Source organism: Pithys albifrons, chromosome 3, assembly GCF_047495875.1.
Source record: "Pithys albifrons albifrons isolate INPA30051 chromosome 3, PitAlb_v1, whole genome shotgun sequence".
Classification (NCBI taxonomy): Eukaryota; Metazoa; Chordata; class Aves; order Passeriformes; family Thamnophilidae; genus Pithys; species Pithys albifrons.
In genome coordinates this window covers 17,136,197-17,368,265 of record NC_092460.1, presented here as the reverse complement: position 1 = coordinate 17,368,265, position 232,069 = coordinate 17,136,197, and the positions used below count along the sequence as shown (strand labels likewise).

The window sequence follows — 232,069 nt, the reverse complement described above, 5'->3', positions numbered from 1 at the left end:
TGTTACAGGACAAGTTCTGGATAACCAGAGTCGGGCTCCTTGGAGTTTGTCATCTATAACAGATTTCTTCTGGTCGATAGCAGATTTTGTGGTTCTGTTGTAAGTAGAAGTTAATTCTTTTGCTGAGTTTTGTTTTAAATTTGTCATAGGTAGAAGCTACTCAGTGCTATCAGTAAGACAATAATAAAAATGTTGTGTTTACTCTTCAGCATTCCATATCTGTAAATGTTTTACTATGACTACGTGGCTTTGTTTATAAAGTGCTACAGTATTCTTAATAAAAGGTGTATGAAAAGTGATACCAACTTCTTGGCAGTTCAAATGAGTTTTCTTATATTTCATCTATTTTGATACTGCAGAAAAGAAAAAGCTTGCACTTTTGTTAAACAGTGTCTAATAGCTGATCAAATAATTAAGCTATTATTTGAAGAATTTCTAGTGGTGACAATAGATCATGGCTATGTAAAAGTAATCACACAGCAGTAATAACAAATTTATGGCCCCAGATGAAAGCCAGTTCAGAAACACAAAGTTCTTGTGGTGTATTCAACACTTCTTGATTATTTCAGCTACAGGTTTATAATTTATGCATTTCTTGCATTTTTACCCAAAACCTAGATTTTATAGTTTGAGCCTCACTGTAATTTGGAATTATTTCTTGTTTTACTTTGATGTGTAAAAGAATTGCCAAAATTTAAACATGATCTTGGCAAGATACATTGTTCATGCCTGAACACAACTTACCATTTTTCAGGCCATTTCTTACCTTACAATCCAAAGAACTGATTAACTATATCTAGCAACCAATTCGTCTAACTCTTGGTTTATCTTTCAGTTTCCAGAGCATTATTCAACCAGATTTGAGAAGAAGAGGCTACACATCCTCCTATTCAGGATACAATGACGGAAGAGGGTATTTTTTTTCATATTCATACCAGTTCTGATTTTTTTTCCTATTTTATGCATCTGTGTAGATTAACTGGGTTGTGTAGGAAGACTAAAATATTCATCTGCAGTATTGTTGATAACAATACACAGCTTTGGACAACTGCAAAAAACATTATATCCTAATGCTCTCTGAAACTATTTTTCAAGCCTGACTTATTAGAAAAGATGCATCTTTTTGAAATTCATCTTTTTTTAGACTTGCTTAAACTCAGCACTTGATTTACGTTACCTCAGTCATTTCATGTGTTATATTACCTAAACATAAAGCAAAACCCTTCTTTGTAGGGGTCTGTGTAAAAGCATCAGTAAGCTGTAGCCTTCTGTGAGACAGGAGCAATGAAAACAGTGCATAAAAGAATTTTTGTGAAAGTGGAGTTGGGGTTTTTTTACAGCTTTTAACATGAAACTCAGCTTTTTCAGACTTTCTAACTTTGTAGTTACTGTCATTTAGAGACCGTGTTATAATTTAGAAGTTTAATGATAGAATTCCTTTTCAGGCCCCCAGCACATCCTCGCCGTAGGATAGGTCGAATAAATCACTGGGGTGGAGGCCCCAGTCCACCCCCAATGGCTGGAGGTGGATGAGGAAGGTAATTCCAAATCTGCTGAATCCTGCTTTGAACACTGAGGGGGGTGGGTGCAGTTAATAATCCAAGGTTAAGGTAGAATGTTCTCCTTTTGCAAAAGTTACCAAAACAGGCAGATAATCAAAATGGTTAGATACTTACAGTAAAGTGGAGGAGAAGAGGGAGGGGATGGTAAAAGACTTTGGCTCAGAATTGATGGCTTTCAATTGCACAGAAGTGGATATACAAAGTGTTAGCAAAGATTTTTGAACACAGATGATAAAAAAAACTAGTTACATCTTTTCATGTTCTTTGGCTGTGTATTTAGTATTCAGATCAGAAGCAACTGAAACTTTGTTTACATTTCTAATAGCAAAAACATGCAAGGGGTTTTTTATTTTAAATAGATACTTAGAAAAGAAGGAAAATAATAAAGTTGTTAAAAAGACTTAGTAAAAATCTTTTTTTTTCCTATTGCAATTATACAGCCATGTAAATCTTGAATTCCAGTGAAGTATCAAAATCAAAACTGCTTAGAAATAAAGGCAAAAGCCCACAGCTTCAAGTTTAATTCTGTTTTATTAGTTATTTTGGCTGGTGGGAGTTACATTTATACACAGTATAAAGTATAAACTTTATAAAGTATATACTTTAAGACCTAAGTAAACAATCCTTCTTTGTCTTTAGTCACTCCCTGTTGTAACCATAACAAAAATTACAAGGAAATAAACCACAGGCAGGTGGTTAATACCTGTAAGTCTAATAGAGAAAAGTTCATAATCCAAACCACACATACACCAGCATTTCAGTTCCTTAGGAAAAGCATAAGCTTCTTCCAGAAGGGATGTTGTAGGTTTTGTTTTCTTTTTGACTAGACATGAGGCCAGCAAAGACTCTGGGGATGTTTTTTGGCTAATCACAGCAATGTGTAACCTGCTCAGGAATAAAGTTTGAAAGTGCTTAGCATGTCTCATCTAACTAAATTTAAAACAACTTTATTTTAAAATTATTACCTACTTAATTTTATCTCACAAAGAAAGGCCTTGTTGTCTTTAAATGTACTGTAATTGCTTTATCTTCTAGATAAATGCCTGCTGAGGAGGCAGGCACAAGTGTACACATTTACAAGATGTAAGAAGAAGAGTTTAGTGGTGGACCAAATGAGTTTGAACATTGTGAATGTGTACATCTGACCGGAAACTGTTCTGTGATATAAGCAGATTAATGAAGTTGTACTGGGAACTCCTTCTTCAAGGATCCGGTGTAACTGAACCACAGTTTTATTAAATACATGTTTACTGTCTAAAGTCTTTGTATAGTTTCTGAATATTTTACTGTAGCTGCAAAGTAATAAGTAAATTATATTTGGCTTGTCACAAGGCTCACTTTCTCATCATTTTTAGAAACTGAAAAAATCTGAAGCACAGTAAGTCCCTTTGCTATTCAAATGAGGAGTAATACATATTTATAGTTGATACAGCTGGTCCCTCAAGAGCAGTGATTTCTAAGGTTTTGTATTTACTGTTTTTGTCAGGACAAACATTCTGTACTTTGCTGTATTTTTAATGATACTCTAAAAGCACTTTAAAAATGCAATTTACAAATTACTTTGTTTTGCAATCCTTGCCTTTTACAAACTTGCTTCCTTAAGACCCATAATGAGTTTTATACCATAAACACCTCTTGAAACGGACTTATAACTCCATTATAAACTTACAAAAATGTATAAGCTTATTTACTTTACAAATTTCGATAAAACTTTGAGGGTTTTTTCAATAAAATTACATCTTGTTTTTAGTACATGAAGAAAAAGGTAGTGAACTGAAATACTGAGCGCTAATGCAGAAGAGTTATTTTCTTTCAAACAGTAACTACCTTTTATCTACTCTACCCCATTTCAGGATGATAGTTTCTAATTGTTCTTGGGGTTCATTTGGGATTTGGTTTGTTGGGGTGTTTTTCTGTTGGTTGGTTTTTGGCTTTTTTGTTTGTTTGTTTGTTTAGAGAGGACTGCATCTATTTGAGAAAACATTACCTTACAAGAATTCAGATTAAATTATTTTCTACAAGATGCCACTGCAAAAAAATTTACTTAAGCCTCCCTAATATTCTCTTGTTAAAGGAAACTTTCCTGTCCAGCTATCCAGGAACCCCTGTAGCGGTTACACCCGCACCACCTGGGCTGGGACTGAGGCCCCTCCAGTGAGCCCACGGGGCCCTGCTTGACTCCCCACACCCCCCACTCAACACACAGTCACACCAGGTTTCCTTACGAGCTCAACCCCAGCTTTCCCATAGCAGTCTCAGAGGTCTGCATCCTTAAAATAATATTGGTGTAATAAATGAGTAACAACAGCTCGAGTTGGTCTCTCCGAGGAGGAAGCCCGAACAAAGGAACCCCTGGGCTTTTATCCCTTCACAATCCAAGCATTGGAAAATCTGGAGGTCGCGTGTCTCGGTGTCCTGTCACTGGCCGGGCTAGAGGTCCCTGTGCCCTTTGGTGTGCAGTTCACGGTTTCTCGGCTCGGGCTCTGGCCCCAAAGCGCTCACCCAGCAGCTCGCACTGCACCTGCGTTGAATGTATTCCAGTCCATCTCTTCAGCAGGAAATTAACGCATCCAACAATGCCTCTCGATTAGCGAGCCCCTTCAGCGGCTCCCACGCCTTCTACACATACCCAGGGAAAGGTTACCACCTTCAGACGTACTGTGTAACAGCAATATTCAGCCTTAGAAACCAGACCTCCCTCAGCTGCACTCACACGTCCCACCTGCACAGCGCATGGAGGAACTTGCTGCCGACACCAGGTGTGTCCAGGCAGACTGGCTATCGCTGGCTCTTCACGGCTGCACCACGTACCTCAGCCGTTCGGGGTATTTGAAGCTGCTGAGGGGCTGCACTACCCCTCCTGCAACCCCACCAGCAGTAACAGCCCAGCTCAGCACTTGGCTGCTGCTCCACCGGGGCCGCCCCCCAGGCTCGGTCATTCCGCTGCTCGGCCCCGCACGGCGCCAGGGCCGGGACAGGCTCTGTCCCCCGGGCCCCGCTCCGAGCTGAGCCGGCCCGCGGCAGGCCGAGGGGCCGCCGAGCCCTCCCAAGCCGAGCCCCCGCGGTACCTGCTCGAGGGACCGCACAGCCCCCTCCGTGGCTGCCCGGGGGCCGCACAGCCCCCTCAGGCCAAGCCCCCCCCCGTGCCCGCCCGGGGCGCTGCCGCGCTCATTCCTGCCCCGCCCCCGCCCCCGCCCCGCCCCGGACCCGGCAGACGCGGCTTCCGCGCGGCCGGAGCATGACCCAGGCGGAGAAGGGTGAGGCGGAGAACGGAAAGGACAAGGAGCGAGACCGGGAGCGGGAGCGAGAGCAGCGCGGCGTCAAGCGGCCCATCGTCCCCGCCGCCGTGCCCGAGTCCCTGCAGGAGGTGAGGCCCGGCCGCTCGGGCCGGCGCTCCCTCCCCTTCTCGCCGGGGCGGGCCCGGCCCAGGCTCGGCCTTTTAAAGGCCTGGGGAGGGGTGTGGAAGCGCCGCGCGTCTCCAGGTGGGCATGGGAGGGCTCCAGGTGGGCGTGGGGCGTCCTGTCTCACGCCATGCGCTCTGTGCCGCTTTCAGCAAATACAGAGCAACTTCATCGTGGTGATCCACCCCGGCTCGACCACCTTGCGGCTCGGGAGGGCCACGGACACGCTGCCCGCGGGCATCCCGCACGTCATCGCCCGGCGGCACAAGCAGCAGGGACAGGCGGCCTACAGGGACAGCTGGCTCCTCAGGGACGGCCTCAATGTAAGTCGCGAACACCGCGCGGCCTCCCGGCTCGCTGACTCCCTGTGCTCATTGCCCATGACTTTTGCATCTTGGTCTGTTGTACAGTGCATATCTGCCCCTCACACTTCATGTTTTTGCAGAGGACAGTACATCTCAAGTCAAACTTTCTGTCACACTTAATGCACTGTAGTTGCCATGTAAAGTCAGTTGGCACCACTCTATGTTCGGGTTTTATTTGATAGATTGAGGGTTTACATATTTCCCTGTGCTGTGGTCTGGTACCATACTTGGTATTTCTCTTGATAAAATGCCGTCTGCAGGATTAGAATTGGACTTCTCCATTTGTAAATGCATTGGTTGCAAGCTGTTTTGTGACTTTGATAACAAAGCAAGTAATTTTAGCCCAGCCTGCTCAAAAATATGCATAGTGGTCTTATTCATTATCTGAATCTATAAAAAAAATAAATTAATGTCTCTAATATTAAACCTCATGTTTAAATAACTGAGATCTATTTAAGCCTTTTTGGTCATACTTAATATTTCTGTAGTTAAGTAATGGCCTGTGTGCATGACTCTGAAGTCCAGCAGCCACTCCAGTCAGTTAAAAGATTCAAGTTGACTTCAATAAATAGGTGTTGGGAACTCTAATACAGAAAATAATTTCTTTAAAAATAAGCATAAGTTTATCTTGCATTGTACAACTTCTGTCCTTTCCACAGTCCATCAGCCACAGTAATGATTTCATTGTGTAGCGGTGGCTTCAGTATTATGAGTATACAGACATGACATTGGAAAGCAACTATTTACACTGTATATTTGGGGTTTTCCTTAGAAACCTGAAAGCACTGAGCAGAGACAAAATGGCCTTAAAATGGTGGACCAAGCAATATGGTCCAAAAAGATGTCGAATGGAGCGAGGCGTATACCAGTGTCACCTGATCAGGTAAATAATTCTCAAGATTTTATTAAATTCTTCATTCACACAGGCCTTTGGTGCATTGCTGCATTTTAGTGAAGTATAGATATCCTTTATACGTGAAATGTAGATATCCTTTGTACATGGGTAGTGCTATTGTGTGGCCTATCTCTGAAGATCTAAGAAAACTGAGATGTAAATGTTTCCTCAGAGGGTGGTGTCAAAGCAGTGTTTAGTTTTATTTCCATGCACAAAAAGGGACTGGGGAAATATTTATCAACAGGATTTGTTTTGATTACATTTCAGGCCAGGTCATACAACAGACAGATGCGACCAGCTATTTTGGACCACAGCTCTGGGGCCAAGTGGACAAACACATCAAATCATCCTGAGTTTTTGGTAGGAGAAGAGGTAAGATTCCATATGAATGAGGCTTCATATGTTTTAATGTAACCACATCCTCAGTAGCAGTCTGCTATAAGGTAGTATTTACTGCAAGAGATGTAAAGTTAGCCAAGCGATACCTGAGAAACTTTACTATGGAGTAATTCAGTATTTATTGTCATTCAGCAAGACCAGAGGGTTTCCCCCACTTGCCTAGCAAGTGTCTTGGATCCTTTGCAGCTATCAGTCATTGTTTCTGCAGGGACTAGGCTAGATCTTTGTCCATATGGCATAAATCAGAGAAAAGGCAAGAAACAGATAAAAAGATTGGTACATGGAATTGCTGCTGAGTAACTAGATATTCATGAGCTTCAAAGAGTTTAAATTATTTTAGTTTCTCATTTGAGATAGTGGAAAATACCATTTCATTCAGTAGATGTCTGTGGGTAAGAGCTCTGAATCAATTTAAACAATGTATTTGCTGTCTTTATTTTAATGGTTTACAGTCAAGCCCTGTTAGAAAGAAACCCACTGTATTGGTGCCACATTGGTCTGAGTGCTGCTGTGTGTCATTATATCTGCCTCTGAAATATTTTTCTTTCTATTATTTGTTACTAATTTTTGGGGGAAAAGCGACACATAGAACATCATGTCTTACTTTCAGGCACTGTATGTTAATCCATTGGATTCTTATAATATACATTGGCCTATCAGAAGAGGGCAGTTGAATCTCCATGCAGGACCTGGTGGCTCCCTCACTGCTGTGTTAGCAGACCTTGAAGTTATATGGTCACATGCAATACAAAAATATCTGGAAATACCACTGAAAGACCTAAAGGTGAGCTGTGAACAACACATTTATATGGGCTGTATGCACTTCTATAAGTGTTACTGTAAAAGAGAAGGCACTTGCTGTTACTGGGAGCCTCTTATTTGTGCTTTTCTTAACAAATACATTCTGTGAGTATGGTTTCTAAGACTTCATTTGGAATTTTGTTTTTGTCTTTAAGACAAAAATTGTTGGTAGAACTTCTAATGAGGAGGTATAGAAATCCCATTACAGACATTTCACAGTCTTAGTCTTTGTTTGGGGTTTTTTGTTGGGCTGTTTTGTAAAGGAGGCACCTGAGGAAGAGTGGCCTAACACATACAATTCCTTGTCCTTGCCAAGGAGGTGTTTTCTCATATTTGATGTACTTTTAAACATTTTAGTGACCTACAAACTCTTAACTTGGCATGCACTTTGAACTCATTTTTTTCAAGTATTAAAAGCCTTCCTCTTTTCTATAATTTTACTTTTTTTTAATAACTTGTATGTCATGCTTTCTTCCTCAGCATCAGGTGTTCAACAATGTAAAGAGAAACTTATTTTGAGAGCTGGCTTTAATTTACTGTTCTTGTCTTCAGTACTACAGATGCATTTTACTAATTCCAGACATTTATAATAAACAACATGTGAAAGAACTGGTAAATATGATCCTAATGAAGATGGGCTTCTCAGGTAAAACCATACTCAAGCAAGTACTTAATGAATAATTGCATAAATAGGGTTTTTTCTTTTGAGGCACAGTTTTGCACATCAATTCCACTTTGGCTGGGACTAGCACTTCCATCTTTTGCTGTTCACATAACCGTTGTCTCTTTTAAAGGGGCTGAATGGTTGGCTGGTATTGAAAGAAGTTTTTTGGTTTGCTATTACAAATTCCAGCTGTGGGTTTCTCATTCAGCTGAGGCAAAAGTAGCAACAGTGATTTCTCAAGTACTTCTAAAATGCACAGTGTTAACTCTACAGAGTATTAAGATTCTTAGACTTCAGAACAAAAGTGTATGATGGAAGATGCTGCTACTGTCCACTCTATGGGATGATGTAATAGGAAGTTTGAGTTGGTTTAACTGTGTATGGTAAATACAGCAGAACAATAAAATTAAAAAATAAAAGCAAAGCCAATCTGCAAAGGCATTTATTTTTATTAGATAGATATGCAAGGAATGAACAGGAAAAAGGATTAAAAAGTGGACAAGAATAATAAGTTAACTCACTGTTTGCCTAGTCTCTATCTTAATTGTAAGGTGTTGGAGATTAAAATTGCTGTTGTTTAATAATTGATCAGTACAAAGTACAAGCAGTTTTCAAATATTACTCTCAGCAGAATATATACTTAGATATTGTTGCTTAAACAGTGAAGCCATTTAGCCTCTTCCACATCTAATCAAAGGCATTCAGTTTACAAAAGTAGACTTTCCATCTGAAGGAATGAAGTAGGTGGTAAATAAACACTGCATAAAGAAAGAATGATCTCATGAGATCTAAATTTTGTTCCCATGTATCTATTGGCTTGATTTGTTTCATCATGTTAAAATGAACAAGCCATATTGGCTATTTTAGTTTTTGAGAGAAGGGTTCTAGAAGATGCTTTGTTTGAATCCTCCTGAGTTTCTGAATAGCAGTAATGTGAACACTGCTAGCTAATAGTACTCTGTCAAAATGTGCTGGCACTGGGATAGTCCTTTAAATGTCAAAACATGACTCTGGAGTTTGGCATGAATTTAATATAATTTTCTCTCCTATTGCTAGGAATTATTGTACACCAGGAGTCTGTCTGTGCTACCTTTGGAAGTGGTTTAAGCAGTGCATGTATTGTAGATGTGGGTGATCAGAAGACAAGTGTCTGCTGTGTAGAAGACGGTGTTTCCCATCGCAACACCAGGTATCTTCCAATATGCAGGGTTATTACAAGCATTTTCTTAGTTGCTCACCAGAGACCTGACTTTGAAAAGGAAACATTTTCTATAAATACCATTTTGTTTTCTCCTGTGAGCCATGTAACAGTGTCAACTGTTAAAATATGAACTTTAGAGAATTCTGATGTCTTTAAAAGAAGAAAACAGGCAAAACTGATCAGAACTCATACTGTGCTCTGCAAATGATGTGAAGGTCATGATCCCAGCATGTCTAAAGTCTTCCAAGTATTCCTATGCTTGCTGCTGCAGGCAGCCAGTATTTCAGCAAATAAATAGAAATATCTTCTCTGTGCTTTAGGCTGTGCCTTGCATATGGAGGATCTGATGTGTCAAGGTGCTTTTACTGGCTTATGCAACGAGCAGGATTCCCATATAGAGACTGTCAGTTAACTAATAAGTTGGATTGCCTGCTGCTGCAGCACCTAAAGGAGACATTTTGTCATCTAGACCAGGTGAGAGGGAGAAAATACTGTGTTCTCCAAGTAATATTTAAAGAATTCAAGAGAAGGTAAATGAAATCCATAGTTTGAAGAGTTTTATTACTTCTTGTTATTTCCTAGAGTTTAAATAGATTTTGTCACTTGATAAATATAAAATATACAAGGTTTTGTTTACATTGTTTTTGACCTTAGGATATTTCTGGATTGCAAGATCATGAGTTCCAAATTCGGCATCCAGATTCTCCAGCTTTGTTGTACCAGTTCCGATTAGGGGATGAAAAATTACAGGTGATTTTTTTAAATTAAATTACAAGAATTATATTAAGCATTAAGACTCAGAGCCTCACTTCACATCAGCCCAGTGCTACTATACCCATGTCATTTATGGATTGTTCTTAAACTATTCTTGTTGATAGTTCTAAAGTGAATTACTAAAGGTATGAATGGGCCTAATGCAGCACTAGAGGATGCACAAGACTTCCTAACCAGCTTTAGTCAGAATGGTTGTAGCTTCAACTATATATGAAAGTTATCATTCAAGTGCAAGGAATGAATACTAATTTTGCAAGTTTTTCAGGTCACCGTTGGATTTTATAACAGATTTTGAGTACTTATTTATCATACAATGCCAGAATCTGTAAAGAAACTTGTATACATGTACAAGTGTATTTGTTCAGGTGTTTTCAAAATTCTACAAAGCAGGAAACACTTCAGTCTTACACAACTACTTGGGAAAAAACCTATTTAATTTTGAATTGGGAGAAAAGTAGAACAAGGCTTTTGTTTTTATACAGTAAATGCCACAAAAAAGAAAAACTATACAGTAAACTCATGCCAAATCTCTCATTCTTCAGGCTCCAATGGCCCTGTTTTATCCGGCAACTTTTGGAATTGTTGGGCAAAAAATGACAACTTTGCAACACAGGTCCCAGGGTGACCCTGAGGATCCACATGATGAACATTACCTGCTAGCCACACAAAGTAAGCAGGAACAGGTGTGTAAATGCTGGCTTTCTTTTTCATTAAGTATCATTTAACTGGGAAAGAAAATGAGGACTTGTTAGCTTATCTCAGAAACAAAACTTTGTTACCTTTGTTACAAAACTTTGTTTGGGTCAGAAGCATTAAAGAATAAATTTAGATTAAGGAATTATGGATGTCTAGACAAGTCTGTAGTTAGCACTGTGTATTTCCAGAGTCTAAGAAGGCTTAATATAGGACTGATCAATCTGATGGAGTTCAAAATAAAACTCTTACTTTGAATGTGGGGATTAAAATGAAAATTAGATGAGGTAATAATGCAGTGTTTAACCTGGCTGTGCAAAAAGGTGAAGGAAAGTGCAATGGTGTTTAGTTAAGTCTTTGTACTGTTGTGTAACCTGCTGAAGATATTTTTGCATTCCTCATATTTAATGTTTTCTCATTTTTAAGTCTTCAAAAGCTACAGCTGATAGAAAATCTATGTCGAAGCCTGGTGCATTTGAGGGAGAGTTGAGAGGCCAAGCCTCAGACATTTCAGAGAGGATCTACCCACAAGAAGTGGAACTGGGATCTTCCCAGAGTGATTGTATGATACCTGGCAATGATTCAGAGGAACCTTTAACTGCACACATGTCCAGGAAAACTGCTATTTCTCAGTTTGAAGGCAAAGCCTTGGGCCTTGACAAGGCCATCCTTCACAGTATCGACTGCTGTGGTAAGAATTACATTTGTACAAGTCTGTAAAATATGCATGTCATTGTGGATTTATGTAACCCCTATATTTTACCAAATATAAAGATTTATGTCCTTAAGTTTTATCATCTTGAGAGTAGCTACACTCTTTCTTTACTTGCATATTTGTTAAGGTTTCTTGGGCTACATGTTTTGAACCCCCAAGGAATAGAAAAAGAATTTTAAAATAAAACATCAGTTTCTATTTGGTTTGACTTGCACAAAATTAGCTGTCATACAAATACAGGCCATATTAACTTTAAAAAACAGATATATATTTCTATATATCCTTTCATTCCAGCATCTGATGATACAAAAAAGAAGATGTACAGCTCCATCTTAGTAGTGGGAGGAGGCCTCATGTTTCATAAAGCTCAAGAGTTTCTTCAACATCGAATCCTCAACAAAATGCCACCTTCTTTCAGAAGAGTTGTTGAAAATGTTGAAGTCATCACAAGACCTAAGGTAACTATTAACTGAGAGCTAAGTGGTCAGTAAGGTATGATTGGCTGAAATCTTTGAAAGATTAAAATTAAAAAATGCCATCAAAACCAGAGTAGTTAATATCTGAGATTTAGGAGAGCTTTCATCTTATAACATGGCACTGGCCAGTTCAGTTTTGGGCAGGAAGTGAGAGGCAGAGCAAGGGTGTTACTGGTGTGGATTACTGAAGTGTTTATTAGCTAAAGGCCCTGTTCTTAAAGAAGGAGTTAGTACTGGCCTGTGAAATGAACCTGTCTCCTCAGTAAGAAATTGTGATTTTTTTTAACTTATATTAAGTTTAAGAAAATGTGGCATTAAGAGCAATGTTCATTTGGCATTAATCAGACAAAACTTTTAAGTTTAAAACTTGAGTATATTTTCAGAGCCTCTATTGCTGAAGGCAGGATTTTCATGACATGCCTAAAAGGCATCTTAAAAAAACAAAAGGGTGACTTCTCAGAACATCTTAAATATTCTTTAAATATTTTAGCTGTTTTTTCCTGGGTAATATTGAAAAACCTTTCTTCTCCCCTATCCCCCAGGATTCTAAGTGGTGAATACTGTTAGAAAAAGTAGGATACAACTTTGTATGTAAAATTAGACCAGTGATTGTGTGCCATCCGTGTTTTGAATTTAGGACATGGATCCACGCTTAATTGCCTGGAAAGGAGGGGCAGTTTTAGCCTGTCTTGACACCACTCAGGAGCTCTGGATTTATCAGCGAGAGTGGCAGCGCTTTGGGGTCCGAATGTTACGAGAGCGAGCTGCGTTTGTGTGGTAGTGGGTGTGGTTACAGGGGAACCTGCTGAACTCCAGATTCCTTTCCCCACATTCCCTTTTTGTCCCAATGCAGATGTATTGTTCTTCTCCTGATACATATTTTTGTATTTTACTAATATTAACTTCAACTGAGATTTTTTTCAAGAAGTGTCGCAAAAAAAGTCTTACTGAATGCACATGACTTCAGCATTGCTACACTCCATCTTTGGATTGTATGCATTGAATTCAGTGTACAGAGTACCACAGTCATCTCCAAATTAACTCTATCTGTATTTTACAGGTTAGATATATTAAAATTGCACAATGTTGGAACTTAAGGTATAAAATACTGATGTGACAGATGTTAGACTGAGATTCATTCCAGGTACATGTACACAGTAGCAACAGCTGAAGAGTGCGGCTGTGGTTTAATGTATTATTCTTATTCCTACTCTAATATTACCAGGAGATGTAAGTGATCACTATGAAAAAAGTGAAATGAAGAATTAAAACTACAGTTCCTGTTGGTATTTTACTTGTGTAATAAATTATATTATTCAGTGGAAAGACAAGAATCTGGAAGTGGAGTATCTTTTCTTGCCTGTTTTTATCATGAAAATGTCTTGTTACCTTTTCATTACCAATGGTAAAGTCCATTTTTTCTCCTATGTTACAAAAATCAATATTATACACCAAAAAAAATCAATATTATACACCAAAAAAAAACTAGCTGCAATTTTATACAGCCAGTACCAACCTCAATTCTGTGGTACAGGTACATGGGCTTTTTCTCCCAATAAATGATCCTTTGTTACAGAAGTGCTATTTGTTGTAAGAGATTCAATATTTACTCTCCATTTAGGAAGAAAGCAACTGAAGGGAAAAGGCTGTACTTTCATTAGCAGGGAATGTGGGAGAACAGCAGAGATTGACAGCAAATATTTGCGACCAGGGAACAGATTTCTGCACTAAGTATTTCAAGGCAGTTCCTGCAGCCCAGCCCTGGTCCAGTCCCATGGCCTGCATGGCAATTAGCAGTTGGACAATGTCACATTCATTAGAGCACATCTTCCAGTTTGGTTTCGTGTGAAGGCAGTGAGACTGCACTGCTCACTCACCCTGCAAACTGAGGGGGCAGCTCCCTTCAAAAGCACACAAAACCACAACTGAAACTGATGTAGCCACAGCTGGAGCTTCCTAAACAACCTTGAGACAGTTTCCATTACAATGATACCTAAGAGATGGTCTCTTTCATATGATCTTACCTAAAGGAATGCTCATAGCAAAACTCAAACATCAGGAATTACAGAATACTAAAGCTTGATAAGTAAGAACTCTGACCTCAGCCTGTGATGACACGAGCTACTGCAGCAACAGTAGATACAGTCACAAGTAGAGCAACAAGGAGAAAACACAGAAATCCTCCAGCAAAATTGATTATGAGGAGCTCTGAAAGAGAAAGAAACACTTTGAAACCAGTCTGTAAAGTTTCTTCAATTATCGTAATAATACTTATCGATATATGGTATGTATGGATTCATTTATGCATATTTGAATAGACTTTGCAGAAAACACACACAGAATTACTGAAATGAGCATTTCCAATGTCCATACATAGAAGAGAAATTGTGCTAAAAGGCAATGCAAAATCATTACTGAAAATAAATTTTAAAAATGTTGCTTACCTCTACAAAAATATGAATACTTTCATCACCCCCTGGTATCTTTACAGAAATTCTGGTGTCATTTATCTAACAGTGAAATGAAATGCTGAAGTAGAGTATGAAGAGGAGGAAAAAAGTCAGAAACACTTAAATGTAATTTATCTTAGTAATGACTCTTCATGTGATTAAGTGCACTTCAAATTGCACTTGCTGAGCTTTAAAACTTTTATATATTCATAACAACAGAATTATAGGTCGTGCATATACACTTTAAATCTACTAGTCAAATATAACAAAACTGGGTGAGTGTCTTAGAAATTACAAGCAAGGTTTGTTGCATGTTAGTGAAGCCTAATTAACTAATTTCTATGTGTTGTCTTATGTTTTCATGTTCATTGATTAATCTCATTCTGAATAAAATAAAGCTTTTTTAAACCATTCTTAAGAACCATTCCGAGAGCAACGGCAGCTCTTTTAAAGCCTATCCAGGTGTTCACTGACCAGCCCCGGTGACTGCACTTTGGAGGAAGCAAAAGCCTCCTGCTGCGCTACTACAGAAGGAGAACTTAGAAAACTCTGTCTTCAATTTACTGTAACATAACAGAAAATTCCCTTTGCCTCTCTGTCTGTTTCAATAAGTACTTCATATCTTCAACGCTCACAAAGCAATATTAAATGCTCAAGTCTGACTGCTTGTTGTAAAACTCCCTTCTAATTCTTTCCGTATTTTTACAACCCCTGAGGTTTGAAAAGATTTCGGTTTAAGGTTGTTAATAACTATGTAAGTGATGAAATGGGTTTCTGCTAGAGCTGTGCTTGTGGCAGGCACCATATACCCTGCAGGTGGCACCTTGTGACCTTACAGAGTGATTGTGCTTTTGAAGGGGCAAGTCAGAAAGTCAGAAGTGGATTCCCTGCAGCTGTTTGAATTCAGTCACTGCTGCTTGAAATTGTATGTGGTAAAAATATCTTTCCCATTAAACCTCCAACTGATTTAGAAGCATAGTATTTATTATTAGTTACACATCTGCGTGCTCAAATCTGCAAGGAATTTGTTTAGTCTGCTAAAGGTAGTCATGGCATAGAGTACCAACCAGTAACCAGACTAAATCCATTATCTCATGTAAACTAAGAAAATTTCTCAATCTCATATCCATGGATTAAAATATAGCTTTACTAAATTCACCTGTAGAGAATTCTCAAAATTTCCTTTTCAAGGGCATGAATATGATGGAGGGAAAGGTTCAGGAGTAGGTCTTAGATCCTATTCAATATTCAGGCAAAGATGATATTGTAAAACACTTCTGGGGTCATCTTTCCCTCTTCTATGTATGTGTATGGCACTTAACCATTTCAGTACAACTTCGCTGTATTTCATTATCTTTTAAATTGGTATTTAAAATTTTAGTGAACACATGATCTGTGTGCATTTTTGTTAAAGTCTATTAAAACATCTAGAAATGTTCTACCATTTATTAATAACTATTATGATAAGCAATAAATTGCAAAATCAAGAGATAAATGTAAAACAAGTTGGAGGTATTTGTTACATTGCTTAAAATTCAGTGAAGCTAACTTTAATTATTAAATTAGAGTGGTTTGAATCTGTGATGTTCACAAAAATAACTCCATTCCATGGACTACAAAGACACATTACTTGACTTTTGAAGAAGTGTCTCTTATCTGCAGATGAATCTCAGCTCAGCTCTGCTGGCTGAACAACTGGAAAGCTGCTGCATGATTGCAGGACATTTGGCCTGAGAATCTGCGCTGACAAATTCCTGAAAGATGAAACCCTTGAAGACTGAAACCTTGCTCAGCTGTCAGTTGCTATTCTGTGGCTTTCAGGGACCAGAAGAATGAGCCTGGGATGATCTTTGTTAGGTTTTCAAGGACTTCCTTGCTGACTTGTGCAGACATGAAAAACTTGCAAAAGAATTCCTCAGTCTGACTGTGTATTCAAATTAAAATGAAAGAATTTTTGCTGTGAGCAAAATGATGTGCAAATAAAACATCAAATCCTTTCTAAATCTCAGGGAACTTCTATAAATCCACAGAGGAGCCTTTCTGCAGTGAGACTGCTTGATATTACTACACGTTAAAAATGTCTGTTGAAGGAGACTTGGGAAGGACAATGGTGAGATCTTTTCCTTGAAGTCATTAAAACCCCTTAGAGATTTTTCTTTTCCTGTGCATATTTTTGCTAGATTAACAAGTCTAAACTCTTCCTCCTATCCTCAATGAATTCCTTAGTGAACTAGGAACTTGGAAGAATTGAGGGATAGAAAATGAGCAACCTTACCAAAGGGAGCTTGCTCAAGATTATAGAGCTCAAATGTATGTAGAAAAAAACCCAAAAGCTCAAGTTTTCCCCTATAATCTTCTTGTGCCTTTGAGTAGTAGGATCCCAAAAAATGCCCAGTAATATACAGGTCTAGAGTATGTGATCAGTTTGCAAGTGACAAGATTCAAATAACCAGGCACAGAAGCTTAAATTTTGTGTGTTTAGGTCAACAACACATCATCTACAAACAGGCTTTTCATGTACACACATACATTTGATATTTATTTGTAGCCTACAGCATTATACTTACTCCACTCATGAAAGGGCTGTTTTCCAGCATATCTCATGGAAATTTCTTACAGAATGCTGTATAAAACACAGATACGATTTTCTCTTTGTTGACATGGTTGAGAAGAGATGGGTGCCTTGTTGCATTGACTCAAGAGTATGGAAGCTAGTTTACAAGATCTAAATAGGGCAGTTCTAGACAATGAAAACTGAAAGGAATAGAGAGACTGTTTAGAAAAAAAACTAATAAAAGGCAGTATGCAGCAGGGGAACACATGACAGGAAATGGGGAACACACTGCAGAAAAGCAACAGAAGATAACTAAAGGATTCAGTTGATAATGATGGGATAAAGTGATAGAAAAGGTCAGATGTTAGTTCCATGAACCAAAGGCAGAACGGGTGATTCTCTCTCTGAGGAGCCAAGAATGAGGTAGCATCACCAAGTTCTGGTCAGCAAACCCATGAAATATCAGACACCTGAAAAAAACCTTGCAATCTGGTGGGAAACTCCTCCATATTTTCATGTTCAAAACAGTGAACACAATCAGAATTTTGTGCTATGGATCTAACCCTGCTTAACTGCTGAAATTACTCTGTTGCTTCATGAAACTTCCATACTCTTACATACATTTAATGCAAATTTTCTATAGACTTTTTATTTGCTTACTAAATAAAGGCATTGAAAGTGTATGAAATTACTCAAGCACTGCAAACACACATCTTGTTACCAGCATACTTAAGCACTACAAAGATCAAAGACCAATAATAGCAACTACACATTTACTTATGGCTCCACAGGGAACCACTACTCTTTTCCATTAATGAATAGTTATTCAGAAGTTCAGAGTTTGGTGCCTGAGTATGTATAACCAACCACTCAGAGCTTGATATCTTCTTATCTGACCGAGAATGAAAATGTTAACAAGTAATTAAGGTAGAAAATTATTAATATTCAATACACTCTGAGAAAAGCAATATGGAAGGACTTGAGAAATAATCAGCATGTACAAGGAATATTGAATACATTGAAGCAGAGACCATTGTCCTTAGATGATGTCTGGGAAAACTACAAGTTCTCACAATTATCTTAGTTTATCCTCATTATATGATCTTTTTTCTACCACAAACATTCTGAAAGACTTCATCCTCCAGGAGTGGCCCTGACTCTTCACACAATACCGATCCTTGGCCATTTCCCAAGGAATTTTATGCAATCCTCTCCCCACCATCACATTCTAATGCAGTTTAGTTTGCAATGAACATACACTACAGTAGCATATACTGAAGATACTTGGAGGACAAAGCCAATAGAACAGTAAGTTATATGACCTGTACTAATAATTCCACAGGGCCTTTGTAAGTTCGGCTCTCCAGTGGGATATCCCGAGGGTTCTCATGGAACGCACGCTTATCAGTGATGAGCACTAAACCCTGCAGTGACTGCTGAGGTAACGACTCAGTCAACACAGACAGGCACGGTGGGACTACTCGTCTGCTGCTCTCTCACTTCCAAACCAAGGTGTTCTGAAAACATGCATTGCACGGGCAAGGATCGCAAATAAAGCCTTGAACTGCAAGGTTCAGCTCATCTTTCACAGGCTGCCCTCGAGCACTCTGCCTACAGCTCACACACAGACAGCCCCTATCAGGGCTGGGGGGAGAGGCGGGGCCGGGACCGGGGCACGGCGGGCAGAGCAGGGGCTGCTCGCCCCATCGCTACCTGGAGCTTCCCCTTCTCCTCGAGCAGCGTTGCAGCTCCCAACGCTCCTGTGGGAAAGTGGGTTCCTAGCCGAGGTAACAATGCTGTCGAAGATGTTTGCTTTAAAAAGCAAAACCACGTATTGATTTAAGGGGAAAAAACCCAAACCAACAACACAAACCCAAAACAAAAAGGCTTTTTGTCCACCCCACTAGGGGTGGGGTGAAAAAGCTGGAGCGCTCCCAGGAAAGGAGTCCCAGGGAGGAGTCCCGCGAGCGAAGCTGTCCCGGCCTTGTCCCGTGGAGATCCGGCCCGGGCACTACAGTGGGATGGGCGAGGCCCCGGACTTCGGCCCGCTCCGGCCGCTTAGGAGGCGGCACGAAGCCGCTCTGACACATCCTCTGCAGCGGCCAAAGGGTGCGTTCCGGAGGGAAGTCCCCTCTGCCGTCCTGCCCTGCCTCCCCGCAGACCTCTCCGCTGCCGCAGCCCGTCCCTGCTCCGCGCCCCCCCAGCGGCGGCCCCAGCTCTCGCAGGGACAACCCCTCCGTGCCCCGCCCGAGGGTCGGCGGCGCGGCCCCGCTGCTCCACGGCCGCAGGCAGACCCACACACGAGTGGCCTCCGCGACAGGGAGGGACTAAACCGTGTCCTGTGGGCGCCCTATCCTGCGGGACAGACGCGCGGACTCCCTCCTCTTCGGGCGGCCCCGGCCCCAGCGGTGCAGGAGCGCCCAGAGAGGGGTCCCGGCAGCCGCAGACCCGGCGGAGCTCGCAGCGGCCGAACACGCTTGTTCTGGGGAGGAAGAGGTGAGGTAAGTGGGCTTGCACGGCTCCAACCGTGGAATGGAAGCTTACCACAAAGTTTTGGTAAGTGAATGAACTTTGTATCTAGCAGGAAATTTAGTCCAAAACATTCCCACAGCAGATCAATTTAAGCGGTGTTAGATAGCCTTCTACAGGGAAAAACAAGCAAACAAAGCGCAAGAGCTGCTTTTACCAGAGGAGCTGTTCCTCCTGTGCCTTCCACAATCTGGCCTGACAGGATTTGCCGGTGCCATGAGGGGTAAATACCCTGACAAGGTCCCATTGTTCTGCTACATCGAGTGTTGTCCATGCTGTGAACATCTCTGACAGAGGGTCATATTCTACATCTGCCAGAGAGAATATTTGTGTTTTGGCTCTGTCAAAATAGGACAGGGAGTAAAGTTTCAGACACAGTGACCCTCTTTGTTTCAGGATCGGTTTAGAAGAACTGGGGTAGGACAGTGCTTATGCAGAGGGACCACATGTAGAGAGTGGATGTGGAATTGTGCACTGAAACTAGTGTTTCAATCCATTCAATCCACATATGTATGCTGGAATTGTGCATTGAAACTAGTGTTTTAATCCATTCAATCCACATATGTATTGCTGGATTTATACTAAAGCGGAATTGCTTGCTTTTTGACCCCTGCACTTCAGAAGTTAAAAGAACAGAAGTTTGTGAATCATCTACACACTGACTCTCAAAGTCACTTGAATGTTATGGCCAGGACAGTGCTGACTGAGTTCACTCCCAACTCACCCTTTGCAAGATAAAAGTGCTCTTAAATGTTATTCTGTCAGTTTTGTTCCATTAGATGTAAAACAAAACAAATAAACTAAACCATCAAAACTCCACAATACCCAAGCAACCAAAAATAAACAAAAAAAAAAAAAGAGAGAGAAGGAAAAAGTGAACACACTGTTTACGTTTTACAGCATCATTGTTCCTTAGAGAAATCTGTAGAGTATCAACAGTATGTATCCATGAAGTCATGGAGTACATCAGCCTGATACTGTATTCAGAAATGTGTTACAATGATGCAAGGAGACAAAAGCTCCATTGTCTGTTTCTAGCTAACCAGTGCCAGATTAAGTACATTATTAAATTGTAGCAAGAAAGTTTTCCTGCCGAGATGCTTCTACTCTCTTCAGTCTTGTAAGACCACCATCTATAGGCACTACTTAATAGCAACACCTGTAAACAAAAACTTTTTTTAAATGAACTCCAAATTTTGAAACTCTTCTGCAATACAGGGAATGTATTTTATGTTGCTGCCCTATGGATTACAACAAGTCTGTTCACTGATTCCTGAGGAACATCTTACCAGATGTTCATAAAGAGGTCCTGATATGGGGGAATGCAGATAAAGATATGCAGTGATACTCAGTAAGGCCCAAAAGACAACTTTTTGTTGTTAGTAAGTATCAACACTTCAGTGCAAAGGAAAAGAGAAAACCAAACCAAAACCAAAATCCAAAGCCAGATAAAACTAAAGGAAAATTGAGTGCAAAGGTGCTCAGCCTCAAAATATTACTTGGTTACTTTTTCACCGATGTTCTTTTGTTCTGCCAGATTCCACAAGACTCTCTTCTACAGAAGAACTTGAACTGTGATTAACCCACGCATTCTCATAGTACTTCATACATTATTTCAGAGAGAAATATCATTATGTTCCAATTTCAGGACTTGATTATCTCAGTCCTTGATACCAACCTCTTCAATAAAATGTTGAATTGTTTTGAGTTTCAAAGCCTATATTTGTGAGAGGCTCTTAAGCAAAAAAGCTTTTAAAAGGGTCTAGACTTCAGTGTTACGGTTCTGGCATGAGGCAAGACACAAACATTTAGTCCTGTCACATCACTGCTGTTGCTGGAGTGTCACTTCAGAGAGCATTTTTGGGAGCTCAGTAGCCACTGCTGATGCTGTAGCAAACTGTGAAACTGCAGCCTCCAGCACTGCCAGAGTAGGTCAGTCCCTGACTGAACATGATTTCAGGGATTTTGGAGAATCTACCCTTAGCCCAGGACTGGGTAGGTTGCAGGATTAACAACCAGCATTGTGTTTTGGAAGCATGGTAATATTTGATGGCTTTAGAGATGCCAAAATAGCCAGCCAGCAGTTGCTGCAGAGTCTGTGAGCCCTACTTGTCTAAATAATAAGGGTTAATCTTCTGTAGGACCAAAACCTGAGTGTTTACTTCCACCAGAAAAACAGAAATAACTCACATTATAGGGATAGAGTATCTTTCTCAGATTGCCCAGGCCCATATTCTACCAACCCCATCATCAACCTGCTGTTCCTGAATCAATAAAGTCCTGTGACACATCAGTTTTACATATTGAACATCAGTACTTCAAAACTCTTCATGAGAAACAAACCAAGGAAAAACCTCTCTACCTTTGTATCCTCCTCTGCTGCATCACAGGACAAAGCTTCTTCAAGATACAGTCCTTTAATGGTCTCCACCTGCCAAAAAAATTACACACCCCCACCTTCAGCTGGGCTCAATTTTGCATTAGCCATGTGAGAATCCCCTGTGTGAACTTTAGGCTCAGACATATCCCCAGCATCATTTTTTTTCTTTACAGAGCAAACTGCTCTCCATGGTTGGCTGTTAATTTTCTAGATGTTTGAGGGTTTGTGCAGCCTATTACAAGTTTTCCTAAGAGTCAGGTGTATGCCTCTCCCCATCTGTTCCCCAAGAGTTAAAGAAACATACTTTAGCATATGAGATTGTACATAAAATTGTGTATAATCGATCATGGAAAACTTCTAACATTTATCAGCAAACTTACATCTCATTTTGCTACAGAGTTGGGCCTTAAGAGCTTATGTATGCTCTCAAAAACTTTACACTCTGGAGTTTCAGCCAAGAAAAGAAGTATGGGCTGCTCTCTTCCACCTTTTAGTAAGAAAAAAGCAATTATTTCAATGATTAATTAAGGTGTGTTTTCCTTTAGTGAAAAACCCCCAAGCATTTAAAAAGAAAAAAGTTTTTATACTACAAAATATTGGATAACTGTGAAAGTCGAATGTGTGAAAATCAACATTAACAACATAACTAATTTCTGAAAAATGTTATTTCACAAACATAATACAGTATTCAATGTATTTCAGGAAAAGGTTTGCTTATATCTTTCAGCTGGGCAGTGCATTACAGTGGAATAGCCTCTGGATAAGCTGCTATGTCCAGAATTCCCAGCAATAGCTTAGACAGAAGTCATGGGCCAGGGAGAAATACTGTTTACAACATAAAGTTATCCCTTTTCACTGTTTATACCAAAAGGAATGGTTTCCAGGGGAGAGAGCAAGGGAAACCTTTTTGACTGGCCAGCACATCAGCCTCTGTGACACACAAGCTGTGAAAATCTTGTGTTGAGTCCCTCTGCCTGAACCAGTGCAGCACAGAGCTAAACCTGTGTTGCTTGCAAGGCTCATGGGCTTCTCTGAAGGTAAAAAGCTTGCCATTCCTACTCAGCCTGAGGATCTGGTGGTGCTGGATTGTAGCTGTACTTGGAGAATTCCTGAAGAATCTGGGTTTAGTAGTAAGGTAGAAAGCCAGAGATGTACAGATTGTGCCTTTGCCTGTGTTGAGACATGTCTCCAAATCCAGCAGGTTTTCACCTTAGGAATAGCTGGAAATGAGTTTCACTGTCATCCATTTGTTTTGTAGAGACATTGTACTAGATGAGTCTGGCAGAACGTGCAATGAAAATACTCATCATTTCCATTGTAAATTGGCTCTTGAGATACCACTGTCTGTCAAAAACTTAGAGAGAAGATTGTGAAATTGTTGTTTTTCCTATAATCTTTCCTATTAGAGGTGGGTGGAGAGAGACTGCAAGGTAAGCAAAGGTTTCTACACTTTATGGATTTGGAAAATACTTGAAAATGTCCATCATATATCTATCTCAGGAACCAGGAGCAAATTAAAACCAGACTGCATATATAATACACAATAGTACACCATTTGACTGATGCATAGACTGCATTAAAAGGATAGTAAGACAGCAAATTTCAGAGTAAATGCTTATTCATTTCTTCACATTGTTGTTAACTTTTTGAATAATGAGAATGTGTAAAGTGTTGCCTGAAAATGATTGACATTTTAGAGGTAGTAATACTTACATCTTAATTAGTGTTTTTGTTTGTTTTTCCAAGGTGAAACTGGATTTTTATTAGAAATTCTGCAAAACTGATACTAACAGTAGAAATGTCATACTTAATGAAAGGAGCTAAATGGTGCAGTCCTGTAAGTCAGATGTTCAAGGTAACGGGAAACCTGTTTAAAGCACACACATCAAAGAGCATATTGGGCATCACCGAACAACAACTCAAAATTTCACGTGCATCTTCTCAACTTAGTTCCAAAAAGGCAAACTCTTATAACTATGTCATTGTTGGAGCTGGATCAGCAGGGTGTGTATTAGCCAACAGACTGACAGAAGACCCTCTCAGTACAGTGCTACTTTTGGAAGCAGGCCCTAAAGACACCTTTCTAGGCAGTAAAAGACTGATGTGGAAGATTCACATGCCTGCTGCATTAACATACAACCTCTGTGATGAGAAATATAACTGGTATTACCACACAACACCACAAAAGCACGTGGACAATCGGGTCATGTACTGGCCCAGAGGAAGAGTGTGGGGTGGCTCCTCTTCCCTCAATGCCATGGTTTACATCCGTGGGCATGCAGAAGATTATAACAGATGGAGCAGGGAAGGGGCTACAGGATGGGACTATGAACACTGCTTGCCATATTTTAAGAAGGCACAGACACATGAATTGGGGCCAGACCGGTACAGAGGTGGAAATGGACCCCTTCATGTGTCAAGAGGGAAAACAAACCATCCTCTTCATCAAGCATTCCTGGAAGCAACACAACAAGCTGGGTATCCCTTCACAGATGACATGAATGGCTATCAGCAAGAAGGATTTGGCTGGATGGACATGACTATACACCAAGGTAAATCATAATGGGGTCCATAAGTGACTTCTGTTTCTGAGCCATCAGTGGTACTTGTGAAATAATTTTGGAATATGGACATATAAGCTACACTGAATGCCAATGGTGTGTTTAGATTACAGTGTTTACAGCCTGTTCATGTCACACCAGCTCACTATCAGTCTAGTGTCCATTTCATGGAACATTGCAATGGCAGGCAAGTCTTGATTCACAGTTAAACCATGTAACTGTGAGATTTGTTATGTTAAAATAAAATCCTTAGTTATTATTTCAAATCATATTTGCCTTGAATTGATAATGCCTGTGAGGGCTTGCCCTCTGTAAACAACCTGGTGGTAATTGGCGAAAATCTGGTGAATACTGAGCATGATTATTTTGATGTTTAATGCAAATATACATTGTAGGTCAAAGATGGAGCACAGCTAGTGCTTATCTTCGCCCAGCCATATCACGCCCCAATTTGTCAGTTGCAGAGAAGACACTTGTAACAAAAATCTTGTTTCAAGGAACAAAATGCATTGGTGTTGAGTATATGAAAAATGGGCAAAGGAAAAAGGTAAGAGATTTTTATTTTCCAGTTTGAAAGGTATGAGTCCAAGCAAAATTAATTTTGTTTAAAACAAACTTTTATTAAAAGTGGCACCAGTATATGACTCCTTGTCAGTGTTTTGCAGTAGGTGATATTTCAGTTGTATTGATTTAGAGATTAAATTCTCCATCATATTTCCATCTCTCAGTACTAAGGAGACTAGTCATAACTTGATGTTACACAAGAGTGTTGTGTAAGATGTCTGACTGGAACCTATGGTGCAATCATGCACTGTCTCAGCATATTGACCAGTGTGCTGCAATGCTGATATTTCTGAAAAATAATTCTGAAAATGATGTTCTGCCATTGGAAAATGTAAAATTCAGACACGAAAATCTGAATGGCTAAAGGGTTAAATAAGGAGTCAATCATTTCTACTTTACCATTATGTATTGAGATAATAAAGAGATGAAACATGAGATAATAATGATGAAACTTAATGATGAAACTTGCCTTATGGTTGGAAATGTGTGTTTTTCAGTCTTAGTCCAACTTCCACTGAACATGTAATTGTGTGGGAGGAAGCTGGAATTGCCATTGCAACTTAACTCTGTGGAGAATCAGTTCATTTTATGCCACTTTCAATCCATTGACTTCTGTAAGATCTAAAACATCCTTACTTTTCTGAACAGCTGGTTATGGAGTGTGTAACTAGGATATTGCCTAAAAGGGTGTTGTATGCTAATAACCTAAGATATTTAGTCATAAACAATTATAAAACAATTAAAAAGTGTAATAATAATATCCTAGAGAGAGTAGAGTATAAATTTTAATGGTTTGAGTTCAGTAAGTCCTATAAAACTCAGCAGACAATTGTTCTGTGACTGAACACCTGCTAAAAGTTAAAATGCAGTAATAAACTATCTATTCTTTCATTTTCTAATGCACAGAACAAATCTGTTGTTGTGCAAGTGGATTGGTAATGATAATAGCTTTAACAATGTAAAACAAAAGTTGCAGAACATTTAATTGATTTCATGAGCCGTCAAATGTATGTGCAGTTTCTCTAATTGCTGTTCCTGTGCCATTATTAACTTTGCTAAAGAAAGTCTTGGAAACTTAATTACATATGATCAAAGACTTTTTGAATAATGGACCATTTAATTGCAAAATTTCTTAATTCTTTAATTGCTATGAATGTTCATACATATTAATATGTGTATGAATTATACATAGTGAATTATATATATTTAGCATCGATTATACAAAGTACACCTTCAAAGTCATTCTTTTCCTTTCTTTTCCCCCCACAGTATCACAACTGCAGGATTTGTCTCTTACCTTCTGTAAAATTTTATACCTGTCAGGATAGAAAAGCTAGTAGTTTTATTACATTACAAACATCAAGATGAAACACCTGATTACATTAAAGCGTTTCTGGTTTTACAGTCCATTTTAGATGGGATCTCTTTTATGTCAGTCATCAGCAAAGTCAAAAGATCACCAAAACCTGCCTCAAGCATGATTCAAAACCTGTTCACAGGCCAGTGACTTGTTATTTCACTAGAGGCTGGGGTCCTAGAGAACTCCCAGGATTCCAGAAAGCCCTCTGAGAAAAGCAGGAAGGTAGATTTCCTGGAGTTTCTCAGTTCAGAATCTAGCAGAAAATAATATATTAAAGGATTAAAATGTGTCATAGACTAAATAACCCCCCAAAAATTTATCAAAGTCAGTTTTTCCTCTTAGCATCGTAACTTCAATCACCATGAAAGACTGTGTGGGCTACCAATAACTGCAGTGCTGACTTTGCAGTGACTTTAGACTGAACAAACATCATTTGAATGGCACTTGGAACAAACTGGTAGCAGTTTTGCGTGTTCCATAGAATATGTAAATAATTTATATTTGTATAACATGCAAAATACAGATCTAAGTATTGATTTAGCAGACATATACATGCTCTGTATTAGTCTTACTATACTGATGATTGCCCTGAGCAAAACAATAACAAACAAAAAATAGCAGCACTGGCCATCCATTGGCAATATCAGATAAAGAGTGCAAAATAATTTATTAAACTCTTTCTTCTTACTACATTTTGATCTTACTCCAGCAACAATCTTACCATTATTCTGTATAGCTGAGGTGTCATTCAAAAAGGATAGAATTTCTTCAAGTTAATATGCCTTCCATGCTAATTGTAACATTGCATACTACAGGGAAAACAGCACTTTTTAATGTCGCCTTAGAAGTTAAATGTCTTACCTAAAATAAAACCAGGCAGCTACTTATAAGAGCACCTTCCATTTATGAAGGTGGAAAATTCAGATGAGCAATACCACATAGAATTAAAGTTGGAAAAGACCTCCAAGATCAAGTCCAACCTTCAGCTGAGTACCCCTTGCCCACTAAACCATATCACAAAGTGCCATGTGTCCTCATTTTTTGATCACTTCCTGGGATGATGACTCCACCACTTCCCTGGGAAGCCTGTATGTTTCCTTGACCTCTCATGGGATTTGCTTGGTAATGAGAAGAAGCTCAGGGGTATAATTGTGTGTGTCACCTACTCTGTCCTCACTGTGGCCACAGTGATATATTAGAATTCATGGGTAAATGTTGTGGTATTACTTTTGCAAACATGTATTGCTTTAACACATTGGGCTAGCTTAGGTAGCATTAGAATTTTCTTTAAATATAAATAGTTGCATGTTTTTTGTTTCTTCTGTGGTGTAGTTCTTCTTTCTTAAGGACAGGGAAAAGTGCCAATATTTTCTTACTCCACACAAGTTTTAACAGGGTAAAGTACTGAGAGGGCTCGTTCTGAGCCTGTATTTAAGACATGTGGCAACAATAAAGAGGTAGACTCCAGATAAAAAAGACACAGACAAGGATTTTATTATTGATAAATGAGGCAGAATCCTTGGAAAGATGATGTGCCAAAATACTTGCAGAGAATGTTTTAGGTAAAGACCTGTACAGCACAGAAAATGCAGCCCAAGCCAGAGGAATAGTTTAGCAGCCTATGTCATGACCAGCTCAGGGATCAGACCAAACTGTTTGATGAAAAGTGTGTCAGCAAAATAGAATTAGACACATTTCTGCAGACAGTATTCTCTACAGCACTTCAGTGATTGAGGAGCTTCTGAGGACTACAACGAGCTAGGAAACCAAACATTAGTCTTGGTTGAATTAAGAGAATAAGCTCTTGAGAATTTTTGAGCTAGCATGTCTCTAAATTCAAGATCTTCCTAAGGAGTTTCAGTTTTAATTTACAAGTGGTTATTGGAAATGGAAGAGAAGCTTAACTGACTGATCTGAGTGTCACAGGTACTTTTTTCCTGGCAAGTAGGACAGGAGTTTATTTGCAGCCATGGTACTGGCTAAGCTCAATGTTTATGTGCCATCCAGTTTGAAAGGATTGCAAAGATGGGAATAAATGCAGAAATGATCAAAGCGAACGCTTGGTTATTTCTCTCTGCAGCAACTTCTTGCAAGATAGGAATACATTTAGGATGAGGAAAATGAGAGGGAAGTGTGTCTAATCTGGATCAGAACAGCATATCCAAACAGAAGCTCTTGACGTTGCTTTCAGTCAGCTCAGGCTTAATAATCTTAGGGCCTTTGTGCTTATTTCCTTTTAGGTTTTTGCCAATAAGGAAGTTATTTTAAGTGGAGGTGCCATAAATTCTCCACAGCTGCTTATGTTGTCTGGAATTGGAAATGCAGATGATCTAAAAAAACTTGGGATCCCTGTTGTTTGTCATCTTCCTGGTAATTTTTTTCATTTCTTTTAAGCTTTCATCTTCCTATGGATACAATTCAATGATCATTAAATAAAATGAATCATGAAATTCAGTTTTCTTTATGTCAGGTTGTGTGGACTGAAATGTGTTTGTTACAAATCTGTGGAAAAATGCATTGATTTTAAACAAATCACTGGAAACATGCATTGATTTTAGAACTGAGCAACAAACTCCTACACTTTCTTCACTACTTTTGGTAGTGAAAAATGCCTTTCTGAAGGCATATTTTTGCATTAAGCAGCATACTTATAACTAAGAATTTTGAATGAGTTTTGATCCAAAACAGATTGTATAAACTCCCACTGCCTTAAATATTCCAATATAGAGGGAATAAGATGAACTTTTCCTTAAAACTAAGGAAGTTAATACTGTATTTAAAAATAATTTCAGGCAATTTTAGAACAAGTAATGTATCTGCCATTTAACTTTCTATTTTCATTCTAGTTATGCTATGCTTATGTAAAACCTTATTCTGACATGAGCAAAAGGCTGATATGACTCATGGTCTTGGTCTTAGTCACCACTGCCCTTGTAAGAGGTTAGTTTAGTTCCCATTTATGCTGCTTTTTGGTTGCAAACATGATGTGTAATTGTTATATGTGAAATAACTCCCCCTCACACTTTTCTTCTCCCCCCTCCCTCTTTTTTCTCCCACCAGGAGTGGGCCAGAACCTTCAAGATCATTTAGAAGTGTATGTCCAGCATAAGTGCACCAAGCCTATCACTCTGTACAGTGCACAAAAGCCACTTAACATGCTGAGGATTGGTCTAGAATGGCTTTGGAAATTTACAGGTATGAAAACAAAGTATGCAATCATTCTACCATTTAGAATTATTGCAGCACTTCATCCATGAATTTCATAGTTTGGGAGCCTTGATATATAATTGTTTTCATGCTCTGGGAAGTAAGGGGAATGCACAAATGGACTTGAACTATTTCTTTTTTTTTTTTTAAATCAGAATATTTTAAAGTTATATCTTAGGTATTGAGGGAGGTTATTATACACAATTTTTAATATTTCTATGTCTCATCCAAAGAAAAAGTCTACATTTAGAAAATCAGTGCTTATGAGAAGAGCTATTCTAAAAAAATGAAGAAAATTTTTCATTTGAAATCAATGTAACATCAATAAAACATATTGTTGAACTGAATTAAGCTTCCTGTATAATTGTCCCAAAGGGATTTGTTTGTTGTTCTGATCAGAATCCTTTAGGCCTGCAAGTAAATCTAAACTGATTTTCATTAAAATGACACTCAGCTGGAAGCTGTACCTTAAAAAGAATCTGTAAACACAGTCCTTGATATCAATAAAACAGGTTGGCCAAAGTCAAGGTCTTTCTTCATCACTTGCTGAATCATTATGTTAGTATTTGACAACTGACACTGAGTATATGTGGCTTTTTACCATGCAAGTAAATATTAAAGGCTAACCTATGGTTATACACAGATTAGGAAATCACATAATATGAGATACATTGCAGGCTGTTCATCTTTCCCTTCAGGGCAAGCACTGTGGTTGGCTCTGCCTGTTACGTGTGACTGATGGGATAACTGTACTGCACATCCTGGAGCATCCAGAGCAGGAATATCAGGATGCTGCAGGCAGCTCGCTCCACACCTGTGGACCCTGAGACCAAATCTGCTACTGGAGTTAGCAGAGCCTGCCAGTTAGTGAGATAACTGCAACATCCTGCTCTCAAATAAGCAGGATTCCAAAGTTATGCATGTTTACAGTTATCTAGTGATTAAAAAGCAGATGAAAGTGATGGACATTGCTTAAATTACAAGCTACTCATAATGGCTTTGCGTGCCTTGTAATTGATACTGTATCTATAAATTATTCACAGTAGCGGAACTCAGGATTAAAAAGAAGTCAATTTTTTGTTCTTCTGAGATCTTTTAATGATATCTTCTCACTCATTTACACTCTCTAGGTCAGGGAGCCACTGCCCATTTAGAATCTGGTGGTTTCATCCGAAGCGAGCCAGGGGTTCCTCACCCTGATATTCAGTTCCACTTCCTTCCTTCTCAGGTGATTGATCATGGTCGAGTTGCTTCCACAATGGAAGCTTACCAGGTGAGTTGAAGAACATGCTCCAGTAATGTCTTGTAGCCATTAGCAGGGAGGCCTACATTCCGTTGTAAGTACTGATAATTTGGCTACATATTGAAAAATGCTGTGTTCAGTATAATCCAAAGGGTTGGCTTAACCTCCTACACTGGGGAAAACCCACAAGATTGTTATTTGATACTGCTACCAAAATTATGTTACTTTTTATCTCTGGGAAAATAGACAAGTATTGAATTGCTGTTTAAGTATTTGCACTACTAAAGTGCCATAGTGCTGTTGATTAGAATAACACTGTGCTAGGTGCTGTTCAAAACCAAAATAAGGTGTTCCCTGTTGCACTGCAGTTTAGACAAAGGTTTAAATGAAACTGTATTAACTGTCATCAAACAAAGCCCCATTTTAGGCTATGATCTTGAATCAAAAGTCTGTGCTAATTCTGGGAAACTGTCACTGATTGTACATGTTTCTTCTTGCCAATCTCTTTTCTTCAGGGGTGATAGTAATTTGGTCCAGCTGCTGATTGTATTAGACTGCTTTGCTACTACTAAGTTGGAATGATTGTATTTTAAATTAAAAGAACAGCTGTGAGTTGATATTTTCTTCCCCTTTTAGAATACATTTACTATATATATATAATGGAAAAATGTTCAGTGGTATTTTCCATTATCTGTGTTTAACATTTACATTTGCATAATTTGTAAAGTCTGTCTAAATTACAAAAAAAAAATCAGACTGAACTTGGAACCATGACTGGTGGGACTGTGTCATGAGAATAGCATGGATGTTGCAGGTCCACGTGGGGCCCATGAGGAGCACAAGTGTGGGCTGGCTGAAGCTGAAGAGCACAAACCCAAATGACCACCCTATCATTGAGCCCAACTACCTGTCAACAGGTAAATGCAGCCCTCTCCATGCTCTGATGTCAACTTATTTTCTACCTGTTTCAGTGGTAGATTTTTGTATCCACTAAGTACCCTTTCAGAAGTGTTGGTTGGTACTTACTTCTCACTCACAAAAGTTAACTAGTATCAAAAGAGGTGATTCCCAAAGTACTGTATTAACTAGAAAGAATTCCCTGGTGGGGATGCAGACAGAATTCCCAGTATTTGCTGTGTCATGCTGTTCGTTTCCTCCCTCCTCTGCTTGGGAGGGAATGCATCTGGTTTGCTTCTTTGTGCTGAGAATAAGGGCCTTGGCTGCACAGTGGGTGCAGAGCAATAAAGAGCAGTTCCTCATAGCTCACCTATTCCCTTTGGGGCTTGTGCAATATAAGTGACAGTTTTGTTCACAGTGAATGTGAATATCTGAGACTGAAAAAAATTCTGCTTCATTAAGGCAATAAGTGTAAGATCTTCCCTCCAGCCTTTTATCTTCTATGCTGGTTTATTTCTCTTATGCATTCTGTATGTATTGCTAAATTAAAGCTGTGCTTAAAATGTTCTTATTTTCTCTCTGTACAGAGAGAGATATTTGGGAATTTCGCCAGTGCATCAAGTTGACCAGAGAGATCTTCGCTCAGAAAGCCTTGGAAAAATTTTGTGGGCCTGAAATTCAACCTGGAAGCCACGTTCAGTCTGACAAAGAAATAGATGCTTTTATAAGGCAGAAGGCTGATAGTGCTTATCATCCTTCTTGCACCTGCAAAATGGGTCAGCCTTCAGACAGCACTGCTGTAGTTGATCCCCAAACAAAAGTCATTGGTGTTGAGAACCTGAGAGTAGTAGATGCTTCAATAATGCCCAGTGTTGTCAGTGGAAATTTGAATGCCCCAACTATCATGATAGCAGAGAAGGCTGCAGATATAATTAAGGGCCTTCCATCACTTGAAGAGAAGAGTGTTCCTGTATATAAACCCAAGACCTTAGAAACACAGAGATAAATATTTTCATCCTTTCATATCTTTTGCTACTTAGGCTTGATGAGCATGTGGGTATGTCATACTGAACATGCCAACATGGCAAATATCACACAAAATTATATATCCTATTAGACTACCTACCTTTTTTTTTCTTTTTCTTTTTCTTTTTTTTTTTTTTAATCAGCTGCCCTAAATTGCTTACCTTAGAATAGAATCATAGAATCTGCTGAGGTGGAAGGGACCCACCAAGTTCATCAAGACCAACACCTGACCCTGTGCAGGACACTCCAATAATCATGAGCTTAGTTAAATATGACCTTTTGTGGTAAATTCAAACTTATTGTTGAAGAGAAACTGTTTCTAAATGACAATTGTGCACATAAGCCAGAAATACTGTGCAATTGCATGAGGAATGGAAGAGACTAACATGTGGTATCTTGAAAATCATTATGGCATGCTTTGTTATTTAAAGGAAGGATTTTAACTGCTGTGAGAATGTTACTCAGGAGAACAGTACATCAGTTATTCCCACATCCTGTGAAGAATGGTTAAGTAAATTTATGCAATTTCATATTCACAATCCAAAGTAGTTTGTATCAGACTTCGTAGGAAAATGGAAACCTGCATATCCTTAGAGTTGGTTAAACATTGTTTTTATGAGAGGAATACTACGGATTAGAAATCCTCACTGTAAGTTGGATTTCATTATACTGAGCCATCTTAACTGTACAGTATTTGGGAAGAATACATACATTGTATATATCAGAAACTTATTTTTCTAAAAAATGCAGCGCTGGAGCTAATATTTATAAAAATCTAACAAAAACCTGGAATTTTTTCTACAATGAGCTCAGCAGAATTCTGTTCAAAATTTAAGCTGATTTAGTAGTACCATTTTATCATGTCAAATTATAAAGTAAAAGTTTCTGTAGCCTAAGTTTGGTGGGAAACAGAATAAACTTTTTTTCAGAAAAAAATGGAGTTTGACACCATTTGAATAGATTGTAAAAATCCTTGCTGACTCAGCTGTTGGCTGGAGTGACAACTGCAGATGTATGAGGCAGATACTGCACCTGGTGCTCCTCACTGTAAGGCAGTAATTGAAAGCCCTGCTGTTACCTGAGGGAAAGGACTTGATTCACAGAATGTCTGCACAAAGACAAACAAAAACACTGAAGATGGAAGATGACAAGAGGGAACTCTGCTCCAAAAGGAGACAGGTAAACCCTTTTGATGCATTCTTCAGAAATGAGAGGACGAACAGATATATTTCAAATCATAGGTGATTGATTAGCTGAGTTAGAGTGAGTTCATCTGATGCAACTGTGTGTTTAAGGAAAGCATGGACTGCATTTTCTGTGCCTCTTAATGAAAATATTTTTTATTCAGTACCTGTGCTTTTAAGACTTGCCTTTATTCTGTAACTGTCTTAGTGTGGTTTGGCATACAATTAGGATACTCAGAGTAATATGTACAGGAGACTTACCACAGTCCAGTGCAGTTGAGAGGGGACGGAATTTGCCACGATGGAAAACTGAAGTTCCTGCATTTGCAGATTTACAACATGGGTTTCCACTCTAGGCATGCAAGATGGGAATTGTTATTATGTAAGTGCTAAGGATAACTAGCCCCTGGCTTACATAACTTATCCCTGAACACACACAGAGCTGTCCTCTGCCATTATGTCAGCTCTAAAAAGATGAGTAAATAGCAAGGTATCCACGCCAAACTACGTCTTAGTTCAGGTACACATTGCTGCACTGAATAATCAGATAATCAGGCATTTCTCCTGAACATCATCATCTTTTCTTGCATCCATAGAGACCTTGTAGATTCCTTCCCTTCTAAACACCTAAATATTTTCATTGCTGTGAACTGCAGTTGCTTTACTAATTCCAGCCTCACTGCTGTAGAATGTTGAGGTTCCTTCATGACATTCCTTTGATGCAGTGCTGTAGAAACACTTAAAGTTTTGTTCCCCTGAGGAAACCTTAGGCAGCACCAATTTACCATTAGTTTCTCCTGCTGATATCTGGCTGCTGATATTGAATTTCTGTTAAAATTGTTCTGACTTTTAGCAAAGTCTGCTAAGGGATACTTAGAACATGTCCAAGATCCTCTAACGTCCTGTGGAGAACTGGCAGCCTGCTACCTAAAATTAACCACCTCTTACATCTCACTGGATTGCAGAACACAGGCTGATAATTCCAGAGTTTCACTTATTTAACAAAATAATAGTGTGTGATTATTCCCATTTCTACCCAGACATATTTTTTCTATAACAAAGCAGAAGACATTATGTCATGTATTCAAAAGCAGTTAACTGCAAAAGCTGTTTGATGTAAGAATTTGGAAGTTACTAGACCTGCCAGTATAGCTTGAACCAGCAACAGTTCTGCAAGTGAGAGCACCAGCATTTCCATGGGAATATCTTGCTGCAGATGCTTCACACAGTTGGAGGTCTCTGGCTGGGGACAAGGAGATTAAGAAAGAAAAGTGACCAAAAACATATATTTGCATACACATTTCAGTTTAAGTTGCCTTAATATGAGAAGTGCTTTTAAAAGCAGCAGAAAATAGTGGTATTTTTCAAAGTGCATTTTATTTAATTTATGTAAGGGTTTTGTACACCAGAACTTCTAATGCTTTGGCAACTTAAAATCCTTTCAAAGTGTCGGATTTCAATTAATCTGTAACCAAATAGGGCAGCTATATAAATACTGAAAAACTGTAAAGTGGGCTTGGAACATGCATTTTCTACAAAATAAACATAGAAATTTTGAGGAATAATAAAGTAATCTTTACCTTTTATATTATAGTTTAAATGAAGAGTCACTGTAGAGGGAAGACAAGATATCTTAGTACTGTACCTTTAGTCTCAATTCTTCTGTCATCCAAGCTCCAAAAGTACCCTAGTGTTCAAATGAATAAATTTTGTGGATTCACTTTTTTCAGTGAATTTACTTCACTGTAAAATACTTAACAATGTTTAATTCTTTACTAATTTTTTAATCATTACTTACATATATATAAACAAATTTGGAGACTCATAAAATACACTTTAATTGTTGGAAGAACTTCTACTTTTTCTCTATTGATTATTTAATATGATTGGCAGTATTTTAAGAATGCTAATTACCATGTAATTGTGCATATATTAATTTTTTCCATAGACTTATTAGTAAAATTGAACTCGTATTCCGTATATTCATATATTCTCCCTTAAACCATTAACTACGTAGAACATGGTTTGAAACTAAATTTCCCTCATTGTTTACTTTTGCAAACAGTTTTCTAATAAAATAGCTTATCTGCCATAAAGAGTCTCTCATGAACACATTAAAGGCTAAGGACTAACAGCAAGAGAATATAGTGAGGTCAGCATACTGTTTTCTATTTCCTTGGACAAATCATTAAATAAAACCCCATATTTTTTATCTCATTCTGCCAAATCTGATGTGCTGTCGAAGGTCTATGCTCGACAAAATATGAGTCTGGGAATTTTTTTTTTCAAGTTTAACTTCTGTTGCCACAGTAGGTGGAACATTGTAAGCTACTCATTATTTCACAAGATACCAAAGCCAGAAAGCTCCATTTTGGGCTCCCAGAGTGTTTTCCTGTAAACTATGACAGTGTTACAAAGTGACTATTGCTGGTAACCTACTCAAGTGTTTCCAGCAGGCATGAAAACTTTATTGATGTTTTAGGGGACTACGGTCAAATTTTCCTAATTATTTCCATAGATCTGTATCTAGGAAAGTACCAATCTCCTTTTTCATATGACTACTCTGAATTCTTTATTACTTTTTCTGGTTAACAGCAACCATTCATAAGACTTGCATGCTCTGGTACTGTAGACTGGGAGGGGATGTTTGAAGTATGGCATCGTTCTTCAAACAATGCAAACAGAATTTCACCTTTGGAGCTTCTTTGTGAAAAAATATTAGTAAAAGGACACCCAAGTATAATAAAATTATTACACAGTTTTATTTTGAAGAACATTTTGCATTTGTTTTAATACAAAATGATGTAGGTCAAGAAATAATTTACAAACCTTTAAGTTCTTATCCTGGCATTTGAAATAAGAATGATTTCAGAGGAAGTCTGTAAGCTATCCATAGGAAACTGTCATTATATACAAAATGTTTATTGACATGTTTTAAACATCACATTTGTAAAAATGTGAACTGGATTGCTATCTAGCATATGAAATACAGGTAAAACCTGATAAGATAACTTGTTAGAACAAGTCATTGTTATCCAGTGCTAACAAAATAGACAGTAGCTTTCAGTGTGTTTTAATCATCCTCCAAGGACATTTCAGCCTCAAAGTCATTTCAGGGTTTTACTGCATTGTGAACAATATCGAAGCCCTCTCTTGATTGCATAAAAATAAATCTTTGAAATATTACACATAGAACAACAGAAAGGTAGAGGCAATAAAATAGGATACTTTTTATATCAAGGTTTTTGGTTCTGTGTAGATTCAGTTTATTGTCTTTCTTTTCTTTCCAAGCAGAGAAAGTAGTACTGAAGTAAAGCACTTTCATTTACCTCTGAAGCATTTTCTGGCCAAGATGCTTCTTGTGTCAAATTAGGGTATGCAGGAATTACACTTTGTCAAAACTAATTGTCTCATCACCAGTAATAGCCTGGCATGAACTTGCCAAGTTGTTAATTTGTTGGTTTTTTTTTTTTTTTGGGGGGGGGGGTGGGATTAATACAAAAATAAAATTAGAGGTTATTTTTCAGTCAAAAAAGTTGAAATAGCTTTAAATATTTTACCTTTCCAAGTATTCGACTGTAAGTAGTCAACGGTGCATCCCTTATGCAGAGAGATTTTTTGACTCAATTATTAAAAAAAAATCTGTTTTGTTGCCAAGTTCAAACTTGACACTTTATCCCAAAAAGAGATTTACACTGAGAGGTGGCTCTATTTAAATATTTATGCTATAGATCTATATATTCCAAGTAAAAATACTTCTATCTAGAATTCTGTGGAGAGTTACAATAATCAGGGTCCATAAATATTGCTGCAGTTCAATTACGGTACAATAATTACAAAATATAGAACATCTCTTTACAAATACAAATCATTTTATATTACAATTAATTTACAATATTTTCTACTATATAATTTTTAGCAAACTATCTTATCTAATTCTACTATAACCTGGTTGCAAGTGCATTAGTAAGAATGCAATTATTCCAGTATATTTTGCCCTTAACGTGATAGTCATAAAACAGACTATCTGAATGATATTTTCCTATGTAAACTGATGTTACATATGACAGATTATTCTTTATATAACTTCTTTTTCTCACAATCTCTAACAGGTAGAGCATGACAAACTGTATCTTAGAAGAGCATTAAGAAATGAAATCAGGAGGCAAGTTTGAGAACAATGTTAGAATGGATATGCAATGGGAAGCTGATATGCTATTGAGCACTGAGGTAATGACATTATTGGTTGTCATCACTCATCTCATGTTGCTGTTTCCCACACTGTTCTGAGCCAGACCTATACAGACATTTTCACTGACAAAATCCCGCTCTACTATGAAGGACAGCAGCACAAGGTTGAAAGACAGGCAAGATATTACACCTCAGAATCCTGCTCTAGCCCTCAAAAAACTGATTGTCACAATCTGCTTGGTTTCAAAATAACCTTATTCCTACAGAGGAAGTGAAGATTCTGCAGGAGGAGACTTGACATACTGCAGCTCTGATCACATTTCGGCAACCTGGAGATAATAAATTTATTAGTTATGGCTTCCTCATACAAAACTTATTCACTCCAGCTAGTGCCTAGCATCTTGGAACTATGAGGCACTTTTTCTGTTATTTTCTGTTATTTCTGTCATTATCCTTGCTAAATACTATAAACTTGTAATACATATCATTTCATCAGCTAAGTCTTCTTCATATCGTCCCGTTTCTGGTTCTTCATCACTGTAGCCAGGACCAAAATCTTGAAGTTCATAATCCTGTCTGCTTAAAATTGGAAACATATCCCCATTGGTCCCATTGCTAATATTTCCATTGAGAAGATTACTTGCTGCACTTTCCATCTCATCAATAGTCATGTCACACGCATCAGCAATCTCATGTTTTGTAGCAGAAACAAACTTAGGGTCCTTTGCATACCTTCCTAGGCCTTCGGATATAAGTACCTGGCAAATGAAGGAGACAGAGTGAGACACGCACAATGGAATTACAGAAGAACAGACTGATCATAACAAAGTTTCTCATTTCTGGAAAACACTAGAAAGCCCATGCTGAATCATTACAACCAAAAGTGTCCAAAGCACACTATGTCAGGTATCTGATAATGTAACTGATTTTGCAGTACATCTGACACTTCCCTAGAAATTTAGCAATAGTCATTGATAAACATGAATCATCAGGCTGATATGGTTAATACATCTCAGATGGTGCAACTAGAACAATTGCCTGAAATACAGAATTTTCTATGTTCTCAGTAGGATAGAGTACGTGGAAAAGAGATGTTTCATTCCCATGTGCTAAAACTTGTAACAAAATGTATTGTTTAGCTCACAGCAATGGAAAGGAAGGGATGGATGGAAGCAAGAACAATAATGATGATTCAGAAGTGCTCTTTATCTTCAAATCTTTTTTAATATAAAGGAATTCTTAACATTCTTTAGCACACCTACAAATCAATCCTTGTAGTTATTATTCACATCTCTGCATTTAGTACCCTGATTTATAGAGTTTTTGATTTTTCTACTCAGATTATTGCAAAAATAGAAACAATGAAGAGAACAAATTTATACATCATCTCTTCCTTATTGCCATTGTGGAAGGAGACTACACAACTGATCCTCACCTAGAAAACTTACGTTTCAAAATTCTGAAATATCTTCAGTTCTCTGATTAATCTCTCACTAATGTTAAGATTTGGATTCAGCAGAAATCCTTCACTACATGAAAACACTGAGAAAGTTCCCCCTCTCTACCTAAAAAAACATTTTGGGGCTAGAAAACTGAAACCACCAAGTTTTCAGAGAGCTACTATGAACTGAATTATGTGCTTTTCAAAGTTAACACAAAAACCAAGCAGACAGACACTCCTGGCCACTTCAGAGGTTCCTGCAATACTCACCGCTTCTACCAGGCTGTCTGCACTCCTCTGCTTGTCGCTGTGTTTATGCCTAAAGTCATTGGGTACAGTCAAATTGGCTGGTGTAAATGTTCGGTAGGAAATGTCAGGGTCATCTGTGTACCAGGAGCTCCTGTGCAGGGAAGGGAGGCTGCCGTTCATGTGCTCTGTGGAGTCAGCCCTGTCCACCTGGATCAGAGGGGTGTAGTACGGGGTACGGTCCCTGTTGGGAGGGGTCGCAGGTGGGGTGGCCCAGGAACGCGTCGAGCGACTTGGTGAATGTTTATGAGCTTTGCTGGAATCCAGACCTGCCACAGCCATGACCTGGTAAGGGGAAGAATTTCAGAAGTTGGTGATTTCAAATGCTTGGTCACACTCATTCCTCATTTCAGCAGTTAGTTCAGTTTTTCAAGCAGCAGCTCTGGAAAGTTAACGTTTTCTGATGTGTAGTAGCCATGTAAAGCAGGAACAGGACTGAATTGGTAAATTGACGGGATAAAAGAGTATTTTTCCCATTTTATTCATATCACAAAATCTTTTTGCTTATTCAATATATTCAAGAAAGCAAGGCATAGAAACATTCCTCCTGCCCTGCCAGGACAGGATAGGAAGCTGTCAGCATTTGCCAGCCGGGTACTGAGCCCCAGAAGATGTGTATGAGGTATTTGCAAATTCTCACAGAGTTGAGTAACCACACAGGCAAAGATTAATAGGCAGCTGCTGTATTATGCAGTCCTGGTCAAAATTCCTTAGGGCATCCCAACCCTTTGTGGACACTAAAAGAGTCAAAGGGGAAGGCTGCTCCTTTTCAGGGTTTTGCACAGGTCAGTGTTTGAGAAGCCTTGTGTCCAGCAACTGAAAGTCTACACGTGGCCTAGGAGGCACTCACAGCAAACAGCATAATACACTAAGATTGTTTCAAATAATGAAAGTCAGAAGTACAATACAGAAGCTGGAAAGATCTGATTTATTATTAGTTAAGTAAGAGTTTGCATTTACCTGTTGTTGCATTAGATGAAGTGGTAGAGCAGTGCGATGGTGAAAATTAGGAGAAAGTGGTATCTCATCTTGGCTACTTTGCCGGCGGAGGCATTCAAAGTTAAAGGAAGATCGTCTGTGTGCTACAGGGAAACCATAATTCATTAAGAAAACAAAACATTTTTCCTCAAAGTTTATTATTTCCAGAATTCCAGTGTGAGCCAACTATGACACAAAAACCAGATCCTCCAGTAAGAAACAAGTTGTGTTACATACTGATATTCATGCGAATGCTAGAGAAGAAAAAGTAGAAATCTGAATTAAATTAAGATGTTTGGTTGATGTGGAAATGTTTCAGCTGGGCTTGGTGAAATCCTGCAGAACACTGTGAAGCAAGCATGGATGCTGAACTGCAGCTGGAATCCAGATACATCGTCACAGCTGTAAGCGTCATAGTGGAAAACTGGAAAGAACCTGACTGTTCCAAGAAATGGTACAAAATTTTACTCACTATTCTTGGCATCTTTTTTCCAACATCAAGAATTTTGTGAAGGGTAGAGTTAAGTGCCATAGACACTTAATACTGGATACTAATGACCAAGGATCTTTAAAGAGCCATTGGACTAAAACAGGCATCTGCAGAAGGTAATTCAATCCACTGAAAGCAAACTTAGTCTCTCTTTCCATTATCTGTATGGTAAATTCAAATACAGGAAATGCAAGTCTTCGTTACTGATCCAAACATGCTAAATGTCCCCATACCAAAATAAATAAAAAGCATCCAAAAAACTCCCCTCCTCCAAAAGAAGACACTTATTTGCACATGCCTCTCTGCAGAAATAAGTCTAGAAGAACATCTTAATAGTTTCTCAGTACACTTGCGGAAACTACTCAAATACTTGGGTGATGAGTTTGGTACAAAAACATCTAGAAAGCTTGACATGGAGCTCAATTCACTAACTGCAGTTCTCAGTCAAGGCACTGCATGTTACATTAACATGGATTGAATACAGATGTCAGCAGAACCTGTTTAGTGGGTGCTGCAGGGCCCTTTATTTTTTCTCTTTTTCTTTCTTTCTTTATATGAGGACATCAAGGCTTCTTCCCCAGGTCAAACACTAGTTATACAAATAATAGATTTGAGCTTCTTTTAAATTTGCTTGGATACCAAGCCTCTAAGATTTCTCAACTGTGTTCCTGAATATTAAACAAAGGGTTTATGACAGGAGGCCTGATCATTATCTTGTGACATTATACTGGTGAAAGTCAAAGGACTTCCTATATTGCCCTTATGCCACTTAGATCAGAATCAGGTCCTCCTATCCCAGGATATCAAATACTCTCTTATCTAGTTCATTTATCTAATCTTCAGTAGGAGAAATAAAAAGTGTAACTTCCTCTAAAGAAATGTCTGCCAAACTCCATCATTAAAACTTTATCAGGACGCCAAAGACTGCAGTTAGAGGAAGCCTTTAACCCTCCCCTCCCAACATTTTCAAGGGCAGACCTGAGAGGAATTTTTCAAGAATGTTGTTCTCCTGGAATGTATGGAATGGATATACAAGGTCTCTCGTCTTTTTCTTTGGCTTAAAACTCCTCTGCTAATAGAAGACCCTGTAGAAAGATCTCATTTTTAAATCTATGCCTGCATTTTCTTTAGTCTCTGAAATAGGAGAGGACTGAACCCATTTTCCCACTCGTGGGGTCCTTGCAGTTATCCTTCCACAGAAAAAGAGATTGTGGCTCCAGCTCCTACCATCATCAGAATGGAAGACAATTGCCCACCTTAGAGCAGATAAAATGTGGTCCTGTGTTGCCTGGCCTGGATGGCACTGATGAGATGCACCATCCAAGACATGTGACAGACGTGGCTGTGCAGACCACACCACGTAGAAGTGTCCGTAGGGACACCACGAGCTGCACAGAGCTGGCTGTTGTTTCTTTTGCACCAACCAAAAACAGCCTTAAAAAGAAGTTTCTTTTGCACTTCAAGAGACACTCCAAGTACTTTCTCTCTACAAAGTGTCAGAGGTCAGAGACCAAAGTCCAAGAGTCTTAAGTCTGTGCCTGGTTTCAGCAGAGGATCAGCACTGCTGATCTCTGCAGTATGGTCTGGAACATACAAAGATGGAACTACAAGATAGGAAGCTTGAGAGCTTGTAGAAATGCAGATAAAGGAATATTGTTCTTGAGATTAGGAGAAACCAAGGGAAAGATCTAAGAAGAAGAATAAATGAAAATTAAAGAAACATGTAAAAAAATTTCTGTTCATAATACTAAATCAATCTTTAAATGGAAACATTTTCCCCTCAGAAGAAACAGAATATTAAGCAGTGTTCCTGAGATGGCAGAATAAAATACCAATGTGAATCTGAAATAAGACGCTTAGCTAAGGACACTTTTATTTTTCACAGCAACTTGTGAAGCATGTTAAAAAGCTAAAGGCATTTCAAGACTAAGGAAAGAAAAAGCCAAAGCAAAGTACCATTATTTCTCACTCTTGGTTCTCTTTTCCCTTGAAATTATCCTAGAGTCACTAGGGAGACAATGGCACTGATCCACAGCAACACTGCATATTTGTAGGTGTGAATAAAGGGCACGTGGATTGAAACCCTCTGCTCAAAGTTTCACAGCAAACTGCTGCATTCTGGCTTGCTCTTTGTTCATTTATCAAACCAAGTCAAAACCCATAATTAAATTGGTTATATTGTTTATAATGATGATTGAGGCAGGAAATACTAGAAAGACTGATGAAAGTTACAATCCATAGATTGTCTGACCAGTCCCTCAAGACAGACAAGCATTTCTGCTCTACACAATAATCCACTGGAAGAAGTAATCAAGAAATGTCATGTTTGAAATCCAAGTTAAAAACAAACCTTTTTAAACTGGATCATGTCTGAATGTATTTCAATAATTCTAGATTTGCAAACAAATTTTTCTTCATGTACTTACGTGGTGGTGTTGGAGGTAGCAGCCGTCTCCTAGGAGATCTTTTTGTATCATAACAGAGCTGTGAATCATCTTCCTCCAAAAACCCATGTGGGTGATGGTAACCTTTTGGTCTCTCAAAATCAGAGTCATGGCAGTGATATCTACAGTGGTAATCATATATATGCCTGCATTTAAAATACAATAAGAAAATGTTATTTCAGTAAGTTTCTGTAAATTGATCTATTAGTTTTCTTCTAGAAGATTTTCAAGTCTCCCCTTTCTCCAGCAAGATAATTATGCACTACATTATATATTTGCACAACTCAATTTTAAAATTCAGTTTCTGTATGATTTTCAGATATTGGGCATACTCCTTTGTACTAGTGAAGTTACATAGTCAATTCTCAGGTGAAATTTTTATCAAATTCTGTTTTCAATGAATTTATTCTTACCAGTACAGACTGAAATGTAAGACCTCAGTTGCACACTGCTTAAAAAAATAAATAAATACTCTGTTCTACTGCTGCCATCCTCTCTTGTGAAACCTGGGTAATGTGTGGGCGCACAGAAATTCAGAGAATGGATTTAAACCTTTTTCATTCTGGATACTACTCATTTAAAATCACATCTTGGAAGGATGTTATTTGACTCTAATTATCATATAAAATAAATAGTGACCTGAGAATTCTGTAAAATTTAGCTTTCATGCAAATCCTAGCTTTTATGCAAACCCCCAAGACAGAGATTAGGATGCCAATCTTGCCAAAATTCAGATGGTGAACACAGTCAGTATTTGAGAAGCATAAGTGCATATGCACTTATGGATCTAAGATAAAATGGCAATAAATTCCTCTAGTTCTAGGCTGGACTTCAAAATAAAAAAAATACTGACAGAAATAGACGTTATTTTTGTCATTGAATTTATCCAGCAGAAGTCCCTCTAGCTGAACTTGATCCATTTTCCATTATACATGAAATTTTATTTATAAATGAAACAATTCTTTGGTTATGCACTACCAGACTGATAACCAGTTCAAAGGAACTTTGTGCTTCCTTTGAATTTGGTACAGAAGTTTTGCTGGAGTCAGGATATGATGCCAAACAAAAGATTTTTGGTACACTCTCTATTCCTACTCATCATTTCACTTAACCTGCAACTATGGAGTATTAACTTCATGAGAGAGTTTTCAGTGTAAGTGTGTTTAGTGAAGCCTCTACAGTATCTGTTATTGAAATATTTTTCCTAGTTAAAAAAAAAAACCTCACCTGTTTCCTGACAACATACTGTCATCTTCATAATATTCTTCTCCACTAAAATATTCCTGTTCTCCCAAATAATGATCATCATTGCAATAGTCTTGGACTTCATGTTCTTCACGGCAAATAGTAGGTCGGCGCCCATCACCAGTGTCAGACCTGCAAGTAGCAAGCAAATACTTTTTTTTTCTATTTATATCAATTGTATATTGTTTATTTTATACACAGTTCTTTTAATGTGCTTCCAAAGGGAACCCCCTGCCTACAAAAAAACCCCAAAAAATCTAACTAAAATCTCAGTAGTTCAAACTGTGGTGTTCCAGTAGTGCACAGCAGTGCAGTTTGGAACATGACTGATACATGACCTCCCTTTATTTCCTTATGGTGCAAACAGGGAACTAAATAGTAAGGGAACGCTCAGTGAAGTCAAATACATTTAAGATATTTTTACAAAATACGCATTCAGTCACTTGAAGAAACACAGCCTCTCTTGAATGTCTGAAGTTTGTGAAATGGCTCAAATATTAATGAGTTCTCAGTAAGGTATTCCAAGAAAAATCTGAAAAGGATATGCAGACCTAAACATTAACATCAGCACTGGATGTCCACTTAGCAATACACCTCAACTAAAACTATAAGATCCTATTTTTAACAGTTGCCTTGGAAAATATTCAGACATAAGACCAGGAAATATTTTGGGTCCCCTGTAAAGGGAAATGTGCACATTAACATTTATCAAAGCAAACTCCAGTGGTTTTTCCAGTCTTTGTAAATCAATTTTTAACAAAGGCCATCATCAGGTGTGATCTTTAGCCTGTTGAAAACCGCAGAACCCTGCCTGGACTTTTAAAAGGACCTGAACAATTTTGAACTTCAGCAAAAGTTTATCCTTGACAAAGCAGTGGAAAATTTTACTTAGAAATTGTCACTTAATTTATGAAGCATATGCATTGACATAGAGTTAATTAGAAAAAGAAAAAGGAAAGAACATCTACTTTGCCTTCTTCAATTATGTCAGAACAATAACAACTCACCTAATATACGTTTCATAGTAGCGTGTTCTATCCAGGTGAGCCATGAAAATGAGAAAGATATTTTAAAAACAAGTCAGAGAAATTCTTTGGTGATTATAATGTCTGTGCTGTAACCTACAATTTCAGTTTAAGGAAAACTGCTACTTTCAAACTTTATTAAAGATGTATGTATTTAGATTTTAAATACATCTCATACATCATTAGGAAACAGAAATGAAGTTTCAAATTAATTTCATCTAGCATAAGTTTCTTATGGTGTATTTATAAATTTATTTAAAAGCAGATACATATTTTTGAGTTTACCTCCTGCTGCTTGGCCGTCTGCGCTTCTCATGGTCAGTTCTGGAGTGTGACCGGTAACTGTTTTCAGATCTATGCTCACGATTTCCAAAACTTGGGTGTTTTCCATGATGTTTGGACACGTTGGCATTATTGAGATTGGCATTTGTTGAGTTTGGAACGTGCTTTCCTACTGAGTTGTGGTGATGATGATGATTGTGGTATACAGAGTTTCCTGCCTGATGATACATGTTTTTCTCAGTATCACTTGCAGATGGAAATGAAGGCCGCTGGACGTGTAAGGGGCGGTGTGTGGTGTTGATCTGTTGAAAAGAGTCTCGTCTGTCACTGCTAATATGGTTTATGTGGTTGCCAAAGAGGGCACCATTCCGCTGTTTCAGGAGAACAGAAAGAAAAAATTATATCAGATACCTTAACAGAACATATTTTTGACAGTGACAACTTACTTTTCTCTCCTACATGCATAGAAAAGTAGCAATTCAAATAATCTGTGGGTTTTCTTGCTAGTTTTATGATGCTTCAGATGGGATCTTCTGAGGTGACACAGGTGTGATTGTGATAATGACAATATTGTATTTCAAAGTCAAATCAGTAATATGCTGTGATCATTATTCTTTTCCATCCAACTAAATGTGACATATCCAGCTTTCTCCACATATTACACAGGAGAAACCTAGATTCCCATACATGAACATGCACCAGCTTCCTCAGAAAGGGACGTGTCTGCCTTAATTTTTGAGGACTCTTTGGTGGAATTGTCTCCTGTTCTCCCAGAGCACCGGTTTGCGACAGGCGTCACTCAGACAGGATGGAGTGCCATGCAACAGCTTGCAAGCATAACTGAGGTAGGTAACATTCAGCTTCAGTGCTTCCATTCTTTCTTCTTGCAGAGGTACAAGAAAGAGTAGTTACTCTTTACCAGCCCTGAGAGTGTAATGGATGGTGAGAGAGAATGCAGTGCTAAGGTATGGCTATGACATGCAGCTCTCTTTTACACCTGACCCAGATAATGTAGCCTCCCTGTCTAGCCAGGTGTGGGTCTTGGATGACAGCAGTCTGTCTTGAAGCTCAATCTAGAGAAGACAGGAGGTAATGATGGTTGGCAGAGAAATGCATCTACTGATGGTAGCTGAGGCACTGTCAACAGTGCCACATCTGCCTTTTTTGCAAAGGACAGTAGCAAGCTATGGGCCTTCTGATCTGACTCCTGCAGAAGCATGTTTTACATCTGCTTCTTCTGAAATGCTTGGGAAAAATTACGTTTTCTTGCTGGCTGACAAGAGGTTTGCAGATTGCTTCTGATTATAACACCAATTTTATGTGTGTTCACCTTAGGACTAAATAAAGGAAAACTAATATTTTTCTCTAGTTTATTCTTACTGATATCCCTCACAAGAAATTGCAAATGGCATTTTTATTTAGTAGCCCTCTATGTAATTACAGCATTCATTTTAAAAGACACTTCTCTGTGTCTGTTTGGTCGCATGGAATTTCATTCTCTTCTTCCTATCTACCATTGCAGAAGTTAAGACAATCCCAGTTTACACCATGCCACTATCAAAATTTGAGATGGCAAGGTTCACATACTTAGGATTTGCCTAGGGAAAAATAAGAATTTATGAGTCCCTGCAGGAACTGCTTCCTAAATCTATGATGAAATGTAAGTGTGCTGGTAATACCATTTTTATAGATTTATACATAAAATACACTTATTTATAAAATATTTATATTTTGCTGAATTGAGGGGTTGCTTTCAGTATTATTATATTAATCCATATTCAAGAATAAATTCATTCTTTAATCTCATTATATGATAAAACAGTTCACATGGTTGTGTTCTGACATTACTTTATAAACATCTTCCTCCTCCTCTGGATTGTTTTCCTCTGGTTCATCATCTTGCAAGTCACAGGATATAGCTCGGCGTATTTCAGGGCCAATATCATGAAGTGTCCTTAGTCCTGCCTAAATCAATGACAATATCATAATACATTAGGAATGCAAACTCTTTTTCACTCTTTAATTACAGGTGTGTAAATTTATTTTAAAGGACAGTTAACAAGCTCTTGTATCCTGGCATCCATACAGGATGCATCCTGCCTTAAGTTTCTTTACTGTTCTTAATAAAAGGCTTATATAATCCAGTACAACCCTGCTGAGGGGATTATGTCTTTATTATCACAGTGTAGACCCTGACTAAAAGACAATTGATGTTTATGGACCCTTATAGAAATAGGATTAATCTTATAATAAGATATAAGTAATCAGCAAGAACTATAATAAAATGCATTTCAATGAGATGTATATTCAATGTTACAAACATGTTTGCAGCCTGTGTCCACAAAGGAAACACAAGGAGATCTTTGCTATAGCAACAGCAATTTTAGCGGAGCTCAGATGGAAGAGAAAGCAGTGAAATAATTCCAGCTCATCTACACTGCACTGTGATACACAGATATTTGATTTAAAGTTTTAGTTTAGGACAGAAACTCCTTTAGCTACAGCAGCATGGACCTCAGTGCACATCCGTTCCTATTGCTCTCAGGTCTCCTACCACAAGCACCTCTAGGAAATGGATAAATAATGCTGAGACTGTCATGGACAGGCCTGCACATCGGAGAGCAAACAGACATCATACCCACACTAAGAATTCAGTACTTTTGTACAGGCCTGCCTTGCTTCAAAAAGAAGATATTTTTCCTGGTTTAACTGTGCTGTTATGGTCCAAAGCAAGAAACACAATCTTGTTCTTCACAACTCCATTTATTATCCCCTCAGGTTCAGAACAAATCAAAGATGTGCTTGTTTAACTCTTTGCTACCACTACACTTATACTACTAAAGATCATGCACAGTACTTGGCTCAATTTTCTATTATGATTTAAAAACCTGATTTACTATTTTTTTGCATTTTTAAGTGTATGAGGGCTGTCCAGCCCACGAGAGCTGTACTTCTATGGCACAACACTGCCATTGCATGTTCCTTGCCCCAAGGTGGCATGAGGATATGTAGAGAAGTTGGTGTGTCCAGAGCTGCAGGTGGAGCTGAAGGACCTTGGAGGCCCCCAAATATGGCTTGGTCCCATGCCTGCTGTTCTCACACACATTCCTGGGAACATACCACTGCATCACAGTTGGATTTCCACTCAAAACAGAAGCAGCTGGTTTGCTGAGGAGTAAAATGGCATTTATGCAGTGTGGGCAACCAGATTGACAGAGTAGATTTACCACAGGCTCCTGTGCAGGTTTCACTCATCCCAATATTTCACTTCCTGAAAAAGACACCTGACTGGTCATATTAGCTATATGTATTTAGCAATTAAATTTTCTTCCTCAGGGATGAACTTTGAGACTTATGTTATAATTGAACAAGGCTCTAAAAATCATTTACTAATGAGTTAATATACAACACACTTTTCATGAATACATTGTGCTTTCTCCCACTTCTGACGCTCATTGCACACTCAAAACCTTAGCAAGGTGGCTAATTGTCAATTTGTAAGGTGCTAAATTAATACTTTAAAGTACAGATTTTCACGTAGAAGACCAAAGGCTTCTATTTATCTAGCAGAGGCAAAGGCAGTATTTATTTCCCAGAGGATTATTATTTTTGATCATTAGCAAGAACAGTCACTTGCATTTCACAATCTCTATCTGCTTACTTTATAGCAAAGAGGACTAGAAAGAACAAAACCCCTCAAAGCTACGCTGACACTAACAAAAATTAAATGTGGTTCTTGTGAACAGAATACAATGCAAGAACTACCAAAACAAGGAAACAAAAATGCACAAAAATAGCTGTATGGACCTACACTACAGCAGTGAACACAAGAGCCACAGTAGTCAAGTCTATTCCCCAGACTCGTTCCTCCTCACAGAGCCACCTCCCAGCACTGACACTGAGTGTGCCGCTCTACAACCACACAAAAGCTCTGCTTTCAGCCCAACCCAGACTGCCTTCAAGCTAAGCCCTCCTGTGAACACAACACTCTCAGACAGCTGTATTGTAAATTTTAACCATGACAAAAACCACCAGCTCCTATTCCTGTCTGCCAAATCATGACTAAGTCCTAGAAGCCAAGAAAAGCCACACGTTTGACAGTAACATATTGAATAATAATTTAATTTTGATGACATTTCTAACTGCCTTCTGGTTTACTTCTTGGTGAATTATGCCTCCTTTACTCAAGACAAAGCAGGCAGCCTCTATCATCTCATCTCTCTCCATGTAACAGACCTCTTGCAATGACACAGTCAACAGTGGAAAACAAAACTCTGCATGACTATATGTAAAAGTCTGTGTTAGTTACACTAAGGCCAGCAGCTTTTTCACTCACAGGCAATACTGAAGCCAAAGGCTCTACAAGCAACATCTGTCTGCAGAATTAAAATATTCCTCCACTTATTTGCTCTAACAGAACTATCTGTCATGATTTCATGAATTCTACCATTAAAATGACCACTACCATGTATGGTCTGATTTTACCTGGTGCAACTGAACAGTGTTCTGAGTAATCTAAGAAAAACTTCTATGACAGGAGCACCACACTGTGAGAAATTCTCTCCCAGAGCTCTTACATAAGACAAGCTTTCATTAGATCAGCCAGCTACCACTGAAGTGGGGCTGATGTCAAAATGCTAATCAGTAGGAAAGTTCCTTCCCTGGACCACATTTAATGTCTTCTATGAAGACTGGAGAGGCAACATGGACTGATCAGACATTTGACTTTAACTTCAAGCACTTCAGGACCATGTCAGAGATTTCTTGAATGAAAGAGTGCACAAAAATCAAACCAACCTTCCCCCCATTTCTTCATTAGTTTACAGGGAAGAAGGATCCTTCAGATACATATTTCCCTATGTAATACTGCACATTTTTAGTCTACCCAGAAAGAATCCTACAGACATTATAATGCACATGAGTACAATAGGAGCATACCCCATCCTCAACTTATGAGGTTCTAAAAACTAATACATTTAATTCACAGATTATTTCTTCTCTTAAAAACTGAGCAGATGGGACTTTTCAAAAAAGACAGCCTGAATGGTGATTTGCCTCTCCATGCCAGAGATGTGATTATTTCTTTTTCTCTATGACTGCTTAAGTTCTACCCTAAGTATAACTCTATAAGACTTTTTTTTTCTTGCATGCAGTGATTCAAGACTTAACACATTCCTGAAGCATCGCACTATAATGATTAAAAAAAAAAAAAAGCTAGCAAAAAGTCAAATTTGAGTGTTATACAGAAATTACTCCTTCCCAGTCTTGGAGCATGGCTAATCAGAGCTGCAAAAGAAAGGCAATCACACCCAAATCCTCTTTCCCCAAATGAGTAGACATTAAAGATTTTCCTAACATTTCCTTTGGTTGGTAAATATTACTGGGAGGGTTACAGTCTCTTATCGCCCTTACATCCTTAATTTTTTATTGCTAATTCTTAATTCCTGAAGATTCTCTCACGTCCAGAGAATTCTTGCTTTTCCTTAATGGAAGCTCCAAGATTATTTCATGCCATTTCAGCAGTAAAAACCACCTTTAAAATTTTCCCTAAACAAATGGAAATGTGACTAATAAATATTGATTTTTTTTCCTATTTTTTGAGGACCAAAATACAATTCCCATCATTTCAAGAAGCAAGGGGCCAGTCCTGCCGTCATATAATCTATTGTCCATCTCAGCTCACCAGACTGAAAACCTGCCTCATTCACGATGCTGTTACATCTGTCAGGTGGGTCAAATTTCTTACACAATGTGTTTAATAATACCACTCTATTGCAGAATACAGAATTGTTCAGTTCTGTTCATCTCTAGCTATCCAACACAGAGTATTATTATTTGTTAAACACAAATGTCTTTGCCTAATGTAACTGGAAGAATACTTTTTTTTCTAATATGGGTGTTATTGTTCATGAGCATTTACCCTATACCTTTTAGCAAATTGTGTTTTCATCACAGACATTGGAAGATGAAAGGGTTTATAATGGAACAGATAAAACATGGAAGAAACATGTTTAGGCACCAGTTCTATAGGGATAATATTGATCAAAACTGCATGACTGAAGTATCCATGCTGTTCTGACAGAGGACATCTGCACTCTCTACTCCGGTTTTTCTATTTTGGTGTTTCTTTGAAGTAAAGGAAGAAAACAGATTAATGCTACTCTCTTTGATTGGCTCTAATTCTATTCTAGAGATTTCACTAAAAGTTTGCAAAAGAAGTTAATGCTTGTTCAGACACATTCTCTCTCAACAATTCAATTTTAATGCCTTTCTTCCTTCATTTTCTCCTTGTAGCATGAGAAAGATAAGATGTACCAGTCCAATGGTTATTTAGCAAAGCAGTGACACACAGAGGGCTGAACAACACAATTACATGAGAAACCATGTCTTTAATTAAGCTTTCCCATAAATGCACAGGGTGACTCCCAATGAACATGGTAATTCTGTGCAGCTGTGCTTCAGGAGGCACAACAGCACCTGCAAGGTTGTCAAGATGGCACAAGATACACCAGTGCTGGGTCCTAAACAGCATTTCAAGAGACAATGAATGATACCTCTGTCTCTGACACACCATTGAGACAACATGTATGTGCTTTCAAAAGCTGGAATAACAGAACTGTAAGAGTCCCTCAGTGACAAGCTGTACCCCTGTATTGGCTATCTAGAGAGAGAAATGCTCTAAGAGGCTTGAAAAGCACCTCACATCCAAACATCAAAATATTTAAAAGTCAAACATCTGAACACTTTGAAAAGACTGTTTTTAAAAAATGCCAAATAGTTTTAAAATCAATTTTGCCATGTCTATAGTATGCATAAAACAGTAACACCATTTTAGAAATATTTCTTCTTTTAAGAAATCTGTGTGTAATGCAAGACTCCAGAGTCATGACTTCTAGAAAAAAAAATATTTAAAGGCTTATAAATACCGGAACCACAAAAAGATTATTTTTCCTGCACCAAAACTCAATCTACAACCATTGTGAGGCAGAGTCCAACCTATGCATACACACAGTTCAAGTTTAGTTTAAGAAATGCAGGCACAATACCCTTATTTAAATAGTAAGAATCGTTATTATCTAAACCATTTCCAGCCAGATAAAATATACAATGGTGGCTCTGTTGAGGCATCTTAGAATGATCACAGGAAATGGAAAACACTGGTAAGCTTTGCTTCACAGCCTTTAGAATAATGATGTGGAGTTATGTATATTGCTACATAAACTCACTAGATCTGGAATAAGCATAAACTTTAATTCTAAATACTTATGTCTTTTGAGCTTCAGAATCCTGAAAACCTGACTCTAAAAATGTCCATATAAACCATTACATTTGCAGATAATGAACATGTTCTTACTATCTGATTATTTTCCAGCAAAAAAACCTAAAAAAATAACCACAAAACCTCAAAATGACACTGACAATTAAGATAAAAATAAACTGAGGTTAGTACAAAGAGAATAGGATGCAAGAACTACTGAAATAAGAAAATAAGCATGCAGAAAAAGAGCTGGATAGACCTACACTATAGCAGTGGACATAAGAGATATAGTAGTCGAGCCGTGATCCCCCAGATCTGTCCATGCTCCCAGCGCCAAGCGTGCGGCTCTGCAGCCACACCAAAGCTCTGATGTCAGTGCAGCCCCGACTGCCTTCGGGCTCAGCCCTGCTGTGAGCACCACACCACCCTGGGAGCACAATTCAATTGAACTCAAGTAACTATTAACCCCCTCAGCCAGAGGGTTGGGTTTTTTTCCTCTTTCTATTAATGTTTTCTGCAGGGTTAATACTAGTTATAACATTAGCAGGGAGAAAAAAAATCATAGTTATTCTAATCTGAAATATGTTTCCAAAATGAAGTTCAGCTCAATAAACCAGTGCTTTTGTGTAGGATGGAAAGGGAAATAACCTTTAACTTTTGATGGAAAGGGAAATACCTTTAACTTTTATTTGTGCATATTAACAAAAAGAGTTACATGTAAATAAATGTGAAATATAGCTGCAAATGTTACATAGTTTATAGTAAGTATTTTCCCTAGGAAAACACTGTAGAATTAATTAATTCCCCCTAAGTACTAGATGAAAGTAATTAAAATTGTTCATGCTTCACTTAACATTTATTTTACTAGCAATGTGACTACTGTTTGGCTCAATATAAATTTCCATCATTACACAAAGACATCTCCTTTCTGACCCAGAAAAGATATTTGTCCTCACTGCACAAGTATTAATCAACAGCATAAGAAAGGCACCTTTTCTCTCCTGATGTAGAAGCACGTGTAACACCACAAAAACTGCAGCAGATATCTAACAGGAACTGGTCGTCTGTCATTGCAGAGCCACTTGTTCACTTACCTGCCTTCAGAAGGGGTGAAAACCCCTTCTGTCTGCAGAAGACAGACTGGGGAGTTCCCAGGAATACTGTTAACACCGTTCTGAACATGATCTTGGTGACAATATCCAAGTTTAGAGCAACTTCTGTTGGTTATTATTTGAAGTGTCCTTTTCTGAGCAAGGAGGAACTTGAAACTTCACAGCAAAAAGAATTTCTTGACTTAATAGCCTGAGCAGATAATGATTCCCCTAAGACCCACTTCACTTTTTAGGCTGCTTCCTTCTCTCTGACACGTACCCAAACAGCAGCTGTGTTAGGCTAACAGCAAATGCTACATCCTCAAGGAAAACCTGACCTCTACAGAATAAAAATCACTCCAAATGAAGTTACTGTGGAGTCAGAAGGGGAATTCCTGCATGTTCTGGCATTCACAAAGCAAATGTAGTTTTGCATGGAGGTCTGTTCTGATTTTCTGACTAAACCCAAACTTCTACTGTTTCTTCTACCTCACCAAAAAATTTGTCAAATCTGCTATTAAAAGCAGCTGTTTCTTTATTCCAGTTGGGCCAAGTTCTGCCCCCACACCATGAGGGAGCTGCCAGTGACAGTCTTATGAGACAGTTCACAAGTTTTGGCCTCGTAAAACCAGACAAAGGATGCAAGTTTCAGTTTCATGTGTAAAAATGCCAAACTCTTAATGACAAAACCCCTATTCTCTGTTCATTCTGTGTTCATTCAGAAGCTGCTGATTTTACCACTTTTACACTGTGCTCTGAGAGGCAGCCACAGCTGCCCCTCACACCACAGTGCCTGCAAGAGCCTCATCAAATGCCAGTCGTGGGTGAATAAAATATCTGGGAGAAGGGTAAAATTAAGGTGCCACTGATTTTAGTTATTTCGCCTATAGCTAGACCTTCTTCATCTAATCAATAAAAGTGTCTCTCTTTACTTAACCTTGAAATTAAATCCTTCATGTGTCTCTCTGAAGATGACATGTATTTTTACACATACTCCTTGGTCAGTCTATCTTTCTGGATCAGAGATTGAATCTTGAGTTAAATAATGTGGCTTCCAAGGGAAGATTTATTTCCATACTTGATGAAACAGAACTTATTAACACCACTAATGTAGGTCACCAGAAAAGCTCACTGGACTTTCCTGAGCTTAAAAAATTTTACCCTGAGTTATGCAATTCTCTTCAACTAAGACAGTGTAGATGGCTCCCTATCTTTTATACTACACTTTTTTTCTGGAAGTGCTTTTTCTGCTGAAAAGACTACTTTTTATGACAACATTCTAGTTGTAATATTGCGGAGACTTTGCTTTGCAGTTCTAAAACATTTTATCTTGCTTGCCAAGGTTCTTGAATGATTCTGTATAATTTTTCTGCCTATGTTAATACAAGTCATTCTACCAGAAACAGCAGCATGAGAAGTACATCTTTGAACAGTGTCAGCAAAAAGCAAGACATTCAAATCCACTGTCCTAGATTATAACTAAAGGACTAGTAAAAAACAAACAAAACCCCACCAAAATGAGTAAGTGTAACTCTCTTGAACGAACAGTGTCTTAGGCCACTTGACAGCTACAGGACTTCCTTTCAGTATCTTCAAAAGTACAAAATGAAACTATTGTGAAACACCAACCTCCAAACCTCCAACAAAATACCACTGAGAGCATGAGGAATAAAAGAAGGCAAAGAAATTATCTGCATTAAAAAAATTCTGTTGGATTCTCATACAACAGGGAAAATGGCAACATCCATTAATTCCTTAACTAACAATTGTCCTGAGAACTGAAACACAAGGGATTTGTCACAAGGAGCACGTGCCTTCTCTCACAGGGGTTGTTTACTTTCTGAAGACAGGAAAAGCATAGCATGGTCAACTGTAAGAATCAGCAGGGTTATAAAACTGTGACTCATCTCTTGCTTCATTCAATGGTTAGGAAGGGATTGTAAAACTTGATAGCAGGTTGTTTTCTTCTTCTTGGAGGTGAAAGCAGATAAGGAAAGCCAGGCTAGATAATGTAGGAAGTGCAGGGATTGTTAAGTCCTTAGGAAGCATGTTCTTCATTAAGTAACTAGTTCAGCTACCCCAAGAGAAAGTCACAGGTATCAGCAAAAGTACAAAAGCATTTACCACGCATATGGCTTTAGACATAGACTGGAATAGGTGACATTGCCCTTTATCTGCTCATTTGCTTAAAGATTTTGCAGCCTGACAACTGCAATAGGATTAAGATGTAAACAAGAGTATGAAAATACAGTTGGTCTTGTTTTTAACAAATAGAAGAATTGGATGGCTGGAAAGGCTTTTCTTATTAGCCTGATAAAAGTACTTTCCTTGGTTTATTCAAAGCTTTAAGGAAACAATTCCTAGTACAGAAAGGTTCTGAAGGACAGAGCTCAAAAAAATCACAGACACAGCTCAGTTTTTGCTGCTCTCATCTCTCCAGCAGTCCAGGAAGCAGAGGCTGTTTGCAGTGGTATTATCATGACTACCAAATACTGTGGAATCTTAACTAGTTTAGAGAACCAAAATAACAACTGCTGCTGAAGTAACATGGCAGCCCTGACTACAGGAAGTTTCTAATATCAAAAAGGAAGTTCTCAAAACAACAACAAAAAAGTAAACGTAGCCAAAAATGTCTATAGTAGGGAAGTAAGTTGGATGGTATACTCAAACTATGCTGCCAAAAAGTGGTTTTTGTCACCACAGGTTTTTGAAAACATTCTTAAGCATTTGAGCTTTGGACAAAGCAAGTCTGGAACAATGAGGCTGAAAACAGAGACACACCCCATTTTTATACATTGTACACAAGGATCCTCTGTGATGATTTATACTAACCTCCCTATCCCACAGGGCTGTTCTCAGGGGCTTTGGTCAGAAAAAAAAATCAATTCTTTGTTGAACTAGAACATCTCTTTTAGAAAGATTTCCAAGTCTGTTTCAAAGCCTCTTATAAATAATTATTCCAACACATGTGACAATTTGACTTTGATTTTGACTTGCTGTAGCCTCCAGTACTGAATCATATTATTCCTTTATATCCTGCACTGAAAACCTGTAAGACTGGGCTATTTCCCAACCACAGGGTCCAGCTTTCTATGAAATGGCATTTCTGTTTTTATTAGGTAAATTTGAGTTACTACTGATTTGTTATAAAGACAAAAGTAGAAGAGAGGAAAAATGGGGAAAAGAAAGAAACAACCCTCCCATCTACCAGCCTGGCTTATTTTATTACCACAGGAGCATTATTTTAATCAGAAAAAAACTAATGCCATGCCTGAAATCCCATAAACCTTTGTATATTTCTAGCAGAGATTCATGGTAATTTTTTTAGCTGTTCTGAATTGAAAAATGCTTGTCTAAAGGCCAAGGAAAAACCAATTCTTTCCAGTTCCATCTTGCCCTCTGTCAATGAGTAGGAAGCATGATCTGATACTAAACAACAGAGCACACTGGCATTTGAAAACTCAGTATATGTTTCTACATTTTGATGTGTGAAACTTCAAAAATACATGTGGAAACCTGTAATACTGTGGCTTGAAACTAACTCTGAGCTCCTTATGTTCCCATGCTTCTGCAGTAAGGAAGTCTGCAAGAGCCTTCCTGAAAATCCAATGTCTTCAATTACTTCTCAACTGCTTCCAATCTTTTTATCACTTCCATTTCCCATAATTTTCTCTTCTTTTATGCTACGCAAATATAGTTCATACAGTGCTGGCAAGTCATTTGTTCACAAATCAATAGCAAGAATTGTGATGAACTTTTCCCTGCTTGCTGTATCTCTTATGTTTATGCTGACCTGGGACACAACGTGTGTCAGAGCTGCCCGCAGAGACGTTCTTAGCACAAAGGAATGAAACAAATTACTCATTTAACACAGCAAAGATCATTCTGCTAAACTGAAGTACAAACCAACAAGATTTTTAACAAAGCAAACACTATCTAAATCAGGTTAACACATTTCCCCTCTTTTAGAGAGGGATTTTCATAACATATTCCTAAATTTGGTATCAGAATACAAAATTATCAGAAACATTAAATGTATTTAGAGGTTGTAGTAAACCACTCAGCATTATCTAAAATTCACAAAGTTCCAATCCAATAAAAAAGGTGCAGTGTATGATGACTGGAATTATTTGAGAACAGCCTTCCATTGGCCTGTTTCAAAGTTCATAACAGAAAGGGTACCACTGGAGAGGAGCTTTCAGAATATGCTCTTTAGATCATGTGTACTCTACGGACTGCTTGCTGCAGGCCTGTTGAGAGACAGATCTATTGTCCTGGTTTCCATGTGATAGCTTGTTTTAAGAGACAGACAGAATTGTGTGACATTAATGCACTATGCTAATATTACTTACTATCGAAGAAATTAATGAATGTGGAATTCAGAATTTGCAAATAAAAAATAGGAAGACTTTTCACCAGTAGTCATAAGTGAAAAAGAGAAAGAACAACAAGAATTAAGAGAAATGATACTGTATAAAAACCTCTTTACTATGTTGTCATGCATATTAGGAAGTTCCCTGAAAACTGGCTCATAACATTGTAGGAACACAAAAAATTAAACAGTTAAAGCAAAATTAACATAAATGATAGCTCAGAATTTTATTTATCCAAATATGTATCAGCAACTTTGGACAGCAATGTAACAACCAGACTTGCTAAGAAATTTTAGAATCATTCCTACTGTTGGAGTAATCCATAGAGAATAACATTTTGCACTTACCTTGTTGTAACAGAATAGCAGGATTACGTTTTACTTTTCTGATGAATAAAGGCCAAAAGTGTCCCAGCTAAATAAAATCCTGGCAGCATTGCACAATCATCAATATTCATCTACCTGCTATTTCAAGCAAGGTCACAAAATGGTTAGTTAAAAATGTAAAAACAGAATCACCTGCAGAGCAATCGTGGTATTCTTCGCAGGATATTTCCCCACCAGTCCTTGTTCTTTGCGTTTCTTGAATTTCCTAAAGTAGTCCTGTATCAGGAAGGTGGCATAGAACTTCCCCACGGTTACCTCATCATCTAAATGAACAGACCAGACAGATCTCTCCCAAGTCAGCACATTTATCAATAGCCTGAACACTCATACCTGATTGGGGGGGGAAATGTGATAGGTGCAATAGGCACTACACTTTCAGCTCACAACAGTGGAACCTGGAACTAGCTTAAAAGCAATGTTTTAGCAAGCAGTTTTGGTTCAGTCAGTTAAGTGAACTCATCCTTCATAAAGAAGAAAATACAATACTTTACCAAGTCTCATGGACTTCTAATTAAGTTTCTAACAAAATGATAAACATGTTTGTATATGCACTGAAGCTGAAGTACTGGCTTTAGTTACTTGGAATAACTAGATTAAGTAAAAGCTACTATGACATACATACACTGATATTCATAAGAGTGACTGTAAAAAAAAGTTCTGCCTACATCTCTTTTTGTCATGGCTGAACAGAATTCCCTTAGTCCGTGTATTCATGTAGCACTGCTCGATTGCTCAAGACAGATTCTACACTCTGAGGAGAAGCCACAGAAGTTACAATTTCACATATTTTCTCTATGTTTAAGATGTGGTCCTTAATCTCCTACATAGATGATGTTGGTAACAGTGAATACAAAACAACATGGCTCTTTCACATATTATGTATTGTGCCAGCTCTGCAGTGCTGATAGGAATGAAAGTAACTTCCATCAGCTAATTCAGTACAACTCGAACAATAGGCAAACAGCAAGGGCAGCAAAACCCAGCACCTTTACAGAGTCACTGTTGTGAACAAAATCCAAAGCTCAAAGGCAGGTGCCCTGTGAGGACACCACAGTCACCTGTTCACAGCGTATCAAGGATTCATGTGCCTGTTTTATGAGTCCAGCGAATCACTCAGCGGGGCAGGTTTGATCTCTCAGTAAGTAATGCTTGCCAGAAAACCAAGAATAGTTTTCCAATCAAAAACATTGCTTTTGTAGCCACACACTTTTTTCCCCCTCTAGAGTTATCTGATATGAAGTTAGTGATCTCCCCTCCTGCTGTGCTGTCCAGGCTCCTGAAGGTTTTCAGTATCCTGAAATAGCCACTTGCAATAGGGTTTCTAGCTGGTTACTGCCATGTGTAAAGGAGGGCTGGTGTGGTTTAGGCATCCAGGTTCCCTCTGCTGTCAGGGATCATCCTGATGGGCAGTGATTTCTGTTCATTCCAGCTGCCCTTGCTGGGACAGGCAGGTGCTTATCACATCACAGGCTTGGGGTTACTCTGTACAGTCCTGACCTGACTGAATTAAAATCTAACATGTTCAGACACATTTTAACACACTCTGTTACAAAGTATGGATTCTGTTTTAGTTTTATGTTAATTGTTTTCTCCATATTTTAACTCTCTAATGGAGTTTTTGAATAGACCTGAGATAGGGTTTTTTGTTTTGTTTTGTGGGGTTTTACACATATGAACACATTCTGTTAAACAAGCTTTTCCTCCTGCTGACTGTCAAGCAAATTCTCTGATCAAATGTCACATATTAATATTGATAAAAATAGAGTGCTCTTGTATATTGTTTTATCAACAATATGTGCCAATGTATCTCACTAACTTTAGTATTTCTAATACCCTTTTTACCTGTAATGAATATTTTGTCTAATTTAAATTTAATTTGCTTCCTTTTTTAGTGACTTGCTTTCACTTTAAAAAAAGGATGGGGAATCCAATCCAATTCAAGTTTAAACTCATTTTTACTTCTGTGATAAAATTTATCTCAAAATGAAGTCGCTCCCATTCAAAACCAGAGCCTTTCATTATAAGGTCTGAAATGGGCTGTTTGCATGTGAGAAAGTATGACAGGATTTAACTTCGGTGAAAATGCATCTGAAATGTCTTCTCCCAGCAGTTTGTCCTAAGGTATCAAAGCAAAAACAATTAGAATAATCGCTTCAAAAGATATTGATTGGGAGACCAGTCTGTTGCAGAAAATATCTTTGCACATTAAAGAGCCAGCTCTGCCAAACAGACAACTCCTCAAAGGTCTGAGTCCCCCCAGTTCCTGCCAGGAAAGGGGGCGCTAGCCAGAAATAGCAGGAACTCCACAGCTCAGGAGAAAACCTCACCAGTCTACAGAAGTCTCAGCAGCAAAAAGCTTTTTAATTGACTCCACAAATCTAATTTCTAAACTTTTTGTGAACATTTCCTTTGATCTGTAATCTCCCTTTGTAGGTCTTCAGGAGACTAATGGGGTTTTGTATTAGGATGAGATCTCTGGCACAGCCACTGACCTGCAACATAGCCTTGGTCAAACCCTCAGATAAGCTTTATCCCCATCCTTTATACTACTTTATTTCAAGTATGTGAACAGAACCGTTAAGGAAGTGAGTTAGCAAATGGCTCCTAGAACAAACAAGCACACAAGTGACAGACTTGACAACATACTATGAGTTGCGCTTAGAGCACGTCTCAAGTCAGGCTCTGACACTGCACAGCTACTGACTGTACCTGAGATGACAATACCTGCGAAATATCACTCTGCAGAAGTGCAGGGCCCTTGCTGATCACTCTGGACACGCACCAACTTTTTATATACATATCAGGTGAATGCCCCAGCACTCTGCTGAATTGGACATGCCAAGGTCTGCATGTATGAACACGGTGCACAAGTGTTTCCCAGGCACAGTCAGCCATGTTGCAGACACAGCACACAGAGACTGACGCCTGGCCAAGGGGAGCCAGCCTGGACTGTGGGTTTGGAGTAACACACATATAGCCAAATATAGACAGCTATAGGGAGGCAGCTAAGCATAACTGACCACGGAATAGACACATGGCTAATTACAACTAGTGACAGCAAAATGAATTATTTCAGTAGGAAGCTTTTGGAAGAGGGCAAAAAGTACTAATGGGCTTGGAGGTGGAGACTGGGGAGTTTAGAGAATACAGGTGAATCTTTAGTGAGTTGTATTTCTCTTACTCTGTAGTCTCATTCATCATACAGTAGACATTTGACTGACATTCTATGTTTTTGAAAAGCAGTTTCACTTTTCTGTACTGAAAATCTGTTGCTCACTATTAACAGTCTAATTAAGTTATAGTAATATTATTTAATCAGTACCAAGAATTAACTGTCTATTTCTAGTGCGTCTATCTATAATTCAAGGGAAAAAAATCTGATACTGATTGTTTTCCTTCTGTTCTGGAAAGAAGCATTATAGAGGTGTAGTCATGGGCACACAAAGGACCTACCATCCAGTACCACCAGCAAAAGCAGTACTGGAGAAAAATATTATAAACTAGACCTCTCAATACCTTTAAGTTCAAGTGATTTTAACATGTTGATTTATACTTAAGAGACTTTTGTGTCTTTTAGTAGATCATTATTATCAGATGCCACTAATGTTAATTCATACACAATTTTCCACTGAATATTAAACATCACAACTCATTTCTACTGTACACTAAGCTATTTTACACTCATATGGCATATGAACATAAAATAGCTGTATTCCTCTTTTTTTTCTAGGTGGTTTCAAATATTTTCAGTTTTCAGGTAAATCATAAAAGGTCTGCAGAGGAACAAACCAAACTGAAATAAAAAAATTCATAAATCTGCAGGACTTCCCAACATGTTCTTATTTATAGTGGGTTGCAGAAGCCCCACTGTTTCCTATCAATTGAGCAGATCCAGGTTTTCAGCCTTCTAGCTATGCTGAAGAGCTACATTTGCAGAATAAATATTAGCAATGAATTTTAGTATAGCTGAAAATAAATATACAGCTTATATTCAGCAATGAAATGAAGCTGAAGTTAAAAGTGAATTACTAAGTAAGATTAGTTCTAGGAATGTAATCTGTACAGGTTCTTTGTCAGATTGATATAGGCAGGCAGAGCTTGCTATTCTGAAGCATGCATCTTTATTTCAATTAAAAAATGTAGGGGAATAAAGTTGGCAAGAGGCAACACTAATTCCATGCCACCACCCTAAAACAGAATTGCTTCAGAATATTCGGAAAGACTCATAGTTGAAAGGAACAGAGGCTGCAGAAAAAGCTCAAGCACAAAGTTACAACAATAACAAAGCGATTCATCTATGCCATGCAAGCACTTAGGTGTAAGGCTAAAAACAACAGAGTAGAACACAAAAGTTGTTTTAAATGTGCAGTATCAGTTCTCCTTTGGAGAGTCAAATTGGCCCAGTTTTTGCCTTCATCCCCACTGTTATCCAGCAGCCACCACATTGAGAGCAAGTGGCTCCCACAGTCACAGAGCTGCTGCTGCTCCCTGGGTCACTCTAGAGAGAAGTGGGGCAGTGCTCCTCCTGCCTGGGCTGAGCATCACCCTCCAGGCTCAGCCTCAACACCACCGTCCCCAGGCTCCTGAGACTGAGCAGCGTGGAAAGCTACTGAAACGCTGGGAAGGGTGCAACGAACTACAAGAAACACCAGGTGATGACAGTGATCTGAGTACTGGGGGGCCAGGGAAATACAGCCTGAGAGTGGCTGACAGTGCAACAGATCCTGCACCTTTAAAACTTGAAAAAGCAAGTAAAGAACAGTCACCTAAACCTACACTAAAGCATATGAATAAAAATGTATATATTGAAAATAGCTAAATATATATATCAGGATATATATATTTACAAAGAGAGATTTAATGCATATTTGACATGTTATTTTACAGCACATAGGAACATCAATAAATGTGCCTTGTAGTTCTGTAGACACAAATGTCTGGTGTCATTAGAACTGAGATATCTCTTTACACAGGCCATATTCATATCTAAGTCATACTGGAGTAAATCTGAACCATTTCCATCATCTGCTGACTATGGAATGGCTCTGGTTTAAACTAGAGAAACTGAGATGATTTGGCCTCTTGCTTTATTAATTTAGCAAAAGAAAATTTTAAGCTGGCAATCATTTTTGTTGTTGTTGTTTTCTCCCAGAAGTATTCAACATATACAAGCAAAGAAGCTATAATGTAGCATAATACAAAACATGTTGTTTTAATCCGTGTATTGAATTCAAACTAGTTTATTTGCTGAATGACCTGAAATCGAGACTAGATTTAAGTCTAATAAGGTATTTGTCCCAAGCAAAAAAATAAGATATTTTCCTTTCTCTCTTTTTGATCTAAGAAAGTTTCACTCATCAGTCCTATCTGTATTATCTTGTGTAATAGGATGTATTTTTTCAGTATTTATTATTGTTTGTTGTCCTTTAATCATATAATTGCAAAATTTAGTAATTTCATTTCTTTGTTTCCTCTCAGTCTAGAAAGACCAACAGGCACAGAGAACAGCACAGTGCAAAGTTTATCAGACTGACCGCCAGCTGGAGGGACAACTTGGTCAAGTAATTTCATGCTTGTTTTCTTCCATATTTTCTTTATAACTGCTCTAAGTTCTTCATTTGCTTGCTCTAGGTTACCTGTGGCAATGAAAGAGAAAAAGAGAGGATGGTAATTATGTTTCAACCAGCTACAATGAATGAGCTTTTGGATATTCATTACCTGTATACAATTAAAGACTGACAGGGATCCTTTGTGGCAAGCCTAAGGTCTGTGATGTAGCAAACAACAATACTACAACTAAAGAGAAGAAAGAGCATAAGACAGTGAGTTCCTGGGGCTTTCAAATCAGTCACTGAAGCACTGCAGAGGTCAACTGTGATTTACAGACCTTGGTCTCCCTCGGTCACTTCTTCCACTTAAACTTTCTGGAAAGTGACAACTTGCTCTTTACAAGCCACTTCTTTCTTGATCCAAAGCTGAGCCTTTATTTGTTTAACCACAGTAATTACTCAGTTGTACAGGTTAGAAAGTTCAGGCAACTGAGTATTGAGCAGTTTTTCATCTCTTGCAGTGCTCACCTAAACCACAGTGATCCCTAAGGGTGCTTAATCTAAGTTTGTTACTGTCAATGGAATTCAAATTCTGCTGAAAAGGGCAGAAGCCAGAAAGGAGTAAAAGATGGGGAAAAAAAGTTTAAAAAAAGAGGCATGAAAATAGAAAGAAGATTCTTGAAACATACCACTATTTTTAAAACCTTTTCCCTCTGATGCAAATTACAGAAATCCATTCAGCCCAGCCAGAACTGGCCTCAACCAGATCGGGAATGTTGTTTTTAAGTGTGCAAAAGTTGCAGTGTGGGATCCAAGGCACCAAGCTAAAAGGCAGTGAGAGAAAGGAGCACCTTGGCTGGGCAGGAAGGGGAACTCATTCGTTCTTGCAGTAGAACTCTGTTATGCCTCTTGCACGTTTTTATCTGATGAGATGACAGCACAGAATCTCTGAGGTATGTCAAGCTCTGGCCTCACTATCCCTTTCCTGTTGTTTTCTACCAAATGATTCCCAGCAACAGTGAATAAAACCCATGATCCAAAAGCAAACCAGATCCAGTGACACCAAGGCAGCCTAACTCACATCCAACAAAATGAATAAATTGCAAGTTTTCATTATTGTAGCTCTGACAGGTGCAGAAAGGCTTTATAGTGAAGATCCTTACCTTCTGTTTTTATCTTTAGAGCAGTCCTAACCAGAGCAAACAAAGTAGCATTGAACATGACGGTTCCATCACTATTTAGGGGCATATTCATGGCTACTAACCTCTGAAAATGAGAAAACAAAAACAAATTTTGATGCGGCTTTGTTTGAAAAAAACCCTCCTGCAATGTTCATTTTTGAAAAGCTCATATATTTGAAGAATAATATTATCAAGAGGCATAAAAATAAGATAAATTCTTCAAAGTTGAGTTTTTCATCCTAGCCTGAAATAAAACCAAGGAAAACTTAAGAGTGAATGTAACCTTGTGAAAAGACAGGATTACTGTGCACACACGACAAAAGATAGGCAGAACTGCATGAATGGATGATCTGCAAGAGAGACCAAGACAGAAAATCAGGTGACACTGACCTTGCAGGCCACTCGGTGAGGGCACAACTTGCCAAAGCCAAGTGGTGGCTGGATGCGCCTCAGCAACGTAACCACATCCAGGTGCTTTATCCTTCCCCTGGAACCAACACACACCAGTTACCAAACAGCCACTGCCCAAAAATATACGATGCTCTGCTTTTGCTGGTTTTACCAAACAAATTATATCAGAGAAATGATCGGACTTACTTTGCTTCAGGGTCATATTCTGACCATATCCTTTTGAATTCATCCAAATGATGAGGACCCAGAATAGACCAGTCACGTGTCAAATAATCAAAATTATCCATAATGACAGCCACAAATAAGTTTATAATCTAAAAAAATAAGTAATTAAGAACAATTTGCCTTCATTATTTTGAATTGATTTTTTTTAAAATTCATTATGTAGAAGGTTAAGAATTTAAACAAATAAATTGATGATTTTTGGCAAATATCATCAAATATCACAAAATATAATTGCATTTAACTACCTGGAACTCTATCAAGTAATGACATAACAAGAACATGATTCTATGATAGAGTACTCGGTTTTTGACACAGGCTGAAAAATGGTTTTCTCTTCCTTGATTTGCCAGATCCCACTACATTACATTGAAGAATAGGTAGATCTCAGGAAATACTTTCTGTAAAATATGATTCAATTTCATGCCAATAAGACTTCTGAATACATTTTGTTAGCACAGAAGGTGATACAGAGCAGCAGAATGTGTATGTTCACATTAGTTCTCAGAATTTTGCTGGACCAATCTCCTTTTGCAAGATCAGTACCACAACTAGAACAAATCAACAAGCTTAGACCAGACACCTGCAATGAGCAAAAACATATTTCAATGATTATTTTAGAGCAAATAATTCATTATGTAATGGATTTGGGTGAAAGGTTATTGCTCACATCTCATGTGCCACAAGCTGAGCACTCTTGTAGAGACACAAATTCAAATTCTGCTAAGTTTAAATAATACTAATAGCATTTACTACTAAGTCAAAAGAATTGCAGCTTTATTACTACTGAATACTTCATTATATCATTGAGAAATGCATTCAATAATAGCTATTAAAGGACTGTTAACTTAAGCTTTCAGAAGTGCAGGCAACCATCCTATACCCATGCAGTCACAAGAAAATCTTGTACATGGGAATTTAGAATCACAGAATAGTTTGGGTTGGAAAGGACCTTTAAAGGTCATCTAGTCCACCCTCCCTACAATGAGCAGGGACATTTCCAACCAGATCAGGATGCTCAGAGCTCCATCCAACCTAACTGAATGTTTCCAGGGATGGGGGGCATTGGTCACCTCTCTGGGCAATCTGTCCCAGTGTTTCACCACCCTCACTGTAAAAATTGGTATAAGACACAGGATTTAAGATTCTGTATGGAAAAATATAACCTTGACAAAATATTCTGCATATGGGACTTTTAATCCTGCTCTCAACTCACTGCTCTTAATTCAGAAGAAAGTCAAAATGAAAATGCTCATTGCTGTTAATAAACACAAGCTAAACTCACCAAAAATGCACAAAGCATGTAAAAACTGATAAAATAAATGATGGCAAAATTGCTTCCACATGTGTATTCCTCCCCTGGATTATAGTCGGATTCCGGGTCACAGCGTTTTCCAGGCAAACATGCCAACATGATCTCCTGCCAGGCTTCTCCAGTTGCACACCTTTTTAAGGTCACAAAGATAAATTAAGCATTATTTGATCAAAATGGATTAAAGACATTAATTTTTTGAGTTCTGACAAAATGCTGGGAGCCGTACAAGTGCAAATGTGAAGACAGGAGAACATTTCAGAGCAGGAACTAATTAAAAAAAAAAAGAGCAAGTTTTAGAATTGACAAGTATAGATCTGTCTTTGCAGATACATTTTACAAGGTAAATTAATGCACCATAAGGATGGCATGTAAAACACTGAAGCCCAAACTGTGATTTACAAGTAAAATACTTACTGCAGTGAAGCTGCTGTGTGCAAAAGCAGTGTTGTCTATGAAAATCTGTCATAAAAGCTGAAATTATCTATTTTTAAAGGATTAACTGCTCTTTCTTCAGTGTGGTTGAAGAAATTCTTGCCTCTAATTTCTGTTATTGTATTTCTTGCATAGTTGTGTCAAGACTGTGTACAGGCCCATGATTTCAAATTTTTAAAAGACAACCACACATTTATGACATTTTTGGTTGCATTCATGATCTCGTTTCAAAGGCTGAAGTTTTTACACTCATAAAGTGACTTAGATCTCAGTGGGTGATGCCCTTGGTCTCAGAGGAGCAGTGACCAGCTGGTTTTGCCAACCAGGAGAGTAACAATGCACAGGAGCCAAGTGGAGGTACAGAATCTCAGATCAGGTTGTTACTTTTAGAGGCATCCCTGTCCCATGCCATTCTCTCTCCTTGCTCCAGGAATCACTCCTGGCAAACATTTATATTCTTCTTAAGCTCTCCAGTGATGGGCATCCTGTATTTTCATCCCCCATCAGGATTTAGCTACATTTGCAATCATAAAGTTTTCCTACTGCTCACCTGATATTACCCTTCTGCAAGTTATGCCCTCTACCTTTTGTCAACTCTTCAGTAAATGTAAAGAACAGTTTATTTCTTTATGTTGGAAACAACTTTTCATTTCTTCCAACTGTCACACTGGTTGTACTGGTAAAGATTTCAGGAAGGGCACATCTTTTCCACCTTCCCCAATAAGCCCATCATGATATCAGGGCTGACTCTGTTTGGGCTCTACCTGAAGACAATAACTGCCCAAACGAAGTGTTTCACAACAGCTGTAATGAGCTGAAGTCTGTGTCACCTTGTTAAAACCCTGCTGTGCCAATGGACAGTTAGCATAGACACAGGGAGTGTGTGCTTGTTAAGCTGAGTTGATTTTGAACATTTTGAACATTTTTCATAGATCTACGAAATGAGATCATTAAGTAAGAGTTAAGGTTTACTCACCTGAAGAGAAGAAGCACAGCTTGGGGGAAAGTCTGAAAATTGTTGTTTCTATTTATTTGATTGTTGTCCCTCATGGCCACTTTTCCAAATACCTACAATAAACCAGGATTTTGACTTTCATCCCAACAGCACGTTGTTTTCATTTTATGTTACCAAAATCCTTCCTATGCTTGTAAATCTTGTACATATATCCTACTCTTGATTAACCACAGACTCAGCTACGCCTAAATCTTTAGCTAGATTACTTTCCTAATGTTATTCTTTTCATGTGGAAAAGACTTTTTTTAAAAGAAAAAAAAAAAAGTAGGAGTTTTGATGTCTGTCTCCCAAGTCTGTAGCCAAAAAAAAAGCTATGCAATCCATCATATATCCATGCATAGGAATAAACTTCACAGTACATCGAGAAAGAGTTGCTCCTTTCAGCAAACCAAGATATTGTAAGCTCACAGCATGTTCTCCTCCTGCATATTTTTGAATTTTCTGACCACTAAATTCATACCCAAGAAAGGATTTTTGCATTACTCTGAAAGCACAGCCTTGTGTGTAGCACCAAGGGCACGTTTCAACAGGCACCTCAGGAACCAGGTCTCAGCCCAGCCTGTGCTGCTGTTCAACGCTCCAGGTGTGTCATTACCTGCATCCCAATGACAGCATAGATGAAGAACAGCATGGCAATCAGGAGGGCAACATAAGGCAGAGCCTACAAACAGGACAGATGCATTGTCTTTTAATAATTTCACCACAGAATTTCTGCTTCCATTTACAAAAACAATTTCTCTGTACAACACAGACTTTTCCAAGTTTTTCTTCCTCTGCAAGTGCTTAAATAGTATTACCTGTCACTCTGAAAATTCTGCTGCATACAATGTACCCGAACTTCATTGTATTTTAAATTATTTCTGTCAGCAATACAGAGGGAGGAATCATCTTCAGCATTTTTAATTTTATTTTCAATACTGGTTCTGACAACACAAAAGATACTTCATCCTATACACTTACAGAGTTTTATTAACTTCACCTTCATAAGTTCTCAGGAGCAATGAATCAAGTAGCTGTTACAAATGAAAGGTTTTTTATATAAAAATGTGCTACATTCTTCTTTTCTAGCCATCTAACAAAATGTATGGAATATGAGATCTATGTATGTCAAATTTATTCTATTCCTTTTCAATACACCAAATATTTTTTAGGAAGAACCACAGAATTCTCATAGTAACGGCTAATATTAAATGACAAGGAATGACCCTTGGACTCACTGCAGTAACTGGTGAAGTTTATTTTGGCATTACTATGCAAATATATTCAAATATGCCATTATTGACTACATTAATTTTAGGAGGGTTTTTTTTTTTCATTCTACAGGGTATTGCCTCATAAAATCTGGTGTATAAATGGTTGGAATTATAAAGTAAATTTAAATAAATTTTACTAACCTGGAATGACTTGATAAATGTCCATAGTAAAGTTCTGATTCCTTCTCCTCTGCTAAGCAGCTTCACCAGCCTCATCACGCGGAAGAGACGGAAAAAAGTGATGGAGATCCTAGCGCTGTCCTCAGAGTTCTGAAGAGCATCATGGAGAAGTCAAGCCAAATACAAACTCAAACATGCAACACTTCCAGAAAAAAACAACATAAAATACAAAGGTGGAAAAGGTAAGATTTGAAAATGTATCTTGAGGGCCTGTTCACCTTGGTAACCATGATATGAAAGGAAAAATTACATGCTGAAAACACAGGACCTGTAGAAATGCTTCACACATCACATGCATTTCCAAGTTTTCTGGTTTGTTAATAGGATCATATTGGGTTTGTAGTAGACTTCAATAGAACATTGACAATGAATGCAAACCACTGCATAACACCTTTGCAGTAAGACAGTTATGAAAAATACAGAAAAAATTGGTGGAAAAAAGACATGGTAAAAAGAATAAACTCAAGTAGAGGTAAAACCACTGGGGTCAGTTTACTGATCTTACCCCAGACTCATCAGTTGTGACTGTTTCAGTTGGCTTTGGCTTTAAGAAATTAAGAACATTAAATATTAAAATCAAAGATCAAAAATCAGATTAACCATAAATAAAATGAAGAACATTTTTCATTTCCAAATTTACATGAACACCTTTCAACTCAGTTTACATCCTGAACAAAACATTAATACCCTTATTAAAACCATCCTCTTAGCATTTCATGTTGGCTGACTCATACTAAACCATGGCTGGCTGACTCATACCAATATCTGCTTGTATAAAACATGATTAAAAGACTTCAAGGAGAGTAAATATGAAATAAAATAGCCGCTCCTATGTAAGCCAAAAAAAATTAGCCATCAATTTCCACAGGTTGTATGAAATTCTAGCAGTAAGCCCAATTAAAACTCCAGAATAAAGCTTCGGGGTCAGGCTAGCCTTTTGAGGTCCCTTTTCTGCTGTGCTCTGTTTTAGGATTAATTTCCCCATCACCGGAATCTAACCTGAATTGTGTTTTATATCCCTTAAAGCAAAGTTAATTCACTTGAGATTACTCAGTTTTACTCAGTGCCATGAAGGTTAACACTTCCCCAGCAGTGCAAATGCAAAAGCAATCCTTGAACTCTCCACCACCTGCAAAGTTCTCATACACCTGAGCGGGTGTCACAGGATCAGGTAGGGAGAAAAGGCTTCAGCACTGACTGACCCTTCTGGAGCAGGTCTGTGCAACCCTCAGGAGCTCCAGGGAGGAGGGAGGCACAAGCCAGACTCTGTGTCCCATAAAGAACAATCTCACTTTTTTTAATCTCTCTGTCTGACTTGGCAGAAACTGTCCCAAAATCTGGTCTGACACTGCGCAGCAGCTGGCACAGATGAAAGGACCAACATCCTCTGCTTGCCTGTGCACTGAGATTTGCAGTAGCTTCTTCCAAAGCTGAATAGAAACACTCATAGCACTAGAACAAATGGGATTCTGGATGTTAGATTCAAGTGATGGGTCTTACCCTCTTGCCTAAAATACCCTTCTTTTAAAACCTTTCAACAATTCCTGTCACACAGAGTGGCAATGAACGTGATCCCCCTCAGGGCTGCTTCCAACACACAGTGGATGCCTCTGTCACACTCAGTGCCACACTGCTCCCACTAAAATCTAGTGCTGCTGTTACACAAGATAAAACTTGAGGAGAAGAAAGGGAAAAGAGAGGAGTTGATTCTGCTGAAAATGTATTATACAAACATACTATGATCAAAAACAATGATAAGAGGTAGTACTTTTTTAAAATCAGATCATTATTAAATTACTAATTGTTTTCTCTATTACCTTTTTCCAAAACATATACAATATAATATAAAGATAACACAAGGGTAAAATGCAGTAAAAATAATTGTTTGCTTAAGTACGTGCAATCTACATATAGATACATTACTGCCCTGCCAGGGTATCACTAGATTCTGAAACAGAGAGTCTTCAAACTGTTTAAGAAATTACTGCTAAATTCATGCATAAATTAGCCAAAACCCAGCTATTCTTGTTAAACTTCAGTATTTGTAAAATCAGCTGGAACACCTAAACTATCCAAGCACTTATATAAAATACACAGAAAATATGCTGTCAATGAAAGACAACTGGTTTATTAGAAATTCCCTGCATATTTAAACAATTAGAAATAAACCCATGAAACTATAATTAAGAAGAAAATCAGTATCACAAGCATCATGTTAAAATATCAGAAAACATGCAAACAATCTTGCAAAGCTGTCTACCCACATCCATCCCAAACCTGCACTAATGCACAGAGCCCCACACTGCTACTGCCATTTTAGCAGAGAAAAAAACCCTTTTAATCTGAAACTTTAAAAGAACAGGATTTCATTAATAGCTTCTGCTGATGAAGCCTGAAATGTCGTATTAATGTCTGGTGATTGACTCATGTTGAGCTTTATACTGTCTTAAATAGTGAGCAAATCACTTAAATAACATTCAATATTTTGCGTCATCAAAGAACAAAGAATTTGACAGCTACAGACCAGATTTAATTCCAATATCATCCCAAATTTAAACTTAAAAATAAAGTAAAATGCTGGGTTTGGCATTTGGAAGTTTTTCCTGCCAGCTTTTATAAGAGCAGGATTGGATACCAAATAAGCCGGGAACAGTATTGGGATAGTGACATGTAATGAGAGAGAAAAAGGATACTTTGGTCCTACATATCATATTTTTTAATGACTTCTCCAAAATAAAAAAAAATGACTTTGCACTATGACTTAGTTACGAATAAAGCCATCACAAAAGGAAAAGTTAATTAAAAAAAAAAGCTTTTCTATACATATCTTAATAATTATTTAATTCTCACTTTAGAAAATGCTGGGACCAGATTACCCCAACCATGTGAACAGGCCTACTGCAGGTGCTCAGGGATGATGAAACCTCACGTCCTTTTTGGCTGAAGGTCACTGAATGCATTTGTGTGTGCACAGTGGTGCATGCCCAGGACTGAATGAGGCACACTCCTCTCACAAATCCCTCTCTCTCAGCTTCTTGGAACTAAGCAGCCCTAATTGTGTTTCTGATGGCTGATCTGATGCTGCTGGGAAGTGTTAGGATGTCATATCCAAGAGATTACAAATTACAGACACTGGAAAGTGCAGGCCAGTAATGAAACACACTCTGTTCACAGAAAGCAAATTGTGCAATAATACCAGGGTGGAGATAGATACTAGAAACAAACTATGAACCTGAAGTCCTCATACCAGAGAAGTTTTTTCTACTGGAGCCGAAAATATTCACCTTCTGCCCAGCAATGGCCAAGTGTTTTTGCTTTGATTTTTCAAAGTGAGTGTATCTAATTTTTTATCCTCTTTAGCATTTCTCTCTGATAATAGAGCAGCTTGGTTTATGTTACTAACTATAATGAAGCTAATATAGTGATATACCTCAAAGAAAACATTATTCATACTTCTTTACAAAGGAAATGCTCATTTAGGAGACAAAACCAGTTCATGGTTATGTGTGTCCATCCTGCATGAAGCAATACTCGGATCTAGGAAACTCAGGTAAAGATAACACAATCTTCAGCACTAATAGCAAACAGATTGACAAACCCAGAATGTCTGCTTCCTGTAGAGACAGAAAAAACATACACTACCCCAAGACAATCTTGTGTGCAGTGGGAGGGTATTATGTGCCTGTGCACATGTAAGGAGTGGCACATTCTGTAAATGCAGGGAAAGTGTTAAAATAGACCTGAGACAAAGCAGGGGGTGGGCTGAGCAGAGACTGCCTCTGTGGGTGATGTCTGCTGATAAGAACGCAAATAAAAACATGTTCTGTGGTCAGACAATCTTCCTCCAGCCTCCTCTTCCCCTCACCTTCCATCCATCATTCCAATGCTACTCAATCCCAAATGCTTTAGGACTGGCTGGTCATTATTAAGATTTTTTTTGCCCTCCATGGGACTGTGTGATTCCTAAGATGACAGCTGTGATTGGATGTCAAAACTGTGAACAGTGTGAAACAGATTGCATCATGCATTGAAAGCAAACTGTAGGTCTGTGCTTAAGAAAAAAACCAAACATGGTGAAAAACAGTGGATATTAGTATATGGTGGTGGTCAAATGCTTCTTTTTAACATTGTGCTGAAGGGTCCAAGAGTTTGCCAGAACAAATAATGACAATGTTATCATCACTGCAAATACAGAAGGTGGCATCTGAATGACAAACACATATGATGACAAGAGCACACAGGGAAACATTCAGGTTGCCAAAATATCTCCAGAAATGTGTACTGTACATGTGTCACATACACATACAATATGTTCAGAGAATAATTACTGGAATTCAGATGTGTGAGCAAGCAATTTTCTCCACAGTCTTATCAGTGCTTCCCATTCAATGTGAACCAAATGCTCAGAAACAGAATTCAATAAAAATTTTGAGTCAATGTGAACAACCACATAACTAACATGTTGATGACACTGGGTATTATATGATAAGTAATAAATATTCAACTGTGAAAAAATAAATAAATTATTAATGTTAACACCTTCATGAAAGCAGAGCAGAACTTTATTTCTGTCTCCAAATTAAATATTGCAACACAATAGAGATTTCATATTCCAGTAAGACTTCATAAGAGAAAGCAAAGCCATACGAGAAAGTGGTTTTCCAAGTATCCTTAAGTCTAAAGAGATAGATTTGCAGAGGTCTACAAGATATATTGACAGAATCCAAAAACATCAACTAGCACCAAAATCTAAGTTCTAACAAATAAAGTAGCATTCAAACTGAAGTGGGCTGCTCTTCCTCAAAGGTGGAACCCAGAGTCTCTTACAGGATGTAGAGACAAGGGTTTTACTTCCCTCCTCCACACAGCCAAGGTCAGCTGTCCCACCAGTTACTGGGTGAGTGAGCAACTGTATCCAAATAAGCACCAGCCCTCCCAGTACACACTCCAGCAGCAGCCCAGCAAACCAGCAGAGCATCCCACTGCTCAGAGCAATAATGGTGCTCCTTTTTGCCAAATGGCAGAACATTCAATTGTGGTTTAGCCAGAGGCTTCTGAAGGATGTCACTGCTCCCAGCCACTCTCAGCTGCTCCAGCAGTGTAAGCACTGATTGACCCTCAACGTGTTCACAGTGGTGGTTCAAGACAAATAGGTTTTCCTGAGGGGCTCAGGAGGAACATATAAATGCTGTTCTTTAACCCCTATTTCAGCAAAGAACCTGAATTTTATTTAACTTCAAGTACAAATTAGTCCTATGGGGTGGCCTTAAACATTTGCACAAAAGAAGAGGAAAGTGAACTGTCCATTATTTTCTCGACATTTTGGCAGCACATGAATGGTGAAAGAAACTGAAATAAAAAACGTGAATTAAATCCAGTAACCAGTACTGGAACAATGTCATCATGCTTCTAAGTCATTCAGTGTTGGTCATCCAAATGGTTTCTGAGCTGACAAATAAGATCATTTCTATACAGTCAGACTGTAACAGTCAAACTGAAACTCGTCTGGTATTTCCTTGTAACATCATTTATTCAGATTTTATTTCCAATTTATCTCATTGTCATAAGTTATATATGTCCCTCCTCAAGGATGGGTTGACCATACTTTGTATCTCACAATGATTACTCTGCTTTTTTTTTTTATTCAAAAGGAACCATTTCTATGACCACTCAATATCTTACATGTTATGTGAAACTTTTTGAAAACAAAAGGCTACAGAGCCCAAAAGTAATATATAGGTTTTAGTAGTGATTTTAATTTTTTTTGTTGCTATACCATATATATATTTACTTATACATACTTGCCTCTAATAATTTCTAAAAATAAAATGAACATGAAAACCAATTAGGTTCATAAAAGAAGGTTGAAGGAAGGGATATTAAATGAAAGAGTAAATTAAAAAAAGCAATGATAGAAAATTTTTTACTGCCAAAATATATGTTGCTCTGAGGTGGTTCATTTATGGAGCTGACCACTGATCCAGTCCTTGAGGATGTTGAGCAATCCTCTAAGATGCTTAATACATTAAACACAACTTCTACAGCCGCTAAAAATGTTCAAACCACAGTAGTTTCCTGGATTATGTGCAAATGAATGGCAGGTTACTGGATCAGAAGAATCAGCCTCAGGGCAGCATATACATTAGAAAATGCTAAAGAAAGAAAATGAACAAAAGAGATGATATATTTCCAGAACTGAATACTGAAATCAAGGTGATATTTAAATGTACAATCCAAGCCATTCTCTTGAAAAAAATGAGTCAGACACAATTTCATTGTATACCAGAAGGACTTGCTGGCCTTTGCAATGGATCTAAGTACACACAGCCAGGTCATGGGAATGATGCTGAGCTATTTGCACAGGATGAGGCAATTCTACATGTAACCCTAAAAGAATACTTGGTTCATATTGAGTGCATTAAGTATTCACATTCTTTCAAGTCTTCTTTTACACTGACCAATTCAGATGGTTGTGCTTGTGCAATTAGAACTGCAACAAGATCTGAGTTGATGCCAGTGCTGTCACTGACCAGCCCCCAAACAAGGCTGAGCTTCCTCAGTTTAAGAAGTTTTTATCTTGGGAATTTTCACTGGTGCTATTTCAACCATGCTTGAAACCCCACTGAAAACAAAGTCTTGTCAGCATCTTAGCAGAGCTGTAGATTTCCCAGGACCACTGTCAGTGTCAGATAACAAATACAGGTGGAATGGCACAATTCAGAATGCCAAAAAACACTAAGGAAAAGATTCTAAAATATCGAATTTGAACTACAGAAATTTACACAGAACTAACCGAGCAAGAATAATTCAGTAGAATCAATACAATAAAATAAACAAATATCTAAGAAATTTCCCTGGATACTCAGCAGCATTAACTCTTTCATGTTGAAAATGGGAAATCAAGCCCAAAAACACACTGAAAATGTAATACATTACTGACTTGAACAAAGAAAGCACAGAAAAGTGGAAAGACCAGACACAGACAATACTTAGTACACAAACAATCTGCTGTGCAAAACTAGAGAAATCAAAGATCAGCCCTTTTCCTCCAGTGAGTATTGCATGAAAACTGAGAAATGACAGTGCTAGTTGTTGGCTGTGTGTGTACTTATCCTGAAGATCACTACTTGATCTCTGGAATATTTTCAAGACAACTGTGAGGATTACTAAAGTGGCAGTGTTCTTCCCAGCTTGAAGTTCAGCAGTGATCAGTTACAAGTAATGCTGTCAAATTAACACTGTCCACACAGTGATAAATGCAGGGACATCTGCCTTGCTCATGGGAGTACATTTGAGTTCTCTTTCAATCTCTTCATGACCAAATATATCTTGCAGTTATTAGGAAAAGGTATTGTAAATGACTGAACTTTCTACTCTCCTCAAATACTATGCTAATCTACACTACTGTGAAAGGAAATAGTGGGTAAATTGTAAACATTTGAGCTGAAAGTCTAAGTCTAAACTTTTCAGAGGGAAAATAAACCCTAAACAAACCCAAAGGGAAAAACAGAAATAAAAATTAATTAAAGGCAACCTGAAAAATAATCTATTCAAGGAAGAGTAATTATACTTTAAAAAATGTCGCAATGACACTTCAGTTCTGTGCTGACTGACCCTCCCTGTCAGCTCAAGTTCCTTCAGTTCACAAAGAGATCCACCATCTCCTGAGAACTGAGCAAAATCAGTCTGAAATCTAAAGGTCAGGCTTAGGTTCTCCTACTCCCATGGTATCTCATCACTCCTCTGTTTTCTTTCCAGTAATGCCATCAGTCATGAGATTCTCACACTTTAACACAAGATCAGGAAACCATTTTCAGGTGAATCTGTTGTCCAAACACCTGTATGTGTAACGGCCATCAGTCAAAATTTAGCTGAAAGAAAGAGTTTTTCTAGTAGTTTAAGGATAATTCAAACTTCAAAACACTTACTGCAGAATTGGAAAAGCAAAAGGAATAGGAAAAAAAATAAACAGTCTGTTTTCCACAGCATGGAAAGCCTTACTTTGTAATGTGCCCTTCTTCTGCTACCTCATGACACTCAAATGTTAACACCACTCTAGAAACCAAACCTCCCACAGGAAAAGAAATCATTTGTTAAACTGAAGCACTGAAACAACTTACAGAATCTTGAATTATCTTAGTCAAGTCACATACAAAAACCACTGGGCTTCAAGTAAAATATTAACAGAAGCTTAACTTCTACTTAGTACATAAATTTTAAAAATATTTTCTGTACATATGTAGAAAAACATAATTCTTATTGTGTCACTATGCTGTGTACATGTGCAACTACACAGGTATATAAATAAATAAATAAATAATAACAGCTTGTACAAACATCTATATCAATGTTTTGTCTTTGATTCCAGGATTAGACATACTTTTCTAAAAAAGGAATTTGGGGGCAGTTAAGTTTACATTTTTGTATTTCTTGATGACAGCAATTACTTTTTAGTGCATGAACAGTTGCTACTTACATTAACTTCTGTTATAGCAATATCAACGACGCTACCAACAACAATTAAGGCATCAAAAGTGTTCCATGCATCAGTGAAATAGTGCTGTTAGGACAAGCATTCAGCAGAAAGAGAGCAAGAGAAAAACACAAACAGAAAAAGAGAAGAAAAGGACAGTGTTATAACACAGAAACACTCTAAGCTTCTCTGACGTACCACTATACAATCTAATCTTTCCCTTTCATAGCTCAAAAAAATTGGTAGAAAAAAAAGACTATTTATTTCCCATATCAACATAATTGACCTATGACTGGTCTGCACTCAAACTTTAGAAACATCAGATCAAAATCTGTGACTTGTCCAGATGATGGAAATAGTGGGGAGACAGAGAAAGAGAAGTAGGGACTGGGGAAAGTAAGCTGGGATATACTCACATCAGCTTCACTGAGAACGACGTCTACTATGCTGCCAATAACGATGAGGGAGTCAAACGTATTCCAGGCATCACTAAAATAGCCCTGAACAGAGCAGGCAGGGTGCAAACGTTTGTGATTACACATGAAATGTCAAATATTTGCATACTTCTGTTTAGTTTTGCATAAACAGAAATTAGTTAAACAAAACCTGTGGTCTAATGAGAAAACAAAACAAAAACAAAACAATATTGCCTACTGAAGGAAAAGCAACATATATGTGCATGTGTGTGTATATATATACTTTATATATATACATGTACAGACACACAGACACACACACACTACACATGCAGAATACACCACTGGAGAAGCACAATGTTGGCAAGCAAGCCATCAACCAAAACTGGTTTTGGGCTTCCAAGGCTGAAAAATTCTAACCTACATACCCTAGTGAGCACGACAAGATCCCTTTTGTAATACTTCTGCAAGACCAAGTCAACTGAAGCCTCCTGAACATTAAGGATTTTGTGATAGTCCTATCTAAGTGACTGGTAAAAATATTCCAAAGGTCAAAGCTCATCACTGGATAAACATGCACAATTATTAGTGCAAAACTGTGCATAAATATTAGAGAACTGACAATCTTCTATTTATAAACTAGGTTTAATATAGGAACTCATACTACGTTTGCAGTCAGAGCCCGATTCTATATCCAGTGAAGGATCCAGGAACCACAGCAACCTGAACATTTTCTTAATGCTTATGATGCAGCCAGTCCAAGTCTGAAATTCATTTCAATAAATTGCTTAATCAACCTTCTGACATTTTATATTTTAAAACGTATATTCCCTACGTGTACATTACTGGGACATTGCTGCAAAGCGTTATACAAAGTGCTAACATATAATTAGCTGACTACTGGCACCAAAACTGCATTTTTGAGCAAAAAGGTACTTCAGAAGAAACCTTGAGGTAATTCCAGGGTCAGTCTGCCAATGGGAACTAATCAAGGTGTATTATGCTCTTGAAGACAACTCTATGGAGACATGAGATGTAGGTTTTCTGCAATGTGTGGATTTTCCAGAATTGCAAAACTTTCTGACCTTGCCCTTTACCACACTCAGATACATTAAGTTATCAGCCAACCACGACTAAGGAACGTGCATATGTGACCAAAGAAGAAATGTACATTTTGTATATGTACATTCTGCTTTCTTGGTAATTAATTTTAAAATATTAACTTGTCAGCCACTACTAAAGATCTAAAATAATAAATTTAGCAAAAAGCTTAAAATTACAAATGTGCTATTCACACTTATTATTGCACTTTACTATAAGTCAATGTTTTAGCTGAGTAGTTTGTGTAATTACATGTGTTGTTGGCACAGAAAAGCAAAATATGTTCAAAAATATTTCAGAATTGGACGATACTTTTCTCAAGATTTTAAACTTTAAGAATCCTAGTAACTTTCCAGTTTAAACTATAAAAAAATCTCATTTTGTGTGGAAATTTGCTTTTGGAGCCTGTGAGAGAGCTGCTTCAGCAGACAACAGCTCTCCAGTCTATTCTAGGAGAGAAAGCAGAGAGCAGAGTCAGGACAGGCTCATCATGTTTCTAATGCCACTCTCTTCTAGCCCTTTAAAACACAAATTGCCATAAACATTCCTTTATTTAAGGAAGGGGCTGTAAGAGGAAATAGATGAGAGTACAATTATCTCTCCAGCCCTTGGCATCACGTGCTCTGGTTCTTTGGGACTAACCAGCAATTCCACTCTTGGGGCAAAAGCAAGTGTTCATGGATTTGGCCTCCTGAAAAACTCCTCCTCTTCTGAGAGCTCCTGCTCAAGTCCCTGTCTCCCCTCCCTCACTCATCCTGCTTTAGGAGAACAAGCCATTCCCAAAGTTTTGTTGAACATCCTGCTGAACCACCTCAACAGTAAGGAAATTTATAATCCTATAACATTAGCAGCTGCCAACTAAAGAAAGGGAGCTACTCTCATGATATCCTTCCTGATCATTCACAGTCCTTGTTTCTTTCTTGATTCTAAAATAGCAATATTTATAAATATACACACAAAATAAGAGTATTGGCAAACAGCAAACACATAATCAGCACAATCCTGAGGTGTGCTATCCATCTTCCTCTAAAATGGGAACCAAAAAAGGTCCTCCAAATAAAGGTGAATTTCAGCTATTGAAAAAGTGACTTCACTAGACATGCTACAATATAAAGCACTGAAAAAAAATCACATTTTAATTCAATACAGCTAAAACACTTTACAGCTAATGTACTCTATACATTTATTTATTTAATGAAACCTTTTCCATCAGTATAGACAAATATTGTTCAAAATAATAAGTAAAGCAAAAGCATACAAATAAACAAAAAACTAAGAGAAAATAAAGATGGTTTTGGAAAAGGGAGGAATGGACAAGTCACAGCAAATAAACATCATGCAAATAAGTTGTTTTCACCACTGCAATGACCCAAGATCAATTCACTTACTAGCCATCTTTCCTTTTTTCTTACAAAAATCTGATGTAAAACAACATGGAAAATCATTACAAGTTTAAGCAACAGCTGGCTATCATGAAGCTGTACAGACAGTATGTGCTGATGTATTATTTTAGATTCCATTGCTGTATTTTGGTTTGTACTGCACTGAACCAACCTAAGTACAGATTTTATCAAATGTGAAGAACAACATGAAGAAAAAGGCCTGCTCTTTTAATTTATATTATGAAAAGTTTGTTCATTGAGAAATACTGAAGGACAAAAATCACAGATCCTGGGGAATATAGAGGTACAGAGAATTAACACCAAAATATGTTTCTATACATCTAGCACATAAATATTTTAGTCTTTTTAGTACTCTGTTAAAAAGTTTAGGGCCTCATTCTGTAAAGTACTGTGTGATCCAATCTCCCAGTCCAGTGTGCCAGACACTCAGCATCACCTTTAACATCTGGCACTATTCAAGTTTTCCGTATTTCAGAGTTGAAAGGCAGCCTGAAGTGCCTTGGTTTTAAACAACAAAATGTCATAGGAGTATCAATAATTTATAGTAGCCTGAATTTTACATGATCAGTGAAACTTAAAGATCTTACTTTACACAGGATTTTTGTCAACATATTTAAGGGGACACTGTCAAGCAGATGAGATGAAAACAGGTTTATATCTATTCTTATTTCTACAGAGTAAGTAATGGAGTTTTTATTTGATGACTTGAGCATCTCGGAAATAATTTTTTAAATGACCATAATTAATAGATAAAACTGTTCATTCTGTCATATTAGTCTAAGAGACCCACCAGTGCCACAGACATAGAAGAAATTAATCTTCCCTCACAGACCCTAAAGCAAAACCTTATGTTGGATTTCAGATTGTTCCCACTATTATCAAATCTTAATATTAGTTAAAGCAATTAACTGCTCTTTTAAGCATGTACCTAGTTTAAAATTTAGGTTAAAGACATTCATATTCTGCTTCAGACTGCTAGCTGACCTGTGATTGTTAAGGAACTATGTTACATATGTTACCAAGACTTGCTTTGTTTAAGGGTATCAGGTAATTTAAAAGGTTTCAATCCCCAAAGAATAACAGGAAAACCTTAAAAGTATTTAACTCCCTTCCCTTCCTGCTAATTAGTCTCTTTCAAATTCTGATTATTGCCACGGTCTTTTAACCTTGTCCCGCTAATTAACAAATTTAAAGTGTTCTGCAGCTATGGGAGAACAAAACTGAGGAAATGGGGACCTTCCACTGGCGGTGTCTGCCCTTCAGATTCTCAGGGTTCAGGCCCAGGGATCTCTCACAGTAAAAGCACCCAATCAGAAAGCATGGTGCAACAATTAAACTCAAATTGTACAAAGTCTCTGAGACCAGTATTAAGACATTGCATTTGGTAACGAGGAGGAAGCCCACAGTACAAATGGAGCACTGTGATTTATACACTCATGGTCAGACCACTGTGTTTGGCATTAGCTGCTGTTCTGACTACAGTCACAAGTGCATGGAGAACCATACAAGGATTCACAATCTTCTTTCAAAGAGCAGATGAGAAAATGCAGCAAAGTCTTCTGTGCAAAACAAGGATATAGAACAGGAGATACAGATCAGGAAACACAACCAGCAAGTCATGACACTGTGGTCCACAAATCCAAGCTATCTCCTCTGAGGCCTCGTATTGTGCTGTTTTTAAGGTGAAACCCTTAGTATTTAAATAAGATAGCTGACACAAAAATACAAATAAATTCATTAGAAATGTACAGTGGACTGGACAGAGCAGAGCAAGACTACAAGAGAGTGGGTCAGCATTCACCCACCTCCCCACAGTTCACATCTCAACACCAGATCTCAAGTGATGGATCATTTGTTTACTTCTGCAGGCAAACATGAGCTTGCTTTAAATCAAGTCACTCAGGCTCCACAGCTGAGCTCAATACTTAATTCAAGGTGAATAAATAGTTCTGAAAGGCTGAAAAGAAGTTACACCCCTACTCCACACTGAGCTCTGGGCAGCCATGCTAGAAGAGCATCAGAGCTGGCTGGGTTAAAGCAAGAACTGGGCTGCCCACAGAGCCCCCAGGGCACACTGCACACCAGGAAAGGGCACAGCATCACCAGCTCCAGATGCAGATATCTGCTCACTTTAAAGGAAGGGCAATGGAAAAGTACCAGCCTTAGATGCTGGGATCAGTAAACTTCAAATGGCACTTCTGGGGTTTTTCAAATTCCATGTGTAGCAAGTGAACACACTTGACTTATTTACATAGATATAAGTCCAAAATAAACAGTGATTTCTTTGTACTGAAAAAAATTTAGTTTAGTTTTTCATCACTAACTTCTGCACTTCATAAAAGCAGTATGAGAACTGAACAAAAAGACTGCATTAGTTGCCACAGGATAATTTATCTTTTTTTTTTTCTATTAGCAATTACAGTTATCACTTTCTCTGGAAAATCTACTTTTGAAAATGTGTCTGCATCATTCATATTGACAGTGTCCCTTTAAGGCAAGGAATCAACTACTCAGTGTGGGCCTTCTACCAATCATCGTGCTGAAAATACAACTGAAAACATAAAAATCAAAAAAAAGCTATTGAATATGCAAATTTTTTATGTGTATGTTTGTAATACTTAGTTACATTTTATAAAGTAAAGAAATAATTTTGCATTTTAGAATAAGAAATATAATATACAGGTCTTTACTGGAGATTAAATTAGTGCAAAGTAATGAATGTAGAACCCAGAACAAGAGATATAATGCTTGTAATAGGAAATGATTGATCTGATTTAGAAAGGGACATTTTCATTACCTCAGAATATTCCAGATCTCATCAACCACTTTGTAAGATTATTTTCTGACATCTGCATTTCATTTCTTGGAGTTACATTTCTATTATGATTTCACAGACAGATCAATATAGGAAATGTTGGTTCTTTCTGTTCTTTGAACAATTCACAGCTAGTGTGAAACTCATTATACTTAATTCCTGTGGTGATGACCTAATTAAAGCATATCTTAAACTTACCTTGGGTTTGAATGCAATCAGTTTCAAAACCATTTCAACAGTGAACACTCCTGTGAAAACCATGTTCATAATGTCCATTGCATCATTAAAGAGCTTAGACTGTCCATAGTGCTGTGAATGAAAAACAAAATGCTTACAAAAGGAAAGGCTTGAAAATATTAAGTGAAAGAAAGGCAGCCTAAGACAAAATTGGCAAAAATGCTGCACAGGGAAACATTTTCTAGTAAAATTTAGGAAGCACATGCATAAACATGCAACATTAACTGAATATCTCTAGTCAAGTATGGAATTGTTCCAATCTATTCTGTTTCAGCACTGGACGGGACAAAACTGTCATTCCTCCACATCTTAAGGGAATCTCCAGAGAGATGGCTTTGAGAGGAAAACTGTTCCTTAAACAAGGATTATTACACTCTTTTCTAATTTTCACAAGTTTCATGTGCAAGATTTTAAAATAACACCTTATGTCACACTTGCTGAGCAAGCCTGAAGTAATGTTAGTCACCACCATACAAGTGTAAGCAAGTTCACTGAAAAAAGCAGAATGATTTTGTAAACCGAATGGCAACCATTCTTTTTTCTTATCAAAATCTGAAACACTAAGGAAAGAGACAACTAGAACATGTCACAGAAAAGCATTATGATAAAAAGTAGGTTTTTTAAAGTTTCACTTCATAAAAAAATACAAATTGCCATAAATTAAAGCCATTACACCACCGATATCCTTCCCTGCTATTTATGCCAACTGCTTCAAGAGAGTTTGTGGTTCTCCTACCTGCATAGCCAAGCAAAGGGTGTTCAGCATGATGAGGACAAACATGATGTATTCAAATCCAGTAGAATTCACCACATACCAGAACTTGTACTGGTAAGGATTTTTTGGAATATATCTGCGGAGAGGACGTGCCTTCAAGGCGTACTCTACACACTGACGCTGTAAAGCAAATACACCAAAAAGTGTCAGACTTTGCCTAACATGTAATCAACTGGTAGTACAATTATTAAGTACAAATGATTAAATGAAACTCTCAAAAACAGACAGTCTATCCACTTGATGTAGGGGTTGTTATTATTAAGTGTTAATACAGCAATCAAGTACCAATCCTCACCTGGTGTTTCCAACTGTATCTCACCACATACACTACTCAGCCACATGCAAAGAATCAAACAATGACCATGGAAATTCCCAAGTGTAGCATAGGATGTAGTTGCACACAGCAATACACTATCACCTAGCAGTATGTACATGTGTAATACAAAGCATGACTATTAATAACTCAACTATTAATCAACTATAATCCATGTTTTGCCTTTTTTCCATTTCCAACCACTAGTGTGACTGCACAGCATAAAACCTTAGAGTCAGCAAAATAAGTACTGAGGAAATGTTATTCCCAATAGTTCAATTAAATTGCCCAGCAACATTATGTAACATATTCAGGAACATCATGGATTCATCTCATAATTAGCGCCAGAGATCTCCATGTAGGCTGGGCCTTCCTCTTGTGTCTCAAGGATTGCTGACAGCACCTGACTGACAGGCAGGAGAAATCCTGGCCACAGCCTCATGCCTGGCTCTGTTTAAATGAAGAGTGTTACAGTCAGCCGAGAATACCTGACAAATTGTGACTATGACTGATAATGATTAAACAATTAAAGGGGGCAGATTTTTCTAATTTTTATCTGAATATTCCCTGTAAATTTCTAAACAAATGGGGGCAGGGAGTAGAACATTTTGAACACTTCAAACACTTTCACACTACTCTGAACATAAAATCTGTTTTCTGGTTCTTATTGTAAAACCTACCTATGCCTATGGATAACCTGCCAAGTGTTGTATTCTTCTTAATGTGGCACCAAAAAGGAAAACATTAAGAAGACAACAAGCTTAATGGAGCATCTCTCACAACAAAAAGACTGATAGGTTGAGCTTACAGAAAGAGGAACATATAATAACTTCCATACCCAGTTGCTAGTGAAGAAATTGAATTAATAAATACTAAGATTGGTGTTTGGTGCCCTCTTCTGACACAAAGCAGAAGGAAAGCTCTTCATACATATATAAAAAAGGATACTTTCAAAAGTTAAGAGTTCATTATTTATTTTAACCTGATTTTTGTCCAGCTCACAGTTCTTGTACTCTTGTTCTCCCTGTTCTTGGAATGTAACAATCACAAAACCAACAAATATGTTCATCATAAAGAAAGCAATGATGATGATATAGATGATGAAAAAAATTGAGATCTCCACTCTGTAGTTGTAGACAGGTCCTACATTCTCGCCATTTGAATCAATGGCTTTGTATAGCAGCCTGAAAAACAAACAGAATTTTGTCTTTATTATTGAAATGAGAAAACAGCAAAATATGCAGACTCAGAGGACAGGTTTCAGAAATGGTCTGTTTTTTCTGCATACTGACAGAGCTTGCAATAGTACTGAAACCAGAAGAATCACAGCACACAATGTTATACTCTTTTCTTTCCTGAAAGAATCAAGGCAATGACCACATGGTGGTAGTGTTCATTTCTTTATTTCCCCACATACAGCTGTTGTCTGAGACTCTTCTTGCTCAGGGAAAGAGTGAGTGGCAGTTTGTTCTTCCTGCCTGATTTTTTAGTAAAAGTTTTACTTAAAGGCCTTAAATTTTCAAAGTATTATTATTATTTAAAGGGCATCAAAGGATAAACTTCTTAAAGTATTACTGTCATTAAAGCTGAGGGGTAGCTCATTATAGCAAAAATAGCTGGAAGACTGAGAATCAATATCAAAAAAAGTGCACCTTTTCTTACTTTTCCTAAAATACAGGAAAAGGTCACAGATTCAGGATAGTAGGTTTTTCACTTCCTCCCTTAATAACTTTTTATATCATCACTTAAAACTGCTTTTTTTGCCAAAACATGGCTGGCAAATGATACCAAACTGTTCTGGAAAATACAACCATCTAACAATGCTGTGAAAACACAGAGAACCCACTCACGCTGGCCAGCCTTCGAAGGTGGATACTGTGAAAAGGGCCATCATAGCAGACAGCACATTATCAAAGTTGAAATCACTGTTTTGCCAGACCCTCTCTTTGACCATTGGACTGTCGACATCTCCATCTTTATAAACAATGTATATCCCTCTGTGGGAAAGAAACTGACATTAGTGAAATAAATTAAGCTCAGAGTTACTCAATATACTACTCAAAACTGTTTCTTTTATTCCCTCCTTACGCTGGTTTTATTTCCTTGCTAACCTGTTTTCTGGTGGGTTTAAGATGACAATTCCAATATACACAAACCTACATGGCCTGACACATGCCTGCCCATACACAGTTTAAGTAACTCAGAATACAAAGTGCCACATTCTTAAAGCAAAGGTCTTCTCACCGGCATTCCTCGGGATTCTGTTTTGCCTCATCAGTGCACTTGTAGAATTTTCCCTACATGCAAAAACAAAAAGCAATGACAAAATACAGAATATGCAAAATACACATATTATACTGTGATTAGTTCAGAATGGGACCAACCCAGTTCCTGTAGCAAGTAACCAAGAATTCAACTCAGCTTTGCTTTTCTTGACGCAGTGTAAACTGTGTCCACTCACCTTGAACAGCTGCACCCCAATACAAGCAAACATGAACTGCAGCAGAGTTGTAACTATCATGATATTACCAATTGTTCTAATAGCCACAAAGACACATTGAACAACATGCTGGAAAGAAAGAAAGAAAAAAATTAGTACAATTTGTCACAGAATACAAATCATGAAAGTGTGGGTTTGTATTAATTTTAAAAATTACTATTTTTATGTTGTCAGTATTATATGTAACACTGTAATTAGACTTGCTTTCTAGATTGGTTTGTAAGTTTATTGACATAGACACATCAACTGACTAAAAATTACATAAAGACTACGGATAAACAATTAAAATATTGCACTTGCATCTTGGTTCATTACAGTCAAAATCTGCTCTCAGTGGTAGTTCCTCCACATACAAGCTCCTGTAACTGTGGGCAGGCCCTGGGCTGTCTAAGAGCAGATTTGTATAAGAATCAGGAACTGATTTATGTTCTTGCTCTCTGAACTCCAGTACACAAATTTTCTTGCACAAGAATTTTTAACCTGAGGCAGAACTAGAGAATGAGACCCAGAAATATAACTTAAAAAAATAAACACCTTAAGTCCTTTGGCTCTGTTTATTGCCCTTAGAGGCCTCAATACTCTTAAAACTCTGAGGATCTTCACAACTGAGATAGCACTTGACCTAGGGGGGGCAGAAAAAGAATTATTCTGTTACTTTTAAGGTAACTGTTTGTATTACCAAGAATAACAATATTCTTGCAACTTCCTTAAACATAATACTTCAAAAAAATTCTCCATATATATAAAAGACTTTTTATTCTTTATTGATCCTTTATCTAAACACTAGAAAATAGCATCAATCTCATAAATAAGAACTACTTTAATTTCTGAAGCAGCTTTGGAATTAACAGCTCAGAAGCTTGTCTGACCCTACAACAGAGCAAAATAGTCCCCAAAGTATTTTTCAGTGTTGACAAGCTCTTTTGAAGACACCTTATAAATCCTGTAAATCATGTTATTATTACAGGAATGCCTTAGTTTCGAAGTAGCTGGACATCAAAAGATCTCAAATCATTTACATTCTCTTTAAAAGGCTAGGACAGCATTTTGAGGCAATAATAGTGGACAGCCTTTGAAAGAACATACTGTGAAACCAAAAGCTTGTCCAACAAGAGTTCTACTACCAACAGAGTTCAAAGGGGGGAGCAACTGCCTGACACCCGCCTTTGCCCTTTTCCAAGTCACTAAGGGTTTCACTGATGATTTTTAATGAGGAACAACAGCTCAGCAAATCACTAAGCGCCTTTACACTCTCTTATTATGTTTAGTCTGACCCAAACAAAGCAAACAAATCCCTTCACTACCATTTACAGTCCTGGTTAAGGTGCAGCTTCTCCCCACTTCAAATACTGTCTAGTTAAATGTCCCTGTAGGTCAATACCAGAAGACCAAGTCCATAAAACCAGACTGCAGATGTGGCAACAGCACAAGAGAAGGTCCATAAACCTCCTGAAGCCCCAGGTAATACTTGCTGTACAATACACTGCCATGGTGCTCTTCCTCGGTCTCTTGTTAATAGTGGGAAGTAGTAATTTGTTTCCAACCCATATTAGTGGTGAATTACAACACTCTCCATATAAAGCCCTCCCCCTTGCCAGTCCCAGCCCTGAATTCTAACACTGCACACCCACACAGTGGGGGAACAAAAGGGGCTGAAACATCAACTCCTGTATAAAACCCCAAAGCAAAAATAAACCATTCACATTATAAGCATAGTACTTACTGAATACCAAATGATACCAGAGAAACACCCACAACCAGCAAATCCAGCAAATTAAAGTAATTCCTGCAGAAGGACCCTTTATGAAGGAATGCTCCAAAGGCTGTCATCTAAAAATAGAATTGTTACATGCTTAGTCTATATTTCAACTTATTCAAATTCACATTTAGGCTGTTTACAAGACACTTGCCAAGAGTGTGAATGCATACAATGCTACCTCACTTTCTAAAAGCAACTGAGATACAAAACAATCCTATGTACATTAAATCTTTAATTTAAATCACAAAACTTCTGTTCAAGCAACACCAACAAATATGTTAATTCTTTCTGATGTAAACAAATGTTTTATTTTGTATGAGAACTGATAAGGCTGAGGTGATTACACTGAATTGATTTGGCCTTTGTTAGAAAAATTGCTACCAAAAAAACCCATAAAATTTCCATGCTTACTAAACTGGAGGGATCAGATTCTGACTCCTAATCATTTGTACTACCTTGAGAACTGAAGGACCTGAAAATGGACAGCCTATAGGGCTTGTGGGGCTTATGGGTCCAGCAAACACTGAGAGTCAAATCTGACACAGAGCCAGCACAAGGCACTCCTAAGGCAGCACTACACAGCTGTTCACCTTTGGCTCAAGGGAGACCCATTGGGATAGTGAGTGCGTATCTTGGAATAACCTGGAACAACGCCCAGATCATTTTGTGTTACGTGTGAACAACAGTCTCCAAATTTTGCTGTTTCTTGGGGAATATCAAATGTTGTTCTCCCTGCTGAACTTTCTCTTATTTTTTGTTTTCTGTCCATAGATTAAGATGAAAGAAGCACACAAAGTGCATCCTTTGCAGGTTTCATTAGGAGCCAATGATAGAGGCCCTACTAATTATGGCTGCAGAGCATCTGGGCAGATGTTCTCAGGTACCTCAAAGCTGAATTTAGTTCCTAATCTATGGATTAGACCCTTACCATAATTGCAAGTAAGTGCCAGATAAAAAATGCACAGAGGAATCCAGTTAAGCCACTAGAAGCACAGAATCACCAGCTGAATAGAATATTTCATAGCTCTTTCCATAGTTATGGATTAAGACTAAAACATTGAAACTAAAACCTTGTAACAAAAACAAGGATACCTCTAAAAAATACCTAGAAGTCAGCTCAGACACATGGACTGAATTTTTATCACTCTTAAAAAGAGAGCTGAATACTTAACTACTCATTGGTTTCCATAGGTAAGAAAGCTCACTGCCTGCTAGAGAATATCCAATATTGATTGCAATTTTAAACCTTTAATTTTCTATTCTGTTCTGTTCCTCAAGGGGAGGAACAGTAAAAAGATTTTATTTCATTTCCCCTCACACCAGATTACTGCAGGTTTCAAGACTGTTCCACAATACATAACAGAGCTACAGGCAATGGGCACCTGAGTCAACTGTGTCACTCTTTGGTGTGCAGAAATTTGCAGGCCTTGTAGGTGACAAACCATCCCTGTCAGTAAAACATGTACCTCCATAAAGAGGCATTTTTTTTCAAGTCTTTCTCTCCTTATTCTCATGTTAAACCTTCTTTTATCATAATAAAAATAATAATATTCCTCCAAGCTAAAACAGTAAAAATGCTAAAGCCCTAATCTATGCCTTGGCATGAGAGATATAACACAGTTATATTATAAAATTTCCAGCTCTTGCACTTGCACCTGTACAGGGCATGGCTATACTTCTTTAAATCAGTGGCAGTTTAACACTAATAAAACCCCTGAATATCAAATTTACATCTATCTACAACTACTTATTTACATCATAGTACATTATCAGTTAGCAGCACACAAAGTATTATGTAGACTCCCATAAAAATAAAGTCGGTTGTTGACCTAAAAGTACAGGTGAAGTATACATCTCCCCATCTTCATATGGAGACTCCTACTTGGATCACCACCAAACCCAGTGGCAGCATTTGACTGGAACTATCCACAGCTAGTTTAAATGGGGCAGGATTAACACAGCAGGGCAAGGTTAAAAGCATAAGGCCCTAACCTGACCTTTGCTCTGATGTTTTCACCTTTCCCAAGCACTCCAAAGAGGATTGTAAACTGGATTTCACTGTAATAAGAGGATTCTTAAATGCTTTTAAACTGGTGTTGCAGCTCCTCTGTTATTCATATCCTCAACACCATGTAAGGTGGAAACCCCCATGTCTGCAGAGCAGTAAGACAGAGCACAGGGAGACTCCCCACATGCTCAGACTTATTCTATTTTAATGCTGGGGTTTGGACATTTACAAGTTTCTCCACTGCAGCTGGTAGTATTGCCTCTGGTTTCCTTAATTTCAGTTTCATACACTTTTTCCCTGGAAATGAAGGAATACTGTTGTTACTGCAGACCTGCTCTTGAATCTTCTCTTGCAGAACCCACACGGCTTCTGTACAGCTCAGATCCTGTGGGAAGCACAGCACAAAACCCAGCCCAGGGGACATGGGGGACTCCAGCCACAAGCAAGCAAAGCCAGTGTCTGAGACACGTTAGTAAAGCAAGCCCTGTGTACCTACATGTGCCATGTTCTGGCTGTCCATTCCATTTTTATGACACAGTTTATTTTCCTTTACATAAGACTGCACAGCAGGGCAGAGCTTCCTGGAGAATGCAGAGACAGAAGCAGCAACATGTTTGGTTCTGCTGTGACTTCTTGTTTCCTTGAATTGTTTTACAGTGCCAGATTTCAGCAGCCCAGGCTCTAGAGCTTCCTGCTTCCCTTGCATATCTCTTAAGTTGCTCAGTGCTAAAATCTTTTGCACTTAGCAGGAATGTTGTTTTTCTTGACACATTCAGTTATGCCTCTTCATGCCATGCTTAGTAATTCTTCTAGAAAAACACAGGAACTAGAGAACTTGCTGCTCAGAGCATGTGCAAGTTTACCAACTCTCTTCAGCCACAGAAATAGTGGTAATGAATTTCTTATGGCTTCTCAAATTCAGAACTGGCAACTAATCTGTTCTAATGCTACAGCTCTTTTCAGTGCTTTGCTCTCTCCTTTCGTTTGGCCCTTCTCTAGCACCAAAACAATTGGGTATTTATTTTAGCATGTTACAAAATTTATAAGAATAATCAATTCTATAGCAAGCTCCTCACTGCTGACAATGAGAAATAAAGGGATAAACACAAATCTGGGAGAAAATTCAGAAGCATAAAAATAGCCTATTACTTACAGTACAGCTTATCTTGTAAACAGCCCAAATATTGCATCAATTAGTATTAATCAAATTGCATTGTGAAGAGTATGCACAGCAACATGAGCAAAAGCTGGGAGAAGAGATTTTGTTAAGCTTAATCCTCAACTGGAAATGCAAAGTTTATGTACAGATTCTTAATGTGCCAACAATTTTCAAGTGTATGAATCAGGGTTACTCAAACAAAGCCTCACAGTGAACAAGCACAGCATGAAATGTTTACAAATTGTGTACATGTCTGAAAGAATATTTTGCCAATTTCCAACAAAAAAATTTATTTCCTTGTTCAGCATTTTGTTATATGTGAACACAATTCTCAGTTAAATGGCTTCTTTGCCAGAGTAAGTCTCATATATTGAGAAACTGAGTAACCCCAATGGACATTCTTAATAATCAGTACACAAACTATGCATTAAAATGCCAATTTTTGGCTCATGCATGGGTAATACATTTAAGCAAGCATATTTATGCCTGTCTGTGTGTTTAAATGTATGCCCAAGATAAATGCAAAGTATCTCTTAGTGTATAGATAGATAAATGCAAGATATCTTGCAAGTCCTATTGCAAGAAAATAGTTATCTACTATTTTAGCTCTGTGGATATAGTTTAGCAAAAGAAATGAGAAATTACATGCTCCCTCCTTATAAGACTGATTATCTCTTTCGGAAATGCCAGAGCAAGGAGAAGGAAAAGCTCATGCGCAGTGAATTATTTTTCCCTTTTCTGACAACTGTAGGTTTTAAAAGGGTAAAAAATGAATTATTAAACCGATGTAATGATAAAAAATCAGCTTCTTCATGCACTCAATGGTAAAAAAATAACCAATCAAAACTATGAGGAACTGTCAAATAAAAAAATCCTCTAGTTTCAAAAAGGTTTAGCTTTGATCGCTTAGAGAAAAGGCGAAGAACATTTCAAGTGCCTTTTCTTGGCAGGTGACACACAAGGAAAATCCTTTTAAACAAGCTTCCTTTAAAAACCTGTTACCTTCAAAATGATCTCAAATGTAAACATACTAGTGAAGACATAATCTGCATACCCTAGGATCTGGAAGGTAAACAAAAAGTTACAAACATTATTGCTAAAGCTGTTTTTGAGCTAACAAGGATCAATTAACAATGCATTACCTTTAACAGGATTTCAACAGTAAAGATGGCTGTGAAAGCATAGTCAAAGTAACCAAGTATCTGCAAGGTATAACACGTGCCACAGTAAGAAATCCATCTATTAATAAATTTTTACAATTTAGACCACATGCACAACAACACCTGAATTAATATAAGTGGACAGATGGAGAATTTAGACTAATGAAAATTCCAGATATTGTGCAATCATTTTTATTTGCTTAAAATTTGACAAATGTCACTGTCCCTAACTATTAGATTTCACCCCTAACAAATTGACAGGACCCAACAAGCAACATTTTCTTTCAATTCAGACTTCCCTCCATCAGCTTACACAGATACTTTCTTCAGCTTTTATTAGAGACATAGAATCTTAAACAAAGAATAAATACTATTAATAATGTCTGTTTTTTTATCAAAGTGCCGCATCACAAAATAAAACTTCAGTGGATACTTCTAGACTGTATATCATTCCACATTCTGCTACATTATGTTGTTCCTATACAGGCTTGGCTGGAATGTCTCAAAGCAAATTTACAAATAACTAAATGACTTAAATCAGTACTACAACCTTTTTTCCTTGAACTTGGAAGATACAGTAGGGAATTTACTGTAGGAAATTTAAAAGAACCCTCAACAGTTGCACAGTGATATGCAAACTTCTAAGAGGATTGTGGATGTGGGATTGGCCTCCCTGCTGTCGACAGGTGCATGGACAAGTATTTCGGAGCATTTCAAAGTGGCCAAATCACCAACACCAAATTTAAGGATCAACAGGAGCTGCTGCAGGGGAAGAGTTTCGCTGCAAGGATGCAGCAATCCAACTGGCAAACAGCTGGATACAGAAACATGTTGCCCGTGGTTGAACAGATAACAGAATGGGAAGCAGAAATAAAATAAAGAGACAACACACACACACAAAAAAGAATTAATGTTAGATCAAATAAACGGAAGCAATTTTCCCCCATATTCCACTGAAGATCACATCCTTCTGCAGCTTGCTGTGGCTGAAAAAGTAGGCAAATATTAAAACAATTCAACAGAGATTAATCAGTAAACAATTCATTACAGAGTTAATATGAAATATTTAAAGGCATTCCAGTTTGTAAACTTTCATTCCATTGCTGAGTTGGCTGCTGGAAGGAACATGAACACTCAAGGCAGCAAAACAGAAAAATATGCACATCTGGGTCTTGTGAGAACACTTACAACAAGAGGGCAATGCCTTCCTGAAATCCCTCACACATTTTGTCTGTGTACCAAACAGGAATAATCCTTTTAGTTACCACCACCCTCCACTTACATTTTCCTAGTGCTCCTTTACTTACAAAAGTAATTATCAGCCCTTAAGGCCATTTCTATAACAGCGATTTCAGTATTCCCCACCAGCTCCCTTTTTTTACCCATTACTGTGATTTATTCCTACAGTTACACTGGCCCAGCTCTATAGACATGGGAATCACACAGCTCTGCTGAATAGTGCCTGAAGAGTGTCTTTGTGTTCTGGCCTCTTTTTATCTATGAAGAAAGTTTTAGCTTTTTGTTTTTTACTAAAGTTACTGAAAAAGTGTTCGGAGAATGCCAAAAAGAGGACTTTTCAGAGGCTGCAACTACACTAGCAAGAACCAGAGAGACACAACCTCTACACCTTTCCTGTAAGGGGTGGCAGAGTTCCTCTAACTCCATAGCAACCTCTGGAAGTGAATTTGTACCTAAGATCAGAGAGGCCTGGAAGTTCTGCCAGGGTAACCCCAGAGTCCCCACAGACTATTGCCAAGTGCATCTTCTCAGCTATTTCCTACCTAACCTAAACAAACACAACTCACAGGAACGTGACAGGTTTGCTTCACTGCTACAAGGGCAGCAAAGTCTTGTGGTCATGAGAGAGGATTTATTTTGCCTTCTCTGTCTAATAATTGTGCTTTTGAGTAACAAACAAGTCTTCCAGCAGATTAAGAAATTCAAGTGGAGGATTCAGGAATTTGTTTTGTGAGGACTCACTAGTTTACTCACCACATAAACTACAATTTTACTGAGTAATGGAGACATTTCTGGAATTAGTGTTTTTACAAATATTTTGCTTCCACATGTATATCTAAAAAAAGGACACAAATACTTCCAAATTTACAGGTGAGTGTATAGGCTGAAGTGACATTTGTCTCTGAAGCAAAGCAAGAGACCTGGACATGCTGATTCAAAACATAAGTTTTGAAAAAAGTATGACTTGTTTAGTTTCTGATATGGCCAGTCAGGAACCCAAGGACCTCTGAGTCCAGCGTGGGGGTGCTCAAACCCCTTAGTGTGGCCACATCAGCTTCTTTGAAAAAAGAGGCAATATTGTTAAAAATTCAGGCACTCACTGCTCCAAGTGCCCCAAGACCATATAATAGAGTCGGTGAAGAAGAGAGGACAGGTCAGAGTGTATTCCCAATATGTGATAAACAGTGATAAATTTAACTGGCATTTTTAAATCAGTGTCACAGAGGCACTAACAGTGATTCAGGAAATGCACGTCAAGTACTCCAGCTGCAAAGCATGAAAATTATGAAAATTATAGATATTACACTCATCTTGAACATATTTTATCCTGGTAAATGATAGCCAAAGGAAATACATTATGTAAATAATAAACACTTCTAATACTGATGATGTTTCATCAGTGAAGTTAATTGACTTTACAGATTTATGCTTTTTAAAGAAAAAAGAATACAAATGTATGGCTTGGAAAAGGAATGTTTTTAAACATGAAAATTAAAAACTGGGCACTAGTCCCAAAGGATTATTATTTTGTGGGGGTATTTTTATCTTCAGACATAAAAAGGAAGAACTTACATTATTTCGAAAAGAGTGGCTGCGAATTGGATCTTCTGCTGCCAGGGAAACACTGCTAAGCATGATGAAGACAAGGATGAGATTGGTAAAGATGTGGTGATTGATAAGTCTATGGCATCCCACTCGAATTCTGAAGAAAAGATAAAATATATCATGTGTGTGCATGTAGAATTCAGCAGGTGTTTAATATACAACACGCTTTCTGTTGCTCTGCCAACAGTGACAGAACAGAGCAACAGTCAGCAGCTAAAACCAGTGAAAATGTTCAAGGTATGGGCTGGATTTCTAAGAAAGTAAATAAATCCAAAAATCAATTCACCTGTAGTGAAGATGCACCTGCCAAAGGAATCTGAGAGGGGTTGGTTTTCAATGGGTTAGGAATGTTCCTACAAGTTCCAGTGTTTGTACCACTGCACACCCTACAGAGGCCAATGTCAAAAAGACCAGCACTAGATGAGAGGTCATTCCAGATGCCCTGTTGGATTTGATTCCTACCAAAGCCGTCAAAAATATTCATCTTTTGAGATGCAGCTTACGCTGCTGATCTCACTGTGCTGCTTGAAGACAGCTCAAACCAGAATCCCAGTGAAGGTTTACTCACAGAGTTACAGGACAAGTGGGAGTTGAAGACTCCTGAGCTGGGAGGTTTCAGCCACATGACATGGCTGCTCATATGCTTAGAGTCACTGAGCCCAGGGTTATCACAAAGACTGTTGAGAACCTGGGATTAAACTGTCAAAAAGGCAGTATTGGGTTCATAACTGACTAGCATTGAAGTTCTGCTGAAGGATCAGAAGGTTCTCAGGGAAAATTTGTTCTCCTGCTATTAAGTAGCTGATTGGAGTATAATGTATCTTAATTTGGCCATTTTGGCCTGAGAACATGTAATGTTGAAGCTGATAGCAATTTGACATGTTCAACAAATGTAGTATTTTTGCATTCAGCATGTGTTCTTAAAATTACTAGTTTAAACAGCTCTCTTTCCAGTTGTTTGCAAATTCTGAAAAGCTTTAGACAACACATGCAATGGATACAAACCCAGAACATTCTATCTTGACCATCACACGATCTTCTAAACTTCTGATAATCTCTGCCACTGAAGAGACAGGCCAAGTAACTCAAACTCATTGCTAAGATTGCTCATAAAATTGCCACCAGTAAATGTCCCACCTATCTTCAGTCTGTAGGAACTGAATTTAGTTCCCTTGTTCATTTCCATGTAACAGTCAATAATGACTTTTACTGACTCCAGCAGTGTAGAATCTCAAACGCTCTGGAGCCAGACTGATAGGTGAAAGACTCCAATTCCCCCCAAAATGCAACTATTATTGTTCTTGATTTTTGAAATAATTTGTTTTTATCTTTGGTATTTGTTTGAATCTGGGAAATGCTGTTACCTTAAGAGAATATATAGAGCCTTTCTCCTTATTTTCCCTTTTCCTATTTTCCCCTCTTCTTCCCTATACTGCTACAAAGGTTATGAGAGTTACTAGAAATTCTATTTCATGCAGAAGGTGCTCAGATCTTATATCATAGCTTTTATATCCAGTCACTAGCAGAGTAAATAGATATTATACCTTAAAGGGTACTTTCCAGACATGTGCAGACTTCAGATTATATGTACAAAAAGCTATTAGATTCAACAGTGGAAGAAAATTAATGTGTTTCTCAAATTGTTTTCATTTATGAAGTAATTCCAAAAATTTTAGGAGAGAAGCCAACCTCTCTTCTGCTGCAGATAGTAGATTTCTATCCCTAACCTCCCTGGAAGGAGGCCTGTTGCTAACCTTGATGGACTAAATCAGTATTTGTGAAAATCATATTTACGGATTGGTGCTGCTGAAAATGAAGAAGGCACTCCCTTCAGGGATCGGTGTGATCTTCTCTTTCATGTTCAGTTCTGATATCCTACGGGGACGTGGGCCTGCTGGGACCTCTGGTTCATCCTCCTCATCTTCTTCATCTTCACCTACTTTAAAGTAAATACTTCTTTTATATTAAACTGAAAAACATTGAGGTTTCATTCATAGCAATACAAAAGCATAGCTTACATTAAAATATACACGACTATAGAATATATATATATTCATAGCATGGCTACAAAAATCCATGAATCAGAAGATGAACACCCATAGAGTTGTCACGAACTTATATCCATGTTGTGGTGCATCCCTGGAGGTGTGCACACGTGCCCTGAGGACACTGACAGGCTTTGGTGGCCCTCAACCCCTCCTCAGGGGGCTCCACACACTCCCTGCATTTGGCTCTGGAGCCCCAGTTCAGCCCAGCCCCTGAATGCCAGTCCATGCCTGAGCTGTGTCAGAGCTGAGCTGAGCTCTGGGCACTGTGCGCTCCAAATTCAGGGCAGATTTCTGTATCAGGCATCCAGACCATCAGGCAGAGCTGATTTTTAGATAAGTATGTTCACTGGCCTGGAAGAAAATTGACCAAATGTCAGGAGCCCTCGAATGTTCTTTTTTGCCAAATGTTTTTGAGAAGTTTAGAATTTGCTCTCACATCCAGACAGTGTTACCACAACAGTCCTGGGGCTCACAGTACTAACTCTCATATGCTGTTGGAACTGTGGAGGAAGCTGCAGGAAAAGATAATACTTAGCAGCTCACAGGCCCATTTATCCACTGATAACAGAGCGCAGCTTCAGCAACTTCAAAGGATTGATTCGATGCTCAGCAAGACCAAATTTAGGATATTTTAGCAAATAAACTGAAATGTGTTTGTCTTTTAGCTGGTACTCACATACCTGGTACATCACAGGGTGGATAGGGATCTTTATCTTCCTCCTCTCCCTCTCCATATTCAGCAATTGTCACCTACAGCAATAAAAAGGATACACAGGAAGAAATTATATTTGAATATAGCTTGGAGCATAAAGTTCAATAGAAAGCCTCTGAAGTGATCCCTATATTGAGTCTGAGTTTTCTGAAACAGGGTAACCCTGAGAACAGAAGACAGCTGACAGTTTATTACATATTTTTCAAAGACTATTCTTTCTATAGCATCCACATTTTTCTGGCTGTGTAGAGGATACAACCGACAGACTTTGATAAAAGTTACTGAAAATGTTTGAACATTCTTCTAAGAGTTTATCATTCACTAATCTCATTGGATTTATCAAGCAAAATACCAACAAGAAGCCTAAAATGACATCATGTTCTTCTAACTAACTATTTTGTTCTATAAGAGCTTGCCTTCTCAGAATAAAGTGAAATCAAGATGATTTTTTGGATTGTGAGGATGCAAAGCATCGGAACTAAGGTTCTTTTGCCTGGAAAAAATATAGGGATTATGAAATGCACAGTAGTCTTGAAAAGTATCCCCTAACAAAATTAATAAAACTGCTTCTGAGAAAAGACACAATTTTTAAAATAAACACCTTACTATCCTTGGCCTTCTTTTGGTCAGCTTCTGACTTCTCACTTTTTTTATTTTCCAGACTCTCTTTTCTACAAAACAATACAATAACAGTTACAAAGCATGCCATGGAAAGACTGACAATTTTAATTGAACTATACCAATTCTATGAAAACTTAATTAAAAACTGAAACTAAAATATTTAAAATACTTTGCACAGCTTCGAGTGTCAGAGCAATAATTTGGATGAACCATTTAAAAGATTACAATCTTGAAAATAATTCCAAAAGTTAATCCCTAAAAAATTCAATACATGATCATTACTCCTTTCTGGAGGGATAAACTGTGCCCTTGGACTCATACAAACAACTTTCATTGACTTCAACAGGCTTGCACTGGTTTCAGAGAAAGGTTTTCTTCTTGTCTATATAAGGCTTAGAGAACTGATTCCACAGGGAGTTGTGCACTGGCAACAACAGATATGTTCTTGTGCTAATTGCACAATAAATTCTACTGTTGCAATTTTAACTATCAGCTGGCTTATCATTTTGTCCTTAATTCATGCCAACTACTGCCTAAATTTTATCTTAAATCCCAGTATTTGGGTATTACTTCAGTGTCTAGACAAACTCATTTTTTTCCTGAGTCAAATAAATTTTAAAGATGGTAAAGACATTTATACAAAGAAAATTCTTATGGAAGGATTCAGTTCCATCCTCCTTCCCTCTCCTGCTTGTTCAACATGCCCATGACATTTTACCTTGCATTCTTTTTCCTTTCCTTTTCTTCAGCTTCTTCTTTCTGAGCTGTATTTAGACTTTCAGCATCTGCCAAGTTATCCACAGCAATGGCCAAGAAGACATTTAGCAAGATATCTATTTCAAATCATTTTAAGGACACTATGCCTTACTATACTTGTTTGGTTTATTATCAGCATAAACACTGACAATGTGAGAGATATAAAACACATGTTCCCAACCCACAGCGTGGAGCTTTGTGATGCTGGAGTGTAGTGCAAATAACACTCATTTAATGGAGTACATAATACTGGCTGTAAAGTGAGCAGAGATCTGTTTGGGTCACAGATTATGAAATAGCAGAATACTTGACATATTTTTTAAAATAAATGAAATTCAACTTGGTGCTAGCCTGAGCAAGTATCAAATCTGAAATTGTCTCTTCTAAGTGAAGATTGTTCAGGCATTTTGAACTATTCATTTTTATAATGCAGTCTTCCATGTCTACAAAAATCTGTATCAAATTCTGTACTTCAGTCCACATCAGTTAAGTACAAATGCTGATACAAATACCACACAGTACACAAAATAGAATGGTTTTGCCATTTTATCACCTCCTGACCTTTTAAGAACATCTGTTTGTTTCTACATGGGGCCAAGGAAGTATTTCCAGCACACTGAAGGCAGGGAAGGAGGGTGTTTCAGCAGACTTAATCCCTCCACTTTGTCCCAGCCCAGATTTCTCCCCTCTTATCCCTGCACTATCCAGGCACCACTGGCTCCCTTGTCACTGTGTGTCACAACAAACAGGGCTCTATCAGGTGCCAGAGGATGGATGGGGCATTACTGCCCCGGAGCCCACACCACTTCTGTGCATTTTCAGAGGGAGAGATGTCAAAGAACAGGCAGAATAAAGTTGTGTTCCCACTGAAGGAAGAAAGAAAATCTTCTCTGCTTTCTGTCATTGTGGTGGCTGGAGATGGCCTGGACACCCCTGACTTTCCTCATTTAAGAATGGGCACGTAGAGAAAAGTCTTTTTAAAGGACTCAGCACATCCAGAAGGTGCCTGTGTGCCCATGGCCATTTCCTCCCTCCTAGAGATATCCTGCACATCTCCCTGGCACATCCCCCTTTGGACATGTCTCGGTGAGTGTAAAGGATACAGTTACCACAGATGAAGAGGATAATGAAGTATATACAGACTATCATGCCCGAGGAGGAAGGACCACCATATGCCATTATGCCATCGTACATAACAGCATTCCAGTCTTCACCTGTCAGGATCTGAGGAGCGGATATTAGTAGACTATTAGTAACTCAACATCAAAAAATGCAATAAACACATTTCCCCTGACCACAACACGGCAAACCTTCTGTATGCATAAAGCAATACTATAGTCTGTTTTAAAATTCTGATTTAAATAAACATCTCCAGAAAGCTTGGGTTTAACTCTAGTAGCTTTTATTCTATGCTATGCCTTGGTATCACTAAACTTCAAAGGCAAAAATAATAAAAATTAAATTTTATTGAAACTTCACTCATTTTGGTGCATGAAAGTAAGAGTCCTGGTTTTCAGTAATGCCACATATGCAGCAATGGCAGCAAAAGTTCATCACTTAAGAAACAAGCTGGATATGTTTTAAGATGTTAAAAAAAAAAAGTGGCCACAAATCTATACTACAACAAAAATTCTGAGTATTGCAATGCAGGCTACAGGGGCACTTTATACGTTTCTAAGTAAGTTCTTAAAAATTATCAGTTTCATCCTGAGAAAATATGTAATACTGACCCTCCTTCCAAGCAATTAAATGGTTAAGAAAACTAAATGCATGCCAATTTCTGAAATTCATTTTTGGAGAGCTAAACTTATCCAGCTGATTTTCATGGTTGTTGAACACCCAAAGGCTGGTCGCTCCTGAGTGTGTTCTGAAGCTTAAGGAAACATCATTCCCTGGAAAACGAGGCAGCCTAAAATCTGAGTTAAATCTAGCTCTGGTGAGGTGGGAAGTAGAGTCTTAACTTTTTATAGGGGTAATGTCAGGTCAAATGTGGACACTTTTCCCCTTAAGGAAATTTCTCATTAATATTTCCTTTTGTTAAAATTAAATGGAAAGATTTTTTTTGCTTGCTCTGGGGAACCACCAGATGCAACTTCTACTAAAGAGAGAGGAAGTTGCCAAAAAGGTGAATCTTGCAGGGTCAGCTTTTAACTTTCACCTACAACGTCTGGAATCAAATACTGTGGTAAAGTGCAGAGCTGAGTGTGAAAATGGCTAGAAAAATGAAACCAATTAGCCTAATTCCAGTATCCAAATTGGGGAAAAATAATTTTAAAAGCATGACAAGTTAGTGAAAAGCACACTGAGTATGGCCTGCCTTTTCATAAGTAACAGACAAGTTGCCCTAAAATTTTAATAAAATCTGACAGTGTCTCTAAAGAAATTTAATGCTTATTTTTATATTATAATACATGATATGACTTATATGTAAAAAGGCACTCTTACAAGGTTTATTATTTTTTCCTGCTTGGGAATAGCTGAACTTTTATATAGCCGATGAAGTTAAAGAAAAGAATTTGATCAAAATAAAAATAACATTCCAGCTCTTTTTCTAGTCATGTATTTGATGGACAAAGGAGATCTAATTTTGTGAAGTAACATGGCAGGTATGTTGCATAGATAGATCAAATAAGACATGAAACAAATGGTACAAATGGTGCAGAGTTACCAGAGTACTGAATTTCATGAGCAGAATGCTACTTAAAGTAAACTGAATAAATAGTATTCATGATTTTACTTTCAGGCAACATGATCACTTAAACAGTTTTGTTGATCAAAGGTAAAATGTTTCCTACAGGATGAAAGAAAGTTACCTGGAATACAGTTAAAAGAGCTTGTGGAAAATTATCGAAGGTGCTCCGTTTTGTTTGAGTTTCATCAAAATTAAATTTGCCTCCAAACAGCTGCATTCCAAGCAACGAGAAGATTATGATGAAGAGGAAAAGCAGAAGCAACAGTGAAGCAATGGACTTCATTGAGTTTAACAAGGATGCTACCAAGTTGCTCAGGGATGCCCAGTGCCTATAAATTAAAATGCGTGTGTTAACACACACCAAAAAATCTCCAACAAAACAGTAAAAGAGCAGTGCATGATGAAGTATTACAAAATAATTGCTGATCACTCTTCAGCTATCCTTAGAATTAGCAGTATTAGATAATCTTACCTTGTTACTTTAAAAATACGCAGGAGACGAACACAGCGAAACACTGAAATTCCAAGGGGTGACATGATTTCCAACTCCACCAAAATGGTTTCAACAATGCCACCACAAACAACGAAGCAATCAAAGCGGTTAAAGAGAGAAACAAAATAAGCCTGTAGGCCCAAGCTGTACATCTTTACTAACATTTCACAGGTGAATAAAGCCAGAAGAACTTTATTTGCGATATCTGGAACAAAATATTAAGAAAAAAGAGATTCTGAATTGCCTCATAGATTCCATTTGTATGTAACAAATTACAATTATGCTTTCTACACTAGTTTGCAGCTTTTTGCTTAAAAAGGAAGTAGTGTTTTTTCATGTTGGACTGTAATTGATGTCTAAGTGGCAAAAGTTGCACAAGGATGTAAAGTTTCCTGCCACCTATAAACTATTCATCTTTCCAATCTGTTGTGCAGTTCACAGCTCCTCAGGTCAGAGCTTCAGTCCACACTGGAACTGAAAGCCAGCCCGCAGCATGTGCTGCTGTGCCAGGTACCATTTCCTTCCCCATCTTTCAGGCATGGTTTCAGGATAAAAGCACAGGTATTTACAATGTAGGACTGTCAGGTCTGTGCTGGTTGCCACTCAGCTGTGTTACAGCTGTGGAAGGCAAAGACATTCAGTCATTTCTTGTATCTCCCTTTGGCTGGGCTGAATATCCTTCAGGACAGCAAACAACAATAGAACAGCCAAGTACAAAAGTAGCCACTGTTGAATGCAAGTACCTATAGTCAAAAGCAAGACAGCAGTTTTTGGTTGTACCTTGGATCTGGGTCAGCCAGTCAGGTTGATTGTAATGCTCTGAGGAGATTGTTAATGTATTCAGAAAGACCAAGACAATAACAAGCCAATAAAACGTGACAGATTTTACTGCAGCTCTGCATTTTCTTCTATTGAATCGGTTCCAGCGACGCCAGCGTCGACTGAAAGTTCAAATAGAAACAGACTTATTATTGTTACATAGAAGACAAATATGAACTTAAGGAGAGCTTCCTCTGTGTAGAAAGCCATGCAAATACATCTGTGTGAACAGGTGTGTTTTCATAAATATCTGTTCAATATTTCAATAGTGGTGTAAATTATTATCAGATGCAGATTAGGGACTGCTAATGTGTTATTCCTTTTTTAGATTTCCTTATAGATTTCTAAATGCAAACCACAAATTTGGAGAGTCTAATTGCCTGTGACATAATTAGATTAAGGTGCATTTAACATTTCATTGAGTAGCAAAAGAGATCTTTCCAAGGTCCCATACACTTAGTAGCAATAAATAAAAGTGAATTAATCAACTCAGAATTCAAATTAAATTTAGTCTGAAAATGTAGGCTTTGAGTTAAACCACAGACAGAATTCTGGCTGGATTAAACAAGGTAGAAATGTTGAGGTCACCCTTTAGAAATCTACCCCATAACATCAGAAATCTTATTAAGCAAATCCTAGAGATTTCTATTGATGTGCCCTGAAATTGTGTCAGTGAGCAAATGTTTGTGAAATAAATAAAACTGACAATAAAGGACGAGTAGAATACCTAGATATGAACTGGATTCACAAGTGAGGTTGTATCTTTGGACTCATAAAACTAGATTTCTCTGTTTCACTTCTGTGAAATGCCTTCAAACATTAATTGAGTTTTCCTTACGCACCTTAAATTTGTACTTGCAGTAATGAAAATTAATACTGGTTTCAGATATCAGTACAAAAATGTTCCAAGCCTTTGCAGTATTCTAACCATAAAAAGGAAAAATATGTGACCTAAATCAACATGGTATTCAAGAACATTCTTATCTCTCCAATCCCCTGCTAGAAGGGCTAGCTTCATCCCATGGCTGAAGTCAATGAGACAAGAACAATATTGTTGGGATATTTCTACTCATAGGAGTCAAAAGCAGCCTCAAAATGTGCAGCTCTGAGCTTTCTGAAGCGGAGAACACGCTGCTGCTACCCAGGAATTTCTTGCTCTGCATCCAACACCAAAATCAGTTTCACCAAGGTTAAAAAATTGGAATTACTCCAGTTGTTGTCAAAATTGCTGGTGCCAGATGCTGCCACATCTTGATTGTCCCTTTTTTCACTGAAAATTTTATGCAAAAAATATTCCCCCTGTGTGTTGTCTGCAGTTGCAGGAGTGCCTTTGCCCCTCATTATTCACTCAGTCAACCACCTGATCAGTTACTTTAAGTCATAGAGTTTTTTGTTGTTGTTGTTCCTTCATGGAGTGGCCTAAGTATTTTAAACAGAAAGGGGTATCTCTACTGTGTTTGAAATTATCCTTTCTAATTACTAAATATATATCATCTGAGATGGGATAGTAAAATCAAAATAACAAAACTACTGGGTTTGTGCTGGCACATCCAGCTTCTACAGTCTCAGGCCAAGTAATTTTTAATTTCACTTATAACAAACATTTCCCCTCTGCAATCATACTTGAAAAATAGAAGCTCACATTCTCAAATGCTCCCAGTAAGTGAAAAGAGATACACAAATATCAGCAAAGCAAATCAGGAAGTTTGATTTCCAAAAGTACTCCTAGATACTTTAATGTTGTATTTGCTGGTAACCTGGGAAGAATTTTCATGCAAATTTAAAGTACAGTAAAAAAAGGGTAATTTATTGAGATCATCATGATGTGTGAATAGTCACAAGGAAAAACTGATTATGAGAGGAAAATACTCACCTGAATTTGGATTTTGAGATGGTTTGACTAGGAGAAAAGGAAAATACGTCTTTAAGAATGTGGAAAAAGTAGTAACACAAATTCATTTTCTTTAGAATTCTGCATTGGAATTACATATACACAAAATAACTTTTGACAAAATGAATCACCAATACTGAAACTCTATTGTCTGTGATTTCTTTTCTGAAATACCATTCCTAAAGCTTTACAAATTTTCAAAGTGAAAGGAAGGAAATCTCCATTAAAACAAAGTAAATAGGCCTTAAATAAATATGTAAGAACTGCTTGGAAGTCATGAAAATCTGAGCAAATAGTGAGCACCATGGGATACAGAAATAATTCCCATACAATCAGTTATTTAAATATATATATATATATATATTCTCCAGGTCATGCACAATTTACAAGAAAATGTTCCTTCTTAGATGTCATCACAAACTTCCATTCTTTTCTTATACCTCTGGACAATAATTATATTTTATAAAAGCTTTCAGGAAAACATGACTCCACTGCAAGTTGAGTTGAATTGTTTTGCATGTTCTTACCTTGAGAATTTTAGGGCTGTTTTCATACTGTAATAATTGCTCTAATATGAAACTACTGAAACTCCGAGAGGTCATACAAAGCTTGACTATTCCAAAGGAGTTTGTGCTAAATAAGTGATGGGAAAGAATGATTGTTTTCAATGTTGAGGTGCTGGGGTGGGTACCTGAGGGCCGTGCCCGTACTCACCACAAGCTCCCGCAGCAGGGCGGGCTCTCCCCCTCTCCGCTCACGTTCTCCGTGTTCACAGACTCCGTCTCGCTCGTGGGCATGCTGGCTGTGGGGACAAGGACTGCTCAGACCCAGCACCACCAGGGCTTCCCACACATCATCTCCTGCCCTGTGTCAGCAACACCTGCACTTGGGATTCCTCTAATGAGCTTGGGAGATGTGAGGAGTGGCAGATGAAGTCAGACACTTTATCGCTCCTCTTACAGCAAAAGAAAGCACAGAGAATCCCAGAGCATGGTAGCTTTTTTTGTTTCTTTTCAGTGATTCAACATAACTGTTGACAAAGCACTACAGAATACAAAGTAGAGGAGGTTTGTAACAAAGAGTTTATCCCTTGTAAAGAAATAAACCTGAGCTAGATTTTGTGACCTGTCATTTTGAGAAGTGTTCTGTTAACACTTCGGAGGTGCTTATCCATTCAAGTGTTGTTAACACACCTGCCAATTCCAAGAAATATGATCCAACTTCTGAAAGCAGGAACTGTCACACTCTGGTCATACTGACCACTCTGCTCTTACTGAGATAAATTATCAAGGCAAGAAGCTAGAAAGTAAGCTAGAAAGTCTGCAAACACTGTGTGAGCAGCAGGAAGGAGCACTGGGCAGAATGAGGACTACAAATGATGAAGAGAACTACTACTAATAAAAAGGGGATGAATTCACTTGTTACACAGTGAATTACTGTACATATACTGGACCAATACTGAGTAGTTAGCAATTATATTATAGACAAAACTCATTTGAAGACAGGTCATCATTATATATCTTCAAATCAACTGAAATACAGAGGGAGGACACCTTGTGTCAAAAGGTGTTAGGAAATGATGAACAGCCAAAGTTCTCAGTGCTTCCTAGGTGGGAACTTGCCTGCACTGCAAGCAGAACATGAAAGAAAAGGGTAAAATTAATGCTGCTGGTCCGTACAGTAAAAATACCATAAAAAGTAGGAAAAAATAAGAAAGGCAGAAGATGCACTGAAATTCCTGTAGAACAGCAAGAACAGAAGGAAACCAGATGATTCTAAAGGTATTTTGGGGTGTACCTTCCACTGTTTTGATGGTTTGGTTCTTTGGTTTATTTTGTTTGTTTTGTTGGGAAGGGTTTAAGCCAGTCTTTGTGCATGGACAGTAACAAAGGCAGGAGAGCTGCAATGCCTGCTCCTGGTAGCAAAGCCTCACTCTAAAGGAGGTTCAGAGCAGGCTTTATTACACACTCCAGAATATAAGCAAGACTCAAAAATTGGGCCCTGAATTTTCTGATTTCTCTACAGATGAGGCACAAAATGAGAACTGTCAGTCAGTCTCTCTGCACAGACTCTCTATTGCCTCAACACGGACAAAGACACGCAGGAGCGGTAAGTGCTGCTTTGGTTTCCATGCCCATCAATTCCATCCCAGGTGAGACACTGACAGGTCTGTGCAGGCCAGATGCTCAGCTACTATTTGCAACAGCTGAGAATCTGTCCTCAAATGTAAGTCACTGTTATATGAAATCTTAAACAAAGTGCCATAACAAAGAAAGATCCAAAATATTCATGCAGGTATTTGAATAAACAAGACTCTTCAGGCAGTAAGCACAGCAAAACCTTCTTTCCCAAGGTTCTTTTGTTTTCATGATTCTTTTAAAATATTATTGTAATTGCTTTATGTATGAAAAGTCCCTGGTCAGCACCTGCAAGTGCCTCGATTCTCATATCATTCTTCAGTTTTTAAAAAATGGATATTGCTAGTTCTATGTGAACTTCACAGCTTACAGTCAGACTTCAAAAGCAAAGAAAAAAATCTTTGATCTCCAAATTCAACTCTTAAAATTTCAAAGAGTTAAAGAAAAAAAATCACAAAAATATTTCAAACATAGTCTCAGGTCTTCAGAACTAAGATTTTTTATTTTAAAATGCCAAGGTCTTCTGCAATAAATACAAGGGGATTCCCTTTGTAGTAAAGAACTGAACTGGTTGCCTTGTGTTGAGTGACTTGCTTGCTGTTAAACCACATTACAGTCACCTAACGATGAATATTTCAGCACTTGTGATGAGCAACTGCAAAACATGAGTGCAGAAATCTTGGTTTCAGGCAGTTATTAAAAGCTGCCAGGAAAACACTTTCACAATTATTACATATGTGCAACGTGTCTCTCAGTTGTATTTCAAATTTGTCAACCCTTCCCTCACCTAAACACATTACCTCGAATCCAGTTCCTCCTGAAGTGTCACTCAGTGTCACAAAAACTACATTTAATATTTTTAATTATTTGGCATGCAAATGTGAAGTAATATAGTTTTAATTTAAGTCTACCCAGACTTGATATGTCAGCACACCATAAGAAATACCATTCCTTTTAGAACAGGACTGCATGAAGGAAAAGAAAGTACAAAGAAAAATCTTTGTCCCTATTGAAGTGAATGTCAGTTCGGCTAATTATTAAACAGTCAGAATGTTACTGTTTCAGACATGACACGGCTGCTGCTGTAGCTCTTTAGTGACTTGCAGGTGCTGTGTTAGAAACAGAACAGGAGCAAAAGAACCACAGGCAGTTCAGTTCACATTAGAAACTCGTCTGTCATTATACTGTAATTTATATGTCAAAATTAACACTCAACAGCAGTACTGAGCAAGGCACCCTGTGGAAGCCCAGCCCCAGCAATGCCATGAGATTTTGAGCCAGAAGAAAAGAGCAGCAGCACTGCACATCCACATCCACTCTGCTAATGCAAGCAACCTGCCAAGTCTCCAAACGACTCTGTTCCATGGCTCAGCTTCTTAAGGGCAGGTGGTGTTCATCAGGCAAATCAGGGAACTTTTGGAAGGCTGTGATCTCAGCATGGGCAGCTTTGAGACCTTTAAACTGCCACCCCAGTATTCCAAAGGAAGGTACCAAATTTACTCTATTCTTTATTCACCTTTTGCCCTTATTTTACTGGCATTCTTCTGGAAAGATTATGTAGATTTCTAGATCTAATAATCTCTTCAATTTAGCTAACTTACTTAAAACAAAGGAGTGCTTGCATTAGGCAATAAAAGCAACCCATACAGCATGCAGCTTAATACTTTCCTGAGTATACAGAAAACAGGTCAAATACATCAACTACTACATTTTATTTCTGTGGATAAGAATATAACATGAGAAAAACAATCTGTTATGTTCACTATTTACTCAAAAGTGTTTTCATACTTTGGAGCAGGGATTTCAATCTGCACTCCAGGATGTAACATAACCAATGCATAGCAAAGAGCAAGCCAGTGTCCATCAGCAGTGATGTGACCTTAGCCAGCAGGGTTAAAAGAAATAAATTCCATAATCCTGCAGTATGACCATTTAGTGTCACTGTAGAATCCAGAATCACTTGAACTACTGAATTGAGCTGTCAAGTATTATTGTTAGAAATATTTTCCTCTAGAACATATATAATTAATATTTTAATCTGTTTCAAATTCCCTCTCACTCTCTATAGGCAGCCCATGGAAAAGCCATGTAAGGTTGAATGGTTGCACAGCAGTGGGAGGAGAGTAAAATAATTAGTCTTCATTACAGTAGCATCACTGAACCAACCCTTGTAGCCTGAAGGCTGACACTACAAACCTTGGGAATGTTGCACGCTGTACAGATGTGGTGCTTTTAATGGCAACAGAGGTAAAACAACAGCAATATTTAGGGTGGTATTTCTAATCCAGTGACAGTCTAAGGATGAGTTACTCAGGTCAGCATAATAGTCTCACAGACACAGAAAGAAACAAACTTAGGTGACTGATTTGCACTTTGAAAAAAGCTCACTCACAAAGTCATACCTGCCCTGCAAGACAGAAGGAACCAAGGCAGTGCACAAGGGCTTGGGATGCCTCTGGCCAGCAAGGGCAGGCACGAGCAGTGAGATAGCAGTGGCCACCAGCAGGTGACAGCAAGTGTTCAGCCAGTTCCAGACTGCCTTATGAGAGCCATCAGAACCTGAACCCACTCATTTAAAGACTCTGTTGAAATACGTGTCCAAAGTAAAGCTGCAACCATCTTTCCACAATTTTTATGGCAAAATTATTTCAGCCTGTAAAGCTATGCAAGCTATTAGGCAATAATATAACAATTGCACAAATAAGTTCAAGCAGACTCAGTCTTCGCACAAAATGAGTCCATTGGGTCCTAATAAATTCTGACTTAACATCCTACACTCTCTAAAGTAACTGGATCGATTTTTCAGCCTCAGTCTGGGCCAATACTGATTCTTAAGACAGAAAGGAAGCCAGTTGCTCAAATAACTTTGCTGCAGACAGGATTAAAACTAGATCTCCTAACTACTGCAACTGAGATTTTTGCAAAACCATACATTTGCCAGTATTAAGAGAGTAAAGATTTGAAAATAACTATCATATGCTAAAGCCCCTGTCCATCTCCAGTGTGGGTAAGGAAAACTGAATACACAAGAAATTACAGAAACAAAACCATCAATAACAAGAGACACAGTAAAAGCTTGTTATGTTTTGCTAGATTCTACATTCTAAGTATCAAAAAGAAATAGTAAATACTGTCATCATACTGTTCTAAGATTCCACTATGATCCATTACAAAGCTTGTCAAATACCTTTATGAATTTCTTCACACCTAAATTAAAAATGCATTTTTATCTCGTTTATCTGACTTCTGAAAAACAAAACCTATGCTTCAACAAGGAAGTCACAGAGCAAGACACCTCAGAGTGTTATAGGTAACTTATCTATTACAAGAGGAAATCTGAGGGGATTAGGGAGGCTTTAGGGAGGCTGAGCAGCGCCTCATTGCAGACATGCACTTCACCCAGCAGGAGGGTTCACATGCACGGGGGTCAGTCACATGCTCAGGGGGACAGCCCCGGTCACGGGAAACGCAAACAAGATGTGCTCCCAAAAGCGAACACATCCAATGCAGTACTGGCACAAAGGAAAGTTCAACTGCAAATCAGAACGCGTTTTACCATGTTTATTGGAAGAACGGCCAAAGCAGCTAAGTCTGCTTTTCTTCTTGTCTTCCATTAAGTCGGCCAGTGTAACCCCTGGGTAAGCACATGTAATCCCAGCAGTGACACGGGAGGTGGCAGCAGTCGCAACGCAAAAAATAAAAACGTGTCCGTACACACAACACAGGCAAGGTTAGGCAAAACAAACTGAAATCACTGGCAGGACAACTCATCAGAGCTAAATCCCTCTCCTCTCACGGATTTTCGCATTTTGAGCTGAATACTCAATGCTTTGAAGGCAACAGAAGCTTTTTAGGTGACTTTGGGGTAAACAGCTCATAATAAAGACTTCCAACTTTTACTAAAGGCATATTTTCAATTCTAGTAGTTAAAGGGTATTTCATTATTCAACAGCATTGAATACCTGTCCAATATCAGCAACAGAGATGCATAAATAAAAAGGGTTAATAAATGACTTAATGACTTCCCCGGTTACAAGTTTTAAATGTTGGGGGGTTGCAGGAACCTCAACTATGATTTTAAAGGATTTTGTGAGAAACCATTAATCACTGACTCAACAGCCTTTGAAATCTCTGCCTTTTCCTGCCACAGAGATCTTCTGTATCCTAAATCCAGAGCTCTTCCACATCGTTGAAGGGCACTGTGGTAATCTTTATCACCATAAATCAGCAGTAATCTTGATCACCCAGAGGTTTAGATATTCAAAGCAGGAATATAGTTGCCTAGAAGCCTGTGAATTCTGACTGCCTTGGGACCCAGCTCTACCTATTGCTTCAAAGATGGCTCAAGAAAAACAGTATATTTGAACTAAATTTATTTCGTAGGTCTTGAATGCAAGGAGGAGGATCAACTCAGAGACCCATTCTCCTTTACAGCTCATTGTAGCTCACATTAAAAATGAAATTCCAAGTCACATGTTTGAGCACACGTGCACAAACTGAGGAATACTAGGAGATTGCCTACTCACTGGAAATTTCCACTTAAAACACATATGCATGCCTGAAATTAAATTCTTGGTATTTTTCTTAATCACTTTCCTTCTATTTTCATTCTGCAAGCCTTCTACAACCTTTAACTGACTCTAAAATTATGCCTAAATTAAGAGTTTAGATTTAAAAGCTCTTTCAAACTCAGCAACTATGCAAACAAGCATTTTTTCTCTACATGACTAGGAGCTCGGTTCAAGGAATGCTGGAGCAAATGTATTTTTTGCAACCTATTAGCAAACATCCAATTGGAACAGGATGCAAAAAGTTCCCAGGATTTCATCTATAAACCAAGTCCCCTGGCAGCACAGCTGACAGCACCCTTGCCCCTGCTCTGTGGGAATTTGGAATCACCTGCAATTCTGGGTCACCTACAACTCTGCACAGCAGCCTTGTACAAAGTGTATTTACTCCATAGGACGTGCCATCTGTTACTTCTCAGTCTTAGGGCTTTATACCCAAACCCACAGTTTACGTACCCCTTCCAAACAACATTAGTAGCTATAAGTAAGTATAGTGAACCCCGGATTTTTAACTCTGTTCTAGATTAAAACTCTGTTTGTGCAACAGATTTTCATAGAAATTATTCCTTTCCAGGTGATGCTGGCATCAACATCAACCCACAAGTTGCCTTCCAGCCGCTCATAAAAGCATTCTCTCCTTCCCATCAGTATCACAGGTCCATACTTTGTTTTTATTGTGAACTAAAGAACTAATAACATTCTGAAATTCAAAAACAAATATTTTGAAAAACTAATGCAACACAAAAATGAGTTTAAAAATAGATAGCTCAATATCAAACCACATATTTTTGTTATTTACTACATCTGAAAAGTACTATGGTTTAAAAGAACAGTTCATAAAAAATCAGCAGCATTAGGAGAAAAACAAGGGTAATCATGTATTATTTCAACACAGAAAATACTATTCTGAGTTGTCTTTGACAAAAAACTTGTAGGTGCTTTTCCTTATAAATACTCAATGGTATCTAAACAAAAAAATACCACAACTTTCCAGAATATGAGATTAATAACAAGGTGCTGTTTAGCTTTGGTATATGTATGGAAATTTGGACTTTAATCTTCGGTTTAGTATTAAATCATAAACCACATTCTGGATCTGTGTTCTCATTCACGTACAGTTCTAGAACTTCTCATGAAAGTTTTAACTACTACTATGCAAACCTGGCAAAGAGGCTAAAATAACATCTGCTAAATTATGACATTAAAATACTGCTGGCACCAGAATTTTCTGTTATACAGAAACCAAGTATAACTTCTACAGTTGTTGCAGTAACATGAAACTAACTTGTTCCTTTACCTTAGGACTCAGATCAGAAGCACAAGAAGGTCACTACAGCATAAATTACCTGTCCTGTTACATACTACAGTCAAATAAATACAGGGTAAGCAGTGATATTTCTTAGTAATGGGTGAAAATCCCACAAGACATCATTTCACAAAATTAAGACTTAAGATTTTATATAGTTTACTTGAATATCAAAAAGAAAGATACAGAATATCACTCTCCTACTTAAAAAAAAATCCTCACTATTAGCACAAGGTTATTTCTTGACTGTAGGTTTGACCATATTTTTAAACTCTCGATATTATTATTATTATTTCCATGCATGCACCTACAGGCAAACACATACTCCTCTTGACTAAGGGTTTACAATGGTTCTTAGTGGCACATAGCTTGTATGCAATAACTTTTTACAGAACACAGGGGCAAGTTTATAAATCTCAGCAGTAACTGAATGCAGACAATGATTTATATGTGGACATCCCATGCCAGAATTCCCTTGTAAGATTCCAAATTAAGTTCCATGACTCAGCATCACTCTATGAACAGACAATCGCCCTGCTAACCAACACTTGTGCAAACTGAAATGAGAAGCCACATCAGACAGGCCACATTCCCCCACCATGTGTCAGTCAAACTGTCCCCAGAGAAGGAGCAGAGGAAAGAATACGTACTGTTCCGCTTGCCTTCCTCATCAGCCTCTTCATCGTTCTCAGGGTCAATGTCTTCTGCCTGTGTAATCCAGTCTAAATATCCCTTCAGATCTTCTTCAAGCTGCTGTTTTTCACGTAGCTTCTGGAAGTCCCCTCGGGCCTTGGCTTTTTCTCTTTCTTTGGAAAATTCTCTATCGAATTCAGATAAAGCAGGAAAAAACACTAATTGACGAACTCTCAGGCATTTTGATCTGTGTCCTGACATTGCAGAGCAACACAGTGACATAGAAAATACACTGCAAATTTGAGAGCGGCTTTGAAAACAAGGGAGAGGTGCAAAGAAGTCATGGCAAATCCCTACCACGTTACATCACAACTTTCAGAGCTTTCCTGACTTTTTGCTCCCCTTCACCTCCCACCCAAGGACGAGGTCCTGCAAAAGGCCATCTCAACACAAAAGTGCTTGTGAAAGAGAGAGCTCTAAAGATCTCTCTGAAGGATAATTGCTTAAAAAACAATTTCACAAGCCAGTAAGGAACTGTTTGGTTTATGGAATGCTGGGTTCAGAGCATTAGAGACTGTCCTTTACACCTGATTGAGGCAACAGACTCTCTTTCCATAGGCAGCATCTTTGAAAAATGATCTATCATGGCATAGTATGAAATCACAGGTAACAAGCCTTGCTAGTTTTCACTAAGTATTTGTGTCTTTTTCTCTTAAGCCCTTTGGGTGTTCCTCATTAATTCAAAGGATATGTCATGTGTGAGGATAAAGTAAAATGAAAGTTCCTGTTATTACATAGAACTGAAAGAAATAACTTTTAAATGAATCAGATGGCACGGCTGATACTTTGAATAGCACATTACCCATGGCTGAGCCACCTCTCAACTCTGACTTTACATTAAAATGGCTCCATGCAGAGAATTAAACACAGTTCTTTATAGACACAGCTGACTCTGACCTCTCCCTTGAATACAGCATCGAAGTCAGACACTGCCTTGTTAAATGCTGCTGCAATTTATCAGTAGGGGGAGATGCAAGGGTGCTTAGCTCCACGATATTTAAAAATTTTATTTTTAAAACCTGACTGTAAGGAAGTATAGCACCTGAGAACACTGAATTTTTTTCAGGATAGGGAGGAATCTGGCTCTATGGCATTTTTTTCTAGCACAGCCACAATGATGAGGAATCCCTCAGGCACATACATACATGCTCCTTTTAGTGAAATGTCACAAATAAGAAAGTAGAATTTAATGGAATTGGAAAGTAATGACTTTCGTGTTAGCAGAACAAATGCATATTTTCTTCCCCAAGAAACAAGGTATTTGAAAAAGATGATGGGGTGACAAGAGGGAGAGATGTTGGCTTTCTTAAACTTCTGACAAAAACATTTAGATAAAAAGGTATTTGAATATTTAGATAAAGATGTGTAGACACTGGCTGCTCTCCTGGAGGGAGGAGTAAGCCAGCTGCTTTGCAGCATCTCACGGCAGTGGAGTGCACAGCCCGGGCCCAGGGCAGCAAGGAAAGGCTTTGGGCTCTGCAGGCAGCACAGAAGTGCCGCCATTGGACCGATGGCCTCAAGTGGCCTCCCTGTCACCAACCCAGCACTCCAAGCAGGAGCTCTGAAGCTGACAGGCTCAGGAAATTGCACATTAATTGCTCTAAGTGGACTTAAGCTCTGTAAATATTTGGTTTCGCAAATGCCTGTGCTAAGAGCTAACTTGAAAATACGCATTTCATTCTGGATTTGTAAAATGGCCAAGATCTGACATTTCAAAGTGTGTTTTGGGCAGGGGGTGCTTCATTTGCAGCAGAGACATCATTTGCAAATAAAGCATTTTATGGGGATTCATTTACATAATCTCATTTACTTTTAATGATACCTAACCTACTACATAAAATGCAGGGTTTATTTCTGTTGCCCAAAAATTCTTTGTGTCCTTGCAGAAAGATGATCTCATTTCTCTGTTTAAGCACAACACCATCATCATCAATGAGGCAGAAGCATATAAAATGCAGGGCTTGAGTTCATGCTTCAGTAGTCTGGGGCAATCATGCCAGATTATTCTTCCTTCAACAGAGTGAAATAACTCCTGCTGAGATGCATCAGTCGGGAATGGCTCGATGCAACAGGGTGAAAGTGGCAGCAGGAGTACCTGCTGGGACTCAATTACAGCTCTCTGCTTCACACCTGAAATTTCAGGCAGGATCACATTAACCAAAAACCCCCCAAAAAAACAATTTGTTTAAATATGAGTATTTGGTATACTCTCCCTTCTCTCTGCAATTCACAGACATAGTAACTACAGAGAATCCTACAGTTTTCCCATGCTAAAGACCAGATACGTTTCATAGGGGGCCTATGCAGCACCAGGGGTGTAGCTGTATCTCCTCTGAAAAACTAGGCATTGCTGATGCAAAATAAACAGTTGTTTCTGATGTCTAAGCATAAACCAGGACACAGGTTCTTCGTTAGCCATATCACTGCCCTTTTGTGTTACTGCAAATGCAGTGAGAGAGATAATTAATCTCCTGCAGAGTGGAACTTGCTGCATGCAGGGTCTGGGATGCGCAGTGTTGTGCTAATGTTATATGTTATATGTAGAGCTGTCACCCAGACACCTCAGACTCTCATGCATTCACAGAGAACAGTCACATAATAACAAAAATGTACTCACAGGAGTACAGTGTTGGGGACCAGATTCACAGGAGAGGTTCCACACAGTGGTAACCATACCAACCAAATAATTAGCAGAATCAACTCAGAGAACTAAAACTGCTTTAAGTGTACAGCTAAGAATGGGTAACAGCTCACAGCTGGGTGTAAAGTGCAACAGATGTGGAGAGACACAAAAAAGGTTAAGTAACATCATATCTTTAACTACAGGAGATTTGTGTACATCATTACCCCTTCTTCTAGGGGGGAAAAAAACTTGTAGGCTGAACACTAGAATTATTTATGCAGCACAAAAAAAGCCTAGCAGGAATTTTCCCTGAGCAAGGAGCACTGGGTTCCTAACAGGGAAATGCAAACTGGTATTATCTACCCCTAGTTATTTCTATGTAGTTCATTAGCAGCTGAGAAATTGTATATTCAATGGCTCCAGCATGTGCCAGAGTGAACATGAATGCCACAGGATCATGTGTGGGAACAGCAACTTGGGGAACCATTTGATAGAGCAAAAAAACCTGAGTGTTTCAGGCTGTCCTTAGACCTGCACATTGAGATGTGCTCCTCCTATCCTAAGTTAAGACACGTTTGGCTCAGGACACACTGGATTTCTTAGGAAAAGAAGGTGCAGTACCGAGCACAGGACCATATCCCACCGTCACCCCACCACTGGGTTGTGCCCTAGCAACACAGTTGCTGAAACTGGTGTGGTTTCTTACCTGCCAGAAGCTGAGCAGCATCTCACAGGGCTAATCCCTAAGAAGCCTTTGGGGTAAGTTCAGACAGGGCTGAAAGAAAATCAGTTCCCTCCAAGTTCTTACTCAAGAGTACAGAACTACTCCCACTGACTTTAGTGGTTTCTATCTAAAGCACTCTGTTAGTTACTCCTGTATTTAGGTGGAAGTCTTTGCTGATTAATTACTGTTGGTATATTCAACTGATCCATCAAGCATAAAATTTCCTTGTTTTGTATCTATTTGTGTTTGATTTTTACTTTTAGCAGCCACACAACAACCAGAAAAGCCTGCTTCGGCTCATAACTGGCTGAGATCTAAATCTGAGCCACTTTTCCTTGTTTTGGAGGAATATTCTCGTTATCAATAGGAAGGAGTTAAATTTTCAGCAATAATTTTTACTTTATTTTGTTTCACTAGGCCTTCCTGCTGCTGTGAAAAGGAACATTGTCAAAACCAGTTCATTTGCCTCTGGCTGAAAGGCCATGGATGACAGTTCACTGCCATTTTCTATTTGCTGCATCATTATTCAAATGTCTTTTTCTACTATTTTTCCATCTATACTGCAGACAACAGTTCTTAGGTGTACAAGCTTATCTGTGCCAACATATTTTATATGACATTAATTGACAGGTATTGCTGTGAGATTAGTGTGGATGAGCACATACCCTTAGCTCTTAGAATCATTATGTACATACATTGCAAATATTACTGGGAGGAAGAAATTGAAAAAATTAACATTTTCTCAGTAACCTGCAAGCCTACATGTAGGATGTTATAAGGACATGTCAAAGCTTATGCTTTGGTGGCCTTTTGCAAGGTAATAGATTCAACTTAAAGATTTATTAGAGTGTGTTTGAAAGGTCTTATTTGTTCCCATGGCTACCCAAAGAAATACTAATGCCTTGAGCAGAAAATGCCGTCAGCAGAAACCATCCCCTAATGATAAGGACTATCTTCAGGAATAGATTACCATGCATCATTAAAAGCCATGCCTCTTGATGAATAAGTTATGAAGTTTTATAATCTATTATTTCCTCTGTTCATAGCAAAACAATTTAATGCATGGTGAATTACTGGCATGTTTATTTTGACTTTTAACACGTTTTTAAAGGTACTTTCAGGATGGATAAGTATCTCTCAATGCTCTTAATTTTTTAAGGTTTATCTTTAGTTGTTAACTTCCTAATAACCTTATTATTTCTAACTTAACTTTTAATTTCAGCTCACTGTTTAAGAGCTAAAACAACTGTTTAGAGCCACAAACACCTTTAAGGTGAATGGGCAAAATGCAGACCAGCCCAGGACAATGGAAATGCAAAGATATCTGAATACATCTATAGCAGCTTTCCAGAGCTGCAAACATTTTGCTCTGCAGTTCCAAATATTGAAAGAAATGTGGAAGATCAGCTGACTGTTCCAGGTGCCCAGGTAAAATTCCTAAGAAATTCACTATGATGAAAGAAATTATCAACAGGCACACATTTTGAATCACACACTTTCAAATGCATTTGCAGATGCATTTCTGGAGCAGGATCCAGAGTGTTTTTCTAACACGTTCAGTGTGAGCTGTTTGTCATTCTGCTCTCGGGCAGCACCACAGAATTCTGCAGAACCCTCTGCTGAAGCTGCACCAAAAGGCATCACCAGGCCTTTCCTAGAGCCACACCTGCATTTGGATCTAGAGCACTTTGAAAAAGTACATCTTATGTCAATTTTAATATCCTTTCCTAGCATGTGAGCAGGTCCATTTCCTGAGGTATTTTCCAGAGTCGGATCTAGGATTAATTGCCCACTTGTTTATTGGAAATAGATTTTGAGTGTGTTCTACAGCCCTTTCCCCTGGCCCTTTCCAGAGCATTTTATAGAGACCTTCACTAGGCTGAATCCAGAGCCTGTTTCTGAAGAGCCTCTCTAGAGCTGCCTCTAGGACAATTTTTACAGGTCACTGCTGGAGCTGGAACCACTTCTGGGGTAATTTTTAAAGCTGGCTCTAATTTCTAAGATGGAACTAGAACCTGAACTGGAGACAACTCTAAAACCTGACCTGTAGTCTTTTTCAAGAATGGATTTTCTGTTAAGAGCCCCGCAAACTGAGAATTCACTTTTAGACTCACATGAATACTTCTGGTGTCTGAGAGAGACTAAAAATTCAAGTATTTTGCAAAAGATTAACTCAAGCCTATGAATTCTCTCCATCCTTGTTATTCGAGGGAATATTTAGGATAAAATCTCCACAGTCAGCTTCCATGCAGAAATGACAATATTTACCACATGCAGATTCCACACACATGTTGTTTCTATTCATTTACACTTCTGCTATTAAAAATTATTAACTATTTTTAAGAATGTCACCTTCAGCAGGCAAGGCTGACATGGATCACCAGGAAATACTCACCTTCAGAACCAGCTAGACGTGACACAAAAGATCTGCCAAATCATCATTCTCACCCATTTGTACAGTATCTAAATACATCAAACATGCAGTGCACAAGGGGCATTACAGAAACACAAAGGGGCAGATGGTCACAGAGCAACAAAGGAGTGCAAAGAGAATGACTGAATATTTTAAACCCACAAACAGATCAAAACAGCAGACAAATTTAAATGTACACAGCACAACCTGGTATCACAGGAAGTAACACTTTCATACAGAAAAGGTATTAGGCATTCAGATTCCACTCTCAAAATCTGTATGCAAAGCCATGCTTTTCAAGTAAGTTGGCATCATTTTCGCTTTCTTGATGTTTGATTGGTTTAGTAAAATTTAACTTAATTTGTAGATTTATCGTAAACCAAGTTTCATGCTTTGGTTTGAAGAGCATAAAATGTAAAAGTGAATAACTCGTGAATAAAAAAAAATAACAAAAATTGCATGTGTTACATATTCAGTGATTGGCTCAGAATGAAAAATATTACCCTTCTCCTAAAGAATACTAAAGTACAACTGGATTTTAACAGCACGTCAATTTTGCCCATAAAATTTAGACTAATAAGTCTAAACAGAAAAATATGTGGAAAATATTTATTATTATATACAAGTATTATTTATGTAGCAATCAAAAATAAATCAGAGTCACAGTATTCCACATTAGCCCTTGTTTATCACTTTCAATCAAGTATGCCAGGACATTTTCTTCCCTTAAAAAACACCAAACATCAATTTGATATGATCAATATCCTTTATGAAGACTCCCTTCTCCTTTCTCCTTCTGCTTTCAGCACCAGTCCTTAGTAATATTTTTATATATTATGTCTTGGTTCACAAGTGTAATTTTCTTCAGACAGAAAACAAACTGGGAGGTTTAGAAGGTGCTCTCCTGTATTGAGGGCAAACAGGGGGCCATACAATTCATCAAGCATCCTGAGCCCTCAAGTGACCCTGCAGTTGGGTGACACTATGGCAGAAAAATAAATTTAGCAATTAATGACTTGACGAATTTAAGGAGAGTTCACATCCTACTGGACACTGCCATTCCTGCTCACTGGAAGCTGAAGGCAAGTGAGCAAGGGCTCTGAAGAGCATCATGGCTCTGTGGATCACACAATAACCAGAAATCAGGGCCATTTCTAGTCTGCAGAAAGAAACCCAAGGACAAGGGGACACCTCTTTCCCTTTATTGGAACAGTAGCTAAAGAACAACTCCATATTCCAACAAATATGTGTCATAATATTGCAAGCCTTATATAGTATTTTAAATGCATTAAATTAAATATAGAGCTGAGTCATGAGGGTCTCTCTAGATTTTCATGACTTCAGTAGGAGAATTAACATATGCAACAAAATACTAAATCTGGCATTGCTTTCCCTATAATTTATTTTTAAAAACAGAAAAATCTGAAACAGATAAAAATTTGAGTCATGGAAGGAAAAACAGGAATATTTATCTGTTACCAAGCACCTTCACATGACAGGAAGAAAACTAATTGGTGCTTATGACCTTCTTAAGGGCCAGGGAAGGAACTGGAAGAGCCTAATCCTCTAATGACTTCAGTGCAAAGTCTGGTCACACAGCAACATTAGGTAACAGCATGAAAAGAAAAAAACAAATTACACTGCAATTTATCTGTCCTTCTCTTTATTATGTTTGACCAGTGTGGCTGAAATTTAGCCCCTTAGTTTTATAACAATTTACACATTTGTCCTTGGCTTAAACAAAGCTGATAGGACTGTATATATCAGACTTTATAGGATAGGTCTTGGGAGGAAGAGATTAACCCTAAAAATCAGCAATGGGGTTTTAACTCTGCCTCTTGGCTTTTAAATATCTGCTTTGTAAAGTAATTCTGACAGTAAGGTAAACCTATGCTTTCCCTATTTCCTGTGTGCAACAGTAAATCTGTCACAGATGAACAATTTAAAATTTTAGAAAGCACGCTGTAAAACCACTCATCGGATAAAAATGCTCCTGTAACACAGTTACATCAACAACTGGAAATTTTGTTAGTTTATCTGATTTCCAGGAATATAATAATGCATTATGATTTCTTTCAAATCTAGCACACAATGTGGCACAGATGTGGATGGGGCTGCACACACCCCCAGCAGCCTGATGGCACCATCAGCAGCAGGGTCAGGCTGCTTTCTGCTCAGGAGAAAACCTGTTCGCTGAGAGAGATGGCCCAGATTGCCTGAGCTACCCAGCAAGCAATATTGTTCTGGCAAAATAAAAGCTTATACATACTACTGTAATTATTTTCTTTTTAGTATTCAAATGCTAGCAGCATCTTTTATGTATTTATCAAAAAGCATCTTGACCCTAAACTGGAGTTTCCCAAGTCCAAGCATGTTAGAAACCAGGAAACAGCAAAGGAAATGGAGTTGCAACCTCAAGTAAGGGAGTCTTGTAAGAAGAAAACCTGACAAACTCTTGTTATAAACTACAGTTCTAAAGCACATATACAGCTACAACTGACATGACTTCAGTTTTCTTGGCTGGAGCCTGAAGTTCACAAACCAATGAAAAGCTGTGACAACATCCCACTGACTACATTAAATTGATACTTGGTTATTGATAAAGGGATCAGCCTCCTCGTGCAGGTTGTCACAGCAGTTCACAGCTCAACACCTCAGGAAGCACTAACCACTTTGTGTCAGGGTAGCACAGTCACATTCCTTCTGCAAGACAGACCTTGGAGCTCCCATTAAAAATCTTCTGAAAAATTTTATGCCAAATATGTTACTGGTAATCAAAAACAACACTTCAATTTCTTTATGACTATTTGAACAAAAGCAAAAGTTGGTCTTTCAGAAAAAAGACACTTGTATATAACTGCAGGGCAGAATATTTGTACAGGTGCACCACCCATCTTTGTGGGCAAAATGTTCTTCCCTGCAGGAATATTATAGAATAAGGATATTAGTGCCTCATTGAATGAGTACTTTTGGCAAGCATGGTGAGCGTGATGTCAAGACAGATACAGGCAGTAGAATCACACAGTTCAGTCCAGAGAGCAAACACTGGTAGGATGACATTAGAATCTCAAGTGCATGCAAAAAAGCCATTGCTGAGAAGCTGCAGTAAATGCAGAGGCATCTGACAAGTAGCAGCAGCAGCAGCATTCACAATGTTAACTCAACTGCTTACCCACTAAGTACACCAAGAACCAGGTTAAGTACGAAAAATGAGCCAAGGATGATAAGACTAACAAAATAGATCCATGGCCATTCACATCCTATTGCATCATTTACCTGTAAAACGTAAGGAAATAAGTTATGATTCAGTCATTTACTAAACAGCAGAGTCCTTTGTGCAGCTGCCAGATCACATAGGTTTGACATTTATGGCTTATCCAGTTCTTTAAAAAGGGAATGAACAATTGTTTAAATTTACTTACCCAAATTCTGTTGTAGATGTGATGCCTTAGAAGATTAATTGAAATAACACTTAAGTGAGTGCATGAGAATTACAAGTTATTTTTATAACTTTTCCACAAAGCAGAACATGAAGAATATTTACTGATGGGTCTAAACTCTGACTTTGGTGGTTTTGTGTTATTTGTATTCTGTATAACTACAGAAAATCTGTTCTGTTCTAATTAGAGGAGAAAGTAATAGAGGTTTATTAAAAGACGTCATCACAACTGAAGCCTCACCTGTACAAGATAACCTGTGTGTTCCTGGCAGCTGAATTCAGGACTCTGCTTTCATGATGAAAAAGGTGTCTGCTTACCCGCTCAATACACCAAGAACAAGATTTAGTACGAAAAATGACCCAAAGATGACGAGACTGACAAAATACACCCATGGCAATTCAAATCCCATAGCATCATTCATCTGCAAGAAATAAGATGATCTTATAGAGTAGATCACTATATTAACAGCAATGAAGAGTCAGAGAAAAGGAGAATTTGATCATTCAGGTTAGAAAACATTCTGTGCATTCCTTCAGTAATGAAAAGAAGAACCGTGTGAAAAGGCGGCACTGGCCACATTCACTTTGTGTTTCTAATCATACCCTAAAACAAAATGTGGATTGAACCTAGGATTCAAATCAAATATTATCAAACATAAACAGGACACTGCAATAGTTCTGCCCTTTAAGACTGAGAAAAGAAATTAAATTTCAGATCTCTAATTAAAACGATCACAAAGTATATTGAAGTATTTTGACTTTTAACTCATTTATATCCTATCTACACGAATGATCATTTGACAACACAAACAGCAATATGTTTCTCAACAGCATAAGCAATATTACTTTTACTGTAACATGGAATTCCAGTAGTTTTTTTCCTGAAAGATTAGTCAGGTGCAGTCAGGCATTTTAAATTCATTCAAAAAGAAACAAATGAGAATAAACTAATGTAAAAACATGAATGCAACTTCAGGAAAATGAAAAATTGAAAACAAATTTTAAAAACTTAATGGAAACACTCCAGAAACATTTGTAAACACAAATTATATCAAGGTCAAGGTTCAATAAATTTTAAAAAGTCACCGCTGATAAATGTTTTCTGAAAGTGAGGTTGAAGTAACTGTGCAGCAAATACACTCTTTATAAACACACAAAGTTTTCTATACAGAACTCTTTGTCTATTCTTAGCCAACTCATTATACCTATTAAAGGATGACTTGAGAAATATACCCATGGAGATGTAAAAAGGTCTATTCAGAAAATAGGTTTTTAAGCCATGGAAATTTGATGTAGTGTGTAGCATTCAGGTGCAAAAAGACATTTTGATAAATTATAACAATAATTCTGACATGAAACTTTGTGGAAATGTTTCTTCTTGAAAAGGAATTATTCTGGCTTCTTTATTTATACTGACAAGTTTGCATTAGACTCTTCTTCAGATGTTTTTAGCCACAAAATTCAGCAGATAATAAAAATTAGATATGGGGTTGTAAAACAATCTTTTCACAAATCTGTTTTCTCTTCTGTGAGTGCCGCTGTGTTTGTTGTATCTGAAACTTGTGATTAGGCTTTGAGCTCTTTGGCTAGTCAAGTTCGACTCCTGTCCTTAACATCTCTGTTGGAAAAAACCTATTAAACATGGGAACAAACATTTTTCAAAATTACTTATTGTTTTTTCCTCAGTCTTTTATTCCTATATCAGTTTCTGCAGGGTGGCCCCATGGATGATCAGAGAGAAGCACATGCATTAAGTCTTTGCAGCTAAGGCCCACAGACACTTTTCTTCAGTGGTGATTTGTATTAATGCCAGTTTATACCTCACTAAAGTAAACAAACTTCCCAAGTAACTGAGGAAGATCATTTTACACAGCTTTTTCATGCACCTTTGAAAATAATCTATGTATCTTCATTTAAAATGCTTTTGCAATTGAACTGTGGTACAGAAAAGCAACTTAAAATTACTTTGACTTGTCACGGGGAGAAACAAAAAGAAAACTTGATCTATTGATCAAATCTGTTTGATTTGGATGGGGTTTTTTACATTAGTTTCAACAGAGCTGAATTTTGGACAAGTTGACATGGAGGAGGGTTATAACCATTCAGAAAGGTTGGGATCATTCCTTCAGTTCAAAAGATCCCAAGTGTCCATAGTCCAGTTCTGCATCTCCCCTTGGCACACACACTCTGCCCCAGAGCTGCCACTGCAGCAACACATTCTGCTGGGTCTGCTGGGCAAAGCTTTTAGCAACCCTTCCATGCCTGGGGCTGTGTTAAGGAGAATTGTTTCATCATTCACACCCCTTCCCTCAGAGCAAGTCCCTACATTTGAGGAATCCCAGCAAAAAAAAATCTTGAGGTAATGGGTAAAACCTCCCACTGCCCAGACTGAATTTCTGCTTCGTCCCTTTGCACTTTCTTTGAAGCACAGGCATCTGCCCTTGTGGTTTAAGAATAAAATTTACTAGGTTTTTTTAAGTATAGTCATAATTATTTTATTATTTTAGGATCAAGTTTGTTTAATAGACAAGGCTCATGCCACACAGGCAAAGTGTTTCTCCAACAATAACTGATCAGAGCAAACATTTTAATTAAATTTCAAGTACATATGAATTCATTTTGCATCTAACTGAACTATCCCCCCAGCAAGCAGTTGTTTGCAAGTCACCAGACTGAAAACAAATTCATCTGGTTTCACTGTGAACAATTTCCTCCTATGTATCTTTGTGAAAAATCTGAAATATTAATATTTGCAACTTTATTTTGAGAAATTGGAGCTCTGGGAGTCGCTGCAATGCAACTCTCCTTTTGCTCACAAAGAGAACACACTGGAGCAGTCAGGCATTGCACTCAAGCAGTCACCCAGGAGCAAAGCTGAAATTCTCATGCTCTGTCATAAAGGCTCCAGTAGCAGGAGCAACTGATATTTGCTTTTCCTTCCTTCACTTTATAGTGTGCAACATACAAAAACTCCTTTTCATTTATGCATTTTGATTTTAAGTCCAATGTTTCAGGCTAATCTATCCAGGACTGATGCCTTGTGAGGTAAAAATTGGAAACTGCGGCTAACCAGTACTGGAAAAAAATGCTTCAGTCTGGGCAGATGCTGAGTTAATTCAAAAGCATTCCATAATTCAGGAACACCTGAACCTAGAAGAACACCTTGGCAGTGATCTAAGGTTGAATTCTTAAGAGCAGCCTGAAACTGCACTCTACTCAACTTTATCATTTAATTCTAGATGTAATTAAACTACTCCAGCAATGCACTGTAATTTCTACTCATGAAGCAATATTTCAGATTGCATTAATACCAAAGATCAAAGTATAAAAAGAAGTCTTTTCCTTTTGGAAAACTTTGCTGCTTATTTCATGCATGTCAAAAGCCATTTTCCATAACTTTCAATTAAAGAAAGATTAAAGGAGTTGATTTGCCTTCTGATTAAAGACTAAGACAGAACTTGGTTAATACATGAGTACAGGAAAATGTCCATCCTCAGCAACAAGATATATTCATTCAAAAGGATTAATGCTGACTTCTCACACAAAGAGCAGAATAAAAGAGTTAAAGATACAAATGCCAAATGTATTAGAAGTTATAAATAAGAAACATAAGCATTAAAACCCCTTGAATTATGCTAAACACCAGAAATTCAAGGAGATATCACATCTCAAATCCTAAGCAAAATGTCTTGCAAGACTCCCTTGCTCTGTGGCCCAGGGATGTAGTACACCAAAGAAGGTGTCATATTTAATAGCTCTCAATGGACTGGTCCTGTCTCTTTGAGGCCATGAGGCTTTTGGCTTTTGTAACACCTCTTACAGGGACACCACCAAGTATGATGGTTCTTGCCCTTTTATGCCTTTTTCCAGATCTAGTCTTACTGCTTGAATTTCAGTTCTAATTAGTTTGTCTACAACATCAACCAGAGGACAGATGAGACGATGGATGAGACAAAGGACAAAGTATTTTTCATATCCCTTAATTCTGTTTCATCATAGGGGTAGATGTTTACTACATGTTGTCTATTTGGCTCTTTATATTTACATATATATGTGAGTGTATGTCTGCAGTCCTGAAGAATTGTGCCAACAGGGCAAACTTGCTATAGTCTGAAACTGCCTCATCTGGCATTTGGAGAGAATTATCTTGTTAGCTGTGCTGTAGTTGGAGTCAATTATTGTTACAATGCAGCATAAATGATCAGAGATCAAGACTCTGAAGTGAAATGGGGAGAAAGTCAAATTTGTGGCAGACATAACCCTTAGTACTACGCAGCAGCAGACGGCACACTCCAATTCAAAACATCAATTACAAATCATTAAAATCTCACTTATCCCTATCTGTGGTAATAGCGAGTAAAATCCTCACATGCAATTGCAGGCAAATCAAGGTCTTACTGGTATTCTACTGAAAAGTGTTGCAATCCCTTTGTATGCATTAATTAATATAAGCCCTGACTGGGGATAATGATAAAGCAATGCAGTAACACCCCTAATCCTGCATTTGAATTATTACAAATGCAATGAGCTGATGCACAAATGTATTCTGAATTATTTTCTACAATGTTTCAAACTCTCTTGAGCTTGTTAAGTTTCTTAGCTTCCTTAGGTTTCAATTTTACCTTCCTCTTTTCTTGACATTCCAACAGACACATAACTTGTGGGTTTACTTATTGCTACCTAGAATCTACTCAATCATCTTAAAAAATTTTAAGACTGACAGACTCAGTCTCTTGACAGGTGTAAAAATTCTTGAGAAATCAGCATTTTGTGAAGTTGGACTAACCCTACACTCTTCAAAGCATGCAATGGAGGTTCAATAAACCCCAGATCAGGCTATTTATCCTGCTTAGTGTAGAGCACACCAGAGAGCTTTTCAAAGCCTCCTGATTTCAAGGGGTTTGTCCTGAGATATTCTTGGCTGAAGTGGAGTTAACTTAGAGCTGACTTAAAACAGGTTGTGCTCGAAACATAGCAGGCTCCAGGTTAGTTTGTAATAGTGTGTAATTTTATATTTAATCTTATCTGGGTTCTGGAGTCAAAGCGATAATTTCCCAGACATTCTCCTGGTTGACAAACTCATCTTTGTTGTGCTGCCGACACTGAATTGAGAAGAGATGCACTGATGGGATGTGCACTGAGCCCACTGCTTTGTTAAGCATTTCAGCTCAGCAACAACTGGAAAATCAGAATTCCATGGCTCAGGCATCAAAGTTGGCATAAAGACACATAGACCCCCTTAGAGTAATTAATGTGAACAGTGTTTACTTTTTAAATGTTTTGCTACCATGCATTAAAATGAACAAATTCTATCCACTTTAGTGATACATACTAAACACATTTTTTAAATCTGTTATGCCACCTATACATATACCATACAACATTATATAACAATTGGATGTGTTTAATATTTCCCATATGCAGGATACAAAAAAAAGCAAGGATAAAAACATACGATATTCAGTAAGATGAGGTAAAATTATTACCTTAGTTTATGTAGCAGTAAGGACCAAACTCCAGAGACTCAAGGGAGATCTGAATTTATTTACTAAACTGTAATCTTGGGACAGACTGGGAACTAGGATGGTTTTAAAATCATTGTTTGCTTCTTGTGTTTTTGGAAGAAACTCTAGCTATTTGCCCAGTGGAATTCTAAGCACTACCTGAAGTCTACCCTTTATTTCTAATCCAGTTTCTATCCATATTTATTTAAAAATTTTTAGGGAGAAATAGTAAGTTCATTTTAGTGTTTGCAATGATCTGTGACAAGAAATTAGTTCCACACTTTGACTGCAGTACAGGTCAGCAGGCAGCTAAGACTGAGATACAAGATAACTTGTCAAAGTCAATCAAGTTCACTTCATGGGAAAGATATTTCCTTGTGAGGTAGTTTAAAATCCTCAAGTGGGTCTGTGTTAAGATTCTAATTGGAAAAAAATTATACTACATGATCATCTCCCTGATCCTAATTCAACCTCTTAACATGTATATTCCTTGGCTTGGTCGCTCTGTTTTCATGTCTGAATTTGATCATTCCTTTTACTCTCTGAGATTAAGTCCTGTCTCTTTCCAATCTAAAATTGGTTGATTTGGAGCTTATTATCACTAGAGAACAGAAAAAGGTAATTAGTCTCAATCATTACCTTAAAGGTAGGGGGGATAGGCCAGATTTTAACATGAACCTGGACTCAAGTAATTAACACTCAAATTGCAAACACTCTGCCTACCATGCCTGCCTCTTTAGTGAGATTTATGCAGTGTACTAGCGCTGTCATGCAAAATTTCTATCCCTCTTTCTCCAGCTGAGTATCATGTGTTAAATTTCTGGCTCTGTAGACATGGAGGGCTGGGAGCACTGAGCATGCAGCACATCGGTGCCTTTGGGGATGGGCTGACTTGTTCCACTGAAGAGTCTCCCTTAGATGACCTGAGGTTGGGCTGACTGATGTCAGCAGAGCAGCATTCAGCTGTCCTTAGGTATGTAACAGGAAAAAGTTAAGTATTTTCTGCAAATTTTTTGGCATGTTTCCTCACAATTTTTAACATTGCTGAATATTTGCAACTGATTTACAAAAGGAAAAAAGCTGTCAAGTGTTCTTTGACTTCTCTCAGATGAAAATATGAAATTCATTGCTGACAAGTATTGTTTGGGTCAGTAACATGCCTTCCCTTTTTGCAGGTGGATGGGACCAACATGGATTAAATCACCATCAGCAAGTGATTCCCATTGGCTTGTTAAACCACTCAATCCAAAGTCCTAGAGCATTATTGTTTCTTTAACTATTGGTTGCATTTTTTGAAAAGTTTTTTTTAGGAGACTCCTCAGCACTCTGATGACAGTTTTAATAATACTAATACTTATCTTCTGCAGCTCTTTGTTTATAGCCTAATAATACATTTTGTGAATAAGCCAAGAGGTTTTCTTGTGAGATATATTTGTAAAATATTTCCTTATGCTTAGGAAAAATCTTTGGCTGCACATCAGTTGGTTTCAAGTATTCTATACCACCTTACAATACTTCTAAGTAAGCTGTCCTTAAAGATTCCTGAACAAGGAGCATTCTAAAAAGTGTCAGGAGTAAATGATTGGGTTCCTGATCATCTCTGACATTCTGAAAAATCAATACATTGCTTTATTATTGTAATTGTTCTCTTTTTCTACCATAGGATGATGTGGGAGGTATAATTTTTTTGAATTCTCATCTAGTTAGAAAATAAATACAGTGATTTTCTACCTTTTAGTTCATGCATAGCAAAGAAAATTGCCTTGTACTTTTGAGAAGCTGGTAAGGAAGCCACAGTTCTTGCACTTGCTTATGGAAATGCACTTAAAGAAATACTAATACAGTCTTTTCTATCTCAGTATGTTACTTGCAGTGACATTATTGCAATGAATGTGAAGACACGTATGCAGAAGGACATATAGACATAGGCAAAGTGCAGTGCAGCCTAAACAGACTGTGCTAGAGAAATGATGGATTTTCTTCAGATGTTCTAAGATGCTTTAGGAAATATATTGAGGAATATAAAGCTTTCTAAAGCAAGAAACAGATTCCTAAGTGCACACTCTTTTATTGTAAAAGCAGAGAAATTATGAATGAAGTATTTCTTTGATGATAATATACGTTATTAGCAAAAACTAATAACAGAGTTTTAAAAAGTTGACATATCAGTAAAGAGTATATTAAAAAACCCTGACATCCCTTTCCTTAAATCTTATGCGAGTTTTAGATATATTTGAGATTGCTTAGACATTTCAAGTAATGAACTGAGTATTTTGAACATGAATCCTTAAAAGAATATCTTGTTAACATATCAGTAGGTGTATTAATAGGCAAAACCATTTAAGACATCAATGTATCATTATTCAGCAATTTCAGCTTGAGGGCTTCAATCTCAAAAATCTCCAGAACAATCTGAACAGGGATAACCAGGTGTCAGAGAACCGAGGAGCTGGTAACATCTGAGTTAGTAATGTAACATCTGTCCATAAAATCGAGCTAGCAAAATTCAGAAGCCACTAAGTTGTTCCACCATTGATTCAACTCTGTTGGCAACCCATCCAATCAAGGTGGTTGCACAGAGGCTCTGCCAATCTCTGATTCCAGTTACAGTAGTGTCAGTGTAGATTGTTCTAGTGTAGTAACTAAAGATAACTTCACTATGGTGAAAACAAGAAGAATTAAATGTGATAATTTTGGTACTCATGGGAAAATTGGGGGTTTTGCTGGCAAGTATCACTGCTCATTATCTGTATTCCTTCATATTGAGTGAAACAGCCAAAAATAAAAAGCAATTTACAAAATCCTTGTTTGCCATTAATAGACTCTACATCTAGATGTTTCAAAGATGTGGGAAAAATGTAGAGCCAGATATGCAAATGCAGGTTCAAATTTTTATAAGTCTTGAGAGCTTGCTAGCAGAAATTGGAAATGAGGCAGAGTACTATGCTCTCAGCTTTAGAACATGAGCCAGAGCATCAGAAACTTGGGCACACAGAAGCTGCCACTTGACCAATAACAAGGAATGCCCTGGAATCCAAAACTCATAACATGAGCCTTCACTTACGGCTTGAGAGCAAACAGAAAGGACTGTGACTGGGAACAAACCCAGTCCTGATACAAATGAAGATACAGAGATGTGCAGCCACAAACACAACATACATGTTGCACTGGCTGGTGAAAACAAGGACACTACCCCTCAACCTCTCAAGTCTGTCCTTTGGCACTAAGGAATCATATTTCTTGTGGATTAAACCTGCAATATCTGCTATCCAGTGAGCTGCAACTAAGTTAGAGAGAGCAAAGTACCCAGGTACAGACACTAAAAAACAGTAAGACATATGGGACTCAGATCCAACCAGGTGAGCAGCAGGATGCCCACGTGAGTCCCCACCATCTGAGGGGTGCCCAGCAGTAGCAGGAGCAAAGCCTCAACTTATAATAGATATGCATAAGTGAAAGATCATTATTGGTGCTTGGAGAATTTTTAAACCAAGTTCACTGCCGTTAACCAGGTGCTAACGAGCTGTGCCAGGGAGTGCTATTGGGAGCTGTCATTGTCAGCTGTCATTGCTGCTGACAGAACGGCACAGAGCACGATGCAAACACGGTACATATTGCACCCCCTCAGATTACACCTGCTAGCAAGAGAAGCCTACATAATGTATCTCACTGTTCACACAGTGACCCAATAGAAATCAGAATTTTGGGCAGTTTCTAATATTTATGGGTTTCATTTTATTTGTTTGTTTTGTATAAAACTCATTTAGTCTGGGTATCATCAATGGATTTCTAGGTAAAAACCAACTCATAAAACTCATGCACATCAAGCTAAAATGGCTGCCTTTGATTCTTGGAATATTCTTTTATTACAATATGGTTTTATATCTCTGATAACAGACAGTGGAAGCAGATATTCATATTTGCCTTTTTTCTTTTGGTCTTTCAATCCTAAAAGAACGTCCATTTACCATCTTAATTATCTTGAACACTAACATAATCCTAAAACATCTCCATATTCTATACTCCAGTACCATGGATTTTATCTGAAACTACATTCTGATGCTAAACATTTTAGCAACAGCTTATTTCACCTTGATTTGCAATAAATGACCACATAAAATTATATTTTCATTCACTGGGTAATACTGGATCCTTAAATGCATCCAGTACTCCACAACAGATAATAACAGTAAATAGTCCCAGTTGGCCAAAGAAACAAATTCACCATGTGAGCTACTGGTGGCAACATAACCTGGAGTTCCATTAAGATACATCCTGAGATCTCATACATGTCACATCTTGCTAACAGTAATCCTGGCTAGTAATCCTTTTCTTCTTCTATAAATATTTTCCAACATTTGAACTGTTAGAGTTACAAGATTGTGAGCTTCTAATTGCTGCAAAGACTTACTGCTGAGTACCAAGTAGTAGAGAATGTTCTCACTGATGTTCAGTAGGTTCTGTCACTGGCTTCTTGAACAACCTTGGACAAATCACCCACATCAGATGTTTAGATGCTTACAGATTCACAAAAGAATGTAATGTCCCTTAGACTGGAATGTGGTCAAGCAGAGAAATGTTTCTGTATATTTAGGAGACTATTCCTTTAGAAATGTGTGTTCATTTTCCTCTATTCTCATTTGGACAATCAGGACTAAATAAATCTTCCGTTTCCCAGCCTGGGTCCATCTGACTGTTTATGTTGCAAGACTGTGGAGGTAGCATAGCTTATGCCAAAGGAGCATTTAAAGGTGAGGATTTACACAGGTTTTTCAATACCTTTTGCTGCTTCTATGGAGATGACATCAGGGTCACAGCTCTTGTAATTTGTTGTTTCTGAATGGTTAACAAATGGTTTGCAGTCCCCATGGCAAGCAATGACAGTGGAGAGCTTCCTTTTTCTAATTTATGTTAACATTGTGAAAAATTCTGCAGAAATACTGCATAAAGAGAGCTCTTAAGCCTAATCAGTGAAGACATACTTAATATCTGTAGGCTCACATGAGAAAAGGCTAGTCCAAAGGACATAAATGTAGTTCTACATTTATCCAAATGGAATAGGCAAAAAAACCCTCAAATAAGCAATGAATAAATTTGTTATTAAAATATCTCTTTAGCCTGAGGAGTCCAGTAACATGTGTGACTGGAAAGAGTGTGCAGCTGAGCTTGTGTCCTGAAAAACTCACTGAGATTTCCTGCTGACAGAATTGGAAAACACAGCTCAATTCTCACCCGAACACAAAAGCTTGGTTAAAAGTAAGTAAAGCTCAGTGAGTTATGAACTTACCCAGTACAACACATCTGTCCATCCTTCCATGGTTATGCACTGGAACACGGTCAACATTGCAAATGCAAAGTTGTCGAAGTTGGTTATGCCTCCGTTGGGCCCAACCCATCCACCCTTACATTCAGTGCCATTCATGACACACTGACGTCCGTTCCCTGAGAATGCACAAGGTGCTGGATCTTCTTCAACAAGTATATCTGAAAAGTGACCACAAATCATCACACTGAGTTCTCAACTTCTTGTGAGTTTATGAAATATCAACCCCGTTGTAACAGAAATTCAGAATTCAAGCTGAGAAAGGTAACACAAGGGAGCTTTGAGTGTCTCTCACATTTGGGCTTTACAACTTAAAAATGGGTTAATCTAAGCAGGGTACACAAGAGCTTGAATAATTAAGCAGTAGAAAGAAGCATGTCATAATACAACATTTTTTAGAAGCTCTTCATGGTGACAATTTTCCTCTTCATTGCTGTTACTTCACTCTCTGCCACCAACAAAAGGACCGTTAAGGAAAAGAGATCTAATTCCTACCCATCATCCTCTTCATTACTTAGCTGACAGAAAAGCACCCTTAGCCACCAGATAAGATCTCTTCCTCTTGAGGTTTCACTCCTTCAAAATTCTCCCACAGCACACACTTTGATTTCCCCACTTCACGTGAATGGAGGAACACTGTTTTCTTACTTTACTCATTTCAGAACTGTACTTCTTATCATACTGCCAAAATCCTGAAGGAAAAACTCTCAAATTAGAGCTCAGCAAACTATACCTTCCCTTTTCAGTAACCAGAGATGAGAAAAAGCAAATGAGTTGTGACTTAGAGATAATCCCCCTTATTATTTTCACAGCTGACATTTAAGCTACAAATAACAGAAATTAAAACCTATTCAGACCATGTTCTAGATTCTGAGTAGCTTAATTTTTTATGGGTTTGGTGGTGGTTTTGTTTTGTTTTGATTGAATACACTCCTCCTAAAATTATGATCCACACTGTAAAATGGAGTTACAGAAGTTTCAGTGCTTTGGCCCCTGGTTCTATTCCAAACTGAAATCCCACAGATTTGAAAGAAAATACAGTCAAACCTTTATTTTAGTCAAGAGTTTCATTACTCACCTGAATCAATAAGAAAACAAGATTTGTGCATTTTTCCAATAAAAAGTTCCAATCCTATAATAGCATAGATTATGATTACAAACAATACCAAAAGGGCAATATGGAGGAGGGGGACCATGGCTTTTATAATGGAGTTCAGGACAACTTGTAAACCTGAAAGGGGAAAAAAAAAAAAAAGAAAAAGAAAAATTATACAAGATAAGCCACATTTCTCTATCTTGCCCTACCAAATTTTCCATAATTATACATTATTAGAAATTAATGATAGACATGCAGAGATAAGTTTTTAAAAAAAATTCTACTGCCCAGAACCACCAAATGTTCCTGTAACAAAAAACTTCATAAGAATCTACAACTTTCTGACTAATTATTTCTTCTGTTATGTAACAGAAGTCAGTATTTGAAATGTATCACCAGACTCTATGGTTTTTTTAGAAAGAAAGGGCATGTAGTCAGTGTGTGTCTGTAGGTCATTTATATCACCTTTAGGAAGTTCTGTGCTACAACCACAATTTTGTGGAAAGTCCTGAGAAAATGTACAGTCATCCAATTGCAGAACTGTGGGTTTGGTCTGGAGAGAAAAATACAGTTACCCGGGAAAACACAGTTGTACTCTGAACAAACTTACTCCATTTATTCCTCACCTTGCTTTCAGAACTACTCCATTTTCTCAATTAAATATTTGTCCAAATTTTGCCTTTACCAAAACAAGTGAATCCCAGAGTAATGAAGCTGCCACAGTACCAATGAGAGCAAAATATGCCTCACTTTTAATTTACTTCCTTCCTGGCATTTCATAGGCCTGATTCTGTCCTTACCAAAGTCCTTTTGCTGAATATACAAAATTGTGATCATTTCCATGTAACAGATGATGACATAATAAACACAGAAGTAGCTTTCTTCCTTTGGATGTCTTGGAAAGAGCTGAATTGCAAGCTATGAACCTTGTATTCAGCCCAAATAACATCAATAATGTATTAAAACAGGATAGATTATCAGAAAATTCAATTGCTTTCTTTAAACAATATTGTTCTACTTTTTAGGTTTCCTAATTTATCTGTGAGCTCTACTGAGATAAGCAGAAGGCATTCATGTGCATTGGAGGGGGCAGGAAATACAAAATGTGTAATGTGCTTTGGCATACACTTCCCAACATATAAACTATTTTAGGACCACCTACACTTTCAGATCTGCAGGCTTTTAGAATTTGAAAAAAAAATCTGGATTTTATTTTCTGGGGTTTTAACATTTTAACATGTAATTTACTTTCATATAAAGCTCCTAAAAAGGAAGTGTATTCCCCTGTCTGCCTATTGAACTGTGTAAGAAGATCATACACTGACTGAATTCACAATCCCTTGTTCGACTTGAAATAGGGTAGCATTCATCTTGAAATTCACTTTATATACAGAACTAGATAGTATAAAGTTGAGTTTTTGTTCTCTCATTTCTGTCAGTGCCTGAAAGAAGAAAGTGAGATAATCAGAGCAGTTACTGTAGTCATTGCAATGGCATTAAATAGAGAAGAGCTTACTGGGCACTCCTGATACAAGCCGGAGAGGTCGCAGGACACGAAAGGCTCTGAGGGCTTTGACATCAAAGCCACCAGGTTTGCCACCTGAGTGGCTGCCACCGTCTGTTTCTTTGGTTAATTGTTCCAATATTACACTAAATAATCTAGAAAATTAGACAAAAGGTAAGTTCATCACTGTCCATTTACCATGTAATCAAAGATCTTACTTTGGAAATTACCTGAACTGCAGATAATTCTGAAAACTGTTCAGATGTCAAATGAGAGGTGTATTTATACACTAAATCCTGGCAGGAAGAGTTAGGAAGTGAAAGAGTTTATAATCCCTCTAGAGAACAAGGATCACATCCAATAACTTAGCATTTCACTTGTATGCACAATTTGCTACTTTTAAATAAAAGAAGCTACTTTGGTTCAAACATTCCAGCTGTAACATTTGGGGAACTTGTCCTCTCTTTAGAGGAAAAAAGAGATAACAACTAAAACCATCTGTCTTAATTTTGGTGGAATATGTGAACTCCAACTGACACTGCAGTTCCAATATTCTATATACAGTCAGCAGAAACTGAATATATTAAAAATAATTAGAGTTCAACATTTAATAACACCAAAAAGATTTTTCTTACACATAATACCTCTGAGGATAAATATATTCCCAGATGGCTCATTTATTATATTGCATTTTTTCCCTGCAGAAATGAACTAGTCGTTCATTAGAACAGCTTGGAAGACAAGAGTTTTACTTTACTTTCCCACTTCTAACAGCAATTTAAAGTTATGCAAGTGCTTGAAATACAAATTAATCTCGAGCTGATTTTAACTTGGAGCTCCGTTTCAGATGGTTTTCTAGACTGTGGCTGGATCGCACAAACTATATTATCCTTTGCACAGAGTCTCGAGCTCAGTAGTTGCAAAACTGCACTTCCCCCAGAAGGACTATCAAGTTAGTAGTTTTGTAACCCTGAAAAGCATTTCACAGTTGTAAAGGATGCCTGAAATGTGCAGGGGTTTATTTTGTTCATGAAAGGTTTTCACAACTCTGGTTAACAACCCGGTCATGCTGGATAATTGCTTGAAATCATATATTATTTAATAGGTTGCCTAAAGTAGAATATTGGAGATTTTACCTTCTCCAAGTCAGCAACTGACTCATCTCAGTCAATACCCAGCCCCAGTCTGCACCAGAACAAAACCCATCCACAAAGACTCTAAGATGTTTGAATGAACCTCAGCAGTCTCCATACTGCTATAACCAAAACAGACACTCAGTATTTCAGGTCCTGATTCAGTCCTGCAATTTAATAGAAGCAAAATTCCACCAAAATGAGATACCTCAACAATTTCAAGAGTGACTATTTGTGCTCTAAAGGCAGACACTTTTTTAAAAGACTTGTGAATCAAGTCCTGACTTCAGAGAACCTGCTTTCAGCCTGTCACTTTATACAACATTCAGAAAATTAAAGGGCTACAGGCACAGGAAGGTGCTATAAAAGCTTTCTCTACCAGTACCTTATTCTTTCACAGAAATCAATGGAAATTATGTGAGATAGCATTCAGGCAAGCAGTAGAGCAGTCAAAGTCATTCATGCTCTGGTTACAGAGCAAAGTGACAAAGACAGGAAAAAGCATCACATTCACAGCTGTGTCTACAGCTCTGTCACTTTATGTTGGCCAGCTGAAACCAGGACATATGGCATTGCTATAAAGCCATTAAGATATAAAGCTACTGATCTCCTTTATGGTAATTTATGTTTTCATTCCTGTACAGTTTACCAAAGTTAAAATGTCACATTGGATTTGGAAAAGAGTCTCTATACATGTTTCCCTTTTGCTTGTACAGTTTTCCTTGGGTATAATTAAGATTAATTAATGCATTTGGCCTGCTATAGTTTTTGCTGAGAAAGCACATGAGCAAATGTCAATATTTTTATATAGGACATCATGGCAGCTCTTTCAAAGCTATTAAAATACCTAATGAAATTTCACATTGAAGCCAATCAAACAGAATCAGATCCAGAAGTGATTCCACATCCAACTTGAGTTATATATGAAAATCCATTTTTCACTTGGCTTTTATGTATTCATTAAATAAAATAAATGGGACTTGTGCTTGCTTAATCATGTAGGCCATGCTTTCTTAAAAGAACAAAAACATTGCTTGCAGTTTTGCCATGTTATGAAGGGTCCACCTTGTCTTACAGGTAGGCTGATGACAACCTACACAATAGTCTATATTCCAAAAATATGGGGTTTGAGCTAGAGCTTCATCTTGTGTGATATTTCAGGTATTCAATAATTCGCAGTCCTTTTTTTGTTCATATTTTCAGCAAATTCAGTGTGAGCATTTGTCCTAACTACATTTAGCCTCCAATAATGAGTGTTTTATGAGTTAATGGAAAATTTTTTAGTTATCATGTATTTAGGACACAGCCAAAGATAGAGGTCATGTTAATTAGACTGCTCCAGGGTTACTGTAACTCCGTGGTCACTTGACAAAAGGGAAGAAGTCTATCCAAGTGACTGCTTGGCAAGAGAACAGAGCTCGTGTGTGAGTCTCCACACCTGCCCACCAAGCTTCCCCTTCAGGCACAGAGGCCAATCTGTTGAGAATGACCTGACCTGATGAAGGATCTATTTATACACAAATTTTAGTCCTGGACCAAAACTGCCTGAATGCCAAGCAACTGGCCCAAATACATCCTTCTCAGTAACATTTAGTATCTCTGAATCATATCGTTACAAATCCAGCATTTAAAGCACTTGCTCAAATGCTTTACTACAAATTCCTTTACTTTGTATCTTTTTTGTTTTCTTTAATGACACAAGTAAAGGGCAGCATACACTGTTAGTTCTAAGCCTTTCCAATTACAGACAACCCTTGATACAGTTGAAACTTAAAACTGAAATTAAAACTGCACACTGCATGTCAAGGTTGTCTTTGCAAGCCAACTACAACATACAAGGTTAAACATAGATAATGTTCTCCATGTTCTGGGTAATAAATATTGTCAGCAAACAGAATTTACAGTACTGCAAAAACATTTCTTAATATAATCTCTACAATATTTAGGAAGTTGGTGAATATTTCCCTAAAGATTCATTCCCCAGGTAGCTGAAGACAGGACCTAATGAAGTAGTACAGCCATGAAGTTGCTGACAAAAATTATTTATCACAAGCAGGTGTGTAATGTAAGTGTGGGATGTTCCACTCCCCACTCTTCTGTAACCCTGTGTAAGGCCCAAGCTCTGAAGCAAAGAGCAAACTCCCCAGGGTTTCCTGCTGTACCAAGGTGCACAGGGTGATTTGTAGCATATATTCTGACCCAGGCAAGCCCAAGTCATACATGTATCCGGGGCCTGACATGCAGCATCCCAAAACAAAGTCCAGCTTCCTTTAGATTTTGCAAATGTCAAGGAATCACTCAGTTAATTCTGCCTGCCCAACCACTCTTCACTTCGAAACACTCGAGTTCTCCCAGAGCTCTTTGTATAATAGATGAACTCCACATGACTTCAGTAGAGAGATAAACAAATAATGAAATAATGTATGGCCCTCAACAGATCAACCTTCATCATCAGTTTATCTTGAAAGATCGATGGAAAAGATTATGAAAGGCTACTGTGGAAAACTCTCCAGCAGAACTCAGAATTCCCTAGGAACTTGTACTACAAAGCTGATCGTGCAGTGCAGCCTAAAGGCACAGACAGCATTGAAAACTTTTAGGACTTCTTTTAAATTTTTCACTCAGTTCATTCTTTTATTTCAAAGGAATGAAAACCAAGCATAGGCTGCTACTCACAGCCAAACAGACTTACATCTACCTCACTATAAAGACAATTTAAAATATTTGCATAATGAAAGGTAAGTTACTTACCCTACTATTACTATTACAAAATCCAATAAATTCCATCCATTTCTAACATATGCATTGGGGTGTAATAATAATCCATATGCTATAATCTTCAAAAATGTTTCAACTGTAAAAATTATCAGGAAGGCATATTCTACTTTTTCCTGTAGAAGACAAAAAAAAAGTACAATGAAAGACAATATAATAGCTCTTTCAGTAGTTCCAATTTGCACTAAGAGGGTAAGTTGTGTTGCTCAGGACTAAGGAGATACCTTCATGGCAGTTTATGTTACAGGTTTTATTTGCATAGCATTAATGATGACTGTAATGACAAGGTTTTAATTACATAATTGCACGAGATTTTCTTGTTTTCACATTCTGTGAGAGAATAAACCTCTGTTTCTGCAAACATGGAAGTATGTTGTACCTTTGCTTAAGTAAATAGTCCCATCCAGGTCTATAGGATTCTCTGCATTCATTAAAACCAGACAATGTTGTAGAACAGGACCCTGGAAATACCCTCAAAAGGTAAGCAGTGATATACTCACTATTCATTTTATCAGCCTTAATACCCACAGAGTTCTACCTAATAAGGAATGTTAAGGTCTCATATTGAGGAGACTCAAAAAGTTTTAAGTTGTTTAACAGGGTGTTAATTTCATTTTAAACTGTCTTGCAACTTTTTCATCTTAATGTAGAAGCTTACATTGACTTATTCTTCCTTCCACTTCACCAGAATTTCTTTAAAGCACCCTATTATGCTTGAAAAAATGATTAAGGTACTGTATCACCACCCTGTGTCATTGAAGCTCCAACTTCAGATTTGCTTCAACTTTTTTTTTTTTAATCTTATTAGTTCATGCATTTTACCAAAATTCTCATTTTAAACAGAACTATACATTGAACTCTTGTCCTAGCTAACTAAGTAATATTTTTGGTGTTTCTTCTCTCTGTAATATTAGCATACTTGATTTGGATAAATCGCAGAGGTCACTGCTATCAAAACAATCAGTTCTTTTTACCTCCAGAAATCATCACTCTGTATAATATTTTGTTTAGTTACCTACTGCTACTCAACTATTACAGCCAAGAATAAAAGTCATAAAGACCATTATTAATTTTTTAAACTTTTTCAGGACCACATGACATTGCTCACTTATCACAAGCAATGTTAATTACATAGACTACAACTGCCCAGTCAGGACTACAACCTAGTACCATACATTCAAACAGAGCACAGACATAACACACAAAAGTACATATTCCCTGTTTTTTACACATCCTGGCACCTTCATGTACAACCAAATAAAAAAAACAAGCCTTAATTTGCAATTTAAACAAAGGTCTTGATATTCTCATGTGCAGTCTAACTTGGGAAGGTGAGTTTCTTTTCCTCCTGAAAAGGCCATTTAGGGTGGTTCCACCTAGAGCGTGACATACCCATTTATAAACCTGGCACTGGTGGCTGAGCAGGTGCAAAGGCCCCTCAATAAACTGTGCACTCCTCCTCCCCCAGCAAGCAGCACCCCTGGGATCACTGGGACAGGTAACACTTCCTCCTGGATCGTACCTCCTGCTCAGCCCAGTCCTGTACTCCTGCCTTTCTCCTCCCCTTGGAGAACATTCATGAACACGGCAATGCTTCACCCAGGGCAGCTCCTCCTCAGCTGCTTTACACTTGGGGTGACATCTCCCAGCCTAGTGAAACCCATGGAGACCCTCCTTCTCCTCAGGCTTCCTAATATTGCTTTCAAAATTGTCCCTTCCACTTACCTACCAATTTATCTCCAACCAACTACTAACAAGAGGGAAGTGGCATCACAGAAGGAACATGAATGGCTTGTGCACCAAAATCCATCAGATCTCTTTGTCTAGAGATTACAATAATGTGAATTACCAGCATTCCTGAGAAACATACTCAAAAAAATGCTTAAATACAAGCAAATCCCACCATGTGCACATTCCACAATCACAGCTATTTTTGTCTCCCTGCATATAGCTAAGTCTACAGCTTGGATATAGAGAGATAAATAATGTGAGACAACATGAGGAAGACAAAAATATTACGGTTGGCATTCGCTGTGGGCAAAATATATATCAAAATCATAGTAGTAGGAGAAGTGAGGTGAAAGATACATGTTTCATATATTCAAAAATTCAGTAGCTTCTTTACTTAAAAAGAACACTGGATACAGGACTGCATGGGGCCTCCTGGGTCACCATGTCCAGTGTCCTATTTTACAGGCAAACATATAAATTAATTCCATCCATCAACCTACCAAGTTCCATCCGGAAAAGTATCTTTGCCCTTCACTGCTGCCCTTCAAAAACAATTGTAATGCTCTTCTGCTGTTCGTGTGAGTCCTAGTGCCAAGTGTAACCTGCCTGATTGTCACATGTCCCTGCTGTTCAAATCGCAGCAACTCTCCCCTATCACTTACTATCCATCTTTCAAAGATAGTATTGGTCTTGTTCCTGTTTATTTAATTTCTTTTACAGAGCCAGGAATGTTTCTTGTTTCCTAAACAATATTGCAAACATGCTACTAAAGCCACATGGAACATAAGATGATCTCATTTTAAACCCACCAGTGGGGTGAAGGCCAGTGTGTGTCACTTTGCAGATGGATCTTAAGGAACCTTGACAGCTGCACCAACAGAAACCATGTGAATCTCACCAAGAAAAAATGGGAAGTGCTGCACCTTGGGTTAAATAATCCCACACTAATATGGGCTGAGAGAGGGCCTGGAAGTCACTCTGGGCATCAGGCTAAATACATGCTCACTGTAAATCAGACAAATTCTGTATTGGGCTGTATTAGGAACAGCACTGAGAACAGAGAGAGGGAAATTGTGATGCATCTCTACTTAGTGCTGTGAGGCTGCAACCCTATTAAAGTTTAGGGTCTCTGAGTTCAAAATGCATGTTGAGAATGCAAGTCCCAGTGAAGGAAAGATTTCCTCTCCAGCAAGGAGGATCTCTCCATCCAAGAGAAGTTTAAGAGAAGGGCTAGAAGCAGACTGCAAGTACTACAAGGGGACTAGGAGGACTTTGAAGGCAAACAATAATTAGTAGCACATGGGAAAATAAGGAGAACAGTCACAAGCTTCATGTTTGGAGGGTCACAGAATTTTAGAGAACTTTTTTACCAGAAAGGTAGGATAGAATGGGAACATGCAGTTTTAAAGCAGGGAGTTTCAAAGATGTAGCCAGGCAAGGGTACAGCTGAGCTGATCTAAGGCTGGCAACAGTCCTGCCAGGAGTTGAAAGAAAAGGTAATCTCTAAAGACCTCTCCCAGGTAACAGTTGTGTAATTTCTGTTATTCTGATATTATTCTCTTCTCCGGGGACACCCCCTTGTCGCAGGGGAGAAGCTTGAGTGCCCTCGTGAGGTTGAGAGCAATGCTGGAGGTGGTTTGTGCCGCCGGTAGGGTCTCCCATGCCAGACAGGTCTCAGCTGAAGGGTCAGACAAAGTGTGTCCACAGGCAGGATGGGCTCGCTAGCTGTCTGGCAACCATCCTAGGAGAAGGACAACTCCAACCCCAAACCCAGGCAGATGGAGCTCGTTTAGCCCTGTAAGGCCATCCATCTAAGAGAAGGATACTCTAACCAAACCTACGTCCTGAGGTATTCGCTGTCACCGTCCAAGCTCGCTAGGCTGTGGCATATGAACCTTAGGAGTAAAGGGTGGGGCCAGTTCTGCGCACGCTGTGCCTCACCTAAAAAATCCATTGCGCAGGCTTGAAGGGTTCACCCACATTGCAAAGCCCTGTAGCAACAGGTGAGGGTTGAAAACGACAGGTGATAGGAAGCAGCTGGAAGCCGCAGACCCTGCCCTGCATGCAGGCGATTCAGGATATGGGTCAGAAAGAACCATTCCTTGCCCTTGTCACCTAGGGAAATGTTCCGCTGTGCCTTTTGTGACCGGACCTGCCTATCCCGTATCGGCCTTTTTAGCCACCAGCACGCTTGCAGCAAGCGTGGGTAGTGCCCTTCTCAAATCTTCGTTCGTGAAGCCTAGCCATGATGATGATATTATTCTAATAATTCTTACATGATCACAGAGAAAAGTAGGAATAGAATCAGGGCATGTATGATTGCACCCACTACACATTCAACATCTAAAAGCTCCTGCATTCTACACAACTTAGAACACTGGAAAGTTTTCCTTCCTTTCTGTCGAAGAATGGAAATGTTTCCTTCCATCCTCATTCCCTTTTGTAAAGCATATATGTCACAGGTTCTATATTTTGCCCCTAGAAATACATATATCCATAATGGATAAAAGATAAAATCAGGGACAATGCTATTAATGTAACCAACAGCACAAGATGCTTTGTAAGAGCAGCACTGGGCAAGCCCACAGCCATAATTTCTTTAAAATCTTGAGAAAAGAAACACATATTTCTATACATCTACAACCAAAGAGAAGGTTATTCTTTCAGTGTTTCATGTTTCCTCCCTTCTTTTCATGCTTTCACAACATTTATTTGTTTCATTTTTTTTAAATCCCAACTTGTGTCTCCCACAGAGGCCAGATGAATGACTTGCCCTTATAGTTACCAGCATTCAAAGTACAGGCTGTGCTTTCCTTACAGACTGTTTGGCTCTTTCATAAGGAGGCAGCCAACAGATGTTCTCACACAAACTGCAAAGTTAACAACGTGCTCACACTCAGGAAGGTTCTGGCAGTCCCTTCTCACACTTGGGTAATTTCTTGCCAGTCACCATGGACATCAATTTTTGCCTCTGCAAACCTGATACATCTCCAGGCTACACATCACCTTGTCCAGAGCTTAAGCAACTATTACTCAAGAGTAAATAAATTTTCATCCATCACACCATATTCTGTATTACTGGAAGAATTGTAAAGGTAGGGTTGCTAGGTAAAAAGAAACACAAAGCAGTAAAAGATAATTCAAAATACAGACTGAAGGATGCAATTCTAGCAGGTTACACCACCACATTTATATGCTTTATTTTCTCCACAGTGGAGAAATCCCTTTAAGTGAATATTTCACTAAAAATGGAAGTAGGAAAACTGAGATAGAAGACAAACAAACAAAAGGAAATACATAAGCCTGAGTGCCTGAAAAAAAAAGCCAAAAAAAAGTGTATTAAAAGAAACTGAGAAGGCTGTTTGGTTCTAAGAAATTGCACAGATTTAAAGCACAAATTGCATATAATTTCTAATATCTATTCCTGAATTTTGTTCTATATTGCACACCAAATTAACAGAAAAACCTGATGGATGTAAACATAAAGAACATATGAAGTACAACAACATATCTGTGCTATGAAGGATCTAATCCTAAGGCTGCATAGATTAATAGTTGTTTGTTCACTGATTTGGTACCACACAAAGCTGGGTCATCTCTCCTCAGAGGCAGCTGATTCCTGCAAGGCTGTCTAACACTTATTAATGTTGCTCAAAAGCTGCAAGTCTCAGCAATCTTTTTCTGAATATATGATGCAACAGGACTGATCAGATAGGATGCCCTTCTGATGGAGTCCAAGGAGCTCCACTTGGACATGGATCATGGAATACAAAACAAAGGCTACCCTTGCCCAGTGAGTTTAGGTGAAATCATAGGAACCCGAAGAAAAAAAAAAGGCAGCGCATTTGCATTCTTATTTTAAGTAAATCAGCTTAGCAGAAACCCTGTTGCTCAGGAAATCTTTTCCCCCCACCCCACCCAGATGGTGTACATTAGTCATCATTTATCTTCATATTTTCAAAATCTCTGAAAGAAATATGCAAAGCTACTGTTACATGTCATAAGGTGATGCACTACAACTCTGCTTTTAAGATGTTTCAAAAGAAAGCTGTCTTAAAATAATTAATTTACAAAACCTTAATCTATTATGCTATATAATTAAGTCTTCCTATATTGATATCTATGCCCATGGCATCAGAGGTGGCGATAATTTCTTAACTGAGAAAATACAACTTTGGATCCAGAGTAACACACCTGAATCAGAGTAAAAAACTGCTTGGCAGATAAAGTGACTCCATTTAAGCAAAGTAACTAAACTGGTCGGCTTTCTGAAGTTTCAGCATAACACAAGATACTTTGACATTATTGATTTGGGGACAAAAAAAAAACAAACGTGGAATTTAATAAGTTGTGTGGCTGATGCCTCAACAACATATAAAGCCATTTATCTTTTTGACAAACAGCCATTCTGTGAAGTTCTGCTGCTGGAAAAACATACCATCTATAAGGCAGAAAAATAACTGAGTTCTGAACTTAAAAATAGAAACATTTAATTTTTCACTTTTTATACCTGTATTCCTCTGAAAATCACCTGTGACCTGCACCAGAGTAAGAACACAAAAAGAAAAGTAAACCTATTTATTCCCAAAGGTGAAAAATGTTGTAGCATTTTCCCAAAATAGAAAAAGGAAGCAGACATGGAATCTATAGAACTGGCTTAATTTCATCAACATTAAAAACAGAAACAGTAATTTACTTCCAAGATTAGACACAGAAATTACTCTCCATGTATTAGAAGAATTAGAATTATTTATCACTCAATTTGGTGATAACTGTAGGATTAACTCTGCCTTTAGACACATAAACAAGGGAGGGAGAGTTTGAAAAACAGTATTTTAAGGATTTGTGTTTTGATCAAGTCAAATCACATTCTACCTTCCTGATCAGTCCTGATCCACCAAAGAGAATACAACTAATGGTCTGACTATGTCAGATGTCTGCATTACTGCTCTTTAGGTGCAACCTTGCCTTCTGACAGTGCTCTGCAGCAACCTCAGAACAAGAGTTACACACCCACAGTCACACTTCAGTACAGACGGGGGCCAGGAGACATTATTTCCATACTTCAAGTGCACATGACATTTCAAGGACATGAGACCCTTTTATGTCTGAATACATTGAATGCATGTAAAATCCAGGGCAAGTCCAGGCAGGAATTTGGCATCAGGCCCAGAAATATCTCCAGTCTTGTGAGATAAGACACCATCATACTACTGCAGATGCTTTGGCAGGTCAGACTGGGACATCTGATGGCAAGGCTGACACTTGAAAGTCAAAACCAAATGCAAATTCCATATCTAGGGTAGGAATAAGCATAAACATTCTTACACCAGTTCTATATAAAACCAAAGGGATTTCACATTCCTGGTACCACTGCAAAGCTACTCAATTACTGAGCACAGCAAATGAACAAAATGGATGTTCACACATTATGTTGAGGTGCAAGTAAAATTAAGAGCAATTAAGTTAAACTCCTTTTTTACAGATATATATATATATATATTTATCAGTGTAGTCTGCAGGAGCATTTGAACAACCAACACCACTGAAATAATATCCCAACTTTCCAAGAGTTGTAGCAACATTAATGCCTGTTCTTTATCTGGCAGCCTCTGGCAGCCAGTGGTAGATGAATAAACAGACCATATGTAACACTGATAATTTTTTCATTATTTCCTGCAATCACTTCCTCTAAATGCACTGCAGAACCTGCATTTCGTCTTTGACTGTGATTGCTTCTCATATTCTTAATCACATATTTTCCACTTTACCTTTAACATGATAACAGAGATGTCAACACCTCTGTTCTGTAAATAAGTGTTTGTACAGACAAAAATGTTGCATCAAATGCCAGATTTTCATGTCAATTACCAGGCATCTGCGTGGATCCATGCTGGTTTTGTTCATGTAAAAGTTCTATTTAGTACATGATAAATAAGGATTTTTTTTGTTTATATTATTTAATGGGGAAAAAAAAAAAAGAAAACAAAACCAAGAGTTTTTTCCTTTGCTGCATTCAGGCAGAATTCTGCTCTCAGAGAGGTTTTGCTGAATAACAGCTAAAAGAACACAACAGACGTCCATTCTGTATGCACATTATTAAATACACCATTTACAGTCCCTTACACTCCTCTGTGGATGCACAGACTAATTTTCTATTTCATATTGTTCTGAATGAACAAAGTGAATAGTGGGATTTTGTAAATTTGCTCATAAATCCCAAAAATGTAACAAAACCACCACAAATTTACCATGCACTGAAGAATTATCAACCAAGGGACAATGAACCAGTCCCTTTGCAAGGTGTGGAAGGCAAGGTGTAGAAATGCCAGCAGGCAGTGACGTGAGAGCTTCAGTCCTAAATCCACCCAACTCCTGTGAAGGTTGGGCACAGTCAGCCAAGGAGTCTGAGCTGCACCACTGAAAGCAGGCCAAGTTAGCAATAAAGGATATAACTGGAAGGGAATCCAAATGGCTTGGGTGTCTTTCTGCACCCTCTAATTCATGATACTCAGAAGAATAAGGTCAGCACAATAAGGAAAGTAGAGCAGAATATTTGTGTATAGGGGCACATTGTCTCATAATTTTACCTTATGCAGTTGAGCAGAGTCAGTGCCAAGAGATGAATTAAACCTGTATCTAGTCATAAAACAGCATTAATGGTAAATATATTTTGTTACTTGTGAGCAGCTTTATTTATAAGACAGCAGGTTTTAGTTAAAAACATGGGGTGAGAATATCAGTAGGTATCACATAGTTTACTAGATATCTTCAAATTCTGACAATTTAAAAATCAAGAGAATCTTTTAATCCTTATAAATTCACTCTGACCATGGAGAAATCCATAAGCAGAGAACACACAAGAACACTGACAGCAGTAAATCCCTCACTGAATATTTTATATATACATATATATATATAAGTACTGGAGCCTGGAAAACTTTCAGATGTTACAAGACTAGCAACAAGTCCACTTCTTGTGTTCCACAGGTGTTTTCTAGATACAGACTTCCCAGAGCATTCAAAGAGAAACAAAAAAACAAGGGTATAGTGGGTAAAAAAAATTCCACCTCCAAAAGTCAAAATAATTTTTTTTTTTCCTTAAAAGAGGAAAACTCCAGACCAAAATCTCACCAATCAAACCAAACTAAAATTAACTCAGTTCAGCAATTTACTACAAAATCTATAAGGAAAAAAACAAACAAACAAAAAACCCATGTTCCTGGGAGAGCTTTTCCCATTTATTTGCTAATCATACTTCGAAAGCATATTGATATTATTTATACCTTTTATTAAAAACTTTCATAAAAAACTTTTCAGGTGATGCTGCAGCAGTCTATATTTAAACATACCCACTTTTCTTGTGTTCATTTTCCAACAGTTTCATCATTCTCCAACATGTGCACTTCCTTCTTGGACCTACATGGTTCTCAAATGTACAGGAGTGGCTCTCACATGAGTTATTGTCATTTTGAGCTCAGCTTCCATGTAGGTGAGTTTGCCAAAGGAAAATCTGTCCCAGCTGACAGACTGTTCTCCAGGAGATCCTTCATGCAGGAGTTCTCAGAGCTGCTCTGAAGAAATTTGGCATCCCAAATGAAAAGGAAGTGAAGACCAAAAAGGTAACATTTCTGTGAGTCAGCTGTTCATTGACAGCCCTACAACAATCCAGTGCTGTGTTACAAGAATCTCAAGGACTTTCTGAAGAAAAAAATTTGAAACAATATGGAGAACAGATTGGGTTTGTAGTTGTGTTCTGCACTGATAGTGTCAGCCAAGAAACAGAACAATTACGTTCTTTGAGTAGGTGTTTTTTTCCCAAGATTTATTCATCTGATTGCAAATCTAATTTCCATTTCCATTACAGAAGAGTTGGGCAAATGTGATCAGCACAATACTTTACTCATTAATCTGTAAGATATATGACTGCAGTAGGGTTTTTTTTTGTCCAGTTTAAAAACTATAGAATGATTTGTTAAAAACCTACCTAATGGGACAGTTTCTTCTTCTAAATACTTCTAGAAGAAATGTCCATTATGTAAGGATAACTAATTTAGTTTAGTCGGGGTTTTTTGGATTTTATTATAGCAGAAAAGGTTTAAGAAATCTCTACAAATAAGGCTTTCAAAAACCGCAGCACACCACACCTACTGTATGTCCTGGTCTGACTTGGAGGTGGACACGAAGGGAGCATATGGTTAGGCCTGTTCTTTTATGGCAGTTTTTCTAATCATCCTTCTCAAGATTTAAATAGCAGAGCCCTAGACCAGTGGTCAACCAGTGTCCTACACTTGTAGTCTACTATTGTTCCCAGCAAGACTGAGAACATTTTCTTCAACCCTCTGCTTTTGGACAGCAGTCAACTTCCATGTCCAGGATGGGATCTTCTGTATCAACACTGGCCACAGAATTAAAGTACTATTAAAAAAAAAAGTCTTTAAAAAATAGTAGAGGATGTGAACCCCTCATATTGATGTAACAACTAAGAAATTTGATCAGAAAAATATGTATTTAGTTCTTACTTTCTTGTTTAATATATCCTAACATCAAACCATATGATGTGGATGTGACAATTCTACACTGAGGAGAAGGTGTGCCTGGAAAATAACAAGTTCCAGTGTGAAATATCTAATGTCTTTCTGGGAATGACATCCTACATGCTCTATTCTCTATTTGGAATTCTTTTCTTCAAGAAAGAATTTCTTAACTCCTTAAAGACACTTTCATTTACTCCATATTTATTAGTAGGTAAAACTGCACTAAACACCACTGAAATAAACCTAGGCAGATGCATTAGTTATGAGCAGACAACCTACCTGAGCTTTGGAAGTCATAAACCACAGAAATGTCAACAGCAATGATGCCAATGAAATCCATTCCAACAAAAGGAGAAGGCAGGACAGAACACTCCTTGTAGACACTGCTCACAACAGCAAGGTAAGGAACCAAAAACATGCATTTATCCAAACTGACAGGAGAATGGGCTACACCAGCCATGCAAATGTTAAGGCACAGCTTCATCCTTGATTGTCTCACCTTACTGCACAAGTTCTTCCTAGCACTTTTTATTCAGCTGTGTTTGGTTTTGAACCAAATAGTCAAAGTGTCTATTTAATAAAAATTTTATTCAACAGTCAAAAATCAAAGTTTTTCCACTGATAAAAGACTTTGATTTTGAGAGAACATCTTATACTAAATTCCAGATATGCAAAATTTTATGTGGCTGTAGAAATTGGTATTTCCCAGCAGCAATCAAATGCAGGGAGATCTCCAATTTTGGTGCCCATCAGGTATTTGGATAACTGGAAAGGGAAGACCTCTATAGTTCTTTCATCTCAAACAGAAGGCTCAGTGAACATGGAGACATTTTCATTACGCATCTGAGGGTCAGATGGCTCTGGCTGTTCCATAACAAAGAAAATGCCAATCTGCAGAGGAAACACAAGGAGAAATGTTCCTTTCTGCCATGACAGTTTGTTGCCGACTGCACTCTAGTGAGACCTCACACACCAATATGATGTTCAAGCAAGATCTAAAGTTTATTCAAATTACAGGTATATATAACCTTAAGTGACCCCACCCCAGGTACAATGGTCTGACTCCAATAGGCTGAGGCTGGTAACATGTACTTTTAAGGTGAAAACGAAACTTTGTAGGCTGGTCCTTCGGACCATCTGAATCAGGGGCGGCAACAACAGTTTTCAACAGAGCCTTTTGCTTCATTGCAAGCACAGCACATGGAGAAGAAATATTAAGAAGTGGAAGGGCTCCCTATAAGCACAGAGGAGCTCCAAGAAAAATTCCAGAAACAGCAGAGTTAAACCACCAACTTGTGCCCAGTCCACAAACAAGACCCATGCTTAATTTCATATACCTGCTTTAGTTTCAGCTGTATTCAGGTACAATACTGATCTACCCTTCTGAAAACTCATTAAAAAATAAAACATTTTGCTTAGTTCTTGTAATAGCACCACCACAAAGCCTTACTCTTTTCTTAATTCTGGACATGATAGAAAAGTGTTCAGCCAAAGTCACACTAAATGTACTAATTCTGAAACAAACACGTGCACCTACTGATATACATTGCTAAGGTATCTTAAAAAGTTGCCACAGTAAAAACAAAACTGAAACAACTCAAAGTTGAAAGAATTTTTGTTCATTTCCTGTGGTCTGCGGATCAAACCTTACTGATAAAAACCTTCCATTTCTGATAGAAAGGAAAACATGAATATGCCTGCCCTGAAGCCAAGTTTCTTTCTTCTCTACAGATGAATCTGTTTTCATATTACCTTGTGGAATGTTAGCAACATTATTTAGGGTCCCTCAGTGCCTGCTACAATTACAATTCCAGATTCTGCAAATGCATCTAAGTGCATCTTTGTAATTTCAAAGTTCTACACAAAATCATTTCCTTCCTCTCATTCTCATACCATTCAGTATCCCAGGAGATGTATTTAGGTTTTCAATGTCTTATTTCATTTTCCGCTTCTACAAACAGAACACTTGATCATGAAGATTATCTTGTTATTATTCCATCTGAACTGCATCTAAGCCTGTTTTAATTTATTCCCCTATCTAGAATATCAGTTTTGATTTCCAGAGAACTCACTGTCCACAACAACATATTCTTAAGTAGTCTGTCACTGTTTCAAGTTTACTTCCATTATCATTATAAAACAGTCAGAGAATACCAACACCTGCTTTTTCTCCCCTTATAAAACTGCTTTCCAGATGATTTAGAATGTCATAATCCTTGTGACTTTTCTCCAAACTACTACTGGGACAGCCCCTAAAGCATATTTAGAAACTATGTTCTTGAAAGCAAGTACATGAAACAAGCTGTTACCTCCCTTTTGGAAAAATTTATGCTTTTTCCCCCTTAAGAGCCAAAGCCTCTTCTACTCCCAAGTAGGCACAAAAAGTGATTTTGATCAGATACAAATCACAGACACCAAAAGCCAAAAGCAAAAAATGAATTTTTCCCCCTCTTTCAGTTATATGCAGAGAATTTAACATCAATTTACAGATCATCACAGAATGACCAACGTTGCAATGGACCTTCAAGATCCTCCAGTTCAAACCCCAACCCACAACCACACCTAAACTTCATCCCCCAAATGCCACATCCAGACATCTCCTGAACACCTCCAGAGATGGTCATTGCATCACCACCCTCAGCAGTCTGTTCCAAAGCCTGACAACTCTTTCAGTGACTTTTTTTCTAATATCTAATCTGAACTTTCTCTGGTACAATTATAAGGCCATTTCCTCCTGTCCTTTCTCCTCAGACATGGCAGAAGAGAACAACCTCCATTCAGGGTGTTATACAGAGTGAAAAGGTCCTTCAGAGCCTCCTTTTCTCCAGGCTCAACAATAACATCAGCTGCTCCTCACAGGATTTTCTAAGACCCTTCACCAGCTTCATTGCCCTTCTCTGGACACACTCCAGCACCTCAGCTTCCTTTTTGAAGTGAGTGGCCTGAAACCAAACAGCATTTGAGGGGAATCTGATTACCTAAGTGAGGATATTTCACTGCCAGAATGGCTGAACTGAAAATTGTATGAGTGTCCCATTGCTTCAGTCATTTGAAGAAAGCTCTAAAAATTATGATTCCATTAAGTTTTAGTAAGTAAAACAACTAAAATACAAATCTTTGTACCTTAATGGCCTGGGAGCTGCCAACATATGGAAGTCAGTTTTTATTGCATGGTGGTTTTTAAAACACCCACTGAAACATTTACAAGTATTTTCACAATCCACTACAGTACCATTGAATGCCCAGTGAAATTATTGGGAAAATGTAGATTTGAAAATTAGTTTTTAACACAAAATGGAGAACAGCAGAAATTTAGACTCCACAGCCTTCCTTCAGCATCACTTTGGAATCAGCAACCATTTCTTTCCCTTCCCTTAAGTGGCAATTTTACATCACTAATTTTCTACTGTGATTTTAACACCAGTCCCTTCATTTTGAAAAGGGGGTCTTCATTTCAGTAGAAAAAATGCCCAGTTCTTTGCAAACCAAATCCTCAAAGTGAAACAAAATGCTTTAATTAAAGCTATTTCCTTTGCTTAGTGCTGTTTCTAATGTATGATTTGCCAAGGGCACTGTTTTACTCATGTTTCGATGGAATACTTAGCACAGCGTGAAATAGATGGCATCTCCTCTGTAGCAAAAGTGAAAGGTTGACTCCTGCCCTGGGCATCTTTTATTGTCTGTGAAAGCTCAGAGGTAGAAACTGAAGCATGATAATTGAACCTTGAAGGAAAAAGTAATGACATTATAAGAAGTGCTTCTGTCAAGTGATAAATATCCTGTGCTGTGATATATTTAATTTGTAAGAATAAAAGCATAGTGTTAATGAAGATTAAAAGGTAGTTCTGCCATACAAAGTGGGACACATTGGACATGCTGATGGCCAGTAAATCCCACTTCCAATTCCAAGTAAAGGTGCAATTTAGTATCTGACTAAAATAAAAAGGATAATTCATCTGATCTTTAAAAAAGATAATTCAGCATTTACACTTATTATACATGGCATACTAAAAAGATGGTTTGCATATTCTTTGGTGTCCAAGGCATAAACCTGAAAGTGCCAGTGGAAATAACAAGTGATGTAACAGAAGTGTGTAAACCCCGAGGCATCATCTGCCTGAGTCAGAACTCAAAGGTTTGGCTCAAGTGCCACACACACACACTTGCACTCCGAGGTTTTGCCTTTTTCTCCTTTGGTTAAAGCTCCCAGAGCTGCAGAGTCCTAGTGAGGTGTGTCAGAACTAATGTAGCTGAATGTAGTTCACCGTAATTGAAAGTAATTCATGCTGTCACATTTACTGTAACGAGAGGTCACATCTCCGGGGCCATAAATGTTGTTCACATTAATCGTAACTGACACCTTCCTCCTCCTTCAGGGAGACTCAGCCATATTGCATGCCTTACTTCACATCCTTTTAAAGCAGCTGAACTTCTTTATGTTTGGCTGGTTTTGTGGCTTGTTTGGGGTTTATTGGTTTTTTAATATAAAAATAGGCAGAAATACCATCAGCAAATTCTGCCTTGCACACGGAGATCAAGTCACCTCACAGAAAAGTACGTAACGATAATCATCATTACCCCAATCTCCAAAGATCTCACAGATTCCTAAAAATGATGACCTAAAATCTGCCTATTCTGGAAACAAAAACAGCTCTTAAATTAGAAATACACAGAGACCATACTCAAAAGCTGCAAGTAAAACACAACAAACTTTGTAACTACCAACTGGACTATATACATTAATTTCTTGTTAATACTTAAATATATTATGATTTAGGAAACAATATACTTATTTTGGAATGTTAAAGTCTGTACTGACCATACCAGGGAACAAACCTCTATTCTCAATGTGACTATAGATTTCAAATTTGATGTTTCAACTGCGACAGTGTTTCCTTTTTAAATATTAACCAGTTATTTGGGTTTTATATAGCATATAAAACTTAATCTTTTGGTCCCTATTTGACAAAGCTACACACCTGAAGAAAGCTCTTCAAAGCACTAAATGCACAAGCACTCCATAATTAAGTGTCCAAAAAGCTACAAAATTTTACTCTGTGTTTACTCTGTGTTCCAGTTTATCCTAGAAATAGAGTTCGAAGGAGAAAGGTGCCGAAGAAGGAAAAATGGAATGTAAAAACTCACTGGTGAGAGAACAATGTACGTGTCAACCAGAGAATAACCTTAGTTTCTTAGTTTTACTTTGTTTGGGTTGACCAAGAATCTGGAGTTTCCCCTTCAAAAGTGAAGTACCTGAACCACAACTAAAAACTGGCTTCTTATCTCAGATTGAAACATTTGAGTTGGTAGGGGGGGTTTAACAGATACTTACAGGAATGGAAGATATAAATTTTCATTTATTCACAACAACAATTAATAATATTTATGATTCAAAGGTTCACTGATGACTCTCAGAATTATGTATTAAAGCACTGAAGAACAGAAAAACAGGAACACAAAGGCAGATTTCATTTCTGTAATAGGTTAGAATAAGGCTACTTTTTGAAAGGCAGATTAGCCTTAAAGTTATAATTATTTAAAATGGATCACAGCTCCATAAGAAAATCTGTTTCTTGATTTCCTCTAGCATAAGGAATAACACCACTGAAATCAGATAAATTAGATGAGTACATGAATTTCTGGAGAATCAATGTTGAAAGAGTCCAGGCTCACTATATATCATGGAACATAACTCTTCAGGCATAAATAAAAGTGATTCTTTTAGAGATCTGTTTTTCTGATGTCTGACAGTGGCACTGAGTTCTGGTGAGGCATCCAGCAATTGTGCAATTTCTACAGTAGTATTTGATGTAGAGATACATAAAACATTGCTATGATCCCTGCAGTAAAACTTTGCTGCAAGACCTAGTCCTGCTCTTCCATAGTAAAGAAACATCAAACCCCAAAACCACATGATTTGATTGAAATAAAAAGGTCATATTACACTTATTCCTCTTAATTATGACTCAGCTTGACTACTGATACATTTTCAACATCATCCAACACTTTTCAGAAACATATCTAGGTTTTGCTTCAAAAAGCACTTCATGTGTTATTTCCAAACTACTGCATAGTATTATTTCTCCCGCACCAGTATCTACAACACCCTTGATGGTTCCAGTTCCAAACATATGATGGGCGAGGAAAACAAACACGATTCACATATAAAACAGTTCTCCATTTCAGTCTTATCTGCATTATAAATCCCTCAGATTCTTACTCTGTATAAGATATTTTGGCACTTCTGCCCAACGACCTTATTCATTCCTAATGTCACAGGCTGTCATGCATCTACATGTTTCCAAGATACTATTACTTAGAAAAAGAGTTCCAAAATCACAGTGAAAGTAGATACCAATAAATCCTCATTGCCACTGATATCCCAGCATTACAAAAATTATATATCATTAAATACTTATTGGTTTTTCTAACTAAGAAAGTAACTTTTGCTTTAAAAGTCCTTTCTTGCCTGTTCTATAAAGAAAATGCCAGAAAGTGAAAACACATTTAGATAAAACATGCACTGTTATTGGGTCCTATGAACTACAGTTACTTGAAGTACTGCTGCTACTTGCTTAGGATTCTACCCATCAATTACTAATTGCAAAGTTTTTTATGAAAAGAATCAGCAGCACTGATTAACTGTTCTGGATAAACTCTGGGTGTTTTGTGGGTTTGCACTTACTCTAAAGCTTGTCTTTGTACAATGATTCCACAAAAAATACAGTCTGTCACTTTATTAGGTTCAGAGATAAATAAAGGCAATATGTCAGTAAATTTAAATTTGCCTCTTTTTGCTATTTTCTTTCTTCATTCTTTGCTGCACTCTTTCCCAGCAGAGTTGCTACCATTGAGAGATTTGAAACTGAGGGGGGCAAATCCTACCCAAATGAATGTCCTGTTCACTCCCACTGGAATTCTGTTCCCATATCTCACCCCTCTGGCATTTAGAAAGCTCTTCTAATCACTAATGTACCTTTACCCACAGCTAGTTGACACCCAATTGTTCTGTGCCAACACTACCCTTCAGCTGGAGCAGCTTTTCTCTCCCCCTCATGTTCCCCCAATGAGACTCTCTCCCTCTTCAATTTTCCTTGCTGAAAAATGTCATGCTGTTACAGTTCCCTCTTATGAATTAAGTTTTCTTTACACAGCCATCCTATTATCCTTCCTCTGCACCTATTTATTTGAATTGATCCACAAGAGGATGATTAATTTACCCTCTGTCAGAAAGCAATTTCCATGGTGTGACGAAGTCTGCACATAAATCTGTTATGTAATTTACAGATATGAATTTCTTTTATGTCTGATTCAGCCAATGTATTTAACTCCCTACCTTCAAATCCTTACTTTAGGGTCAAAATTGTCACCACTTGAACTCCACCAAGGAATCAACACTAGTTTCTCCAATCACATCTGATCCAAATTCATTACACTATTTTCTGGATCACCTCAGACTTCCAGCTTCAGTAGGGCACCTTAACCACTCATCATTTCTAGATAAGCACAGAGACTTTCTTAACATTTCACACATGAGGAGTCCTTTCTGTGAGGATCCTTAAAACACTCATGAGTTTTCTTGGTAAGGCATTATTCTGGCAGGTTTGCATAAAGATTTTTCCCTTGTTACACAAGCCTTGATGTCTGCACTGTTGTGTGTTTATGATGGCCAGAATTAAACAATATTCTCTTGTAAGCCAAAAGGAGCAGGTCTGAATCCAGTATTTGGAAAGTGTCCAGTGATGCTTGGTTGTAGTAATGTTTTTTTTGGATGAAACATGTTGGACAAATGCAAAGCCTTTTTACTACTGTTACAAAATATGGTTAGATCAGGTCTTCAGGCCATTCACTTGTTCAGATTCGGTGGCAGCAACAAGCCATGAGAAGAGCAGAAACATGTTAGTCAGGCAATCAGATCTTGTAATTATTAAAAACTTGACATTTCTGTAAGAAATACTTCATATTGAAATGAGGAACAATAATTTTGTTAACCTTTACTTGAAGTCTTCTAAAAGTATCTTTATCAGGGACTATGCTGTTTATTTTCATGGTTTCTATAATATATTTTAAATGCTGGCATTTATTCTTCCCCTTAACTTCCTCTTCCCAAATAAAAATACTACAGACAGCACCACTCTGATACTACTTAGCCCATGAGAAAGTACATCATTTCAAAGTTAGACCATCAATTATTACAACTTCTATCCCATTTACCAATCAAGAACGCTGGAGTACTAACAACAATATTTTATGCCTCATTTGGGTTTTGGTTCATTGCATAAGAAAGGACAGCACAGATGTGTTATCAAATAAAATTAAATTACAGGGTGCATTTTAATTTCTGAAGAATTATGTGTTGCGACACCATCAATTCTCTTCTGTGGGAAAGCATAAAAAGACTCAAGAAAAGACCACAATAACTTAGTTCAGTTGCAAGGTGTTTTCCAGACCCAACGCCCCTGCCACTGGCCAAGTAGAATACTCTGCTTCCTTGGAGCACCTGAGACACCAAGTCAGGCAAAGTCTGAAGTCAGGCAGCAAAGTATTACTGCAGTGATGGGACAAGGAAATTCACTCCATATGTTGCAGACAGAAGCTGGTATCAAGCTTCCTTTCCTCCCCAGCTTCCCTTTACCTCCAAGTTTCACCAAATTCCACAAAACACCAATGCAAGGCACATTTGCAAAAAGAAAAAAATACACCATATTTGCTTAAACTTATGCACATTACTGAACTTGCTTGCTCTAAGCTAGACAATAATACTTTGAGTTCACTTAGTGTAACATCACTTTAGATTGTCTATCACAACAGATACTTTACTTCTACAGTCCCAGTAATCTTTGTTCACATTTGTTCAATTAGTTTAACTGAGTCAAAATAATTAATACACATATATAATGTAAACTTTATTGCATCAAGGACAGATGTATTTATCTTACGAATAACAAAGTGATCACAAGATAAATAGGCAGGCTAATCTCAACTGAATCCAGCTGAGGAACTGACTTAAAACTGTAGCAGCAAGACAAGGCACCAGCTGTTGAGAGTGAAGTCCTGACCATGTGACAGTGAAGGCCCTGACTGAGCAGCTGCACTGAGCCTCATGCCCGAGCCAGGGAGCTTCAAATCTGCCCTGTGCATTCTGTAAGCAAACCTCAGGCAGAGTACAACCAGACAGACCCAGCACTTTGGCAGCACCGTCAAACCTGTATTGGCTGACGATTCAGGCAGTCTGACCTGTTACAGCATTCTGGCTGTCCCAGGTCTCTATTCCAGCATCTGAGAACCATTGCAGAAATACACACTCTACACTGCACACACGGCAGGGATGGAACCAGGCACGGTGACCCGAGACCAGGAATGCAGCCCAACCCCCTGTGCTGGAGCTGGGCCAGATAAAACACTGCTATGTGCAAATTCTACATGCACTTCATTTTCCTTAATATTTTAATGGTTGCTTCGATAAAATACATACTAAGCCTGCTTGTTTTAATGTTCAGCCTATATATTACAGAATATATATAAAGCCAGGCTACAGGCTGCATGAACAACTGGTAGAGTGCAGAATGCAAAGTGCACCACTTTTCAGATGTTGCAAATGGCAGTGACTCGTAGTAGCACACTGAGAAGTGGGGAAAGTGAGATTTCAAATCAATCCCCTCAATTGGGTTTATTCCCAAATCCATCTAAAGCACAGTACAAGGATAGAAGAGTAATCTTCTGCCCTCCAAAAGCAAGCAAAGTAGGTCAGTATGACCTGGCTCTATTTCCTGACATGTTTATGCTGGCCAAATATTGCAGACTGCAAGGGAGAAAATTCAAATATATATCCATCAGAACCTTTTCCATATGTTTGCTATGCCATTGCATATAGAGCCAGAGGAAGCAAGCAGAGGTGAGAAAGTGGAACTGTTTATACACGGCTTTTTTTTGTATCTAAATTATCCCTACCTCCATCCTAACCTAGAGAATTTCTCTTTGCCATATCAATATAATACAGATTAATATTTCTTTTTTTAAAAATTTATTATTCTTAATTTTTGCTTCTTATTACATTGACTACCTTTGCTTTTAAAAGCGAAATGCAAAAATAAAAGCCTCCCCCCTCCACATGTGAGACAGCAGCTTCCATACACTGTTAATATTAAAATTATATCATTGACATGGAGATTTGCATAAAGTCTGGATTTCAGCACAAAAACAGCACCAGTGCGGAAAGTCTGAAAATCCTGTGTGTGTTCAGTTTAGGATGAACACAAATACAAAGTTCATGTCAGAGAAGATTAGCAGGGAATTAAAACTTTAAAACATAGGTGAAGAGTAGGTTATAACAGGATACAGACCTTTCACCTTTCAATCATTTGTTTAAACTGGTGCATGAGGGTTGAAACTGGATTCTCTGAATGTTCTTCTGCAGCTACAGAACAACCAACCAGTTTGCTCACAGCAAACCCCACCACTTGTGTACACATAACAAACCGATGGACAATTTGGTTGGCAGAAACAGAAAAAAACTGCCAACCCCTAAACTTACCCTTGACTGTGGATGAAGTTATTTTCTAGTTAGCAAATATTACCAAAAATTAAATATCAGTATGTTCACTAAAATTTGATTCTGTGTTTAGCTGTGCAAAGGTCCAGTCTGTTACAACTTGAATTCAGTATTCAGTGCAGGTAAAAGACTCAGTTATAAACATGACCTGTAGCGTAAATAAAGGATCATACATACACTTACAGAAGGAAATAACTTTGTAAATCATAACTGGTTTTCTATTTTCTATCAAGCATGAAAACAGAAGAATTCAAGGAAAGTTGAATCCTTTTGGTATGCTGAGTGAGATGTGACCTAAATTATAGATTACATGGCAGAAACCATGTAATCGTTACACTGTGTCTACTTGGAAAATGTCAATTTAATAAAGTTTAGGTCAAGTTCTTCAGAATCCATTCTAATATCTGTCTTCAATCACTTGCCCAGCCAGACCAAGGTTTTAGTAGATAAAGTAACTACAGTACTTGAGGCTCACAATGAAGCATCTGACAACTTTCATGAAGACTGCCTGGATAGTATCATTTTGTAGATAAGGAAGTTCAGTTTGCTCCAAGCAATTTCACTTTCCATAAAGAATGCAGATTGTTAGATACCAAAGGATGAATGCTGCCCTAGCCTTACAGGGAAGATTTAAGCAAGAAGTTACTCTATTCATCAGTTATGAAAGAAATTCAGATCTATTTGCATTTAGTTTTTAAGAGAATATTTATCAATATGGCATCACACCTACATATGACATATTTCACTGTGCCAGTATGTTTGTGTGCTATCTTACCTAAACTGCCTCAATTCAAGCAGGAAGTGCATTAAAAATATTCATTAAATCACAATAACATTCAAAAATGTAGTCTAAGACCTTCCATCCCTGAATATACTGCAACTACATCCTTAACTTTCTGCAGAATGGACATCACTGCATTGATTCTAAAAATCACACTCCACAAAACCCCCACATCTGTTAATCTGATATCCTTTCCCCTCAACGTTTTCATAACTCCCTTGCAGGAGACCATTACAAGTGACTCAACACTGTGTGCTCTGCAGCTGATTTATGCAGTTGTTACAATACTTGGAGTCACTTGACAACATAATATTTGTACTTCCAGTGGCAGAAGCAACCATGATAATGAAGGTGTAATCAAACTGCCAACAGCAAAAAACAATTCCAAATGAAACTCATTAGCCTACAAGACTTGGACACAGGAGGAAACAGGATTCAGAAGTATTCTTTAAAATATTATGTCTCAAAAACTTTATTTTTACTGTAGTGTTGGGCAATATTTTTGTAATAATTTCACAGGTATTCATTCAAGCTTCAGAAATCCACAGCTGGAAGGTCTGAGCCAACAAGTGCCCATGTTCTTCCCTTAAAATTCCACTCAGAGAACTCAAACCCAGGAAAAATCTGGAGGCTGAGACTGTGAATTCACAGAATATCCGTGTCAGTTCATGCAGCAGTAAGAACTCTGACTCACATCAGACATGGCCCATGATCATGTGCATCTTCAGTTAATCTCAACATGTAAAAAGGAGCTTGTAAAAGTCTGACATCTACAGTAGGTCAGGTGATCCCTAAACCTGGCAGGCCAAAGAAACTTCATGCACTTCATGAAGTGTCAGTGAAAAGTCTACCAACTGAAAGACATTTATCAAACTTGAAACAGGTACATGAATTCACATGTGCATATGGAATTTCTGGTACTTTCAGCCTCTAAACCAAATTATCTTTCTGACTTGGACTTAGAGGTTAGTTTATTCACAGTTCCTCATCTTACATTAGTTCTACAAACAATGAAATACTTATGGGTTTACATTCAGTCTGTGACAGAAAAAGAAGTGCAGGAAAGGACATTGAAAAGCTTTTTCTTATAGCAGCAATACTGGATTAAACAAAGTATTTTCCCTGTTTTCATTTTTTTCACAAAGGCCAAACACCATCTCAACTACAGGTATGTGATTCAGGTAATTTTAAAAGTTCATTAAAAATTGTGGGGAGGGGCCATTTTTACACAGCTTTGTCCCCTGGTCTGTCTCACCCCACAGAGTTACTGCAGCACAATCAAAGCAGCAGGAACACACACTGGAGGAGGCAATGTGAAAGTAAGCACTGAGACTGAAAACCTCATCAGGCTAAAATCTTAGATATTCCATCTTTGGGGGAAAAGACAAAAAAAAAGATAAAAAAGCAATCTTCAGAAGACTAAGTGTCCATAGAAAAAATCAAATTACACAGGAAAGCATAACTGAGGACATTTCATCTAACAGGGGAAGTGTTGAAGAAATATCGAGAGCTGGACCCTTGAAGTAACGTCAGCATAAGGCAAATAGAAGCAAGCAAAGGTAACTCAATACCTGATCTTCCAGGAATTTGAAGAAAGAACTATGGAAGTTACCAATGACAGCAACGGAGCTATAAACTCAAGCAGAAGTCATTGTTATCTGATCTTACACATCACAAAAGCCTGGATTGCTTTTGCCAGCCTGAAATAATGACTGCCACAGCAACCTGGGGAAATGTTTTTTAATCAGGCTTGACTTTATGGCTCTAAAAACAAAAGCAATTCAACTCGGTTAATAAAAGCTTCTCCCTTCCTCAGGCCAAAAAGCAGTGCCCTTCAAACAACCCAGAGGAAAGAAATTAATCTATGAATAAAGAAGTGTCCTTTAATAAGTTTATAACTCCATTTTGCCCTCCAAACATACCTCTGACTGTCTCTGCTTTTTCTTGGCTGAGATCCTACATAAACTTTTTAGCAGGAAAGCACAACATGTGTTTAAATATTATGAGTGAATACCAAAGCCTCATGTCATTCACCAGCAAGGCAAGTCAAAAGCTCTGACAGGTCCTTAAACAAACTTTGTCTACAAGTCCAAAAATTTAAAACTTCCTCTTGACCTTCCTCGAATGCAAACCAAACAGCAAAGAGACTCCCATCGGACTTGGGAACAGGGGTACCTGCCACAACCAACATCCCACTATTGTGGGGCTGTTCAAAGCTTTCACCTCACATCCCAGGGGTTGCAGAGCTTCATCATCCCGCATTAAGGCTTTTAGGATCACTACATCCAAAAGGTTTAGGGTTTGGATGAAAAAAAATTTAATAATACAGTCCAAGTGTTTCATGGCCTATCCAGGACTCTTTCTGTTCTATCATATGTAGGCACTGAGATCTTAAAATGACCTTCAGTACCCTAAATCAGAACACACAGTAACCCATCTAAAAAAAAATAGAAAAAATTACAAGACTAGTGAAGAGCTGCACATTAAAATTGGATATAACACAATTAACATTAAAGAGGATACAAATATCTCTAGCTAGACTAGAAAGAAAAAAGACTGATTAGCAAAACAAATTTTAATGAATGAACACAGTTAAGAGGAGTCACATCTAAGTCAGCCTACACAGAAGTAAGTCTGGAAAAACTGAGGGAGTCTACCATGATTTTGCAGACAGTCATTTGCACTAAACAACGTCATGAGATCTAAAGCATAATGGGAGCAAATTGGATTAGCACCAACTGCAAAGCGATGAAATGCAGAGGACTCAAGGGAAGAAAGAGACGTGCTAATTGTTTTCATAGATTACAATTTTCTTTGGGACTGCAGAGTTTAACCCAACTTGTTTCAGCAACTGAAGGGGAAATTTTATTTAAAACAATCTGGTTTTGATGGAGGAAAGTGAGAAGTATCTTTAGAAAGCCTTCTAAATGTATGTCTAAGCAAATATGACAAAAATTTTTACAGCCCACTTGGAAAGCAAAGGTTGAATAAAATAAGACTTTGACCAAGTTGGTTTTTTTCTTCAAATTGCCTTTCTTTATCCCCCAGAACTCCTTCAGGTTCTCCTTGCTCCTACAGGTCTATGAGTGGCTAACCTTGTTCAGTCTTCTAAACATAATGCAGAGCTCAGCAAAAGTTCCACTTCACTCAGAGTTCTTTGCTTCACATTCACTGTTACTTCATAAAATTGCATTAGCAACAACAAAGCAGCCAACCCAGTGGCACATGCTGCATGCTCCTTACAAATACACTCCGCACTCGAGTATTTTGCTGTGACAAGTTTCTTTGAATGCACAATGAAATAATCATGTTTCTAGTGCACTGAGAAATCACTGATTTTATGGCATAAATTTTATTTTTTTAAACTAGCAAAAACTGTATTAAAAATTCACATGCTAAGGAGACTGGAAAGGGAGAGTTTAAGAACTCAAAGACAAATTAGTTTTAATAGCTTTTACTAATGCATCAATATTTATGTCAAATGGCCTGAAGGAAGTACAGCTCATTTTGTTCAATAGTTTATATTATTGAAACAACTTGAGATGTTTTGATTAGTGGATTCAATTTTACTTATCTTTCCTTTAGTTTAATGAACTTCTTCTAGCTATGTAATTTAAAAAAAAAATACCTCAATGCAGATATCTTCAGTAGGACAGCTTACCTGAAAACACAAGTATAAAATTATAAATAAAAAATTCGAAATTTATCAGAATGAGTTTGTCATATCTCCACACCACTCAGTGATCAAAACACCTTCCAGATCACTTGGTGTGCCAGAAATTAAAAAAAGAGTCTCTAGAGGCTTTGCCAACAGTCAAAGACTGTAGAAAATATGGAAATCACCTGTCCCCAGAAATTATTTGCAACATTTTTTAAAGCTTATTGCTTAAAAAACAGCAGGCAAACAGAAGTCCCTCAGGAAAAACACAGTACATGTAAATCACCTTCTGCTTCCAGAGGCTTCCATTCTCATGCAGCAGGATTCTTAATTCCCTCCTTACAGTTATGGAATAACTTCCTAACTAGAATTCTGGCAGGACTTCAGAAGGTCATGAGCCTCAAACTATTTCTCGTTGACTACAGACACGTTGCTCAAAGAAAAGTAACACATTCTCCACTGTGATCACAGCCCCTTCTAAGGAAATGATTGAGAACATGATGGAATCCTAAAATATTTAGCAAGGATGTATTTTAGAAGCTGCTGCTGACAACTTTACTATTTCTGTGAGTATGTTTTACAGCATGACTTCCTTCCAATTTTGAAATATTACTACCTTATTTGGGAATACTGAGATCAAAATCTTAGACAGGAAAAAAGCTCATAAATCGCACAGAAAGGAATGCAGGTAAATGCTGTGTATTCTTTCATGATGTTATGACAGGGGTTTTAATTTACAGCACGATGACAGACTAAGATAAAGCAGAACAGCAGCACAGGTCAGTGCAACATCAAAGGGGGGAAAGCATCCAAATCCTGTGCTTTCCCAGCACGATGGCAGTGCAGAGAAACACTCCCACCAGCCCAGAGGGAGCAAAACTATATGTATGTTAGGCCAATATTCACTAAATGATATCAACTTCCAGAAAACCCCAAACCTCTGCATATTCAAGAAAGTAGCTCAATCTCTGCATTGCTACATTTTTCGCCCTCTAATTTGGTCCTGTATAGTATAGGAATGTCTTTTATAGTATAGGAAGTTGAACTTCTCCCATATTTCCGCATATGTATATAAAATATCCCTGTAAATTGCCAACAAGCTCAAGGGCAACAATTTGAAATTCCTCTGAATTTCATTTATACCCAACTCTCACATCCCTGGTCATACTCAGTAATAATGTGGTCTAGAAAATTCTAATCCGGTGACAGTCACGTGGAAAAACCCACACTATTGAATCTACACCTTCGAGCACCTCCAGAATAAGGACTCTTTCCTCAGTCAGCATACTGGAGTCCATTTCCTTCCAGTACCAGGTAAGAACATAAATATTTACTAAAAATAGTTCAGCCTGAGGATGAGTCACATCATCATGTCCTTGGAGACTAATTAAAAGTAGAGTCATTCTGATCAAGTGTTACAATAACCATCTAATAATCAAAACAAATAGAATTACACCTTGAGTAAGTACTATTTAAAACAAGAACTGAATCACACCTGAAGTTTCAGAAGGTTCCCTTGAGTGCAGAAGGATTTTCACTACTTTCAACAGGTTGCACATGACAAGGTTTAAAATACTGGTTCTCACATTGAGAGGAAGTTGGAATGTGTGTGGGACATGAACTTAATGACATTTTGCTAAAGAACCCACTCATCACCAGTTACTTGCTGCATATTATGAACAGAAAAAAAGCCAGGAGCTGTTACTGCTCCCTTTGGAACAGACCAACCCAAGGCCAGTTCAGGGGAGATATATTTTGCTCTTGGCTTATTAGGATAGTGAGCTTGGTCTTTTGTGTGTAAGGTGAGTGAAGAAACACCAGCAGAAATATTCCAAACCATAAACCTCTCCACATGGCCCCAAAGAGTGGTTAGAATCTGCCTATCAGAGGCAGAGGGTGACAGACACTGAACACATCCTTTAAAGCATAAACTTTTCCTTTTTTACCTCTCAGATTAACCAGAATAAGACCAAACAATTTGTAGGAACTGTGAGGGCAGATACAGAATAATGTTAAGCGCATGGCTCTGCCTTTTACTCCTACACAAGCCTAGAAGGCAAATGTTTTTCTATCTTTTTAGTAACTCAGTGCAACAAATCTGATATTTAATGAATAACATTTCAATTTCCAAGTAGATTTTCAGAAGTCTATGTGAAATTTGTAGTGCCTCAATTTCAGACACTTAAAAATCAGCAACCACCTTCAAAGAAAAATTTGTTCTTCACAGGAACAGTGCTCACAGTTTTTAATGAACAAACCAGACAATGCTTGTCAACAAGCTCCTCTATCACAACTGCCACTTGTGTAAAAAATTAATAATTAAAGATGTCTCCCTTGAAATTTCAGCAGCATTTCACAATATACATAATAAAACGATTCTTTGAAAAATTAATTCCTTCAAATGAATCACCATTATGTGAAAAGCACATGGGATATACACATAGGGTTCAAGAGATATGTTTTCTTTGTCACTTTGTGATACTCACAATGCCTCAAAGAAAAAAAATAAGCAAAAAAACGATCTTTGGAACAACTAAAAAAGATTGTCAAAAACTTTTGTTTTAGAAAGATGTAAACAAGTTTAAAAGCCTGTTCACCACAGTATCCCGACTACAAAAGATTTTTAAATTATGACTGAAAATGAGAAAACTGCCAAGATCCAATCACTCTGTTCTGAATTCTACATGAGAAACTGTTAATGCTGTTTCTCCAAATGACTCTTTTTTCATTATTCATGTCAAAAAAGTTTTCAGTCACCTTAATTTAAAGGAAGATTCAGCATAAAGAGAAGAAAAAGAGAAGTTTATACAATTTGCCAGCCCCTGACTGAGCTGTGGGCTGTGTGCTCATCACCTTCAAAGCAGCTGAGATTTGTCACCACAAAGTTCTGCACCACTACAACCAAGGGCTTAGACTAAAACTTACTGAACTTCATTCTCATGCCAACATGTACTCATAGGCTGTACTTTTGTATCCATTTAAATTTGAAGACCTGTTCTGATGACTAAGCAAAGTCCTACAGAAGCTATTTTATTAAACAAAGGCAGTTCAAGCAATTCTCATTAAGAGCATTTGTTATTCTATTTGGATGCAATTTACAGCAGGAGTCATAAAATAAGTCATGATAAAACCCAGGATAATGTTCCTCTACCAGCTCAACTTGATGGCTATTGTACATAAGAGTTAATATTTAAGCTTCTCCTCCAGCAGGAATAGCCATACTCTTGTTTTAGCTGCTCATCCATGAGAAAAAGCCACAGGTAAGGTACTAAAAATGGCCAATCCAGCTGCAGAATTTTCTCGGTTCAACTATTGCAACAATTCCTGTATTGCTGCCTACAAAATAAAGTGGTGAGAGTTAAGTGAGGTTAAACAAGTATGTTTGAGCACTGACATTACAAATTTGGTTAACACAATGCTTAAGAGAATTATTAGATGGGTAGCACCTTTGGCTGACCATTCCTCCTCTGAATTTAAATTAATAAAGTACAGAGAATGAAACTAGATATCCTTAACTGAAACTTTTATATTATACAGAATATTTACTGAAATATTCTGGATCAATAAATGGTGAATAAAAAAAAATAAATTTGCAATTGTATATGGATCATATTATTACTAAAGTAGTAAAGACTCTACCAAAATACATGTCTACCTCACAGTTAAACATAAATGTATCTTTTCCACCAAATTCCTTTTTAAATAGTTCAATGAGTTGGTCAGGTGTTCTACTCATTTGCCTGCAAACCAAACATCTTATACAAGTGGAAGCACAGAAGTAGCTTAGAAAAACTAAGGAACAATAAACAGATCAGTTCAAACATTTTTCCTAATCTGGGCTGGACCAAAAAATTGAACTATCAGATTTTAAATAATAAAAATAATTCTGCTGCTAGAAAACAAAATAGGTGACCTATTTTTGATAAAGATAATTCAGAGTTCTTAAGCATATTAGTAAATGTAATAACACTTCAAGAGCAAAGAGTCATCTGTAACAAAGTAACATTTGGAAAATGCATCTAAAGCAACTCCCATTACATAATTAATATAGTCCTGCTTCCTAGATTAGTACATGCACAAGGGAAGTTTTCATTATATGGAGCTCTGATTACAAGATTGCAGAAAAGCTAACGAGTTCCCAGGGCATGTGACTTCGGCATTCATTGTCTTTTAATCCTCCACAAGGAAAACTTCTACAGAGTAACTACTGAAGGAGAAACGCAAAGTAATTCAGACCAGAATACAATTAAAGTTTTTAGATTTTACTATGTCAGTAGATAAAAGAATTTTAATCATAAATCCCTGAGACTTTTCTTTTTGTATACTTAGATGATGTTCCTGTAATTCCTTATCTGTTCATTTTAAAACATAAACACTGAGTGTCCCACAATGTGGCTTTTCAAGTGCATATAGAAACCAGAAAAAAGATTCTGACCCATAACAAGAAATATGCATTTGTTATGCATAATCTTTCTTCTAGGCTAGCAAGGTATCATCCTCTTTCTTAGACTATTTATAATAGCTGGCATTCATATCACAGTTCCCTAACCAGAAGCTCAGGTAATGCCTCAAAGACTGTAAGGTCCTACATGGAATTATTGTTTAAGACAAAAGTGTTTTCTCACCCAACTATGTGCTGGGAGCAGAATTTAAAGATTTTTATTCTCAGATATGGACAAAGCCAACAGACTCATGTTTTTATTCTTCCAGAGCAGGTTAAAAGAATCCAATCCAAAGTATTACATAATTAAAAGTTATTGCTGAAGGGGTGACAGTTTCATATGTTTTTGTGACCCAGACAGCCAGTGCCTTTCCCAGAAAGCTCTTAAGTGGTCACCTGCACTACTACATATTTTCATTGACCAAAACCATCACAGCTTTTGTGCAAAATCAGGTCTTTGCCAATGAGCCAGATCAGTTTGGCTTCCCATGTCTTTCAAATTCACACTACTCTGTGATTAAAGAAGGATTATGTAATTATGCTCCTGGTAACTGGCTTGCAAAACCAGCCACAAAAAGAACAATCATGAAACAAAAACCCAAGCAAACAAAACTACAAACAAAACAAGCAATAAAACCAAATAGTGAAAACAGTGCGTTCCATTGAGAGCCACCTAAAGTGCTGCAACAGCAGCTTTCTTTGCACTGCTCAAACCTAGAAATGCTGATGTGCTACACACAATCGTGACCATTTCCTTACTACTATTTTTTTAATCACAGGAAGAAGTTAAAAGAAAAGAAGCACAAATCCTGCTTTGGACCGCTGAATCAGAATTCAAAATGCAGCATTAGCTGAGCAGACAGACCCAGACAAAATAAGAAAATAGAAAGAGAACAATTGCTTTACAAGTTTCAGGGGTGAGTCATCTGGGATTTTTAAACTCATAGCTATATGCAATAAAATAATGTCAAAAGATTTGAGACAATATAAAATTGTAGCACTTTATATACAAGTTTATTGTCTTAAAGAAGGGAACTTCAGTTTTGTGGGGTTTGTGATCTCACATGAATTCACCTCCTAACAAAGTTAACCTGACTAAAAGTTTAAAGAAGACAAAATTAGCATTCAGGGGAAAAATGTGCTCTGGCAGTGAATCACCATGTCATCCTGGTACAACACTTCCCATCCTGATCAATTTTAGGAATGTGGGGTTTGTAATTGTACAGAACTTTACAGGTAGAGTCTGTACCAAGTACACAAGGCCACCACCTCCTGAGCAGATTCAGTATGTGAGAATAAATTATCCATGACTACTTTAATATTAATATCTTTGTACACAATCAGCAAAAATTGTATGGATCACATTACTTGAACACAATTATTAAAGATGATTCACTCCTTCTTCTGATACACAAATTCCAATAGCAGTACTTTCCAAGTCATTCTGGAATACATTAAAATTGAACTAGACCTACAGGCATGAACATGCTTAGCATATTTATTAGGCAATAATCACAGTATTGCTTTTAATCCATGTTTACTGATCTGTACCTTTACTCCAGTTGAAGAATTACTTGGTTTATTTTCTATTAAAAATGTAAATATGTGTTTAAAAAACACCTAAAGAAAATGTTGGTGATTAATTGCATTCTTTAAAAACATGAAACAAACTATTTGGTCATACCACAAAATATATGTTACTTCACACAATTAGTCACCAGTAAACAGCAGATGAAGTGGGTGCACTTACAACCTTTCCACCAGTTCCAACTCTTCAGTATTCCCCCCCCCACCCCCAGTTACTGCAATATCATGTACATCTTCTGTAGAGGGGAATTATCCCTCAGTGAGGATCACAGAAGACAAATGTGTGAAGTTCCCTCATTCAGGGAACTAACCATGTTCAGAAACATCACATATTACAATTTTATTCAAACTGTGCAATTGTTTCAGTGGTACCAGCACTCAGTCTGCAGGCATGCATGCACACACATGTCTGTGCATACAAAGATCTCCTCCACCTTCTTCCTGCAGATTTTCAGAGTTTCCTCATTTTTGTGCTCTTGATTAGTTACTCTGGTGCAGTAAGGAGCACTTTTATTAGTGATCAATTTTGTCATTATTCTTGTGAGAGAAAAGAAGCTATTTGAGGATGAACTTAAGAAACAATCTCTTCCCAAGATTATGTGTGTATATATGTATTTTTCTTTTACTGTGACACAGAAATAAAACTGAGTTCAGAGAAGAACCACTCCTATGTAAGGAGTAGCTGCATTAGCCACAGGGCTAGTTACTTCCCTGAGTAAAAAAAAGCCTGTAACTTCATTCCTTTTGTTAGGAGAAAACTTCTCTACAGTGCAGCCTTTACACTGTGTGTATGCAACACATTCAGTAAGGAGAAAACCACACTATTTGATCTGCAAATCATGAGGGAGATCAACAGAAGAGAGGACAATACTGCCATGCTGTCTTGGCCCCAGTTCTTCTGCTCCATGTGTACATCCAAGCTGCTGAGCACATTAATAAAAAATAGAACCTGATAAATTAAACAGAACTGCACATAAGAACTGTGGGTTATTTCTTATCTTAATTTCTTGTACTCCAACTTTTGCTAGAGAGCTTCCGCTAATTAATCCTGTGTGAGCAGCAAACACCAAAATCATCTTTTTCTGTCATTTTTTGTGTATTTTAATTTCTTTCCAAGATGAAAAATTTGCTTATTATGATCACATGAAAAAATTACAACTGTTCACAATTTTAATTTAGAAGACTACTGCAGGAACACAGCAAGCTATAGAGTTACTCAAGGATAACACTGCTGCTTTGAAATTAACTCTGTATTCATGTAAGAAATCTGAGATCATCTAAGACTAAACTGTTTTATTAATGTCAGGATTTCTCTGAGGAAAATCAAGGTTATTGTCTTAAAACAACCATGGACAAATATCCACACCACCAGTTGTAATCATCAACTACACGAGTATCTCCTTGCTACTCTAAAATCTATATCAAAAGTGAGAACAGGCAGGCTGGATGTGTAAGGTTTTACTGTATGAGCAGCTCCCAGTTAATATTTAAATGGAATAGTTAACCAGAAAGTTTTATCATTGCATTTGTGCTACTGTGGTTGAAAACATTCCCCCCAGAGAGCTCTGAGAGCACACATTAGGCCATGAAGATTTGCCTGCAAATCTCAGGAAACAGGACAAAGAGAAAGAGGAAGAAATAGCATTTTCTGCAAACTACACTTGCTGAGGGCCATTTCCTATTCAACTTCCATATGTAGACACTCCTATATCACCACAGCATCAGCGTATCAGTGAAAAGCACTGGTTCTTTTTCCTCCTTGTAGTGAACTGTCCCCAAAGGCACTGGCCCAAGAGAACAGTCAATATTATCACTTTCAAAGTCCCACAGCACAGCTGGGAACAGCAGTTATGACCTTACTGGATTGGTTCTAAACTTTTCTTTGTAGTTCACATACAGCCATGGTATTTGCAGTGTACAGCTCAGAGAGAGAAATTTTATAACAAATATTATAGAACGTTACACATTTATAAGCCCAGTAATTACCCCAAGTGTCTGCAAGCAGGTGCTCCTCAAAGCATGTACACCCCTCACCAGTCCCAAACAGTTTCTCATAAATGCGAATTTTGGGAATGCACCTGCTGCTAAGATAACTTACACAGTTCCCCCAGAAAAACCTCTTGAGAAGAACACTTTGGACTCTGCACAGGTTTGCAACAAAAAAAAATTATAAATTACTCTTGTGACTGCAATCACTCTCATGTAACAACTTTTCAGGATTATTTTGACTTCTATCACATTGCAGAGACAACCTTAGCCCTTTAAATTCAGTATTGCCAATGACAGGGGACAAGCCCTGAACTCTGTCCTGGGTCTCTGGGCCAAGGCTTCTCGTACAGACTGTGCCTGAACTTGTCTCAACCACCTGAAGCTTTTCTTTCACTTGGTTTAGCTGTAACAACTCTCTCAAACATCAGGTAGCATTGCCTGCTTTGCTTTACTTTTGCTTATTTTCACACAGCATAAGCAGAGCTGCACATGGGCAGCAGCAACAAGGAGTTATTTTGTGTGGAATGGAACATTCATGATCAGTGCAGAGGAATAATACAGGCATGGTAAGACAGCAGACAAGTGGAAAGACAAGCTGCAGCACAAAGGTGTGTGGGCATGGGATGGGAGCACAAGCACAGGTACAAACAGCTCTCCAGTGGTGGGCTAAGGAAATGCACAAGTGGGATGAGAAATCAGTTTAGGCATAACAGGGAGCAAAGAACAACAGAATTTGTGTAAAGCACACCGTATATAAACAATGTTTTGACAGAACTTGCAGACCAGTGAAGAAAGAGCAAAAGTACATGCCAACTGATTAAAATGATCCCCAGAGAGACCGTAGAATGAGAAAAAAGCCATCAAACAGCCACTGGCTCACACATGCAGCACGTTCTAAGCTTGAACTCTGCAGTCACAGGGGACCTGTGTCCCTGCATGGCCAGTAAGCAAAAGTTTCCACAGCATAAACACAAAGGCTGGTGCCCAAAGCCTGACTCCCCCAGCAAGTCAGTACCTGCGCTTCAGTGTAATAAAATATTTACCTAGCACAGAGGGACAGGAAGAGGAAGCAATAAGATCCAATTATACAACATATTTAAAAGATCCCGGGTAACACATTTCAACTCTGCACACACCTTGTTTCCACGTCTAAGACTAAACCCACACACCTCCATTCTCCAGGCACTGCTGCAGCACAACAGCAAAACCAACAGCTCAGCACACAGAGGAGGAGGTTGGTGTGGTCAGATCAGCTGGCAGGACCAAAAATAAGATTCTGGCAATGTTTCACAGAGGCCATGCTTTACTATCAAATCATGGGCATTCATATGGAGTTTGAAAACCAACTCTGTACATAAGATGCATTACTGACTAGTGTGTGCTGTGCTGAACTGGAGCTGCTTTTGATTACCAAAACCACTCTGACATGAAGTGTTACTGCTACTACACCATTTAGAATCAAGATCTGACAAGAAACAGATTATTACACAATAACTTAAGGTTGTATGTGCCTCCTGTAATTACAAATTAGCATTTTAATTAAATACAAAGCTTGTGTCCTATTTTTTCCTAAACCTATTTAATTAAATACACCAAGACAATAGAAAAGCTCTCCTGGTTAACTGTTGTATCACTTAAAATTTTGCCAAGCCCAAAGAGACCCTACTGACAATTTCACACTGGGAGGGAGAATTCCATTTCTTATGTTTGTCATAAAAGATACAAAGCACATTCATTTCTGGGACAGTATTGATATCAATGTTTTCACTTATACAGGAACACCTTTTAGGTTCCTTTTCCTCCAGAAGCATCGGCAAAGCAAGCCCAGGAAGGTACATTTTTGCTGTGTGACTTGCTTTGGCCACAGCTTTGCTGCATCAGCAAAACGTCACTAAAACAATACAATAACAGCAACTGTTTTTCACATCCCCTTTCTCTGCTGCATCTGGTGGCACGTGAGGCTGTACTCAAAGTGCCCACATTATACCTCAGCTGTCACCCTTAGTAGTTATGATGCCATCTAAGCCTTCAGAACTGCTCCCCTGCAATACCCAACGCTGTCAGCTTTGGTGTGATTTCATCTTTCTGAGCCCAGATCTCTAGTCCCAAGATACACTACATAGATGAGAATATTATCCTGATGATCAAAGGCATTAAACTCACTAGAACTGTGCCTGATATCTTTCATGTTTTATGATCAGAGTGGAATACCAGTAGCTCTTACATCTGAGAGCATAGTAAAAAAATCAATGTGCAAATTCACCTAAGCAAACTACAAACAGTCCCATTTTTATAATCAGACACGTCAATGATAGCAGTGGCAAACACAACTCGCAAAACATGTTAGAAACAGAAAAGCTTTACCCTGCTCTTTGCTAAGCACACAGTAGATCATAATACCATTACTGACCTCAACCCCTGACAATGTCAACAGAGAGCAGATGCTCTGTCACTGGCAAAGCACTGCTCTTTAAGGCAACAGCAGCTCAACACAACAAGCTTTAAATTACATCCACGCTCCTCACATGTAAGTATGTAGACTGTTACAGGCATTTGTTGGGCTGCTTTTGAAATACCAAAATAAAGAAGCTGCTCCTTACTGAAAACTGTGCATGTTCAACAATGCAGAAATATAAAAAAAAATAATTAAAGTCCCAAGAATAAACTTGAGCTCACTTTACTGCATATATATATCACAAGAATTTCTCGCTTCAGAACAAGTCATACTCAGTAATCAAATCATCTGTTTGCATTCATACCAAAAAAAAAAAAAACAAGCACTATTTTTCAGCTATGTTTGTTGTTCACCACCCAAAGCCAGGACTAAATTCAGATATAATTCTAGAACTGCAGAATTATAGTCACTACCAGTATAACTAAAATAAGAACTTGGCAACATGTCTCTTCATGCCTTGTATGGCAGTAAAGGTACCATCTGTGCGCTTAACAAATTGATAATAATGTCTCGTTACCAAATGTTGCATGCTCATGTATGTACTGAGGCTTCTCCACTGCAAATGCACTGAAGCATAAAAAAAGACATTAATTCTGAATTACCTGAACTAGTACAATTAACATTTTGGCCATGTGCTTAAGTACCATTTATCCACAAAACAAACGGTCCACAGAGGGCAAAACAAAAACCAATGGGAAAACCTGGGTTTCCATTCCCAGAATTTCAGTTGTCTTCACTGATGGAGAGAAGCCTCACAGCATTCAAATGCTCATGTAGATTTATTGGGAAACTATAGGCTGAAATCCATCATGGGCATTTCCACAGAAGCCACTTGCTCAGGCACATCTGCCTGTTCTGGTCCAATCCTCACTGCTCTCAAACTCACTCACCTCCTGTGTTTCCAACAGAAGGAGGGAGATTCTGGTTCATAATTCCTCACACAGGGGAATAGTTGTCAAATAATATGTATCAAACTCGGAAATGAAACTGCGGGCAAACACCTCCTGGATTCAGCTGCAGAGCAGAAAGGAGCCCGTTCAGTTTATTCTTAGCTGCTCATCACTGCTTAGTTCAGAAAAAAAAAGCGAGGCTCATGGTTAAAACTATTTTAGCCAAACTACTTTTAAACACAAGGACAGGGAATAACCACAGTGAGTTTGGCTGGCAGATATAGGACAAACTACCCCTGGCAGAAGAAACAGGAGCTAATGATAAACCTGGTTTGTAATAAATTTCAATATATTTTTAAAAGTACTTATAACATCTTTTATATGTACAATTAACCTTGACTTCAAATTTGAACATCAATTGGGTTTTTACCAAGTTTCTAAAATCTCTTCACAAGTTTCTAAAAAACATTTATCCTACCCTTGCTAACACATACTACCTTACAAGCTTAAGTTCTTGTTACATTTTAGAAGTATTTGGATTTAAGACAAAAAAAAAAAGCCTTCTCATAAGACAGGTCTTCTGCATATGAAATCCTAAATGCTTTATATAACATTTGTATTTATAATATTCATGATGCAAAGAAGTCCTATTTAACCTTTTTGACAACTTTGGATGTTTTGAAAATGCCTAAATTTTTCCAAAATATATTTATTCTCCTTCTCTCCTCCCTCTTTCCTTCCTTCCTCCGCAGCCTCACAACAATAATTGAATCACAATATGGTCATTTAACTTGCTGAAATCAAAACTGGAAGCCAGGAATTGAACAACTAGTCTATACTACTAATCAAAATCCTTTTCCACATCTGCAGTTTCTCAGCTCTTCAGATTGCATTCCTGAATCACCCATGTATGGAAACTCCAATGGTATATAATACCCCTTTACTCTCCTGAAGGCTGACCTGCTGTTAAAGCAACTTCACACCAACAAATGAGGTCAGAAGACTCTGCACTGTCACCATAAATGCTTAATAGCTCAAATGTGGCATTTGTACAATATAATCCAACTCCGTGCTAGCACAGTGCATTATAAAACTAACACCAAAGATGTGGTTCAGACAAGTGGAAAATATTTTTGAATGTGGATACCTTAGGAATAAATTTCTAGTTTATATGACTAAAAATGGAATCAGTCCAGGTCATAACTTTTGAAGAAACAACCTCTTGTCATATCAAAGTAACAAAGTTTACATAAGAACATAGTTACTTCCCACTACATGCCATGCTCCTAATTAATACTTAAATACCATCAATATCAAGACCTCTGCTGTGCCTTTCAACACTGTTCATTCAAAACATTTTCATTTCAACAGCATCATGACCTGGGACATTGCCCAGTAACTGAACAAAATGTTCAAGTTTATTAAATACTTGACATTCAAACAAGAATATTAAACACAGACAACTCTCACCAAATATCCTGGCACAAATTTAGTTTTAGTAGGGAAATGAAGTCTGAAGTAATTCATTCAGTTTGCTCTGAATCCATACCCAAATAACTGTGTCAGCCCCCCCCCTACCACCCCTAAATTCCTCATCACCCATTTATAGGCTCTGACCTCTGTTCTGCAAAGGAAACCCAATGTGGATCATTTTTTGTGATAACACATGTCCTTGAGGCTCTTGTTAGATTCCCTGCGTCTGTGGGTAGTAGAGTTCTGCTGCTGGTCCTTCTTAATTCCAACCTCCAAACACTTTTTCAGAAGTGTTGGCCTCTCTCCCAAGCCACACAAATGGGCTCCCATTGTTACATCTTTGCTGTATTAGCAAGAGATCTGAATTTGTTAGCCAGGCAATCATTACTGCTTTCAAACTCTAACAGAGGAGTACCATAATAAATATGAACACCACTAGCCAGGAAGAGATCAAATATCAGGCAACAGTTAGGAAATACCAGAGTGTAAACCAAGAGCTGAGGACCACAACTCACTTACATACAAATTCACATTACATGGCACAGCTCAACACCCAGAATGCACAATTACATGATTTTGAAATCCTGGAGGTCCAAAAGCAAATTCAACATCATAACTAAAAAACAACCGCACCTCAAATCTGGCAACTTCCTCAATAAAAGACAGATAAAATGATACAATATCATTCCTGTGCATTGTCCCCACTGTAAATCAAGTGCCCACACTCCAATATCCTTCTATCCCCCACTCCACCATAATTGAAAACCACTGAATGCCACGGACACTTCAACTGTTGAAGGTGATGGACCACATCCTGATCACAACTGATACCTGAAATCAGCTTGCAAATTGAAGACTTACCACTAAGACATAAATGAATATCTCAAATCTGCATTTACTAGTGATTTCTTTAAATCCTCAATCTTATAATTAATTTTAGAATACACTACAATACAAAAGCACTTGCTTTAGTCACAGGCTCCCCTTTGCAAACTGCTAAACCTTGTGTTGAATGAAACATCTTGCCATGATTTCCTGTATGCAGTCACTGTTTAAAATATGAAAAATAAACTATCACAACACATTTTTGCCTAGAAATGCTCCATAAACCAATTTATGCAGAAAGCTCTGTGGCCCTAGTGTTGACTAAATGCAACATCAGGAATCTCATTTTAGAAAAAGACCCAAAGAGGTTACACATAAGCCCTGACTTGGTATAACCTGGCCTGTAGTACATTTTGACAATGCAGCACATCCATCTGGCTATAGAAAATTGACATTTCTTTACAAGCTATCCAGGAAATCTTCATATGGGCCAAAGTTCTAACACAAACTAAAATTCTCAAAGTGTTCTGGTCCAAAGCAAAAAGCTTCTGGACTCCAATTCCAAATAAATGAATTTTATATTCACTGTGTTTCTTAGTGCATATGACCTTAATAATAATTTCACGCAAAGTGTCCAGTAAGGACTTGGTTATTTCTTTCCCCCTCCAGCCCCTGCATTAAGAACTGGGTTTATGCACAGAGTTTGAGTCACAAGCTTACTGTGCAAGATGCTGCTTGCAAGGGATAAAGCAACTTTATGATAGCTGAGAATAATGCTAAAAAACTGCCAGCTTATTCTTGCAGAGATAGTCAGCATATTTGCAACAGATAACTAATGCTAATGAGACACACAAAATCTTCTACATTTTCATGAAAGGACAGATAACAAAGCAGGATTTTTCCTCAGCATGAAAGAGCTTTCTCTTTAATGGTTTTTGAAGTATTTATCAGCAATGAAAGCAACCCAGAGCATGCCTCTCCCAGCTGTTGTCTAAATCTGAAGATAAAAATGAGAGGTACAGCTGACTGATGAGCTAAATGGAAAGGCTCTTCTCACAAGTACACCAACTATTACAGACATCAGCCTTCAGCACAGAATAAATTTCTACTTCCAAAAAAGATGGCAAGTTGTACTATATGAAAATTACTGTATCAACTTCAAAAGATACACTAACCTGCATTTTGGAGACTGACAAAAAATAAAAACATAGAACACAAACACAAAAGTACTATCAAAGACACTAATTTATGAGACTGGAAAATGGTGTAGGACTTCCAGAACGCATTTCTTCATTTTCTAACAACTTCACAGAATGGCTTGGATTGGAAGGGACCTTCAAGTTCCTCTAGTTCCAACACCCCTGCCCTAGTCTCATAGTTTCTGGTCAAGATGAGATACACTCATTAACAGTACATAGGTTATGTTAGTTACTTTGCAGCATTTTTACTGTTCTGGGGAAGCACCATCATCCCTGTAGGCTGCCAGCACAAAGGTAGCCAAGGCAGTGTCCAGAGTTCCCCTAAGGCCCATTTAGCACCTGAACCTGACTTTCTTATCCCCACAACATGAGGGCACAGGAGGATGTTGAAGCAGAACAACACACTACCAGGCTCCCATTTCCTCATCCCACTCCAAGCCCAAGCCTGTGACCTGCATGGAAAGACGGGTAGACCGTGACCAGCTGCTCCCACGTGCCCTTTGGGGAGGTCTTTTGAGGAGCTTTCCTAGACAGGCCCCCCAACAGAGCAAGTGAAATCCATAGTTATCCTTCATGGAAAATTTATTTTGAACTGTGGCATACCAGTATTACATTGCCAAAGTCCTGTATCCGCAGTGTGGGCACACCAAACAGACCCAGTCAGCTCACAGACTTCTGTCCCACCTCCCAAGAGATGGACATTTATAGACAAAGATACAAACCTCAGCTGACACAACCTGTGATATTTTTTCCTCACTGAGCCCTCTGACCTTAGACAAGCAATGCAGTTGCTTGTGAGATGTCTCCTTACTTAGTAATCTACCACTCACAGTCTCCTTTAGGAACTCACAGAGCCATTATCAGCGATTCAAAAGCATCTAGCAGAGAAATTCCTGTAACAGTTTCATCATTGCTGTGCTGATTACTCCATACTTCAGCTCAGCAGTAGTGCCAGTAGAGAGTACTTTAGCAGTAGAACAATCTCCCAATTAAAATTTGTGAGTTACATTAAACAATTACAGCAAGAGAAAGAAAGCAGAAAGGTGGGGGGTGTACACCAACTGCCAAACAAACCTCATGGTTTTAGCTCTTAGAGTCTGGAAGACTTTGAAGTATCAATGTTACAGGTGAGGCAGCTCTCATGGATGACTGTAGCCCTTGCTTGTTATTTATTTCTCTGCTTTATTGTAGCTGCCTTTCTCAATGAGTTAATTGGAAAATTCGGCATAATGGAGAAGTCTCAAAAGAAATAAGTATCAGTCCACCCCTCCTTAGCATTGAGGAGAGCTGAAGGCTAACAGACTGCTGGACAAGCTAGGAGAAGAAATGTTTGAGTGGAATTATCTGTATTCACTAAAGGGCAATGCCTCTTTTCCTATGTTGGCTGGACATTCATTTATCAGAACCGGTGCAACAGTGAAGACAGACAACACTTGGCCTGAAGGTCAAAAGAAGGTGCTGATAATGAATGTTGTTCCCCAGAAATATTCCCATTCCTCCTTCCTGAAGTGTCTCTAGTAGCAAATGTAGCACCACAGTAATGAAAAACCTGTCTGGACAGGATCCCAAAGCTCCTCTGATGGATAATTAGAAAGGTTCTATGAATTTGGATCTCAGGAGACTTTAGTCAATCTTACTGGAACACAGCAGTGATGTGACTGTCACCATCATCTCTTACAGGACTGGGGGGAAAGAAAGATTCATCAGTCAGGGTTGGAGTGTTCAAGTGTTCAAGACTTCTACAAAGACTTATTTTTAAGAAGTAAAGAGGAAGGGCAGCTTTCCAAAACAAAACAAAACATATTTTGACACAATTTCATTCCAACCAAATTTATTTTCTACTGTTGAACTACAATGTCTTATTTTCTCTGAGATAATCACAGGGTCAGCACAGAAGTAACTAATTCACCATCCATCAGGTAATGAAGACATTTGAAGTGGGCTGAAAACAGAACAGTTGATTTTAACAGCTGCTGCCTATTGTTGACCAATTTCAGTCCAACTGTGTTTTCCTCCTACTTCAGCTGGAATCACCAGCCTCTTTCACTATCATTTAAGATTAAGAATATGTTATTAGCTTATTGTATACATATGTTAATTTAGTAATCTGGTAATATAAAACTGTTTTTAAGAAAACTATAAATCAGTAAGACACCAAATTAGACTAAAATCTTGAGACAAGAAAATAAAGCAAGATACAGTTGTTAAATTGTATCCACCACACATTTTGATTCCAGCCTAATGTTTGGATATTCTGCAGCTTACTTATCACCTCTGTCTGCCTTCTTCACCATAAACACCAGAGAATGCAAACAAGTTTATGGTGCCATGAAACTGAATATGTTTATCTACCAACAAGTAAACGGGAAGATGTTTATGATAGTGCGATAAACTTCAATGAGAAATCCTGAAGGCAGCAGCATACTTAGGAAGGGTGTTCTGAGCCAGCATTATATGTAGGTAATATGTAATGTGATATCATTACCAATAATGTGCAGAAACTATATTTCAATATCTGGAGATAATCTGATTTAGCTGAAGTCATTACTAGAATCTGTCCAGGACTCATTGGCTTTAACTTCTACCAATGAAATTATTCCAAAGTGCTACAGTGTAAGGTGCTACAAAATTAGCATGAGAAACTTGTGTCAGTGACATCTGCCGAGAAGCACAGCTGACACAGCCCTAAATGATGCAGTAAATTCCACATGTATATTCTGTTTACTTGCAGTACAAAAGCAGATATATTATGACAACAGCTGCTACTTTCTCAAAATGTATTTTTCTTACTAACCCTTCCATCGCACAAGAAATACTGCTACAGTTCAGAATTTCATACACAGAACATCAGATGCTGGGAGGCAGTTGCAGCATCCAAAAAGTAACACTTAAATTGCAGAGGGGGTAGCAGAGGGGGGGTAATGAGAACCATATCAAGATCTACTTAGTTGATGGATTCTACTTAACATCTGACAAAATTTGTTCAACTACTTCAAACTGCTGAGTTTATTTGCCAAATAAGCATTATACTAATAACAGAAATACTATTAAATGCAATTTTTAGAAGACAACTGCTAACAGAAAACATTGTTATTCTATCATAAACAGTATCTGATCCTGAATAAGTAGTATCTATCCACTACATACTATGTGGACAAAGTCCTTCAAAGGCAAGAAAAGCAGAACATTCTGGTAATCCCAATCACAATTTGGTAAATACTGGGTCAGAGTCAACCTTATACAACACCCCATTGTGGCACAGTACACATGTCAACCTCTCAGATTACCTTTCCAAGGAATCCAAATGTCCATTGTGATTCCAAATGTTATTTCTGAACAACACCTTCACAGCAACAATCACTGCATTCTTAAAATTTTGCTTTCTACAGGCACAGAAAGAAAAAGGAATAATATCCACTACAGTGACACAAAAGGACAAAATAGCTTGTTGAAGGAGCAATGGAAAGAGCAACAAAAGAATTGCAGGTGAGTGGGAGATTGCTCCATGTTTGAAGGCCTTTTTAGGGAGGAGGTGCTTGAATGTTTGTCTCAGCTGAAGCATCTTTAGAATAAGAATGATAATTAAGCACAATGACCAGATTACTATCTCAACATACTTAAGGTATGGCATGAATTATTATCTGTGATGCGAATTGTCTCATCTAAAACCACTAAACACAAAAATCTGTCCTCTGGCTCAAACTTCCTGAGATGAGGACTTCAGGTGTTAGAGCCAGGACTGGGGGGCTGCTCCCGCCACCCAGGAGGGGCTGCTGTAATTCCCTGTTCCTGCATTAAGGAAAATCTTGCTGAAATGTAGAGCTGCTTCCAGCATGACCCAGCTGATTTGGGGGCATGTCCAAACTGGAAGGTAATTCTTGACATTTAACTTCCAACTAATTATGGTGCTTAAGTTACTGATAAAAATAACCCTCTAGTCCTTTTCAGAGGTGTGAGTGTTTTTCACATTTACTTGAAAACCAGGTATGCTGACTAAAAATCTAGAGCTCAGAACAAACACATCACTGTTTTAGGCTGAGATACACATACAGGATTGTAAAACAGAAACAAACCTGAGTGCTTGGATTGTGCCCTTTGGAAGATCTGTGCCTGCCCAAGCTGAAAAGGTCTCCAATCACTATGCACAATTAGGACAGCAGAATACAGGCCAGATTTAGCCCTCCAAACAAAGAATTTCTAAGCATGTCTTTCATTTTCATTTTTTTTTCTTATGGTTTATCCAACAATGAAGGTCACTGCAAACCACAGAGCACACATTTTACTGCTTACACAAAATCACAGCTAGTAACTCTAAGCTAAAATATGTGATATTTTTCTTAACTCCTGCACAGCAAGCTTGAATAGATATAGCACCAACTTATCAAGTAATCATGGCATGTGTTAGCAGAAAATATAGCAGCATCCAACTAGTACTGAAGTCGTGGGAAACCACCAATTTTAATGTCTTTTGAGGAGTTTTTCATCATTGAAATATCACTACTCTTAAAAATCTATTAGTATGGGAAGAAAAACTGTATCAGGAAAAGCTAGAGAATAAGTTGTGCCAGAATCCAACTATTTTGGCAGAGTGAAGATGCATGCAGCACATGGCTAACTTACAAATCAGGGAAATCAACTCTCATAAGCATTTATCAACTGAAGAGCTACTGACAGAGTAAATTCCACCATGAAGCCATGACATTTATCAAAAGTTAATCCGCTCTGATTTTTGTGACAATTTTGCTGTAACATGTACTTATTTACAGGTTTTCAAAGATGTGTGAATTCTTCAATCATCTTCTGGAAGCCACAGCCTTTTCTATTTAACCCTAGAGAAGAGTTAACCAGATGCAATAAAAGTATCCCTAATAGAGTTAATACTACAAAGGGCAATATATAAACTTGGATAAGCTGTTTCTGATTTGAAAACAAGTACAATAGTTGAATTACAAAGCTACATATTTTAAAAGGCAGGTTCTATGTAAGAAATCCCCACCCTAGTCTTGGCTTACAAAGAAAATGTACAAACCCCTTGAGACTCCACATCCTACTCTGAATTACAACAATTCTAACATTTAATTAATTACAATCTGAAAGCTGAAAACCTGTCTGCTCCATGGGAGTCAGGTATTTGCATGTGATCATGAGACCACAGCAGCTTATCACTCATTAGCTAAGTCATTATACTTTCAGTGTTCATGTTTAACACCTCTTAACTGCAAGTAAAACACATTAATTTAAAACATGAGCAGCCATGAAAAAGATGGCATAAGATGATTCACCCTGCAACTGGAGTTGTCTTAGAGCATCATCCAGTCATTTCTAATCAAGTTAATCCAGGAAGAGATGCAAAGACAGATTTATATTCAGTTTAAGGGCACCCAATTTTAAGATAAAAAAATCAGTTTTAGATGCTAGATAGAATGATAACGATAAGCCCTGTTAACTTCCCATTCTAAGGCAAGACAAACACCTATAGTCACTCCATTTTCATTTACAGAGAAATAGCTACTGCATCACAAACTTTAAAAATTCATGTAGTAACATTTAAATTTAAGGATTCGACTTCAAGGATTTTCTTTCATTCCAGTAGAACTTTAACATGCAGTATTCATGACTAGAGTCACAGCAAATACAGAAGCAATAAGGAAGTGAGGAAATGCTGCCTCCTGACAAATCTGAGCCTGTGAATCTGCCCCTTGCCCAAGAAACCAAAGTATCTCTGTTATTAGTGACCTCTACTAGTTCAGCAAGGAGCAGACATCAGCATCACGCTCTGTAATTACGGACTCTGCGCGTGCAGACAATGGCTGTGAAAAGACATCCAAATCCTTTAAGTTCATTGATAGCTGATGAGGTTACCCATCACTTTATATCATTCAAGATTTAGTTCTCAGAAAACCAGATGAGTTTCCACTACTTGTCAAGGTAAAAAGTACATTTGAAAATGTGAAAATGCCAGCTTGGAGCCTCTACTATAAGCTTTCTTCCCATGAAGAATGAGAAAAAATGGAAGAAGAAAATGAGTAAACAACTAAGTGGAAAATAGCCTAAGTACCTGGACCTCTGGCACCTTAATTTGTCCTTCACTCCTGCCAGGGACTTACTTTGAGATTACTTGCTAATAATAGGACAGGCTGTGTACCTCAAACGCAAACTCTTCAAAATGCCATACTGGAACAAGAATCTGATGCAAAATACTGAAGTTTTGTGGGATAAAATGGACAGACTCACTTGCACTTTAATATCTGAAGAAAATTTAAATCAAATTTCTGTGCGTTTACACTTCTTTCACATTCTGCAAAAATGTGGTTTACACATCTGGTAGAAAAATTTCATAATCTCTTCTAGAGACTAAATCCTCTTCACATGATTTATATTTTCTGGCATGCACTTGGGCACATAAGTTTGATCCTTTCCTTTCCCTGACTTATAAACAAAATTAAAAGTGCAGACATTCACCTCACTAAAACAAATGAGTCCTGCACACCAAAGATACCAGATCCAAAGATTTAATTACTACATGTGAATTTTGCTCCTCATTAGAGATGAAATTTTGAGTAAGAATGTTAGAAGTTGTGTACTTCTGTAAAAGCAAATTGAGAAGAATTTTATGGTTTTAGTAGTACTTCACAAAGTCACATATCAAGGAAATAACATTACTTTTTATGCTCCATCATTAGAAATGTTCCAGGCCAGGTTGGATGGGGCTTTGAGCAATCTGGTCCAGTGAAAAGTGTCCCTGTCCATGGCCGGGTGTTGGAACTCCCTGATCTTGAAGGTCCCTTCCAACCCAAACCATTCTATGATTCTGTCATTCCATCTTTTTATTGCTAAGTGATGGAATGTGGAATTTAAACTATTATTTCTGAGCACAGAATCCTGCTATACAGAAAGACCTCCAGTGGTACTATTCCCACAGCTGGACAGATCTCAGGTCATGTTTGTGAACACCCCAAACCCAGGCTTTCTTTTGCTATGTGCAATTTACACACAAAGGGACATCGCCTGCCTTGGTTTCATTCGCAGATCACCTGCTGGAGGAAATCACTGAGTTTTCCCAACCAAACATTGAGGGGTGCTTGTGCTACCAACGTAACAAAGACTGGCTTAACATTAGCATTTTCAGATACACATGAACGCTGTATGGGAGCTTACTGTATCTTCTGAGACATCTAACATTAACTCCCCCAAATTTCCTGTCCTACTGCTGTTTACCTAAATGTCACTGCTTTTGCTGTATCACTATGGGAACAGTGGCTGTTCCTTCTGTTCTTATATTGCCACTACCAATCACTTTTTCTTCGCCAAAATCTGCTGCCAAAACACTACGTACTCAAACTTAAAATATAGCCTCCAACAACAAAATTCTCCAGAAAGCATTCACCAGAGAGGCAGCCAAACCATTTCCAGATAAAGGCAAAGCAAGAAACTCTTTGAAGAGAACTCCATAGATATCACTCCACTTATTGTTCATACAAACCCCATTCACCACAGCTGAATGTTTCACAGTTTCAAACTTAATTTTCCTGTTGATATCCTTTTAGAGCAGAAAACTATTATATAGATGGGAAAATAAAATACTAAAAAGATAAATAGCCTGTCCAAGAATACCAAGAATTAGGGACAAACTAAAACATTCAATACTCACGCCTGAAGTTCTTGGTTAGTGTTATACCTGTGTTCTCTTGCCTTTTTCACTATGGCACCAAATGATTTTACTTTCTTAACCCAAACAATTCAGTGTTCCTTTAAAAGTAGACAGCCAGTTCTGTAAGTATGAAAATTAATGAAGCCTCATCCCTACAGCCTGCCACTGCTTGAGTTTTCATATGACATTTGGGCTCTTGCTGCAGCCTGCATTCGGGGGAGAGAGGGAACACCAAGTTTCTTTCTTCCTGTTCTCAAAAGTCATGTAAAAATAACTTGGAAATTTTTGTTTCTGCTTTATTTGGCTGAAATCTGATGCTCTAAGAAGCTGAAGCCACATCAGAACTTGCAGCCCATGTATTTTTCATCCACATTGATAAACCCACTCAGCCATGCAGTGCTCAGGGAAAACATAGAAGTGAGAAGCAGCTTGATTGTACTCTGCTACAGGAGATGAAGTCTTTTAAAAGAGTCACAAATCTAACCCATGCTGACAGACCAGGTCTGTGCATGCCCAGCCTACCTGTGCTCCATCTGCATTAACTATGGGTGTTTAAGATGGCAAAGCCTCCAGCAAGTTTCCAAGTGCAGGGCAAGGTCCCCCTATTGCATTAGGAACACAGGTGGCACCTGTGCCTGGGCTTGGGGGTGGGCTGGCACCACCACACCCTGCCAGCACCTGCAAAACCAAGTCAGCCAGCACAGTAACAGCCTCTGCTGAAACCACCTTCTAGGGAATTCCAGCTAAATGAGACAGTTTCATTATATTTAAGATTAAATATAAGACCTTTCAACTTGGTACTAGAATACAAAGCAGCTTTCTGTTCTACACCATGACTTGAGAGTTGCAGCAGCTGAGGCCCCTCACCAGGAGGCAGAGCCAGCTGCAGGCCAGTCATGGAGACTTTACACCTGGAAGCATTCACCTCTGCTCCAGCTTTCCATCAGAGCACAAAGAGTAAGCATCATTTAATACCATGACACTTTTAGGTACAGTTTGGTGAACTGTTCCTTTTAATCACTGAGTTTTTCCATTTAGTTGTTCTGAATTCAGTGATGTTGAGAGGTTTTGAAACTTTATTTTAATGAGATACAAGAAGTACATAATTTGGTAGAATGCTTTCTTTCACCTTTTTCCTTCGCTACAGCAAGAAATAAATTATTGAATAACAAGTTACCTGAACTCAAAACTAAGCCTTCTTGTGATGAAGATAATTAGTTAAATATCATTTCATGATGAGTAACTGGCTTATGCCACACATTATTGCTATGTTTTCTAAACAACTCTGGATGAATATATTAAAAAATAAGTAATGGCAATATAATAAATCCAACAGAGTGAAAACTGCACTAACAAAATGTCTGATAAACATAAGACAGCTTTGGGGTATTTGCTACTCAGCTCCTTGGAAATACTGCATTTGTCTGATTAGCTGAGCCACAGAAGATGCCTCTTGCTGGAGGCTGCTGCACTCTGCAGCCACCGTCAGCAACCCAGAAAAGTATAATTATTAAACTACTGAACCTTATTAACAAGCAGCTCTCATGTTCATATTCTTACCCTGTAAAGACATTTCCAGCCTTCATGCTGTACAAATGTAACCAACTCTGTTTGCCCCTTTGTGCCCCTGGATCTTCCACAAAATGTTACTGAAATGCAACCTGGTAGTTCAGCACAACACACATCAGCTGTCAAGTGTGATAAAATTCAACATAACACCTGGTTTGAATCCTTAGCCTGAACTACTTCCCTCAATTAAGATACATCCAATATTGGTTTCTCAGGAAATATGCAATAAAAATAAATTTGAAGATGATATTCTGAGCTTACGCAAGTTCTCTACCATCATCTCTTCTGATATACCAACCATCACTGACCACAGTTTGTACTGTGTGATTTACCCCAGTAATAAAGAGCAAGATTCAGATCCTTAACAGCATCATCCAAGGGTATAATTCTACAAGACTTCAAACCAGTAACAGCTCTCTACCCCCCTGAAAAATTATCACTATGACTGACTTCTAGTCATGCATCTAAACTGAAAGTGTACTGGCATAATATTTTAATATTAAATAAGAAGGGAGGAGAAATCTTGATTCATAACTAAATAAATCCATGCAAATCCATCTGCTCATGATTTCAAAGTTTAATGTTACTATCAATCCCTACAGACATTGAATAGACAAATGATGTATTCTGGTCAGCTGTGCTGACTGCATTGAAAATGTTCCTTCTACAGTTAAATTATGAGCATAAAACTCAAATCTGTAAACAGAGATTTGTTTCAAATGCTGAAGTCAAGAATCTATATCTCTGTTTAATTCTTAAAAAATGGAACTCAAAAAAGTCCTTTTCTTCATAAAAACAACTATGAAAACAATCACAAGCTACAGCAGCTGCTAATCGGTTTTACCAAGTGACTTTTACACAAGCAGAAACCACACTTGTGGTTTCAATCTCCTGTGAGACAGAGGGTGGGAAGAATATAATGATATTCAATTTGCAATTCATTAAATGAAAATTTTATTGTAAATGATTACACAATGGCCAAAAGGAAGACAACACTGAGAAGCAACTCCATCCCAATTAATATTCTCCCAGTATTGTTATATATTGATTTAACCTTTCTTCATGGCCCTATTCTTCCAGATGGCCCTGCAAAAGAAAGGGTTTGGTGCATGACAGAAGGATAAACAAATCTGAATTTTTGCAAAACGAATGGTAAAGCAAATCACACATTCAATTAACCGTGACCGAAAACAGTTTGTCATTAAAGCTCACCAGATTAGAAAATACGTTTCAGTTGATTTAACAGCTACAGGAGTCTTTTCAAGTACTCAGGGACCAGCTTTTTGCAAGCACACAGAACTTCTCCATTGCTGCTCAAATTAAGAAGGAACCCTTGACCGGCACTTTCAAAAGCCACAGATCCCCACTCTGTGGTACTTCAACACAGCACTCACACACAAACCATTTTCAAAGACAAACACACACAGTTCTCAATGTCTAATGTAATTCTGATTGGAAGAATCTTTTCAAAAGCAAGTAATTCTGCATAAACCTAGAGTTTTAAAACAGGTTTTACAAGGCAAATCTATTTATGGCAATCTGTGTTTGGTGTGGCACTGATACTCAGCAACAAGGAAAGGTTCTCAATTCTGTGTGTTCATCTTTTAAGTAAAACTTTCAGAAACAATTTTCAGGGTTTCCTTTAGCACTGGAGCCATTGTCAAGGAATAAACCCATAATTATTATTCTGTTAAATTTACATGCTCAAATATTGGAGTCATTCACATGCATGGCTTATAAAACCAGTTTACAGATGGTATGTAACTAGAACTGTTCATGGCTTTTTCAGTGCATTTAAAAATCAACTTTTACTCTATTCCAATAGTTTGTATGAGAAGCACAAATTTCTCCCACTCATTTTAAACACTCAATTTAGGTTTCAACTACAGTTATTTTAATATTAAATTGAACTACTTCCCCACTGACCATGCAACTGCTACAGCAACTAATACAATTATTCTGTGCATTTGAATGTGTTTGATTTACTTTTATTATGACCAGTTTAAACTCAAGCATTTTGCAGGCATATCTTTATCAAGCAAAGAGTTAAAGGGAAAAAAGAGTGGGAAATCACAGCTCCCCACAGCACAGTGAAACCAAAAGCAAGGGCTTTCTCTACCAGAGCAGCCCTGTTCTGTTTGTTCTCACAAACTTTAGGCTACAATAATAGCAAAAGAGCTCTTTCTGGCGGCTGCTGTCTCTCCCTAGGCAGTTTGCCAGTAATGCACTACCAGCAAATCTTTTTAAGGAGAGACAAGCCCTTAGCAGGAATTCCCCACAGAAACAAGCTTGCAACTTTGAACACACAAAAAAACCATTTCCTTTCAAATGGGAATGATTAAGTCATCCTTCTGTAAAGCCTTCTGGTTTGGACAGCTGAAACCTGTCACACAAAGTTGTGGACCTTCTTCTCATAGCTCTGTACTCCAAACAGACACATTAATCTGGGCTGAAGTTGCCCAATCTTCAGTTGCACTGGGACACACAAAATAAAGAACAAGGACGTGTCTATGTTATTCCCAAACCTCCACAAACCCAAATGACCTTTCTATCAGTGGGAAATTTCCAGTCATTTTGGTCATATCCTTCTTTCAGCAACGTCACTCGTCCTAAACCAGAGTGTGAAATAAAATTTGTTTCATTCACAACTAGAGACAGACTTGACCCATGCAATTATATTTACCAAGACTACTGGTGTGGTGCAGCACAGGCAGAACAGCCCTAGGAACTTACTGCAGGACAAAGTGCATTAACCTCTCAGAATTTTTTGTCTATTTTGCAGAGGTGTGCATTACAACACAAAGGAAAAAAGGTTTCTGAATACATCTGCACTGATAAATATCAAAGCAATCCATCATTAGCTAATGCACATTACTTGAAGTTTTGGGCTGGCAGTAACATAAAAAATGAAATACGCAAGTAAGGCTGAGTACTACACTATAGTATTTTTTAATAATCCCCTTTCAGAAATGTCACCTCTTAAGAAATTCTCACAGTTGTGCAAAGGTTACTTACTATACTGTCTCACCTAATAAGCAAGCAGCTTTACTCAGAAAGATAAAGCAGGTTGTTCTAGCAGTTAAATACTTATTTCAGGGGGGGGTTTCTGAGAGAAAATATATGTCAGGATAACAGATGTGCATTAAAAACATCAGAGAAAAATAATATGCATATAGACAAAAACTGATTCAAGCCTCTTCATTTTTAAGCCTCTGTGAAAAGTGACAGCTCCTAACACTTGTGGGGTACTTTTAAAAATTAAACTGCTGACTTTCTCAGAGGCCCTTCCTGACTATTCATACACAGAACTGTAAACACAATTCACTACTTGAATTGATACATGATGTAAAATTCCTTTAGTATGTCAGTTACAATTATATTTTTGATTTTTTTTTCAGATTAAACTTAATGACATTTTCTCTTAAAACAAATTCATCCAGTGCCTTTAGAGCAGGTACCCAGGTGCTTGGCTAAATGTACACAAATCACGGGAAAATCTCCATCATGTTTTCCCCACATCCAAAGAGAAGTATTTTCATCAGAGTGCAAATTATCTTGCATCTTTCCTGAAAAGTTTATTTGGGTGATTTTTATGGCAGCTTAACATTTGGAGATATCATTAGCTAAGAAGCCAAAGATATAAAAATATCAGAAACACAGTATCAAAAAGTTCTTTAGATAGGGAAATTTTCTAAATGAGGGGGAAGAGATTGAGGCCTGAGCTGGAAAAGGAAACACAAATACAGTAGATACACATAGAAATCTTTCTAAAATACAGCACAGAACACTTAGCAAATAAAAAATCTTTAGAATTACTTATTAAGTGTGGTTTAAATTAATAAAATTCTACAACAAATATGTTCAGATATTCTACATCTAGAGGATAACTGGATGCAGGGTAAAAACCAACAACCTTTTCAATGAACGGATTAATTAGTCATGTGGCCTCAGAACTGAATGAGTCAGAGTTGCTAATGAGATAAAGACAGGAAGCTGACACCTCTAAGTCAAGAGTTCAGCCGGTTCTTCTCCAAGTACTCTCCTGCTGTGCCCCAGATTGAAGGCACAACACTGGCTTTCCTACTGCTGAAGAGACTGAAAGATCCATGTAAAGCTCCTTATAGAGGAAATCTTTGCCTGAAAGTAGGACACAAACATTACCTTTCTGTAGCAGTGTCCCCCAGGATGGCTCTCCCAGTCCCAGATGCCTGGGATAAAGAAGCACCTCTGCAAGCACAGGCTGGAGAGACCACCTTTAACACAGAACCTCACCCAGAGGGTTCCCCGCTGACAATAGTCAGACACAAGGCTGAGAAATCCTGCTATCAGGGGCATTGAGTCTTAAGCCAGCATCAGGTTCCAGCCCCTTTATGCATTAGGGCCAAGTTCTTCACTGACATGACTTTGCAACTGCTGATTTGCTGCAATTTATACAACTAAGGTCCACAAAATGCACAAGCTTCTCAAGTAGAACAGTGTCACCATGAAAACCTTCAGGGTCTGGTCTCAAGAGATGCAGCACACCCAAAGCAGACTCTACTCAAACCTCAGGGGCACAGCTTTCATCAGCTATGGTTGGATGAATGCCACCTTATTATTCACTTATTGAAAAATGAAGAAAGAGAATAACCAACAATGTCTTGATCACAGGCAAAACCCAAACCTGTTCTGTGTCAGTCTGTCTGCACAAGGTAAAGTAAGAAGCCCAGTGCCAGTCAGGCCACTGGGAAAAGCAGCAGGAGGCAAAGCATGGGAGAACAGACCATGGTACAGCAGGATGGTACCAGAAAGCAAAACTGAGGTGGGAGAGTGAGAGAGAGAAAAGCATTCTACACAAGAGGACAAACAGAAGAGTAAACACACAATGAAGCCAGAGGGTAGAGGCAAAAGATAACAAGCAAGAGTGGGAAGTTAAAGACAAAAGACATGAAGGGAAATAACATACCACAGATGATGGGGGGGGAAGGAAAGTAGAGAAACAGAAGATATATACAAGAAACCCTTTCTGACAGAAACTGCTGCTTATCAAGCTCAGACAAGAAACACTTCCAAAAGGAGACCTGCAAAGTTCAGATCACCTGAAACTTCTGACAGTAGATAAAAGAAACCACATTAAAACATGAAATGAGCTGATGAGGATTCACCCCCAAAGCACCCTGTCCCTGCTGTGCTCTAGGAGAAAAATAACTTCTCTTTTTCAATAATATTTTCACCCATCTACTTGCAGAAGAACTGTGTAAGTACATTCACTGATTAGAGACCTAGTTGTTAATGAAGTAGAATTCAGGATCAAGTTCAGTATCTTTTGAAGTTCCTCAGTCTGTACTGCACTCTATGCAGAACACAAACCCATGAGAGAATTACTGCATTCAAAATACAGAAAAGATCTCCTCTTCCTACCTCTCCTGGCACACACCAGACACACACAGCAAGGTGTTCTAGACAAAGGATTAGATAAAATTTCCCACAGAACACAGGACTGTAACACTTGGCAAGTGGTCAAGCACAGTCCAGTTTGAATTTAATCCTGCACTTCTGCTTTGTTTGAATGCATGGCTTTTGTATCACCCACTGCCAACACTTCATCCTTCAGAGAGAACAAGTATAACCAGGAATGCACTGAGCAAGAAGATCACTGTAGTGCATCCTTTGCTCTCAGAGAATAGCAAAAAGGCAAAACAGAAATAAATCTTGTTCACTCAGACAACAAAAGACACACAAAAAAGAAATTATAATGAAAGCATTCCTATTCTACATCATCTGTGGTTACCATCTGCTTAATTTAGTCACCAACACAATAAAACAAACTTTTCTTACTTCTCTAAATTGCCATAATGATCTCATAGCATGTTGCTGGCTCCATCACAAAAGCATCAGTAATGGCAACTCACATGTCAGCCAAGACAAGTGACCAACACAAACAGTTGTCCCATCCTTACACTTTGCTTGCACTGTCAGTTGTCAATAAATTGTCTACTATTCTCAAAAAAAAAAAAGAGTGTGGAATTATCTCACAGCCCTTTATCTTAAGAAAATTAGGATTAAAAATACTCATTTTCAAGAATGATACCCAAGATACAGCCTATTTATTAAGAAAATAAATATGTATATCTGATTTGCCATTTCTCTTAAGATACATACAACTGTTTCTTAAAATGTTATATTTTGATACAATTTATTTTGCCACATATAACTGACTTTGTCTTGTCAGACATCACTTGTTGAAAGGATAAAGACCAGGGCTCACTCACAGCTCAAACAGCAGTTGGGTGGTTGATATATGGGCAGTGTTTCACTGGCTCAGTCACAGGTGAAGACACCCTGACACAATATCTGAGGTTTCTCTTGCAAGTGCTGGCAATTCCATCATCCAGAAGCTGCCTTCCAAGATCCTGCCTCAGAGAGGGGTGAATCCTGCCCTGTACACAGAGCCTGGCATTGAGATTGCCACTGAGACTTCCCAGAGCCACAAAGAATGAACGCTTTGCCTGCTCAAGTTCTCACATATGCAAACAGCCTTCTCACCAGCCCAAGCAAAACTGGAAAAGTTTCCACGTAAGTGATCCACTGGTTTTCGCTCTTATACCATCGCTTCCCCTTTCCATGGCTGATTGCAAATTGTGTATATTCTGTATTCACAGACAAACCCCACATGCATAAATACTTCATACTCCTGTTTATAAATGAAAAACATCTGAGCCATTTCAACTAGCTGATGGAAAGCAATTAATCTATTCAACTCAATGAAGCAACATTGATTTACTCCCTGAAAACCCAGCCCTAGATATAATATTCATATGCAAACTACAATGTATGAAGCTGAACTTGAATTAAAGCCAGAGTGGAGTAGTCTCAAACTGGAAGCAAAGTCTCAGGAAAGATACATGTCTACAGGCAAGGGGCTAAAATACTATACCAAACCTGTAAGATTCAATGGTGATTTTTAAGATTTGGTCTGTTCTTTAGACCAGTATCACAAAATATCTGAACATTACTAATAGAATTATCCCTACTTCCACTACAAGACACAGCCCTCTTTCTCAAACACCCATTGTACATACACCTCAAGCACTCAGAAATGCTCCAGCAGCTTCCCAAAAAAGCCTGAAGATTTGTAACTCAACTCTTCTACAATATTCCCTCACAGCACACTTGAATCCACACTAACAAAGGAAATGGGTAAAACTGGCAGTGAGGAAGGACAGACACAAACCCAGACTGCGGCTTCATGTATTCCATGACAGAGAACCTCAGCTGTAAGGAAAGCCAGTGCTGCTCATTCCAGAACTATTTTATTAGATGGGGCACACAGGATGCGTGTGTGCTCCTTTATGGACCTACATCTGTTCCAGCACTCAAAAGTACATTGTCAGTATAAATTCTGCTCTTTGGCAAATGTAGTGGAATGACCCAACTTCAGTACAAACAGGATGCAAATGTAAGTGACAATCTGAGATAACTTAAATGGCCAAATAAACTTTATATACACTGGGGATGTTCAAGAACCCTTCTATTTAAAATGGGTAAGGATTAAGGATCTCTTACTAGAAAAAGAAGAAAAAGCCACATAATTTTATTTTTGCTTAGACTAACCTGGCCACAGTAGATAAAAAAAGGAAAAACCATCAGGGATAAAAATGTCAATTTCTTTCTAAATCCTAGTGCATTGTAGAATTGAAATTGGGTCAGAAATACCAGGCATGAACCTAAAAAAAGTAGTGCTAAAAACATTTTTTCAAAATTATTAGCCTCTGACACAAGTAACTGTTTTACCCTTTTCATGTAATGCTTTATGAGATTAGTGATTAGAAGATCTCTTTGTGGATTGACAGTTATGGAGATTTGTGCTCTGAATTTCTCAGGGGCAAAAAGGAGGAGAAAGATTGTTGGTTGGCTCCATACACAGCTACATAACTCCCTGAACTATTCTGCCTTTCATCAGCAATTTTTATTGTCCATATTTGCTTAATCTTGTTAAACAAAAAAATACATAAAATGGGTCACACATACAGAAGAATAACTTTTAGGAAAATAAACAAGTATCTACACACCACAAATTACACAAATGTGTTCATAAAAGAGAAGATCCCTAATTTTCCAGGTAAATTAATCCAAAATTACCCACTTACTGGTATCCAGTTCTTTATTTCATCAACTTCCTCTCCCTTCCAAAAAAAGTCACATACAGATTTTGAGTGCAAAGGATCGCTGAACTCCACTATTTCAAGGTGGAGTTTAATAGAAACAATTAAATTATTGCAATGTAATTCAAAATTACCCCTGAGTGTGACAGGCTTCATAAGTTTCAATAGAGAACTTTAAAAAATAACTTCCATTATACATTTTCAAGCACAACATTGGTACACTATTTTCAATCAAGGAAATATCTCCCCACACTATTTATTGCAGTACCATCCTTTTTTTGGAAGATCGCTTATACGAGCAGTAACTGCTTTGAAAACTCACACAGATATTCCTAACACTTTAAAATATATTAACATAAAATTTCCCACCATCCTCTCATTAAAAAAAAAATCATCTAGTAAAATACATAGCCAAGCAACACCATTAAAAACTGAAAACAGACTAGACAATACACTAGGAAAGGCAGTAAATTTTCAGAAGGTCTGAAACAAGTGTCGGAAACAGTAACAGCTGGTAAATATATTTATTCAATATAAGCAATAGAAACACCAATTATACCACACAAATATACATATACACTCAGCATAATATTAATGTACATTTCCCTCCAAAGGATTTCCCTGCTGAAAAATCTCATTTTAAACAAATGGCAAAAGGGATCACACCCTAACACTTGAGGAGGGGGAAAAAAAACCACAAACACAAAGCTCTTCCATATACTTTTTATATTATCGCTATATACTTTTTTTTTACTGATATTTTCTCTACTTAATGCAGTCTCAAATAACAGCAGCTAATCATGACTATCAAATTAAAAGCACAGCAAACAAACACAAAATAAAAATTCAAGAATACTTACCAAATTATGATTAGTTGAATTAGAATCATCTTCTGGGAATGGGATGTAAACAGCTAAGGCCACACAATTGGCAAAAATAGACAGTAGTATAAATATGTCAAATGGTCTGGAAAATCTTGTTAAGGAATTCATGAATTATGAGTATCTACAAACTTTTAAGTCTAGTTCTCCTTTCAGTACCAACAATTGTAAAACAAATCCTACTTTAAGGCAATCTTTTGACTGATAACTATGACAAATACTTCATCACCTTTAGTTATAGCACTATATATACCATATTATTTTCCATCACAATGATCTTTCAACGTCCTCTTCCTTTTGAAAAGGAGTGAAAACTATTACTCATGCAGCCACAGAGTACTTTATATTAAATTCCAAAGATGAATATAATTATCCACTCTTAAATCAATCTGTGGGTCACCATTATGGGCAAAGAATGATCATGGAGCTGTTCTGTCTTCATATACTTATAAAGGTCTCATTAAGATTAAAAAGAAATATGTTTGCCCAAAGAAGGAAAATAATTTGGGATATAGTTCATTAGGATATCAGAAAGATTGCCAGAAAAACCACACCTATTCTCCTGTATGAGCACTGGAAAGCTGCACACTCAACACAGGGAAATTCTGAGCTCCTCCGTGTCGCCAACAGATTCCTGAATAACTTTGCTTTGGCCAGGAGAGATAAAGCTCAGGTGAGTAAAGCGAAAACTGGAACATCATGACTAGCTTGGCAGCCATGCATAAGGAGAGGCTTCAAGCTTTCACATGAACATCATGGACTGTTGCTGTGCTTTTTAAACTGTATCTGGATAACAGCAGGAGTAACCTGGAGATAGCTTTTGTCTTCCAGAGCAAAAATATTTCTTAAAATTCATGCCTATGAAGTTCATCCTTCAGTTTATCAGATGAACCTATTTGTGCAAGTTTGGAAAGAAGTACTATGCTTTTTGGCATCCTTTGCTTTATTTGATGTACAACTTCCCAATATGTTTCTGTAAGAGCCCCATAAAAGATTGGGGGAAGAGTATTAAGTATACTCAAACGTGTATTTTTGTCAGTATAAAATGTTTCATGAAAAGAAAAAGAAAGAAAGAGAGAAAGAAAGTAATCCTACAAAGCCCATGTACCCCTTAAGATTTGTTAAATTTTGTTTGTTGGCCTCTAAAAAGTTTGTCAACTAGAGGGTCGAGTTTATGTCTACAAAGCCTATCAACATCAACAGCTGCTATACTGTGTACAAAATGAAGTTAAACACACATCTTAACACTCAGCATTTTCTCAACTGAAAGGAGCAATTGGTACTAGTGCAAGACTGACAACCTTGTTTTATGCTGTGGTGCTACTGGGACCAATTCTCGTTGAGTTATTCCACTCTAGATCCATAGTAATTTCATTTACCTGACCTTAGCCAAGGAGAGGGCAATTTACTGAAATTAGTTGGACTTCTACCCGTTTAAATGAAAGAAGAATCCATTTCACTATCTTTAATTTGCAATTGAATTCTGTTCAAAGAATTGAAAAACACAAACCCTATAAATGAATAACAGCTCTTATTGCCAGGCTGGCTGTTCTGTTTATAGTAACAAAATGAGTTTTACCTCTATAATCTACTCCCTTGAACAGCTGTTTCCCATTACAGGGATGTTGTCATGGCTAATAGGCTAACATTTTTCTCCTTGTACCTTAGCAAAAGTATTTCTATTTCAAACCTTTTCTTGGTAATTAAATAATATACCAAATCCACATGCTCTCAGTTCTGCCAGAGCAATGCACATACTTCCACATCACAATCAGTGAACTAAAGAATAAGCAATCCTTCTCAGAGGTCATCATGAACACAGGCCAGTATCTCTGATCTCCTATCTAGATGCTTCCAAATACCTTTGGAGGTAGACATACACTGTATAAGCTCAGAAAATTATTATTTTTCAGATATTTGTGTGTACTTGGAGAGATTCCTTGGCTTAAGTAAAAGTCATCGCCACATTTAGTACCTGGAAAAACAATCTCTTCAAAAACAACTCTACATCTGACCCATTTGCCCTAATAGCAATACAGCAAATTGCAATATGGAAAATACAGGTTTGACATCTTCAGTCATCTCCCAGCTAACACTGCTAGACCAACTCATACCCATTCAAACCTTATTGGGAAGGCCAAGAAATGCAATACAGAGAGTGGTTGGAATATAATATAAGCTTGAAAATGTTCCCCCATCTCCCAGTGAAAAAAAGGAACATCTAAGAGGTCTTGTCTGACTCTGAGCCACTTACTTCAGGAAAATGATGTTGTGTCATTACAACACAAGAAGCCATCTTTAACAGCAGTTGAAGCAAAATTAACTACCATCAACAACAATGACATTGTTAGTTGTGATGCTCTAAGAGATGCTGTAAAATAATCCCCTTTGTACATTCAAAAAACATAAGAGACAATTACACAAAAGTAAACTGCAACAAAGGATACTTCCATTCTACTAGACTAATGCAGGCTCTTCGTATTGGGTTGTTGAGAGATAAACAGAAAAGGGCACGGGGTGGCCGACTATTAGACGTATTACCCTGTTTTTTGCTCTTGGCATATTGCTGGCGTTTTCTTTGGGACAGAGATCCTACAGGCTGGGCTGAGGTGGTACTCATGTTTTGGGCAGCCTTTGCTTGTCTAGCAGCATCGATTGCAGCTTGCCAAGATAGAACAGTTTGCTTGGATGGTGCTGAACTGTTTGACTGAATAGCTGGTCCGTCACCAGGGAGAGGAATTCTGGTGCTACTTGCATAGTTCACCTCTGTGGGACAAGAGAAAAAAAGTACTTGGTTATAATTTTCTGACAAAAAGATTGTTTAAGACCTCTTGGCAGTGTGATGCTTCTCCTGCACATAGATCTATGCACACACTTATGCTGTGGTATGTGCAACTGAACAGTAGACAAATATGCTCAGGAATCAGCATTATAACTTCTCTTTTTGATTCTTCCACTCAGCACATCTTTTCCTAACTGGATGGCAGCTTTCCTGTCCTCATGTTTATTCAGTAAAACATACCTACTCCATAGGATCAACTTTGCTGTAGCACCTTAGCATTTACTACTTTCTCAATTCATTTTGATCAAAAGAGTCATTGTTTAAAATTCTCACACATTGTTCCATTAAGAATAAGCAGCAAGGAGGGATGGGATGGGATGGGATGGGGGGAAGTCCTGTAAGCAAGTTAAATCTTGCCCTGTTTTGCATTCTCAAAGAAAGATGCGTAGATGCCTCCCACAAGTGAAAATCCAATGTCGTCTGTGATAAACACATTCATAAAGCTCCATTTTTCACACTAGAAATAACAACTGTGAACCCACTTTTAAAGGATGGGGTTTGGTTTTGTTTTTTTACAAGGATTTAAAAAATAAACTGCACCTTTCAAATAATAACCACATCTTCTTTATGCAGATGACAGCAAAGAGGCAAAACACCACCTCCTCGCAAGCTCTTTGACTAGCGCAACAGTCTACTCCTACATGCACCTGTAGGAAGCAGAGGCTCCTGAGTGAGATTCAAAACTTGAAGATGCCTGGGTGGGGAAAAAATGGAGGAACGGCACAATATACACGCTGGGAATTCGGGCTGGCAGGCGGGATGACTGCGAAACGGAGCTACCCAGGCAGGGGAGGAAAGGAGCTCCCAGGCGACCGCTGCTCGTCAAGGAGAGGAGAGGCACGAGAAGCACAGCGCTCTGTTCTAGACGGGGGGAACAGACCACTAGAGCGCCGCGGACGCGCGTGGATGCGGCCGAGGCCGGCCCGGCCCCCGCTCCGGGGGCGAGGGGAGGCGGGAGCCATAAGATGGCTCCCCGGGATGGCGGCGTGGAGTGGGGGGGTCACGGCGGGGCGCCCACAGAGCTGCCGCGGGGAGCGGCACCGGCGCGGCGAGCGCTGGCCAGCGGCGAGCGGCGGCGCACCAGCAGCTGTGCGACACGGGGAACAGAACCGCCGCGGGGGCAAAGGTGCGAAATGTGCCTCCAGCGTTTTCCCAAAGCATCCCTTCTACCCTCCTCCCCCTTTTTCTTTTTCCAGATCTAAAAGCAACGGTACAGCCATCTCCCCCGCCTTCCGCCTGCCCTTTGGGATGCCATGAAACGTGGCTCAGCGCAAATAAACCACCCACCTACCCATCTATCTATCATCGTCTTTTCAAGGGATGCTTGCAAGGGGAACAAAGCCCGGGTGCCTGCGTTCCTCGGTGGCAACACAAACTTGCTGCTGATTGAGGAGGGAGAAATCATTTATAAACAACAGCGGGGGCTGTGGCAGCGCCGGAGCCCGTCGGCGGAGCGGATTAACGCCGCGGAGCGCCGCGTCTCGCCCCCGTGCGCCCCGCCGGGCAGGGGCCGAGCGCATCGCAGCGGCCGCCCTGCCCTCAGCCCCCGCTGCCCGCCCGTCCGCCCGGCGCGGGGCAGCCCCGGGAGCCGCATCTCCGGGCAGGTTCATCCACAATTACACAAGTGAGAGGCAAACGCAGAGCCAGCCGTGTCCTCTCCCGGCTAATATTAACGGCCCCAGGACAAGAGACAGACGCGCATAAATCCACTCGCACGTTGGTCACACACCGAAGGCAGCACCTTTATCCCCTGCCCTTCCCGGTCCCTCCTCGAACACAGCCGCTCATTCCTTTCCCATCCCAAACCTACCCCATCCTCAACCTCTTCCCTAATCCCCCCCAATCCCCGACTTCCAAATCCCTCATAAATCCTCCCCCGCCCCCTCCCTCCCCAAGCACGCCGCTGCCCTTGGTGGGCGCCCCGGCTCTTACCTTCTGGGTGCTGCTCGGGCTGCTGCTGCTGGTGCATTTTTCTCACTTTCTCCAGCGTGTGAGAGGAAAATGAAAAAACAAAAAAGGGCAGAGACGCCCCCCAACCCCACCCCGAGCCAGGTGCGCGCTGCCCCTGCGCCACCCGCTACCCGACCCCCATGGTAGTGACTAGAGACGTGCGAGGGGCCGCTGCTGCTTCGCCGCTGCCAAATCCCTCAGAGTTTGGGCCAACATGACACTCACATCCGGGTGACACGGGATCTCTCCATCCCTAGCAACCCGGCTGCTGCCGCTGCCGCCTGCTCCTCGGTCCCCTCCTGCCGCTGCTGCCCGGTCCCCCTCCTCCTGCCGCCACCCGCTCCGCCTCGGTCCCCCTCCTCCTGCCGCTGCTTCTGCCGCCGCCCGCCCTCTCGCAGTCCCCCTCCTCCTGCCGCCGCGGGGTTTAACTCCCTCACTGCTGCTGCTGCTACCGCCGCCGCCACCACCACCACCACCGCCGCCGCCGCCACCTGCTGCTGCCGCTCGGCCGGGCCGGGCGGGGGCGCGGAGCCGCTCTCGAACCGCCCGCAGCTCCTGCACCGCAAATAGACCCGCGCCCGCCGCCGCCACCTTAACCCGCTCGCCGCCGGCCGAGCCCCCGCAGCTCCCGGACCCGCCCTCCGCCCCGCAGGTGCGGGAGCACAGCCCGCAGCACCGGGTCCCTGTCCCCGCGCTCCCAGCGCGGTGCGGGCAGCTCAAGGGGCAAGTGCTCGCTCCGTCCTTGCCCGCACCTCCAGCGAAACCCCCGAGCTATCCCATCCCCGAGCTCCCCGCTGACCTGTTGAAATGCCGTCATTCTGACGCCAAGCTAACACTGAGATTTTCAAAGTTTATGCAAATAAACCACTGACTTTGAAATGGATTAATTTAGGCGTTACTTTTCATTGCAGAAGCCTCAAACATTCGTTTAGGTTCTCCTTCATTAGTGTTGAGACTACCCCAGAAGTGCCGCGTAGCGATACGTGGCTGGAGGGGCCGTTGGGTGCTCCTGCAAAGGGGAGGACTCGGACAGCTGCATTCACTTAAGGAGCGCTTCAATCATTACAAAAATGATTAATGAAATACAATAAGAATTACAGACATGCAAATTCAAAGCAGAACTCATGCTCCCAAATCACAGTTTGCTTTCTCTGCAATGAGCATTTCCCCATATTTTTAAAGACTATCAAGTGATGTTTTTGAACAAGCCAAAATTAAACCCAAAGGATCTGAACCTTTATCTTCAACAAAGACAGTATTTTGTTAAGAAAACGTTTCAGTAAAGATATTTCTACAATCCCTTTCCTCTACCACTTCTTTCATGTCCCCATTTGCTCTTTCAGCCATACTTCATCCACAACTATCTCCATCTAATTAATAATAAATAACATCTACAGGCAGTAATTAGAAGAAGAGCAATAAAACCTTAATACTACCGTTATTCTCCGGGGACCTGGTGAAGAATGCACAGCCTCCAGCTTTACAAGAAGCTCTCTGTTAGGTGAAGCCTGTCCCTTTTGGCCTTACTTTTGTTAATTAAAGGATTTTCAAAAAATAATAATAAAAATCTAGCATCAAGGCAGATTTGAAGAAGAGCCTTCCACAGATAAAAACTCCACTAACACTTCTAATCTCTGTTTCAGTGCTCCCTCTGGGCTCAGGTGTTGCAGGTTTGGTTTAATTGGGAAGGCACCACACCCTCCTCACAGGTGTCATTACAGCACACCTGTTTCCAAATTAAAGAGTCTAGTACTACTTAGGTGCTTGCCTTCAATGTCCACAGAAGTAACGAGGACTTCTTTTCTTATCAGTCAGATATTTAGATGTCAGAAATGTTTGGTAGATTTTCAAAAGTGTTTAAATCAAGACTAGTTGCCTAACAACCACAGCAGGCACTGATGTAGGCACCTAATGTGCTCAGCACGCAGTACCTTGCCAAGGCTGGGCTCCAGCATCCAAATAATTTTTTAAAATGAGGCTTATGAAGTTAAACACTGAGGCATTACTGAGAAATTCATATATAATAAGGCCTGGATCTAACAGAAGCAAAAAGTATCCTGTAGAAAAGGGCTGCTCCCCTTGCAAATGCCTTCATAAATTTCCTGAATTATGGCCTCACCAAAGTCTATTTTCTAATCCCCAATCCTTATAATGGATCACAGCAATATGTGCTTAGAATATGTGTTGGAATATGCTGTACACAGCCATATGTATTTGGAAGCTACAAAATACTCCTCAAAACCAAACTTTGGAAGCCTCTCAATAAAACCATGAAACAGAGAGGAAAAAATATTCATGGTTTCCCCAAACAAATCGCATGTAGTTGTGCACATTTCAAAACCTAATTCTCTCTTTATTGCTACATAAAATTACTTACTGTATTTTCAAAATCATAATTAGAGTGAAAAAAGAAAGTCCTTCTAGAAAGTTTTGAGAAAGTATTCAAGACCATTGATAGTCTTTAGTCACAGAAGTACTAATTACTGAAGCTATCAATTCTCCTCTGAACAGCTGTTTTCCCTTCTAAAAACTTGTGTCTAATTATTTCACTAAAATTGCATCACTTTTCTGTCACTTTGATATTAGTTACTCACTCCTGAATGAAATGGCCAGCATTCTGTGGATGGCTTAGAATGTGTCCCAGCTACTATACTTAGTTATGACATTTTGAATGGAAACAACCGTTGTTCAGAGAAGAAAGAAATATGGATGTACCCATCTGTCATACCTCTATACTACATCATATTCAGTGTACTTCCCTTCTGTGTATAGAATGGTAGAGCAGGGAATAAAAACATTTAATATTATCACACATTTATTGTAGATTTGCAACTAAATTATTATGATTTCCCTCTTGATAACATTTACTGCTTCTGAGGGATTCATTCTCTGGAAGGAAAAGAGGCGGCCAAGGAAATAGCCTCTTATGGACACCATAGGAGCAGAGCCCGTTAAGAATTTCAGGGTGTTGTGCAGAAGGATAAATCAAACTTCAGGCACAATGAACTTGTGGAGTAGAGCACAGCAGTACTGTGCAGTAGATCACTGCAGGAAGAAAGAACAAATCCAATTGCAATGCATGTGGGAGGAACTTACGTAACAAATACGTAATTTTATAAAATATGGGCATCTCCAGAACCTGCCTAGTCCTTGACAAGGCAGGGATTCTCACTCATGCAGGTTAATCCATTATTAATTCTAATAGTCCAGCTGAAGTTATTACTATGCTAATATATACTAAACTATTGCTATCCTTATATATGGGAGGAATACTTTAATGGAAGATGGCTATATTGCAAACGAGGACTTGCAGGACTTATTCTCATCCATGTTATATATTTCCCTTTAATTTTCTATATATTTTCAGGTGTATCCTCTTTTTCTTGTCCAAAGACTTCTATTTTCATTTTTCTCATCTGAAGTGTGGGAGAGCTGGAGTATGAGTTTGAATTGTTATCTAAAATAAAGAGCAGGATGAAATTTAAATATGTCTGTATATTGTTTATGTCAGATGAGTGAATATCATCTTTCTGATGTCACTACGAGTAAGGGTGACTCTTTAAAGAACTTAAAATAGCACTTTGTTATTGTGGATGTAGTTTATATAGACAAATATAAAACATGCATACTTCTGAAAACCCATTAACTGAGAACTCAAAAATAGATAAAACTATTCATAAATGGATTTTAAAATACATTAATCTACTGTAGAATAAAGATGATGAGAGGGAGACTTAATTGTCCGTGTCATTGACCTTATCCACGCTTGAGATTTAACAGGTAAAAGAACTTCCAAGAGGATTGAACACTGAATTTTTATTTGTCCTTTGCAAGAATAGTCTTTTATGGGTTTGCATCAATGTTTTTTTATTCATTTGCATGATCAAAGTATCTCATACTAAGCATAAATTCTTCTCTCCTATTTAGTACTTAGAAAAAACAATCAGGATACAAGAAACCTACCACACTGAAGTCTTGCCATGTAATAATTTGCATGTAAACTCACCAAAATTACAAATTTTTGAAAGCTGAATGTAAGTGGAGTAACACTGCTTCAGTCTAGCTGGAGATTTAGCTGTACATTTTATGAAAAAAAAATCTCATTGTGAAAACTTGTACAAAAACAGGGAGGGTAAGAGGGAAGGAGAAGGAGGGAGAGAAGGAGAGACGGCACTGGGACACACAGAGAATGCTCTTTTCAATTGTTTGGCTGAGCTACAGCTCAGCTTGCCTGTGGATTAAAGGAATGGGTGATGCTCTCCAGTATTGCTTACCAACTCAACAAAAGTCCTCATTTATTTTCCCATCTTCTCTGCAGAACTTTATATAATGGCACCCAGATAACAAGGAACAACTGCAAACATGAGTTTGAACTGAGCATTTTCTTGTGTATGTCTGCAACTATATTTTTCATTATCTCTATGTGCAAGTATAAACAATGTAATCTCCTTTGAACATACTGAAAATCTGTTAAATTTAAAATCCAGTTGGACTTTTTCAAAACAAATTACTAAGAATGTAATGAAATGTGTTTTCCTGACTAATTAGATTCTTTGGCTTTCTGTGGCTTCAATTAGGATGCTATTACTCAGCAACACAGTTTATATTCTTTCAGCAGTTCCTTCTCCTAGCTGTAGTTCTTCACTATTTTCACTGTTTACCTTATCTTTTCACTAACTTGCCTTGACTGAAAATACAGCCAATTAAAAGTTACTGAATATTCTGTTGTTCTTTATCTCAAAGCTTCATTTTCTAGTATTCAAAATCAAGAAATAATCTCCTTGTTCCTCTCTGATCTACAGTCATGGATTGTCTTCGCATTTTCCCCCAGTAATCCCCTCTTATTAATAAATACTTTCCAACCAGTGTATTTTCCAGCTCCCAGAGCTCTTGCACACCCACACCAGTCACAGTCATTTGGGACCAAGTGATTTGGCTTTGGTGGGCACCAGACTGGGTTTCTAGCCAGAAATTATTTCCAACCATATTACTGTGCTAGCAAGGTGAATTGAAATGGTGACAGCAGGACTACATCACCTTAAATTTAGAGTATCCATATTTAGGATAGAAAATATTTAAACTGTTGACTGCAGGGACACATTTCAAACTGTCATTTAAGTAGATTCAAAATTTTCTCTCAAGAGTTTCATCTCTATTTTTAGTGCTTGGTAGAATGATGATTTCACAGATGGGCAACATAGCCAGCTACCAAAAAAATTCCACTACACATAATTGTGCTTGAAAATGTCACAGTGAAATAGATGGATGACTCACAGTATCAGCACATGTGCCTCATGCAAACAAATAACTTTTATAAATACAAGCCACACTCCAGGTTCTGCAGAACGTTCTGCTGGTGGCTTGTGACGGAGTTTCAAAACCCCACTGGAGGCTGGAAGACGACTAAAAACTGCTCAGACTTTAGACAAGCAAACACAGTTGTGCGGGGGCTCTCCCACAGCGACTGCGGGAGAAAGAGCCAGAGGGGGCGGCTGGTCCGACAGCGCCAAGTGGGAATTCCAGCCCCGCAACTTCTCCCACCACAGCCCACAGGAGGTGCCCCGGGCGCTGCATCCAAGGAGAGCCCAGTCCAAGTGAAAATACGCCCCTGGGCAATAGTCCTTGCTCTTCCTGCAGAAGCCCTTTGATTTCTCCTATAAAGCCCAAATGTATCTTCTCAAATGTAAACTCACTTTTAAACCAACTTTCTGCTGTGCCATCTGGGAAGTAATTTTGCCAGAACAAGTAAAATTCATTAACTCTGTACTAAATATTAACAAACTGGCAGAGATAGTAGGGAATATGTAAAAATTCATGGGGTTTTACATGTAGCAGAGTACAGAGAAGTCACATTCTCAGGTTAGTGATCAAATTCGTCAGTTACTAAACATAACACACTACTTGGGGTTCAAAAAATGTTTCTTTCTTGGAAGATTCGGGTAACTTGAATTCAGAAAATTTCTGTGTAGAGCCTTTCCCAAATAGATTTTTTAAATTACTACATTCCTTGTCATAAGCAGCTCTTGAAGAAGACTACAGCTGCACAGTTGGGCTCACCAAGGTCAAGAAATGTCCTACTTCATTCTGGGGCTGTATAATGACACAGTTTCACATGATCCATTCTTGCTTTTGCAGGAATATGGACTACCTCAGTGTGTGAGACAGCCTACACTCACAGCAAGAAACTGAAGGTAAATATCTTATCTTTTCAACTAATTAACTAATTGTTTTCAGCAATGGATATGACACAAAATGTATTCCAAAGTTATTTTGTTGGAAGGAAATTTTTTACTGCAGCCAAAGCATGCAGGATTTGCCCTTACCTGTCTCACAATAAGTAGTTCTAGAAGGAGGCACAAACTACTTTTAGAGTAAGGGGCAGCTAACAAGTGTAAGAAGAAAGCTTTCTCCCTGTGCTAATTGGTACCTACTGGAGAAAATGTAGTCATGTCTCTTTGTTGGTGCAGGCACCCCACACTGAAACAGGAGCCACAGACAAGAAAAAAATCACAGGCCTATAGAATGAGGGGAGAGTGACAGTAACTGCATTAGAGAGTGGGGAAAACAAGTATAAACTCCTACGGAAGTGAAACACAAGTCTAGCTTTTCAGCTCTGTAGCATGAGTTTAAGGTAATTATTCTTTAAAATCTGGCATTCTTACAAGTAGATTCAATGAGCTGCACTACTCACAGAAGTAAAGGATTGCGGCTAAATAATTTAGGAAGTGTGGTATAATCTCAACAGAAATGATATGACCAGAGTCCTCAAAGTGCCTCACTAGGTAAAACAGGGACTATCACATGAAGATCCCATCTTCGGCTTTAACATTAACACCTTGTATAAATGTTCAGCCTTTGTTTTTATGAGTATCTAAACACATTTATGAGTTGTATATTAATCAGAAATTCCTTTGCCTGTCTCTCTGTAGTAAGATATCCAGATTTCTACCCTACCAAGAATTTTTCTTCCTGGTTTTGTGACGACGTTCAACAAAACACAGAACCATGTTAGGTCAAACCTCTGCAATGATGCTTTCACTGGAGTTCAAAGAGTTTGAAAGGACAAATGCATAAACAAGGAAGCAAAGTAAATATCCTTTCATATCATAAGACTTTACTGTGTAGCTCTTGACAACATAAAGACCAGCTTAATAGACTGGGGAACCAAATCCCTATAGAAAAGCGCTGAGGGATCACACCAGTAACAGACAAGGCAACAGAAGAGCTTTCAATCAGTAACAGAGAAGATACAAGTAACAAAGTTCTTTTACAACAGAACAGACTCCCCTCTTTATGCTTTTCAGCAAGCAGGTGCAATTATCAAAAGGTGCTTGTGAAATATGCCTTGTTACTTAAAGGATTTGGGGATTGGGTTTTTTTCATCAGAGACACCATAGCCCAAGTACATCAAATGAGGATGTGCTCTGATGTGTTTAATTTAATGGAAATATTCCAGTTTTGCATCATATTAATATTTCTAAAACAACTAACAAATGCTGCCACACTTTTGCTTTCTTCTGCATGCCCTTGAAGCTAATTGAAAATCAGTGAGTGCAGCCAAATCTCAATAATTTATAATCACCTGCCTCACACAGTTGGCTTGTTGATGCAGTTCACTTACAGCTTTGAACTTGAGTGTAAAGCTGCTTTCAGTGACTGTGGAACTCATGTCCCAAAATAGGGTGTCATTTCCCAATGAATGGGGGTATCCCAATATGGGTATTGCGTTGAGACAGCTGACAGACTTGTCAACATCCTCTGCTATTTAAACACGATAAAGATCCATTCTGCAAGAAAAAAATAAAACTTAGGTTCAAGTGGATTATGTCTTGGTACTTTTCCAGCTTGTTACTGTAGAGCAATTCTCCAAGCATTCCCCTACGCAGAAAGCCAGCCATGAAAGCGTTGGCCACTAATATCATCAGTCATTTAATATGCACGATGCTTGGGTTGGTTTGTTTGCTTTGTTTGTTTTTGTGGGGGTTTTTCTCCCCAGGGTCTTTATTTCCTGTGAAATAAAGGGATTATTCCTGAAAATGACTCTCACTAGATTTGGTAAGATTTTTATCCATTTCTATGTCTGAAACGTTTGCATCATCAAATAAGAAACTAGAGATTATGGCTATGAAAATATGTAAATAAAAGCAAAGAGACAGATGCTGAAGCCATAAAAATTACTAAGGCATAATCTGTGTTTGCTGTTCCATATAAATACATGGTTAAAAAAACCACACACACAAACAAACCCAACAACATAGAGTACAATCTCAAAATTTATATCCAGCTTTTGGCTGATTGAGTAGATGAGGATTTTTTTTATTTTGTTCTCTACAAAGGTCAGTGATTGAGCTAATTTATGGGCATATTTTAATTCTCTAAAGATACAGATTGCTTCCTCTTGTCTCATACTGAATTTGGAAAATTGTAAACAAACCAAATGGTGAATCTCACTTAGAAGTTCAATTTAGATTAAGTTGATTTAGGTTTAAGGGCTCTGCATAGCTGTGCACATTTTGACCTACTTTGTATACAATACAGTGGGTAAAACAACACTTGATGAGAGAGGAATCATTCTTAGTATATCCCCTCAGAGCTAATAGAGGTACCTCGTAATATAAAAAACATTTGAGTGTCCCATGAATACAAAACTCCATTTAGAGTCACACAATGTGGGCACATTACAACCACACCTTGTATCTTACACAGTCTCCCATAAATCCCAGCAAAAATATTTTTAAAAATTGAAACAAAGTTGGAAAACACCATTATTTTAAAAATCCTGGCAAAGACTTTTTCTCAACTATCAGTATTTTTGAAATTTTGATGTCTCAGAGGACCCTCAGAACTGCAAATGATCATGACCTTTGCCAAGGAGATCCCTGGCTAATGATACAGTTTCTTACCATCGTGCAGTCAGGTATATACTTGAAGAGTCTCCAAGGTAAATTAAAGAATGTCAGATATTAGACTCACCCCTAAATTTCATCCTGGATTGCCACAATGTAAAGATATCTGCAAAGTACCTCTTTCCATCAGTGGAATCAACTCTCCACAGAGCAATTCTAATTGAAGAACAAGTTGTATTTGGAAGTTTTCTTCCAGAGTGGAAAGGAGAAAAAAGATCTCAAATATTTCAGGTGGTTTTGACAACAAGGGCGGGGAAAATGACTGCACATCTTTTATTACTTTTAGTATCAAGGAAAGGTGGCTAATGCTGCCTTCCCTGCTGCCGGTACTCCTGGGCAGTGTCTCACCTGGGGGCGCAGGTGCTGCGGTGCACACAACACACACCCCCACACTCACTCTGTTCAGGGAGTAGCGCACTGCAATGAGGCGTTAACTGTTCCTCCTTTGTGGCAGTGAGGGATGGGGCTGCGGGGCCTAGGAGGGAGAGCTCCAGAACTCTGGAGAGAGCAAGTGGAACAGGGACTTCAAAAAAGGGGGGCTGTGAGCCTATTCTTTAGAATAATGAGCTGTTAGACTACTTAGAAAACCGGGGGAATCAAGCTATATAAAACCAAACAGAAATGTTTCTTCATTTGGCTGGATTTTTGTCATGAGTCTGCGCTGTAAACACAGGTAAAATATTCTTTTTCCCCATCCTTCAAATCTAAATTTGTTTTCAGATACAGTATTACAATGTTACAACTTCTTCAGAAACACTAGTTAAATGATATTCAAATATGAAGGTTGGGATTGGAGTGTGTATATATAAAATGGATTAGATCTTGCCTCTGGTGGAGGAGTGCCCACTGTAAAACCAGATTCCATGTTTCCCAAGCGCATTAGCTGATATCCTCTACAGCAGGGCTTTTTTTGGCTTCCTAGAAATTCAGCACATTATCTGAAAAACGCAGCAATTTATTTTTCACCTTTGCCTAAGCATCCTTTTTGGCAAGCAGAATCTGTATCTTCAGTCTGTGCCTGTTGCATCACCAAGCACCACCTTCTCTGCTGTGCAAATGAGCCAGCAATGCAGCAGCGGCCTGGGGGCAAAGGCTGACTCAGAACCACTGAAGCTAAACATCAATGCTTCCCCTAAATAGGCAGACACTTCAATATCATTGACTTCCATGAGATCTCGTATTTCTTTCAATCCAGCCACATCCAGGGCTAAATAACGAACAAACCAGGAGGTGGGGCAAGAAAAGGAGGACAAGGGATTGCGAGAGCATGAGAAAGATCAGCTATTCTAGGCATAAAAGAAGAATAAGACTGATGTGGGTGACTAAGAGTGTCAAAAGAGCTCTTGAGGAAAAATAGAAGTTATATGACATACGTAAGAACATGAAATCTGAAGAGGATTAAGAGAATTATGAACTGGAACTGAAAGGCTGTAAAAAAAACCCAAACTCAACAACAGCACCATGTAAGGCTGCCAAAGTGAGGAGATTGAAAAGAAAAACAGTAAAAGATCTCAAAATATTTAAGTGATGTGAAGATCAACAAGGAGTTAGCTACTGACCTGTTAACAGAAACTGTGCATGAGAGGACTTAACAAAACAACAGGATAAAGCCAGAAATGTAAATGCCCACTTCTGTTCAATATCCATGCAGTAAATTGAAATGCCAGAAAAAAGAACACATCTACCAGAGCAGGACACTGTATAAAAAAGATTTTAAGACCAAAAATATAAGCTATAACCTTTGTGCCACCTAGAATAACAAATAAGACAGGGAAGCTGTGAGGCTACATTATTTGTGACAAATATACTTGAAAGAAAATTTCAAACAGTGACCCTTTAACAGTGATTTTGCAGAAAGAGCTCAAGATGAACACAAAAAATAACTGAAGGTTACTCCAGCCTTCTGAGAGAGCCAGGAAAGCAGAGATGAGTCATTATAACCCGAGTGTCCAGACTGATCCTACTGATATTAAAGCATAAGATCAGTAACCAGGTATAGCATCAGGAAGAAATAGAAAGTGTTTCATAGCAATCCACAGTGGGAAAACCTTTGCAAATATAGGATGTTTCAAACTTCATTTTTCAACTTTACTTTGAAAAGAAGAAAAATCAATCTGAGACAACCACTTGCAATATCCCCCTCATTTCTGTCAACACACCACACACACACACACAGAAACCAGTGGCTCACTCCCTGGGCAGAATCAATGGAGAGCAGCAGGACCCATAACCTCAGCAGAAATCTTAGTGAAATCTGATGGCAGATCTGAAAGAAAGGCTGTTTCAGGATCAGTCATGAGCCCCTTTTCAGCATCATAAAACAACCCCAAACCTGAAAGATCTTCACATCAGGGTATTCACTTTATATTCTCTTTGCTTTTTACATGAAAGGTCATCAGGTCCATCCTGCATCCGATCACTGGCCTTACATTTATCTACATGAAGGAAGGAACTCACTGACCCTCTTAGATTCACAAGATATTAACAGATAAAATTGAAGAATGTAAGTTTTTTTATCATTTAACATTAGTTTAATTAAACCTTTTAAATATCAAGTAAGTAATTTAGTCAACCAGATTAAAAGAGAGAAGGTAGTGCCTTTTTGGCTTCTCCACACCCAAACATGCAGTAACATTGTTCGGTTTCTATGATTAATTAATACATTTTCTGCCCTGAAGAGGTTGTTTAGCCTAAGAACTGCCAAAATGGGCTGCAAAATACATTTTGTCCAACTATTCTTTTCATCAGATTCAGAATACTTCTGCCCAAATTTTGCACACTAAATAAACTCACCACTATGCAACTTGCATTGCTTTTTCTCTGTAGCTACCTGACTTTCTGAATGCACATTCAAACAACTTTGTGGGTTTTCACCTTTATGCCGTTGAATGCTGCTTGCTATAAGTGTCTCCGGACATGCTTCTTACCTCCTGACTGCCCTTCCCCAACACCCCACACTGCCCCATGTTTCAGGCTGTACCAAAGCCACTATGGATGCTCTGTTGATAACATTACATTAAAGAGATCCATGCCAAAACTCTCTGGCCACCACCACCATCCCTGCTGATGTCAGCATAGCTGTAAGAACAAGGCTAGTTAGCTAATTGCTTTACAGAGCAATCACAGGCAAGGCAGAACTCAGAGCCAAGTGTTTTGCAGGAGCAAGCAGGCAAAACGCCCTGGAATGCACCAATTCCATCAGGCCAGAACTCACCCTTGCAGTGACAGCACGAAGGTTTCTGTGTGTGCTTCTGAAACAAAGAACAAGATTTCTGGAGGTTTGCATCCCATCTGAGCACAACAGTAATTGTCTGTATTAGGCCGGATGTTGATTGCCATCAATCGGATCATTCGTGGGCACCCCAAACCAGTAGCTTTCCTTCCTTTATATTGATTGTATCAACATCAGGAAAGGTTATTCACTTAGGATAAAATCATGGAATTACTGAAACCAGAGGGAGCTCTGCTGCTAATTTATATAGTGTTAGGACTGAACTTTCTGCTGCAGGAAGTATTCCATCAAGGTAACGAAGATTAAATGAAAGAGAACTCACTGATATGAAACAGCACGTCAGTGACAGTGCAGTGAACAAGGAGGCAGAATTCAGATTCATGTTTTTAATAGTCTTATTTTTATCAAAGAACATGTTCCATAAGTTTTGTTGTGAAAGATTCTACATGATATAAAATACATCTTGATCCTATGGTTCACAATAGAATCATTCCTAAAAGTAGTTATAAATAAAATAAACCATGTAAAAACTTATTATCTAAAGAGATTTAAATGGCACATTTCAATTACTTTTTCAAGTAAAAAAGGAAGGACGAAGGGAAATATCTCTATAACATTAAAGGTGGGAAATTATGTAGTGCTATTGAAGTACGGTAATTAAAAGACAACAAAATGGGCATGGAAGTAGAATAAGATTTGTAAAGATAAACCAACAAATCTTCAGGAAAGTACGCTGTGTTGAATAACATATTTTTTAATGGAAAAAAGGTCTTCAAATCATGGTACTTTGACAGGGAAGTTGCAGCCAGGAGAAACATTAGGGCTTAGTTTTAATCATCACCTACTATTAGTATGGAGAATAAAGTATTAAAGTAGCAGTTGTCTAGAGGTCTACAGAGAAATCTGAGACTAGCACATTTATTTTAAAAAGTTTCCTCAACAATGTATTTCCTTTTCCTCTTTTAATAGCATAAAGACTTTACTCACAATTCAGGATGATATATTTACTTTAAGCACTACTAAAATCAATATTTTATTATATTTTGTTGCTGCATCTGCAACAAAGAAAGAATTAATGTGGCCATTCCAGAGAAGTCCCCAAGTGTCTTTTACTTCTTTTATATTTAAAAATGCAGTGCAGTACTTTGATAAACCAGAATTCTCTCTCAAAGGGCTATTCTGAATCAGTGATTAACCTATGGTGGTTTTGAGTTCTCCTGAAGATTAATTTGCCTTTGCAAATTATTAATAACTAGCAAAATAGTTCGTTTTAACGTGCCATCATTCGACCTCTAAATAAACCACAATAAACCTTCAAGTAGTAATAGAACCTATCACCCAACTTGCACTCCTGTGTGCAGAAATTCCAGTGCCTCAAAATCATCCTCTGTTCACTCACCACTGAATCAAGCACTTCAAGAGAAGTCGTGTTCAAATTCTTCCTGCAGCCAAGTTAGTTCTTACCAAAAAAGAAAGTGATTTGAAGTCATTCATTAAGTAAGTCATATTTTAAGTCATTCTCCACTGCTACAGGGTTTTCTTTTAAGAAATAAAGCTTAATTATTTAGAAAACATTTTTATTTCTCAATGACATATGCTTGTGTTTTCATGATGAGAACAATACAGTCTCAGATATTATTTTTAAATATTCCAAGGACAGTCTCCCAGCTTGGAAGGAGAACTCAATACTAAAATTCAGCTTGATGGAAAGAAAGGTGAATTGTGCCAAATCTGAACAGTGAAAATTGAAGGACCAAAGTAATTATATGTCTGTCAGCCTGACAGAGATCCTGGGCAAAATAATAAAAAAGCCAGCACTGGAATTTTTAAGCAATAGTAAGTAAGGAAGGTAATATAATGCATACAAGTTGGCATAGGACAATGGAAAATAAATCTTTCAGACCACCTTGACCCTTTTTTTCCTTTGAGACTGAGAAATGTTTTCATAAAATAACCTCATTAATACATTATATTTAGATTTCTTTATGGCTTTGACATGACCTTTTGATAGCTAAAAGAGGATGATATCAGTGTGTTATCCAATGTATGAAGCATTTTCTGATGTACCTTATGAAGAAAGTATAAACTGGGCCTGCAAAGGACTTTGCACCATGGAATATTTTCCTAAAGGCTCAGTTCTCTTTCAGTCATAGCTGTTGGACATGCTACAATGATTCATTCAGAAAATTACATAAATCAAAATAGACAGTCACAATAGTCTCTAATGGGCTTAAAATCTACAGCTCCATACTTTATATACTGTCATGTGGAATCACTGTTAAGTGATGATCATTCTTTTAACACCTTTTCAAGGCACAAATTAATGGTTCAGGTATCACATGTTCAGGTGCTATTACTGGAGACAGGAAAGACTATTAGTGGGTAGGTAGGATTGTGTCATTTTTATAAAAGGAACTGAAATTTCTTCTTTGAACTGAACATTAATTCCATTGGTTTGTACTTTGAGTTTCAGAAAATAAATAAACTTAGTAATGTCACAAATTAAGAAGAAAAATCAGGGGAAAAAAAGAGATCAGTATAGGAAATGCAGCAAGTCTGATAGACCTTCCTTTGCATTGTATTAATGCATTAGTATCTCAAGAGAAATGTTATGCTTCATTACAGGAAGACATATTTATCTTCTAGAAAGCACAAGTCCTAGATCTTTTATAGAAAGTATTCAAAAACATCCAGAGAAAAAGGGTCAGTTCTTGAACAGAGCTCCCCCTAGAAAGATGCAATAGAATTTTTCTCCTTTACATTGAATCATTTCATTTCAGCTGAGCAATCAACTATTTGCCTCAGTCTGTGAGACTCTGGTACAGCAACAGATTCCTATTACAAAAGCCAAGCATGTAAGACAACATGAGGAACTCCTCAAAGTAATTTAGACCTGCCCACAGAAGCTCCCGGTGTAACTCAGGGCACACAGTCTCGAGCTGACAGCGTTTCATTCAGCTCAGCTGAGGGAAGTAGAAGAGCTACAAAGCATTAGAGGCAAGAAGCAAGAGAATTATCAGCATTAGCATAAAAAAGCCCAACCTCAAGTGATAAAATACCTGTGTCTGTGTGCTCTGTTAGGTTAAAGCAACTTTGCATTTGTGAAAAGGTAGTAAGAGCTTTGCTGTGGGAAGGTATTTCTCTCATGTTGAATTGCCGTTGTTGAAGGGGTTTCCATCTCAAAGGCAGAGACCTTCTTCAGAGCACCCTCTGATCCTTCAGTTGGGTGAGCTTGTTACAAAATCCTTTTGACTTCCGTAGGTTTGCAGGTTTTGTACTTTACTCATGAATGATTTATTTACAGAGTACCTACACTGCATTATACTTTATTTACTCTTTGTCTTCTTTTTTTTTTAATTACTTTCTCTAAAGTTCTCCTGGGTTTACTGTGATTGCCTAATTCATTTGGGGCAGGTGCCTCAGAAGTAATTTTTTTCCCAGCTCTGGAAGTCAGAATATGAATGGGGTTTTGCAGGTGCCTGCAGCTAAAGGTGTGGCTCGTGGCTTTGCTGGAGACTCTGTGTCAGCAGTTCAGAGGCAGCAGGATTTACAATTTAAAAATGCATTGAAAGAGAGGGAACGATGTCATATGACAGTGAGCTGGGACATTCTCCTTTGGTGTGTAAATCAGCCACTTCACTCCCAGTGCTGAAGACACAAACTAATACATCTGTGCACATTAATGCTGAGCTAAGTTAAATTGATTTTCAAAAGATCACATGCTATGTGTTTATTACACCTACTGTACTTTTCTAATGTTAAAATCCAATTTTCATCAAAATTATGGCCACACATGCACTGCAAAACTGCCTAGAAACAGACTCTTCATATATAACTATGATATGTGTTTAATTTCTTTTACTCCTGAAACAATCACAATAATAGTGATTTCCAAAAAGTAGCAAATTGTTGTTTTGTGTCCACACCTTTTTCCTGTTCCCAAAACAGCTGTAATGCTACTTCATCTGCTACTGCCTACTCTCATTTCCAAACTCACATTTTAGTGGTCACAGCACTATACCTTTGCAGAGGAAATAAAAGACGTTTTCCTGAAGGCATCTTTTAGAAAAAGCTTTTTGCTACACAAATTCAAGAAAAATCTGAGGAAAAAGGAAGCAACCATTGAGCTTCCCATCATTTTTTCATAAATGTTATTTAGTACCAAAAAAGTGAAGTAATAAAACCTTAGAAATAGGCCTAGACAGAAAGCACTTAAATATGTACAGGAATAATAAAATTTGACTAAACAATTCTATTAGTACCTTAAGAGTCTCTTTCTGGCAATTTTACACACCATGAACACTCCTTTCTCCAAAAAATAGTTTCATATATGTTAGGTAGTCAATCAGTGTGAAAAGGGTTATCAAAGTGGATGCCAAATAGGGATGATCAGTCTACTATGCCTTTAATTTTAGAATTGCTGTGGCTATATTTTCCTCTTTCAAACACAGGGATGTCCCACCAAGCAACCTCTGCCGTCTGAATACAACTTCAGCTCTTTCCCACTGACAGCAGTTATTTAAATCTGGGAATTAACCCAAAATTGCAGGGTTTAAATTCTCCATCATCTCTTAATTAGTATCTATTATATCTAATAATTTTGGAGTATTATTAAAATAGATGTTGTCTATGTGTTTTCCATTATCTTTTTCTACTCTTTCTCAAACTAAACAAGATTCTCATTTAGTTTGTGTGTATTTGACAATACTGAGTGTAAAGGAGTGTGAAGGAGAAAATAACCCATGTTATCATACAGCCAAATCTCAACACAAAAATGTCTCACAGATAAAGGCACACAGATGAGTGAACTTTTGTTAGCTATTAAATGGTTTTAGAAAAGTTAAATAACTGCTTATTTTTCCTGCCTCTCAACTCCAGTCTAGTCATTTGTGGTTATTTTCAGGTCATTCCTCAAAATGCATTCACAACAGCAGGTACAACTGGCACCTCGGTGTGTGTGTGTGACTCTAATGTTTAGTTACCACAAGGAAATTCTTTCTTCCATTTGGTTCTCTGAACATTGGTCCATGTCCAGAAAAGAGAAACTTTTATTGAAGAAACTAAACGTTTTTCCTTAGCACAGCTCGTACCAGGTTTTATCTGGACTAGGAGTTCATGAGAAACTTGTGAGTAACTTCAACATCAGTGAGGCCAGTCTGAGAACTGGCCATTTTCACTTGTCCTAATTCTGAACTGAGTTAAGAACTGGGCTTAAAATCCCAACAGACATTTGACTTGGAGCTCACCCTGCACATTAGTCTGGAATGGAAATACAATCTGCAAAGCTGTGCAGAAGTCCTAAGAATTAAACTTTTCTTAACTGCCTTAGAGGGATGCCTCAGAAGGTTCCCTGAGATGTTTTTTGAGCTCAACTGATGAAATTATTGCCTGGCCTGAATAAAGCTGCTGTTCATAAAAAATGTGCAAAACTCTTGAAGAATTTTATTTTCCAAGAGATTGACTCTCACTTGTGCAGGAGAGTGACCACAACCCATCACTATGAACAATGGCACTGAAAGATTCACTGTGTGTAAGAAATAAATGTATAAAATAATCCTTTTTTGTTATTGGCTGCTCAGGGATTACATTTGTGTGTCCAGCCATCAACACACACTAGCAAAGCAAAGTTCCACAGAGAAAAGAAACAGATGTTTGTCAGCTGGGATTTGTAAGTTACTGTATGGCTTGAATGGCATTGTCAAAATACATTTCCACTCTTATGGCCCAGGAGCATAAGAGTGACTTGAGAGCTGAGCCATCACGTTCGGTGGGAATTTCAGTGAGAATACTATAAAATGGGTATAAAAATAAAACCAAGGTTCAAACCTTTACATTTTCTCAAACATGAAGCACTAAGCATTTTATATTAAAGTATGGCAGCATTAGGAAACTGATGTGGGTTTATTCCCTTAAAGTTGAGCCAAAAAGTCCACACTACTTGTGTGAACACAACACAGCATTCCAAGCTCCTTTGCACATGGCATACAGTGCACAGCATGACAAGGGATCTGGTAGCCATAAGAACAGACAAGGTCAGCAAAGAATTTATTAAATGACCTTCTAAACATAAAAATGGGAGGGATTATATTTCAGAAGGCAAATAGTTGGGTGAAGATTTATCTCTATGAAATTACTAAATTACCTTCATCTGCCTGCATCGTCTGAGAAGGAGGTGTGTCTGTAAATACATGACCTGCCACGACATTACAAGGCTTTATGCAGGGAAAAAGCAGTAACCAAGTCTGGGTTTGAAAGTGAAGCAAATATGAGTCTGATTCTCATAAACCAGAAAAAGATCCTGAAAACAAATTTTGTCATGCAACTGTATTTAACTTGTGAACGTTTGAGATAACACTCATGTATTTAATTTCAAGCTACAAGAACAAATACATAGATTGTTTCTCACTTATCAAATATATACTTGTAAAAATTAAATGCTCTGAACAATAAGGATGCTTTTTCTGTTGTTTTTCACTGAAATCCATGGGGAGAAGTACAGGATGGCTTTTCCTTGGAAGAAATGCCCCTAAATAAGGATACAGGTCTTCACTGGACAGACAGAAGAGTTTCAAACCTGATTGCCACTGGTTTCCCCCATTCCTTCACGAGCACATCTCAATCTCATCCCAGTGAGGAAACAGTGGGCTGACCTACAGGATCCATCCCTCACTAAATTGCAATTCTGTGCTCTCTGCAGTGATGATGAGAGCTAATTTATGAATGGCTGGGTCACAAGAGAATTAATGTACCACAGCAATGGAGCACAATATGCAGATCGGAGAGGGAGGAAGAATGTGGAGCTCAGCAAATCACTTCTTTCTCATATAAGCTGATGCTCAGCTTAGAGGAAAACCATCCTAATGATGCAGCTGATGTCTTGTTAGAAAACATCTGAACTGTGACCAATTTTTCTTGACAATTTCTCTTGACAAGAATTTTTATTCTGTATAAAAATGAGATGCTTAGTCATATGGAAAATAAAGACTAAATCAGTGATGTAATTTCATTGAATGATGGAATTTCAAAAAGGTAGTATTTTTCTTTTATTATAAAGAAAATCTTTTAACAAGTCTATTGAACCAGCCATTAATAAGCTTCTTTCCCATGAGTATCATAAGAGAAGTGAGAGCACAGTGCCTAGAGGATAAACAAGGATATAAAACCTTTTCTTACTGTTTTAAAATTCAAAGTTCCCATGTCCCCACATAAGGCTGTATGTGTATGTTCACATACAAGTAAGAGTGACAAGCAACAAATATCCTCAACAATTTTTAGCCTTTTGCTGCACACAAAAGAAGGGCAAATACAGAAGGAAATGTAATGTGTCAGACATCAACACACTTGTTCCTCCCCGCAAGATACATGCTAGTTCTCCATAGGAAAGTCTGCAGGAAAAGAATTCTCAGAATAGAATGCTAGGCTTGCTGATGATTTGATGGATACATTTGGGGGGAGAAGTGAAATGAGCTAAATTAGTTAGGACAAGTTTAAAGAGCACCAAAGTTGGTAAGCCCCAAGACAGAGGGCCAGATGAAAGGACTGTTGCCTTCCACAGGTCTCTGCCATAGTCCCTCTGAAAATGGATTTGCAGTTTTCCCTGCGCATCCAATGACAAGGAGGCTGCCAGGGCAAGGTCACTGTGCAGAGGTGGCTGAGAGCACATCACACACCTGTCTGGCTCTTTGCAGAGCACTTCCTTCCATGGCTGTCTGGCTAAGCCACCTATAGGTGTCTGTAGGAACAAACCTGGATTTATGTGTTACCATATATACCAGAATGTCCTAGTGTCAAATGTTGCCTCTGTGTGCAGAGATGAAAAACTGTGTCAGTTCTTGAGGAGAATATATATATATATATATTTGGTTTTCTAAAGCTTTCTGCTTGCCTTGACATATTGGACTTCCCATAAGCTATTTGGGAATGTGGTACAAGGGATAAAAATCTAGAATTTATCTAGAATTTATAGTTATGCTGCTGGTTTTTAAGTTTTCTTAAAGTTTACTAGACACTCAACAAATCAGTGTTTTTTATACTTCAGCTCATATCTGTGTCTCAAAGAGCACTCATAATGAAATCAGAATACTTAACACTCAAGTCTTAACTAGTCATTGCATAACTTTGGTTTTACACTCAAGAAAATACGTGTATCTGTCTCCAGTGCCTATTTAACCCAGGAGTCACCGAGATCATCATGTACCTGTTCTGAAGGTGCTGCATAACTGCAGTTACACAGCTCTGCCAAGGACTCTTCATGAATTCTTTATGTCACACTGCAAACCAAGAGTCAAGAAAAGCACTCCAAAAAACCCACATCTAGATTTTATTATCTTTGCCACCCTGCTCAGCAGACTCCTAACCAGTAAACCTCTGTACTTTGTCTTCTTCTAAACATTTCAAAATGTTTCACAAAAATGAATGGACTAAGCTTCTAATCCTCCTCTTTAATATAAATAAAAATCACTGCATTGTAAGTGGAGATAAGATGAGGCATTGAGATATAAAACAAGTTTTACTGCTATCACAGGTGTGGGTTAAGAATAAACCCCCAAAATTTCTGCCTTTACTTTATCTGCTGTGATCTGCCCCAGGGTACAATGATGATAAAGCACAATAAATCAAGAAGGTTAAATGGAACTTTTCCCATAAATTTTCTTTCATGCATATGCTTTATGACCAGCAGAATGTAGTCAATAAAGAGCCCAGAAATATAGAGAGCTATTTTAACTGAGGAGTGAGACATAACCCAGAGAAGGCTGTTATCATCTAGTTTGCAATTCTGATTCTCAGAAGCTTCTCGTGGTGATTTTTTACTCCTTTAATCAAACCTGACTCAGAGAATAATGATATCAATATCACCCCCACTGCTGCTGTTCTCACTATGAGCATTGTCCCTCAAAAGACTACTAATGAATAACTGGTGGTAGCTGTCAGCTCAAGAAATCAAGTGTTACACACAGTTGTAGAGACAATGTGTCTGTGTTCCCTCTTTAGGTAGTGAAATCTTGAAAGACAGAGCAGAGTTAGAGAGAGAGAATGATCTGGAGAGTTTGTGCCATTTCTCATGGGAAGCATCTTGCAGTTCCCCAGGGCAGCCACATCTGAGGAGCACCATTCCAGGAACTCCCCAAATCATACCTGATCCAGAGAACCTGAGAAGAAGGAGCAAGGTCCATAATATAATGCTGTCAGATGTGGAAAGCAAAAAAAGAAAAAGAGAGCAAAGGTAGGAATGATACACAGTAATCTCTGTGAATCAGCATCATTTCCATACAGTAAAGCAAAGTGGGATGATTTCAGACAAAGCAGGAGAACTTTTGAGTCATATGCATTTTTACTCAAAGATCATAGTAAAAAATGAGAGAAACACAGATCTCATACTGACAGGGAAGCATAGGAGATTAAATGAAAGCCTGTACCCTAACTTTGCTGACAGCAATGAGTTAATCTGTTTCTGGTATAACACATTGGAAGGATCTTTCTTCAGTGATCCTTCCAGAGCCATTAACCTTCTTCTGGGCTGGTCTAGGCACCCAGTGGTTTGGAAGTTGATTGGGTCAGATTCACAATAGAAAGGACAATGATTTCACCACTAATCTTTCTTGTAATAGACTAGACTCATAGAACAGTACCAGCTGAAAAGGACCCTGAAGTCACCTGGTTCAAACCCCTGCTCAGAGCAGAACCATTTTAGATCAGGTTGCTTGTGGCCTTGCACAGTCAAGTCTTCTCCATGTCCAAAGATGAAGATTTCATTTCCTCAATGGGGAAATGGGTCTGAGCTTCATGAGGCTCATGTCAGTGGATGTTTGTAGGCTGTTAACATCTCTCTGCACATGCACCTTGATTTAGCTTTTTTAATATATGCATACCAACTTTACTCTGTTCAAATAAACAGACTGTTAATCTCAGTCACCATGGGAAGACGTACGGTGGAGCTAAAGGGATTACAGTTCCCTCTTCTTTAGCATTACCTGGTCACATGGCACAGAGAGCCACACATACACCCACATGCTAATTGCTTCTGACTGGAATCAGGAAGAGGCGATTCTCGGAGCCAAATCCTTGTCTAGTATAAAAAACCAGTGCATATTCGAGATGAAACAACTTCTGCCATTTTAGAAAAGCTAGAGATTTAATCTAAAAAGAGTCTTGAAAATTTGTTTCTGCTGTCACTGAAATCAAAGGGAAACTCCACAGCATGGTTACTTCCATTGCTGCAATACCAGGTCCATGTAGACAGGGAATGAGCACTTCAGTATGGATTCATAGCTAGTGCATACATATTTGTGCTGTGGTAATGTCAGAAATGTTTTGGGCAGCATCCATACACACAGGAATGCAGACATCCTGCTTCAAATGACCTACAGGCTAAAATATTAATGCCTACGTTATCAACTGACACTTTACTATGAGGTGAGTTTTCTCACTCTTTAAGGCTTCACTCTTTTCCCCTTTACAGGACAAAATGCCCTGTTTCTTCCACCTCAGAGGACACTGACCTTACCAAACTAGTGCATACAAAATTAGGTGTCATTAGAAGGAGTGATCTCAAGGTTCAAAGTTGATGGCAGTGCTGGAATGGCAATGAAGTATTGACCGTCTCACTGACAGTCTTTTTCCTTCTCCAATCCTAAACTTTTCCACACCTCTCAAAAGAAGAAGGTAGCCCCCAGAGAGGAGTCCTTCCACCCCACTGAACAACTCACTTAACTGCACAACTTCTAAGCCATAAACCACTTGAGTAATCCCACTGCTCAGCACGGGATAAAAGGAGAAAATAGCATTAAAGATTTAAAGTAAAGAACACGGCAAACTCAAGTGATAGCTGTGCCATTCACGTCATTACAGCTAAGGGTTTGTCAGCACTTTCATTATAATGCTCATTTCTCTGCTGTCACTCCAGGCTAAAATTTGGCAGAGCATAAAACTTAAAACCCAGACAGACACAATAAGAACACAACAAAAAGGAAAGCAAAGGTTTCAAGGACAGCATTGAAAGATACCTTCATGTGTCAGGAACAAACAGTATCTCACAAACATGGTGCAAGAAGTTAAGCTGGGAAAACTATCCCTTCTCTCATTAACATGATGTGATAGAGAGGGCATTGCACTGAAGGCACAGTGAGATACATTGTTATGAAACTACTATGAATGGCTTAAAAGATCCAGAAGGGTAAGTATTAATAAGGTAATTTAAGTAAAATTTATGCTGCAGTACAATGGAAACAAATAAACTAGAAAGAAAAGGCAGACCACAGACAAATATTACATCTGAACAGTAAATATCAGACTTCACTTTGGGAATGCAGGAAAGTATGTCTGCTTGGACTGGTTTGAGGAGTGGCAAATGCCACTAATATAAGAGATTTATTTTAAGCAGTGTAGAGTACTTTTCTCCCTTCCTCCTTTCACCATTGAGATTGTTGCTCCAGCATTCCAAAAGTCCAAAATACAAGAAGAAAATAGGAGTGAGCATAGGACCAAAATATCTCCAATACTCCACTAGTGAGCTTTATGTTGTGGGGTAGCATGAGTTTGTACTGCCACTGAAAGAAAGGATCTCACTTGTCCCTCAGCTCCACCTCTTCAGTCTCTTTGTTCATGTGGAACCCACATGGAATGACTCAGAGTAAAGAACTGAGACCAGAACTAAGGTTTGATAGTGAGCTGCTTTTAGCCTGGACAAAGTCCTGACCAGCCTCATCTGAGATCAGTCCTGATTCCTGTATCCTGCAGGAGGCTGGGCTGAGTGACCTCCTGAGGTCCCTTCCAACCTGTGAGAATCTCTTCTTATGAATCAGCTCATGGACAACGTCAGAGAGCCTAAGGACCACTTCTCACAGTAACAGAGCTAATGCTAAGGTAAAGTGTGCACAGATTACAGTATTAGTTATTTTTTTATATTTTTAAAAAGTTTTTAACAGATTTGATTAACAGAAAATGGTTAGAACAGCAAAGATTGAGTTACACAAACTTAGTGCATTGGATGGTTTAATCACTCCCCATTTTGTCAGTAGGTGCTGTGGGACTTAGTACAAGCCATTTTAATTTTGTTTCAGCATCAATGAAGATAATTCTTATCTTTAGCAAAGCACTTAGAGATGAACTGTACTATCTATGCAACATACCATTGCTATTATTATCTCAGTAATTTTTTATGAGGATTTGAAGAATTCCAATAAGTCAAAAAAGAGGGTGCTTATTTCTCATGTTCAGAATCAGTTATAACAAAGATTGTAAGATAACAACTACAGAGGTCACCTAATGCCATTGACTTTGTAAGGGTCACATCCTCCTTGACTTCATGAATGAGTGCAGGTTTGGGCTGCAATATTCCTCCAGCAGCTTTGAAGAAGGGCAGCTGTGCATCCTTCATAATATACATTCAAGTGTTTGTCAAAGTCTATTGCATCTTTCTTAAAGCAGTGCAACTGCTGAACATGGAAAAACTACCTTGTGCTCATCTTAGGGGAGCTCTGATGGGTGTAAAAAATGGTATTGAAAGCAATATTAAAATAAACACATATCCATGCAAAATCAGTTTATTTGGTAGCAAAGGAATTATTTTTACTGTAGTAATTGACAATGCTGGTGCTTAAGGACCAGAGTTCTGTTATAAGTTTATCAGGTCGTGCACACATGTTAAAATGTAAAATTTATTGTCATTTAGCACAGAGAAGAGGTGGAACTGCACTCCCCTGCTTGCCTGTGCTGACAGGGAAGGGCATGCTGCTTGCATAAGATACAGGTCACACAATCAAAAGCATTTTCCTGGCACTCTCAGTCTTTTTCCTTTGTGCAAAATGCTGATGCTTTCGAGATTCAGTGATTTAGCGTGTCACTGCACTGTGTAACAGATGGCACAGGAGAGTAGAGTGAATGAACAATGACTGAGGGACCATGTTTCACTTTGTTCAGTGTGCAATTTTTCAGCAGCTCTGACACAAGGCAGCAATTATTCACTCTCTTTAGATCAATCTGCTCCCTTTGTTTAGCACTATCCAGTTAATGGTGAGATACATCTTTTGAAAAACTAGGTGAAAAGTCAGTGCAGTATGCAGAATTAATGGGAGAAGAGTCAAATCTCTTTAAACTTGAGGTTCTTATTTCCTCCCAATAGGATCACAGAATGTGGAGTGTTGTCTTCACTGTGTATCTGACCATGGAGCTTCCAAACTAAACCCAAGTGTTTACTGGTCCTCTTCTTCCAGACCTCCTCTGCAAAGCTCAGCCCTCCAGTGTCACTGAGGGCCCAGCCAACACCTCAAGCAAGGGGGTTAGGTAGGGTTAGGCATTCTTGGGCAAGAAAACTTTAGACTCTGCACTGACCCTCTATACAAAGATAAAGCTTATACAGAGTAAGAAAAAGAGAAAATAGGTTGAAAGACTTCAAGGCAGCACTCACATGGCAGCCCATATTTATCCACTCACTAGGCACAAGGAGCAAGGACAGTGGATTAGAAAAACCTCACACAGGAAATAGCTTCAATATGAAATGCAAGGGATAAGCTCTGCTCTCCTGTGAGTCAGGGATCACTGATACTCAGCAACATTCCCACATTCTGTCAGACCC

General features: G+C 38.3%; 4 protein-coding genes across 10 annotated transcripts in view; 3 read left to right on the top strand and 1 right to left on the bottom strand.

Annotated features, from left to right (window-relative positions):
* SELENOK (selenoprotein K) overlaps positions 1-1,542 on the top strand; it is a 2,131-nt gene extending 589 nt beyond the window's left edge. Inside the window, exons 2-4 of the mRNA XM_071550769.1 lie at positions 9-99; positions 836-913; positions 1,446-1,542. Coding sequence (XP_071406870.1) covers positions 9-99; positions 836-913; positions 1,446-1,542 — 266 coding nt within the window. The remainder of the gene's footprint in view (positions 1-8; positions 100-835; positions 914-1,445) is intronic.
* Positions 1,543-4,762: 3,220 nt separating this feature from the next.
* ACTR8 (actin related protein 8) lies at positions 4,763-13,524 on the top strand. The gene is made up of 13 exons (XM_071550768.1): positions 4,763-4,929; positions 5,116-5,286; positions 6,101-6,211; positions 6,491-6,595; positions 7,233-7,406; positions 7,976-8,069; positions 9,144-9,276; positions 9,609-9,762; positions 9,943-10,038; positions 10,605-10,745; positions 11,182-11,446; positions 11,765-11,928; positions 12,584-13,524. Exons 1-13 carry the CDS (start codon positions 4,801-4,803, stop codon positions 12,725-12,727), a joined length of 1,881 nt encoding a protein of 626 aa, XP_071406869.1. The 5' UTR covers positions 4,763-4,800; the 3' UTR covers positions 12,728-13,524.
* Positions 13,525-18,934: 5,410 nt separating this feature from the next.
* On the top strand, positions 18,935-38,608 carry CHDH (choline dehydrogenase). 2 transcript variants are annotated; one of them, XR_011697326.1, is made up of 9 exons: positions 18,935-19,451; positions 23,606-24,411; positions 24,816-24,967; positions 28,585-28,714; positions 29,405-29,539; positions 30,682-30,824; positions 31,609-31,711; positions 32,279-33,896; positions 38,014-38,608. XR_011697326.1 is itself a non-coding variant. In XM_071550766.1 (8 exons), exons 2-8 carry the CDS (start codon positions 23,658-23,660, stop codon positions 32,695-32,697), a joined length of 1,836 nt encoding a protein of 611 aa, XP_071406867.1. In that variant the 5' UTR covers positions 18,935-19,451; positions 23,606-23,657; the 3' UTR covers positions 32,698-37,141. The 2 variants fall into 2 exon arrangements, 1 of the variants encoding a protein (XP_071406867.1); XM_071550766.1 differs by lacking the exon at positions 38,014-38,608 and having other exon boundaries at positions 32,279-37,141.
* CACNA1D (calcium voltage-gated channel subunit alpha1 D) lies at positions 36,546-206,439 on the bottom strand. Of its 6 annotated transcripts, none has more exons than XM_071550761.1 (49): positions 206,341-206,439; positions 204,014-204,332; positions 201,546-201,651; positions 143,180-143,319; positions 139,308-139,450; positions 137,774-137,926; positions 136,660-136,856; positions 126,187-126,290; positions 116,627-116,796; positions 108,679-108,766; positions 107,947-107,973; positions 106,035-106,195; positions 105,234-105,459; positions 104,883-105,090; positions 103,173-103,293; positions 102,032-102,146; positions 101,294-101,363; positions 100,661-100,730; positions 99,727-99,871; positions 97,900-98,029; positions 95,071-95,130; positions 90,726-90,832; positions 89,537-89,624; positions 88,964-89,071; positions 88,747-88,799; positions 88,353-88,499; positions 87,485-87,686; positions 86,151-86,309; positions 85,376-85,486; positions 79,859-79,942; positions 79,446-79,529; positions 71,475-71,513; positions 70,931-71,059; positions 70,132-70,197; positions 69,498-69,589; positions 68,060-68,219; positions 66,739-66,866; positions 66,532-66,628; positions 66,124-66,226; positions 64,946-65,047; positions 59,544-59,674; positions 48,152-48,268; positions 46,307-46,674; positions 46,004-46,030; positions 44,979-45,128; positions 43,734-43,897; positions 40,800-40,921; positions 39,804-40,124; positions 36,546-38,850 (listed from the first exon to the last, which is right to left on the bottom strand). In XM_071550761.1, the coding sequence occupies exons 1-49, from the start codon at positions 206,375-206,377 to the stop codon at positions 38,557-38,559; spliced, it is 6,543 nt and encodes a 2,180-aa protein (XP_071406862.1). In that variant the 5' UTR covers positions 206,378-206,439; the 3' UTR covers positions 36,546-38,556. The 6 variants fall into 6 exon arrangements, with proteins under 6 accessions (XP_071406862.1, XP_071406861.1, XP_071406863.1 ...); XM_071550760.1 differs by lacking the exon at positions 126,187-126,290 and adding an exon at positions 125,602-125,705; XM_071550762.1 differs by lacking the exons at positions 71,475-71,513; positions 126,187-126,290 and adding an exon at positions 125,602-125,705.
* Positions 206,440-232,069: the final 25,630 nt, after the last annotated feature.

What these genes read in the sequence shown, in the direction of transcription:
- ACTR8 (XM_071550768.1), top strand. Translation starts at nt 4,801, where the DNA reads ATGACCCAGGCGGAGAAGGGTGAGGCGGAGAACGGAAAGGACAAGGAG. An exon ending in AATGAAGATGGGCTTCTCAG is followed by an intron (nt 8,070 to 9,143) that starts GTAAAACCATAC and finishes TCCTATTGCTAG; the next exon opens with GAATTATTGTACACCAGGAG. An exon ending in CACAAAGTAAGCAGGAACAG is followed by an intron (nt 10,746 to 11,181) that starts GTGTGTAAATGC and finishes CTCATTTTTAAG; the next exon opens with TCTTCAAAAGCTACAGCTGA.
- CHDH (XM_071550766.1), top strand. Translation starts at nt 23,658, where the DNA reads ATGTCATACTTAATGAAAGGAGCTAAATGGTGCAGTCCTGTAAGTCAG. An exon ending in GGACATGACTATACACCAAG is followed by an intron (nt 24,412 to 24,815) that starts GTAAATCATAAT and finishes TATACATTGTAG; the next exon opens with GTCAAAGATGGAGCACAGCT. An exon ending in AAAATGGGCAAAGGAAAAAG is followed by an intron (nt 24,968 to 28,584) that starts GTAAGAGATTTT and finishes ATTTCCTTTTAG; the next exon opens with GTTTTTGCCAATAAGGAAGT.
- CACNA1D (XM_071550761.1), bottom strand. Translation starts at nt 206,377, where the DNA reads ATGCACCAGCAGCAGCAGCCCGAGCAGCACCCAGAAG. An exon ending in ACATGCTTTGTGCATTTTTG is followed by an intron (nt 66,867 to 68,059) that starts GTGAGTTTAGCT and finishes TTATTTTTTTAG; the next exon opens with ATTATAAACTTATTTGTGGC. An exon ending in AGGAGGAAGATGTTTATAAA is followed by an intron (nt 46,675 to 48,151) that starts GTAATGTCAGAA and finishes CTCCTGAAACAG; the next exon opens with CGGAATGGTGCCCTCTTTGG.